The sequence below is a fragment of the Aegilops tauschii genome, chromosome 7 (genome assembly GCF_002575655.3).
Source record: "Aegilops tauschii subsp. strangulata cultivar AL8/78 chromosome 7, Aet v6.0, whole genome shotgun sequence".
In the NCBI taxonomy this organism is placed as follows: Eukaryota; Viridiplantae; Streptophyta; class Magnoliopsida; order Poales; family Poaceae; genus Aegilops; species Aegilops tauschii.
The window spans coordinates 487,329,573-487,617,930 of NC_053041.3; the positions used below are offsets into that span (position 1 = coordinate 487,329,573).

A 288,358-nucleotide genomic window follows, 5' to 3' on the forward strand; every position below is an offset into this window, starting at 1 on the left:
CGGTCTGCGGGTGGCTCGGGCGGTGTTGTGGGACAAAAAAAACACAGCTCGTGCGAGCTCGTCTCCAACGTGCGCGCTGGTGGATGCATGACAGCATGAGCACCCGAGCCATTCCTCGTTCATCGGTGGCAAAGGCACTGGTGGACAAAAGGGTCGCCAATATTTTGGCTACCCCAGGCAAGATCCAAACAGCCCCTCCCAATAGATTCAAATCCCTCGTTCACCGTGGAATTTTGCCATGTGTTGTTTTCATGGACTAGCAAGATGCCCGAGCATTGCACGGAACATCAAGATGCATTTTTTTACAAACTCCCGCATGCATGCAAAGGATAATTAATGTCCTCCTTTGCTAGTACCACGAGGCAAACACCATTAATATTGAATCGATTAGTGTTGGTGGCCTTGTATATCTGCAAATTGTAATTTTGATAGTGGCCCCTTGTATATAAAAATGGAGGGAGAAAGATGAGAGATAAGGTGAGGAGGAGTGGGGCGTGGTGGTGACTGGTGGTCGGACTGGGCGGAGGCATGGGGATGGATGGCGCATTATGTCTAGGTTTGTATCTCTCTCACACACACCCACGTAGGTGGGGGACGTGCAGGAAGAGAAGAGGTGGATGCACGGCACACGTACTCCCGTCTCTTTCCCAACCACACCCGTGCGAGTACACGGTGGAGCTCATTTCTGTACGAAAAAGGCAGCCCACGTGGTAATTTGGCACGTGTACTGGTTGTCCACTTGGTGGAGGGAGGATCGTCTACCACGGGTGAACAAACAAATTGTGACTTGACGCGTTATGTTAAATTAAAAAAAGAGGCAAACCATGTGGGGCCTACCTTAGAGGCAAGGCTCTATACACTAGAGTACTTTTGATGTGTCCCGTCAACTCGCAGAACGAGGAGAAGCTTGCTTAGTACGCCGTCTCCCCAGCCCACGGGCGCGGTGGCTCGCAGGATGAGGTGAAGCTTGCTTACGAGTAGTAGTAGTAGTAGTAGTAGTACTACTGTACGCCTTTACGCCCGCTCCCTCGCCCACGCGCGCGGTGGCTCGCAGCACGAGGAGAAAAATTTACTACTCCCTCCATTTACTCCTCGTCCCTACTACGTACTTTGGTTAGTACTCCCTCCATTTACTTATACAAGGCCACTATAAAAAAATACATTTTGCATCTATACAAGGCCACAAATAGTAATCGAGACAAAAGTTACTACTCCCTCCTTTCCAGTTTATGGCTCAATTTCAAAATCTCTCCAACCAAGGTAGACGGTGAGTGGTCGAATTAATTTCGTAGTTTGCACAAGTAATTAGTACGCTCGTTTTTCTCAAGAAGTTATGTTTACCGAGGCATTAATTAGAACGAATGCATGAATGACCACTAAATTTCCATGAACTTGTACATGCATTGGTTAGTTTCCTCTTGACACTGCTTGCGTCGGGTGATCTAACGCACCTCGAAATCCAACATGTAATGGTACTACTACTAGTATAGTAGAATTGAGACTTATCAAACGGAAAAATGAATGGTTTTTAGATGAGCCCTATAAACCCTAGTGGGTACGTACTCCGTAAAAACAGATTTTTCCAAAACTAAGTCACTCCCTTTCATGAATTCTGTAGTATACTCCTCCGTCGACGCTCCCTTTCATGAATTCTGTACTTCCTGTCGCCGACATGTGGGACATATAGCAACCGGGTCGACGTGTCAAGCACCAAATAACAGTGCAGAACAGCAGGGGGGACGCACCCCACTCGTACCGGCCCAGTAGTAGTAATGAGCAATGAGACGTCAAATCACAATGCCGCACCTTCCCAGACGGACGAAGCAACCATTATTTCACACTTCGGTTCGCCATCATCTCAAATCACGTAGTATTTCTTCTGCCTCAAGAGGGACACGCGCATCGCCTTGGTACATCATGACACGTGGGACTGCATGACAGGCCATGCTCCCCGCCGATCGCTCGGTAAAATCACCTCATTTTTACTATACTTCCTCTGTATCGGTTTACTACATGGCATGCACGTCGTTCTAGGTTGAGAATTTAACTGGCTATATATGTGATGAACAGTACTCTAGCCTTTTAAAAAATGTATACTTTTGTATAGTAGTACTATCGATGGATTGTGCCATGGAGCAAAACTTGAAATTAAAAAAAAGGTGGTACATATAGAGAGCGCTCGTCGCCAAATTATGCATATAGTACTATTAAAAAAGCTAGTACGTGCTTAATTGGGGTGCTAAATTCTATTAAAGAAATACTAGTAGTATGTACATACTGAAGAGTTAAAGTAACGAGAAGAAACATAATATAGTTCTGCTGGGGGCTCAGCACAACACACCCCTCAAATTAAACTAAGCACACCTGAAATTAAACTATGCAACTAATCCGGTAGACACTGCATTAGAAGTTTAGAACCACCATGAGCAACGACACTGCCACCTTACTCGGAGTCCTCGTCCACGTCCTCGACTTCGTCCTTGTCCCTCTTCCTCTTGGGCGATACTTCTTTGCTTGAACCGCACACTTGGCTGTTGATCTTCATCCAACCCTTGTAGATATTGAAACAAAGGTAGCCATCCATTGCAGCGTAGTGGATGTGGTCTATATCTAGTACATTCCACTGCCATGCATGACGATGAAATGTGTAATGAGGTTTCTCCAGTTTACGGTACGAAGGATGAACCATGGCACCAGCCAGGGTCAGCATTGAAGGCTGACGAGAGGGCACCAGCCAATTCTTCTGGAGGTCGAAGGGGTTGCCTACAACGAGGCCTATCCGACCCAGGACTTCTTTGTCATTCTTAAAGTCTACAATAACGAATTTCACTGTTTTGTCCTTGAGGAAGTTCTTAAAATCCTGGCACTCAACGTCGGCATGGCATATGTGGTAGACCAAGCAAACGTTATGTACGCAAACCTGGATCACGGCGGGTCTTCCTCTCTTTGTCCTTTACATCCTTCTCTCGTCCCAGGAATGTGGTGTACTCAACATCTAGCCTAGCGACCCACTCATCATCTGAGTTTTCGAACATGCGTCTGAAGCAAGAAAGGCATCCTTTCACCGTCGCGGAAGAACGGGTATAGATGACGTCGAACTCATTGCCGGTGATGGTTCTAACCTTGTACTCACCGCCGATCGTGGAGATTTGGGATGCCATGGATTTGGGAGGAGGGTTAGGATTTGTGGAACTGCCGTAATGTGAATGGACGGGACGACTAGGAGCGAACCGCCGTAGTATTGAAGGACGTGCGGGGACGAGTAGGAGCAAACTGCCAGCGTGCGAACGGCAGGGTAGTGGCTTTCCATTCTCCCATGATACGGGCTTCCGAGAGCCCATGGATCTGAGATCGAACGGTTGCATGGCGTAATTCTAGACCTATGGGTGAATATCCTATCTTGGAGGGTTATTCTGCAAATTTTCAGCAACTTAGCATGCGACCGTTTGATCTCAGATCCAAGGGCTGCCAGCAGCCCGTATCATGGTCGCGCCTACCACGACCGTCGCGTCGCTCGCGCGGTCGCGCCCTTGGAGATTCAACATGGTGCGTTAGGCTATCTGATGTTGGCATGTCATACATAGTCATCACTTAGTCACTCATACTACAACAAGGTTGGCTATAAGTGTATTTTTTACTCCTCTCTATCTCTTTCTTCGTACTCCCTGTGTCCCATAATATAAGAACGTTTTTGACACTAGTGTAGTGCCAAAAACGTTCTTATATTATGGGACACAGGGAGTACTAATATTTATTGCATTTGCCAAGGAGTGACCTCTTCCAATGAAATGGTGTTGCTAAGTTTGCTTCATCTAATTAGCTATAGACTCAAAATTGTCTTTTCACCTAGGTACACGTGCTTAGCACCGTTTCTTCCTTGGGTCACCAAACTAGTCTCTCTCTTCTTGATTAACTTGCCACATCAGACTTTATGCCTATGTGGCAAGCTTAAGCACCTGTAGGAGCAAGTAAAAGTAAGTACAATAGTGCGCTTTACATGGCATTTTTGCATATGTGGAGGAAAGAGAGGCAAGGAAAAAGTGGATAAGTGGGCTCTCATGCAAGAGCCAGCCTCTACTACATGGTGGAGCATTGGGAGAGGCACATGTATGGAGGTGGTCAGGAATCGGGAGACTCACGCCGGTCGTAGCGCCGCAGTTGAAATTTTAATGGCAAGTCAAATCACGGGGCCCCACCTGTCCAGCAGTAACTCGTTGTCATATCACACAACCCTACGTTTGCAGCAGCCTACTCCCTCGTATTCTCGCGTCTCTGTCGAACTGACTAGGCGGAACTGCCCCGCGTACCGCGCAGGAAAAGCCCCGCCCTCGACTTTTAAATACAACCACATCCGCTTAAGAATCCAATGATATACTTTTTGTGGCATAGTAACTCATATTTAGTTAGTCAAATGGATGACCTAGAACTACGTGCAGGCCCTATAAACCGAGACGCCTAAAAATAAAAAAACCGAGACAGAGAGGGTAGTTCAGCATATATCTTTTTAGATCAATATAGTCGGGATTCACCAAGGAGCAAAACCAAGTGGGAGGATGCTCCTGTCGTGTTGGCGTAGCAACTCAAGCAGGGTCAGTCCGCACACGAAATGGCGACACACTTCAGGACCCCTTTGGCCGACATGTCGCTCATCCACCATCTTGTTCCACGTGCGATGCACCAAATTACAGTTCGGAGCAGCGGTTGGAATTGGAGGCACCCCGGTCGTAGCGCCGCAGTAGTAGAAAATGAGCGATGAGGGGTCAAATCACAAAGCCCCACCTTTCCCGCATTAAGCTGGACAGACGAAGCAACCATCATTTCACTCTAGGGCACAAGAGCATAAAGAAAAGAGAAAACAATGATGCATGCGGCAGCTACCTAGGACACCCTAGGGTAGGGGTCTCCACTACAGATCCTTTTTTTGAAAGCGCCTCCACTACAAATCGGCTTCTCCCTCGTCCTCTTGAAGAAAACCGATGATGAGTGTGGCGGTAGGAGTACTACAGCGTGCGGGGCCACGTCATAGTAAACGGGTTCAAGTCGATGCCGTAAATATGTGTGGGCCGCTTGGTTTTACGGGAACGAGGCAGCATTTTGGGTTCGGGGACCAGTGGAGATATAGTACGTACAAAAAATTGTGGACGTAGGTTCGACCGAAAGGCAATGATCCATGGGCTCTGCATTTTGATATACCCGGGGCCGCGTGAAATTTTCTACTCTACTCAAAACTAGTAAGGTACACATGTATTGAACGCATGAGATTTCGAAACCAAATTACGAATAAATACACACTATAGCATGCAAAGCTTTGAGTCATATATGCATGATGTAGATGTTCGTTTAGTTCTTATAGTTCATCTCATTCAAAATCAATTAGTTTTATAAAAATGTTAAGATTCATGGGGTTGTGCATTGTAAATCATAAAGTAAAAAACAAATAATGGCAATTCATTTAGAAAAAAATAATCAATTATGATACAGAAGATTCTAGAACAAAGGAGAAGTGCTTGTGTTTTGAGGTTTGTGCATCATGCTTAAGTTCAACCATGGAGTCTTCTAAATTGTACATGTGGCAGATCTGGTGGAATGTTGATGATATCCAATGGCCAGTAGTGCTCGGATTTGCCTATCTCTGCACTGTCAGGTTAGCTTCATCCAGCGACCATCTTTCAAAGTTATTGTCACACTATATAGTTCTTGTGCCATAGTTGCATGTTTTGGAAAAAAGCTACTACTGGGTTGTACTATCTATTTAGGAATAGAAGATGTATACATGGAAGTTGTAGGGAAAGAGATGACATGGAGCATCTCAATTCCTATGAGTAGGGATTGGAAAAGAGATGTCATTTGGTTCACATCATAGGAACTTTTCTATTGAATCTAGAGATGACATGTATCTCAATTCCTATGAGGAGGGATTAGAAAAGAGATGTAATTTGGTCCATATCATAGGAACTTTTCTATTGAATATACGCTAATGTTTATTTTCCTTTGAAATTAAGGAAGTATAGGAATCCATTCATATGAACCAAGTGGCTCTAAAGCTATAGAAATGATATCATGTTTATTTCCTTTGAAATGTGGAGTATATGAATCTATTCCTATGAACCAATTGGCTCTAAAGGAAAAAATCCTATAAAAATCATATCATATAGAGTTCCTATGATATTCCTCGACACTAAAGGATGCTTGAAATTGCTGCAGGTGATACGATGGTCTTTTTTTGTAGACTCCTCACCCATCTTTATAGTTACCTCTCGAAGATGAATGAAATGATATATACATGGTATTCTACATGTGCAATTTGGTACATGAAAACTCGGTAAAAGTTTGCGAGGTTCGAATTTTCAATAAAGCTATATGCACTGCATTTCGGAACGGAGGGAGCATACGGCAGTTGCTAACACTCACGTGGAAGATTTGTGTGTAGGAGGAGTGGCTGTTCTGTTAAATGACATGGCAAAACTGACACTGTCGGATGCCAATCTAACAGTTCTTACGGTGTTCGTCAGGAAAAGGCTTGTGGCGAACGTTTGTCGGATAATGATTTACGGACACACGCATTGCATTGATACGTGCCCCCTCTCTCTCACGCACACGCACCCTCATGAGTCACGACTCTCCTGAGTCCTCTCGCAGACTCGCACGTCGCACCCACCGTCTATCTGCAGGTAGCCGTCACGCACATATGTGCTCTTCACACCCTACCCTCAGAACTTCTAAAAAACAAAAGACGGCGCGCACATTTTATTTTAGCTCACACGTCACACACTTATACTATTACTCTTGCGGCGAACGTTCTTTGGGCATAGTATATTGTACTCTCACGAAGAGAAGCGGTGCACGCACGCACTAGTTCTCTCACACCCACTCACGGGTACACGTAGGAGCGCATATTTTTGAAGCTGGTACAACAAAATCACTCCACTATATATAAAAGCAGGAGCCTTATCGCTTGCTTTACTAGGGTTCCTCTCGTTCACTCTCTCATGCTCTCCAGATCTAAGAAACACATAGGCGGCCACACTCTCTCTCAGCTCACGGCTGGTCACAAATCCAGCCGAACAACCTCGACCGGGGCAGGGGTGTAGGTGCATCGTTCACGCTGTCGTCGGCGGCGAGGGAGGAGACCAACGGCTGCCCGCGCGTCCCGATTGGCGGCCGTGTCGTTCTCTTCGAGAGAGCGCCGGCTCAGGAGGGCCTCCGACCCCTTCTTCCTCCCTGCGGTATTGTGGCCAAGATGCGGCCTCCCGACGCCGTCTTTGCCACATGCCGACGACCCTCAGGTATATATTCCTTCGACACCTGCCTTGCTCTACTGCCCCAGCTCCCTTCGTGTGGATCCTTTTCTACTTCCGTCCGATGTTCCAAAGCCACCTAGACTTCTACTATTATTAGAAGTAAAGCTAGTTCATACAGTTGACTCAAAGCATTGGTTCAAACAGGGAAGAAAGTGGGAAAGCTGTAGCATGAATCTAGGACTTGGTTCTAAGAGGAAACGGGGGAAAGTAGTAATATCTGTCACTGTTTAAATAAGCGTATTTCGTATTTGCGCAAACAGGGATGTCTGTCTCCATATCGTTTTGGGATGTCTGTCTCCGTATCGTTTCTATCCATGCAATCAAAAGCACACACCTCAGTTTTAGTACAACTGTGCAAAATGAGATGGCTATCCCTCGTTGCCGTCGTTTAACCTCCCGTCTTCAAGGTATCCCTACATTGGTACTAGTAACTAAGGTAGAATGACCAATGCAATCTAAAAGAAGCTGATTCATACGTTTTACTTCCTGATTGCAGTGCAGGGACGAGCGAAAACAACTGCATCCTAGTCCGGAATGCACTTTCTACCAGTTCATCCATGGACCGAGGACTAGCTGGCACGGCTGCACGGCGGTTTTTGGACAGGTGCGCGGACAAGAGGCATTGTGGTCTGCTTATTTCTGCAAATAGCGGTGCTTAAATTTAGTGGAATGCACAAGCATTTCAGCTGGTCAGTACACTGCATGGTTCAGTTCAGCATTCCAGCTGAGACCACAATTATAATTGGTTATTCTGGAATGAGAGAACCTAACCCTTAATGGTGGCAACAAGAAAAAACCAGAGTGAACTCCAGGAAATTTAAGCCTGCCGGGAGGCCCTTTGCTCAGAGAAGCCTTGCTTGTTTTTTCCTGATTTGTAAACCTTCTCACAACTTTGTCTTTTGCTGTGAACTAGTATATGTTTGTTATGTTCTATGAATCATTGAGATGTATAAAATTGCTTAACTTATGCTTTTCAAGTTTTTTATGAAGACGAGTTTAATGTGAGTGTTCCACATGAGCGCTGGACTAGCGTGTGAACGTTTGGAATTTATTACATTGTGGCCTCAATTAACTGCATGAACCACTGTAACAATATACATAGTTGATTATATGTCAGACAGCAGATTGTTGATTGTTAGCTGGTTGATAGCCTAGTGTTGAAGCGAGCTGAGTCAATGTGCCTTTTTTTGCACAACTGCTTACAAGTGGGGTAGCACCAACAGTGTTTACAAGTACTTATGTATACGTCGGTGCACGGTTCTCGAAGCAGTGCTCTATTTCATCAAAACACACACTACTCGTATGATAAACCGTGACAACTTATGTCTTACCATGCCATATTCATGAAAAAACTAGTGAGGACGCATCTGTTTCGGCAACAATTACGATGGTTCTCACATGATTCACGGGCACACAAAAGTAGCAGCAGTTCCCATAGACGGATTCAAACAGAGTACTAGCCCTAGAGGGGTCGATAACAGGCAAGGGTCGGATAATTAGACAAAATCCAAACTACTATTAAACACTAGCTGGGGCAACTATTTCATGCCTCGATCTAATTTGTGCTGGACACAAGACAGACCTTGCCATGAACATCATCGAGGACGTCCCGCAGCAGCTTAATCCTGTGAACCTTCATGAAGACAACCTTGTGTCCTTGCCACTGATAAACTTGATTGTGGAGGCATGCCACGTCATCTTCTTGCATAAGCTTGACAAGAGCAGTATGCCTCACAAACGAAGGAGTAGCTTTGAACTTCTTGTGCTTCAGTACACCCTGGACAACACGCCTGACAACAGTGAGGCTGGAATACAACTCTTCAATGGTATAACCGCAAATGGCTTCCAGGATCCAAAACCCTAAGAACTCTGTTTTCCCAGTGCGTATATTCAGGTCGTCCGCCTCATAGTGAGTGACATGTACAACCACACAATCCTTGTCTGCATCAGGGCTCTAATTGAAACAGAAACAAATTCTGAATTACTTTTCAGTATAAGAAACACAAGTTATTTAAACCACTATGTATAGCATGGCATCGAAGCTAATAAAATTTTGCATTATTAATCACCACATACTTCCTTTTCTAAAAAAATCACCACATACTTAGATGAAAAACCATAATCGAGATTGGCAAAGAAGGAAATCACCTTGGGCAGCTCACCGCGGGGGGGGGGGGGGGGGGGACACACATCCTCGAAGGGGGAAAACTGCTCCTGCAGTTCCACGGGGGCTGTAACCTCAAACGGGGCATTGACCATCTCAGTAGTGGCCGTGAGCGTATCTGGGGTCAGCTCGGTGGTTGCCTCCATCTTCTTGGAGCTCTCTGTCTCATGGGGATTAGCCTCCCGCGTCTGCTCCAATATCGGCAGATCTTTGCCTGGTTCTCCTTGGTCCATCATGAAACTGACGAATACTAGGAGACCACCGAAAGGAAAACACAATCGCAATGACAATGAAACAAAAAAAGAGTGAGGATCGGTTACTGCTTTGCAAAAGTTCTTTTTTTTTCTCTGAACAAAAATATACCAACATCACGGATCCGCTTACCTTCCCTTTGTTCGGAGAGAAGAACAGTGGCAGATGCGAGTGTTGCCTTTCTTGAAGACGGTGAGGGAGAAGGGGATTCAGCGAAGAGTGAAATGATGGTTGCTTCGTCCGTCAAACTTAGAATGCGGGGAGGTGGGGTTTTGTGTTACGACGGCTCGTTACTGCGGCGCTACGACCGGGGTGACTCTCCGCCTGCATACTGCCTTCTAATTTGGTGGATGGCATTTGGGCCCACGCGCTGCATGGCCCGCATGTCGGTGAACAAAAGTATAACGACATTCAGTAGAGGGAGACGTTTCAATGACCTAGGAGGAGCCAGAAGCAGTAGAGTGTCTCCACTGTACTAGTAGTAATTGTTTTTCTGGGTAGCTGTAGAGTGTCTCCACTGTACTAGTAGTAATTGTTTCTCTGGGCCCAAGACAAAACAGCCCATCCACACTAGTAAATAGTAAAATCAATTCAAAAGCCCATCCACACTGGGTGCTCTTCTTCCTCCTCGCTCCCACCCACCTCACGTCAGCTCGCTCCACTCGTACCCCCTAATTCCTCACCTCACTCCTACAGAAAACCCCCAGCTCCCCTTCTTCTTTGCTCGCACTACAACTAGGCTCGTCATTCGTTACTCTGCTCAAATCCGTGAGCGCGACGCGACGCCCTCGAGGAAAATGGAGTCGGCTGACCCCAGCGCCAAGACCATGAGGCTCCCGCCAGCGGCGACGCCTGTTGTAGATCCCGCACCCGGCAGCGCGGGGAGAAGCGGCGACGCCGCCCCCACCAGATCCCAGGAACCCGTAGAATCTCAGGTGGACCGCATCAGCGATCTCCCGGACGCCGTCCTTGGGGAGATCATCTCGCTTCTCCCCACCAAGGATTGCTGCCGCACCTAAGTCCTCTCAATTCGGTGGCGCCCTCTATGGCGCGCCGTGCCCCTTAATCTCGACTGTCGTCAGCTATCTCTCTTCAATGATTTTGATATCCCCAGAGCCATCATCTCCTCCCACCAGGGCTCCGTTCAAAGACTCTGCATCCCGTCATGCTACCTGAGCAAGCATACCATGCCCTGCACGCTGGACGCCTGGCTGAAATCCCCTGAATTCACAGAACTACAGCTGCTTGAGTTCTACTATTCCCTTGGAAATCACATACCACATACCGAACGCCATGAACTTGTGCCCTCAGCACTGATGTCCATCTCGCGGTTTTCGTCCTCTCTCCACACCGCCACCTTTGCGCTGTGCTACCTACCAGACAATCTGGTACTAAACCTTCGACTCCCATTTCTCAAGAAACTTTCACTTGTGCGGGTTCGTATATCGGAGTCCTCATTGCACAGCATCATGCAATCTAGTTGCCCTGCGCTGGAGTGCTTGGTGCTTGTTTTCACAGTTAGAATCGGTTGTCTCCAAATAAAGTCGCCTAACCTTGTAAGAATTGGAATTTCTTTTGACGGAAGGCAGCTCATCATCCAAGATGCCCCTTCACTTCAAAGGTTGATCCTTGATTCTAGTTATTCACCGTTGCAAATAACCGTCCTCTCTGCGCCTAAACTGGAGACCTTGGGTGTAATACATGATCTCTCTGCTCATTTCAATATGGTGTTTGGCTCCACAGTTCTTCAGGTACTTTATATTATCATCTACACTTGTAACCATAAGCTGCATTTTAAATTTCTGCGCATAATTTATATATCATCTTGGAGTACACATTTTGTACTAATATTATATTCTATGCTCAATAAAGAGTTTCTCCATGGATGGCCTGTCAATGGTGCTGGATTCTGTCAAGATCTTATATATCCAAATGAATAGTTTTGATCTGAACCAGATTATTGGCTTGCTGCAATGCTTTCCATGTCTGGAGAAGTTGTATATAAAGGTGATAATTTCACGCACATTGGAAGCCCGCATATAGTGTACTAGAATTAACCGTTCAGCTGTTGCTCTTTCGACACTCTTCTTTTAGACCTTAACTGTTTTCAATCTTCATGTCTATTTAGGCAACAGGACGGGGTAAGAAAGTTATAACCAATCGGTGGATTCGTAAGCATCGGGATTTTCTCACTTCTCATGAGATTTGATTGAAGACAATAATGCTAGAACGATATGTAGCCAACCGTGCAAACACAAGATTTGTCACATTCTTCCTGCTGAATGCGAGGTTATTATTGTCCATCAGGCTTAAGTTTATCAGCAGCATGGTTTTGACGGATGGGTATGTCGAAGAGCAAAAAAAGGAGTTTCAGGTGGGCAAAAGAGCTTCTGAACGTGTCGGGCTTCTATTTAGAACATATTGTGGTCATAATCCAGTAAATTTTACGACCCAGGATATTCATTCTATGGACCTGACCGATCCATTTGACTGTGACTGCCGAAAACAGTGCTGGAGTTGGATGTTGTTGCCCTTTTCAATCTGGTTTTTGTTGTAAACCTGATGAACAATTAACCCTCGTGCTTTTGTACAGTTTGTAAGCTAGAGTTAGATGTTCCTGCCCTTTTCAACTCGGCTGTGACTGTCATATTTTCTTTGAAACAAGGCAAATGGCTTGCCATTCGTTTAATTTAGAGTGAAATATTGTAACAAATCCCAACCAAGGGAAATAACATCACTCTCGCCGGCTGCTTGAGCTCACTGTGCATTACAGAAGCCAAGTGATTAGCCCCCACCAGCACCCACAAACTTATTTCGAACTAGCACATCAAATGGGCTATAAATTTTCATAGGAAAGGCTGCATGACCGTGACAGATTTGGATTCTGACATTTGGGACCTGCGAGGAAATAGCCTATCCAAGGTGGTGTCGACTTACTAGCCAGTCAACAAATGATTCTGCCTACCAGCCGTTGGATTGACATCCAACATATGTCGTGTATCTTCTATCTCTTGTCTTCTTCTTCCTCCAGCCGCCCAAACCAAACCACCCCGTCGGCTCCACCTGCTCCCGCCTCCCATGGCTGGCTGCGCCTCCGCCGCCCTACCGTACATACCCTCCAACATTGGCCAGTCCCTCCCTCTATTCCCCCACACGTCCTGTTATTCTCCGGCGACGTCAGGCCCAACACGCACCCGCGCCCGGACCAGTCAACCCTCATACTCCCCTCCGCCTGCGACTGGACCGACGCATCTTCAACGGCTCCTGTTCGTTCCGTCCGAGGCCTCGCCGTCGTCCTCCGCCTTGCGGCCTTGGTTCGCTCGCCGTGCGCGGTGCGCCGCCCTCTTGCGTTGTCAACGTCGTCAACAACCGAGAGGAACAAGGAGATGACTGTACGTGGAGAGGATGACAGTAGGGACCCACCAGCGTCATGGCAGTATGCAAGCAAGTGCCTCTATAGTACAAGCCCAAAAATATGGTCCCTCCTAATGGTTGGACATCTGGGGCTCACGCCATTGTCAACGTAGTCAATAAACGAGAGAATTACACTACGAGCGGCTGACACTAGGGACCCAGCAAGTCGCGTAGTTTTTTTGAGGAACAAGCAGTTGTTATTTATACTAGTTTTAGCGACGGATCAGGGTAACAACGGGGCTGTGCAGGGGCTGTGGCCCGTCTAGCCAGGGTTTTATTTATGTTTACCACATCATGAGCCCAGTTGTGTTTTTTTCTTGCTGAAAATGGCTAGCCCAGTTCTATTTTTTAAAGAAATACCCAAACAAGGCCTACTTGCTTTATCGGCCCTGCTGGGCTGCAAATCTTTCAAGACGAGGAGAGTTTCATTCGGTTTGCCCAGAAATGGGCTGTACATTATTAAAACATATCAAACCGGGAATTAGTTTCAATTTTTTTTCATTACAAGATCTTAAATTCCATTGATTTTTATGCATGAACAATTATTTGGATTTATATTTATATAAATTATTTTTCAAAATAGTTTGAATGTGAATCGATATTTCTGGATTAAAAACAGTTAACCGCACCAAAATATGCAAAATTTCGTATACTTTTTAACCGTGTCCACAATATGGGGTGTAATGCTAACAAAAGAAGATGGGCTCCAAAAAAATTCTTAAGAATTAGCAAATGGGATGTACATTATTAGAAAAAATGGCAGATGGGATGTATGCTGTTTTCCGCAGATTTGAGGCTGACTTGTGCGCCTACTACAGGTTGACGCGTATGCTTTCATAAAAAAAGGTTGACGCACACGCAACGCCCTGTCAACTTAGTCAACACACGAGAGCAGTGACTGTTGGATGTCCATCCAACGGCTGTCGTGCTTCTTCAATCTCTGCTCTTCATGCTCCAGCCGCTCAAACAAGCGCCGGCGGGACTGCCTGCTCCCTCCTCCCGCGGCCGGCTATGCTGCCGCGCAGGCCTCACGGCCCCACAGTACTCCCATCGCTGGCCTAGCCATCCCTCTACTCACCCACACATGTTGTTATTCTCCGGCGACGGCAGACGAACCACTAAACCCTGGTACTCCTCCGCGTGGGAAACAACTGCCGAGTATTCCATGGCTCCGTGTCGTTCCCTTCCTAGGCCTCGCCGTCGTCCACCGCCCTGGTGCTCTCGGCGTGGCCCGGTCAATGTGGTCAATGAACGACATCCATCGGAAGTGGACTGTACGTGGAGAGGCTGACAGCTGGGTCCACGGCCGCACGCAAGGAAATGCCTCCTTATTACGCGCAAAATAATGATTCCTCCACCTGACAGCTAGGACCCACAGGAAGGGCCTCTGTATTTTGCAAAAAAAAAATGTTCCCCCCGCTGACAGGTCGGACCCACCAGCTATATCTTCGCACGCAAGGAAGTGCCTCCTTATTACGCCCAAAAAAATGAATACCCCCCTGCTAGCTGGGACCCACCATATTGTTGGGCTGACTTGTGGGCCTACTAAGTTGACGGGGACGGAAGGCTTTGTCAACTTAGTCAATACTCCAGTGACCGTATGATGTCCATCCAACGGCCATAGTGCTTCTTCAACCTCTGGTCTTCTTGCTCCAGCCGCCCAAAGCAGCACCGGTCGTGTCGCCTGCTCCTGCCTCCCGTGGCCGGCTGTGCTACCGCGGAGGCCTCCCCGCCCCCATACTACTCCCACCACTGGCCAGGCCATCCCTCCACTCACCCACACCCCGTGTTATTCTGCGGCGACGACAGCCTCACACCGCAGCCGAACCAGTGAACGCTCGTACTCCTCTCCGCGTGGGCATCCACTGCCGCGTCTTGTCCGGCTCCGCGTCGTCCCCTTCCTAGGCCTCGCCGTCGTCCAACGCCGTGGTGCTCTCGGCGCGGCGTGGTCAATGTGGTCAACGACCGACTTCCATCGGAAGAGTACTGTACGTGGAGAGGCTGACAGCTGGGTCCACGGCAGCCGCAAGGAAGTGCCTCCTTATTACGCGGAAAACAATTATTCCTCCACCTGACAGCAGGGACCCACCGGACGGGCCACCAGTATTTTGCGAAAAAAATCATTTCCCCCTGACTGCTGGGACCCACCGGATGGGCCACCATATTTCGCGAAAAAAACTTCCCCCCGCTGTCAGCTCGGACTCACCGGAAGTGCCTCCTTATTACGCACAAAAAAATGAATACTCCCCCAGCTAGCTGGGACCCACCTTGGTGGGAGATTGACTTGTGGGCCTACTAAGTTGACGGGGACGAAGGGCTTTTTCAACTTAGTCAATATTAACGATTCTAGCTCCAGTGACCGTACGATGTCCATCCAACGGTCGTAGTGCGTCTTCAACCTCTGGTCTTCTTGCTCCAGCCGCCCAAAGCAGCGCCGGTCGTGCCGCATGCTCCTGCCTCCCGTGGCCGGCTACGCTGCCGCAGAGGCCTCACCACCCCCTACTATTCCCACCGTTGGCCAGGCCCTACGGCGACGGCAGCCTCACACCGCAGCCGAACCAGTGAACCCTCGTACTCCTCTTCGCGCGGGCTTCCACTGCCGCGTCTTCCCCGGCTCCGCGTAGTCCCCTTCCTCGGCCTCGCCGTCGTCCACCGCCGTGGTGCTCTCCGCGCGGCGTGGTCAACGTGGTCAAGGAATGACTTCCATCGGAAGAGTACTGTACATGGAGAGGCTGACAGCTGGGTCCACGGCAACAGCCCGGTTTTTTTGTGATTTGCCAAGTAAGTCGCTTTGTCAGGCCTGTTGGGCTGCAAATCTTTCAAGACGAGGAGAGCTTTCATTCGGCTGGCCGAGAAAATGGCCCATCAGTAATGAGAAATGGGTTGTACATTTTTAAAACACATCAAACCGGCAATTAGTTTCAAATATCTTTTTTTTCATTTTAGGATTTTTAATTACATTAATTTTTATGCCTAGAGAATTTGTTGGATTTATATTGATATACATTTATTTTTAAAATCAGTTTGAATGTGAGTCTAAATTTCGGGATTAAAAACAGTTCGGACCGCAGCGAAATATGCAAAATTTCGTATAATTTTTTAACTGTGGCCACAATATGGGCTGTAATGCTAACAAAAAGAATATGGGCTCCAAAAAAACCCTTAAGAATTAGCAAATAGCTGTAAATTATTAGAAATAATGGCAGATGGGCTGTATGCTGTTTTCCACAGATTTGAGGCTTTCCTAAAAAAAGGTTGACGCACAAGCACTGACTGTTGGATGTCCATCCAACGGCCGTCGTGCTTCTTCAATCTCTGCTCTTCCTGCTCCAGCCGCTCAAACAAGCGCCGGCGGGACTGCCTGCTCCCTCCTCCCCGTGGCCGGCTGTGCTGCCGCGCAGGCCTCACCGCCCCACCGTACTCCCATCGCTGGCCTAGCCATCCCTCTACTCACCCACACCTGCTGTTATTCTCCGGCGACGGCAGACGAACCAGTAAACCCTCGTACAGTCGTACTCCCCTCCGCATGGGAAACAACTGCTGAGTCTTCCCTGCCTCCGTGTCGTTCCCTTCCTAGGCCTCACCGTCGTCCACCGCCCTGGTGCTCTCGGCGCGGCCTGGTCAACGTGGTCAACGACCGACATGCATCTGAAGTGGACTGTACGTGGAGAGGCCGACAGCTGGGTCCACGGCCGCATGCAAGGAAATGCCTCCTTATTACGCACAAAATAATGATTCCTCCACCTGACATCAGGGACCCACCGAAAGGGCCTCTGTATTTAGTGAAAAAAACGTTATCGCCGCTGACAGCTCCGACCCACCAGCTATATCTTCGCACGCAAGGAAGTGCCTCCTTATTACGCACAAAAAAAATGAATACTCCCCCTGCTAGCTGGGACCCACCATGGTGGGAGGCTTACTTGTGGGCCTACTAAGTTGACTGGGACAGGGGCCTTTGTCAACTTTAGTCAATATGAACGATTCTAGCTCCAGTGACCGTCCATCCAACGGCCGTAGTGCTCCTTCAACCTCTGGTCTTCTTGCTCCAGCCGCCCAAAGCAGCGCCGGTCGTGCCGCATGCTCCTGCCTCCCGTGGCCGGCTGTGCTGCCGCGGAGGCCTCACCGCCCCCTACTATTCCCACCGCCGGCCAGGCCCTGCGGCGACGGCAGCCTCACACCGCTGTCGAACCAGTGAACCCTCGTACTCCTCTCCGTGCGGGCTTCCACTGCCGCGTCTTCCCCGGCTCCCCGTCGTCCCCTTCCTAGGCCTCGCCGTCGTCCACCGCCTTGGTGCTCTCGGCGCGGCGTGGTCAACGTGGTCAAGGAACGACTTCCATCGGACGTGGACTGTATGTGGAGAGGCTGACAGCTGGGTCCACGGCCGCAGCAAGGAAGTGCCTCCTTATTACGTGGAAAATAATGATTCCTCCACCTGACAGCTGGGACCCACCGGACGGGCCACTGTATTTCGCGAAAGAACGTTTCCCCCTGACTGCTGGGACCCACCAGCTACATCTTCGCAAGCAAGGAAGTGCGTCCGGGCAAAAAAAAAACGATTCGCCCCCCTGACTGCTGGGACCCACCAGCTACATCTTCGCAGGCAAGGAAGTGCCTGACAGTCGGGACCCACCTGGTCGCAGCGTACGTAGCATTGTCATTCTGGTCGCGAACGTGTACATACATACTGGTCGATGTAGAGGCGCGCACGTGTCGTAGTAGAGGCGCGCACATAGCATGTACACGTACGTACAGCGGCCAGTGTGCAAGAAAGAAAATACGGCCGCGTACGTACATACGGGCAGGGTCTCGAACGCCTACTCGCGCATACGTACGGCCAGGGCTCGTGTACATGGCTGGGTCAGAACGGAGAAATAGCGTCGTCGTCATGTTCATGGGGAGCCAACCGTCTGGGTCAGAACGGAATGCGTCGTCGTGTTCATCGGGAGGGCTAGGACGGAACAACCGATGGAAACGAGGCCTGGCGTACCGCAGAACGGAGGAAACGACCTTGTGTTTGACCGGCCACGTTTGAAATGGGATCCTGTTCATCGGGAGGGGTCTGGCGTACCGCAAAATGGAGGAAATGGACCTCCTACAGTCGAAACGGGGGTCCTGTTGATCGGGAGGGGTGTGGCGTACCGCAAAACGGACGAAACGGACCTCCTACGGTCGAAACGGGGGTCCTGTTCATCGGGAGGGGTGTGGCGTACCGCAAAACGGGACTCCACGGGACACTGTTCATCTCCACCGTCGACCCCTCCAGCCTCCACGGGCTACTGTTCATCCACCGTCGACCTCCTCTAGCTTCCACCTGCGACTGTTCATCCACGGGCTCCTGTTCATCCAGCCTCCACCACGCGCTACTCCACCAGCTACTGTTCAACCAGCCCTCTCCACGGGCTCCTATTCAACCACCCCTCCACGGGCTACTGTTCATCCAGACCTCCACTGTCTACTGTTCATCCTGCCCTCCACGGGGTGGTCCTGTTCATCCTGCCCTCCACGGGGTCCTGTTCATCCAGCCCCAACCGGCTCGATCGATCGGGGTCCTGTTCATCCAGAGGCAACACCACGGGGTCCTGTTCATCCACCCCCACCGGGAACTGTTCATCCAAACCCCCCAGCAACGCTCATTGTTCATCCAGAGGCAGCATCGATCGGCTTCAGTTAGCAGTAGTAGCAAAGGAATTGCTCGATCGGGTTCAGTTAACAGCCATCGATCGATCGCTCGGGTTCAGTAACGCGTAGCCTGTAGTGCAATCGCTCGGGTTCAGTTAGAGCCCAACGCCTCGCTCGGGTTCAGTTAGAGCCAACGCCTCGCACACACGCGCATACGTGTACGAGAGAAACGCGCATCGCTCGGCCCCCGACCTCCCACCGTAACCGGGAACTCCCCAAAATTTTCCTCGCCCTCGCTTCTACCACGGTTTTTTCCGTCATGGACGGCCCAAAGAATGTCATGCAGCTGCGTCTCCGGCCCGCCCAGGACGAAAAGCCCATTTTCTGTCATGATTTTTTGTCATAGAAGTAGGATCGCACCACATCTATGATGATACCGGGTTTTGTCACAATTATCGTCATAGAAGTGTCATATGTATGACAGAATTTTTTTTCCTTCGGCCCAAAACGTCACAGATGTGTCTTTTTTATAGTGGGAGGACATGGTGGCGGACGCTGGGATGACCGTGGCCCACGCCAGGAGTGGTGCGACCGGCCTCACGAGGACCGCTGGCAGGATCAGCCTCGCGAGGGCACTTGGAGGGATCAACTTTGTGAAGATTGTCCTCAAGGCAACGCCGGTCTCCCTCCACTACCGCCACCACCAAGAAGGAATGACGACCACCATCAAGACGAGGGGGCTGGGCTCTTCCAGGAGCCACGTGCTATCGCCTACATCTTGGGGGAGCTCAGGCCCCAGCCTCGCAGCGTATCTTCAAACAGTTTGCTCGTGAAGTGAATGCAGTCCTCCCTAGGCTCGAGGCCACGCGCCCGCTCAGATGGTCCAAGTGCGCCATCACGTTCAGTTCGGCAGATCAGCTCAAGTGCGCGGCTGCCGCTGGTGCCCTCCCGATGCTCTGTTCACCGGTCATCAGTAACGTGCAAGTCACCAAGACACTCATCGACGGCGGCGCAGGGCTCAACGTCCTGTCCGTCAATACGTTTGACAACCTTCAATTGCCCTACGACCAACTTCAGCCCACCAAGCCTTTCTCAGGAGTGGCCGACGGCTCCACTACCCCGATCGGGCAGGTCTGCCTCCCAGTCACCTTCGAAGAACGGAACAACTACCGCACCGAGCTCATCGACTTCTACGTCGCGCACATCCGTCTGCCATACAATGCCATCCTCAGGTATCCGCCCCTGGCCAAGTTCATGGCGGTGACCCATCACGGCTACAACGTCCTCAAGATGCCAGGAAGCGGCAGAATCATCACAGTCCCGTGCGAAGAAAGAGACGCGGTGTGCTCCCTCGAGCGCGCCTTCCAAGCTGCAGCAATCGACGACCCCGACAGCAATGGCGAGTGCCCTCCTGAGACCACCCCCAAGAAAAAAAGGCAGCTGCGCCGTGCAGGACCTCAGGAGGGTGGCATCGTGAGTGGTACCTCGTCAGGATCAGCGCCCGCGCCTGGGGCGCCTCCCTCCCTCGCATAGGAAAGCGTGCCCGACGCCCTTCTCGGGCAGGGCTCGGGGGCACTCTTTTGGAGGGCCTCAGACCTTGCCAACATCACGAGGGAGGCACTCGGGCAACACTTGGAGGCGTGCTTCACGGCACGTTTCCACCAGGAGAACATAGGGCGAGGAGCGCCCACCGCTCAGGAGTTCATCACCAGGACCACTCAGGAACTGCAAGACGCAAGGGCCATGCGCGATGACGGCCGCTCACTAGGCGTAGCTCCCCATCCAGGCGAGGATGCCGGGCTGCGCGTCTGCATCGACGTCCCAGGGCTCAATAGGGCCGCATCTCAGGAGCTCTTCTGGCCTTCACGCGTGGGATGCTGCAAGGGTCCACCGCACAACTACATTCGCATGCCTTTCGGCCTGCCGAGCGTGGCGTCCGCCTACCAGCGCAACTTGCGGCGCGCCCTGGCTTCCCAGGAGGCCAGGCACCATGCCGTCCTGATGGAGATGGAGATGACACTCAAGGAACCGCCTGGACCCCCAGAGCCTCCCGAGGCTCAGGGCCCCGGTGGCTCGTGAGGAGCGACCCCTTCGCCGCGTACCTTCAGCTACCCCAACATCACTGCATCAACAAAACCAGGTGACATTTTCCAAGTTTATTTAGCTGGGAGTGCCCCCTGGGCTGCATCATTCCCAGGCCGCGTAGGTCCGTCCCTGTGGCATGTATCCCTTTTTTATGTCTTTAGCTTACCTTGCTAGGGGCGCCCCTCGGGCTGCATCATCCCCAAGCCGCTCGGGCCTGACCTAGTGGCATGTATCCTTCCTGCATTTACTTGAGCCAGTATGCTTTCCATGCTTGATCTACCTATGACTATCACCTGTTTGACCCTCACCTCCCACGGAGGCTACTCACGTTGGCACGACGCTTGTGCACGGGTCCGTCCCTGCAACGTCGACAAATCTGAGTGGTCGAGCTCTGGCTCGCGGCACGCCCCGTGCACGTCACCTCACCAGGCCCTCAGTGCCTCCATCTCCACGCGGAGCAGCCAGCGGCAGACTAGCAACCATAATGGCAGACTATGTTTCTCCTTGTGTTGGCTTGCAGGAATCGCGTGAGAATGACAGCAGGCGGCGCCGCGAGCTGCCTCTTCTCCCATGCAATCCGCTTGCGCGTTAAAAGGGGGGCTCCTGAGCATCGCGACTCAGGAGCTCCTACTAGCTCTCCAGCCCTCACCCCCTGGCCTTGACCACGGCACGCGACCTGGCATACCAGCGGCGGCTGAGCTCGCTCGAGGGCCGGGACCTGAGGACGCAGAGCATGAATGAGAGCATGGAGAAGAGGGAGATGCTCGTATGGACCTGACCTAGCTACGCATGAACATGGCGCATCGCAAGGAATCGGCCCTGGACCGCCAAGATAAGTCTCGCGCTCTGATCGGCTAAATTGTTGGAGCCTAGGGGTCACGCTCGCCGCAGCCCTGTTGCAGCAACGTCGGCCCTCTTTCTTACCTTACCACGGCTGCTTGAGCGCTAAAGGGGGACCTCCTGAGCATCGCGCCTCAGGAGCTCTTACTGGACCTCGGGCCGCTCACCACATGGCCTTGACCACGGCATGCAACCTGGCATACCAGCGACGGCTGAAGCCTGCCTAGGGACCGGGACCTCTCAGCGTAGAGCACCAAGTCGTCGCGAGGTCGGAAAGGGGAGACCGACCTCAAGCAGGACTTGCACTCATAAATTTTCATAACAAGGATGATATCAACAAAAGACATTACAGACCCTTTACATGCCCCCACGGGGTACTTCATGATTCCTCGCAGGGAACAAAAGACGAGAACCCAGGGGAATCCTAACTACACACTTCCGTGGCCGACGCCATAATCAACAATGGGCCACGGGAGGCCGGCGCCAACCCCATCCAGATCAGCGACGGCGGCGGCTCGACGCTGCAACCTTGCTCCGGGCGCGGCGAGAGCTCGGGGGCACGTAGCTATCGTCGCTCGTCTCTGGAGTCTCGTAGAGCTCGGGAGAACCGCTAGACGCCCAAGAGTCGCTACTGCTGGAGGGGCCACAGGCCGGGCGCGCATCGTCCTGGCGCTCCCCTCCAGGCAGCACTCCAGGCGACGGCCCTCCGCATCGAAGACCTTTAAGAACAGCGTGGAAGCACCGTCATACGCGAAGTGGATCGCGAGGGCACCCTCCGTGCGGCAAACCCGCGCGACCTCTCCCCAGCAGCGGGTCATGAAGATCTTGCCAGAGGGGACCGCTTCAACCTCTGCTATGGTCGCCGGAGCGTCGCAGTCAGCATGCTGCAACCAGAGCTCGAGGGGTCCCCTCAGCGGCATCATGTCGGAGAAGAACCGCGGGAAGCAGATCCAAGTGCTCGGAGGCATCGCTGTCCACAGCATTAGCTCGCAAGAGGAGTCCGCAGCGTGGATTCCAGGGGCGACGGCGTGTGGCGCCATGACGCGGCGGCTGTGGTCACGGCACGGGCGGCGCCACTCGTCGCTTCTTCCTCCTGAGCCCCTGGCTCGGGCGTACAAGGGCAACGGATACCTTGGAGGCGGCCGTTCGCACCAGGGCCTCGTCACCTCCGCCCTCACGACAATGCCGCGGCGGTGGACCGGCCTCTTCGTCGGCGGAAGCGGCCCTAGCTCATCGCGGGGAGCCTTTCCCTTCTCCTCGGCGGAGAATCTTCGGATCGACGCCATTGGAATTGCTACTATCAGTGGAGCAAGGAGGAAGAAGCAAGCGGAATGCAAAGAGATGGGCGACGGGAGCTCTGCCCCCCTCCCCATTTATAGCAAGAGAAGGCCAACCAGCACCCCCCACGATCACAGGTAATGATGGTTTTCCCTTGCATGCCGCAGGGACTTGTCAAGTCGGGCAGTTGCCGAGTGATACGTCTCCAACGTATCTATAATTTTTTATTGCTCCATGCTATATTATCTACTGTTTTGGACATTATTGGGCTTTATTATTCACTTTTATATTATTTTTGGGACTAACCTATTAACCGGAGGCCCAGCCCAGAATTGCTGTTTTTGCCTATTTCAGAGTTTCGCAGAAAAGGAATATCGAACGGAGTCCAAACGGAATGAAACCTTCGGGAACGTGATTTTTAGGAAGATTATGATCCGGGAGACTTGGACCCTACGTCAAGAAACAAAAGAGGAGGCCACGAGGTAGGGCGGCGCCCCCCCCAGGGCGCGCTCTCCACCCTCATGGGCCCCCTGTTGCTCCACCGACGTACTCCTTCCTCCTATATATACCTACGTACCCCCAAACGATCAGAGACGGAGCCAAAAACCTAATTCCACCGCCGCAACCTTCTGTACCCATGAGATCCCATCTTGGGGCTTGTTCCGGAGCTCCGCCGGAGGGGGCATCCATCACGGAGGGCTTCTACATCAACACCATAGCCTCTCCGATGAAGTGTGAGTAGTTTACTTCAGACCTTCGGGTCCATAGTTAGTACCTAGATGACTTCTTCTCTCTTTTTGGATCTCAATACAATGTTCTCCCCCTCTCTCGTGGAGATCTATTCGATGTAATCTTCTTTTTGCGGTGTGTTTGTTGAGACCGATGAATTGTGGGTTTATGATCAAGATTATCTATGAACAATATTTGAATCTTCTCTGAATTCTTTTATGTATGATTGGTTATCTTTGCAAGTCTCTTCGAATTATCAGTTTGGTTTGGCCTACTAGATTAATCTTTCTTGCAATGGGAGAAGTGCTTAGCTTTGGGTTCAATCTTGCGGTGCCCTTTCCCAGTGACAGTAGGGGCAGCAAGGCACGTATTATATTGTTGCCATCGAGGATAACAAGATGGAGTTTTTATCATATTGCATGAATTTATCCCTCTACATCATTTCATCTTGCTTAAGGCGTTACTCTATTTTCATGAACTTAATACTCTAGATGCATGCTGGATAGCGGTCGATGAGTGGAGTAGTAGTAGTAGATGCAGGCAGGAGTCGGTCTACTTGTCTCGGACGTGATGCCTATATACATGATCATACCTAGATATTATCATAACTATGCTCAGTTCTGTCAATTGCTCAACAGTAATTCGTTCACCCACCGTAAAATACTTATGCTCTCGAGAGAAGCCACTAGTGAAACCTATGGCCCCCGGGTCTATCTTCATCATATTAATCTTCCAACACTTAGTTACTTCCTTTGCTTTTATTTTACTTTGCATCATTATCACAAAAATACCAAAAATATTATCCTATCATATCTATCAGATCTCACTCTCATAAGTGACCGTGAAGGGATTGACAACCCCTTATCGCGTTGGTTGCGAGGATTTATTTGTATTGTGCAGGTGCGAGGGACTCGCGTGTAGCCTCCTACTGGATTGATACCTTGGTTCTCAAAAACTGGGGGAAATACTTACGCTACTTTGCTGCATCACCCTTTCCTCTTCAAGGGAAAACCAACGCAGTGCTCAAGAGGTAGCACCGAGGCAGCATGGGGAAGCGGAGGCGCCCACGTCCAATCAACCGCCACGCGTCAACCAAGGCCGCAGGCTATTGGGGCCCGCGGCGCTCCGCACTTGACCTTTGGCTTCGCCTCGAAGCCAAGCCTGAGCGCGCCTTGGGCCCGGGGGCTACTGTCGGCGTTCTGGGAACGGGGGTCCCCAGACTTGCCTGCCTGCGGCCCATGGCGTGGCTCTGCAAGTGGGCCCGTACGGCCCATCTTCACCGACAAGTATTCAAGACCCTCGCGAGGGGCCAAGCCTCGCGAGGCGGACGACACAAGACCTCCTCAGGAGCGGCCTCACCAGGTTGGCTCGCGAGGGGCGGAGAGATCAAGGCAAGGCAAACCTCGTGAGGTTCTCGTGACGTGAGCCATGACGAACGAGACCAGGCGGGCGCCAGGCAGGTGCCAGCATGCACAGTATCCTTGTTTCCTCTATGGTGCTAACGAGGCAAGCGCAGGCGCGGAGTACCGAGGCGTCAAGCAAAGGTTTCCATATCAGTGCAACAAGACCAAGACCAGCAGGACGGCAAGACGGAGGTCACCATGGAGCCCAAGGCGGCGTCACCACCTGAGCCTTTGGCAGGCGAAGACTACTTTTGTCAGGATAAGGTGTACTAGCTATCCCCTTTCAAATTGGCCGTTGTTGGCTCCCTTCCCGCTTAATATTTGGGAAGAGGACCAGGGCCCCTATAAATAGGACTAGCCACCACAGTAGGAGGGGATGAACCCTCAGGCATCTGATCTTGAGCCAATCCCTAGCTACACACTGAGCACAAGAACACCTCAACCTTAGGAGGCTGTTCTTCCCCTTGTAACTGTTCATCCTCAGCCCAAGAGGCAATCCACCACCACCACACTGGAGTAGGGTATTACACCACAATGGTGGCCCGAACCAGTATAAATCTTGTGTTCTTTGTGTCGCAAGTTCGTCGAGTTAGCCCTTGAGATCCTAGCAAAGCTAGGACGTGGATCGGTAGGGGGAGAACTTCGCGCGCACCCTAGAGTTCAAACCTTAAGGATTTTGCCGGAACCCGAGATCCGACACTACCGCAAAATCCAAGAAACATTGACAAACTCGACAGGATTTGCGAAATGGTTCAAGAGCCCTGTAAGCTTTTGAATTGCACTGTCAGTTTTTATAATATATTGAGTACATAAGATGACCATCTTGTCTATTTTCTAACCATAGGTTAAGAAGATGCGGGAGGATGGGCAGGCAGTGGATGATGCCCTTTACGCACTAGCAATGGGTCCTGATACTCGGGTAAGACATTATGAATCTTGCGTTGTTGGAGATGTGCGCTACAACACCCTTGCACGCGACGAAGGCAGGAAGACACAAAACAGTGCCATCATGAGCACGGATACGTACGACAGAGAGACAACTGAAATGTATGCTAACATAATAAACATTGTTCAGTTGCAGTATATCTCCAGTTTCGAGGATCATCGGTGTGTGGTTCTGTTGTGCTGTGGTTGGTATAACCTGTTTTCCAGGATCGCAAAACCCAGAGCTTATGATTATTTCAAATCCATCAATGTCAAGGCGGTGTACCAGACCAACGAGCCTTTTTTTGGCAAATCAAGCAACACAAATATATTTCTTGGAAGACACATTTGCACGTAGCGATGACTGGAGAGTATTGCAAAGGTTTGAGCACAGGAATTCATTTAATGAAGTTGCACAACGAGATGATGCTTACACTTCTCCTGATGTACAAGATTCCACAGATGTTCCTAATATCTTTGAGAACCATCACGTCAATGACGCTGGCGAAAAGATTGCCTGTCATGCTGTGGACATACAAGAGTTGATCAAGAAGAAGCCAACGTTCTAGGACATTGAGGATGAAGAAGAAGATGACACTCTGGGGAATTACGATTCAGACTAATACACATGGCGAAGATGTTGACGCTGCTGCTGCGGATGATGATTAGATTGCTTTTGTCGTATTTGCCCGTTAGAAGACGTTTTTTTATCTACTATGTGAAATTGTGTTTGCTATGACAACTGAAACCCGATGAACGTGTTGTTTAGTATTTTGCTGTGAGAACATCACTTGTTATGTATGTTGATTTGTGTTTGGTGATTGTATGATGACTAAAACATGATGACATTGTTGTTTAGTTGTACTCATATTTGGCTGTGAAACTTGAATTTGATGACATAGTTTGCTGTTGGACTGCAATTTGCTCGACGTCTTCGAATGGGAACAAAGCTGACCCGACAGGGCCTCTGCTAATTTATTTATTTAAAAATGCCTCTGCTATTTATTTATTTATGAGCAAAAGGGGATACCCCCTGATTTCCGTTAATAGAAATCATTAGATGTTCACAACACTACGCGCAGCCTGCTACACAGGTTTCATTCATCACTAGTTTCAGCAAAGTGCTCATGTCATAGCCACTGAATACATCAGAGTGCTACATACACTGCAAATAAAGAGACAATCATCCTACAGAGCACATCGATTTTTTCCATTATCTTCACAAGCTCTTTCATCTCCTCATTGCTATCAAGGCCGTTCAGCAGCTATTGCTTGGCCATGATCAGAGGAACTGCATCTTTAACCTTCTGCTCTGCATCTTCCTCTTCTGCCGTTCCTTCAGTTACTTGTCCAACACCCCAACCTGCTGGTATTGGGATTCCTCAGCTAACCAAATAATCAGCGTAGTTGCATTCCCCCACATCAGCAACTTCCCAGAAATACAAATCACACAAATCTTCCCTTTTCTGCATGAATCAAATTGGAAGATCATCATCCAAACTACTAAAAAATTAGCAACTGAATGCAGCAGAACAACACTTAAACATATTATTACCCCATGGTTCGGGCATTTGTAGAAGACTCGGCCAGGGTTGAGGATTGTGGTTGAGACGCGACGTATGACTTTGCGTGATTTGCAGCAGTGGCACCACACCAACGACAACGGGTTGCGATGAGCAACCGGCTGCAGTGCGTGTGCCGGCGGGGGTGTGATGAGACCCATAGGCAATGGTACGGGTGGCGACTTGGCGCATATCTGGTTGTTGCCTGCTGAAGAGCAGGTGGACGAGCAGCCAGCGGACATGGTTGCTGCGGCCAGAGCTTCTGATGCTAGGCAGAGTAAGTAGAGAAGAGGAGAAGCGAATGTTGGATATGTCAGTTTCATTACTTACAGAGTAGCATAGCACTATATATAGTCATAGTCTAGGTTTGGATTCGAACCAACTACAGGAGCACGTCTCTCTTTTTTCTAAAACTCAGCAACGTCTCTTTACTGGTACACTAGCTTGTTCTGTACGCCTTCTCAAGTCATTGATTTTCTTTCTCTTTTTTGCGAGGAAGGAAGGAGGACAAAATTGAGAGTTCCTGGGACTCGAACCCAAGACTTCTCAGTTGAAAACCAAGGGTGCTAGTCACTTATGTGGCGAACGTTCCCTGGGAGGAGGATGGCAGACGAACGCATTTTCCTCGCAATTTTAGGCCCTGTTTGTTTCAGCTTTGGTTGGATTTTAATCACCTGTGGATTCGCTTTAGTGGCGGAGCTGATTCTGCGAATCAGCTTCACCACCGAAGTACACTTTGAGGTGCTTCAGGAAATTGCACAAAAAATGGCCCAAATCCAGATTCAGCTTCACTGACAAAGCTAATTCCAAATACTTGTTTGTTTCAGATTCCAGATTCAGCTTCCCTGGCCAAGCTGAATCTGGTCTGAGAATCCGAAACAAACAGGGCCTTAGTTGCAACGCAAGATCGAACGATCACAGTTTCGGGAATGTTATCACGCGAATGAGCCCAGTTTTTCTTTTCTTCCTATATATAAAAAGTATGCAACTTGGTGTCGGATTAGTCAACAAACGATTGTGCCAACCTTGACCGTTGGATTGACATTCAACGTCTGTCATGTTTCTTCAGTCTCTTCTTCCTCCAGCTGCCAAAGCCAAACCAGCGCCGGCGGGACCGCTTGCTACTGCCTCCCACGGCTGGCTGTGCTGCCGCGCACGCATCATGGCCACATTGAACCCTAAAACTTTGCGCATCTTCCTCGGCTCCTGTTCATTCCCGTCCGAGGCTTGACCATCGTCCTCCGCCTTGGTTCGCTTGCCGCGGCACCACCCTCCGGTGTTTTTAACATGGTCAACAACCGAGAGGAACAAGGAGATGACTGTACATGGTGAGGATGACAGTAGGGACCCAGCAGCGTGCGCAGTAATTTTGTTTTTTTGGGACGGAGAAGGGTATCAACTGGGTTGTGCGGGAGCGGTGGCCCGTCTAGCCCAGGCTTTTATTTCATATGTTTAGCACATGACCAACCTAGTTTGTTTTTTTTCCTTTCTGAAAATGGCTAGCCCAGCTATTTTGTTTTTTTTGCAAAATAACCAACATAGGCCTACTTGCTTTTCTACGCCCTGCTGGGCCGAAAATCTTTCAAGACGAGGAGGGATGCATTTTGCCCAGAAAATGGGCTATATAGTAATAAGAAATGGGCTACAAGTAATAATAAATGGGCTGTAAAATGTAAAAATATAGCAAACAGGCAATTAGTTCCAAATACTTTTTTCTTTCGAATTTTGATATTTTAACTTTCATTGTTTTTTTGTGGGTAAAATTTCATTGGATTTAAATTAAGGTATGTTTAGTTTTTAAATTAATTTGAATCTGGCTAGAAATTTTGGGCTGTATGCTGGTTGGGACAGATTTGGAGGTTGATTTGTGGGTCTACTAGGTTGACGTGTACGAAAGGCTTTGTCAAATTAGTCCACAAACGATTCTAGCAGCAGTGACTGTTGGATGTTAATCCAACGGCCATGCTGCTTCTTCAATATCTGATCTTCTTGCTCCAGCAGCCCAAACCAGCGCCGGTGGGACTGCCTGCTCCCTCCTCCCGTGGCCGGCTATGCTGCCGCACAGGCCGCACCGCCCCACCCTACTCCTTTGCTGGCCATGCCATTCCTCTACTCACCCACACCTTCTATTATTTTTCGGCGACGGCAGCCAGACCAGTAAACCCTTGTGCTCCCCACTGCGTGGGCAACCACTGTCGAGTCTTCCCCGGCTCCGTGTTGTTCCCTTCCTAGGACTCGCCGTCGTCCACCGCCCTGGTGCACTCGGCGCGGCATGGTCAACGTGGTCAATGAACAACATCCATCGGACGTGGACTATACGTGGAGAGGCTGACAGCTAGGTCCACGGCCACACACAAGGAAATGCCTCCTTATTACGTGCAAAATAATGATTCCTCCACCCGACATCTGGACCCATCGGAAGGGCCTCTGTATTTCACAAAAAAACTTTCCCCCGCTGATAGGTCGGACCCACCAGCTATATCTTCGCACGCAAGGAAGTGCCTCCTTATTACGCACAAAAAAATGAATACTCCCCTGCTAGCTGGGACCCTGCATAGTGGGAGGCTGACTTGGGGGCCTACTAAGTTGACAGGGATGGAGGGCTTTGTCAACTCAGTCAATATGAACGATTCTAGCTCCAGTGACCGTACGATGTCCATCTGACGGTCGTAGTGCTTCTTCAACCTCTAGTCTGCTTGCTCCAGCCGCCCAAAGCACCGGCCGTGCCGCCTGCTACTGCCTCCCGTGGCCAGCTATGCTGCCGCGAAGGCCTCACCGCCCCCTACTACTCCCACCACAGGCTAGCCCTGCGGTGACGGCAGCCTCACACTGCAGCCGAACCACTGAACCCTCGTACTCCTCTCCGCGTGGGCATCCACTGCCGCGTCTTCCCCGGCTCCGCGTCGTCCCCTTCCTAGGCCTCGCCGTCGTCCACCGCCTTGGTGCTCTCGGTGCGGCGTGGTTAATGTGGTCAAGGAACGACTTCCATTGGAAGAGTACTGTACGTGGAGAGGCTGACAGCTGGGTGCACGGCCGCAGCAAGGAAGTGCCTCCTTATTACACGGAAAATAATGATTCCTCCACCTGACAGTAGGGACCCACCGGAGGGCCACAGTATTTTGTGAAAAAAAAACGTTTCCCCCCTGACTGCTGGGACCCACCAGCTACATCTTCACACGCAAGGAAGTGCGTCCATATTACGGGAAAAAAATGATTCTTCCCCTGACTGCTGGGACCCACTAGCTACATCTTCGCATGCAAGGAAGTGCCTTACAGTCGGGACCCACCTGGTCGAAGCATACGCAGCATTGTCATTCTGGTCGCGAACGTATACGTACATACTGGTCGATCGGTCTGTCTGCAGGCTGCAACGATGAACCGTGGCCGTGTAAGGAAGGGCATGTGCCGTAGTAGAGGCGCACACGTAGCATATACACGTACGTACAGCGGCCAGGGTGCAAGATAGTAAATACGGCCACGTACGTACATACGGGCGGGGTCTCGAACGCCTACTCGCGCATACGGAAGGCCAGGGCTTGTGTACATGGCTGGGTCGGAACAGAGAAACTACGTCGTCGTCGTGTTCATCGGGAGCTAACCGGCTTGGACGGAACAGCCGATCGAAACGAGGCCTGGCGTGCCGCAGAACGGAGGAAACGGCCTTGTGTTCGACCGGCCATGGTCGAAACGGGATTGTTCATCGGGAGGGGTCTGGCGTACCGCAAAACGGAGGAAACAGACTTCTCTTGGACCTCCTACGGTCGAAACAGGGTCCTGTTGATCGGGAGGGGTGTGGCGTACCACAAAACGGAGGAAATAGACTTGTGTTGGAGCACTAGGTCGAAACGGGGGTCCTGTTCATCAGGATGGGTGTGGCGTACCGCAAAACTGGACTCCATGGGATAATGTTCATCTCCACCGTCGACCTCCTCCAGCCTCCACCTGCGACTGTTCATCCAAGGGCTCCTATTCATCTAGCCTCCACCGCTCCTCCACCGGCTACTGTTCAACCAGCCCTCTCCACGGGGTCCTGTTCAACCACCCCTCCACGGGCTACTGTTCATCCAGCCCTCCACCGGCTACTGTTCAACCAGCCCTCCATGGGGCCCTGTTCATCCAGCCCTCCACGTGGTCCTGTCATCCACCCCCAACCGGCTCGATCGGGGTCCTGTTCATCCAGCGGCAACGGCCTCTCCTACCACGGGGCCCTGTTCATCCAACAACCCACCGGGAACTGTTCATCCAAACCCCCCAACAACGCTCACGGTTCATCAAGGGAAGGAGGCAGCAGGGTTCGATCGGCTTCAGTTAGCAGGAGTAGCGAAGGAATCGCTCGATCGGGTTCAGTTAACAGCCATCGATCGATCACTCGGGTTCAGTAACGCGTAGTCTACAGTGCAATCGCTCGGGTTCAATTAGAGCCCAACGCCTCGCTCGGGTTTAGTTAGAGTGCAACACCTCACACACACGCATGTACGTGTACAAGAGAAACACGCAAACCTCTGTGCATCGCTCGACCCCGACCACCCACCATAACCGGGAACTCCTTGATATTTTCCTCGCCCTCGCTTCTATCACGGTTTTTTCCGTCATGGACGGCCCAAAGAATGTCATGCAGCTGCGTCTCCGGCCCGCCCAGGACGAAAAGCCCATTTTCTGTCATGATTTTTTGTCATAGAAGTAGGAGCCCACCACATCTATGATGATACCGGGTTTTGTCACAATTATCGTCATAGAAGTGTCATAAGCATGACAGAATTTTTTCTCGTTCGGCCCAAAATGTCACGGATGTGTCTTTTTTTTGTAGTGTTAGGTCCAGACTTGGGCTTCTTCCCTTGAGCAGCAACTTGCTTGCCATTCTTCTTGAAGTTCCCCTTCTTCCCTTTGCCCTTTTTCTTGAAACTAGTGGTCTTGTTAACCATCAACACTTGATGCTCCTTCTTGATTTCTACCTCCGTAGCCTTTAGCATTGCGAAGAGCTCGGGAATTGTCTTTTCCACCCCTTGCATATTATAGTTCATCATGAAGCCTTTATAGCTTGGTGGTAGTGATTGAAGAACTCTGTCAATGACACTATCATCAGGAAGATTAACTCCCAGCTAAGTCAAGTGGTTATGGTACTCAGACATTCTGAGTATGTGTTCACTGATAGAACTATTCTCCTCCATCTTGCAGCTATAGAACTTGTTGGAGACTTCCTATCTCTCAACTCGGGCATTTGCTTGAAACATTAACTTCAACTCCTGGAACAGCTCATATGCTCCATGACGTTCAAAACATCTTTGAAGTCCCAATTCTAACCGTAAAGCATGGCACACTGAACTATCGAGTAGTCATCAGCTTTGCTCTGCCAGATGTTCATAACGTCTGGAGTTGCTCCTGTAGCGGGTCTTGCACCTAACGGTGCTTCTAGGACGTAATTCTTATATGCAGCAATGAGGATAATCCTCAAGTTACGGACCCAGTCCGTGTAGTTGCTACCATCATCTTTCAACTTAGCTTTCTCTAGGAACGTATTAAAATTCAAGGGAATGGTAGCACGGGCCATTGATCTACAACAACATAGATATGCAAAAACTATCAGGTACAAAGTTCATGATAAATTTAAGTCCAAGTAATCATATTACTTAAGAACTCCCACTTAGATAGACATCCCTCTAGTCATCTAAATGATCACGTGATCCATATCAACTAAACCATGTCCGATCATCACGTGAGATGGAGTAGTTTTCAATGGTGAGCATCACTATGTTGATCATATCTACTATATGATTCACGTTCGACCTTTCGGTCTTAGTGTTCTGAGGCCATATCTGCATATGCTAGGCTCGTCAAGTTTAACCCGAGTATTCTGCACGTGCAAAACTGGCTTGCACCCGTTGTATGTGAACGTAGAGCTTATCACACCCGATCATCACGTGGTGTCTTAGCACGACGAATTGTAGGAACGGTGCATACTTAGGGAGAACACTTGTACCTTGAAATTTAGTGAGGGATCATCTTATAATCCTACCGCCGAACTAAGTAAAATAAGATGCATAAAAGATAAATATCACATGCAATCAAAATATGTGACATGATATGGCCATCATCATCTTGTGCCTTTGATCTCCATCTCCAAAGCACCGTCAGGATCTCCATCATCACCGGCTTGACACCTTGATCTCCATCGTAGCATCGTTGTCGTCTCGCCAACTATTGCTTCTACGACTATCACTACCGCTTAGTGATAAAGTAAAGCAATTACATGGCGATTGCATTTCATACAATAAAGCGACAACCATAAGGCTCCTGCCAGTTGCCGATAACTTTTACAAAGCATGATCGTCTCATACAACAATTTGTATCTCATCACGTCTTGACCATATCACATCACAAGATGCCCTGCAAAAACAAGTTAGACGTCCTCTACTTTGTTGTTGCAAGTTTTACGTGGCTGCTACGGGCTTCTAGCAAGAACCGTTCTTACCTATGCATCAAAACCACAATGATTTTTTGTGAAGTGTGCTGTTTTAACCTTCAACAAGGACCGGCCATAGTCAAACTCGATTCAACTAAATTTGGAGAAACAGACACCTGCTAGCCACCTGTGTGCGAAGCACGTCGGTAGAACCAGTCTCATGAACGCGGTCATGTAATGTCGGTCCGGGCCGCTTCATCCAACAATACTGCCAAATCAAAGTAAGACATTGGTGGTAAGCAGTATGACTATTATCGCCCACAACTCATGTTCTACTCGTGCATATAACATCTACGCATAGACCTGGCTCTGATACCACTTTTGGGGAACGTAGTAATTCAAAAAAAAAATCCTACGATCACGCAAGATCTATCTTGGAGAAGCATTCCAATGAGCGGGGAGAGTGTGTCCACGTACCCTCATAGACCGAAAGCGGAAGCGTTTAGTAACGTGGTTGATGTGGTCGAACGTCTTCACGATCCAACCGATCCAAGTACCGAATGTACGGCACCTCCGTGTTCAGCACACGTTCAGCACAGTGACGTCCCTCGAGCTCTTGATCCAGTAGAGGGTCGAGGGAGAGTTCCGTCAGCACGACGGCGTGGTGACGGTGATGATGAAGTTACCGGCGCAGGGCTTCACCTAAGCACTGTGACGATATGACCGAGGTGTTAAACTGTGGGAGGGGGCACCGCACACGGCTAAGAGATTGTCTGTTGTGCTTTGGGGTGCCCCCCTGCCCACGTATATAAAGGAGGGGGAGGAGGAGGCCGGCCAAGGGGGAGGCGCGCCATGGGGGGAGTCCTACTAGGACTCCAAACCTAGTAGGATTCGGCCCCCTCTTTCGATCTTACGGAGAGGGGAAAGGGGAAAGGAGGGAGAGGGAGAAGGAAAGGGGGGCGCCCCCACCCCTTGTCGAATTCGGTTTGGGCAGGGGGGAGGCGCACGCCACCTCGTGGCCTTCTTCCCTCTCTCCACTAAAGCCCAATAAGGCCCATTAACTCCTCGGGGGGTTCCGATAGCCTCCCGGTACTTCGATAAATCCCCGAACCTTATCGGAACCATACTGATGTCCGTATATAACCTTCCAATATATGAATCTTTACCTCTCGACCATTTCGAGACTCCTCATCATGTCCGTGATCTCATCCGGGACTCCGAACAAACTTCGGTCATCAAATCACATAACTCATAATACAAATCGTCATCGAACGTTAAGCGTGCTGACCCTACGGGTTCGAGAACTATGCATACATGACCGAGACACATCTTCGGTCAATAACCAATAGCAGAACCTGGATGCTCATATTGGCTCCTACATATTCTACGAAGATCTTTAACGGTCAAACCGCATAACAACATACGTTGTTGCCTTTGTCATCGGTATGTTACTTGCCCGAGATTCGATCATCGATATCCTCATACCTAGTTCAATCTCGTTACCGGCAAGTCTCTTTACTCGTTCCGTAATGCATCATCCCGCAACTAACTCATTAGTCACATTGCTTGCAAGGCTTATAGTGATGTGCATTACCGAGAGGGCCCAGAGATACCTCTCCGATATACGGAGTGACAAATCCTAATCTTGATCTATGCCAACCCAACAAACACCTTCGGAGACACCTGTAGAGCATCTTTATAATCACCCAGTTACGTTGTGAATTTGATTGCACACAAGGTGTTCCTCCGGTATTCGGGAGTTGCATAATCTCATAGTCAGAGGAACATGTATAAGTCATGAAGAAAGCAATAGAAATAAAACTAAACGATCATTATGCTAAGCTAACGGATGGGTCTTGTCCATCACATCATTCTCTAATGATGTGATCCCGTTCATCAAATGACAACACATTTCTATGGCTAGGAAACTTAACCATCTTTGATTAATGAGCTAGTCAAGTACAGGCATACTAGGGACACTCTGTTTGTCTATGTATTCACACATGTACTAAGTTTCCAGTTAATACAATTCTAGCATGAATAATAAACATTTATCATGATATAAGGAAATATAAATAACAACTTTATTATTGTCTCTAGGGTATATTTCCTTCAAAAGAGTCAGGTATTAAGCTTAAGTTTGATTGTGTTAAATCTTTTATGAATACCGAAGCTTTTCAAAAGTTTAGCACTAAATATGGACTTGAATCTGAGATAGGAGCCTCTTTCCGTGAATCATTTGCTACTCATGTTGATCTCCCTAAGGAGAAGTGGTTTAAATATCACCCACCTATTAAAGAGGAAATTAAAGAACCGGTCATAGCTAAAGATGAAACTATTATCTATAATGTTGACCCAGTTGTGCCTACTACTTACATTGAAAAGCCACATTTCCCTGTTAGGATAAAGGAACACGCTAAGGATTCAACTGTGGTTCGCAAAAGTCATATTAGAGCACCTAAACCTGCTGAACAAATTAAAGTAGAACCTAGTGTTGCTATGGTTAAAGATCTCCTGGTAGAAAATATTGATGGACATGTTATTTACTTCTGTGATGAAGCTGCTAGAATTGCCAAACCCGATGAAAAAGATAAACATAGACCTGTTGTTGGCATGCCTGTTGTCTCAATTAAAATAGGAGATCATTGTTATCATGGTTTATGTGATTTAGGTGCTAGCGTGAGTGCTATTCCTTTTACCTTATACCAAGAGATTATGAATGACATAGCACCCACTGAAATAGAAGACATAGATGTTACTATTAGACTTGCTAATAGAGACCCCATCACACCACTTGGGATTGTTAGAGATGTTGAAGTCTTGTGTGGGAAAATAAAATACCCTACTGATATTCTAGTTCTTGGTTCCCCACAAGATGACTTCCGACCCATTATCTTTGGTAGACCTTTCTTGAACACTATCAATGCTACTATAGATTGGCATAAACAAACTGTTAGTGTTAGCTTTGGTCATGAGTCTCATGAGTTTAAATTTTCCAAGTTTAATAAACAACCTCATAAGAAAGAATTACCTAGTAAGGATGAAATAATTGGTCTTGATTCTATTGCCGTGCCTCCTATTGATCCGCTAGTACAATATTTGCTAGACCATGAAAATGATATGCATATGCATGAAAGGAATGATATAGATAAAAATTTCTTTGAACAATGACCTCTGCTCAAACATAATTTGCCTATTGAAATTCTAGGAGGTCGTCCTCCACCTAAAGGTGATCCTGTGTTTGAATTGAAACAATTGCGAGACACTTTGAAATATGCTTATCTCGATGAGAAAAAGATATATCCTGTTATTATTAGTGCTAACCTTTCAGAACATGAAGAAGAAAGATTATTGAAAATTCTGAAGAAGCACCGTGATGCCATTGGATATACTCTTGATGATCTTAAGGGCATTAGTGCCACTCTCTGTCAGCACAATATTAATATGGAACCTGATGCGAAACCCGTTGTTGATCATCAACGACGACTGAATCCCAAAATGAAAGAAGTGGTAAGAACTGAAATACTAAAGCTTCTGGAAGCAGGTATAATCTATCCCATAGCTGATAGTAGATGGTAAGTCCCGTTCATTATGTCCCTAAGAAAGGAGGCATTACTGTTGTTCCCAATGATAAAAATGAACTCATTCCACAAAGAATTGTTACTGGCTACAGAATGGTAATTGATTTTAGAAAATTAAATAAAGCTACTAGAAAAGATCAGCACCCTTCGCCTTTTATTGATCAAATGCTAGAAAGATTATCTAAGCACACACACTTTTGTTTTCTTGATGGATATTCTGGTTTTCTCAAAAACCTATTTCACAACCTGATCAAGAGAAAACAACATTTACTTGCCCTTTTGGAACTTATGCTTATAGACGTATGCCTTTTGGTTTATGTAATGCACCTGTTACCTTTCAAAGATGTATGACTGCTATATTCTCTGATTTTTGTGAAAAGATTGTTGAGGTTTTCATGGATGTTTTTTCTGTATATGGAACTTCTTTCGATGATTGCTTGATGCTACTTCTTGAGCTTGCGTTGGTTTTTCCCTTGAAGAGGAAAGGGTGATGCAGCAAAGTAGAGATAAGTATTTCAGTTTGAGAACCAAGGTATCAATCCAGTAGGAGGTACAAGCAAGTTTCCAATCTATGCACCTGCACAAACAATCAAACACTTGCACCCAATGCGATAAAGGGGTTATCAATCCCTTCACGACCACTTGCAAGGATGAGATCTGATAGAGATAGATATAAAAGATTACTAAAACGTAAAAAAAAGTAAAATAAATAAATTGCAACAAGGTATTTTTGGCTTTTTTGGTTTATAGATCTGAAAATATATGATGGAAAATAGACCCAGGGGCCATAGGTTTCACTAGAGGCTTCTGTCTTGAAGGGAAGTAATATGTTGGGTGAACAAATTACTGTCGAGCAATTGATAGAAAAGCACAAAGTTATGACGATATCCAAGGCAATGATTATGAATATAGGCATCACGTCCGTGTCAAGTAGACTGAAATGATTCTGCATTTACTACTATTACTCCACACATCGACCGCTATCCAGCATGCATCTAGAGTATTAAGTTCAAAAGAACGGAGTAACGCCTTAAGTAAGATGACATGATGTAGAGGGATAAACTCAAGCAGTATGATGAAAACCCCATCTTTTTACCCTTGATGGAAATAATACAAATACGTGCCTCGCTACCCCTTCTTTGTCACTGGGTGAGGACACCGCAAGATTGAACCCAATACTAAGCACCTCTCCCATTGCAAGAAGAACCAATCTAGTTGGCCAAACTAAACCGATAATTCAAAGAGAAATACAAAGATATCAAATCATGCATATAAGAATTCAGAGAAGATTCAAATACTATTCATAGATAATCTGATCATAAATCCACAATTCATCGGATCTCGACAAACACACCGCAAAAGAAGATTACATCGGAGATTTCTCCAAGAACATCGAGGAGAACATTGTATTGAAGATCAAAGAGAGATAAGAAGCCATCTAGCTACTAGCTATGGACCCGTAGGTCTGAGGTAAACTACTCACGCTTCATTGGAAGGGCAATAGAGTAGATGTAGAAGCCCTCCCTGATCGAACCCCCCTCCGGTAGGATGCCGGGAAAGGCCGCAAGACGGGATCTCACGGGTACAGAAGGTTACCGCGGCAGAAAAGTATTTTGCTGGACGCTTCTGGTCATTTGGGAATATTTCTGAATTTATAGGCCAAGAATTATGGTTGGAGGACTCCCGGGGGGCCTACAAGCCAGGGGAGCCCCCCTAGGGTGCGCCCTGAGGGCTTGTGGAGCCCTCGAGGCTCTTGTGCCTTCCTCTCCAAGTCCTACGTGTGTCTTCTGGTCCAAGAAAAATCATCGCGAAAGTTTTATTCCGTTTGGACTCCGTTTGATATTCCTTTTCTGTAAAACTCAAAAACAAGGGAAAAAAATAGAAACTGGCACTGGGCTCTAGATTAATAAGTTAGTCTCAAAAGTAATATAAAATAGCATATTAATGCATATAAAACATCCAAAACAGGTAATATAATAACATGGAACAATCAAAAATTATAAATACGTTGGGGACGTATCAAGCATCCCCAAGCTTAATTCCTACTCGTCCTCGAGTAGGTAAATGATAAAAACAAATTTTTTGATGTGGAATGCTACCTAACATATTTATCCATGTAATTTTCTTTATTGTGGCATAAATATTCAGATCCATAAGATTCAAAAAAAGTTTAATATTGACATAAAAACAATAATACTTCAAGCATACTAATAAAGCAATCGTGTCTTCTCAAAATAACATGGCCAAAGAAAGTTATCCCTACAAAATCATATAGTCTGGCTATGCTCCATCGTCATCACACAAAGTATTAAATCATGCACAACCCCGGTGATAGGACAAGCAATTGTTTCATACTTTTGATGTTCCCAAACTTTCTCAACTTTCACGCAATACATGAGCGTGAGCCATGGATATAGCACTATAGGTGGAATACAATATGGTGGTTGTGGCGAAGAGGAGATAGTCTCACATCAACTAGGCGTACCAATGTGCTATGAAGATGCCCATCAATAGATATCAATGTGAGTGAGTAGGGATTGCCATGCAATGGATGCACTAGAGCTATAAGTGTATGAAAGCTCAAAAAGAAACTAAGTGGGTGTGCATCCAACTTGCTTGCTCACGAAGACCTAGGGCAATTTGAGGAAGCCCATCATTGGAATATACAAGCCAAGTTCTATAATGAAAAATTCCCTCTAGTATATGAAAGTGACAACATAGGACACTCTCTATCATGAAGATCATGGTGCTACTTTGAAGCACAAGTGTGGTAAAAAGGATAGTAGCATTGCCCCTTCTCTCTTTTCTCTCATTTTTCTATTTTGGGCTCTTTGGCCTCTTTTTTTTTGTAAAGTACGGAGACTCATCCCAACTTGTGAAGGAATCATATCTTCCATCATCCTTTCCTCACATGGGACAATGCTCTATTAATGATGATCATCACACTTTTATTTACTTACAACTCAAGAATTACAACTCAATACTTAGAACCAAGATATGACGGAACGGTGGAAGATGCATGGCAATATATCTCGGAATGGCTATGGAAATGCCATAATAGGTAGGCATGGTGGCTGTTTTGAGAAAGGTATATGGTGGGTTTATGCACCGGCGAGAATTGCGTGGTACTAGAAAGGCTAGCAATGGTGGAAGGGTGAGAGTGCGTATAATGCATGGACTCAACATTAGTCATAAAGAACTCACATACTTATTGCAAAACTTTATTAGCTATCGAAACAAAGTACCACATGCATGCTCCTAGGGGGATAGATTGGTAGGAAAGACCATCGCTCGTCCCCGACCGCCACTCATAAGGAAGACAATCAATAAATAAATCATGCTCCGACTTCATCACATAACGGTTCACCATACGTGCACGCTACGGGAATCACAAACTTTAACACAAGTATTTCTACCAATCCACAATCACTTACTAGCATGACTCTAATATCACCGTCTTTATATCTCAAAACAATCATAAGGAATCAAACTTCTCATAGGATTCAACGCTCTTTATATGAAAGTTTTTATTATATCCCTCTTGGATGCCCATCATATTAGGACTAAATTCATAACCTAAGAAAATTACCATGCTGTTTAGAGACTCTTAAAGTAATAAAAGTGAAGCATGAGATTTAAAAAAATTCTATAAAATAAAGCCACCGCCGTGCTCTAAAAATATATAAGTGAAGCACTAGATCAAATTGCCTAGTTGAGCTAAAAAATAAATAAGTGAAGCACATAGAGTATTCTAAAGAATCGTGATTCATGTGTGTCCCTCTCAAAAGGTGTGTACAGCAAGGATAATTGTGGCAAACTAAAAAGCAAAGACTCATATCATATAAGATGCTCCAAGCAAAACACATATCATGTGGTGAATAAAAATATAGCCTTAAGTAAATTTACCGATGGATTGAAGATGAAAGAGGGGATGCCATCCGGGGCATCCCCAAGCTTAGATGCTTGGTTGTCCTTGAATATTACCTTGGGGTGCCTTGGGCATCCCCAAGCTTAGGCTCTTGCCACTCCTTATTCCAAAGTCCATGAAATCTCTACCCAAAACTTGGAAACTTCACAACACAAAACTCAACAGAAAACTCATGAGATCCGTTAGTATAAGAAAATAAATCACCACTTTTTGGTACTGTTGTGAACTCATTATTTATTTATATTGGTGTAATATCTACTATATTCCAACTTATCCATGGTTCATACCCCCCAATACTACCCATATATTCATTAAAATAAGCAAACAACACGTAGAAAACAGAATCTATCAAAAACAGAACAGCCTGTAGCAGTCTGGAAACTTCGTATACTTATGTAACTCCAAAAATTCTGAAAATTTAGGAAAATCTGGGAAATTTGTATATAAATATTGTGTCGAAAATTCAGATCAAAATCACGCTTATGTGATTTTTGATTTTTTTACTGGGCGCGAAAGTTTCTGTTTTTCAGCAAGATCAAATCAACTATCACCGTAAGCCATCCCAAAGGTCTTACTTGGCTCAAACACTAATTATGACACCAAAACACAGTTACTACAGAGGTAATAATGTGTATTTATTGAAAAACAGAACCAAAAACAAGAACCATAGAAATAAAACTGGGTTGCCTACCAACAAGCGCTATTGTTTAACGCCCCTAGCTAGGCATAAAACATAGATCTAGGTATTGTCATAATAATAAGGTAGATCATCCATGCTCATCTCATACTCCCTTCTTTCAGCGGAAAGTTTTCTTTGTGGTAAGCAAAAATAATCAAAAGGGCTAAATTTAATAGGATAAAGATACCTAAGATCAAGTTTGGGAGGAATTGGTTCCTCCTTCGGCCACTTTTATTTTATAATCAACTCATCATTATAAGAGTTCCTTTGGTGGAACGTCATAAGCCTATCTCTTAACACGAACCCTAATCCATTGTTTTGTATAGAAAAATGATCATTGAGTTCAGAAATCTTATCAACCAAAACCCCGGTAGGAACCCTTTTTCTCAATTTTTCATTATAGGCAACATAATTGGGAGATTGCAATCACATTACTTCCTCTTGATTAAAAAGGATCTCCTCTATGGGGGGACAACCACCATTTATTTTTATAATGCGCAAAAATTTCACTAGCTTCTTTCATAATGAATCTAAACTCATGGGCTAGAAATATAGTGGTGGCGCGCTTAACAGAAGCATGTTGAATATTGGACAACTCTAGAAAAATCCTTTGTATGCATGGATGCATATGAACAAATTGTCTTTCAAGTTCAATTATAAGCAAAGTTATTGCATCCGCAAGGCTATTAAGAATAGATCCTCCTAGCGTAGGTAATGTACCGACACAAGTAAAGAAATCTTGAATTACTCCTTTTCAAATAATATTACCGCTACCCACACGGAGTTTTTTAGTATGGATAATAGTGGGTTCTTCAAGCGGATCATTTTTGGCAAAATCATTAAAACTTTCCTCAAGATTATTGCTATCCTTTTCAATGTTAAACTCACCAGATTCAGACATGGTGGCAACAAACCGATCTAGCAAACGAACAACCAAAAAGCAAACAAAAAGACGAACAGAAGAAGGGCGAATAAAAAGGCAATCTTTTTGTGTTTTTCTGAAAACGTTTTAGAAGTGGGGGAAAGGAAAACGAGAGGCAAATGGAAAATAATGTAATGCAAGAGATGAGAGTTTATGGTGGGTACTTGGTAGGCTTGATGTGGAACCTCCCCGGCAACGGCGCCAGAAACTCTTCCTGCTACTTCTTGAGCTTGCGTTGGTTTTTCCCTTGAAGAGGAAATGGTGATGCAGCAAAGTAGAGATAAGTATTTCAGTTTGAGAACCACGGTATCAATCCAGTAGGAGCTACAAGCAAGTCTCCAATCTATGCACTTGCACAAACAATGAAACACTTGCACCCAACGCGATAAAGGGGTTGTCAATCCCTTCATGGTCACTTGCAAGGATGAGATCTAATAGAGATAGATATAAAAGATTACTAAAGCGTAAAACAAAGTAAAAGCAAATAAATTGCAACAATGTATTTTTTGGGTTTTTTTGTTTATAGATCAGAAAATATATGATGGAAAATAGACCTGGGGGCCATAGGTTTCACTAGAGGCTTCTCTCTTGAAGGAAAATAGTACGGTGGGTGAACAAATTACTGTCGAGCAATTGATAGAAAAGCGCAAAGTTATGACGACATCCAAGGCAATGATTATGAATATATGCATCACGGTTCGTGTCAAGTAGACCGAAATGATTCTGCATCTACTACTATTACTCCACACATCGACCGCTATCCAACATGCATATAGAGTATTACGTTCAAAAGAACGGAGTAACGCCTTAAGTAAGATGACATGATTTAGAGGGATAAACGCAGGAAATATGATGAAAACCCCATCTTTTTACCCTTGATGGCAACAATACAAATACGTGCCTCGCTACCCCTACTTTGTCACTGGGTGAGGACACCGCAAGATTGAACCCAAAACTAAGCACCTCTCCCATTGCAAGAAGAACCAAATCTAGTTGGCCAAACCAAACCGATAATTCGAAGAGAAATACAAATATATAAAATCATGCATATAAGAATTCAGAGAAGATTCAAATAATATTCATGGATAATCTGATCATAGGATCTCGACAAACACTCCGTAAAAGAAGATTACATCGGATAGATCTCCAAGAACATCGAGGAGAACATTGTCTTGAAGATCAAAGAGAGAGAAGAAGCCATCTAGCTACTAGCTATGGACCCATAGGTTAGAGGTAAACTACTCACGCTTCATCGGAAGGGCAATGGAGTTGATGTAGAAGCCCTCCGTGATTGAATCCCCCTCCGGCAGGATGCCGAAAAAGGCCCCAAGATGGGATCTCATGGGTACAGAAGGTTACGCCGGCGAAAAAGTATTTTGGTGGACGCTTCTAGTCATTTGGGAATATTTCTGAATTTATAGGCCAAGAATTAGGGTTGGAGGACTCCCGGGGGGGCCACAAGCCAGGGGGCGCCCCCCTAGGGCGCGCCCTGAGGGATTGTGGAGCCCTCGGGACTCTTATGCCTTCATCTCCAAGTCCTACGTGTGTCCTCTGGTCCAAGAAAAATCATCGCGAAAGTTTTATTCCGTTTGGACTTCGTTTGATATTCCTTTTCTGTAAAACTCAAAAAACAAGGAAAAAAATAGAAACTGGCACTGGGCTCTAGGTTAATAAGTTAGTCCCAAAAATAATATAAAATATCATATTGATGCATATCAAACATCCAAAACAGATAATATAATAGCATGGAACAATCAAAAATTATAGGTACGTTGGAGACGTATCACTTGAGCAACCTTGATCGAGTTTTGCAGAGATGTGAGCAGACTAATCTTGTCTTGAATTGGGAGAAGTGCCACTTTATGGTTAATGAAGGTATTATTTCGGGGCATAAAATTTCGGAACGAGGTATTGAAGTGGATCAAGCTAAAGTTGATGCAATTGAGAAAATGCCGTGTCCTAGAGATATCAAAGGTATTCATAGTTTCCTTCGTCATGCTGGTTTCTATAGGAGGTGTATTAAAGACTTCTCTAAAATCTTTAGGCCTCTTACAAATCTTTTACAAAAGTATGTTCCCTTTGTTTTTGATGATGATTGTGTAGAAGCCTTTGAAACACTTAAGAAAACCTTAATTTTTGCACCTATTGTTCAACCACCTGATTGGAACTTGCCTTTTGAAATTATGTGTGATGCTAGTGATTATGCTGTTGGTGTTGTTCTAGGACAAAGAGTTGACAAAAAATTGAATGATTATGCTAGCAAAACTCTAGACAGCGCCCAAAGAAATTATGCTACTACCGAAAAAGAATTTTTAGGACTTGTGTTTGCTTGTGATAAATTTAGATGTGATTCCAAAGTTATTGTTCACACCGATCATGCTGCTATTAAATATATTATGGAAAAGAAAGATGCTTAACCTAGACTCATTAGGTGGGTTCTCTTACTACAAGAATTTGATCTACATATCACTCATAGAAAAGGAGCTGAGAACCCCGTAGCTGATAACTTGTCTAGGCTAGAGAATATCCTTGATGACCACTACCTATTGATGATAGCTTTCCTGATGAGCAACTAGCTGCAATTAATATTTCTCATAACACTCCTTGGTATGCTGACTATGCTAATTATATTGTTGCTAAATACATACCACCTAGTTTCACATACCAACAAAAGAAAATATTCTTCTACGATTTAAGACATTACTTTTGGGATGACCCACATCTTTATAATTAAAGAAGGAGTAGGTGGTATTATTAGACGTTGTGTACCTGAGCATGAACAGGAACAAATCCTACGGAAATGTCACTCAGATGCCTATGGAGGACATCATGCGGGAGATAGAACTGCTCACAAGGTACTACAATCTGGTTTTTATTGGCCTACTCTCTTCAAGGATGCCAGTAAGTTTGTTTTACTAGCAAAAGTGCCCGTGCGTTGCAACTGGGACAAGAATAAATAAATGTGCTTCAAACGGCAGATCTACAAAGCTTTGCATTGCTAAAATCAATGGCGGTAGCTGTGGATCGATTGGCGGTTGCTTGAAGAGAAACTTTGGCATCGAGGGTTATTTGGTGGTTCGCTCGAAAGGGATATGTGATGTAACGGAGCATTCGGGTGTTGTCGTAAGAATATAATGAGTATTAACCAGTGGTTGATAGACAAAGGGAATATGTTAATATCGTGAAGATACCAATTGGTACCCTAGCTTAACAGAGATCAAACTGTAGGCTTTGACACTTTGTTGTCTTGTTAATATTGATTTTTTCTCTATAGGTAGCAAGTCGCTCATGATGACATCGTCGATCTTAAGGCTCCTCAACTTTGACCCAGTCTTTAGTATAGACCCGGTATTCAGCAGATGTGTGCGTGTGCGTGTGCGTGTGCGTGTGCGTGTGTCAACGCTATAATTGGTGCCCTAGTTATTGCATATCTAAATGACTCAATCAAATATGAAAAGAAAAAGAAAAGTAAAGAAGAAATACATTCATGAATCTCCAGATAAAATCAATGACATAGGATTTAGATGTGCAATACTTAGAGCACGTCTAAATATGCTTTAGCAAAACCTGCAAGCATAATGACATGACTACTTATGAACTGAAAACTCTCTACGATAACAGAGATTAGTCAAGTACTATTATTAAACATGACATCGGAGAGAGCTACCATCAGTCTGGTCCGTGATGTAATGCTTAGCATGGCATACCCGTCTTGCTTATTTGAGAGTTCTATGAGGATCAGGCGTAGTCTGTACGATGGCCACCTTTCGCCTGATCTCCATGTTCCAGAGCTTCAGTGGCAGCCACGGGAATCACTTAATTCACGTCTCCGACGCAGATAGTAGTACGTATGCTTGGCTGCTGAACAAGATCAAAACAGCCCTGCTGCCCTGCCCCTGTGAGGTACATGGAAAATGGAAGGGAGGAGGGAGTCGGATACGAGGTTGGATATGAGCTGACATTGAGGTTTCGTTCATCTTCCTGCTATCCGCCACGGCCCAGTACGTACTCCGTCATCTCGGGCTAGTCCCGCTTCGTCACGTGACTTGTCGCACCATAGCCATGTAGCCGTTCCGAACAGGTTGCACGTGCGCCAGCCGCTCTAGCTAGGCCGCCGCATGCACGTATCGACCGTGCTGGCTGCCGCTGCGCTTTGGCTCCGTAAAACCACCACGCTGGTTCGCGCCACTGCTGGTTTTGGCCTCGCAGCCTGATGCTGCCGCCCACTGCGTTACTGTCTACCGCTAGTGTACTGATATGCGCCGCCTGCTGGCCTCTGCCGCGAGCTTCGCGCCTACACGCAGGAGTCCCTGCACCGCTCCTGGGCATGGCAACCATGTGCTCGAGCAGCCCACGCAGCTTGGCTTACGAGCATCATGTACTAGCTCCACCACCGCATCACGCACGCTGGCCACCATGTGTCGCAGTGCTGCACACATGCTTCGACCGTGCCGGATGCACAAGCTCTTCTCAGGCCATCGCCGCTCTGGGAAGTCGTGCAGGCGGCCGCCTCTTCGCTTTGGTGCTCCTCAATGACTCGGCCGCGTCTCTGATCTGTCACAGCGATCCCCTTCCAATCTCCCAGGTGCAAAATCACTCCCGATTCGATGAACCCTAGCAAAATCCCGATGCGCTTTTTTATTGAAAGAGGTGAGGTAGGAACCTGAGGTGTATCCGACTTTTATTATATGATGAAGGGGAAGGCAACAGGTTGTTTCCGAATTTGTTTTCCAAACCCACGTGCAACGGGAATCGGTGAAACTTGCCCAAGCGGCCCACGCTGGCGACGCACGATTAAAATCAGGTCGAGGCCCAGCCAGTTAAGCATGTTGGCGAACAAAAAAACACATAGTACCACCTCAGATATAGAAAATAATATGCGTGAAGTGGATGGACGACGGACGGATGAAAAACGGACGAAATTACGGTGGTAAGCGACAAGAAATGCCTATGAATTACTCACTTGCTGTTGAAACATTTGATGTTTGGGGTTTTTATTATATGGGACCTCACTGGTACAGCGAGGTGCTATACAAACGGTTTTTAATCCCTTTCCGCGACGGCGTTCGGAACCATCATCTAATGAGTGACTGCGATAGGGAGGTCCTTCTCACACGACCCAGAAACCGGCGGGGATATGCCCTCCTGGCACACACGCTTGGCAAAATGAGGTCGTGTGCGACCGGCGAGCGACCACATATGATTATACGTATAGTAGTGCTAAAAAATACAATTATACAGGCGAAATCGTTTTCGGTCGTAAGTACATCCCACACAGTCAGTCCCCGCTAAACGTTTCCGTTCGTATATACATCCCACACAGTCACTCCAAGGAAAACATTTACGCAAAGTGGCGTAACGCAAACAGTTTTCAAGAGAATGTCGTGTGTGATTGTTCATTGATCCAACATGGTTTATTCCTAGAAACCGTGTGTGTTGCCTGAGGTCATCGCCCACGGTGTTTTCTCAATAACTGTTTGCAATAGGAAAACCCAATTAGCAGGCTAATTGCCCCATTATTAATAATCCATTTACTAGTCTAATTGACATTCATATTAAGCACATAATATATTTCATTTCCATATTAAGGAAGCATGATTTCATAATTGAAATACATCCGAGTACAACATGATATAGCTTCAGCACTCAGCTACCCCATTACACAACTGCACCAGCACCAAGTTTCACATGCAACATCTAGATCCTTTCGAAATTAGCATCATAGACGATACATAGACAGAGGTATCTCATCTGGAAAACTGCTGAAGCGGAAGGCGAATATTGAGCATTCATTCATGTTGAAGGTCTTTGCAACTTTAGGCCAGTGCCTGTGAATGATTGACCGTCCATCCTTCGACCTCTTCAGAAACACTTCAATATTGAACCGTGGGTCTTGTATGAAAACTTTCCTCGCCTCCTGACCACAGAGGTGGTTGAGAGGTAATCATCAGTGAACTGCTTTCGAAAGGCATGAAAACAAGGATGTGCATAAGTATCTTCTTTATATTGGAAATGGGGCAAAGGAATAAAAAAGGCAAGGTATAATAGTTAGTACCATCTTGTAAACCTCAGTGCTTCCCATTGTTTCCCTGCAACACATATAAGGTAGTTAGTCATCAGGTTATGTAAGGGTTCGCAAGCTATCAGTAAAACATGTTGATGATAAATAAGCACATTGCAGATTCATTAGATTAATTCAAGCCACATGGAAAACCCATTTATCCAAACCAAGCATGATTAAGAACTAGGAAATATAGCACTTGTATATGTTTCTCATGTATTAAGTCCAGCCAAATTCGATTTATTCCTCACATGGTATACAATAACATAATGCAGCCACAACAATTGAACATCGCATTGCAGAATTGAACCAATCAGTTAACTAAATACCACAACAAACGAACCAAACGTTAACTGAGCACCACATTGCACAATATAACATACTCCTAACAGAAGATAAGACAGTTAACCAAACCAAGCATGCTTAACAACTTGGAAATATAACAATTGTATTTGTTTCTTATGTATTTAGTACAACCAAATTCGATTTATTTCTCACATGGTTTACAATAACAGAATGCAGCCACAACAATTGAACATCGCATTGCAGAATTGAACCAAGCAGTTAACTAAACACCACAACAAATGAACCAAACATTAACTGAGCACCACATTGCATAATATAACATACTCCTAATAGAAGATCAGACAGTTAACCAAACCAAGCATGCTTGACAACTTGGAAAATTGCAACCTGAAGAATTGAACATCACATTTGCAGAATTTAACCAAACAGTTACTGAACACCACATTGCACGACATATAGAACATATACTCTAGAGGAGAAGATTGCAGGGTAAAAGTAGAAAATACAATTCACTAGAATTTGTTAAGGAAAGGCAGTAGCTAGCAAACTGAACATGGGTCCTTATATTGAGCTAATAAGACAAGCTACTCCTCATTGTCGGAGATATTGATGACGATTGGCTCCTTGGACATGGAAGAGGGCGACGCCTCCGCTTCGTGGGTGCCCTCGTCGTAGTGGTGAGTTGCCTGAGCCGCTCCGGGCAGCAACCTGCTGACTCTCGAGATGAGGTAAGAACGTGCACGCTGACAAAACACCGCGTAGTCTTCGTCGAAGGCACCGACTGTGGCCTCGAGAAAATGCCACGAACTGTCGTTTAAAGTAGCCAACCGCGTCGAGGCGTCGACGGTGGCCTCGACGGCGAGGTGCTCCTCCAATATCTGGGGGTCGGCACGAATGGCAGCCATCGCGACCTCATCCACGCGTGCGGCTGCGATTTGCTTCTCCGCTGCTAAATGCTCCTTGAGATCCTGGCTATACTGCGTGCACCATGGCTTAGGGCGGCGCTGATTTGGTGGAGCGGTCGGTGATTTGCGTGGAAGGTGTCGTGCTCGCGCCGATGGTCGGGCATGTGGGATGTGGAAGGAGGAGGAGGATGGGGGTCGGGTGTGGATTACCTGCTTGGATAGGCGAGGCCGAGCAGCGTGAAGGAGGTCACCGGCGAGGAGGCGGCGCTGCAAGCAAGGAGTGAAGGTTTCAACTTGGAAAGGAAGGCAGAAACAGGGGAAATGTGGCTCTTGGTAAGGGGGAGGGGGCGGGGAGGTTGATATTTCCGTGGAAGCCGAAAATTTGGAATCGCTTCAGCAAAAAAACTGGCGCGCAAAGTATCATCAGACATGGTCCCTTATTCAGAGCGGGCTGTGGACTGTAGCCGCCGCACCTTCTCGCATAATCCGTATGCGTACTATAGTCCAACGGTGCTCCAAGATATTTTGTGCTGCATATCACACGGTTGGTTATCATAAACTGTGTGGGATCTACTTGATTTTTCGTCTTGATTTGAATTACATAATGGGGTCACTGCGTCAATGGACGGTGTTTGAATTGCTAGACCTTTTATCTGCAGTGAACATGCAACTATATGTGTGTCGTAAAAGAATTGGAATTATTCAGGGTTCGTTTGGACATTTTATAAATTAAATTGGTTTTCTAGCCATTTCAGGTGCACAATTCAAAATTAAACTACATGCACATGCTCCGGTGCACCAACATGGGTTGTAAAATCATATATGTGTCCATGGGTTTATGCTTATGTCCCATGCAAGAAATGGGGATGAATTTCGAACACCATGACACCGTGGCTCTGCGGTAAACGTTGACGTACTTGCTTTTGTAATTCTAGTAAATCCAAAAGTCGTCCGAAATTCATGAAACTTGGCATGCTATCATGGAGCGGCATCAACATGCCGTGGTAAAAATTTTGTCCCATTTGGGGCAGGTTTGGGTATAAGCTTCTCATAAACCAGAGCTTCTCACAACAAGTGTGATAGTTTCGGTAGGGAACGTTTCACCTTTCTAGACGAGACGATATCCGTTGCCTCTTCTCGATTTCAAATTTTTTCCTAGTGTCAACATAGAACAACAGGAGTGTTGTGTCAATTTTCGGGATTTTTCGGGTTTCGCTTAGATATTTTTATACATTAACTGAGTTTTCTTTGCATTCATGTGCATAATTCAAATTTGAAATACAAGCACATGCTCTAATGCATATAAATTTTTTGAAAATTCAAATTTGTGTCCTTGGTTGCATGCTTAGGTCCCATTCAAGAAATGGGAATGAATGTCAAACACCCTGCCACCGTCACTCGGCCGCAAACATTGAGATACCTGGATTTTAAATTCTAGTAAATCCAAAACTCGTCGTGAAACGTGGCATGCTATCATGGAGCGGCATCAACATGCCGTGGTAAATTTTTGGTCCCATTTGGGGCAGGTTTGGTGATATGCTTCTCACAAACCAGAGCTTCTCACAACAAGCCTGATGGTTTCGGTAGGGAACGTCGTACCCTTGGGGACGAAACGATATCCATTGCCTCTTCTCGATTTCAATTTTTTTCCTAGTGTCAACATAGAACAACAGGAGTGTTGTATCAATTTTTGGGATTTTTCGGGGTTCGTTTGGACATTTTATGCATTAACTGAGTTTTCAATGCATTCATGTGCATAATTCAAATTTGAACTACATGCACATGCTCTAATGCATATAAACTGGTTGAAAATTCAAATCCGTGTCCTTGGTTGAATGCTTAGGTCCCATGCAAGAAATGAGAACGAATGCCAAACACCCTGCCACCGTCACTCGGCCACAAACATTGAGATACCTGTTTTTTAAATTCTAGTAATCCAAAACTCGTCTGAAATTCATGAAACTTGGCATGCTATCATGGAGCGGCATTAACATGCCGTGGTAAATTTTTCATCCCATTTGGGGCGGGTTTGGGTATATGCTTATCACAAACTAGATATTCTCACAACAAGCATGATGGTTTCGGTAGGGAACGTCCCACCTTTGGGGAAGAAACGATATCCATTGCCTCTTATTGCTTTATAATTTTTTCTCGTGTCAACATAGAACAACAGGAGTGTTGTGTCAATTTTTGTGATTTTTGGGGGTTTGTTTGGACTTTTTTATGCATTAACTGAGTTTTCAATGCATTTATGTGCATAATTCAAATTTGAAATACATGCACATGCTCCATTGCATATAAATTGGTTGAAAAATCAAATCTTTGTCCTTGGGTCTATGCTTAGGTCCAATGCAAGAAATGGGAATGAATTTCAAACACCAGGGCACCATTGATAGCCGGCAAAACGTTGAGATACTTTGTTTTTAAATTCTAGTAAATCCAAAACTCGTCAGAAATTCATGAAACTTGGCATGCTATCATGGAATGGCACGCGACATGCTGTGGTATTTTTCGTGTCCATTTTGAGAGAAGGCGCACTCGAATAACAGCGAACAAAGGCATTTTGAAAAAATAGCTGCCACTTTAATATCTCAAACGTTTGTATAATTCAAACCGTGTGCGTTCTGTTAACCATTCACGTGACGCCACATGTCTTGGTTTTAATGGCTCTTGATCGCAAACGTTTTAGATAGAACGCCCGTATGTAAAGTGAGAGCAGGATTTGTGCATCTCTTGAACGCAAACAGTTCTTTTGGATGACCCGTGTGCAACCACTTACAAACAATTTGGTAAGATTTGCATCTGTCATATTGAGTATGTTGCCATTTGTCAAACTGGAAAGATTGACATTTGTTGATCTAGTAACATTGCCATTTGTCAACCTTGTAACACAGCGATTTATCAAAATATGAAGCTAAAAATCACTAGCAGTATCTAATTTTCGCAACTAAAATTCAGTAATTAAGCATAGCTGGAGGCGAGGAGGCGTGTTCAGCCGGGCGTGCAGCGGGCGGTGCAGTACTATTTGATTTGACAGCGGGCGGCGTAGTTCCCGATACAGCTTTAATGCAAATGAGGGAGAGGGTAGCGGTTCCCGAAATGTTGAACGGCCAATGATGCCTCCTCCTTCAATTAGCATCATGTGAATGCATGAGGGAAGTAATCGGAGGAGGACCGGGAAAAGAGGCAGCACGATGTGAATGCAATGCAATTTGCACTCATATAAAGGCGCCCCTCCATTCCAATGCATCTACCACATCGTACGCATCTAAGCATTTGCCTAAGCACCTACACTAATAAGCGCAAAAGTGCTCACTCCAGACCCATGGCGGCGATGCGCGCGAGCAGCCAGCGGCTGTGCCGGACGGTCCATGACGCCGGCCTGCGGCATGGCACCAAGGATCATCTCCAGACGGTGTTGGCGACCGGCTGGTGGATGGCCGCCGTCGACACCAGGTACGACTCTCAGTTAGACAAGATGATCGTTGCCACCACCAACAAGTTCACCGTCGTCAAGAAGCTCGTGGACGACATCGTCGTACTCCTCCAGCCCATGCGCCCGGGCTCCTCATTGCCTGCCACTTTAATCGGCCTCCATGGTCGGAACCTCTTTCAAGCACTTGTGGCCCTGCGACTGCCCACCGACGCCATGAAGAATGTCCACCTGGAGGTCGCGCTTGCCGCGAGGCGCCTCGCCCTGCAAGAATTCGTCAACCTACACATCCACGTGTACGAGCAAATCATGTACATAGGTATCTACAAGGCCAGTGAGGACGCTACGATGTTGGCCTTCTTCAACTGGCTGGAAGCCTTGGATGCCTTTGCTGAGAAGCACCTTGACCTCACCACAAAATCCGCCGCTCCTTAGCTGCCGGTCGGTGGCCCGGCGCACTGAGTTGAGGAGGAGGAGGTCGTACGTTGATGGATGCATCTTTCTTCTTGCCTCCTATAACCACCACCGCGATCGCATCATCGTGGCCTTAATTTTTATTGTGCTATTGCATTCTCGTTCTAGTCAATACAGACATGTGCGATCCCTTTTCTTAATTATATGCATCACTGTAACTAGTACTCCATCCGTCAATTTATAAGTTGTGCTGCTAGTGTTTGGGGCCGGCGCACGATCACGCACGTTCGTGTGCGTGCGGTTGCGCCGGGCGCGGCGCGACGATGCAGTTACCCGCTGCAAAAACTGCCATGCGAGGGACGTGGCATTGACCATTGGGCGGCAACAGTCGGTCATCTGGGTGCCCAATAAAGGATGCAAAGAGGGATCCTACAGCATCAAGGACCAGCTTCCCTACCGATAGCTCATCTAATAGAACTCCCAAGTTAACTGTGCTGAGGCTTGAGTAGTCATGAGATGGGTGACCGGATGGGAATTGGCCTCGATGTTAAATTAACTGATGTGATGGGTCACTGTAAAAATTTAATTGCGTTGAGTGTATATAGTGCTCCATCATATTAGTTGAATTAACCTCGAGGTCCTTGTTTTGTAATTTTTGACATTTTTTGTTTTTGTACACATGTTGATTGGCTTGAAGAAGGTCTATCTCGTTACTTTTTGATAATTTTTGTTTTTTTGAACACATGTTGATTGGCTTGAATGAAGGTCTATCCCGTTACCGACATGTTTCCAAAACATGGACCTCGAGGTTAATTCAACTAATAGGACGGAGCACTATATACATTCAACGCAATTAAATGTTTTCCAAAAAAAGTCATATGATTTCTGTGAAACTTATAGTTCATGTATGTCAAATTAACCTCTGTGTACTTGTTCTCGAATTAACCTCCGGGCCTTTTGTCGCGTATCACACACATCTTGTTAAGTTGAACCGTTTATGTTCTCTTCCCTAATCGAAAACAGTTCATTGGACTGAACCGTATGCCGTATATCACACACACCTTGATCTGGCTGACCGTTTATGTTGCTTCCCTAATAGCAAACAGTTCATCGAGTGAACTGTATGCCGTATATGGCACACACATTGATATGGCTGCCCGTTTCTGTTGTTCTGTCTAATCGCAAACAGTTCGTCTGGATCAACCGTATGCCCTACTTCACACATGCAACTAAAATTTGAACCGTGTTTGATGGCTCTGCCATCGCAGATGTTTTGCACCTTTTTTGACGGTTCTTTTACACCACCGTTTGCTATTATTGCATCGCACACAGTTTCGTCGAAGGGTCTCTGATCGTAGTGTCGCGTTAGCAGCATCCTGCAGTGGTGCTTGTTCCTTCCTCTAATGGGTATACACATATTTTGGTTGTTGTTGATTATGTCACTAAGTGGGTAGAAGCTATTCCAACTAGTAGTGATGATCACAACACCTTTATTAAAATGCGTAAGGAAGTTATTTTCCCAAGGTTTGTAGTCCCTAGATATTTAATGGCTGATGGTGGTTCACACTTTATTCATGGTGCTTTCTGCAAAATGCTTGCTAAATATGATGTTAACCATAGAATTGCATCACCCTATCATCCTCAGTCTAGTGGTCAAGTTGAACTTAGCAATAGAGAAATAAAACTAATATTATAGAAAACCGTTAATAGGTCCTGAAAGAACTGGTCTAAGAAATTAGATGATACACTTTGGGCCTACAGAACAACATATAAAAATCCTATGGGTATGTCTCCTTATAAAATGGTTTATGGAAAAGCTTGTCATTTGCCTCTAGAGTTAGAACATAAAGCATATTGGGCAATTAAAGAACTCAACTATGACTTCAAACTTGCCGGTGAAAAGAGATTATTTGATATTAGCTCACTAGATGAATGGAGAACCCAAGCATATGAAAATGCCAAGTTATTTAAAGAAAAGGTTAAAAGATGGCACGACAAAAGAATCCAAAAGCGGGAATTCAAAGTTGGAGAATATGTTCTTTTGTACAACTCTCGTTTCAGATTCTTTGCAGGAAAACTTCTCTCTAAATGGGAAGGACCATACATTATCGAGGAGGTTTATCGTTCTGGAGCTATCAAAATAAATAATGCCAAAGGTATTAACCCGAAGGTGGTCAATGGGTAAAGAATTAAACGCTATATCTCTGGTAAACCTATCAAAGTTGAAAGCAATATTATTCAAACCATCACACCGGAGGAACACATAAAAGAGACCTTATGGAACACTCCGGAACACTAAAAAAAGAGGAGGTGCATGGTATGGTAAGTAAACGGACTCCGAAAAATCCGCAAAAATATTTTCTGTCAGTTTTGGAATATTACAAAAATTAGGAGGTGCATGGTATGGTAAGAAACAACCAAGAAGGCACCCCTGGTGGGCACAAGACACCAGGGCGCACCTGGCTTGCCAGGCGCGCCCAGGTGGGTTGTTCCCACCTCGGGTACCTTCCGGACTCCGTTTTTCTCCCGTTTGCTTGTTTCCCAAGATAAAAAATCTTTATATACCCCCAGAACGTATTAACCACCGTATCACGGAGAAATCTTCTGTTCTTCTTTCTTGCTGTTTTCTGTCAGATCTGTCAAGCCAGACATCATGTCTTCTCCCTTTTCTAACAAAGTAGAAGGAGATGCTTGGCTGATGAAGATGGAATTAAACAGAGAGGAACCATAAAAGACCATCAGGGGTGGCAAGGTTAAGGAAGTAGAGGGAGATCAAGTTCTGGAAGAGGGGCAAGCATTCCCGTAGTAGAAGAAGAGGATATCCTTCAGCCTTACTATGATCATCTTACCCCTATTGAAATTGAGGCTTTTAGGATCATTGAAATGGTTTGTGTGCAAAATAAATATCTCACTCGTGAAAAAATTATGTTGCAAGGGCATGTCATCGCCCTCCGGAGCATCATCTGTAGATTGGAGTACCTACTGAGCCTGAAGTGTGATGCTACTACCTCATCACCACCACCACCTTCTTCATCACGAAAGGAGACACTACAAAAAAATACACTTCCATGATGATACGTGTTTGTCACAGTAGGTCGCTTTTTTGTCACGCATGTACATCCATGACAAATTTATGACAGAATCAAGATAGTCATACATGTGCTGTCGTAGAAGTGTTCCATGACATTACCAAATTATCATCACGGAAGTGTCCACTTCCATGACAATAAATCGCGCGTCACAGAAGTGCTTTCGTCAAGGGTGACCGACATGTGGCATCCACCGTAACGGAACGCCGTTAAGCTATCGGGTCGGGTTTTGGATCCGATAACCCGTTAACAGCCCCGACCAATGGGGATTTTCCACATGTAAAATCATCATTGGCTGGAGGAGACACGTGTCAGGTCCGCGTTGGCACAGGTGTCACTCATCCAATGGGCGAGACGCGCCTATGATATGTTGACACGTGGACCGGTCCATCAAGTTTAAATGGGCCGGCCCAACTGAAGGCCCACAAGATTTTGCGGACCATAATGGGCCGGCCCGGCTAAAGGCCCACGAGATTTTGCGGACCATAATGGGCTGGCCCAGCTAAAGGCCCACAAGATTTTGCGGGCCATAATGGGTCGGCCCAGGTAAAGGCCCACAAGATTTTTGTGTTCCATAATGGGCCGGCCCAGCTAAAGGCCCACAAGATTCTTGCGGATCATAATGGGCCGGCCCAGCTAAAGGCCCACTAGATTTCGCCGACATTAATGGGCCGGCCCAGTTGTAGGCCCACAAGATTTTGAGGACCCTAGTAGGCCGGCCCATTAACTGGCTGCCATGTTTTGGGCCAAATGCCGGCCCATATTTGATCCGGTCCATTAATGTCCTACCACGCTCCGGGCCTAATAGTGGCCCATATGAGATCCGGCCCGTTAAAAGCCTACCATGTTCTGGGCCAAATTACGGCCCAGATCAGGTCCGGCCCTTTAAGAGGCTTTGGGCTCAATTATGGCCCATATCAGATTCGGCCCGTCAACTGGACACTATGCTTTTCGGCCCACTTGCTAAAGGCCCACTTAGTAATTCAGCCTGATATTAGTTTTGGCCTGTTAAGGGCCCGTTTAACATTTCGGCCCTATATTAATTTTGGCCTGTTAAAAGCCTGTCATATAGTTGGGCCTAACTACGGCCCGGTTTGCATCCGGCCTGCTCGCAGCCGATATCTGATTGGGCCAAACATGGACCGAGACAATTTTGGCCTGTTAAAAGCCCGTGATTTGATTCGCACAATCATGGGTCGGGGTTCATTTCGGGCTGCTTCCGGCCCGTGAGCTGTTCGGCACGTTTCAGGCCCAACCTACATCGTGATTGCATGACGGCTCGATTATGTACCTTAATTTTATGGTTTGGCCGGTTTACTGCGAAGACAGGATATATATACAGTAAAATAACTGCAGCATCGTGAATAAGAAAAAACCTAGACTATACAATAAAGAAATTATGGCATATTACATCCACTGGGCATCAAAGTTCGCCACTATGATAATAAAGCACAAGCAGACAGCAGATTACATACACTGGGCATCAAAGATCGCGACGAGTGCAAATAAACACGCCGACAAAATAATATACAAAACCGACAGCACTTCAATAGAGTTCAAGAAAGGTTAGCCCTGCTGGGGAGCTGCAGCGCAAGCAGCTGAGCAAGATGAGGAGACTAGCTTGTTCAACACTTATATCTTCCTCACTCTGAAAGATAAACAAGCAGACAGATGACAGGTTTTGCACATAAAAGTATCAGTGCTGACAATTCATCACATTTCTTACTGACGAATAAAGTGACACAGTTTAAAATTGCATTAACAGAATATGGTATTGTTCAGGTCAAGACATGGTAGGAAATGACATTGTGAAGGAGTTGGCAGCTTCACGACACCACTGGATTACAGATCAAGAACTCATAAGTATCAATGGTTAGTGTGCTGTCAATTTATACCATTTCAGATTGGCAAATAAAGAGACGGTTTAAATAATAGTAGAATGATATGACATAGTTAAGACATTGCAGAATATGACATTGTGCTGTAGTGGGTAGGTTCACCACACCACTGGATTACGGATGAAGAACAGAAGCATACATGCAGTGCAAAAGAAGATCACTTGCTCTGTATAGTTTAATTTACATGGTATGAAGAAGGAACTTGGTTGTACAACTGAAAACTTAAATTGAGAAAGGACAAACTTTTGTTTATGAACTACATAATAAACTTTAAACAAGCAATTTGATGCAAACACCAAAAATAAATAGTTGTTGCAGTCATGCCTAACCAAATATATACAACAAAGTTTGAAGGCTTGAGATGGACAAACTTACATTATTGGTGAAGACAGGCTCTATAAAGGCCTTGTCCATGCTGATGGGGGGCAATTCAAGAAGTTTACCACATAATCTTCTTCAAAAGCATTGCCTTTATTCTACATTTTGTTAAGAGTAAATATAGATGTGATAATATACGAAAAAATGGAGAATATTTAAGATAAGATGAAGAGTGATGCTACATAACCAAGTAGCTATAAATGTAAGTGCAGCGATACAGGCAAAAGGTACAGCCAAGAGCAATGCACAGCTAAACTTCTTCAGTACCAACCTTATGGTAAGAGTAAATATAGATCTGATGTGTAGAAAATGGAGGGCAAAGGAAAATAAGCCGCAGAGTGATGGTACATGAACAACTACCTGTCATTATAAGTACACTGATAAAGGACAGCATGTACTTACAAGAACAATGCAGAGCTAAAAAAACATTGGCATTGGATATATTCTACACTAATGTAACCATTCATACAGATCAGATAATTTGGAGCGAACAATTGATAAGCAAGCTATCATGCATACTGCTGTCACATAATGAACCAGGTATGTATGCAAGTACAGTGATACAGGACAACAGGTACTAACAAGAGCAAAGCAGCGGGCAGCATATTTGCGATATCATGTCATTCTTGTCAAACCGGAATTCTTCTTCGAATAGATTTCCTGCAAAAAAGATCCGTAAGGCACATGCGGAAAAGTAGAAGTTCAAATTGTCATGTGATTTCATAGACAGTACCTCATCCTGGGAACGAGACCAGTGCATAACAAGGTTTTTCCATTCAATGTCTTCTAAATTTAGCACAGGAGACTTCACCGGAAATTCGTTTATAGACTTGCCATCAAAGTGTGATTTCCTCAGGTAACACTGATACTGCTGCAATGCTTCCTTGAAAAGCACAAGCAAGCTTTGCTCGTCATGACTATCCAGATTGACCCTCGCCTACTTACAACAATGTAATGTAAATTATTGATGTGTTCAATCAGCAGAAAACAGGAAAATAATAACCATGAATAATAGCACTTACACGTAAGTTCGACAGGAAGATGTGAAAATGGTGTTTGTCTTCACAATAATCTTCCCATGATGGGAATATATGCACGTAGTCCCTAACAACATTGAAAGCATTGTCTTTTAAACTGGGAATAAATGGAATGGGGTTCCAATCTGCAGGAATTGGCCGTCTCTGCAGTTGGGATAAGTCTTTGGCCGGTGGACTTGCTGTACTTTTTGCTGGAGTGGGATTTTTCTGTGGTACAGCTGGTGCTATGGCAAATGAAATCGGTATACCTTTTGCTGGAGTGCAGGTCCTGTGTGGTGGGGCTAGTGGTGTGGCCAATGAAGTATGGGTACAGTCTGCTGGAGTCGGTCCTACGTTTTGTGTCACTATTGTACAACCAATATAAGTGGGGTGCTGTCTGATTTCTCCGGCACGACCACGTTTTTCAAGGACTTGCTGGTGCTCCTTCAGGTTCGGCAATCACCCTCTTCCTTTTTGATGTCTGATGCACAAGAACATCATTTGAGTGGAAAAACATGGTATGATGACAGATGGAATAAGTATTGATAATGGATGGGCATGGCATCTCGACATATATGATGAGTAAACTAAGCAGATGGCGGTGCAACAAATTAGAACAAATGCAAGACAACATATGCAAGATACCCGCAATCAATAAAACATTGCCAAATTAGAACATGCACCTTGATGGGTGAACAAGACAGGCCATCTGCCTTTGACTCCTCGAGGTTAGAATAGTCATTAGGATCATATTCTGAACAAGAATCAACAGGTGGGGAGCGTATGAGTTTCATTGCATCCAGAATGGCACTCAATGACTTGGTGCCAATTTTCTAAGTCATTGCAGTGTTTAGCTTCAAGAGTGGACTGCTGCTAGTGCGACACAAAGCAGCTACACAGATCATAGTGTAGATATAACGGGAAAACCTTAAGCATCAGAGTAAAATCAGCAAAGTGGAACTTGCTGGAATATATGTGCTAGTATTGCCGGTACGGCTAGAAAGCCTTCGGATACCAGCTCTCTTCAAGTGAAGGTGCGGTACTGTTAATATCAGTGTAACTCTCAAAGGCGACATAGCTCCCCGCATTTCCTTGCTATTCTTATAGGATTCAAGTGGGCAGGCCACTACAAGTCCTATTCCTATGTTTACAAGATCCTATGAATCAAAGAGGCTCAAAGTGTCCATCACAACCGACCATATAGACCTCTGCACTGCAAATGTCCCTGCTCATCTTCAGTACAAGGAACATACTATACTACTATCATACTCCCTCCGTTCCAAAATATAAGTCTTGGTAGAGATTTCCACTATGGATCACATACAGATGTATCCAGATACATTTTAGAGTGTAGATTCACTCATTTTCCTCCATATGTAGTCTATGGTGGAATCTATACAAGGACATGTATTTAGGAACGGAGAGAGTACATATTAAAGAAGAACGAAAGAGGAACATGGTAAAGAAGAGCAAGCAGATTTTGGATAATAAAATGTTGGTTGCGCAGTGCCCACACATGATGAACCAGAGCACATTAAGAATGCAACTCCCAGCTGTCTCTCAACCATTTCAGGCGGTTGGATGAAGATCCTACGTCTCCTAATTCTTCTTCTTCTTCGTCTCTGATTCTTCCCATACAGAACACCGCACAGGCCGCCGGCCGGACCACCGGCCCCCACCGCCTGTGTTCCTCCGCCACCCCCACCCCCACCCCCGCCCCAACCCCCACCCGCGTCGAGTTTTCTTCGTTCGGCGAGGCCCCACAACCACCCGAGCCACTTCGATCGCACCGGCGAACTCCGGCGAGCTCTGAAAAATCGACTGACCCAATTTTGAAATTTAGTCTACTGTGATTTAACTAGTGTGGAATATAAAAGGGGAAAACCATAAGCATTGGGAGTATAGTGTTGAGCGTGCCATGGCGGATCTGAAGGTGCAAACCGGACAAAGGCAACTTCGCAACCAAGACAAGAAATCAGAGTAAAGCAGTGGTGATCTATTTTCTTGCTGCGATAAATAAGTTGAGCATACGAAAGAGTACCGCCTCTGGTGCGGCGCCGTGTACGCATCTGCTGAGAATTTGACGGTGATGTGGTAGCGATGGCTGTCAGCGGCGTGGAAGCAGATCTAGGAGGGTAGACGGTGGCGGCGGGGCGCGGTGGACGAGACTGTCGTAGGAGCGGCGCCGGCAAGGTGGACGACGGCGGGGATGAAGCGAGAGGACGGGATGCAAGGATCCCGGTCCGAAGCCATGGATGAGAGAGGTCGATCTCTTGTAATGGACGGCGGCATCGGGGTATCAGCTCCGACATGGTGGAGGAGGACGGTGGGGGATGGGGTGGCGGACGGCGGCGGACGGAGGAGGGTGGGGTGGAGAGGGTGTTTTGGCGCCCACGGAGTACGAATGGGGAAAAGGGAGGTAGAGAGGAAGGGGGGAACCATGTATTCAGGGCGCGCTTATCTCAAATGTGAGGAAATTTACAAACTTAGCCCCCGTTTCAAATTTCTACTACATCACAGCAACATTAGTCGGTTGGGGATAGGACGGTAATCTCGCATACACTGAATATTTGCCGACAAGAGTTTGTTTTTGGCGCCCACCGTGTATGAATATGAATTGGGTTGGGAGTCGATTTTGGCTGAGGACACACTGTGTTTTCGCGCCCACCGTGTATGAATCCGTGTGAGAGGCGGTTACATCACGTTTGGGTGAAATTACAAACCTACCCCTATTGAAACCTATAGAAATCCAGCAGATAGGCTTTGCGTGGCAGGGATAGGCAGTAGTGATTTCCATCTCGCAGATTATGGTTTCGGGCGGTTACTGCGACTTTCCCCGCTTCGTTCAAATTTTGCAGAGTGCACGTTTACCGTGCCAACTCAATTCAAATCCCGTTTGTATTCTATTTTTTTCGGGCAGGATCCATTTTCAATTGGAATTACATTCTATATACATCATTTTTTATATATACTTTCAAAAGCACAACAAAGAATTCTGCTCCTTTATGTGTATAATATGATTTACAAATACAACGATCTCGAAATCTTAAGGTTGAATTCGAATTTTTTTAACCAAATTATGTTCTACTAAAATGTATGGATCAGTAATATCTACATATTAAATAACATAGATGTGCGTGAATTCATATGAGTATGCATGTTTGATAGATCAATTTTGGTTCGAGTATGGATTACATGTATCATCATCTCGAATTCAAATATTTGAATCCCTTTTTTGTTCACTCCTTTCACGCCCATCTCTGTCGCATGCATGCTCCTTCAGGTAGCTATCACTCTCTTTTCTCCAGCTCACCCGCACGCTCACTTCATGTTTCTCCTATCCTCGCAAACATGGTCTCTCGACGTGTCCCTTGAGAAGTGTCACACTCTCCCTATCATTATACATTACATGGTTTTCATTATCTCTCACGTCTCTATTGTTCTCTGATATCACTCGGTACCTAAGCTTTCTTTTTCACCGCCACACACACAGTCTCCACTCGTCTTTCACTCTGTCTTTCTCTCTATGGGATTCTCTCACACACCCTATATGTCTCTACATATGACTCATACCACTAAAATTACTCTCTCTCTCCTGTAGACACAACATTTGTTGCGGTCTCCTTTTCGTCTCCATCCCAGACTAACATTATTCATTTGTTTACCGATCAGACAACCCTGACTACCGTCTCCTCTCTCTCTCACAGACACACACACACACAACTCCTGCTTCCACTCCCCTTCCCGACTACCGTCTCTCTCTCACACACACAAAACTCTCACTTTCGCACCCCGACTCGTATTTCTCTCACAAACATTTATCGACTAGCTAGCCTCCAGATAGGTTTATACACCCGCACACTCGTGCTTCCACCATCGCATACATGTCTCTCTCCCGCTCCTTGTATCTATGTAGATTTTTCTTCCCTTCTTGAGACATGCCCTCTCGATCATGCACACACACACTATCGCCTCATTTTAAGCTGATACCTATCGCACACACACTCCTTGTGTCTTTGTCACACATGCACTCCGTCCTCCTCCACTCTCCCTCTCTCTCACACACACATGGGCTTTTTGCAACAACTAGCAAGATGCCCATGGGTTGCACGGAACATCAAGATGCATTTGTATGAGTAGTTTATCTTGTGGGGAAAAAGCATGAACGAGGGAAGGCCTTATTTGCAAATGTGGAGAGGGGTGTGGGTATCTTTTTGCAAAATTGCCATAGTTTCCTTCCTATCCGTCAGATATAGATCGGACGGCCTATATTGCAGGATGGCAGGCACACGATCATCACCGACAATGCTTTTTATAAGAGTAGGGATAAAAATAGAGTTGGTGATGATGGTGGGCCTGCCATCCTGCAATGTAGGTCGTCCGATTTATATCTGACGGATAGGAAGGAAAATATGGCAATTTACCCGCACTCTTCACCACATTTGCAGATAAGGCCTTCCCTCGTTCATCCTTTTCTCCCACAAGATCTTGATGTTCCGTGCAACGCACGGGCATCTTGCTAGTAAGAGTAGAAATTAGACATATACCACTTCTCGAATCTTGAAACCAACAACATTCCTCCCTTATCTCATCAAAACCGCCGAAGGAATATATTTTGAGTGAAACATAACATATTTTTAGTGATATACGTATTTCAAAACTAGACTTTTTTCCTATCAAATCGGTGAATATGTATTAATCTACTTTGATCGTGTGGCAACGCATTGGCACATTGCTAGTAGTTATTATAATTTTTTGGACACCAGACAAACGGTGGAGTACATATACGAAGAGAAGAGGCGCACGCACGCAGTCGGCCTCTCGCTGTCTCGCACACATGAGTGTTACGTAAATGCGCCGTTAACAAATAAACCCTAAAACCCTAGGTGCACGATTGCTGCATTCGCGGGTACCGGGTACGTGGTGGAGCACCTTTGTAGGAATAGTCAGCTCGCGTGATAATTTGATCCATAGGAGTTGATGGTCGGGACCACAGGTGAACGACTTGGAGCGCGGTGGCTCGCCAGTTGCCACAGGTCGAGTAGCCACGTTTAAAATATCGTTTTTTAGCGGGGTTAAGAGTTCCGATTTTCAATGGCGCATTATAAGTAGTAAGTAGTTTTTAGAACGATTGGTATGGAGCAAAAATGGAATTCATAGTACTATGTACCTCCTTGGCGCATGGTTGTATTGTTTTTTTTTGCGATGGAGGTTGTATGGGTTTATGTTGCGAGATGTTGAACCTAGTAGTTCTAGGGCAAATACTATGGTTTAGATTTAGATGCTAGTTTTCAGTAATGAAAATCGGAAGGGGAAACCCTTCTTTGATTAAAAAAAACTACTACCTCCATTCTGGTTTACTAGTCCCCATCGTACTTTGGGTCAAAGTTTGTCCACGAATTTTACTTGTAAAATGTGAACGAAAAATGAGATTTTGTTATACCCAAACAAAAAAGGACTGGAGGGAGTGATTGCTCTGACACGGACGCGACCTCTCATAGCGCAGGCATTGAACCGGCGCGCCGGCAAAAAGGGCCGCACTCGCTGCAGGCCCGGCTGAGGACGCCTCCTCGCCGCGTGCAACCAGCTTAAGACTGCCCCGCCTGCCTTCATTGAATCCGCGCGTGTGCCGGCAAAACGTCCTTCCGCGAGCCAGCGGGCATTTTAGAACACAAAAAATGACTAAAATATAATTAATTTACGCATGGTCTTGACTTGTTGTGCTCGCACTGGTAGCAGGAACTAGTAGAGGATTTTCTTTATTTATAACTCCCCTCACAATTTTTTTGGCTTTGAAGTGAATCATGGTTGTGGACATTATGTATGAATGTGCAGATATCTGTGAACATGAGTTTGATGTGGAAGTTGAACTTGGAATGTCGGGCTTGCGCGTGAACTATACCATGTCCAATGCTTCGTTTGTTATTGTTTCGAAAGTAATTGCTGTTATTACATGACCCGAAAAAAAACATTTTGTGCCACATCAGTAGATGCACGGACATCACAACAGCCATGCTGACTGGATAAACATTTGAACCTAGCTATTATGAAGGAAATTTTGTATTGACAACATTTTTAGATAGCAGGAGACGCCTAGCCTGCTCTGCCTCTGCTAGCTTATTTCTGGCTTCTTCCATCTCTTCTTTGGCTTGGGTGAAGAGAGCATCTGATTGCTCTTTTCGCTTCTTCAGGAACTCAGCTACATTCTCAAGGGCTGCTGCACGCTTTCTTTCAGCCTTTACTAATGCCACGAGGACACGAACAGCTGACGACTCCACCTGGCTTGTGTGTAATCCAGCATCATCTGGGAATTTGCACCTTGTGTCTAATCCAGCATCATTAGGGAACTGGCACCTTGTGTGTAATCCAGCCTCATTTTGGAAACATGATCTCGAGGTTGACCATACTTCCCTCCTCGCAGGAACTGCATCCTGACATGAAGTTACTTCTTTTTTAGATCAATACTCAGGGCAACCTAGATCCATTTAGTAGAAGCCAGATAAACAGAACTCGAAGAAGTGAATTCAAAAGGAAAAAAACAGACTATAAGGTGAGAACACCCACTTCCTACATCAAGCTAAAAACGAAAGCATTAGGACGATTAAGACTCTTCTTATTACACATCAAAGAACACCACACTTAAGAGAAACATAAACTACAACATATACACATCGAAGAACACGAGGCTACACGAAAGTAATTGAAAGGGTGTTACTTACCAAAGCTCGTTTTACAGGTTCGGTGCAGCTCCTCTTTAACTTGCCACGCTCCTTGAAGATGTCCCGAATATCCCGTGTTTGGTCTTCATTGCTCCTCTCCATGTTCGCACTCGTGGTTTTAAAATCTCAACATGGCAAGAAAAATATACTACTAGTAATACTCGCGCATCTTGTGGGCAACAATAAAGCACTCGTCTGCCATGTTAGAGCATCTCCAACAGAATCGCAACGCGCGGCACTTTAAAAAAGCGTTTATAGTGCTGAGATCGAGAAGTAGATACTAGAGAGTAGAGGATAGTTCTCAGCATAGATAGATAAAAAAAGATAATTCAACTACTCCTCGTCGTCCGACTCCTCCTCCGTGATGTCCTCCTCCGACATCTGACTGTAGGCATGAAGATACTGATCGTCGTCGGATTCCCAGGGCGATGCTGCTCCTAGCCTCATGTTGAATTGAGCGTCCGCTTTTTGCCTACGCTTGTCCTCACGATAGGCGGCTCGCTCCGCCCTCCTCTTATCCCTCTCCGCCCTCCTTTGCGTGTAGAACTCGCGCTCTTTGATGATTTCCTGCAGGAAGTGTTGGCGCCACAGCGCCATGGCTTCCTCGTCCAACTCGGCGATGCCGAGACGATGCTCCCGCCTCCGGTTGTCGCGACGATCCTCGTCGGTGCTAAGCCGCGGCAGAGGCGCGAGCTCCTGCGCCCGCTCCCACGTCGGCACGTTGGGGAAGTTCAATTTTCTATGAGGCCACCGGAGGCGCCACAACGCCGCGTCGTACGCGCGGGTGGCCTCGTTGGCGGTGTCGAAATTGCCGAGGCCGAGGCGCATCCCGCGGAACCGGATCTCGGCAGAGAAGCCGCCGGAGGGGCGCGCGCGGACGCCGCGGTATCCCCAAGTTTCCCGGCGACATGGTGGCGCAGCGGCAGCGAGGCGAAAAAGAGCGGGGAGAGAGCGGTGGCGAGGCACAGAGCGGGGAGAGAGCGGTGGCAAGGCACAGAGCGGTGGGAGGGTGTTGGATTTGATAAAGCGCGCCGGACGCCGCGCGCCAAAACTAGCGCACGCCCGGCCGCTTTTTCCCGCGCGCGCGATCCTTTCCCGACGTCTCTGCTATCTCTACTCTCTTCTCTACTGTTATATTTATTTTATATTTAATATTTATCTCTACTTCCTTTACTGTCTACTTTTTTTCTCTATACTTTTTTTCTTGCAATATAGGCCGTCCGATTTATATCTGACAGATAGGAAGGAAACAAATGGGAATTTTGCAAAAAGATACCCATACCCCTCTCCAGATTTGCAAATAAGGCCTTCCCTCGTTCATCCTTTTCTCCCACAAGATAAACTACTCATACAAATGCATCTTGATGCGTGCAACGCATGGGCATCTTGCTAGTTCTAAAAACCTTTCCATCATTTGCCACACTACTGGTTGCAGATGAAAAACCTACCCAAGCACAGCGCGATACAGGAGCGACGCACAATTACAAGCTGATATTCTATTGGACAATGGAGGCTATAACCAATTACTTTTATGGGAACAATAGCACCCAGGAAATTTGAAGGGTAGGTATGAACAAAGTTGGAACTGCACATGTACTGCTAAGTGATTCAATACACACATTACCAATCGAGGAGGAGAACGATGGTCGCGGCGGCCTCTGTGAGTCATGGTCGGCAACGGGAGTCAGTTCATTGTCCACGACGGTGGTACTTCTGCGCTTGGTGTCGGCTTCCGGGAAGCAGATCCGAGACCGTGGAAGACGATGCCGGGGAAGAGGCTCCGTGTATGACGACGACGGTGAACCGGCTCCAGTGTGGCGTACGAGGTCGTTGATGAGGTAGATGCGCTGCGGTGGACGAGTGCGCCGATGTAAAGGGCAGGAGCACGAAGGCTGCGGTGCCGTGGAGAAGTCTATTTTGCGGTGGGGATAGAAAATGGGGAGTATTCAGGTGTACTACTCTGGGTGCCGGGGTGGGGTTGGCTGGGTAGGGTGAACCTGAAGTTACGAAAACAGCCCCCTACCAAGCGTCATCCGTAGGCCTGTTCCGAAGGCTATGATGGTAACTTCCCACTGCTCGAATCAGGGTCGCGGGAGATTTTCCCGCCGACCTCAAAATTTTGTGACACTCGACTCCCCGTGTGGCGTGTTGAATGATTCGGCTAAGCAACTAGCGAGTAGTAGTAGTAAACTCTGCATATTAGGTTTGACCGAAGTCAAACTTCCTAAAGTTTGACCAAGTTTATAGAAAAATATAAACATTTACCATAACAAATATGTATGATGTGAAAGTACATTCAATAATGAATCTAATGGTATTTATTTGTTATTGTATACGTTAATATTTTTTGTTATAAGCTTTCTGAGAGTTTACAAAACTTGACTTTGACCAATGCTAATACGTGGACTTAAATAAAAACGGAGGGAGTACACATTTGTTTTCTTAGTTTGTAGTGAACTAATCATTTATCGAAATTGTGAAATAAATATATTAGGCTATTGACTTCGAATGTAATGGTCTATACAATTCAATAGTTACAATCATTGTCGAATCCCAATATGTATACAAGGTCTATAGTACTTCACAACATGCTCAAACTCACACACACACACACAAAGTAAACTAGAAGACCGTTCTCTCATGTATACACAACGTATCGGCATCTGTCTATGTCTCTTCACACCTCTCTATGTCTGTATCACACGCACACCGTCTCCACATTGCCCTTCCGCCACAACACACATATGGACACATACACACGTTCTCTCTCAGTCACACACACACAAAATCAGTATTAAAAAAACTAGGGCGCACCTAAAATGTCCAAATCCAAATAAACACGAACTGGAGCTAAATTGAAATATATGGAAATATTGCAGCGTCAAGAACTTTCACAGGAAAAAAAGTTGAGTAATATTCGAGGATTGTTTTCACACACACAAAAAGGTTCGGTGGATGTCCTTCGAGCGCTACACGGTGACGCACCGTTCGATCGACCGCGCGGCCGCAGTTCACGCGCTTGCACAGGTTTCCGTATCGTGGTTGTGGTACTAACTAATAAAAGCGTTGCCTAAGTCTAATGTTTATGTGTACTAGTACGGTTTTCTTTTAAGTTTGACCAACCTTATATATAAAACTAAAGTAAGCTCCCACACGCGCACTCATCAATATGCCGCCGCCGCCGTTGCGCATGCCGGCGCCCGCCTGCTCCGGCCAACAATTTCTCGCCCATCACCGCCGTGTCGCCGCCATCCCTGTGCCATGAAGCCGAAGGCTCGCCCGCTCACGTCGTCTGCAGTCCCTCCTCGCGATGCCGCCACGCTGCCAAGCACGCGAGCAGCTGGTGGAGCCGCGTCTATGCATGCAGTGTACGAAGAGGAGGACGAGCACGTGCTCTAGCACGCCGGCGAGGAGGAACTAGCGTGTCATTGTCGTCTCCGCCCGCGCGGAGGAGGCGCGCATGGTGGCTGTCGCGGCGGAAGCCGGTCGCGCGCGCGCGTCGAGCCCGCAAACTGGGTGCGGACGCGGAATCTACCTTCGAGACCTTGAATGCCACGTGGATCCTGCAATCTGAAGGAGCAATTTGGGTCAGTCGACTCATGTGAGCCGTTTGATGCAACATGGATGGCTAGAAGGGCTTCTTCCACCTCTTCTGCCGTCTTCTTCCTTCGCTCCGTCGAACTTCTTTCACAAATCGACTAACCCAAATTATACTACTAGTACGAACGTATTAAGTACAGTAGGAACACAAAGATACGAGCAGTAGTACCAACTGCAAGAAGAACAGTAGTAAGACATAGTACTAGTACTACTGTACGTACTAAAGAGTTCAAATAACGAGAAAGAACATAAACATAGTTCTGGTGGGGACTCAGCACAACACACCCTTGAAAATAAACAAAGCAACTAGTCTGCTTGACACTGCAGTTGAACCAGCATGAGCGACGGCACTGCCACCTACTCGGAGTCCGAGTCCACGTCCTCGACTTTGTCCTCATCCCTCTTCCTCTTCCTCTTCGCCGAAGCTTCTTTGCTTGAACCGGACACTGGGCTCTGCTTCTTCATCCAACCCTTGTAGATATTTAAACAAAGGTAGGCATCCATTGCCGCGTACAGGATGTGATCTTCATCTAATGTCTTCGACTCCCATGCATGATGAAACTCGTGATGAGGTTTCTTCAGTTTAGCGCACGAAGGATAAATCATGGCTGCTGCCAGGGTCAACATTGAAGGTTGAGAGGAGAACACCAGGCTTGCCTTCTGGAGATCGAAGGGCTGGCCTACAATGAGACCTATCTGACGCAGGACATCCCTATCGTTCTTAAAGCCTACAGTAACAAATTTCACTCTTTTGTCCTTGAGGAAGTTCTTAAAATCCTGGCACTCAACGTCGGCATGGCATGTGTGGTAGGCCAACCAAACGTTATGTACGCAAACCTGGATCACGGCGGGCTTCTTCCTCTCTTCGTCCTTTATGTCCTTCTCTCGTCCCAGGACTGTGGTGTACTCAACATCTAGCCTAGCGACCCACTCATCCCTTGAACTGTTGAACATGCGTAGGAAGCGAGCAAGCCATGCTTTCACCGTCTCGGATCCACGTGTGTAGATGACGATGAACTGATCGCCGGTGATGGCTCTAAACTGGTACTTAGCGGCGACCATGGAGATTTGGGAGGCCATGGATTTTGGAGGAGGGTTAGGAGAAGTTGAACTGTTTTACCCCGCAAAAAAAATGGGAGCGAACTAATGTGAAAGGACGGGACGACTGGGAGCGAACTGTTGTAAGGTAGAAGACGGGGACGAGTAGGGCGTGCGAACGGCGTGGGGTTGCTGGCTTGCCCGGTGGATAAATGGCTGCAAGCCCCCAAAGAGTTCTCGAGAACTATGCGGGACCCACTATATGTCATGTCTACTAGACCCATATCGTAGGCCTGACGGTATAGCTTCTGCCTGTTCGCACGCCATGCCGGCGTGTGGATGTAACTTCATTTAATTCCGTCAAAAGTCGCGCCTCCCACGACCTTCGCCTCCCTCGGGGGGTCGCGCCCTTTGAGACTTCGACCGGCTATAAATGAGCAAGTTTTTTTTTGCCTTTTTTTAGACAAGCAATTTTTTTGCCTACTCCGCATGCATGATACCCCCTCTGGTCCTTTTTACTCCCGTCAACCGTTTGCAAAGTGTTTGACCAAATTTATACTTTTTTTTGAACACCACCTTATATTAATTAACCAGCCACACCAGTACACTCATTCGATACAATATTCACCACACAGGGCGGTACGTTATTTACAAGAATACCATCTAATCTATTGTCAAAGCTATACTTAGCGATTAAGTGTGCCACCTTATTGGCCGAACGGCTAATCTTTGACAATTGAAGATTGTTGATCAACTTCGAGATGCTCAACGATTTCATCTTCAGGTCACGCATAGCAGACCTGTCATAGTCCCCCGATGCAAGAGACGCTACCACAAAAGCGCAATCAGTCTCTAAAATTACAGGATTATGAAGAGAAATGCCTATGTAGAGACCGGCAATGCAAGCCCTAAGCTCCGCTTCCTCCACGCTTTGACAGGCATCAATGAAATCCCACGACCAAATTTATACTAAAAATATCAATATCTACAATACTGATTATAATGAGTATAAGAGAGAGATGATTATAGTAACATAGGTAGATACCGTAACATAATAAATGTGATGCTACTATGTGTCATGCATGGCAATAAATGAGACCACCTATGATACTAATCTATGATACTATGCACTATAGAGGTAATAACATAGACTAGTAACATATGCATGTTACTGGTCTAAGTTACTCCCCACTATGACCAGCCTTAGAGTACCACTACCTCCCTTCTAGTTTAAAGGGCTCGATTCAAAAATTTCACCTACTCTTAGCAAGATAGTAGAGGCGGTGGAATAGTTTTCGAAGTCTGCAAAAGTACTCAACTAGTGTTGTCGTTCTTCACAAAAAAATGTGTTTACCAATGCATGCATGAACACTAGTTACTCTAACCCCCCTCTCTTCTTTAATTCTTTGCCACATCAGCATGTTTGCTATTCCCGTGTGCATGATACCAGCTAAGATACCACCATTATGGCCAGCCTTAATCATCGCATGCAATAATTTAGTGCACCTTGAAATATGAACATGTGTGGGCGTGTATGTTTTTAATGACTTGAGACTATACCTAGCCCGGCATGCAAGATGACTTATTATGCACCGTTCCCCATACCTGCAGGAAGCCCGTTCGTCTCCAAATCTTTTCCTCTCCATGTGTAGAAAAAATATGCCTGCCAAACTCTGCTTCTCCCTCCGGCGGTCCCACCACTCCACCCCGTGTGAAAAAATCTGCATGCATGACTCTCCTCTCCCCACGCTCGTCCAATCCGTTGCCAGCAATATTTCCACCCCTTCGCTCCCCCGTAATTTACTCCAACAAATATGCCCGCGTAGCTGTTACTTAACTGTAGGTGCATTGGGTCACTGACATATGGGCCCAACAGGGGTCTGGCCCACATGTCAGTGACACAACTGGACCTGCAGTTAAGTCAGTGCAGCTCATTCCATATCTTACGTAGGTGTGCCATTGCTCGCTATAAATACTGCGCCTCCCACGACATCGCTATCTCCTCGCCCTTCCTCTCACGTCGACCACCATGGCATCACCCCTCCCAAGCCCTAGGAGCCCCTCGCTACACCGCGCGGACGGTCACGCGTCGCCGTTCCGTTCCTCGCCGCCACTAGTCGAGGAGGACGCGTCGGTGTTCCGCTCCTCGCCGCTACGCGACGCGTTGCCGTTCTGTTCCTCGCCGCCACTAGTCGAGGAGGACGCGTTTGCGTTCCGCTCCTCGCCGTGACGCAACGCGTCGCCGTTCCGTTCCTCGCCGCACTAGTCGAGGAGGACGCGTCGGTGTTCCGCTCCTCGCCGCGACGCGTCGAGGTGGACGCGTCGGCGTTCCCAATCTCGCCAGCACGCGCGCCGGAGGACGCGTCGGCTCCCCGCTACGAGGAGAACGCCGCGCCGCCCGCCGAGCCCCCCAGCCTTGAGGAGCTTTGGAAAGAAATGTATGTCGCCTTGTGGGAGGCTTTGCCTCCAGCAGAGCGCGCCAAAATAGAGGCGGAGAAGAAGGCCGAGGAAGAGAAGCGCACCGCGGAACAAGCTGCCTGGGAGGCCTATGTCGCGTCCGAGAGAGTCAGGCAATTGGCTCTTTGGCAGAAGGCTCGTGCGAGGGCCGTGAGGGTGGCGGAGGACGCCCGTGCCGACGCCCTGAGTGCAGTCGGGCCCAAGCGCCTCATCTACGCTTGGCGGTACGTGGACCGGGTGCACGCTTCCAACAAGGAGGAGTACCTGTTGGCGCCGGATCACGACACCGGTGAGATCGCGCTCGCCCGCCGGCAAGCCTCCAATCAGCACCTCGCGAGTTGCGAGGCTGAGGAAGAGGCGTTGTGTCGGCGCGCTGGGAAACGGCCACGCACCAGGGCACTCGTGGCGCGCCGCAAGCGCTCCTGCGATCGCCGTGGCTTTTAGGAGGAGTATAATTTTTGTTTCGTAAGGCAATCTCATTAGTTTTGGGACGCAAATGATAAATCCCGAACGTTCAGGAATTTTTAGCGTCCTTAATTAAGTATGTAAAAGGGAAAGTTTGGAAACCTTGTGTATTCGTACGCATTTTGCAAGTACGTGCATATAGCACAAACTTTACTATATACTATCGCACTACACGTCTCTCCCAATATATGCTTGCAGACTATGCTACTCCCTCCGTCCAGGTCAATAAGTCATCTTTGGTTGTGCACCGTGACCAAGAAGGAGGGAAGACTTATACACCTAGACGGAGGGAGTACTACAATTACTTATGTACGTGCAAATGCATGTTTTAACATTACGATGCGGTTTTTGTAAAAGTAGCAAAACAACACTAGTCAAGCTTGTGAAACGATTCAATGCAAAACAAATGCAAAAATGCTCGTTTGATTGTTTACTTTTAGCTTCCTTCTCTGTGGTTATTTCTCTATTGTACTTTGTACGGAGTATCTCACTGGTTGGAAAGGCATGAAATTCCCAAACCGCTTCCTACACCCTGTATCGAATTTTTTGCCTAACAAGTTGTGCCGTGCAATTGGAATTCCAACTTGAGTACTACTACTAGTAGTAGGAGTACCAGGGGCCAGTTCTTTTAGGCTTCTAGATTAGTAATCCCATAAGAGCAAGTACAATAGAGCTGAGTCAGCGGGCTATAAGAAATAAATTGGTATATTTCTGCTTAGTTGGAGGAAAGAGAAGAGGAGAGAGAAGGTAAGCGGGCTCTTCGTGAAGAGCCAGCTCTAGCACGTGCTCCTAGGCACTTTGTGAGAATGAGAAGTGGGCCACATAATAAAAAAGCAGTACACTCTTTTGATCTATTATTGTACGTGTTGGCTATAAGATGGGCTGTAGATGACATGGCACTGGCTTATAGCCAGCAGCTGGCTATACTATTAACCATGCTCTAACTACTACCTCCGTCCTGGTTTATTGGTCCCCATTGTAATCTGTGTCAAATTTTGATCATAAATTTAACTAATGAAATGTTAGTGCATGTCACATGCACTACTCCATCCGTCTAGGTGAGTAAGTCATCTTAGGCTGTGCACCGTGACCAAGGAGGAGGAGAAAACGAGAAACGTTAATGTTTATTTGCTAATTAATAGTATTGCATGCAATGAACTAACCACTGCATGTCGTGTTTGATATCTCAAGTCATTAAAAGCATGCACACTCTTTATCTCTTATTGGTTGATATGTCAAGAAACAAGAAACGAGGTAGAAGTTAATGCACCGCGCCTAAGTGTTTTGGGATTATTTGGTTTTCGTAAGATGACTTACACACCTAGACGGAGGGATTACAATGGTGAGGAATAAACCAGTTAAATCTTTGGTTAAAATTTAGCACAAATTACAATGGTGAGGAATCAACCAGGACGGAGTAGTAGTTTATAAGCCCAAATAAATGAGTGAGGCGCCTTATTGTTACTCTCCACTGTGACTAGTCTTGTGGGAAAAGCTGGGGAAGCCGCCAAAAGAACTGGCCCTAGGAGTAGTAGCTAGGGATCGAGTGTGCGAGATGAACCGGAGAAAGTAAATGCAGAGAGATGAAATGCAAAAAGATGGAGGGATGTGATGGTTGCTTGTCCATTTATTTTACCAGGCCACTTATTACTGGGAGTGGTTGGGTTATGTGATATGACGGCTTTACTGCCGCGCCATGAGCGGGGTGAGAGGTGAGACTCCCGTGCAGCGCCGCCCTCTACACTTGTACTACATCGGTCGTGGTTTATTATTCCCCCATTGAATTTGACTGAAGGTTTAACTGACAAAATGTTAGTGCATGTCAACAAAAACTATATCGTTGGATTCGTATTTGAACATAGTTTTGAATGATATAATTTTAGGTGACATGCATCAGCATTTATCGTACTATATATAATGTTAGTTCAATTTTTGGTCGTACTAATCTATAGTAGTAAGGTGCCCATGCGTTGCACCGAAGAGTGAAATGCATTGATCGGGGAGTTGTTTATTTTGACAAAGGATGTGGGGGTCATCTCATGTGTAACGGGTATCGATAGGTTTCTTCGGATATTACTTCATGTCTAGAGCTCACAAACATCCGGGTGAAATAGATAAAAAGGTATCTTTTGCAAACAAAAGCATTCAACTGTTCAACCTGCATCCGAAACTTGTGAAGAAATAACACTTATTGTGCTTTGCAAGAAATGATCTTTAAGAATTAGTTTTTGAGTATCGATTGTTATACATGTTGGCTACAGATGACATGGCACTTTCTTATAGTCAACAGTTGGCTATACTATTTAAGTATTAACCATGCCCTTATACACCTAGACGGAGGGATTAAATCAGGATGACTTGGAAGGGGGCACAGGATATGTAAGAAATGGTTCATCATAAGTCTTTCACCAGTACTGTAGTAAAAATTCATACATGGAAGATTCCTGACTAAACCATAAATGGATACACTTTTATTCATGCGCGATACTCCAATACAGCAAGATCATGCATGGAAGTCTCCACATGCTTAGACAGCCGATTACATTGAGCGAAGACTAATGATCAACATTTAACTTGAAAATGCAGATGTCCAGGTGAACCTCCTTGGAGTCCCCGTGCACATTGTTGGAGTTCAAATAACACCATGGGTTTTCCATGTCCACATCGGCGGGAAGGTCCCAGCTCGGCAGAGTCCAAGTATGCTTGGCGTAGCCAGTGTCGCCGCCCACGTACCTCCGAGGGGTAGTAATAGTGAGCACGCACGCGTACATCGGCCTTGTGTCAGTGTCAGCGTCAGCGGCATCGCCCCTGACGCACACTACAGAGATGTGGCGGCGGCCTGCGCGGGCCTCGCCGGTGGCCACGATCAAGAGGAAGACGCTGCCGTCCTCCTCCGAGACTAGCAGGCGGCGCTGATCCTCCAGCGACTCCGGCACGGTGAACGGGTAGCATGTCTCGTACTTGATGTTCTTCGCCAAGGGCCAGTAGTGATTGCCGCACGCCTGCGTCAGGTGATGCACGATGTCCACCGGCGAGCCCCAAAACGGCACCGGACACTCATAGCAGTAGACGAAGGGCTCCTTGGAGGCATCGACCAGGCCGTCCATGAAATGGGAGTGGCTGTAGGGGACGTTCCGCCAGTTGAATATATGAGCAAGTTACTACGAGATTTAGTCCGAATAAGCACAAAAGAAATCATGACGGCTATAACAGAGATTAAACTAATCATGCGGACTAGCATAGTAGATGAACAGATCGAATCTAGGACACAGACTAGGAACATGAATTCTAACACGATTTCGAACAGGAAGGACAGAAACACATACGGTGCAACGGGAGCAGCACCATTGGCATTGAGGTTGTCGCCCATGTCGTTGAGGAAGAGGTTGTCGAGGTCGGGGAAGAAGTCGTCATCGGTGAAGTCGTCGCTGCTAGCAGTCGCAAGAGTGCGCTCCCCAAATTTCAACTGCGCCCGCCGAATGGAGCGCAGGAGGGAGTGGCTGTATGGGATGTTGCGGCCGCCGAATGGAGCGCAGGAGTAGCCCACGAAGCAGTAGATGGTGCTCCTCCCTAGTCTCTATTCTTATCTCTATCTCTACTACTCTTCTTTGTTTTTTATAATATACTAGTTGTAGTTGTCAAATCGAATAGTACTGCGCCGTCAACTGCACGCCCGGCTGAACACGCCTCCTCGCCTCCATCAAACCCCTCCGTTAAACCCGCATGCAAACCGACAAACCTACTCCGGCCCGCGGGAGGAAATTTGCCGGTTGCCGTTGGAGAATAATAGAGTCACGTCCAATCCATCTGAGTTAATTGCGTGTATGATTCTCCCTCTATAAAAAGTTAATTGCATCCTTAATCTTGTATTCTAAGTACTATGTGGGTTCCACTGTCAGTACAGCGTACATGACTTGCAGGCTGGCTACAGATTCATACAGAAAGTTAAAAAGAAACAAATACATGACTTGCAGGATTGGAGTTAGCACCGATGGCGGTTCGTAGTCATTCCATGCAAGGGCATTGAAGTTTGTAACTATTTTAGATTAGAACATACTACTCCTCCGGTGCTAGTAGTAGAGCAGAGTCCTACTCCACTATAAAAGGAAGTCTCTGGAACAATCTGGCATGGTGGCCGCTGCCGACGCCGTCCATCCCCATGCCTCCGCCCAGTCCGACCACCAGTCACCAGCACGCCCCACTCCTCCTCACCTCTATCATCTTTCTCGACATATCATTTTTTCAATGAAATGGTCGACATACTATTTTCCGATAAAATTCTCAAGATATCATTAGTTTTTACACATGGGATTACTCCTGCCCACGATCAAGAGGAAGACGCTGCCGTCCTCCTCCGAGACTAGCAGGCGGCGGTGATCCTCCAGCGACTCCGGCATGGTGAACGGGTAGCACGTCTCATACTTGATGTTCTCCGCCAAGGGCCAGCAGTGACCGCTGCACGCATCCGTGAGGCGATGCACCATGTCCGCCGGCGAGCCACAAAACGGCATCAGGCACTCATAGCAGTGGACAAAGGGCTCCTAGGAGGCATCGACCAGGCCGTCCATGAAACGGGAGTGGCTGTAGGGGACGTTGCGCCAGTTGAATATATGAGCAAGTTACTACGAGATTTAATCTGAATAAGCACAAAATAAATCATGACGGCTATAATAGAGATGAAACTAATCATGTGGACTAGCATAGTAGTAGGATACAGAGTAGAAACATGAATTCGACCACGATTTCGAACAGGAAGGACAGAAACACATACGGTGCAACGGGAGCAGCACCGTTGGCGTTGAGGTTGTCGCCCATGTACAAACACCACGTAGACACGGTCTTTGAGCACGGTTCGTAGTCATTCCACGCTCGGGCATTGAAGTTTGTAACTATTTTAGATTAGAATATACTACTCCTCCGGTGCTAGTAGTAGAGCAGAGTCCTACTCTACTACTCTACTCAAGCAAGTTAGGGCATAGCACTATAGGGAGTACCAGTACTGTGATCACTCAAGCAAGTTGTCTGGCATCGACATGACCCTACGCTGCTGGTATGTGTCTCGTAAGTCAAGCGGCGTGTTGTAGTCATCATCACCTGTCCACTTCCCGCAGCACATATTCGCTTCTCCATCTTTGTCCGCACATAATCTCGTCCAATCTTCCATCCCCGCTAACAATGGCAGAACCGAGCAGCGTCCGCCAAAAGAGTGGCTGGAATTCGCTCCCCACAGAGGTAATCAAGCTCATTGTTTCGTGTGTGGAGAATCTCAGTACCATGCCGCTCGCCGCGTGCTCGTCGGGGCTGTACCGTTTACTCAAAGCCCTCAGGCCGGAGCTTTTTAAGCCAGCTCCTTGCTTGCTGATGCCGCCTGATCTTTAGAAACGGCGTGTCACGCAGCATAATGATCGTAGGGTGGCGAGCATCAACCTCCTTGACTGCGATCCGATCCCCTTCAGCCTCAACTACATTAATGGTATGTACTGGGTCGGCATGAACACGTCTTGGATGGTGCTCGTCGACGGTCGCGGCAGCTGGATGCTCGTGGAGGTCTACACCCGGCGATTGACCCCCTTCCTTCGATTAACACTGCACTGCTTTGGCACCGCGGCCCAGAATACTCGGAATCTTACAGTAGCCAACATGATACCAAGTTTGATTTGCTCAAGGTTGTAATCTGCCAAGTGCCCACAAGATCTGCGAATTATAAAGACTTCAGGCTAATTGCGTTCTTCAACCGTGGTCTCGCCTATCTGACAGGTCACTGCGGTAAGTCGATAAATCTGCACGTCCATCGCAGGATCATACATCCTCCATGGTTCTCTGATGCCATTGAACACAAGGGCTTCATTTACGCTGTCGACTCCTTCTATGGCTGGACGTATTGCTGGCCTACTCCAGTCATCGCTACAAATGGCTGTTACAGCAGTATGTTACTTTCCTATGATATCATGATGGCTTGCTTATATTACTGTCAACATTTGCTGAAAAAATATTCATGCTCATAACATGCTGTTCTTAAGATTGACTAAATCAAGAGCCCTTTTTATTTGACTCCAACTTGATATGATGTTGTAGGCCGCCTGGTGTCCCTAACCTTCCTAATCCCAGAACCTTTCAAAGAAAAGCGGCATGGCAGTTGCAGGTGGTTCCTGGCTCGATCAGACGACGGCGAAAGATTGATGATCGTTCGCACGTACGGGACGTGTTGTTTCGCGGAATACAATCACAGTCACTGCAAGGTCTTTGAGCAGGATCCCAGCTTCTGTGGGCCTTCAGGAAATTTTGACTGGAGGCTGGTAAGTAGCCTTGGTACACGCTCTCTGTTTGTCGGACTGAATTATCCAATTAACCAGGAGATAACAGACGGCAAGGATCATGATGGCAGCGCGGTTTCATTCATCAGGCAAAACTGTGTGTACACAGCGTACCATGCGTCTCTGCATGCACCATACCCTGATATGTGCCACCATGCTCTGCAGCCCAAAGTACGAGAGAGGGTCACAAGTATCAGACTTCGACCTGCTGGCTGGAGTTTCCCCCGTCAGGCACCCATCTGGTTCAAGCCGTCAGCCAATCTCCACAGCTTAATAAATAGTAACGTCTAACTGAGCCAGTTAGTTAGATGCGTACACTTGGTGTAGTAGGATCTTTATTTAGTTTGATGCATACACTTGTTCTTTTTGGGTAGCCCTTTTGTAATGATGGCTGATGTTTGGTTTGGAAGAGAGAGCTGCGTCTTCACTCTTCCGGCCTGCTTACTGCTTCTGTTGCACCCCCAGCCCTGGTTGCTCCTGCTGCTGTTTTCAATGTACAATCAGTAGTATATTTCTTCTGTTGGTTGAATAAATGTGTTGTTAGAACGACAAACACAATGTTTTGGAAGTCGTTGCACGGATCGATCTTTTAGTGCGCCGTACCGTACGTAGCGTATACTATTTTTCGTATGGAACACATTTTCCACTTGTTGATAACATGCAGCCCATTGATGAAGGCCCAATAGAGAAGCCCATAATTAACTGGAAGGCAGACTCTCACATGAATCCGGCCCAGGTACATGCTCATGGTTCCCTAAACATAAATAAGTAAATAAATAAAGCTAAATGCTCATGCACCAGTTCTTTGGGAAAATAGGTAGCCCAGTATTTCTTTTTGAAGAATACCCAAGCTAGGCCTATTTGTTTTCTCCGAATTACTGGGCTGCAAATCTTTCAAGACGAGGAGGGATGCATTTCGGCCTGGCATAAGAGTATGGTCAATGTTTGTTAAAAGTAATATCAAAAGGGGTTGAAAATTCCAAAAAAATTATAGCAAATGCGATATAAGTTTCTTTTTTTGTTTTTGTTCTTCACTGATATCTTATACGTATTTCATTGGATTTAACATGACATAGTACTAATTTATTTTTAAATTTGTTTTAGTATGGCTATTAATTTTTGGATTAAGAATATTTCGTTCCCCAGCAAAAAATTTGCAAATTTTCAAAATTTCCCACATATTTAGTTAATTTTTTGACCCTGGTACTGACCAGAAAATGGCCAGCAATTCTAAAAATGGAAAACGGGCTGCAATAAATTCCATATGAATTAGAAAATGAGTAAAAATTATAAAAATAATAGCAAATGGGCTGTACACGCCACATATTTCGAGGCTGACTTGTTTACGCAAGGCTTTGTCAGTGAACACACGATTCTAGCAGCAGTGACTGTTGGATGTCCATCCAACGGCCGACGTGCTTCTTCAATCTCTGATCTTCCTGCTCCAGCCGCCTAAACTAGCGCCGGCGGGACTGCCTGCTCCCTCCTCTTGTGGCCCGCTGTGATGCCGCGCAGGCTTCCCCGGCCCACCCTACTCCCTCCGCTGGCCTGGCCGCACGCAATCAACTGCCTCCTTATTACGCGAAAAAATGATTCCTCCCACTGACATATGGGGCGCACCGGTTGGGAGGCTGACCTGTGGGCCTACTAAGTTGACGCGTACGCAGGGCTTGTCAACTTAGTCAACAAACGATTCTAGCAGCAGTAACCGTTGGATTTGAATCGAATGGTCCTGCTGCTTCTTCAATCGCTGCTCTTCTTGCACCAGCCGCCCAAACCAGCGCCGGGGAGACCGCCTGCTCCTGTCTCCAGTGGCCGGCTGTGCTGCCGTTGAGGCCTCATCGCCCCCTACTACTCCCACCGCTAGCCAGGCCCTGCGGCGACGGCAGCCTTACACCGCAGCCGAACCAGTGAACCCTCGTACTCCTCTCCGCGTGGGCATCCACTGCCGCGTCTTCCCCGGCTCCGCGTCGTCCCCTTCCTAGGCCTCGCCGTCGTCCACCGCCTTGGTGCTCTCGGCGCGGCGTGGTCAACGTGGTGAACGACATTCCATCAGAAGAGTACTGTACGTGGAGAGGCTGACAGCTGGGTCCATGGCCACAGCCCAGTTTTTTTGTGATTTGCCAGGTAAGTCGCTTTGTCAGGCCTATTGGGCTGCAAATCTTTCAAGACGAGGAGAGCTTTCATTCGGCTGGCCGAGAAAATGGCCCATCAGTAATGAGAAATGGGCTGTACATTTTTAAAACACATCAAACCGGCAATTAGTTTCAAATATCTTCTTTTTTTCATTTTGAGATTTTAAATTACATTAATTTTATGCGTGGAGAATTTGTTGGATTTTATATTGATATGCATTTATTTTTAAAATCAGTTTGAATGTGAGTCGAAATTTCAGGATTAAAAAACAGTTCGGACCGCACCGAAATATGCAAAATTTCGTATAATTTTTTAACCGTGGCCACAATATGGCCTGTAATGCTAACAAAAAGAATATGGGCTCCAAAAAAAACCTTAATAATTAGCAAATGGGCTGTAAATTATTAGAAATAATGGTAGATGGGCTATATGCTGTTTTCCACAGATTTGAGGCTTTCCTAAAAAAAGGTTGACGCACAAGCACTGACTGTTGGATGTCCATCCAACGGCCGTCGTGCTTCTTCAATCTCTGCTCTTCCTGCTCCAGCCGCTCAAACAAGCGCCGGCGGGACTGCCCGCTCCCTCCTCCCCGCGGCCGGCTCTGCTGCCGCGCAGGCCTCACCGCCCCACCATACTCCCATCGCTGGCCTAGCCATCCCTCTACTCACCCACACCTGCTGTTATTCTCCGGCGATGGCAGACGAACCAGTAAACCCTCGTACAGTCGTACTCCCCTCCGCGTGGGAAACAACTGCCGAGTCTTCCCTGCCTCCGTGTCGTTCCCTTCCTAGGCCTCGCCGTCGTCCACCGCCCTGGTGCTCTCGGCGCGGCCTGGTCAACATGGTCAACGATCGACATGCATCTGAAGTGGACTGTACGTGGAGAGGCCGACAGCTGGGTCCACGGCCGCACGCAAGGAAATGCCTCCTTATTACGCGCAAAATAATGATTCCGCCACCTGACATCAGGGACCCACCGAAAGGGCCTCCGTATTTCATGAAAAAAAACGTTACCGCCGATGACAGCTCGGACCCACCAGCTATATCTTCGCACGCAAGGAAGTGCCTCCTTATTACGCACAAAAAATGAATACTCCCCCGGTTAGCTGGGACCCAGTATAGTGGCAGGCTGACTTGTGGGCCTACTAAGTTGACGGGGACAGAGGGCTTTGTCAACTTAGTCAATATGCACGATTCTAGCTCCAGTGACCGTACGATGTCCATGCAACGGCCGTAGTGCTTCTTCAACCTCTAGTCTTCTTGCTCCAGCCGCCCAAAGCAGCGCCGGTCGTGCCGCATACTCCTGCCTCCCGTGGCCGACTGTGCTGCCGCGGAGGCCTCACCTCCCCCTACTATTCCCACCGTTGGCCAGGCCCTGCGGCGACGGCAGCTTCACACTGCAGCCGAACCAGTGAACCCTCATACTCCTCTCCGCGCGGGCTTCCACTGCCGCGTCTTCCCCGGCTCCCTGTCGTCCCCTTCCTAGGCCTCGCCGTCGTCCACTGCCCTGGTGCTCTCGGCGCGGCGTGGTCAACGTGGTCAAGGAACGACTTCCATCGGACGTGGACTGTACGTGGAGAGGCTGACAGCTGGGTCCACGGCTGCAGCAAGGAAGTGCCTCCTTATTACGCGGAAAATAATGATTCCTCCACCTGACAGCTGGGACCCACCGGATGGGCCACTGTATTTCGCGAAAAAAATGTTTCCCCTTGACTGCTGGGACCCACCAGCTACATCTTCGCACGCAAGGAAGTGCGTCCGGGCAAAAAAAAACGATTCGCCCCCTGACTGTTGGGACCCACCCGCTACATCTTCGCAGGCAAGGAAGTGCCTGACAGTCCGGACCCACCTGGTCGAAGCGTACGTAGCGTTGTCATTCTGGTCGCGAACGTGTACGTACATATATACTGGTGGATGTAGAGGCGCGCACGTGTCGTAGTAGAAGCGCGCACGTAGCATGTACACGTACGTACAACGGCCAGTGTGCAAGAAAGAAAATACGGCCACGTACGTACATACGGGTAGGGTCTCGAACGCCTACTCGCGCATACGTACGGCCAGGGCTCGTGTACATGGATGGGTCGGAACGGAGAAACAGCGTCGTCGTCGTGTTCATGGGGAGCCAACCGGCTGGGTCGGAATGGAATGCGTCGTCGTGTTCATCGGGATGGCTTGGACGGAACAACCGATGGAAACGAGGCATGGCGTACCGCATAACTGAGGAAACGGCCTTGTGTTCGACCGGCCACGTTTGAAACGGAATCCTGCTCATCGGGAGGGGTCTGGCGTAAGGCAAAACGGAGGAAACGGACCTCCTATGGTCGAAACGGGGGTCCTGTTGATCGGGAGGGGTGTGGCGTACCGCAAAACGGAGGAAACGGACTTGTGTTGGAGTGCTACGGTCAAAACGGAGGGCCTGTTCATCGGGAGGGGTGTGGCGTACCGCAAAACGGGACTCCACGGGATACTGTTCATCTCCACCGTCGACCCCTCCAGCCTCCATGGGCTACTGTTCATCCACCGTCGATCTCCGACAGCCTCCACCTGCGACTGCTCATCCACGGGCCAGTCCACCGGCTACTGTCCACCGGCCCTCTCCACGGGCTCCTGTTCAACCACCCCTCCACGGGCTACTGTTCATCCATCCCTCCACCGTCTACTATTCATTCTGCCCTCCACGGGGTGGTCCTGTTCATCCTGCCCTCCACGGGGTCCTGTTCATCCAGCCCCAACCGGCTCGATCGATCGGGGTCCTATTCATCCAGAGGCAACACCACAGGGTCCTGTTCATCCACCCCCACCGGGAACTGTTCATCCAAACCCCCCAGCAACGCTCACTATTCATCCAGAGGCAGCATCGATTGGCTTCAGTTAGCAGCAGTAGCGAAGGAATCGCTCGATCGGGTTCAGTTAACAGCCATCGATCGATCACTCGGGTTCAGTAACGCGTAGCCTGCAGTGCAATCGCTTAGGTTCAGTTAGAGCCCAACGCCTCGCTCGGGTTCAGTTAGAGCCAACGCCTCGCACACATGTGCGTATGTGTACGAGAGAAACGCGCATCGCTCGGCCCCCAACCTCCCACCGTAACCGGGAACTCCCCAAAATTTTCCTCGCCCTCGCTTCTACCACGGTTTTTCCGTCATGGACGGCCCAAAGAATGTCATGCAGCTGCGTCTCCGGCCCGCCCAGGACGAAAAGCCCATTTTCTGTCATGATTTTTTGTCATAGAAGTAGGAGCCCACCACATCTATGATGATACCAGGTTTTGTCACAATCATCGTCATAGAAGTGTCATATGTATGACAGAAATTTTTTTCGTTCGGCCCAAAATGTCACGGGTGTGTCTTTTTTTTGTAGTGAGACTTGAGTTCATGGTATGGACACTCCCCTTGGCTGGTTCCAAGCTTGGGGGAGGTGTCTCGGTATCGTATCACCACCACTATCTTTGCTTTTATCTATTTTAGTTTGATCTTTGATTATCTTTTGGTTTAGTTCAATAAAAGTTTAGTTCGATCCTTTCTTTTCGAGTGTTTGCTTAGTGATCTATCTATCGATGTAATCGTGTGAGAGATAATAAAGAGTAGTTTGAATTTTGTTTCTTTATTTTAATGTTTCAATAAAAGAAAGGAAAATAAATGGAAATATCATATGCTAATCTTATGGTAAGTAATGCCATCACATAAGGAAAAGTATAAGTGGTAAAATTTGTTGGAGGTTGACAAACATAGAATTGGTCAATGATGCAATTCATGAAAGAATTAATAAGGGATGAGAAGATTCACATGCAAATACACTATCCTGGACATCTTTTATGATTGTGAGCCCCCATTAAATATTTTGTGTCAAAATAGTTGACGTTGAACAAGTAAGACAATGTAATGATTTAGGTTTGTTCATATTCACATAGAAGTTATATTGTCATAGATCCTTTAACATGTGGTGCTTGCTCAATATCTTTTCTAGCCAAAAATTCCACACTAAGTAGAGATACTACTTGTGCATCCAAAAACCCTTAACCCAAATCTTATTTTGAGAGTCCACCATACCTACCTATGGATTGAGTAAGATCCTTCAAGTAAGTTGTCATCGGTGCAATAAGGCAATAAAATTTGCTTCTAAATGTGTTGGAACATTTAGTGTAAGAGAAAATTGAGCGTTGTAAGAACTTGTGATGGCAAAGAATAAAAGCGACAGACTGCATAATAAAGGTTGATATCATAAGGGGCAATACGTGACGTTCTTTTGCACTAAGGGGTTGAGAATACAAACAAAGAGAACATGGCAACTGATGACCCACAAGTATAGGGTATCAATTGTAGCTCTTTTCGATAAGTAAGAGTGTCGAACCCAACAAGGAGCAAAAGGAAATGACAAGTGGTTTTTAGCAAGGTAATGTCTGCAAGTGCTGAAATTGTAAGTAACAGAGTAGTTTGATAGCAAGATATTTCGTAATGAGCAAGTAATGATAGTAGTAACAAAAGGGCAGCAAGGTAGCCCAATCCTTTTGAGGCAAAGGATAGGCCAAAACGGTCTCTTATAGTGAGCAAAGCGTTCTTGAGGGTACACGGGAATTTCATCTAGTCACTTTCATCACGTTGGTTCGATTTGTGTTTGCTACTTTGATAATTTGATATGTGGGTGGATCGGTGCTTAGGTGTTGTTCTTACTTCAACAAACCTCCTACTTATGATTAACCCTCCCGCAAGCATCCGCAACTACGGGAAAAGTATTAAGAATAAATTCTAACCATAGCATTAAACTTGTGGATCCAATCTGTCACTTACGAAATAGCGCATAAACTGGGGTTTAAGCTTCTGTCACTCTCGTGATCCATTATCTAATTACTACTCCACAATGCATTCCCTTAGGCCCAAATATGGTGAAGTGTCATGCAGTGGACGTTCACATGACACCACTAAGGGAATCACAACATACTCCCTCCGTTCCTAAATATTTGTCTTTTTAGAGATTTCAAATGGACTGCCACATACGGATGTATATAGACATATTTTAGAGCGTAGATTCATTCATTTTGCTCCGTATGTAGTCACTTGTTGAAATCTCTAGAAAGACAAATATTTAGGAACGGAGGGAGTACATACTATCAAAATATCGAACACATATCAAGTTCACATGATTACTTGCAACATGATTTCTCCCGTGACCTCAAGAACAAAAGTAACTACTCACAAATGAAAATCATGCTCAAGATCAGAGGGGTATTAAATAGCATAATGGATCTGAACATATAATCTTCAACCAAATAAACCATATAGTAATCAACTACAAGATGTAACCAACACTACTAGTCGCCCACAAGCACCAATCTATAGTTCCGGTAACAAGATTGAACACAAGAGATGAACTAGGGTTTGAGAGGAGATGGTTCTATTGAAGATGTTGATGGAGATTTCCCTCCCCAAGATGGGAGAGATGTTGGTGATGATGATGACGACGATTTCCCCCTCCGGGAGGGAAGTTCCCCCAGCGGAATCGCTAGGCCGGAGGGCAAAAGTGCTCCTGCCCAAGTTCCGCCTCGAGACGGCGGCGCTCCGTCCCTAAAGTCCTCTCCTAATTTTTTCTAGGTCAAAATGACTTATATACCAGAAGTTGGGCAGCGGAGGTGGGCCTGGGGGAGGACAACCCAGCAGGGCGCGCCTGGGCTCCCTGGCGCGCCCAGGTGGGTTGTGCCCACCTAGTGGGCCTCCTCTGGTACTTATTTGCTCCAATATTCCATAAAAAACTCTCTGTGAAGTTTCAGCTTGTTTGGAGTTGTGCATAATAGGTAGCCTGACGTAGCTTTTTCAGGTCCAGATATCCAGCTGCCGGAATTCTCCCACTTGGTGTGTACCTTGCAAATTATGAGAGAAAAGGCATTAGAATTACTCCAAAAAGCATCATTATGCATATAAACATCATAAATAACAGTAAGAAAACATGATGCAAAATGGACGTATCAACTCCCCCAAGCTTAGACCTTGCTTGTCCTCAAGCGAAAACCGAAATCGGAAAACATGTCCACATGCTTAGAGAGACAGGCGTCGATAAAAACAAAATACGGACATAGAAGCATCATGTAGATTATTATAACAGCAACAAATTTAAACATAAGACTTTTATTGTAGAGCTTTTATCATAGACTTCCCATGAATAAGTGACAATTAATCAGACAATTGAAGTATAAAGCATAAACTCTATTAGAAACCAACAAACTATGTTCTAAGTCAACTTTGCAACTACAATTCATCATCTTTTCAGGAAGGGTCACGTATCGGAGCCTTTAGGCAAGTCCACATACTCAACCATCATATAGTCTTCTATGATTGCTAACACTCACCGCATACACATGAGCAAAATGTTTCAACCCGACACATAGAAAGATAGGGGCTTATAGTTTCGCCTCCCAACGTATTCACCTTAAGGGTGATGTCAACAATAATAACTCATGCCACCCATATTCAACTAGACATATGTGCCTAGATTTTCCTCACCACATGATGCTTGCCAAAGGAGAAAAATAAAAAGGAATAGAAAGAAAGACTTTGACTCTTGCATAAAAGTAAAAGATAGGCCCTTCGCAGAGGGAAGCAAAGGTTGCCATGCGCTTATTTGTTTGTATGCTCAACCCCTTAGCGCAAAAGAACGTCACGTTGCATTGCCCCTGGTGATAGCGACCTTTATTATGCAGTCTATCACTTTTATTCTTCACTATCACAAGTTCGTACAACGCTCAATTTTCTCTTACACTAAATGGTCTCACACTTTTAGAAGAAATTTTTATTGCCTTATTGCACCGATGACAACTTACTTGAAGGATCTTGCTCAATCCCTAGGTAGGTATGGTGGACTCTTGAAAATAAGATTTGGGATTAAAGGTTTTTGGATGCACAAGTAGTATCTCTAATTGGTGCGGTCAACAATAATAACTCATGCCACCCATTAAACTCATTAAACGTTCCAACGCGATAAAGGGGTTGTCAATCTCTTCACGGCCACTTGCAAAAGTGAGATCTGATAGAGATAATAAGAGAAATATTTTTGGTATTTTTATTTTATAGATTGTAAAGTAAAGATTGCAAAATAAACGGCAACAGAAATTGGCGAGTTGATGGAAGATTAATATGATGGAAGATAGACCCGGGGGGCATAGGTTCCACTAGTGGCTTCTCTCAAGATAGCATAAGTATTACAGTGGGTGAACAAATTACTGTCGAGCAATTGATAGAAAAGTGCATAGTTATGAGAATATCTAGGCATGATCATGTATATAGGCATCACGTCCGCGACCAGTAGACCGAAACGATTCTGCATCTACTACTATTACTCCACACATCGACCGCTATCCAGCATGAATCTAGAGTATTAAGTTCATAAGAACAGAGTAACGCATTAGGTAAGATGACATGATGTAGAGGGATAAACTCAAGCAATATGATATAAACCCCATCTTTTTATCCTCGATGGCAACAATACAATACGTATCGGTTCCCCTTTTGTCACTGGGATCGAACAGCACAAGATTGAATCCAAAGCTAAGCACTTCTCCCATTGCAAGAAAGATCAATCAAATAGCCCAAACCAAACTGATAATTCGAAGAGACTTGCAAAGATAACAAATCATACATAAAAGAATTCAGAGGAGATTCAAATATTGTTCATAGATAATCTTGATCATAAACCCACAATTCACCGGATCTCGACAAACACACCACAAAAAGAATTACATCGAATAGATCTCCAAGAAGATCGAGGAGAACTTTGTATTGAGATCCAAAGAGAGAAAAGAAGCCATCTAGCTAATAACTATGGACCCGAAGGTCTGAGATAAACTACTCACACATCATCGGAGAGGCTATGGTGTTGATGTAGAAGCCCTCCATGGTTGATTCCCCCTCCTGCGGAGCACCGGAAAAGGCCCCAAGATGGGATCTCACGGGTACAGAAGGTTGCGGCGGTGGAAATAAGGTTTCGTGGTGCTCTCAGATGTTTTCTGGGTACAAGAGTATATATAGGCGAAGGAAGTCGGTCAGGGGAGCCTCAAGGGCCCCACGAAGGTGGGGGGCGCGCCCAAGGGGCAGGCGTGCCTCCCTACCTCGTGGCCTCCTTGCTTCTTTCTTGACGTCCACTCCAAGTCCCCTGGATTGCGTTTGTTCCAAAAATCACTCTCCCGAAGGTTTCATTCCGTTTGGATTCTGTTTGATATTCCTTTTATGCGAAACACTGAAATAGGCAAAAAAACAGCAATTTGGACTGGGCCTCTAGTTAGTAGGTTAGTCCCAAAAATAATATAAAAGTGTATGATAAAGCCCATTAAACATCCAAAACAGATAATATAATAGCATGGAACAATCAAAAATTATAGATATGTTGGAGACGTATCAAGCATCCCCAAGATTAATTCCTGCTCGTCCTCGAGTAGGTAAATGATAAAAACAGAATTTTTGATGTGGAATGCTACCTAGCATATTTATCAATGTAATTTTCTTTATTGTGGCATGAATATTCAGGTCCGAAAGATTCAAGATAAATGTTTAATATTGACATAAAAATAATAATACTTCAAGCATACTAACTAAGCAATTATGTCTTCTCAAAATAACATGGCCAAAGTAAGTTCATCCCTACGAAATCATATAGTTTGGCCATGTTCCATCTTTGTCACACAAAATATTCAAATCATGCACAACCCCGGTTTCAGCCAAGCCGTTGTTTCATACTTACGAATTTTCAAACTTTTTCAACTTTCAGGCAAAACATGAGCGTGATCCATGGACATAGCACTATGGGTGGAATAGAATATGATGATGGGGGTTGTGTGGAGAAGACAAAAAAGGAGAAAGTCTCACATTGACGCGGCTAATTAATGGGCTAGGGAGATGCCCATCAATTGATGTCAACATAAGGAGTAGGGATTGCCATGCAACGGATGCACTAGAGCTATAAATGTATGAAAGCTCAACAAAATAAACTAAGTGGGTGTGCATCCAACTTGCTTGCTCACAAATACCTAGGGCATTTGAGGAAGCCCATTGTTGGAATATACAAGCCAAGTTCTACAATGAAAAATTCCCACTAGTATATGAAAGTGACAAAACAAGAGACTCTCTATCATAAAGATCATGGTGCTACTTTGAAGCACAAGTGTGGAAAAAGAGATAGTAGCATTGTCCCTTTTTATTTCTCTTTCTTTTCTTTTTTTGGGCCTCCCCTTTCTTTTTTGGCCTTTCGCTTTCTTTTTTTTCTTTGGGACAATGCTCTATGAATGATGATCATCACACTTCTATTTATTTACAACTCAATGATTACAACTCGATACTAGAACAAAGTATGACTCTATATGAATGCCTCCGTCGGTGTACCGGGATGGGCAATGAATCAAGTGTGACATGTATGATAAGTTATGCATGGTGTCTTTGCCACAAATACGATGTCAACTACATGATCATGCATGGCAATATGACAATGATGAAGCGCGTCATAATAAACGGAATGGTGGAAAGTTGCATGTCAATATATCTCGGAATGGCTATGGAAATGCCATAATAGGTAGGTATGGTGGCTGTTTTGAGGAAGATATAAGGAGGTTTATGTGTGATAGAGCATATCATATCACGGGGTTTGGATGCACCGGCAAAGTTTGCACCAACTCTCAAGGTGAGAAACGGCAATGCACGGTACCGAAGAGGCTAGCAATGATGGAAGGGTGACAGTGCGTATAATCCATGGACTCAACATTAGTCATAAAGAACTCACATACTTATTGCAAAAATCTACAAGTCATCAAAACCAAGCACTACACGCATGCTCCTAGGGGAAGGGTTGGTAGGAGTTAACCATCGCGCGATCCCCACCTCCACACAAAGGATGACACTCAAAGAACACTTCATGTTTCAAATTTGTTACACAACGGTTACCATACGTGCATGCTGCGGGACTTGCAAACTTCATCACAAGTATTTCTCAATTTCACAATTACTCAACTAGCACAACTTTAATATCACTATCTCCATATCTCAAAACAATCATCAAGTGTCAAACTTCTCATAGTATTCAATGCACTTTATATGAAAGTTTTTATTATATCTATCTTGGATGCCTATTATATTAGGATTAATTTTTTTAGCCAAAGCAAATTACCATGCTGTTCTAAAGGACTCTCAAAATAATATAAGTGCAGCATGAGAGATCAATAATTTCTATAAAATAAAACCACCACCGTGCTCTAAAAGGATATAAGCGAAGCACTAGAGCAAAATTATCTAGCTCAAAAGTTATAAGTGAAGCACATAGAGTATTCTAATAAATTCCGATTCATGTGTGTATCTCACAAAAGGTGTGTACATCAAGGATGATTGTGGTAAACTAAAAAGCAAAGACTCAAATCATACAAGACGCTCCAAGCAAAACACATATCATGTGGTGAATAAAAATATAACATCAAGTAAAGTTACCGATGGACGAAGACGAAAGAGGGGATGCCTTCCGGGGCATCCCCAAGTTTAGGCTTTTGGTTGCCTTTGAATTTTACCTTGGGGTGCCTTGGTCATCCCCAAGCTTAGGCTCTTGCCACTCCTTATTCCATAATCCATCAAATCTTTACCCAAAAACTTCAAAACTTCACAACACAAACCTCAACAGAAAATCTCATGAGCTCCGTTAGCGAAATAAAACAAACCACCACTTTAAGGTACTGTAATGAACTCATTATTTATTTATATTGGTGTTAAAACTACTGTACTCCAACTTATCTATGGTTCATAACCTCCGATACTAGCCATAGATTCATCAAAATAAGCAAACAACACACGAAAAACAGAATCTGTCAAAAACAGAACAATCTGTAGCAATCTGTATCAAACGCAAACTTCTGGAACTCCAAAAATTCTACCAAATTAGGAAGTCCTAAATAATTTGTTTATTAATCTTCTGCAAAAAGAATAAACTGAAAAGCACGTTTCTGTGATTTATGAAAACTGATCTCGTGCACGCAAAAGTTTCTATTTTTCAGCAAGATCAAATTAACTATCACCGTAGGTTATCCTAAAGGTTTTACTTGGCAAAAACACTAATTAAAACACAAAAACACATCTAACCAGAGGCTAGATGAATTATTTATTACTAAACAGGAACAAAAAACAAGGAACAAAAATAAATTTGGGTTGCCTCCCAACAAGCGCTATTGTTTAATGCCCCTAGCTAGGCATAAAAGCAAGGATACATCTAAGTATTACCATAATAATGGTAAGGCAAATCGCGAAAACTCCTCTCATATTCCCTATGTTCAGCAGCAAGTTTTCTTTGTGGTAAGCAAAAATAATCAAAAGGGCTAAATTTAATGGGACAAAAGTCCCCAAGATCAAGCTCGGGAGGTATGGGTTCCTCCTTTGGCCCCTTATATTGCACAACCAATTCATCATTATAAGCGTTCTTTTGGCAAAAAGTCATGAGCCTTTGTTCAAGAGAAAAACCTAACCCGTTATTCTGAATAGCAAAATCATCATTGAGTTCAGAAATTCTCTCAACTAGAACATCGGTAGGAACCTTCTTTCTAAGGTTTTCATTGTAAGCGACATGATCTAAAGATCGTAAACGCATTAAGTCTTCTTGATTAAAAAAGATAGCTTCTATGGGAGGGCGACCAGCGTCCACCATGTAATGCGCAAAAATTTCAATGGCTTCTTTTATTATAAATCTAAACTCATGTGCCAAAAATATAGTAGCGGCTCGCTTAACACAGGAGTGCTCAATATTGGAAAATTCTAGAAAAATCCCTTTGTATGCAAGGATGCATATGGATAAACTGTCTTTCAAGTTCAACTACGAGCAAGGATATAGCATCCGCAAGACTACTAGTTTTATGAAGAATAGAACCACCCATAGTGGGAAAAGTACCAGCACAAGTAAAGAAATCTTGAATAACTCCTTTTCCAATAATATTACCACTACCGATTCGAAACTTTTTAGTATGTAGGATAGTGGGTTCCTCAGGAGGATTATCAAAAGCATCAAAGTTTCCCATGTTATTACTATTATCCTTATCAACGATAACCTCCCCAGTTTCAGACATAATGGCAGCAAAAACCACAAGGAGCAAGCAAAGAAGAGGCGAACGGAAAAGAGGGCGAATAAAACGGCAAGGGTGAAGTGGGGGAGAGGAAAACAAGAGGCAAATGGTAAATAATGTAATGTGAGGGATAAGAGTTTGTGATGGGTACTTGGTATGTCTTGACTTGTGCGTAGACTCCCCGGCAAAAGCGCCAGAAATCCTTCTTGCTACCTCTTGAGCACTGCGTTGGTTTTCCCTTGAAGAGGAAAGGGTGATGCAGCAAAGTAGCGTAAGTATTTCCCTCAGTTTTTTAGAACCAAGGTATCCATCCAGTAGGAGGCCACACGCAAGTCCCTCGTACCTACACAAACAAATATGAACCTTGCAACCAACGCAATAAAGGGGTTGTCAATCCCTTCACGGCCACTTGCAAAAGTGAGATCTGATAGAGATAATAAGATAAATATTTTTGGTATTTTTATTTTATAGATTGGAAAGTAAATATTGCAAAATAAACGGCAACAGAAATTGGCGAGTTGATGGAAGACTAATATGATGGAAGATAGACCCGGGGGCCATAGGTTTCACTTGTGGCTTCTCTCAAGATAGCATAAGTATTACGGTGGGTGAACAAATTACTGTCGAGCAATTGATAGAAAAGTGCATAGTTATGAGAATATCTAGGCATGATCATGTATATAGGCATCAGGTCCGCGACAAGTAGACCGAAACGATTCTGCATCTACTACTATTACTCCACACATCGACCGCTATCCAACATGCATCTAGAGTATTAAGTTCATAAAAACAAAGTAACGCATTAGGCAAGATGACATGATGTAGAGGGATAAACTCAAGCAATATGATATAAAACCCATCTTTATATCCTCGATGGCAACAATACAATATGTATCGGTTCCCCTTGTTTCACTGGGATCGAACACCGCAAGATTGAACCCAAAGCTAAGCACTTCTCCCATTGCAAGAAAGATCAATCTAGTAGGCCAAACCAAACTGATAATTCGAAGAGACTTGCAAAGATAACAAATCATACATAAAAGAATTCAGAGGAGATTCAAATATTGTTCATAGATAATCTTGATCATAAACCCACAATTCATCGGATCTCGACAAAACACACCGCAAAAAGAATTACATCGAATAGATCTCCAAGAAGATCGAGGAGAACTTTGTATTGAGATCCAAAGAGAGAGAAGAATCCATCTAGCTAATAACTATGGACCCGAAGGTCAGAGGTAAACTACTCACACATCATCGGAGAGGCTATGGTGTTGATGTAGAAGCCCTCCGTGATCGATTCCCCCTCCGACGGAGCGCCGGAAAATGCCCCAAGATGGGATCTCATGGGTACAGAAGGTTGCGGCGGTGGAAATAGGGTTTCGTGGTGCTCTCGGATGTTTTCTGGGTACAAGAGTATATATAGGCGAAGGAAGTCGGTCAGGGGAGCCTCAAGGGCCCCACGAAGGTGGGGGCGCGCCCAAGGGGCAGGCGTGCCTCCCTACCTCGTGGCCTCCTTGCTTCTTTCTTGACGTCCACTCCAAGTCCCCTGGATTGCGTTTGTTCCAAAAATCACTCTCCCGAAGGTTTCATTCCGTTTGGATTCTGTTTGATATTCCTTAGGCAAAAAAATAGCAATTTGGACTGGGCTGCACCACCTCCCGCAGATATGGGTTGATGACGTTCTTGAAGAACTTGTCCTTGGAGGAGCTTGAAGCAGCCATGGTAGATGGGATCTGACAGAAAACAACAAGGAAAAGAAAACAGAAGATTTCTCCGCGATACGGTGGTCAATAGGTTCGGGGGTATATAAAGATTTTTTATCTTGGGAAACAAGCAAACAGAAGAAAAACGGAGTCCGGAAGGTGCCCCAGGTGGGCACAACCCACCTGGGCGTGCCTGCCAGGCGCGCTCTGGTGTCTTGTGCCCAACAGGGTACGCTTCCTGGAAGTTTCTTCTTTTCCTAATTTTCTAAATATTCTAAAACTGACAAAAAATATTTTTGCGGATTTTTCGGAGTCCGTTTACTTACCGTATCACGTAGCTCCTTATTTTCACGATTCTGGAGTGTTCCGGAAGGACTCTTTTATGTGTTCTTCTGGTGTCAAAGTTTGGATAATATTGCTTTCAACATTAATGGGCATACCTGAGATATAATGTTGTATTCGTTGCCCATTAACAACCTTCGGGTTAGTACCTTCGGCATTATTTATTTTGATAGCTCCAGACCGATAAATCTCCTCGGTAACATAGGGTCCTTCCCATTTTGAGAGGATTTTTCCTGCAAAGAACCTGAAACGGGAGTTGTACAAAAGAACATATTCTCCAACTTTAAGCTCACACTTTTTTATTCTTTTATCATGCCATCTTTTAACTTTTTCTTTGAACAACTTGGCATTTTCATAAGCTTGGGTTCTCCATTCATCTAATGAGCTAATATCAAATAACCTCTTTTCACCGGCAAGTTTGAAATCATAGTTGAGTTCCTTCATTGCCCAATATGCTTTATGTTCTAATTCAAGAGGCAAATGACAAGCTTTTCCATAAACCATTTTATAAGGAGACATACCCATAGGATTATTATATGCTGTTGCATAAGCCCAAAGTGCATCATCTAATTTCTTAGACCAATTCTTCCTGGACCTATTGACAGTCTTTTGCAAAATTAATTTTATTTTTCTATTGCTAAGCTCAACTAGACCACTAGACTAAGGATGTTAAGATGATGCAATTCTATGGTTAACATCATACTTGGCAAGCATCTTACGGAAAGCACCATGAATAAAGTGTGAACCACCATCAGTCATTAAATATCCAAGGACTCCAAACCTTGGGAAAATAACTTCCTTAAGCATTTTAATAGAGGTGTTGTGATCAGCACTACTGGTTGGAATAGCTTCTACCCATTTAGTAACATAATCAACATCAACCAAAATATGTGTATACCCATTAGAGGAAGGAAAATGTCCCGTGTAATCAAACCCCCAAACATCAAATGGTTCAACATCAAGTGAGTAATTCGTAGGAATTTCTAGATGCTTACCAATATTACCTATTCTTTGGCATTCAACACAAGATAAGACGAACTTACGGGCATCCTTGAAGAGAGTAGGCCAATAAAATCCAGATTGCAATATCTTGTGAGCAGTTCTATCTCCAGCATGATGTCCTCCATATGCTTCGGAGTGACATTTCCGAAGGATTTGTCCTTGTTCATGCTCACGTACACAACGTCTAATAATACCATCTACTCCTTCTTTATAAACATGTGGGTCATCCCAAAAGTAGTGTCTTAAATCATAGAAGAATTATTTCTTCTGTTGATATGTAAAGCTAGGTGGTAAATATTTAGGAATAATATAATTAGCATAATCAACATACCAAGGAGTATTATTAGCAACATTTATTGCAGCTAGCTGCTCATCAGGAAAAGTATCATCAATAGGTAGTGGGTCATCAAGCACATTTTCAAGCATAGACAAGTTATCAGCTACGGGGTTCTCAGCTCCTTTCCTATCAGTGATATGCAAATCAAATTCTTGTAGCAAGAGAACCCATCGAATAAGTCTAGGTTTAGTGTCTTTCTTTTCCATAAGATATTTAATAGCAGCATGGTCGGTGTGAACAGTAACTTTAGAGTGAACAATGTAAGATCTAAATTTAAAACAAGCAAACACCATTGCTAGAAATTCTTTCTCATTAGTAGCATAATTCTTTTGAGCACTGTCTAGAGTTTTACTAGCATAATGAATATCATTTAGTTTCTTATCAACTCTTTATCCTAGAACAGCACCAATAGCATAATCACTGGCATCACACATAATTTCAAAAGGCAAGTTCCAATCAGGTGGTTGAACAATAGGTGCAGAAATTAAGGCTTTCTTGAGTGTTTCAAAGGCTTCAAAGCAATCATCATCAAAAACCAAAGGGACATCCTTTTGCAAAAGGTTTGTAAGAGGCCAAGAAATTTTAGAAAAGTCTTTGATAAATCTCCTATAGAAACCAGCATGACCTAGGAAACTACAAATACCTTTGATATCCTTAGGACATGGCATTTTCTCAATTTCATCAACCTTAGCTTTGTCCACTTCAATACCCTTTTCAGAAATCTTATGACCCAAGACAATACCTTCATTAACCATAAAGCGGCACTTCTCCCAATTCAAGACAAGATTTGTTTGTTCACATCTCTGGAAAACTCGATCAAGATTGCTTAAACAATCATCAAAAGACTTCCCATAGTCAGAGAAGTCATCCATGAAAACCTCAACAATCTTTTCACAAAAGTCAGAGAATATTGCAGTCATACATCTTTGAAAGGTAGCAGGTCCATTGCATAAACCAAAAGGCATACGTCTATAAGCATAAGTTCCAAAGGGACAAGTGAAAGTGGTCTTTTATTGATTAGGTTGAGAAACAGGTATTTGCGAAAAACCAGAGTATCCATTAAGGAAGCAAAAGTGTGTGTGCTTAGATAATCTTTCTATCATTTGATCAATAAAAGGAAGAGGGTAATGATCTTTTCTACTTGCTTTATTTAGAGCATGATTGGTTTGATGCCAAAAGTTGGCATGCCAATATTTGGCAAATGCCAAATGTTGTCTAGTGATTGGTTGGCTACCACCTTTTCTTCTCAACCTCACAAAAAGTTGCCAACATTTGGCAAATTCTGATTTTGCCAAATGTTGGCTTGCCAAATATTGGCAATGCCAATTGTTGGCATCAAACCAATTTTGTTCTTAATTTTCTAAAACCAATTACCATTCTATAGCCTGTAATAATCCTTTGTGGAATAAGTTCATTCTTATCATTAGGAACAACATTAATAGCTCCTTTCTTAGGGACACAATGAACAGGACTTACCCATCTACTATCAGCTATAGGATAGATTATACCTGCTTCCAGAAGTCTTAATATCTCCGTTCTTACCACTTCTTTCATCTTCGGATTTAACCGACGTGGGTGATCAACAACGGGTTTAGCATCAGGTTCCATATTAATCTTCTGCTGACATAGAGTGGGACTAATGCCCTTTAAATCATCAAGGGTATATCCAATAGCAGCTCGGTGCTTCCTTAGAACTTTCAATAATCTTTCTTCTTCATGTTCTGAAAGGTTAGCACTAATAATAACAGGATATATCTTCTTTTCATCAAGATAAGCATATTTCAAAGTGTCTGGGAATTGTTTGAATTCAAACACAGGATCGCCTTTAATTGAGGAGGACCTCCTAGAGTTTCAACAGACAAATTTGTTTAAGCAGAGGACGTTGTTCACAGAAAATATTATCTATTTCATTTATTTCATGCATATGTAAATCGTTTTCATGGTCTAGCAAATATTGTTTTAGTGGATCAGTGGGAGGCACAACAATAGAAGCAAGACCAATTATTTCATCCTTACTAGGCAATTCTTTTTCATGAAGCTTTCTACTAAACTTGGAGAAATTAAATTCACGAGACTCATCACCAAAACTAACACCGGTAGTTTGTTTGTCACAATCTATTCTAGCATTAACGGGGTTCAAGAAAGGTCTACCAAAGATAATTGGACAAAAGTCATCTTGTGGGGAACCAAGAACAAGAAAATCAGTAGGGTATTTTATTTTTCCACACACGACTTCAACATCTCTAACAATTCCAATTGGTGATATAGTGTCTTTATTAGCAAGTTTAATAGTAACATCTATGTCTTCTAGCTCTGCGGGTGCTATGTCATTCATAATTTCTTGATATAAGGAGTAGGGAATAACACTCACGCTAGCACCTATGTCCCATAAACCATGATAACAATGATCCCCCATTTTAACTGAGACAACATGCATGCCAACAACAGGTCTGTGTTTGTCCCTTTTATCAGGTTTGGCAATTCTAGCAGCTTCTTCACAGAAGTAAATAACATGCCCGTCTACATTTTCTTCCAAGAGATCCTTAACCATAGCAATACTAGGTTCTACTTTAATTTGTTCATATGGTTTAGGTGTTCTAATATAACTTTTGTTGACCACAGTTGAAACTTTAGCATGTTCCTTTATCCTAACAGGAAAAGGTGGTTTCTCAATATAAGCAGTGGAAACAACTGGATCAACATTATAAAGTATAGTTTCTTCCTTAACTAATGTCGGTTCTTTAATTTCTTCTTTAATAGGTGGGTGACATTTAAACTACTTCTCTTTAGGGAGATCAACATGAGTAGCAAATGATTCACAAAAGGAGGCTACTATCTCAGAGTCAAGTCCATATTTAGTGCTAAACTTTTGGAAAACATCGATATTCATTAAAGATTTAACACAATCATACTTAAGCTTAATACCTGACTCTTTACCTTCGTCGAGTTCCCAATCTTAAGAGTTGTGTTTAATTCGTTCCAGAAGATCCCACTGGAATTCAATAGTCTTCTTCATAAAAGAACCAGTACAAGAAGTATCGAGCAGGGATTGATCATCACGAGAAGGCCGAGCATAAAAATTCTGAATAATAATTTCTCTTGAGAGCTCATGATTGGGGCATGAATATAACATTAACTTAATCCTCCGCCAAGCTAGAGCGATACTTTCTCCTTCACGAGGCCAAACATTATATATGTAATTCCGATCACAATGAACTAGATGCATAGGATATTTTTTTGGCGAAACTCCAATTTTAACCGATTCCAATTCCAAGCTCCAATATCATTGCATAGCCTATACCATGGCAATGCTTTTACCTTCAAAGATAAAGGGAAAATCTTCTTCATAACTTCATCTGTGGGTAAACCTGCAAGCTTAAACAATCCACAAATTTGTTCCACATATATCAAGAGCATATCAGGACGTTCGGTTCCGTCTCCTGCATGAGGATTAGATAGCAGTAGTTCTATCATACCCGAAGGAATTTCATATTCAATATTTTCAGTAGGTGCAGTAGGTTGAGGGGTAGCTAACTGTGGTTCCGTTCGAGGTGAGGATACCCCGAACAAACCCCTCAAAGGATTGTTCTCCATAGTAACAAGTGACAATAAATTTCAGCACACTATATAAATGTTTCCTTACCAAATTCCACTTACCAAAGGCGCTTCACTCCCCGGCAACGGCGCCAGAAAATAGCCTTGATGACCCACAAGTATAGGGGATCAATTGTATCTCTTTTCGATAAGTAAAAGTGTCGAACCCAACGAGGAGCAGAAGGAAATGACAAGTGGTTTTCAGCAAGGTAATGTCTGCAAGTGCGGAAATTGTAAGTAACAGAGTAGTTTGATAGAAAGATATTTTGTAATGAGCAAGTAATGATAGTAGTAACAAAAGTGCAGCAAGGTAGCCCAATCCTTTTGGGGCAAAGGACAGGCCAAAACGGTCTCTTACAGTGAGCAAAGCGTTCTTGAGGGTACAAGGGAATTTCATCTAGTCACTTTCATCATGTTGGTTCGATTTGTGTTCACTACTTTGATAATTTGATATGTGGGTGGATCGGTGCTTAGGTGCTGTTCTTACTTGAACAAACCTCCTACTTATGATTAACCCTCCCGCAAGCATCCGCAACTACGGGAAAAGTATTAAGAATAAATTCTAACCATAGCATTAAACTTTTGGATCCAATCGGTCCCTTACGGAATAGCGCATAAACAGGGGTTTAAGCTTCTGTCACTCTCACAACCCATCATCTAATTACTACTCCACAATGCATTCCCTTAGGCCCAAATTTGTTGAACTGTCATGTAGTCGACGTTCACATGACACCACTAAGGGAATCACAACATACATACTATCAAAATATCAAACACATATCAAGTTCACATGATTACTTGCAACATGATTTCTCCCGTGACCTCAAGAACAAAAGTAACTACTCACAAGTGAAAATCATGCTCAAGATCAGAGGGGTATTAAATAGCATAATGGGTCTGAACATATAATCTTCCACCAAATAAACCATATAGTAATCAACTACAAGATGTAATCAACACTACTAGTCACCCAAAAGCACCAATCTATAGTTCCGGTAACAAGATTGAACACAAGAGATGAACTAGGGTTTGAGAGGAGATGGTGTTGTTGAAGACGTTGATGGAGATTGCCCTCCCCAAGATGGGAGAGATGTTGGTGATAATGATGACGATGATTTCCCCCTCCGGGAGGGAAGTTCCCCTAGCAGAATCGCTCCGCTGGAGGGCAAAAGTGCTCTTGCCCAAGTTACGCCTCGAGACGGCGGCGCTCCGTCCCGGAAGTCATCTCCTTATTTTTTCTAGGTCAAAATAACTTATATACCAGAAGATGGGCACCGGAGGTGGGCCTGGGTGAGCACAACCCACCAGGGCGCGCCTGGGCTCCCTGGCGCGCCCAGGTGGGTTGTGCCCACCTGGTGGGCCTCCTCTGGTACTTATTTGCTCCAATATTCATCAAATATTCCGTAAAAATTATCCATGAAGTTTCTGCTTGTTTGGAGTTGTGCAGAATAGGCAGCCTGACGTAGCTTTTTCAGGTCCAGATTTCCAGCTGCCAGAATTCTCCCTCTTGGTGTGTACCTTGCAAATTATGAGAGAAAGGGCATTAGAAATACTCCAAAAAGCATTATTATGCATACAAACATCATAAATAATAGTAAGAAAACATGATGCAAAATTGACGTATCAGCAAGCTTTGCTTCCCTCTGCGAAGGGCCTACCTTTTACTTTTATGTATTTACTTTGATGCAAGAGTCAAAGTTTTTCTTTCTATTCCTTTTTATTTTTCTCTTTTGGCAAGCATCATGTGGTGAGGAAAGATCTAGGCACATATATCCAGTTGGATATGGGTAGCATGACTTATTACTGTTGATATCACCCTTGAGGTGAATATGTTGGGAGGCGAAATTATAAGCCCCTATCTTTATATGTGTCCGGTTGAAACGTTTTGCTCATGTGGTGAGTGTTAGCAATCATAGAACACTATATGATGGTTGAGTATGTGGACTTGCCAAAAGGCTCCGATACGTGAGCCCTATAAATTCCAAATATTCCAAAACCCTCAGCGGAGACCCTAGATCGGAAGTTTCGCCGCCGCAAGCCTCTGTATCCACGAAAACCAATCTAGACCCCGTTCTGGCACCCTGCCAGAGGGGGAGATCATCACCGGTGGCCATCTTCATCATCCCGACCGCCACAATGATGAGGAGGGAGTATTCGACCCTCGGGGCTGAGGGTTTGTACCAGTAGCTATGTGTTTAATCTCTCTCGTGTTCTTGAGATGGCACGATCTTGATGTATCGCGGGCTTTGTTAATATAGTTGGATCATATGGTGTTTTCCCCTCTCTATCTTGTTGTGATGAATTGAGTTTTCCCTTTGAGATTTCATTCTTATCGGATTGAATAATTTTATGGATTTGAGAGCACTTGATATATGTCTTGCGTACGAATACTCGTGGTGACAATGGGGTATCGTATTGATTCACTTGATATATGTTTTGGCAATCAACTCACGGATTCCCGAGGTGACATTGGGGTAATCTATGCATAGGTGTTGATGCACGTTCTTGTCTTTGTTTCTCTGGTAGAAATCTTGGGGCACTATTTGAGGTTCTTTGTGTTGGATTGAGTATTATGAATCTGAAATTATTGGTGTTATTTTAGTATGAACTCTTGGATAGATTGATCGGAAAGAATAGCTTTGAGGTGGTTTCGTACCATACAAACAATTTCTTCTTATGTTGTCCGCTAGATAGGAACTTTGGAGTGATTGTTCAGCGCACTTTGAGGGATGGTTATCTGATCCAATTATATTAGCATTGTTGAGAGATTGCACTAGCGAAAGTACGAACCCTAGGCCTCATTTTCAAGCATTGCAATACCGTTTGTGCTCCGTTTTATCAATTGCTACCTTGCTGTTTTTTATTGTTCCTATTACAAAAATCAATATCTACTATCATTACTACACTTGTATCACCATCTCTTCGCCGAACTAGTGCACCTATACAAATTACCATTGTATTCGGTGTGTTGGGGACACAAGAGACTTTTTATTATTTGGTTGCAGGGTTGTTTGAGAGAGACCATCTTCATCCTATACCTCCCACGGATTGATAAACCTTAGGTCATCCACTTGAGGGAAAATTGCTACTGTCCCACAAAACTCTGCGCTTGGAGGCCCAACACAAGTCTACAAGAACAAGTTGCATAGTAGACATCAGGTCACGGGAGAAGTCATGTTTCAGCTAATCATGTGAACTTGATATGTGTTCGATATTTTGATGATATGTATGTTGTGATTCCCTTAGTGGTGTCATGTGAACGTCGACTACATGGCACTTTACCATATTTGGGCCTAAGGGAATGCATTGTGGAGTAGTTATTAGATGATGGGTTGCTAGAGTGACAGAAGCTTAAACCCTAGTTTATGTGCTACTTCGTAAGGGACCGATTTGGATCCAAAAGTTTAATGCCATGGTTAGATTTTATCTTAATACTTTTCTCATAGTTGCGGATGCTTGCGAGGGGGTTAATCATAGGTAGGAGGTTTGTTCAAGTAACACTACAGGAATCAGCTATTTTGCCATCTGCCACGGCGGACGGCAAAGGCATGAACGGCGGACGGCAAAGGCCTTTGCCGTCAGCCGCGGACGGCAAAAGGCTCCGGCAAAGTAGGCTACGGTAAACAGCTACTTTGCCGTCTGCTTCCTGGCGGCTGACGGCAAAGGCCCTTTGCCGTCTGCCGCGGACGGCAAAGAGAGCGGACGGCAATAATTGTGCTCTCAGTCCGTTAAGTGGCTAACGGCAGGCCTTTGCCGTCTGTCGCAGACGGCAAACTTTCTAGTTCCTTTGGCGTCTGCTAGCGGACGGCAAACTTTCTAGTGTCTTTGCCGTCCGCCGTATGATTTCATCTACACGTCACTACATGGCAGGCCTTTGCCGTCTGCCGCTGACGGAAAACTCGTTTACTCTTTGCCGTCTGCCGCTGTAGGCAAACTGACCAAATGGGTCAGCTCCCAGGAAGCACAGCTGGATGCCACGTGTCTTCTTTGCCGTCCGCCGCAGACGGCAAAGACCCGTTGCCGTCGGTGGCAGACGGCAAAGAGCCTACATATTTGCTCTTTTTTCTGTTTTTTATTAAATCCAACAATTTTCACAGCAAATATATATGACATATATAGATATATTTCACAAGGCAATTACAGAGCAAACATATAAGATATCCAACACATAACTTCATCATACATGCATAGTTCCATCCAACCATATATATTACATGCATAGTTCCATCATACATAGCAAGTTCAACATAGAGGCATCCAACCATATATATTACAATAGTTTCATCCAACGATACATGCATAGTTCAACGATACAAAAGAAACAGAGAAAGGGATAAAGAGCACTCCATCTATGCAAGCTTTCGTCAAGTGAATGAAATCTGCAAAATGAAAAATAAGAAAGTTAGAAATAGGTGACTAGAATAAGAAGACTAGAACAAGAAGACTAGAACAAGAAGAAGACTAGAACAAGAAGAGTAGAACAAGAAGAAGACTAGAACAAGAAGAATATGTCATTTATGACCTAACTTATGTGAAATGGATCATATATGAGCTAACTAAGTTGAAATGGGTCGTTTATGAGCTAGCTAAGGTGAAATGGATCATTTATGAGCTAACTTAGTTGAAATGGGTCGTTTATGAGCTAACTAAGGTCAAATGGATCGTTTTTGAGGTAACTAAGGTGAAATGGATCGTTTTTTAGCTCACTTAGGTGAAATGGATCATTTATGAGCTAACTTAGTTGAAATGGATCGTTTTTGAGCTAACGTAGGTGAAATGGATCATTTATGAGCTAATTTAGTTGAAATGGATCTTTTTGAGCTAACTTAGGTGAAATGGATCATTTAAGAGCTAATTTAGGTGAAATGGATCGTTTTTTAGCTAACTTGGTGAAATGGATCGTTTATGAGCTAAATTAGTTGAAGTGGATCGTTTATGAGATAACCTAGGTAAGATGTGTCATTTTGGAGTTAACCTAGGTGAAATGGGTCATTTTAAAGCTAACATAGGTAAAATGGATCATTTAGGAGCTAATCTAGGTAAAATGGGTCATATTTGAGCTAACTTGGACGAACTGGATCATTTATAAGCTAACCTAGGTAAAATGGGTCATTTTAGAGCTAACTTAGGTAAAATGGATCATTTATGAGCTAACTAAGCTAATTATGCAATTTTTGACATAAGTAAGCTAAGTACAGATCATTTTAGAGCTAACTTAGGTAAAATGGATGGTTTTGGAGGTCAGTAAGCTTATTAAGTCATTTTGGAGGAGAAGAAGCTAAGTCTAGGTCATTATGGTAAGCATTGGAGGAAATAAAGCTAAGTCTAGGTCTTTATGCATGTGTCAAGCAAAACACTAGATAAACTTACCAAGATCCAGGAGGTGTAGGAGCGGGCTAGCTCGTGTCGATAGCTGGAGAAGGATCGTGCGATGCTTGTCTGGAGTTACACTGCACCAAAGATCATTTCCAATGTCTTGTTAGCATGATGACACTCAAATGTTAAGACTAGCAAGTAATGTCCATTCAAATTAAACTCACCGTGGTCCCAGGAGCAATCACTGGCATCGGCGGAGCGGTCTGACCGGTCTTCTCGCACACAGACTGCACATTTGGTTTTGACGACTCAGTCATACTAGTTAGTAATGAGACAAACACTACATGAATGTTTTGGCTAATCTGCAGAAGAAACTTACCACAAGGAGCTCGTACATGGCCCTTGCCTGCATGTCATTCCGTGCCCTCTCCTCCTCCATCATCTTTGTCGTCCTCTCCTCCAACTCCCGCTGCCTCTCCGCCGCCTCCGCCAGAAGTTTCTCCGTTCTATCTCTCTCACTCTGTATAGCAGCATGCAACACCACTCACATGACCATTTGTAATCATTGATGGAAGCGCACACAATGTAATGGAGAAAGATAACTGAGTACGTATCACTAACCTTGATGGCGAGTTGCACTGGCCGTTCACGAGGCCTTATCTCAGGAGCGGAGCTCGACTGGCGCGCCTTGATCTCCGGGAGAGTGCTAGGACAACGGATAAGTCCATCTCCAATGGCTATGGAGCCATGGGACCTCCCTCCACCAGATATCATCACCAGCTCTGGATCAATGGGACCCTGGCTCGGGTTAAAGTCCTCCCCTTTCCTCGCCTTCCCCTCATCTCTATATCTCACGAGCTTGTTGTGGGAGGAGATGTTGGTGAAGTTGTTTGCATCATCGAGGTCAGACTGAGAGAAAGCCTTGACTTTCTTGAAAGAGGCAGTGTGGGCCATGGCATACAGGTCGTACACCTCTGGCACCTTATCCACCTTATTGTGGCGTGCCTGAAAGAGAGAAACAATGTAAATTAGTAATTAAAGGGCTCAAGCTAGCATGATGAATGAATTGCATGAATCATGAAGCAAACCACATACCCAGTTGCGCCCGAACTGATATAAGTTGGAGCTGCCTTGATGGTGTGGCACACCTTCCATTTGGGCACGTTTGTCCTTGGCCTCGTTGTGGAGGGCTAGCCATTCTTTTGAGCACCACTCATCGACCAACACCTCCCAACAATCCATCCGATCCGCACACCATCTCGGAGGCGCCTAAGTTAGCAAATAGAAACTTGAGGGCTGCGGCTAAGAATTACTAAATGAAGGAACTTAAGTAGAAGGCCTTAAGAATTACCTTCATGTACTGCTCCTTACTCAGGAACTTATTGCGGCACGCCGGCTTGGTCTTCTTGATACCACGCAAGGCGTAGTAGTCTCGAACAGCCTGCACCCGAGCCTCGTGCCGTAAGTTCTGGAGTAGGCGCTTGCAGACGTTCTCGATAACATGTGTCGCGTCCTCCTCGTATCCCTCCTCACACCTGTAGAATGTCTGCAATCAAATGAGACAATATTGATTAGTACAATTAATAACTAGCTAGTTGAAGACTTTTAAATGTGTAAAGGAGAAATTACCCAGAACTTCCTGATCACCATGTCTGCCCTCGTGTCGCACACGACACCGTCGATAATCTCATCCGGCGGGGCCGGGGCAGCCACGTAGTGCTCCCAGCTCAATCCAAGCTCTGGAAGCCTACCCTCACTAGGCAACGTGACAAACCCCGGGAAGTTTTGCCGGCAAAGAACTCCAAGGACGGAGTTGGGCCGGCGGACACTATGATGGTGGTCCCAACCCCTGCAGCATGACAAGGCCAACGCATTAGTTATTTGAAGAAATGTGAATGCGGAAGGTACAAAAATATTAAATGCACTTACGTACCTCTCCCCATCAGGGAAAATCAACCACCTCTGCTCGCGGGTCACCGGCACGGACGGGAGCCGTGTAGCACCACGCTGGTAGACGGTGCCCCCCTCCTCCTCAAGATCAGTTGGCTCCCCGCCATCATCAGCATGGCCACTTGGCTCCTCGGGCTGATCCGGCCAGGTACCCCATCCGGACGTGTGCTCCTCCGGGGTCTCGTGGGCCGAAGGCCAGTCGACCCGAGGCTCGTGGGCCCAAGACCCGTGGACCGGAGGCTCGTGGACCGGAGTCCGTGTAGCCTCCTCCTCGGACGAGTCCACCCTAGCAGTCACGTGCTCGGGTGAAACAGCTGGGGGTGGCGGCGAGGAAGGCGCCGTAGCAGTCACCCTACCTCCTCTCCCGCGACCACGTGCCCCACCTCCTCTCTTCCTACCTCGTCCCCTGCTGGGCACCGCGGTCGACGAAGAAGGGCCCGGCGGTGTGGCCATACTGTCCAGCAACGCTCGGCGGAGAGGTGCGTCTTGAATGGAAGACCTCAGACCACGCGCCGACGAAGAAGGGGCCTTGGCGCGCTCCCGACCAGCGCCCACCATCTTTCAACACCTGCCATGACAAACAGTAAACGAAATTAGTACAACATAAAAAAAAGACCGACATGAATAATAATATGTGTATCACTTAAGTGTATCATCATCAAGTACAACATAAAAAAATTTAATACCTGACACTACTAATAATCTCGATCAGTATCATCAATAAATGCATAATCATCATCATCACTATAATCAATGACGGGCTCATAGGGTTCAGTGGCATCAACATGTGGAAGGCCACCTTGACGTAATCGGTCAAGCAATGACAGGTCATCCGCAGCAGTAACCTCTTCTTGTTCCGGCTCTTCTTGTTCCTCCTCTGGGGTGATGTCGGATTCACTGTCGCTGTCTACTTCAATGTTTTGTGGTGAAGTATAGCGGTTCTTGAAACGCTTTTTGGAAAGACGTGTCTCTTGGAAGAATTCTCCTTCATATGTGTCTGGGTTAATGTGAGGTTCATAATCCTCTTCCTTTGGGGGAGATAGTCTAGCACGTGGCGGCACTTCATAAACGACATCCCAACCTTTCAGATTTGGATTAGTTTGGCAGGCCCACGGTAGATAGAATACTTGGGTCGCCTGTTGAGCCGTAATATAGACATCAGGAACATCTAAATGGGTGCTTTGGTTGATTTCAACTAGCCCTATATGTTCATGAGTCCTTCTAGTCTCCTTCGGCTGAAACCAATAACATTTGAAGACTACGACATTCGGTGGGTTTTCACCATAGAATAGAAGTTCATAAATTGCTTCAACTCTCCCATAATACTCGGTACCTCCTTCGCCGATAGCAGATACACAACAATTTGTAGACTTTCGATCGGCCATAGGTACGAAAGCGATACCCGTTGATGTCGTATTTGTCAAATGAACGGACCTTATAGTCAAAACCATTAGCGACTTGTCTCAATTCGGCGTCCATAGACTCTGAATTAGCCTACAAGTTTAATATGAAAGGATTGTTGCATTACGCACAAATTAGCGAATGAAACCGGGATAGCCGCCTACAAATTAGCCTAAAAGTCTAATAGAAATTACCGTTTGTTTGAACCAAGAGATGAAACCGGGATAGCCGCCTCCTTGCTTTGCGAGAAGCTCATACTCTTCGACAGAATCCTTTTGGATCACCGCTCCATACGAGAATAAGGCGACGTATCGACTGTATGAAATATCCAGGAATAAGAGCAGTTCAAAGGAAATAGAAGTTGCGAAACTATGTACCGAGAACTTACTCGATGTACGGCCGCACTTCTATCAGGTTGTTGAAGATATACAACGAAATGGTCCGCCATTGTTCGTTATCCAAAGATACTGGATTTGAAACACTGGCTGGTGCGAGATTCCCTTTGAATAGGCTGAGGTTGGATCCACCCTTTTTAGGGTCGTCAGCATTGTACCGAGGCTTCGGATTATGTAAATGACGATTTTTGGCTTCGTAGTGTGCTGTCACGAAGTTTGCCGCCTCCTCAGTGATGAATGCCTCAGCCATCGATGCTTCAATTCTACGTTTATTTTTACATTTTTGTCGAAGCGTCTTCTGCATCCTCTCAGTTGGGTAGCACCAAAGATTTTGCACGCCCCCCCCAATCTTGCCTCGGTCGGGAGATGCAAAATCAAATGTTGCATTGGATTAAAGAAGCCCGGTGGAAAGATCTTCTCTAACTTGCAGATCAACTCCGGCGCCAACTCTTCCATTTCTTCTAGCACGCTAGGCGATAGTTCTTTCGCACAAAGAACACGGAAGAAATAGCTGAGTTCTGCCAGTACAAGCCATTCATCCTCAGGGATGAAGCCACGCAACATCACCGGCATTACCCGCTCAATCCATATGTGCCAATCATGACTCTTGAGACCAAATATCTTCAGTTTATCAAGACTGGCTCCCCTCTGTAGATTCGCTGCATACCCATCGGGGAACATCAACTGCATTTTCACCCACAAGATAATTTCCCTCATAGCTGGCCTTCCAAGATTGAACCATGCCTTTGGCTTCGTCCAGTTCTGCTTTCCTTTCGGTTCTTTCATGTTTTGTAACGGCCTATCACATAGCGCCTCCAGATCGAATCTAGCCTTAGTATTATCCTTTGACTTCCCATCTATGCCGAACAATGTACCAAAAAGTGCCTCGGCGATATTCTTCTCAGTGTGCATCACGTCGATGTTGTGTGGGCAAAGGAGGTCTTTGAAGTAAGGCAGATCCCATAAGCATGTTTTGTGAGTCCAGGCGTGCTTAGAATTATACCCGTTGAAGTACCCTGGACGCTCTGGATCTGGCTGGAGAGCGTTTAACTGATCCAGGGTCTGTTGGCCTGTCAATGCAGGTGGTGCAGAGTTTTTGACAACTCTACCTCTGATGAAGTTCTTCTTGTCTTTCCTGAACTTATGGCGAGGATTCAGGAACTGTCTATGCATGTCGAAGCAAGAAAACTTGCGACCGGCCTGAAGCCAACGAAACTCAAGAGCTCCCTTGCATGTGGGGCACGGGAACCTTCCATGCACACACCAGCCAACGAATAGCGCATACGCCGGCAAGTCATGCGTCGAGTACATGTACCAGACACGCATTATGAAGTTCCGTTTGCTATAGGCGTCGTATGTCTTGAACCCATTATCCCAGGCTTCTTGCAATTCGTCCTTAAGCGGTTGCATGTACACATTCATATTTTTCCCCGGATAGTTGGGCCATGGAATTATCAACGTCAGGAAAATGTTCTTTCTTTGCATAATCTGTCCGGGGGGGGATTGAGTGGAAAGACAAATACGGGCCAACAACTGTATTGGGCTGCCGTCATACCAAACACACTGAACCCATCCGTGCTGATGCCGACTCGAGGATGCCTCGGATCTGCCGCTTTGTCACCATGTAATTCATCAAACTTTTTCCACGCAACACCATCCGATGTGTGTACAATCATCAGATTCCCATCTGCATCTAGTTCGGTTCTTTTGCCCGTTTTGTGCCATGTCATCTGTCTGGCCGTCTCTTCGACCATGAAAAGTCGTTGAAGTCTTGGTACGATTGGCATATACCGAAGAACTCTAACGGGGATTTTGGTCTGTGTCTTCTCACCCATACCGTTGTCTACCACAACATACCTGGAAGACTTGCAAATGGGACAATAGTTCAAGTCCGCATAGTCAAGCCTAAACAAGACACATACTTTCTCACAGGCATGTATCTTATCATAGGGCATCTTCAGTGCACGGAGGATTTTGTCCGACTGGTACAGGTTTGCAGGCATTACATGGCCTTTGGATAGAAAGCGTCCAAATACTGTCATCATTGCATCGTAGCATTCTCTGCCCAAGTTGAACTGAGCCTTTAGAGCCATTACTTGTGAGATGGCATCCAACTGACAAAGCTCAGTGTGCTCATGGAGCGGACGTTTTGAAGACTCCAACATTTCATTGAAGGCCTTTGCAGATTCCTCCATCTCCTTGTCCGAATCCCGAGCATCATCAAAGTCTTGCACCATGTTTTCCATCCTGGTACCATGCTCGTCGGTGTGACGACGATCCACCTCAGCTCGGTCACGTTGGGCAGACTCACCATGAAATGTCCACACCGTATAATCGGGCGTAAAACCACTCTTCTGCAGGTGTTTGCCCATTTCAGCCTCTGTCCTCTTTTCCCAATTGCCGCACCGTAAACAGGGGCACCAAGTTTTCCTCTGGCCATTTGCAAATGCGGCTCGCACAAACCCCTTGGTTTTTGTGAACCATTCAGTGCTCCATTTGTTCTGACCAGTGTGACCGGTGTACATCCACGCATGATCACTCATCTTGACTTTCAGAGCTACTAGACACACAACAAATATATATATATATATATAATTCACCATGTATATATTCATCAGTTGATCTACTTTGTCAATTTTATTACGTCCATGCAACCTACACTCTAATAGGTAATGATAGGTCCTAATCCCACCCGAGTATGTTTAGATTGGGTTCATTTTCCCATGCTATGCTCCGGATCCTACGCAAAATTTCGGCAGCACCTCCCCGCTGTTCTCCTGATACACGTCTCTGCAATAAACAGAGAGGATGTGTATCCGGAGAACAACAGGGGAGGCACTGACGAAATTTATGCGTCGGATCCAGAGCAAAGCATATGGGAAAACGAACCCAATCTAAACATACTCGGGTTGTCCATGGATAGCGTTGGACAATTCGAAAGAATCATGGTTATAAATATGCAAATGCATGCATATTTATAACTATGACGCTTTCGAACGGGAGACACATATTGGTTACGCATACTGATGATTCAAGACACATATATAGCTAGCTATCAAGTTTCATCGGAATAGATCAAATAATTAATGGGGGAGGAGGACATGTCATTTGTGCTCACCCACGAACGAAGGGGCAGAGCTCGTCAAACGCACGGCGAGGTCGTCGAACACCAAACCTCGCAGCGATGAAACAACTGCACATTTAAAACTACCCGATCAACACAATTATATATGATGTTTTTATAACAAAATCGAAAAATATATGACCTAACTAATAATTCACAAATATATGACCCCGTCGGCTTCTGGAAGGCCAAAGAACACCTTTTCGGGAGGTGTCGGGGGTCGGGGTGTCGTGTCGGTGTCGGGGTGCCGTGTTGGGGTCGGGGTCGGGGTCTCGGGGTCGGGGTGCCGGGTCGGGGTGCCGTGTCGGTGTCGGGGTCGGGGTGTCGAGTCAGGCTCGGGGTCGGGGTGTCGGGGTCGGGGTCTCGGGGTCGGGGTGTCGGGTCGGGGTGCCGGGTCGGGGTCGGGGTGCCGTGTCGGTGTCGGGGTCGGGGTGTCGGGTCAGGCTCGGGGTCGGGGTGTCGGGTCGGGGTGCCGGGTCGGGGTCGGGGTGCCGTGTCGGTGTCGGGGTAAGGGTGGGAGTGGTGTCAGGGTGTCGGTGTCGGGGTCGGGGTCTCGGGGTCGGGGTGTCGGGTCGGGGTGCCGGGTCGGGGTCGGGGTGTCGTGTCGGTGTCGGGGTCGGGGTGTCGGGTCAGGCTCGGGGTCGGGGTGTCGGGGTCGGGGTCGGGGTCGGGGTGTAGGGGTCGGGGTGTCGTGTCGGGGTGCCGGGTCCGGGTCGGGGTGCCGTGTCGGGTCGGGGTGCCGTGTCGGGTCGGGTTTTTTACCTCTTTTTCCTTTTCTTCTTCTTCCTATTCTTCCTTTTTTTTCCTTCTTCTTCTTCTTCTTCTTCTTCTTCTTCCTCCTCCTTTCCTTTTTCCTCTTCTTCTTCTCCTCCTCTCCTCTTTTTCCTTCTTCTTCTTCCTCTTCTTCTTTTTTCTTCTGCTCCTCCTCTTCTTCTTCTTCCTTTCCTTTTTCCTCTTCTTCTTCTCCTCCTCTCCTCTTTTTCTCTTATTCTTCTTCTTTCCTCAAACTAAACTAAACCTAAAACTAAACCTAAATCTAAAACTAAAACTAAAACTAAATCTAAACTAAACATAAACCTAAAACTAATAAAACAGGAAAAAAAGGAAAACACTAAATCTAAACCTACAACTAAACTAAAACTAAACCTAAAACTAAAACTAAAACAAAATCTAAACTAAACATAAACCTAAAACTAAAAAACAGAAAAAAGGAAAAAAAAAGAGGAGGTAGAGCTCACCTGGGGCAGGGCCGGTGGAGGAGGTGGCCGGTGGAGGAGGGGGGCGGGGCGGTGGAGGAGGTGGCAGGTGGAGGAGGTGGCCGGGGCGCGGGGGCGGCCTGGGGCGGCGGGGGGCCGGGCCCGGGGCGGTGTGGCGCGGGGCGGCGGGGGGCCGGGTCGCGGGAGGGCCGGGGGGCCGGGGCGGGGGGGGGCGACGGGGCGGTGGGGCGGCGGGGGGCCGGGGCGGTGGGGCGACGGGGCGGTGGGGGCGACGGGTGGTGGGGCTACGGTGCCGGGCGGCAGTGGCGACGGGGCGGGGGACCGGTGGGGCGGCGGGGTGGTGGGGCGACCAGGCGGCGGTGAGTGGTGGGGGCGGCGGCACGCGGCGGGCGGCGGGCGGCGGTGGGGTGGGAAGTGGTGGTGGGGCGCGTCGGCGAGGAGAGAACAGAGAGTAACGGGCGGGGGGGGTACGGGCCGTTAGGTAGTCTCCTCTTTGCCGTCCGCCTCTCTTTGCCGCCCGCCCTTGTGCCTCTTTGCCGTCTGCTGGCAGACGGCAAAGAGGTGGGGCGTTAAGTTTTTTCCAAACGGGCGGGGGGTGGGGGCCACCTCTCTCTTTGCCGTCTGCCAGCGGACGGCAAAGATTCTTTGCCGTCTGCTGGCAGACGACAAAGAGCTCGCGGATGGCAAAGAGCTTCTTTGCCGTCTGCCATTTCTTTGCCGTCTGCTTTTGGGTAGCTGATGGCAAAGAGCTTCTTTGTCGTCAGCTAGCAGACGGCAAAGAGCTGGCAGATGGAAAATTAGCCGATTCCAGTAGTGTAAGAACAACACCTAAGCACCGATCCACCCAGATAGCAAATTATCAAAGTAGCGAACACGAATCAAGCCAACATGATGAAAGTGATATGGTGAAATTCCCGTGTACCCTCAAGAACGCTTTTCTTACCATAAGAGATTGTTTTGGCCCGTCCTTTGCCTCAAAAGGATTGGGCCACCTTGCTTCACTTTATTTATCGTTACCATTACTTGCTTGTTACAAGTTATCTTGCTGTCAAATAACTTGTTACCGACAATTTCAGTGCTTGCAGACATTACCTTACGGAAAACCACTTGTCATTTCCTTCTACTCCTCGTTGGGTTCGACACTCTTACTTATCGAAAGGACTACGATTGATCCTCTATACTTCTGGGTCATCATAGTCTCAGTGATGGATTCTACGTCATCTACCAAATGCTGGAGTACAGAAGGGATCGGCAGAAACTTCGCATGTCACCTAAATCCGGAAATGCCGATATTCTGCAATGGACCAAGAAACTAGGAAATGTACCGGATCATCGTCTCCGAGCTGAGTTCTGTCACATCCAACGTGAACTTGCCCAAGTCATCATGAAGGAGGTCATAAAAACAGGGATGTTCTACGAAGAAGGGCAAATATCGCGGGAAGACGTCTAAACACGTGTAGCCGCTCAACGTCTCGACCTGAAGCCTTTCACGCAGCTCAGGTCCTTCCTCTCTAATTTGGAAGGATGGCATGACATGTAGGAGTGATTGATGGCGACAACATGTCCGTATAGTCACTACTTTCTCTATGACAAAACTTTGAATTTACGCACGACGAAACTTAGTGATGTAATTAAACCGTCCTCCTCAACTAGCGTAGATCACTCTAGTTAATTAGTTTGGGTATGATGAACTTTGTTATTTATGTTTGCGATATGTTGCTTCTATTTTCGCTAACTCTGTCTCTTTGTGTTGCTCAACTATATATTATGTTGCATATTATCGACGAATTCATCACATGATGATGTAGGTATATAGATCATCGATGGCAAAGAAGTGCTACCCCGTGTACATAGGGAGGGTTCCAGGAGTGTACGATGAAGTCTACTACACAGCTTGTTCTTGTAGACTCGTGTTGGGCCTCCAAGCGCAAGGTTTTGTAGAATAGTAGCAAATTTCCCTCAAGTGGATGACCTAAGGTTTATCAATCCGTGGGAGGCATAGGATGAAGATGGTCTCTCTCAAACAACACTACAATCAAATAATAAAAAGTCTCTTGTGTCCCCAACACACCAAATACAATGGTAAATTGTATAGGTGCACTAGTTCGGCGAAGAGATGGTGATACAAGTGTAGTAATGATAGTAGATATTGATTTTCGTAATAGGAACAATAAAAACATCAAGGTAGCAAGTAAGAAAAGTGAGCACAAACAGTATTGCAATACATAGAAACAAGGCCTGGGTTCGTACTTTCGCTAGTGCAATCTCTCAACAATGCTAATATAATTGGATCGTATAACCATCCCTCAACGTGCGATGAAGAATCTCTCCAAAGTTCTTATCTAGCGGAGAACATAAGACAAAATTGTTTGTAGGGTACGAAACCACCTCAAAGTTATCCTTTCCAATCAATCTATTGAGCTATCCCTATAAGTGTCACAAACAACCCAAGAGTTCATACTAAAATAACACCATATGATACACATCAAGCAACACTAATGTCACCTAGATACTCCAATGTCACCACGAGTATCCGTGAGTTGATTATACAATATGCATCAAACAATTTCAGATTCATAATACTCAATCCAACACAAAGAACCTCGAAGAGTGCCCCAAGAATTCAACCGGAGAAACAACGAAAAAAGTGCATTAACCCCTATGCGTAGATTACCCCAATGTCACCTTGGGAATCCGCCAGTTGAGTGCCAAAACATATATCAAGTGAATCAATATGATACCCCATTGTCACCGCAGGTATTCATAGCAAGACATACATCAAGTGTTCTGAAATCCATAAAAGTATACAATCTGATAAAAGTGAAATCTCAAAGGAAAAACTCAATTCATCACAAAAAGATAGAGGGAGAAACACCATATGATCCTACTATAGTAACAAAGCTCGCGATACATCAAGATCGTGTCAAATCAAGAACACGAGAGAGAGAGAGAGATCAAACACATAGCTACTAGTACAAACCCTCAGCCCTGAGGGTGGACTACTCCCTCCTCATCATGGTGGCCGCCGGGATGATGAAGATGGCCTCCGGTGATGATTTCCCCTTCCGGCAACGTGCCGGAATAGGGTCAAGTTTGGTTTTTTATAAATACAGAGGCTTGCGGCGGTGGAACTTCCGATCTAGGTTAACTTTCGGAGGTTTTTGAATATATAGGATTTTTTGGCATCAAATTCATGAGAAGATTGGCCTCAGGGGGCCCACTACCCACCAGGGCACGCCAGGGGGGTGGCGCGCCCTGGTGCCTTATGGGAAGCAGGGCCCCCCTCCAGCGGTTCTTTGCTTCCGTATTTTTATTTTCTTCCAAAAAATCGTCAAAAATTTTCATCCAATTCCGAGAAATTTTATTTCTGCACAAAAACACCACCACGGTAGTTTTGCTGAAAACAGCGTTAGTCCGGGTTACTTCCATTCAAATCATACCAAAACCATACAAATTGTTGTAAACATGGCATTAATACTTCAAAAATTATAGATACATTGGAGACGTATCAGCATCCCCAAGCTTAATTCCTACTCGTCCTCGGGTAGGTAAATGATAAAAGAAATAATTTATGAAGTGTGAATGCTAGCAAAGTGCATAAGTTTGATCAATGATAATTTCAATCACTTTTCCTAACATCATAATGGCAACTCTTTCTCATAAAACTCATCATAATAAAGTAGCAATCAATTCACATGTTATGGTTCAAACAATGCCTTCTCTTGAAACTTAACAACCTATGTTCTTAGTCACCAAACTATTGCAATTCAACTTATTCTCAACAAAGTCTAAGTAAGACCTCCACATACTCAATCATCATATAGTCTTTTATGATTGCTAGTACTCAAAGCATATTTTTAGAACAAATGGCATCCATCGAACACAGATAAAGATACGGGCTTAATGTTTCGCCTGCCAACTCATTTATCATAGAGATAATTGTCAACAATAATAAATCATGATCAAATATATTTGACTGGCCATATGTGCCTAGATCTTTCCCAACCACATGATGCTTGCCAACTAGAGAATAATTGAGGTTGAAATGAGAACGCATACTATTGACTCTTGAATATAAGTAAATACTAAAACGTAAAAGATAGGCCCCTCGCAGAGGGAAGCAGAGGTTGTCATGCACTTTTTATTTTTGGATGCACAATCTCTTAATGCAAAGGAACGTCACGTTATATTGCCCCTTATGATAGCAACCTTTATTATGCAGTATTTTGCTTTTATTCATTTTCCAGCACAAGTTTGTACAACGCTTATTTTCCCTTACAATAAAAGATCAAACATATTTAGGATCATTTTTTATTGCTTTATGCACTGATGACAACTTACTTGAAGGATCTTATTCAATCCATATGTAGGTATGGTGGACACTCATGGCAAGAAATTGGGTTTAAGGGTTTTTGGATGCACAAGTAGTATCTCTACTTAGTCTGAATTTTTGGCTAGCAAAAGATCCTAAGAAAACACCACATGTTGGAGGATCCATAACAATATAACTTCTATGCAAATATACACAACCATAACTCATTACATTGTCTTCCTTGTCCAACTTCAACTAATTTGCTCAAGGTTGAAAATAATTAATGGGTATTCACAATCATAATAGATGTTCAAGATAATATATTTGTATGTGAAAGTTCTCTTCCTTATACTAATCATTTATGAATTGCTTGTAAGACCAATATTGTGATTGTCAAGCTTCAAAAGATTTCACTTTCTAAACCCAATGTGAAGCTACTACTAGTCATGGTATGAACATATAATTTCAACTTAATGATATTCAATTCATTCAAAAATTTACCCATAAGATATAAGTGAAGCACAATTGTAAATGACAAACTACTCCAAAAAGATATAAGTGAAGATCAAGCAAGTAGTTAAGTAAATGGGTAGCTATTCGAGGACTCTCTCTTATTTACAAACTTTCAGATCTAAGTATTTTATTAAAACATCAAGCAAAACAAAATAAAATGACATTCCAATAATAGCACACATCATGTGAAGAAGCAAAAACTGAGGCTCAACCAAGGCTAACCGATAATTGTTAACGAAGAAAGATGGGATGCCTACCGGGGAATCCCCAAGCTTAGATGCTTGAGACTTGTTGAAATATTAATTTGGGATGCCTTAGGCATCCCCAATATTGATATCTTGTGTCTTCTTCCTTCCTCTTATATCATGGTTTCCCAAATTCTTAAAAACTTCATCCACACAAAACGCAACAAGAACTCGTGAGATAAGTTGGTATAAATCAATGCAATAACCTTATCATTCTCTACTGTAGCAAATCACTAAAATTATTTTTTAACATTTCATACTAAATGCCTCTACATATTTAATACTCCTATCCTCAAATAGAATCATTAAACAAGCAAACATATGCAAACAATGCAAACATAACATCAATCTGTCTAAACAGGATAGTCTATAATGGATGGAGAAGTATCCATACTTATTTAATTCAAAAAGTTCTGAAAATTACCACACTGTAGAAAATTTATGATAGATTATTGTGCAAAAAAATTCAACATTTTATCACATTCTGACTTTTCTCAAGAATTCACGCACTAGCGTGCAACTTCCTGGTTTCAAACAACAACATATAGACTTGCAAAATAAGCATGGCAAAGGCTATACTTGACATTTTTATTGAAGTAAAAGATACAAAATATTATTATAAATAATAGCAATAAAATACAAACAAAATAAAATGACGCTCCAAGCAAAACACATATCATGTGAAAAATAAAAAAATAGCCACAAGTAAGGTTACCAATAATGTTGGAGACGAAAGAGGGGATGCCTTCCGGGGCATCCCCAAGCTTAGTTGATTGGATCTTCCTTGAATATTACCTTGGGGGTGCCTTGGGCATCCCCAAGCTTAGGATGTTGTCACTCCTTGTTCTCCTCATATGATATCTCACCCAAAACTAGAAAACTTCAATCACACAAAACTTAACGGAACTTTGTGACATAGGTTAGTATGATAAAGAGATCATTCACTTTGGTACTCTCAAATACAAGATTCAAATTTTTTCTCACACAATGCCTACTTTACCTTAACATTTACACAATTTATATCACTTAATATAAGCTATGGAAACACTAAAACAAGCAAACTACGCATTGAAAACAGAATCTGTCAAAAACAGAACATCCTGTAATGATCTGAACAAGGACCATACTTATGAAACTCTATAAATTCTGAAACATTAGGACAATGTAGTGAATTTATATATAAGTCATCTGTAAAAGATTAAGATCAAAAGCACATTTCTTTGAATTTGCAAAATTTCAGAACTGGGCGCAAAAGTTTCTGTTTTTGCACAGAATCAAATCAACTATCATCCACACTATCCCAAAGGCTTTACTTGGAACTTTACTGAAACAAAAGCTATAAAACATGATTAATACAGTATATTAATCATGTGAACACACAAAAATAGTAGGTATAAGTGTTGGGTTGTCTCCCAACAAGAGCTTTTCTTTAATGCCTTTTAGCTGGGAATGATGATTTCAATGATGCTCACATAAAAGTAGTAATTGAAACATGAAAAAGAGCATCATGAATCACATGGCAAGCACACTTAAGCCTAACCCACTTCCTATGCATAGGGATTTTGTGAGAAAACAATTTATGGGAACAAGAATCTACTACCATAGGAAGGCAAAACAAGCATGACCTCAAAACTTTCAACACATAGAGAGGAAACTTGATATTATTGCAATTCCTATAAGCATATATTCCTCCCTCATAATAATTTTCAGTAGCTTCATGAATGAATTCAATAATATAAATATCACACAAAGCATTCTTATCATGATCCATAAGCATAGAAATTTTATTACTCTCCACACAAGAATTTTCCTTCTCATTCATAATAGTGGGAGCAAATTCGACAAAATAACTATCATGTGATACTTGATTGGCATAATCCAATTGAAAATAAAAATCATGATGACAAGTTTCATGGTTATCATTATTCTTTATAACATACATGTCATCACCATAATCATCATAGATAGGAACTTTTTTTTATCACAGTCAATTGAAACCTCTTCCAAAATAGTGGAATCATCACTAAATAAAGTTATGACCTCTCCAAATCCACTTTCATAATTATTAAAATAAGATTCAACACCCTCCAAAATAGTGGGATCATTACTTCCTAGAGTTAACACTCTCCCAAACCCACTTTCATCAGTATAATCATCATAATAAATTTTCTCATCAAAACTTGGGGGACTAAAAAATTCATCTTCATCAAACATAGCATCCCCAAGCTTATGGCTTTGCACATCATTAACATCATGGATATTCAAAGAATTCATACTAACAAAATTGCAATCATTCTCATCATTCATGTATTTTGTGCCAAACATTTTGTTGAATTCTTCTTCTATTAATTGAGCACAATTTCCCGATCCATCATTATCAAGAAAGACATGATAAAGATGAAAAGTGTGAGGCCACCTCAATTCCATTTTTATTTTTATTTTTATTTTATAAACCAAACTAGTGATAAAACAAGAAACTAAAAGATTCAATTACAAGATCTAAAGATATACTTCCAAGCACTCACCTCCCCGGCAACGCGCGCCAGAAAAGAGCTTGATGTCTACTACACAACTTGTTCTTGTAGACTCGTGTTGGGCCAACAAGCACAGAGTTTTGTAGGACAGTAGTAAATTTCCCTCAAGTGGATTACCTAAAGTTTATCAATCCGCGGGAGGCGTAGGATGAAGACGGTCTCTCCAAAACATCCCAGCCATCAAATAATAAAAAGTCTCTTATGTCCCCAACACGCCAAATACAATGGTAAATTGTATAGGTGCACTAGTTCGACGAAGAGATTGTGATACATGTGTAGTAATGATAGTAGATATTGATTTTAGTTATAGGAATAACAAAAAAGCAAGGTAGCAAGTAAAAAAAGTGAGCACAAACGGTACTGCAATGCGTAGAAACAAGGCCTAGGATTCGTACTTTTGCTAGTGCAATCTCTCAACAATGCTAATATAATTGGATCATATAACCATCCCTCAACGTGCGATGAAGAATCACTCCAAAGTTCTGATATAGCGGAGAACATAAGATGAAATTTTTTGTACGGTACGGAACCACCTCAAAGTTATCCTTTCCGATCAATCTGTCGAGCTATCCCTATAAGTGTCACAAACAGCCCAATAGTTCGTACTAAAATAACACCATATAATACACATCAACCAACTTTAATGTCACCATGAGTATCCGTGAGTTGATTATATGATATGCATCAAACAATTTCAGATTCCACTACAAAAAAATACACTTCTGTGATGATACGTGTTTGTCACAGTAGGTCACGTTTTCTGTCATGCCTGTACATCCATGACAATTTTATGACAGAATCAAGATAGTCATACCTTTGCTATCGTAGAAGTGTTCCATGACATTACCAAAATTATCATCACAGAAGTGTCCACTTCCATGATGATAAATCGCGCGTCATAGAAGTGCTTTCGTCAAGGGTGACTGACACGTGGCATCCACCATAACAGAACGCCGTTAAGCTATCGGGTCCGGTTTTGGATCCGATAACCCGTTAACAGCCCAGACCAATGGGGATTTTCCACGTGTAAAATACTCATTGGCTGGAGGAAACACGTGTTTGCTCACAGTTGGGACAGGTGTCGCTCATCCAATGGGCGAGATGCGCCTATGATACGTTGACACGTGGACCGGCCGAAAAGTGGCCCATAAAGATTAAATGGGTCGGCCCAACTAAAGGCCCACAAAATTTAGCGGGCCATAATGGGCCAGCCCAACTAATGGCCCACAAGATTTAGCGGGCCATAATGGGCCGACCCAGCTAAAGGCAGGATTTTGCATACCATAATGGGCCGGCCCAGCTAAAGGCCCAACATTCTCAGTTAAGGCCCGTACGGCTAGTGTCAAATCGGCCCGTCCTAAACTTGTCATCATCGCGGCCCATGGTCACATCTGGCCCGTTAACAGTCCGCTAAGAATTTGGGCCGAATTACGGCCCGGTTTGCTTCCGGCCTATTAAAGGTCCTGCTTCATTTGGGCCCATTTATAGACCATTGAAACTTTCGGCCCATAAACGACCGTGAAGGATATGGGTCATATTCGGCCATGTCTGACATTCGGCCTGTTAGAAGCCCGCTACAGATTTGGGCCACTTTCAGCCTGTTGTGACTTTCGGCATGTTAAGGTCGGACGAAATCCATGGGCCATATGTGGCCCGACGCCACATTGGGCCTACTAACGGCCCATATAAAAATTACACTAATCAAGCCCGACCGAACTTCCGGCCTGTTAATGGCCCGTGTAGTAGGTCGGCACATTTACGGCCTGTCTGAATTTCAGCGTGTGGATGATCTGCATTGTAAATGGGCCACCATTTTGGCCTGCTGAGACCAGTGGGTTATTTGGCACAATCAGGGCCCAATCTTACTTTTGGTCTATTAAAGGCCCATGTTTGTTATGGGCTCGAGATATTTACACATGTAAACGGCCTATTATTACTGAGGGCCCAAATTATATCTAGGCCTGTTAAAGGCCCACTATGGGCACATGCATACCAGAAAAATATGAAAGCTTATGCTGATTTAGGCCCAGATATTTTTAGTGGGCTACATGCAAATTTTGGCCCAGAATCGTTTTTAGCCCAATTGGAATGGGCCCGACGAATGTTGGCATGTTGGGCTCCTACGAAGCTTTCGGTCGAATACATTACTAAGATAAACCTATACTATACAAAAATAGCGTCGTAATTACTGCAGCCTTTGGCAGCATCATAAATGTTGTATCACAACAAAATATATTCCAGCCATACAACAAAAGGCATGTTGGCATAAAGTTTACAGTCCTTGCAGATAAAAGCAGCATCAGATGTATAGAAGCACAAATCATTTGACCTGAGTGCTTATATTTCAGGCTATAGAATCTGATGGAGCAGCACGATCTTCCCCTTTTTTCGGCCATTGCTCTTGAACAACAAAGAAAATGTCTGATAGTCTGGTTTCAAAACCATTCATATCTTCACAACATTTGTCAACCACTATTTTTGTTTCTCACACAACGTCCATTAGGATTGGACTTGTGTCTGGAGCACAGATATATCACTCTGTCTAGCCGGAAGATTTGTTCAGTAGGCGATTTGGATGAGGTTACCTTGACAACCAACCCAGAATTACGCAGGAAGGTGCTTTTTGCACTGTTAGTGGAGAGATACTGATGCACTGCAGCAAGAGGTGACATTGTGCCTGTGGTAGCCTCGTCACCTTCAGGTGGTTGTGGCTGTTCAATCATTTGTTCCATAGCTTGCTGAAAGTTTGAACTTGTAGATTAGTGTACCAGATAAGTTACTAATGAGACAAAAACAAACAAACTAGGTTTCACATTTATACATAACTTATTTTGGTGAACTACTGTAATACATTAGCATGTATTGTAGTGCCAACTACATAATAAAATCACTTTCGGAACATATGTCCATGTAGCATGCCTACTGTATGTCTATTTCCTCACATTCTTTGACATCTAAGGATAAAGAGACATGGTTTAAAGTAGGATGAACATAGTATGAAATCATTCATCTCATGGCCAAACAGATATAAAACAAACATGCTACTCTATCATTGTGTGCGCACGTGAACATCACAACTAGATGAAAGATCAAGACCAAAAGAATATCCTTCATCTCTTTTAAACCATGTAAGGTGAAATGATACATTAAGACAACTGTGTATAAAAGTGAACAGAGTAACTGACATTGGCTGCAAACCAAGCAGTTAAATGAACACATCACAGTACCAATCAGTTCAAAGGCAAGAGGAGTAAGGACTTACAACAGCGGCCTGAACTGGTGTGCTCATGCTCTTCATCTTGTTGGTGTGGCAATCCTTGAAGATTTGCACTGCATTCGGTTCAGGTTCTTTTTGGTCTGCACGGGTTTTCCTCTGTATTTGGAACAAGTCGATATAGATACGATAATATGGCACAAAAAAAAGAAGGAAGTGGCAACTATTTACAAGAGCCTCACAGTGTGCAATATAGCTATGAGATCCTGTTGTCTATTGGAATTTCACTTTAGAACGGTTGGTCTTGTTCTTCAAACAGTTAGCCTAGAAGAAGATACACTTGTAAGGCACATACATAAATACAAGTTCAATATTTGGTCTGATCAAATACATATACCCTACCTGATACTTTGGATCAGACCAGTGTTTAACAAGGGCTGTCCAGTCTTCATCTGTAATATATTCCACTGGAGATGTTTGGGCGATTTCATTGTTAGCCTTGCCTTCAAAGTGAGATTTTCTAAGGTGGTACCGATACTGTCGCAGAGCAGACTGAAAAACATGAGTGCATGCTTGTTTAGTTGCATCATCTTTCGGATCCAACTTGAACCTCATCTGTTGAAAAAAGAATGTGAGTCTTATTAGGAGGAAGCTAGAAAGTATGGCACACAGCAAGACAATATTACAAATTGCGATGAATAACATTACTTACGGATAAATGGTCAAGGAAGGTTTTAAACTGGGTATTGTCTTTCTTATTCCTGTACTGGATCCACGTTGGGAGGATACGTGCATGACACCTAACGGCAATGGCTGCCTCTAATACTAACTTGGCTGACTCTGTAGCATCTGGCCTTTTTAAACCTGCCTCAAAATGGATCTCCATTCTTCCTCCTTTAGATTTTGTTAATCTGTCAAGCATTATCCCTGATGTCTGTTTCCGCTTGCGTCGTGGTGCTTGTTCAACAACGAATATGGAAAGTGTTAGTGCACATCAAACTGTGAGAGTACATATAAAGGAGCATGCAACTGCAACTTGACTTGGTCAGGTACCGTCTTGGTGTTGATGCTCATGAGGTTCATCTGATCTTGCCAAGTCCTGTTGTGTCAGCAGTACGTCGAAAGTAGTGTTAGGTGTGAATGCAGCTTGGGAACTGGCCAGTTCTGGAGCAAACGAACGAGTAACTAGTTGAGATGCTTGTACAGTTGAAGCGGATGCTGCATCTGGTGGAGCAGGTGATACTGTATTTGTAGATTTAGCCAGTGGACTTGGACCTTCTACTGCACTATAAGTACCAGTAGAATCTCGAGGGCAGATCCTTTTCCGTTTCACCCGACGAGTAACACCATTCCCTACTATATTCTTTTCCTTGCTCTTTTTTGACTTTGCCATGTCAAGGCATACCCACAACACAAAAGAATAAAATCGCTCTTCAGAACTCATTGATGCATGATACAGACAAGCAATACTTTGATGTAAGCCAACCATTTGAGGATGGAATATGTAAGAAAAACAGGACGGCATGACATATTGACAACTACGATGTGTAAACTAAGCAGAAGGATTTTCAAGAAAATAGAAGTAATGCAAGCTAGACACCATATGAAAGATGCAACCAATATCACTCCGCCTAGTTAAAAGTGTCTTGTCATAAGTGGCATTTCAAGAAATTAGAAGCAGTACAACGTAGAAATCAATGCAAGATGCAACCACTATCAAACTGCCATGTTAAAAGCGTCCAATCATGAGTTACTGATGCGGGATACACAACAATAGTACTTTGATGTAAGAACATGGTATGATTGATAGATGCAGTGTATTCTAGACACAGAAAGGCATGTCATATGCACATGTATAACATATAAACTCAGCAGGTGCAATTTAATCAAAATAGAAGAAATACAGGCTAGACAACATATGCAACATGAAACCAATTATCACACTGTCAACTTAGAGCAAGCACCTGCGATGGTGGAGTACGGGAGATGAACTCATCATGTAGACTTGGGACTTCAACTTCATTAGCAGTAGCAGTGGCAAATCTAGAGAGTCTATTTTTGCGTCAGTCCGGAGGACCACCAACATCCCCTAACTTACTATTTCCTTCCTATATTCTGATATTGCCTTATGAAGTCAAAACCAAAAGAAGATGAATAATATTAGCTCAGCGTAACTGGTTGATGCATGATACAGACGAACACTACTTTGATGTAAGGCAAGCGCAGGATAGGAGGATGGAATATATACAAAAAGAAGACAACATTGCATATTCAGACGTACAATAGGAGGAGGGAATATGTATGAAAAACAGTAAGCAGAAGGCATTTCAACAAAATTAGAAGAAATGAAAGCTAGACACCATATGAACATGCAACCAATATCACTCTATCGGGTAAAAAGTGTCTCGTCGGAAGTGCCATTTCAAGAAATTAGAAGCAGTACAAGCTAGAAGACAATGCAAGATGCAACCTACATCACACTCCCAAGTTAAATGTGTCTTATGGGTAAGTGATCGTTGCAGGTATAAGTTGTAAGCTATGCAGATGCAATTCAACAAAATCAGAAGCAATACAAACTAGACATCATATGGAACACGCAACCACATATAACAGTTCCAAGTTAGAGCAAGCACCTGTGATGGTGGAGTAGGGGAGATGTGCTCATCATCTACACGTGTGTTCTAGAAACAGGAACAGGTGTCATATTCACAGGCATTATGTGTAAAGTAAGCAGATGCAATTCAACAAAATTAGAAGCAATACAAGCTAGACATCATACGCAACATACAACCACATATAATAGTGCCAAGTTAGAGCAAGCACCTGTGATGGTGGAGTAGGGGAGATGTGCTCATCATCTACACAACTACGTTGACTGTCCAGCCTTGTGTTGTCTTGCGAATCTTGTTGGTAGGATGGCTGAGTAGAATCTGTAGAGACCCTCTGTTTGAGTTGCTCCGAAGGACCACCATCATCCACTGCCAGACTAATTTCCTGCACCTGTATTGATTTTGCATTGTGAAGTCAAACCGATAAGAAAAAGGAATAAAATTCGCTCTTCAGAACTCATTCATGCATGATACTGACGAACACTACTCGGATGAAAGGCAAACACATGATATGAGGATGGAATATGTACGAAAAACAGGACGGCGTGACATGTTCACACCTATGATGTGGTAACTAAGCAGAAGGCATTTCAACAAATTAGAAGCACTGCAAGCTAGACACCATATGAAAGGTACAACCAATATCACTCTGCCAAGTTCAAACTGTCTGGCGTTTCAACAAATTAGAAGCAGTACATGCTAGAAATCATATGCAAGACACAACCAATATCATAGTGGCGACTTAAAGGTGCCTTATCATAAGTGACTGATGCGGGATATGCACGAACAGTAGTCTGATGTAAGAACATGGTGTGATCAGATATAGTATGTTCTAGAAAACAGGAACATGTGTCATATTCACAGGCATTATGTGTAAAGTAAGCAGATGCAATTCAACAAAGTTAGAAGCAATACAAGCTAGACATCATACGCAACATGCAACCACATATAATAGTGCCAAGTTAGAGCAAGCACCTGTGATGGTGGAGTAGGGGAGATGTCCTCATCATCTACACAGCTACGTTGACTGTCTAGCCTTGCTTTGTCTTGTGAATCTTATTGGGAGGATGGCGGAGTAGAATCTGTAGAGACCCTCCATTTTAGTTGCTCGGAAGGACCACCATCATCCAATGCCTTACCAATTTCCTTCCGCTTTATTGATTTTGCATGGTGAGGTCAAACCGACAAGAAAAAGGAATAAAATTCGCTCTTCAGAACTCATTCATGCATGATACTGACGAACACTACTCTGATGAAAGGCAAAGTCATGATACGAGGATGGAATATGTACGAAAAACTGGACGGCTTGACATTTTCACACCTATGATGTGGTAGCTAAGCAGAAGGCACTTCAACAAGCTAGACACCATATGGAAGGTGTAATCAATATCACTCTGCCAAGTTGAAATTGTCTCGTCATAGGTGGCGTTCATCAAACTAGAAGCACTACATGCTAGAAATAATATTCAAGACGCAAACCAATATCACACTGCCAACTTAAAGGTGTCCCATCATATGTGACTGACACAGGATACACAAGAAGAGTAGTTTCATGTAAGAACATGGTGTGATAGACAGATATAGTATGTACCAAAAACAGGAAAGCATTTCATATTCACATGTATCATGTGTAAGCTAAGCAGATGGAGTTTACACTAATTAGGAGCAATACAAGCTAGACACCATATGCAACATGCAACCAGATATCACACTGCCAAGTTAGAGCAAGCACCTTGGACGGTGGAGTAGGGGAGCGGAGACATGGAACTTGTAATGCACTAGCAGTACAAGGAGAATCCATAAAGATGCTCCATTTACGTTGCTGCAGAGGACCACCATCATCGCCTTTCTTACTCTTTTCCTTCCTCTTTTTTGATTTTGCCTTGTCAAGTCAAACCCACAAGAAAAAGGAATAAAATTTGCTCTTCAGAACTCATTGATGCATGATACTGACGATCACTACTTTCATGTAAGACAGTCGCATGATGGGAGGATGGAATATGTATGAAAAACAGGGCGGCATGACATATTGACATGTATGATGTATAAAGTGTAAACTAAGCACAAGGTGTTTGAACTAGTTACAAGCAATGCAAGCTAGAAACCATATGAAAGATGAAACCAATATCACTCTGCCAAATTAAAAGGGTGGCCTAACAAATGTATTTGACCAAATTAGAAGCAATACATCGCAACAGGCTAGAAATAATATGCAATATGCAACGAATAAAGGTGTCTCATCGTAAGTGATTGATGCAAGATACAGAAGAGAGGTAGTTTCATGTAAGAACATGGTTAACACATAGATGTAGTGTGTACCAAAAATAGGAAGGCATGTCATATTCACAGGTATAATGTGTAAACTAAGCAGATGCAATTTACCCTAATTAGAAGCATTACAAGCTAGACACCATATGCAACATGCAACCACATAACACACTGCGAAGTTAGAGCAAGCACCTGCGGTGGTGGTTTAGGGGAAGTGTGGTCTTCAAGTACAGATCTACGTTCAATATCTTCAATTAGGCTTGCTGTTTCTTGAGAATCATGTGGAGAGGATGAAACTGCACTCTTTATAAGAGTAACGCGTCTCATACTAACCCACGGGCGTGACTGTCTCATCATAAACGATAGATGCAGGATACACAAGAAAAATAGTTTGATGTAAGAACATGGTGTGATAGGCAGATGTAGTATGTACCAAAAATAGGAAGGCGTGTCATATTCACATGTATAATGTGTAAGCTAAGGAGATGCAATTTAACAAATTAGGAGCAATACAAGCTAGGCACCATATGCAACATGCAACCAGATATCACACTGCCATGTTAGAGCAAGCACCTAGGGTTGTGGAGTAGGGCAGATGAGATTTGGAACTTGCACTGCAGTAGGAGTACCAGGAGAATCTGCAGAGATCATCTGTTTCAGTTGCTCCAGAGGACCACCATCATTCCGTGCCTTCGTCCTTTTAGATTTTGCCTTGTCAAGTAAACACACAAGAAAAAGGAATGAAATTCGCACTTCCAAATTCGTTGATGCATAATACTGACGAACACAACTTTTATGTATGGCAACCACATTGTAGGAGGATGGAATATGTACGAAAAACACGAAGCAGAAGGCATTTCAACAAATTGGAAGCAATGCAATCTAGACACCATATGAAAGATCCAACCAAAATCACTCTACCAAGTTAGATGTGTCTCATTATAAGTGGCACTTCAACAAATTAGAGGCAATACATGTTTGAAATGATATGCAAGATGCAACCAATATTACATTGGCAACTTGAAGGTGTCTCGTCATAAGAGATTGATGAGGGATACACAAGAAAAGTAGTTTGATTAAGAACATGGTTAATACAAAGACGTAATATGTACCAAAAATAGGAACGCATGTCATATTCACAGGTATAATGTGTTAACTAAGCAGATGCAATTTACCCTAATTAGAAGCATTACAAGGTAGACACCATATGCAACATGCAACCACATATCACACTGCCAAGTAAGAGCAAGCACCTGCGATGGTGGTGTGGGGGAATTGCGGTCATCAACTATCTTCATTTAGCCTTGCTGTTTCTTGAGAATCATGTGGGGAGGATGACACTGCACTCTTTAAACGAGTAGCGCATCTCACAGTTACCCACTCGGGTGACTGTCTCGTCATAAGTGATTGATGAGGGATACAAAAGAGCATTAGTTTGATGTACGAACATGGTTAATAGACATATGTAGTATGTATCAAAAACAGGAAGGCATGTCATTATCAAAGGTATAATGTGTAAAGTAAGCTGATGCAATTTAACCATATTGGAAGCAATACAAGCTAGACACCATATGCAACATGCAACCACATTTGACAGCGCGAAGTTAAAGTAAGCACCTGGGATGGTTGTGTGTGGCAATTGAAATCATCAACTGCAGAGCTTCGTTTACTGTCTCCATCTGCTGGCACTGCACCCTTTAGAGCGCTGAGACGCTTAGTGCTTATCTTCGAATTACACTGGAGCGACTTCTGTCTTTTCTTTTTTCTATTCATCAACACTGCGTCAGAGTCTGAAATACCCATGCATAAAAAACAATAGTGTGAGTATGGGTGAAGTGTGTGCACAAGTAGTACAGTGTATAGGTAGCAGATAGCAGGTCGGTGAGAAATAAATGATGGGAGACATATGATAGCTCTAGAACATGCATGGCACACGAAATTACTAGATTCTAGGATTTTGAAATATGAGCACAGGGATGAGTGGGAAATGCAGATGGCTCCTCCAGCACACCACAAGGTGTGGTCCTATGAAAATAACAGTCGACTGAAAACAAATAGGTCAGTCCATTTTTTCTGCACCGTCCGATGTACAAAGAACAGGCAGATCGCCTTCATCTACCTCCAGCTAGTCAGTGTTACGATCTTCCTCGAAACGCTAGCGACCACCGGCCCAGTCCCCTGCCTCCGCCCTTCCCTTGACCTCACCGCACCGCCGTGCTTGGCACCACCCCGGCCATCCCTTCAAGCCCCGCCGACCTCCAGATCGGGCGCAAGCAGCTCCCGCGCCCCACACCCCTATGATAGACACCGATGCGCCGCTTCCCCGGCCAACAGGCGGACTAGGTGCTCCGCGTGCCTAAGCGGGTGTTGCTTCTTTTAATTGCGGTTCGACTGACCCTGAATTGAAATCCAGGCGGGCTACTGACCTCTAGCAAAGGTGACATAGTAAATGGGAGGAAACCTTATGCATTTAGTATCACGAAGAAGATGCAGTACGAAGCGCTCAACTAGTTTCTTTCGTGGGATGAATACGGTGTGAGCAGAGACGTAAGATTTGCATGAATAAGGGAAGAGGAGTACCTCTTTCTGCTGGCAGTGCTGTGTCCTCCTTCTGTTTTTCCAACTGTCTTCTTGTGGTTCGCTGGAAACGAGAAGTTGTGGAGGACGGTGGAGCCTTGGACGAACCCATGGCCGAGTTGTTGAGTGTGGTGCGGTGGCTGTCTGTCGGCGGTGGGGAACCAGATCCGAGGCGGCGAACGACGGCATAGCGGGAACAACTCCGGTGTGGTGGACGATTGCGACAGTGGAGCGACAGCGGTGAGGCGCAAGACGGCGTGGTCGAAGTGGTTCTGGTACGGCGCACGTCGGCGTGGACGTCGTGGAGGCAGCTCTGCCTCGGCTTCAGCTACTAAGTCCTTAAGGGTGTTGCGGTTGCGGTTGCGTTGGACGACGACATCGGGGTACCGGCTCCGGCGTGATGGAGGAGGGCGGCGGTGGATTGGGCGTGATGGGGTGGAGGACGGAGGAGGCTGGGGTTTCGCGGCTGGTGGAGAGGGCGTTTTGGCGCCCACGAAGTATGAATGGGGAACGGAGGGAGGGGGAACTAAGGGTAAACAATGTTTCGGTTTGGGACGCGCTTGTTTGAAATTTGGGGAAAGTTACAAACTTTGCCCCCATCTAAAATTTCGGACATATTGCGGGTTTGGGGTAGGACCGTAATCTCAGGTGTCTAAAATGGTGGGCGGGATAGATTTCGGCCGAGCGCATGGGTGTTTAGGCGCCCACGACTTATGAATGCTTCTAGGAGGCGGTTGAGACTGGCATCTTGGTGAAGTTACAAACCTACCCCGGTTTAGACCTTTGGACATCGGGCCGATAGGCTACACGTGCCAGAGTCAGGACAGTAATTTCCTACCACCAAACATTAGTCTCACGCGGTTTCGGGTGACCAGAGGCTTATTTGGCGCTTCGTTCAATATTTGGGAGCAGAAGCATTAACGTTTTCGGTTCTCTTGAATTGAACTTTCAGGATTTGTCAAACTTTACAAATCTTTACTCTTGAAAGTCCTAAAACTACGATTATTTTCGAATGGATGGGGTACATTTGAATATACATTGTACACGAGTATATATTAAAAAATATGCAACTTACCTCAGTTCATGCATGGTTCCAGATATAATCTCCTTGGTTGCAGAAAAATAGTTAGACATGCGTATGAATATATAGCATGTTCAAACGCACAACAAAGATTGATGCCCCCTTTTAGATCTGATTTACAAATGCCATTATCTCGGGTTCAAATAGATGAATGCACTTCCGATCAATTTGAATCTTCGAAACCCCCTTTATGTTGAATTCAACATGTATTCTATTTCGTAGCTAGCAATTTGGAATGTATCCATGTAAGTGACAAATGTATAAAGTGGTTCACACTAACAACATGCAGTGCACTAATTAATGTTTATATATGAATTGCAAAAGCAATGCATTCCCTGTATTTCAAACTGCTCTCACTCTATGGATCGATAATATGAAATAAACACATGCACATGTTAGAATTCAATAGAGTATGGGTGTCTGATAGACCAATTTTCATTCATACGCAAATTGCAAAATTCATGATCTCATCCAAAACTAATAATGCCATTTATATTTTAATTTAATGCATAGAACTGCCTTTTACACGTAGATGCACTATGCCTCGGCCCGTTCTCACAAACGTGCTATATATCTCTCTATCTAACGCATAAGTGCAAACACTTTGTATACATCAGCATTTCTCTTTCACACATGCTTACAATCTCTCCCGGGGTGTCGGGGTGTCTCACGCACACACTCTCTCTGTATCTCTCTGTCTCTCTTTCTGACTACTAGGTACCACTCTTTTCACTAATCTCAGTTGGAAAACACTACTCTACTAGCCCTCTATACGCACATATATGTGCCTACGTGTCTCCCGCACGCACATTATCTTTAGGCCTCTCTCGCACACATCCCCCCAGACACACCTCTCTCTTAGTAGTTGGCAGATATGATTCCATCAGATCATTCGGTAGGATATCCCTGACAGTTAGGCTGGATGGTAATACGAGGCAAGGTTTTACCCAAGTTCGGACCCTTGCAGTTGAGGAAAAAGCCTACTCCTGGTACTGTATATTAGTGATAGGGGTGTGTACAACGTACACGTGAATACCAGGCATTGTGCGTGTGTGCGTTTACTATGGACGAACTAGCCCCTAGGCTTCTATAACATACTCGGGGCCTAGGGTTACAAATCATATATAGTCGGCTTATCACCAGTGGGGATAGAGTCCTCCACGACTTTGGTAGCTTCGTGTTGTATGCAGAGTCCTCCACATGGGTCTTCGTATAATGCGTCTCGGTCCAACCTATGTGGCGCAGGATGGAACCGATCCATGAGTCCTCATGTTGACCCACCACAACTAGAAATGATGTGCCATGAAAGTTAATTGCATGGTGCATCCAAAAATATTTGTTCTGCATTGTGAATGTTTATATTTTCTCCTAAAATATTAGTCACGGGTTTAGAGAAACGAAGGGCATATCTCTCCTTGTCTCCACCGGACACCCCCTCTTTCTACGCCACTTTCACGTACGCACACAAACTATCTCTCGGCTCTCTAAAAGTATGCATGCCCATGACACATTCACGCGTGACGGTCACTGTATTTCAAGCGAAAGCACTATACGGTCGGTGGACTTCAGAATATGATCATTACGGTCACTGTATATATTCTCGTGGTGATCATACGGTATCTAGCTCACGATACGTCTCCGTATTTTGTTGATGACACTGACAGACATTGTATTTGATGCGCGCTCCGTTTTTTGTTGACGACGCTTACGGTCATTGTATTTGAAGCGAAAGCACGATATGGTCACTGGACTTCAGAATAAGCTCATCACGGTCAGCACATAAATTTTGTGGTGCTAACCAACCCGTGGTTGGATGGTTAGGAGGACAGTGGTTTCTCGAGCCCACCAGGGTTAAAGTCCTGGTGCTCGCATTTATCCTGGGTTAATTTCAGTATCTTTCTGGCGATATGCGTTCAGTGGGAGGAGACGTTCCACTCGACTACAAGGCACCTATGGTGACTTCATAAAATCTCAAGATCATATGTTGGCTCACTCTCTCGAAGGTGCTCATAGGGGTAGGGTCTGTGTGTGTGCGCTTATAGCAGTGAGTGCTTGCGCGTATATATGAGCGCTTGCGTCTATACCGTGTTAAAGAAATACATGTCGTGATTATACGGTCACTGGCTCACCCGTACAACTCCGTATTTTGTTGACAACACAATCAATTGACCAGTCAAACGTTCCACGTGGCGCAACTAGTCTTGCACCATCGGGGCGCGTAACCGTGGGGCCCACCTGTCAGCGCGTATATGAAAGAAAGAAATGGTAGTTTGAGTCTGTACTGTGTTAATAAAATACATTTTAGGGTGATCATACGGTCACTGGCTCACCATACAGCTCCGTAATTTGTTGATGACACGATCAATTGACCAGTCAAACGGTCCACATTCAGCAGCGCACATTACCATAGGGCCCACCCGTCAGCACGTATATGAAGGACAAAAATGGTAATAAATTAGTGGTCAGTGGGGATTCTAAGTCGTGAGACCTCTGGTTGGCAGTCGCCAGCGGTGGTGGCGCGGTGATTGGGCGATGGCGTGGGGATCGCCGGAGAAAAAGCTCGGCGCGGGGGGGCCTAGAGGGATGGCCGGAGCGGCGGCGGACCGGCGGTGGGGAGTGGTTTCGGGGCGGGCGGGGTGGCGTGGCCGCGCGGGCCAGCCGCGGGCGGCGGCGGGCGGCGGTGGCTGGCGGCTCAAGGGGTGGAGGTTGAAGATCAACTGCAGGCCCTTGATTTCGTATCCAACGGATGGAAAATCTACTGACGAGTGATGAAAAAGTCAATCGATTGACATGTAGCCTCACCCCGCACGTACACATGCACGCACGCAACACTCGCACGAATGCACGCACGCATGCAGGCGTGCAACACTGACACGTACACATAACGAACACACGCACGCATGCAGGCGTGCAACACTGACACGTACACATGCACTCACGAACACACGCACGTACGCAGACATGCATGCAACACTGAAACGTACACATGCACGCACACAACACTCGCACGCCTGCATGCACACCGCACACGACGCAAGATGTGGCACCCCGACTCAGAGCAACCGGTTTACCTTGCATTGCTAGCCCAAAGATCAAGTCTTCTGGCAATACACAACAACATGGTACAGAAACAACCGCTTTGTTGATGCTAGCGGATTACATAAGTCTGATATTACATCGAGATACGAGGCCAAGTGGCACACACAGTGCTGCTGGACAGTATGTACATTATTTAATGAACATGACGGGGGCCTCGATCACACGAACTATGTGACAGCGGAAGAACGACGAAGTGGAACTCCATAGCACAGGGACACCAACGTGGACACGGCCTATACACGAGATGCGCTCCGATGTGAACCGACTTTCCTGAAAGCTGGCATAACACGCCAGGTCGGTACATTGAATGTACTTGCAAGCTCACAACAAATATAAGCACGATGACAGACAATATCATGATAATTAATCAGATTAATTCAATGCAAGAAATACTACAGATGCAATGCAAACAATACGTGCTCCGAGTCTCACGGACTCGCTTACCAGACGGTTACCTCGTAACCAAACGGTGACCATACCGGGGTCACACCTGAAACCAATCACTCATGAACACCTCAAGAGTTCATGATTCGCCAATGCATCACAAAAATCACTTAGTTTTCAAGATTTATTATAAAAGTTGATCCATGGTGTGACTTACTCACGAGTTATGCCCATAACCAAGGACGCGGCTATCGATAGATTAAATACACTCTGCAGAGGTAGCGCACTTTACCCACACTACGGAACACCTGGCCTCACATTCCCATTCGGGTGGACCAAAACATTCCGACGAAACCCTCCCTTTGTCATGCACTCTCCCCAGCCACTCAGACCAACTCCCTCTCAGGGCTAGGTCTTGGGTGGCCCCGTGTCTACCAAAGACACTAACGGCCACCGTCGTGGCAAAACGGTCCCAAACGGGGACAAGGTACCATAAAAACAAAAACGAGCACACAAGGTTATGTCTGCCTACCGGGCCGGGGTATGCTCGCCCATAACCTTCCCTCGCGGGAGGCACCGGTGAGAGCCACAACAAAGGACCAAATCAAGACCTTCCCACAAGGTAAATGTGGTCGCACTGAATTAAAAACCGAATTCAGTGGCACCATGATGTGATCAACGTCATATTCAAGTTGAACTTAATCAAGTTTAGCTTTGACAAAAACTTTTTATCACAAACATAATATAATGTCATAATCATGCAACTACTCGACATGCAAAGCAAACAACTCATAGTCATGGATCAACAACAACGTAAATATCTTGCAGTACTGAGAATCAAAACTTCTCTGGTTATAACTCATTTTTATTATCAAGCAATATTTGTATTAGTTCATCATTTAATTGAAAATATCAATTAATAAAATAACTATCATTAATTTCCATAGCAATATGTCTAGTGCAAAATCCTACTGTACTAAGCCAAACAAGTTCATGCATTCAACCAGTAACTAAAACAAGCATATCAAACATGATAAAGTAACTAGCAATTAACCAAATGTGTTTATCCAATTTTTAAATGCAAATAAGAACTCATATTCAAGTAGAAAATCATAGATATTGAAATAACACCATCCAAATGCTGGTGTGTCTTGCCTTAGTGTAGAGGAGGATCACACCCCTGTTGGTTTGCTTCAGGACAAGCTTCTCCTTCTGAAAAGAATTTAAAACCACAAACATAATTATCAAAAACCTCTCTGAATAGCACCAGAAATTCTAGGCAGCAATGAAAAATCCACCTTTTGGTGTGCTACTAGAGCTTTCTGAAACAAAGACAATGCAAAAAGAATCAAATCATTTGGACTTATGGTTTAGAAATGGTGGCTGGTTAAAGTTTAGTCAAATTTCTGAATAACATTTGAATTAAACAGAAACCAGGGGGTGACGTCGAAGGCGTAAACGGGAAAGGCGCCTCCACTCGTACCACTTCGGGCGCGAGTGGTGAGACCGAAAGGTGGGTCCCGTGCGTCAGGAGAGAAAGGGGGAGCGCGAGATCAGAGAGAGGCGAGGCTTCACCGGAGCTCACGCCAGCGACGAGGGGGTTTGGGGCTAGGCTAGAGGGATAGGATTGAAGCGGGGCTCATGGGGCACCTGCCCATACCCGTGGCTTGGCGTGGGGTGGACGGAGCTGCTCGCGGTTGAGCTCGCAAGCCTCGTGGCGGACGGGTTTCGCCTGAGAGGTTGAAGACGACGGCTAGGGACGGCTCCGAGGGCTCAGCGGTGTCCAGACAGCACCAGCAGACCCCCAATGCCCCGCCCAAGCAGTTGCTTGAGCTCGAGTGGCACCAGAGAGCGGCGGCTGGACTGCGGAGGTCGCCGGAGTCCTCTGGTCGGGGCGACGGCCAATGGCCTGCCCGACCAAGCTGGGGTCATTCTACGTGCTTGTGGAGGTGGTGGGGAGTGGTGCTTGGCTAGGATTCGCGGCGGGGTCGCTATATATAGCCGGAGCGAGGGGGTAACGTGTCGCCACCGGAGCTCTCTGGACACGCGGCGAACGGCGACGAGAAGCTCCAATGTGAGGGGGCAAATGCTTAGCGTCAACGCAGGAGCTTGCCCACGCTTGCGGACGAGCACAGGAGGCGGTGGAGGAAGTGGACAAGCGCACGCGTGCACTGTGGCATTTTGGCCACGACGCGCATGTGCTTGCTGCGGCGGCTCCGGCGTCGGCGAGCGCCAGGGAGCGGTCAAGGGTGATGGGTCGACGCTGTTGGTGCGGCTCGGCAGGCGTCGGCGAGCGCTGGAACGAGCACGAGCGAAACAGAGAGGAAAGCGCCAGCCAGAGCGCGTTGAGACGTTGCCAGGCGCCGTGTCTTCACGTGGTCACCAAGCGGGCATGGTCAAGACGATGCCCAAGCACAACCAAACCTTGTCTACACGTTCGTCCATGCAGTGTTTAGTCTAGGAGTGGTGATAGCTCATGCTCAGGCCGACCAGATTTTACTTAACCAAGCTGGCAAGTTTCTGACCAGAAACTTGGTCGCCAAGTTAAGCCACCTTCTAGAAGGCCATTAGGGCTGATCTCCTGGGGTTTAGGGTTTCTTAGGAGGGTGTTTAAGCTCAAGAAAGATCAAGGCCAAAAGCTCAAGGAAAAATGTACTTGCTGTACAAACTGGAAATTTGGGCCAGAAGAGAAATGATTTTATATAGCAAAAATATTACAAAAAGTGATGCAATATTTTTGCTTGGGAAGGTGTGCCAAGGCTCTAAGAATATTCAGGAATTATCTCAGATTTTTCTGGGCAAGAAAAATAGGGGTTGCTTTGGAGCACAAGTTTCTGAATTAAATTTCAGAGAGAAAAATGAATATTTTTATTTTATGAAAAATATTCATTTGATTATTTTGGGGATTTATCAGAGGAATAAAGTAGATAGGTCACTTGGGTGAACGTCAAGGATATGCCCAAGTGACAAGTCCATTTGAAATGATTCCAAAATCCAAATCAAGTCAGGGCAAAAACCACGGTAAAAACCAAGTTCGAAAGAAGAGAGAAGGCAAGTCCGGAATAAGGGAGAGGGAAAAATCCAGGCTGTCACACAAGACACACGCTCAACCTATACGTGCATGCAACCTTTGTTAAGGACATGGATTGTTACGGGTTTTAATCAATCTTATCTTTTTGTTGCAAGGTTTAATCAATCTTGTCTGTGATAAGCAGAACATTGATGTTTGCAACGGTCTTTATGAATCACAACGTATCGAACGGGCTATCAACGTATATATGAAAAATTTAAAATTCTCTTACATTATATAGTAGGCTTATCTAGATGAAATAGATGACGTCACACTCAATGAACAATCATCGGTTTATGAAATGCCCGCTTCTGACCGCCCTGTCCCACCAAAAGATCCTCTGCCATGCGCTGCCTGCGTTGGGTCACTGACATGCAGGCCATGTACCCAAAGAGCCCACACGTCAGTGGAAGAACGGCGTGGTGTCGTACGTCAGAGTCGAGGGCGCCCCTTGATGCATGCCCGGCTGAACGCGCCTCCTTGCCGCATTCAAACGCCTCCATGAAACCCGTGTGGAAGCCGAGAAACCCACTCTGGACAGACGTCCGTTCATGACCGGGCCGGCATTAAACGCAACGCCGGCCGAGCTCCTCCCGTCCGCCGTCTATTTAATCTCCTATTTAAACGAGGCCAAACGCCGGCCAAGAATCGCACACCTCCGCCACTCCCCTACCTCCTCCTTCACCATTTTGTCCAGTCTTACAATGGCTTACGAAGAGTAGTTATCCCGCATCCAAGCCGGCTGGGTGGCCTGCCGAGCCCGCCGGATACGAGCTATGCAGCTCGCTGATCCACCTCCCTCCCCTCGCCCGACGGAGCCAGTTGCTGCCTCAAGCCAGTGCGCGGTTCAGCAACTCGCCGCTCCAGGCCAGCTCGACGAGGAGTGGCGCACGGGCGCCGTCGCTGCCGTCCACGCTGCCGCCTCGTACTGCGCCTGCCGTGTCTGCGACCGCCTCTCTTGTTTCTGTGGCCAAGACTCCCATGCCGGTGGTCGCGCCATGCAAGCAGAGACAGAAGCCGGGTGTGCGGAGAGCGACAAGTTGGTGGACAGCGCCTCTGCGTCCGCCGCCATCATCAAGGAGAAGTAGAACATGGGAGGCCGCCAGCGCTTGGTCCCATGAAGGCCACCGCGGAGGCGACGCCGGTGTACACAGCAAGTGTCTTGCCGAATCCTTTTGATGCGAGGACCTTCATCGACCCCGCATGGGCTCCACGGAAGCGGAGAAGCCCCCTTCCACCATCATCTTAGGCATCAGCCAACCATATCAGTTGGGCAGCAGGGAAGCGAGCCGTCCTTCGCGCTGAAGCATAGACCTCCGGGGCTCCCGGCAATCCGGTGATCGTGCTGCCGGACATGAGGAACACAAATGGATCGGCGGGCGACCATTTAGGCTAGGTATTATATACCTATGCTATCCAGAACTAGCACCGCTTAGTTGATTTGAATGTAATGAAATCCGTCATGTTTGTATGAAAATCTGGTATTTTATATGAATTTCGTCATTGTTTATGAGAAATATCGCCGTGTTTGCTTGAATTTCGTATGGTTGGTTAAGTTGCTATCAGAATGTGTGCAGCTACGGTTGGATGGCGTAATATGTGGGTCGTCGGTCGGTCTGCGGCGGGCTCAGGCGGTGTGGTGGGATAAAAAAAGCACAGCTCGTGCGAGCTCGTCTCCAACATGCACGCTGGAGGATGCATGAGCACCCGAGCCATTCCTTGTTCATCGGTGGAAAAGGCACCGGTGGACAAAAGGGTCGCCAATATTTTGGCTACCCCACGCAAAATCCAAGCAGCCCCTCCCAGCAGGTTCAAATCCCTCGTTCGCCGGGGAAATTTTGCCATGTGTTTTTTCATGGACTAGCAAGATGCCCGTGCATTGCAGGGAACATCAAGATGCATTTTTTTTACAAAACACCTGTTGTGATTGAACCATGCAGGAGTAATCCCATGTGTAAAAAAACTAATGATATCTCGAGAATTTTATTGGAAAAATGGTATCTCGAGAATTTCATCAAAAAAATGATATCTCTACTCCTATAAAAGACTCAGTTGGTGATGATGGTGTGTCTTCCATCCGTCATTTCTGACCATTAGATCTACATCTAATGCTTGCGAGGTAAGTTGTGGCATTTTTGCAACAATAGCCCACTTCTCTGCTCCAATTTGAAGAAAACCCCTTATTATCTTGATAGCAACCACATCCCTCCCTCGCCTCATCAAAACAACCTGAGAAATATATTTTGAGTGAAACGTAATATATTTTTAGTGGTATATATGTATATCAAAACAAGAGTGTTTACTTTCAAGTTTGTGAACAAGTACTATTCTACTTTGGATCCGTTGCAACGCACGGGCACATTGCTAGTCTCAAGAAAGATGAGAGATAAGGTGAGGAGGACTGGGGCGTGGTGGTGGCTGGTGGTCGGACTGGACGGAGGCATGGGGATGGACGGCGCATTATGTCTAGGTTTGTATCTCTCTCACACACACCCACGTAGGTGGGGGACGTGCACGAAGAGAAGAGGTGCGCGCACGCCGCACGTACTCCCGTCTCTTTCCCAACCACACCCGCGCGGGTACACGGTGGAGCTCATTTCTGTACGAAAAGGCATCCCACGTGTAATTTGACATGTGTACTGGTTGTCCACTTGATGGAGGATCGTCTACCACAGGTGGACAAACAAATTGTGACTTGACGCATTATGTTAAAAAAGAGGCAAACCATGTGGGGCCTACCTTAGAGGCAAGGTTCTATACACTCAAGATGCTCTGTACGTATTACTTTTGATGTGTCCCGTCAACTCGCATAACGAGGAGAAGCTTGCTTACTACGCCTTCTCCCCCGCCCACGGGCGCGGTGGCTCGCAGGACGAGGTGAAGCTTGCTTACTACTTGTATATTGTGTCAAATTTTGACTATAGATTGAACTAACAAAACATTCGTGCATGTTACCAAAAATTATATCATTGAAAACTATGTTGAAATACGAATCCAACGATATAATTTTTGTTGACATGCATTAACATTTTGTTAGCTAAATATTTAGTACAAATTTGGCATGAACTACAAAGGTGACCTATAAACCAGGACGGAGGTAGTAGTACTATGCCTTACGCCCGCTCCCTCGCCCACGCGGGCGGTGGCTCGCAGGACGAGGAGAAAATTTTACTACTCCCTCCGTTTACTCCTCGTCCCTACCTTGGTTAGAGACATTATCATATTGTTTGGAATATATGTCCTTTAGTAGTACTCGCTCCTTTCCAGTTTATGGCTCAATCTCCTTGGAGTAGTATATAGGAGTACTACTACTACAGCAATTTCCTTGGAGTCCGTGGTGCAACAAGCTACCCTACGCTATGTTACTACTCCCTCCTTTCCAGTTTATGGCTCAATTTCAAAATCTCTCCAACCAAGGTAGACGGTGAGTGGTGGAATTAATTTCGTAGTTTGCACAAGTAATGTACGCTCGTTTTTCTGAAGAAGTTATGTTTACCGAGGCATTAATTAGAACGAATGCATGCATGACCACTAAATTTCCATGAACTTCTACATGCATTGGTGAGTTTTCTCTTGACAATGTTTGCATTAGGTGATTTAACGCACCTCGAAATCCAACATGTGATGGTACTACTACTACTACTAGTAGAATTGAGACTTATAAAACGGAAAAACGAATTTTTTTAGACGAGCCCTATAAACCGGAAAGGAGGGAGTAGTAAGTAGTATACTACCTCCATAGTGGGTACGTACTCCGTAAAATCAGATTTTCCCAAAACTAAGTCACTCAACCTTTATTTGCTTGTTTCCCTTCCTGCCTCGAACAGACTATGCCAAACTCCCCTGCCTACCGCGCGGGAAAAGACCCGCCCTCGCCTTTTTTTAGTCGCCGAACAGACTATGGATTGCGCGAAGCAGCAAAAACCAAGCCGTGTCTTGTACTCCTACGTCGAAGCTCGCTTTCATGAATTCTGTACTTCCTCTCACCGACATGTGGGACATATAGCAACCGGGTCGACGTGTCATGCACCAACTAACAGTGCAGAACAGCAGTGGGACGCACCCCAGTCGTACTGCCCAGTAGTACTAATGAGCAATGAGACATCAAATCACAATGTCGCACCTTCCCAGACGGACGAAGCAACCATTATTTCACACTTCGCTTCGCCATCATCTCCTTCAAGAAAACCACGTAGTATTGCTTCTACCAATGTTCTGCCTCAAGAGGGACACACGCATCGCCTTGGTACATCATGACACGTGGGACTGCATGACAGGCCATGCTCCCCCGCCCATCGCTCGATAAAATCACCTCCACTTCCTCCGTATCGGTTCAGAGGGCATGCACGTCATTCTAGGTTGAGAATTTAACTGGCTATATATGTGATGAACAGTATATGTTTAGAAACTACATCCGCTTAAGAATCGAATGATATACTTTTTGTGACATAGTAACTCATATTTAGTTAGTCAAATGGATAACCGAGAACTATGTGCGCGCCCTATATACCGAGACGGAGAGGGTAGTACTCCCTCCTTTCCGGTTTATAGGGCTTATCTCAAAACTTTAGATTTGCCATTTTATAAGTCTCAATGTGATTGTTTCCCATCACATGTTCAGATTTCAAGGCACATTAAATCATTGCATGCAAGGATTAAGAGAAAATTGACTAATGCATGTACTTTATGCATGCATGCATTGCAATTAAAGCATTGGTAAACACAATTTTTTGAGGAAAATGAGCACATTAATTGAGTGCTTTTGCAAACTACAAAAATTATTCCACCACTCATCATCTACCTTGGTTGGTGAGATTTTTGAATTGAGCCCAATAAACCGGAAAGGAGGGACTATAGTACGTATCTTTTTAGATCAATATAGTCGGGATTCACCGAGGAGCAAAACCAAGTGGTAGGCTGCTCCTGTCGTGTTGGCGTAGCAACTGAAGCAGGGTCAGTCCGCACACGAAATGGTGACACACTTAACAGGACCCCTTTGGCCGACATGTGGCTCATCCACCGTCTTGTTCCACGTGCGATGCACCAAATTACAGTTCGGAGCAGCGGTTGGACTTGGAGGCACCCCAGTCATAGCGCCGCGCAGTAGTAGTAAATGAGCGATGAGGGATCAAATCACAAAGCCCCACCTTTCCCACATTAAGCTGGACGGACGAAGCAACCATCATTTCACTCTAGGGCGCAAGAGCATAAAGAAAAGAAAAAACCAATGATGCGTGCGGCAGCTACCTAGGGCACCCTAGGGTAGGGGCCTCCACTACAAATCCGCTTCTCCCTCGTCTTGTTGAAGAAAACCGATGATGCGTGCAGCGGTAGGGTTTGTAGGAGTACTACGGCATGCGGGGCCACGTCGTAGTAAACGGGAGAGGGATTGAGTTCGAGTTGACGCCTTAATATGTGTGGGCCGCTTGGTTTTACAGGAACGAGGAAGCATTTTGGGTTCGGGGACCAGTGGAGATATACGTACAAAAAATTATGGACGTAGGTTCGACCGAAAGGCAATGATACATTGGGCCTGCATTTTGATATACCCGCGGCCGCATGAAATTTGCTACTCTACTCAAAACTGGTAAGGTACATGCATTCAACGCATGAGATTTGGAAACCAAATTATGAATAAATACACACTATAGCATGTAAAGCTTTGAGTCATATATGCATGATGTAGATGTTCGTTTAGTTCTTATAGTTAATCTCATTCAAAATCAATTAGTTTTATAAAAGGTTAAGGTTCATGGGATTGTGCATTGTAAACCATAAAGTAAAAAAACAAATAATGGCAATTCATTTAGACAAAAAAGTTTGGGCAATTATGATACGGAAGATTCTAGAACAAAGGAGAAGTGCTTGTGTTTTGGGAAAGCATGCACGGCCCACATCTATTATTGGTTGATATGTCACCAAACAAGAAACGAGGAGGGAGTTAATGTACTGTGCCAAAGTGTTTTGGGATTATTTGGTTTTCGGAAGATGAATTACACACCTAGACGGAGGGAGTACAAAGAGAAAAATTGAATTGCAGTTAAAAGAATGGCATTTATAACAAAAATGTGAATGTGAACTACATATGTGTGCACGTGACCAGCACATACATTATCGATGAAAAATTTAATGCAAGAAATAACTTATGAGTAACATTCATGAATTGATGATGTGGTGCTTGCATGCATAGAGTAGAAAAAACAATGTGATTTATGACTTGCATGCGTGACGTGTTCTTGTGCCATAGTTGCATGTCTAGGAAAAAAGCTACTAGTGGGTTGTACTAGCTATTTAGGAATAGAAGATGTATACATGGAAGTTGTAGGGAAAGAGATGACATGTATCTCAATTCCCATGAGTAGGGATTGGAAAAGAGATGTCATTTGGTTGACATCATAGGAACTTATTTATTGAATCTAGAGATGACATGTATCTCAATTCCTATGAGGAGGGATTCGAAAAAGAGATGTCATTTGGTTCACAGCATAGCAACTTTTCTATTGAATATACGCTAATGTTTATTTTCCTTTGAAATTATGGGAGTATAGGAATCCATTCATATGAACCAAGTGGCTCTAAAGCTATAAAAATGATATCATGTTTATTTCCTTTGAAATGTGGAGTATATGAATCTATTCCTATGAACCAATTGGCTCTAAATGAAAAAATCCTATAAAAATCATATCATATAGAGTTCCTATGATATTCCTCCACACCAAAGGATGGTTGAAATTGCTGCAGGTGATACGGCGGTCTTTCTTTGTAGACTCCTCCTCCATCTTTATAGTTACCTCTCGAAGATGAATGAAATGATATATACTGGGTATTCTATATATGCATTTTGGTACACCAAAATTTGGTAAAAGTTTGCGAGGTTCGAATTTTCAATAAAGCTATATGGACTGCATTTTGGAACAGAGGGAGGAGCATACGACACTTGCTAACACTCACGTGGAAGATTTGTGTGTAGGAGGAGTGGCTGCTCTGTTAAATGACATGGAAAAACTGACACTGTCGGATGCCGATCTAACGGTTCTTACGGCATTCGTCAGGAAACGGCTTGTGGCGAACGTTCGTCAGGAAACGGCTTGTGGCGAACGACTTGTCATGCACACACGCACCCTCACGAGTCACGACTCTCCCGAGTCCTCTCGCACCCACCGTCTATCTGCAGGTAGACGTCACACACATATGTGCAGGGAATGTATCCGGTGCAGCCGCACTTGTGGTGCTACCGGTGCATCGGATGCCATAGAATATTTTTAAAAATCTGAAAAAAATTCTAGCATGTTAACACAACATCAATGTATGATGTCACAAAATTTTGTATCAGAATTTGAAATATTTTTTGAGATACGAAAATGACAAATTTGTTATCAGTGTGATAACGGGCTAAATCTAAAGCCCAAGTTATGTTATGTGTTATTCAGTGTTGAATTTGTCATTTTTGTTTTTCAAGTTATGCTTCGAATTTTGACTTGAAATTTTATGCCAACCTACATTGATATTGTGTGAGTGTGCTAATTTTTTCAAAATTTTTTGAACATTTTAAAAGCACAATGTGAGCTCGGTGCACCGGCAGCACCACAAGCTCCGGTGCACCAGATATTTCCCCACTCTTCACACCCTACCTTCAGAACTTCTAAAAAACAAAAGACGTCATGCACCTTTTATTTTCGCTCACATGTCACACACTTATACTATTACTCTTGTGGCGAACGTTCTTTGGGCATAGTATATTGTACTCTCACGAAAAGAAGCGGTGCACGCACGCACTAGTTCTCTCACACCCACTCGTGGGTACACGTAGGAGCGCATTTTTTTGAATCTGGTACAACAAAATCACTCCACTATATATATATATATATATAAGCAGGAGCCTTAGCGCTTGCTTTACTAGGGTTCCTCTCTTTCACTCTCCCATGCTCTCCAGATCTAAGCAAGAAATAGGTGGCCACACTCTCTCTCTCTCTCTGCTCATGGCTGGTCACAAATCCGGCCGGACCACCTCGACCGGAGCGGGGGTGTAGGTGCATCATTCACGCTGTCGTCGGCGGCGAGGGAGGAGACCAACGGCTGCCCGCGCGTCCTGATTGGCGGCCGCGCCGGCTCGGGATGGCCTCCGACCCCTTCTTCCTCCCTGCGGTATTGTGGCCAAGATGCGGCCTCCCGACGCTGTCTTTGCCACATGCCGACGCCCCTCAGGTATATATTCCTTCGAAACCTGCCTTGCTCTACTGCCCCAGCTCCCCACGTGGCTGCGTGTGGATCTTTTTCTACTTCCGTCGGCTGTTCCAAACCCACCTAGACTGGGAAAGCTGTAGCATGAATCTAGGACTTGGTTCTAAGAGGAAATGGGGGAAAGTAGTAGATACTGGCTACCCAACCTGTCTATTGGTTGAAAAGGCAAAGAAAGCATGGTGGATGGCGAAGGGTGGGGGGAAGTGGACCTGTCTCTTGGTTGAAAAAGGAAAGAAAGTGAGGGGTGTTGGGGGACAACGCAAATGAGAATGAGCAGGCCTAGATTTCCTGTGCTCACATAGGAAAATGTCGCCGAGGAGATAAAAATGGGACAAATGCAGACATGCTGCCTGAGTGTTTGCCGCTCTCGGCAACCACATCTGCCTCACCACTTTATGCCCCTACTGTCCCTACGCCCATATCGCTACCGTTAATGTAAAATCACATGAAGCATTAAGCAATGCCACCTAATGTCACTATAAGTAATGGTCTAGTGCCGTCGATAAATTGAAGCAATGCCACCACCATTTTATGAAGTGCTTCCGTCTTGCTTTATTTCCCATGAATTGTGTTTTTGCAGTTACACTTAAATCTCACACCGCTAACATTGCTTCTTCCAGTGGAACTGCACAAATTTGATTGCACATTTACTGACCATGTGCTACTCTCATGACAGTAATACTAATGCTATTGTTCTGCATGTTAATCTAGTGGCAGTGTTGATGTGATGTGATGCTACTTACTTAAGGGCACTTCCATACTGTCAATCTAGTGCCAATTATAACACAATAGATGTTGTTGTTAATCATACGCCACTACTTATATCTATCACTATTTAAATAACCGTATTTCATATTTGCGCAAACAGGGATGTTTGTCTCCATATCGTTCTATCTACGCAATCAAAAGTACACACCTCAGTTTCAGTACAACAACTACACAAAATGAGATGGCTATTCCTAGCTATCGTCCCCTAACCACCAGTCTTCCAGGTATTACTACATTGGTAGTAACTAGGTAGAATGACCAACGTAATCTAAAAGAAGCTGATTCGTATGTTTTACTTCCTGGTTGTAGTGCAGGGACGAGCGAAAACAACTGCATCCTAGTCCGGAATGCACTTTCTACGAGGTGATCCATGGACCGAGGACTAGTTGGCATGGCTGCATGGAGGTTTTTGGGACAGGTGCGCCGACAAGAGGCATTGTGTTCTGCTTATTTCTGCAAATAGCGGTGCTTAAATTTAGTGGAATGCACAAGAATTTCAGCTGGTCAGTACACTACATGGTTCAGTTCAGCATTCCAACTGAGAACACAATTATAATTGGTTATTCTGGAATAAGAGAACCTAACCGGCCTGTATGGTGGCAACAAGAAAAAACCAGAGTGCACTCCAGGAAATTTAAGCCTGCCGGGAGGCCCTTTGCTCAGAGAAGCCTTGCTTGTTTTTTCCTTATTTGTAAACCTTCTCACAACTTTGTCTTTTGCTGTGAACTAGTATATGTTTGTTATGTTCTATGAATCATTGAGATGTATAAAATTGCTTAACTTATGCTTTTCAAGTTTTTTATGAAGCCGAGTTTAATGTGAGTGTTCCACATGAACGCTGGACTAGCGTGTGAACGTTTGGAATTTACATTGTGGCCTCAGTTAACTGCATGAACCACTGTAACAAGATACGTAGTTGCTTATATGTCAGACAACAGATTATTGATTGTTAGCTGGTCGATAGCCTAGTGTTGAAGCGAGCTGAGCCAATGTGTCGTGTTTTGCACAACTACTTACAAGTGGGGTAGCACCAACAATGTTTACAAGTACTTATGTATACGTCGGTGCACATTTCTCGAACGAGTACTCTATTTCATCAAACACACACTGCTTGTATGATAAACTGTGACAACTTATGTCTTACCATGCCATATTCATGAAAAAACTAGTGAGGACGCATCTGTTTCGGCAACAATTACGATGGTTCTCACATGATTCACGGGCACACAAAAGTAGCGGCAGTTCCCATAGATGGATTCAAACAGAGTACTAGCCCCAGAGGGCTTGATAATAGGCAACGTTCGGATAAGTAGACACAATCCAAACTAGCATTAAACACTAGCTGGGGCAACTATTTCATGCCTCGATCTAATTTGGGCTGGACACAAGACGGACCTTGCCATGAACATCATCGAGGACGTCCGGCAGCAGCTCAATCCTGTGAACCTTCATGAAGATAACCTTGTGGCCTTGTCACTCATAAACTTATTTGTGGAGGCATGCCACGTCATCTTCCTGCGTAAGCTTGACAAGAACAGTATGCCTCACAAACGAAGGAGTAGCTTTGAACTTCTTGTGCTTCATTATGCCCTGGACAACACGCCTGACAACAGTGAGGTTGGAATACAACTCGACATCGGTATAAGCGCAAATGGCTTCCAGGATCCAACAGCCTAAGAACTATGTTTTCCGAGTGCATATATTCAGGTCATGCGCCTCATAGCGAGTGACATGTACAACCACACAATCCTTGTCGGCATCAAGGCTCTAATTGAAAAAGAAACAAATTCTGAATTACTTTCCAGTATAAGAAACACAAGTTATTTAAACCACTATGTATAGCATGGCATCGAAGCTAATAAAATTTTGCATTATTCATCACCACATACTTAGATGAAAAACCACAATCAAGATCGGCAAAGAAGAAAATCACCTTGGGCAGCTCAGCGGGGGGGGGGGGGACACATCCTCGAAGGGGGAAAACTGCTCTTGCAGTGCCAATGGGGCTGTAACCTCAAACAGGGCGTTGACCATATCAGTAGTGGCCGTGAGCGTATCTGGGGTCGGCTCGGTGGCTGCCTCCATCTTCTTGGAGCTCTCTGTCTTGTGGGGATCAGCCTCCCGCGTCTGCTCCAATATCGGCAGATCTTTGCCTGGTTCTCCATGGTCCATCATGAAACTGACGAATACTAGGAGACCACTGAAAGGAAAACACAATCACAATGACAATGAAACAAAAAAGAGAGTGAGGATCGGTTACTGCTTTGCAAAAGTTCTTTTTTTTCTCTCTGAACAAAAATATACCAATATCACGGATACGCTTACCTTCCCTTTGTTGGGAGAGAAAAACAGTGGTAGATGCGAATGTTGGCTTTCTTGAAGACAGTGAGGGAGAAGGGGATTCAGCGAATAGTGAAATGATTGTTGCTTTGTCCGTCAAACTTAGACTGCGGGGATGTGGGGTTTTGTGATACGACGGCTCGTTACTGCCGCGCTACGACCGGGGTGACTCTTCGCCTACATACTGCCTTCTAATTTGGTGGATGGCATTTGGGACCGCGTGCGGCATGGCCCGCATGTCGGTGAACAAAAGTAAAATGGCATTCAGTAGAGGGAGATGTTTCGATGACATAGGAGGAGCCAGAAGCGGTAGTGTATCCACTGTACTAGTAGTAATTTTTTTTCTGGCTGTAGAGTGTCTTCACTGTACTAGTAGTAATTGTTTCTCTGGGCCCAAGACAAAACAGCCCATCCACCCTGTAAATAATAAAATCAATTCAAAAGCCCATATATTTACTTAATAAGAGGCGCTACCCACACCCAGCACACCGCCCCCCAAAAAAACATGGGTGCTCTTCTTCCTCCTCACTCCCACCCACCTCACGTCAGCTCGCTCCACTCGTATCCCCAAATTCCTCAAATCAGTCCTACAGAAAACCCCAGCTCCCCTTCTTCCTCACTACTACAAAAAACCTCAGCTCCCCTTCTTCTTCACTCGCACTACAACTAGGCTCGTCATTCGTTACTAAGCTCAAATCCGTGAGCGCGATGCGACACCCTCGAGGAAAATGGAGTTGGCTGACCCCGGCGCCAAGAAGATGAGGCTCCCGCCAGCGGTGACGCCTGTTGTAGATCCCGCACCCGGAAGCGCGGGGAGAAGCGGCGACCCCGCCCCCACTGGATCCCAGGAACCCGTAGAATTTCGGGTGGATCGCATCAGCAATCTCCTGGACGCCGTACTTGGGGAGATCATCTCGCTTCTCCCCACCAAGGATTGCTGCCGCACCCAAGTCCTCTCAATTTGGTGGCGCCCTCTATGGCACGCCGTGCCCCTTAATCTCAACTGTCGTCAGCTATTTCTCTTCAATGATTTTGAAATCCCCAGTGCCATCATCTCCTCCCACCAGGGCTCTGTTTAAAGCCTCTACATCCCGTCATGCTACCTGAGCAAGCATACCATGCCCTACATGGTGGATGCCTGGCTGAAATCCCCTGAATTCACAAAACTACAGCTGCTTGAGTTCTACCATTCCCCTGGAAATCACCTACCAGATACCGACCACCATCTACCTGTGCCCTCAGCACCGATGTCCATCTCGCGGTTTTCCTCCTCTCTCCACACCGCCACCTTTGCGCTGTGCTACCTACCAGACAATCTGGTACTAAACCTTCGACTCCCATTTCTCAAGAAACTTTCACTTGTGCTGGTTCGCATATCGAAGGCCTCATTGCACAACATCATCCACTCCAGTTGCCCTGCCCTGGAGTGCTTGGTGCTTGTTTTCACAGTTAGAATCGGTTGTCTCCAAATAAATTCGCCTAACCTTGTAAGAATTGGAATTTCTTTTGACGGAAGGCAGCTCATCATCCAAGATGCCCCTTCACTTCAAAGGTCGATCCTTGATTCTAGTTATTCACCGTCGCAACCGTCCGCTCTGCGCCTAAACTGGAGACCTTGGGTGTAATACATGACCTCTGTGCTCATTTCAAGATGGTGTTTGGCTCCACAGTTCTTCAGGTACTTCATATTATCATCTACACTTGTAACCATAAGCTGCATTTTAAATTTCTGCGCATAAGTTATATATCATCTCAGAGTACACATTTTGTACTAATATTATATTCTATGCTCAATGAAGAGTTTCTCCATGGATAGCCTATCAATGGTGCTGGATTCTGTCAAGATCTTATATATCCAAATGAATAGTTTTGATCTGAACAAGATTATTGGCTTGCTGCAATGCTTTCCATGTCTGGAGAAGTTGTATATAAAGGTGATAATTTCACGCACATTAGAAGCCCACATATAGTGTACTAGAATTAACCGTTCAACTATTGCTCTTTCCAAACTCTTTTTTTAGACCCTAACTGTTTTCAATCTTCATGTCTATTTAGGCAACAGGACGGGGTAAGAAAGTTATAATCAATCGGTGGATTCGTAAGAACTGGGATTTTCTCACTTCTGATGACATTCGATTGAAGACAATAATGCTAGAACAATATGTCGCCAACCATGCAAACACTAGATTTGTCACATTCTTCCTGCTGAATGCGAGGTTACTATTGTCCATCAGGCTTAAGTTTATCAGTAGCATGGTTTTGACGGATGGGTATGTCGAAGAGCAAAAAAGGAGTTTCAGGTGGGCAAAAGAGCTTCTGAACATGCCGGGCTTCTATTTACAACATATTGTGGTCATAATCCAGTAAATTTTACGACCCAGGATGTTCATTCTATGGACCTGACCGATCCATTTGACTATGACTGCCGAAAACAGTGCTGGAGTTATATGTTGTTGCCCTTTTCAACCTGGGTTTTGTCTAAACCTGATGAACAATTAACCCTCGTGCTTTTGTATAGTTTGTAAGCTGGAGTTAGATGTTCTTGCCCTTTTCAACTCGCATGTGACTGTCATATTTTCTTTGAAACAAGGCAAATGGCTTGCCATTCGTTTATTTAGAGTGAAATATTGTAACAAATCTCAAACAAGGTAAATAACATCACTCTCACCGGCTGCTTGAGCTCACTGTGCATTACAGAAGCCAAGTGATTAGCCCCCACCAGCACCCACAAACTTATTTCGAACTAGTACACCAAATGGGCTGTAAATTTTCATAGGAAAGGCTGCATGACCGTGAAAGATTTGGATTCTGACATTTGGGACCTACGAGGAAATAACCTATCCAAGGTGGTGTCGACTTACTAGCTAGTCAACAAACATTTCTGCCTACCAGCCGTTGGATTGAAGTCCAACATCTGTCGTGTATCTTCTATCTCTGGTCTTCTTCCTCCAGCCGCCCAAACCAAACCACCCCGTCGGCTCCGCCTGCTCCCCTCTCCCATGGCTGGCTGCGCCTCCGCTGCCCTACCGTACCCTCTAACATTGGCCAGTCCCTCCCTCTATTCCCCCACACGTCCTGTTATTCTCCGGCGACGTCAGCCCCAACACGCACCCGCACCCGAACCAGTCAACCCTCGTACTCCCCTCCACTTGCGACTAGACTGGCGCATCTTCCACGGCTCTTGTTCGTTCCGTCCGAGGCCTCGCCGTCGTCCTCGGCCTTGGTTCGCTCGCCGTGCGCGGTGCACCGCCCTCTTGTGTTGTCAATGCCATCAACAACCGAGAGGAACAAGGATATGACTGTACGTGGAGAGGATGACAGTAGGGACCCACCAGCGTCATGGCAGTACGCAAGCAAGTGCTTCGTTATTACAAGCCCCAAAAAATGGTTCCTCCTAATGGTTGGACATCTGGGGCTCACGCCATTGTCAACGTAGTCAATAAACGAGAGAATTACACAACGAGCGGCTGACACCAAGGACCCAGCAGGTCGCGCAGTTGTTATTTACTTTTTTTGAGGAACAATCAGTTGTTATTTATACTAGTTTTAGCGACGGATCAGGGTAACAACGGGGCTGTGCGGGGGCTGTGGCCCGTCTAGCCAGGGTTTTATTTATGTTTACCACATCATGAGCCTAGTTGTGTTTTTTCTTGCTGAAAATGGCTAGCCCAGTTTTATTTTTTTAAGAAATACCCAAACGAGGCCTACTTGCCTTATCAGCCCTGCTGGGCTGCAAATCTTTCAAGACGAGGAGAGAGTTTCATTTGGTTTGCCCAGGAATGGGCTGTACATTTTTAAAACACATCAAACCGGGAATTAGTTTCATTTTCTTAATTACAAGATTTTAAATTCCATTGATTTTTATGCCTGGAAAATTATTTGGATTTTATATTATATAAATTATTTTTCAAAATAGTTTGAATGTGACTTGATATTTCGGGATTAAAAACAGTTGACCGCACCGAAATATGCAAAATTTCGTATAATTTTTAACCGTGGCCACAATATGGGGTGTAATGCTAACAAAAAGAAGATTGGCTCCAAAAAAATTCTTAAGAATTGGCAAATGGGCTGTAAATTATTAGAAATAATGGCAGATGGGTTGTATGCTGTTTTCCACAGATTTGAGGCTGACTTGTGCGCCTACTACAGGTTGACGCGTATGCTTTCCTAAAAAATAAGGTTGACGCACACGCAACGCCGTGTGTCGTGGTTTTATCACAGCAGATGTCCTAGAGAAAGGACTTAGTCGTGGAGCCATCGCTACGGGTTAGCTTAAAGGGGTTAAAGCGGACAAGGGACGCAAGAGAGTTTATACTAGTTCGGCCCCTTACGATGAAGGTAAAAGCCTACGTCTAGTTGTGATGGAATTGATGGGGTTTCGATGACCAGGGAGCGAATACGCTTTGCCTGGGTCTCGAGTTGTTGTTTGTTGTCCTTGAACCGATGCCGGGTCATCCCCTTATATACATGGGTTGACGCCCGTCGGTTTACAGACTCCGAGGCCGGCTCATAATCGTGTCCGGCCCGGTCTCTACTACTTCTATCTTACAACACAAGTTTACATATCAATGCCAGTTTGTGTCTACAGGCCTTAAACCGGCATTGGGCCCTGGGCCTTTATGAAGCGTCACTGTCTGTCTTCATGGGCTTCAGATATAGATGAACTACTTATGAGGTTAACCCGGCCTCTCCTGGCCAGTTTACGCCCAGTGGTAATATCCCCAACACCGTGTCAACTTAGTCAACACACGAGAGCAGTGACTGTTATATGTCCATCCAACGGTCGTCGTGCTTCTTCAATATCTGCTCTTCCTGCTACAGCCGCTCAAACAAGTGCCGGCGGGACTGCCTGCTCCCTCCTCCCGCGGCCGGTTATGCTTCCGCGCAGGCCTTCCCGCCCATCGTTCTCCCATCGCTGGCCTAGCCATCCCTCTACTCACCCACACATGCTATTATTCTCCGGCAACGATAGACGAACCAGTAAACCCTCGCACTCCCCTGCGCATGGGAAACAACTGTCGAGTTTTCCCTGGCTCCGTGTCGTTCCCTTCCTAAGCCTCGCCGTCGTCCACCGCCCTGGTGCTCTTGGTGCAGCGTGGTCAACATGGTCAACGAACGACATGCATTGGAAGTGGACTGTACGTGGAGAGGTTGATAGCTGGGTCCACGGCTGCATGCAAGGAAATGCCTCCTTATTACGCGCAAAATAATGATTCCTCCACCTGACAGCTGGGACCCACTGGAAGGGCCTCTGTATTTCGTGAAAAAAACGTTCCCCCGCTGACAGGTCAGACCCATCAGCTATATCTTCGCACGCAAGGAAGTGCCTCGTTATTACGCACAAAAAAATGAATACAGCTGCTTTGAGTCACGAGTAGAGCGCCCGCGACTGGGCCGACTACGTGGAAGCCGGTGCCCGGCAAATAGCTCTAGAGGCTGTCGGGCATGCACGCATGCGCGACGCCGAATTTTACTACCAGCTCGTCAAGTGGGTTTCCCTCTTAGAAGCCGAAGCTTCGGTGGACCACACCGGCATGGAACGGGCCAACGCGCGTGAGCAACGTGCCCTATCGCACCTCCGGCAAGTCCGAGGCGAGGAGGAGGACGTCGGTGCCGGTATTTAGCGTGTACCGCAGATCGCGGCCGACATCGTCTAGTTAGCTAAGAGCAAGTTATTACTTGTACACTACTAGAGTATTAGTGGGAGTAGATAGTTAACTTGGCTATGATGGTTGTCAACGTGGAATTTCAGTACTCTATCTCTGGACCAGACCTATTACTTTGCTCTGAATGTTGACCTTTCTGTTTGAACGTATGGAATGGGCTATTATTTTTTAAATGGGTTGTATTTATCCGCCACGGGTTTTGAGGCTGACTTGTGGGCCTACCAGGTTGATACGTACACAATCAGGAGATGATAGTATGTGGAGAGGATGACAGCAGGGACCCACCAAGGTCATGGCAGTACGCAAGCAAGTGCCTCCTTATTTCAAGCCAATAAAAAAATGGCTCCTCCTAATGGATTTCTGACATCTGGGTCCCATGCCGTTGTCAACGTAGTCAATAAACGAGAGAATTGCACAACGAGCGGCTCACACCAGGGACCCAGCACCTCGCCCAGTTATTTTTGTTTTGGGTTAATTTGATAAATGCCACTCCAAATCTGGTGATTCCAAGAAATGCCACTGCAATTTCCACACTTTAAAAAAATGCCATTTCATGCCATTTCCAGTGGCATTTTTCGAAGTCTGGAGTGGCGTTTTTCAAAGTTTGCAAATTGCAGTGGCGTTTTTCAAAGTTTGCAAAAATTGCAGTGGCATTTGTCAAAGTTTGAAAATTGCAGTGGCATTTTTATGAATCACCATAATTGGAGTGGCATTTATTTAATTTGTTTTTGAGACGGAAGCAGGGTGTCAACTGGGCTGTGCGGGGCACTCTGGCTTGTCTAGACAGCCTTTTCTTTTATGTTTACCACATACCAACCCAGTAGTTTTTTTGTTCTTTCTGAAAATGGCTAGCCCATTTTTTTTGTGATTTGTCAAGTAAGTCGCTTTGTCAGGCCTGTTGGGCTGCAAACTTTCAAGACGAGGAGAGCTTCATTCGGCTGGCCGAGAAAATGGCCTATTAGTAATGAGAAATGGCCTGTACATTTTTAAAACACATCAAACCGACAATTAGTTCCAATTTCTTTTTTTTCATTTCCAGATTTTAAATTGCATTGATTTTTATGCGTGGACAATTTGTTGGATTTTATATTGATATACATTTATTTTTAAAATCAGTTTGAATGTGACTCGAAATTTCGGGATTAAAAATAGTTCGGACCGCACCGAAATATGCAAAATTTCGTATAATTTGTTAAACATGGCCACAATATGGGCTGTAATGCTAACAAAAAGAATATGGGCTCCAAAAAACATTAAGAATTAGCAAATGGGCCATAAATTATTAGAAATAATGGCAGATGGGTTGTATGCTGGTTCCCACAGATTTGAGGCTTTCCTTAAAAAAAGGTTGACGCACAAGCAGTGACTGTTGGATGTCCATCCAGCGGCCGTCGTGCTTCTTCAATCTCTGCTCTTCCGGCTCCAGCCGCTCAAACAAGCACCTGCGGGACTGTCTGCTCCCTCCTCCCACGGCCGGTTGTGCTGCCGCGCAGGCCTCACCACCCCACCGTACTCCCATCGTTGGCCTAGCCATCCCTTTACTCACCCACACCTGCTGTTATTCTCCGGCGACGGCAGCTGAACCAGTCAACCCTCGTACTCCCCACCACGTGGGCAGCCACTGCCGTGTCTTCCCCGGCTCCGTGTCGTTCCCTTCGTAGGCCTCGCCGTCGTCCACCGCCATGGTGCTCTCGGCCCGGCGTGGTCAACGTGGTCAACGAACGACATCCATCGGAAGTGGACTGTACGTGGAGAGGCTGACACCTGGGTCCACGGCCGCACACAAGGAAATGCCTCCTTATTACGCGCAAAATAATGATTCCTCCACCTGACATCTGGGACCCATCAGAAGGGCCTTTGTATTTCGTGAAACAAACGTCCCCCCCGCTGACAGCTCGGACCCACGAGCTATATCTTCGCACGCAAGGAAGTGCCTCCTTATTACGCACAAAAAATGAATATCCCCCTGCACGGGAGGCTGACTTGTGGGCCTACTAAGTTGACGGGGACGGAGGGCTTTGTCAACTTAGTCAATATGAACGATTCTAGCTCCAGTGACCATACGATGCCCATCCAACGGCCGTAGTGCTTCTTCAACCTCTGGTCTTCTTGCTCCAGCCACCCAAACCAGTGCCGGTCATGTCGCGTGGTCCTACCTCCCGTGGCCGACTGTGATGCCGCGGAGGCCTCACCGCCCCCTACTACTCCCACCGCTGGCCAGGCCATCCGCCTCTACTCACCCACACCCCCTGTTATTCTGCGGCGACGGCAACCTCACACCGCAGCCGAACCAATGAACCCTCGTACTCCTCTCCGCGTGGGCTTCCACTGCCGCGTCTTCCCCGGCTCCGCGTCGTCCCCTTCCTAGGCCTCGCCATCGTCCACCGCCGTGGTGCTCTCGGCGCGGCGTGGTCAATGTGGTCAAGGAACGACTTCCATCGGAAGAGTACTGTACGTGGAGAGGCTGACAGCTGGGTCCACGACTGCAGCAAGGAAGTGCCTCCTTATTCCGCGCAAAATAATTATTCCTCCACCTGACAGCAGGGACCCACCGGACGGGCCACCGTATTTCACGAAAAAAACATTTCCCCCTGACTGCTGGGACCCACCAGCTACATCTTCGCACGCAAGGAAGTGCCTGATAGTCAGGACCCACCCGGTCGAAGCGTACATAGCGTTGTCATTCTGGTCGCGAACGTGTACGTACATTCTAGTCGATTTAGAGGCACGCACGTGTCGTAGTAGAGGCACGCACGTGTCGTAGTAGAGGCGCGCACGTAGCATGTACACGTATATACAACGGCCAGGGTGCAAGAAAGTAAATACGACCACATACATACATACGGGCGGGGTCTCGAACGCCTACTCGCGCATATGTACAGCCAGGGCTCGTGTACATGGCTGTGGCTGGGTTGGAACGGAGAAACTGCGTCGTCGTCGTGTTCATGGGGAGGCAACGGAACGCATACTGTTCATCGGGAGCCAACCGGCTTGGACGGAACATCCGATGGAAACGAGGCCTGGCGTACCGCAGAACGGAGGAAACAGCCTTGTGTTCCACCGGCCACGGTCGAAACAGGATCCTGTTCATCGGGAGGGCTCTAGCGTACCGCAAAATGGAGGAAACGAACTTCTGTTGGACCTCTTATGGTCGAAACGGGGTTCTGTTGACCGGGAGGGTTGTGGCGTACCGCAAAACGGACTAAACTGACTTGGGTTGGAGCGCTACAGTTGAAACGGGGGTCCTATTCATCGGGAGGGGTGTGGCGTACCGCAAAACGGGACTCCACGGGATACTGTCATCTCCACCGTCGACCTCCTCCAGCCTCCATGGGCTACTGTTCATCCACCATCGACCTCCTCCAGCCTCCACCTGCGACTGTTCATCCACAGGCTCCTGTTCATCCAGCCTCCACCGCGCGCTCCTCCACCGGCTACTATTCAACCAGCCCTCTCCACGGGGTCCTGTTCAACTACCCCTCCACGGGCTACTGTTCAACCAGCCCCCCACGGGGTCGTCCTGTTCATCCAGCCCTCCACGGGGTCCTGTTCATCCACCCCTCCATTGGCTAGATCGATCGGGGTAATGTTCACCTAGCGGCAATGGCCTCTACTACCACGGGGTCCTGTTCATCCAACCCCCCACCGGGAACTGTTCATCCAAACCCCCCAACAACGCTCACTGTTCATCCAGAGGCAGCATCGATCGGCTTCAGTTAGCAGCAGTAGCGAAGGAATCGCTCGATCGGGTTCAGTTAACAGCAAGGGATCGATCGATCACTCGGGTTCAGTAATGCGTAGCCTGCAGTGCAATCGCTCGGGTTCAGTTAGAACCCAACGCCTCGCTCGGGTTCAGTTAGAGCGCAACGCCTCGCACACGCGCGTACGTGTACGAGAGAAATGCGCATCACTCGGCCCCCGACCACCCACTGTAACCGGGAATTCCCCGATATTTTCCTCGCCCTCGCTTCTACCACGGTTTCTTCCGTCATGGACGGCCCAAAGAATGTCATGCAGCTGCGTCTCCGGCCCGCCCAGGAGGAAAAGCCCATTTTCTGTCATGATTTTTTGTCATAGAAGTAGGAGGCCACCACATCTATGATGATACCGGGTTTTTTCACAATTATCGTCATAGAAGTGTCATAAGTATGACAAAAAAAATTCGTTCGGCCCAAAATGTCACGGATGTGTCTTTTTTTTGTAGTGTTCATAATACTCAATCCAACACAAAGAACCTCAAAGAGTGGCCCAAGATTTCTACCGGACAAACAAGGACAAAAACGTGCATCAACCCCTATGCATAGATTACCCCAATGTCACCTCGGGAATCTGCGAGTTGAGTCCCAAAACATATTTCAAGTGAATCAATATGATACCCCATTATCACCACGGGTATTCATAGCAAGACATACATCAAGTGTTCTCAAATCCATAAAAGTATTCAATCCGATAAAAGTGAAATATGAAATGAAAAACTCAATTCCTCACAACAAGATAGAGAGGGAGAACCACCATATTATCCAACTATATTAACAAAGGTCGGGATACATCAAGATCGTGCCAAACCAAGAACACGAGAGAGAGAGAGAGAGATCAAACACATAGCTACTAGTACAAATCCTCAACCCCGAGAGTGGACTACTCCCTCTTCATCATGGTGGCCGCCGGGATGATGAAGATGGCCTCCGGTGATGATTTCCCCCTCCGGCAGAGTGCCGGAACAGGGTCTAGATTGATTTCTCGTGGATACAGAGGCTTGCGGAGGTGGAAGTTCCGATCTAGGTTAACTTTCAGAGGTTCCTGAATATATAGGATTTTTTGGTGTCGGTTTCATGCAAAGATGGGCCTCAGGGGGCCCACTACCCACCAAGGCGCTCCAAGGGGGGTGGTTCACCCTGGTGCCTTGTGGGCAGCAGGGGGCCCCTCCCGTGGTTCTTTGCTCCGGCGTTTTTCTTTTCTTCCAAAAAAATCGTCAAAAAAGTTTCGTCCAATTCCGAGAAATTTTATTTCTGCGCGAAAACAACACCATGGTAGTTCTGCTGAAAACAGCGTGAGTTTGGGTTAGTTCCATTGAAATCATACCAAAACCATATAAAATTGTTGTAAACATGCCATGAATACTTCATAAATTATATATCCGTTGGGGATGTATCACACGACGAGTGGCCAGAGTGTCAGGCCCAAGTGTCGGGGTTCTCGGGCGACAGCCAAAGAGGTTGTGATAGCAGACGCGAAGCGAAAGCTAGTTACTTGAGGTTCATGCTTGCGCGAGAGAGGGATCGGTACCAGCGCCTCAAGGACTATATTATCGTGATCTTGCTCATAGTGATCTCTCTTCTCTTCTATATCATAGTTTAGATATAGATAATGAAACATGTGTATGTGATGAGCATGCAGTTGCTTGTATTCGAGATATGTCACATAACTTGTATCGCTATATCGAGATGATGATGAGAGACATATTTTCTGTTGGATGATGTGATGATATGATGGGACTATTATGTGTATGATATGATGATAATATTGTTTGTTTATGATATGTTTAGACTACTATATAAAACCTGTACAAATACAGCGCAAATACGTAGCAGAAAATATATATTATGCGTAACGCTAGCAGTAGCGATGGTTAACAAGAAGCAGTAGCACCGGGAGATTAGCAGCGCAGGGTGGACTCAACACTACAGCTATATAGCAGTAGCATTGCATAGACCAACGCTATTGCTAAGTAGGGATAGTAGTACTGCTAGTTTAACCAACGCTACTGCTACAAGTTAGCTGTAGCGCCGTAGTAGTAGTAGCGCGGCTACCCGCGCTACTGGTAGGCAAAAACCCGGCGCTACTGCTACGGTTTTCCCTAGTAGTGATAGTGCGAAATTATATTTCATGCTACATCAAATAATATTGACTTCATATTGCGAATGCTGATCTTTTTTGACATAAACTTAGTCAAACTTTACAAAGCTTGACTTTGACCAAATTTTATATGCGAACAAAAAACAAATGGAGGGAGTACCTAAGAAGTTCATCCCCACTATCTTATTTCTCTCAACATGCAAGCATGCCACATGATCATACAACTACAGATGGGATTAGACCCACCTCTGCATGCAACCATGCATAAAAAAAGACTCACCACCACTTGGAACCATGCATGGGAAAATATTTTTCATTCTATTGTTCTACTTATATTAAATAATTATTTTACAACTATAGATAATCACATATACTAAGTCGTATGTATTTTTAATTTTGGTTCACATGTTAATAATCTACATATTATATTTCACACAATTAAATCTAACTGAAATAGATTGCAACCGATATCCGCAGAAACGCGCAGGGTAGTTTATTCAATGATTGGTTTATGAACGTTGCACTGACACTGATACTCTAGAACTGACGATGCCTTAGTCGTATTCCTATGACTTTCCTATGTATAGGTACATTCCTCATGTTGCGAGAAGTGGTTGCAATATGACAATGAAGATGAAACTTAGAAACTGAATTGGGGGGTGACAGAAAGATTATTGCTTAACCTGAACCTGGCATGTTGGATAGGTACGGAGAAAGTTAACACTCCTAAAACGAATAGTACGAATCAAGCCATGATGCATTATACCTTTTCCTCACATGTTCTATTATATAGCGATGCCCATATCACTATAAGAAAAACAGGTTTGCTATTTCACATCTAGATGTGAAATAGCTACCTCACATCTAAGTTGTGCACCATACAATCTAGTTACTGCAAGATTCGTGTAAACAGTTTCGATCACGTTTGTCGCTGTGTCGTCTCGTCTAGTGTCTCTTGTTGGTCCATCTTCGCATCGCACGCAAAGCCTGCTTTGTCCCTGTGTCACACTTTGTGGGCCTGCCTTTTCCTCCCACTCTATATTCTCATTCACATTCCCCTTTTATCCTGTAGAGAGTGACGACAAGCATGAAGGACCACTTGGGCGGATCAATCTGCTCCACGAGATGAAGAAATGGCAGTGGGTGCTAAAGCAGTGAGTGATCCCTTATCCCCGCAGTCTCTATTCGTTTTCATATCCAAGATTTTGTGATTTGAGGCAGAACCCTAACACTCGAATCAATGGAGATGGAGGTAGATCCCAGTAAGGGTTTGTGTTTTCCAGTTTTTTTTCATAGTAGACTTTTCCTTTTTCGTGTGCGTGCTTCAGCTGTGGTGAGTAGATTTTCCATTTGGTCCCTTCATTTTTTTTGTTGGGTAGGTTAGGAACGTCGGTAGGGTGCATGAGTCCAGAAGTTCCCTCCTCGACCAACTTTTGGGTGTTTGGTAGAGTGTATGAAGGGTGCATGAGTCCACACAGCTTAACACAAATACACTAGGAGCATGCATGAAGGGGGTGTTGAGTTGAGCATGCATGAAGAGGGAACAACTATGCTGAGATGAGAATGCATCCAAACACACCCTAAGTGGTTGTTCAGGTACATGTAGCAGGTCCCCTTTTATCAAATTAGGTTGTACATTCTGTAAACATCATTTTCTTTTAGTTTTTGTTTAGAGAACAGATTTTAGTAGAACGAAACTAGGTATTTCCTTAGAACTTCTTCAAGGGGGGAATTTCTCCTGGGGTTGTAGCCTTTGATGAGATGTAGTATTTTTTCAGTTTTTTGATTATTTTGGATGCCCCTTTGTTACTTTGTATCATGGGTACCACTGTCAGGCTTTTCAAAACTGGTTCTCACAACGTCTTTAGTCCCCTCACTATAGCTATATACACATCCTGCTTTCTGGGATATTCCCTTATGAAAAATAGAAGACTGTAATACACTGAGAGAAGTTGTATGCTTAGGGTTTTATATTTTCAGGTTGTGGGGTTGCTGTATTTAAGCATGAGTACCCCCAGTGTGAATGTGTGTGTTGTCTGTACATACAGTGCATACTCGTTTTTAGTGAAAATCAGTTGGTCTTTGTATCTGTAGAGTATGACTATGCTACGATGCTTTGTCTATTGTCGAGCGGGTCTCATTATGATCATTAGTAATTAGCAATATGCTAGTATGTAGAATGTAGTTTTATATTCAGTGTGGTGGCTTGCATTTAACTTCAAGTATATTTTTTTCATTATTGCAGTTATGTTGTTTCCATTGCTTGTGTCTTGATAAAGATGAGGACTAACTGATTTTTTATGCAACCAACTGCATTAGGCGATGGGGAGCCGGCATGAACAAGCCAATGAGAAAGGCTATTGTTTGCTTCATCTAGGGTGGTAACAACACCGATGACAAACAATCTTTTGATGAGAACGGATAGGAAGAAGAAAGCTTGGACAAGGCCGGTTGATTTCTACTACGCAACCTACTTCTTGTAGACTCGTTTTGGGCCTCCAAACACATAGTTTTGTAGGACAGTAGCAAATTTTCCCTCAAGTGGATGACCTAAGGTTTATCAATCCGTGGGAGGCGTAGGATGAAGATGGTCTCTCTCAAACAACCCTACAACCAAATAACAAAGAGTCTTGTGTCCCCAACACACCCAATACAATGGTAAATTGTATAGGTGCACTAGTTAAGTGAAGAGATGGTGATACAAGTGTAATATGGATAGTAGATATAGGTTTTTAATCTGAAAATATAAAAACAGCAAGGTATCTAGTAACAAAAGTGAGCAAAAATGGTATTACAATGCTTAAAAACAAGGCCTATGGTTCATACTTTCACTAGTGCAAATTCTCTCAACAATGATAACATAATTAAATCATATGGAAATCCCTCAACGTGCAACAAAGAGTCACTCCAAAGTTCCTATCGCGGAGAACATAAGATGAAATTGCTTGTAGGGTACGAAACCACCTCAAAGTTATTCTTTCCGATCAATCTACTAAGCCATCCCTATAAGTGTCACAAACAACCCTAGAGTTCGTAGTAAAATAACACCATATGAAAACACATCAATCAACCCTAATGTCACCTAGATACTCCAATGTCACCACAAGTATCCATGGGTCAGTTATACATATGCATCAAACAACTTCAGATTCATAATATTCATTCCAACACAAAGAACCTCAAAGAGTGCCCCAAGATTTCTACCGGAGAAACAAGGATGAAAACGTGCATCAACCCCTATGCATAGATTACCCCAATGTCACCTTGGGAATCCACAAGTTGAGTGCCAAAACATACATCAAGTGAATCAATAAAACACCCCATTGTCACCACGGGTATCCCACACAAGACATAGATCAAGTGTTCTCAAATCCATAAAAGTATTCAATCCGATAATAGTGACACCTCAAAGGTAAAACTCAATTCATCACAAGAAGATAGAAGGGGAGAAACACCATATGATCCAACTAAACAAAGCTCGCGGTACATCAAGATCGTGCAAAATCAAAACACGGGAGAGAGAGAGAGAGAGAGAGAGAGATAAAACACATAGCTATTGGTACATACCCTCAGCTCCGAGGGTGAACTACTCTCCTCGTCATGGAGACCATCGGGGTGATGAAGATGGCCTCCGGTGATGGTTTCCCCCTCTGGCAGGGTGCCGGAACGGGCTCCCGACTGTTTTTTCGTGACTACAGAGGCTTGCGACGGCGAAACTTCCGATCTAGGGTTCTTTTCGAAGGTTTCTATATTTATAAGAATTTTTTAGTGTTGGTCTCATGTCAAGGGGGTGCCCAAGGGGCCCACAAGCTCGGGAGGCACTCCCTAGGGGGTTAGGCGCACCCCCTAGGCTTGTGGCCTCCTCGGTCACCTCCTGGCCCAGCTCCGGTGCTTTGGGGGTCTCTTTTGGTCCAAAAAAATCACCGTAAATTTTCAGCCCATTCCGAGAACTTTTATTTCTGCACAAAAAACGACACCACGGTAGTTCTGCTGAAAACAGTGTCAGTTCGTGTTAGTTCTAATCAAATCATACCAAAACCATATAAAATCATTGTAAACATGGCATGAATACTTCATAAATTATAGATGCGTTGGAGATGTATCACCGGTGAGGACAAAGATGCTCCCAAGAAGGATGAGCGGAGCCCCAAGGCCTGTTGCTGCTCAGCGCTGGATACATAGGGCTATGTTTTGTACACCGGCACCAAAACATACATCGAGTCTGCGATAATGGTATGTGTTTTTTAATTCCCCACAATTTTTCCATTCATTGTTTTTTTGTGTTTCATTCTTCATTTCTCTTTCATTGTAGGCACTGCTATCATATTACAATTCAAGTACTTCTTTAGTACCTAGTGGCCATAAATGTCTTATGTTTCTTTTTTGTTTTTTGTCCGCATCTAGGGTTTGTGATCCGTGAAGGCTAGATCATCTGGAAATGTAGTTGTACATTGTATGCTAGAGCGGATTTGATACGAGAAAGAGGGGGTGGAAATCTCCGTTTGTGAATTTTGTTTTGTAATCCAGTAATAAAGTTTGCAGTAGTAGAATTTTCTTATGCTCGGGTGTTTACCTTTTCTGTAGGGGTGATAGAAAGTCTTTTGTAGCAACAGATCCAAGGTTGGCAACACTTTCCCTAGAAGTGGCTTTGAGGAAAGCTTAAATCCACTTTTATATTAGGGGGATGTGATTTGTTTTTTGGATGAGAAATTATTTGGTTGTGTTTGGTTTTTTGGATTCAGGGTGTTAATTTTGTTTTGTATGATCAGCATTTTCCAAAATCGGGACTATAATTTGCTGTACTGGGTCGTATTCCCCCTTCTGCATGTGTTCATGTATAGTATATGAAACATCAGTTCTTAAAATGGGGATTCTTCATAAGTCCAACCATAGGTAGTAGTAGCTATAGAGTAGCAGTAACTGCAAATGCAGAATCATTTCATGGGGACCGGTGTTGTCATTTTACATAGTTCTCTTGTTTGTGTGTTAGGCTCCTGTATGAGGCTAGTTTGAGCTTTTGAATCTATCCTCTGGGTGTGACTATGATAGTATATAGTGAAATGTTTGTTGTATCATTTTTTCAGATGGTAAACTATTCGTGAGAACTACTATAGTTTTTCTTTGGGACATCTGAATGCTACCGGACAACTAACTAAAAGTTTGTCTTTTTGAAATGAATGGTCTCTAGTTGATAATATTCAGCTGTATTTTTCTTTGGGCCCGCAGTTTGTTTCATCCCAGTTACAAGTCCACCCTCGACTCGCAACTGAGCCCCATAGTAGTTGTTGTCCCAGTTGCAAGTCCAACCTCGAAGTCCAACAAGGGGTCTGTATTTCTACTTTTTTGCAGGTCCACCCTTGACTCACAACTAACTCCATAATTGTTGTTGTACCAGTTGCAAGCCCACCCTATACTCGCAACTAGGACTCAGTCTTGTTTTCATCCCAGTTGCAAGTCCACCCCTCACCTGCAACCGAGTGTCGTAGTTTGTTGTTGTCCTAGTTGCAAGTGCAATCTTGATTCACAAATGGGCCCACAATTTGTTTTCTCCCAGTTGCATATCCATCCTTAACTCGCAACTTGGCCCATTGTTGTTTTTGTCCAAGTAGCAAACCCATCATATTCCTGCAATTGGGCATGTAGTTGTTTTTGTTGTCCTAATTCCAAGTCCAACCCCGACTCGCAACCGCCCCTCACTATTGTTGTTGTACTAGTTGCAAACCCATCATATTCCTGCAATTGGGCATGTAGTTTGTTTTCGTCCCAGTTGCAAGTCCACTCTCGACCCGCAACTAGGGTCTGCAGTTCTTTGTCCTAGTTGTGAGTCCACCCCCGAGTCGCAATTGGGACGCAGGTGTTGTACAAGTTGCGAGTCCACCCTCAAGATGTAACTTGCCTCCAATCCTTTTTCTCGTAGTTGCAAGTGTGATATCTACAACGCAACCTTCTCCTTGTAGACGTTGTTGGGCCTCCAAGTGCACAAGTTTGTAGGACAGTAGCAAATTTCCCTCAAGTGGATGACCTAAGGTTTATCAATACGTGGGAGGTGTAGGATGAAGATGGTCTCTCTCAAACAACCCTGCAACCAAATAACAAAGAGTCTCTTGGGTCCCCAACACACCCAATACAATGGTAAATTGTATAGGTGCACTAGTTCGGCGAAGAGATAGTGATACAAGTGCAATATGGATGGTAGATATAGGTTTTTGTAATCTGAAAATATAAAAATAGCAAGTTAACTAATGATAAAAGTGAGCATAAACGGTATTGCAATGCTAGGAAACAAGGCCTAGGGTTCATACTTTCACTAGTGCAAGTTCTCTCAACAATAATAACATAATTGGATCATATAACTATCCCTCAACATGCAACAAAGAGTCACTCCAAAGTCACTAATAGCGGAGAACAAACGAAGAGATTATTGTAGGGTACGAAACCACCTCAAAGTTATCCTTTCTGATCGATCTATTCAAGAGTCCGTAGTAGAATAACATGAAGCTATTCTTTCCGTTCAATCTATCATAGAGTTCGTACTAGAATAACACCTTAAGACACAAATCAACCAAAACCCGAATGTCACCTAGATACTCCAATGTCACCTCAAGTATCCGTGGGTATGATTATACGATATGCATCACACAATCTCAGATTCATCTATTCAAACCAACACAACGTACTTCAAAGAGTGCCCCAAAGTTTCTACCGGAGAGTCAAGACGAAAACGTGTGCCAACCCCTATGCATAGGTTCATGGGGGGAACCAGCAAGTTGATCACCGAAACATACATCAAGTGGATCACGTGATATCCCATTGTCACCACAGATAAGCATGGCAAGACATACATCAAGTGTTCTCAAATCCGTAAAGACTCAATTCGATAAGATAACTTCAAAGGGAAAACTCAATCCATTACAAGAGAGTAGAGGGGGAGAAACATCATAAGATCCAACTATAATAGCAAAGCTCGCGATACATCAAGATCGTATCACCTCAAGAACACGAGAGAGAGAGAGAGAGATCAAACACATAACTACTTGTACATACCCTCAGCCCCGAGGGTGAACTACTCCCTCCTCGTCATGGAGAGCGCAGGGATGACGAAGATGGCCACCGGTGAGGGATCCCCCCTCCGGCAGGGTGCCGGAACAGGGTCCCAATTGGTTTTTGCTGGCTACGGAGGCTTGCGGCGGCGGAACTCCCGATCTATTCTGTTCTCCGACGGTTTTAGGGTATATGGACATCTATAGGCGAAAGAAGTCGGTCAGGGGGCCCACGAGGGTGGGGGCGCGCCCAGGTGGGTAGGCGCGCCTCCCTGCCTCGTGGCCACCTCGTTGCTTCCCTGACGTACACTCCAAGTCTCCTGGATTGCTTTCGTTCCAAAAATAACTCTCCCGAAGGTTTCATTCCGTTTGGACTCCATTTGATATTCCTTTTCTTCGAAACACTGAAACAAGGGAAAAAATAGGAATTGGCACTGGGCTCTGGGTTAATAGGTTAGTCCCAAAAATAATATAAAAGTGTATAATAAAGCCCATAAACATCCAAAGCAGATAATATAATAGCATGGAACAATCAAAAATTATAGATACGTTGGAGACGTATCAGCATCCCCAAGCTTAATTCCTGCTCGTCCTCGAGTAGGTAAAAGATAAAAACAGAATTTTTTATGTGGAATGCTACCTAACATAATTCTCAATGTAATTTTCTTTATTGTGGCAAGAATATTCAGATCCATAAGATTCAAGATAAAAGTTTAATATTGACATGAAAACAATAATACTTCAAGCATACTAACAAAGCAATCATGTCTTCTCAAAATAACATGGCCAAAGAAAGTTATCCCTACAAAATCATATAGTCTGGCTATGCTCTATCTTCATCACACAAAATATTTAAATCATGCACAACCACGATGACAATCCAAGCAATTGTTTCATACTTTTGATGTTCTCAAACTTTTTCAATCTTCACGCAATACATGAGCGTGAGCCATGGACATAGCACTATAGGTGGAATAGAAGGTGGTTGTGGAGAAGACAAAAAAGGAGAAGATAGTCTCACATCAACTAGGCGTATCAACGGGCTATGGAGATGCCCATCAATAGATATCAATGTGAGTGAGTAGGGATTGCCATGCAACGGATGCACTAGAGCTATAAGTGTATGAAAGCTCAACAAAAGAAACTAAGTGGGTGTGCATCCAACTCGCTTGCTCACGAAGACCTAGGGCATTTTGAGGAAGCCCATCATTGGAATATACAAGCCAAGTTCTATAATGAAAAATTCCCACTAGTATATGAAAGTGACAACATAGGAGACTCTCTATCATGAAGATCATGGTGCTACTTTGAAGCACAAGTGTGGTAAAAGGATAGTAGCATTGTCCCTTCTCTCTTTTTCTCTCATTTTTTTTATTTGGGCCTTTTCTCTTTTTTTTATGGCCTCTTTTTTTTTAGTCCGGAGTCTTATCCCGACTTGTGGGGGAATCATAGTCTCCATCATCCTTTCCTCACTGGGACAATGCTCTAATAATGATGGTCATCACACTTTTATTTACTTACAACTCAAGAGTTACAACTCGATACTTAGAACAAAATATGACTCTATATGAATGCCTCTGGCGGTGTACCGGGATGTGCAATGACTCATGAGTGACATGTATGAAAGAATTATGAACAGTGGCTTTGCCACAAATACAATGTCAACTACATGATCATGCAAAGCGATATGACAATGATGGAGCGTGTCATAATAAACGCAACGGTGGAAAGTTGCATGGCAATATATCTCGGAATGGCTATGGAAATGCCATGATAGGTAGGTATGGTGGCAGTTTTGAGGAAGGTATATGGTGGGTGTATGATACCGGCGAAAGGTGCACTGTTTTAGAGAGGCTAGCAATGGTGGAAGGGTGAGAGTGCGTATAATCCATGGACTCAACCTTAGTCATAAAGAACTCATATACTTGTTGCAAAAATCTATTAGTTATCATAACAAAGTACTACGAGCATGCTCCTAGGGGATAGATTGGTAGGAAAAGACCATCGCTCGTCCCCGACCGCCACTCATAAGGAAGACAATCAATAAATAAATCAAGCTCCGACTTCATCACATAACAGTTCACCATACGTGCATGCTGCGGGAATCACAAACTTTAACACAAGTATTTCTCAAATTCACAACTACTCCACTAGCATGACTCTAATATCACCATCTTCATATCTCGAAACAATCATCAAGTATCAAACTTCTCATAGTATTCAATGCACTTTATATGAAAGTTTTTATTATACCCATCTTGGATGCCCATCATATTAGGACTAAATTCATAACCAAAGCAAATTACCATGCTATTTAGGACTCTCAAAATAATATAAGTGAAGCAGGAGAGTTCATCTATTTATTCAAAATAAAACCACCGCTGTGCTCTAAAAGGATGTAAGTGAAGCACAAGAGCAAATGACAAACTACTCCGAAAGATATAAGTGAAGATCAAAGAGTAGTTGAATAATTATGTAACTATGTGAAGACTCTTTAACATTTAAGAATTTAAGATCTTGGTATTTTATTCAAACAGCAAGCAAAACAAAAGAAAATAAAATGACGCTCCAAGCAAAACACATATCATGTGAAAAATATAGCTCCAAGTAAAGTTACCGATGAACGAAGCCGAAAGAGGGGATGCCATCCGGGGCATCCCCAAGCTTAGGCTCTTGGTTGTCCTTGAATATTACCTTGGGGTGCCTTGTGCATCCCCAAGCTTAGGCTCTTGCCAGTCCTTATTCCATAGTCCATAGAATCTTTACCCAAAACTTGAAAACTTCACAACACAAAACTTAACAGAAAACTCGTAAGCTCCGTTAGTATAAGAAAATAAATCACCACTTAGGTACTGTTGTGAACTCATTCTAAATTCATATTGATGTAATATCTAATGTATTCCAACTTGTCTATGGTTCATACCCTCCGATACTACTCATAGATTCATCAAAATAAGCAAACAACACATAGAAAACAGAATCTGTCAAAAACAGAACAGTCTGTAGTAATCTCCATCAAACGCACATTTCTGGAACTCAAAAAATTCGACCAAAATAGGAAGACCTAGATAATTGGATTATTGATCTGCTGCAATTGGAATCAGTATTTCATCACGTTCTGGTGATTTTAAACAATTGTTTTCGTGATCAGAAAGTTTCTGGAATTTTCAGCAAGATCAAATAACTATCATCCAAGAATATACTATAGGTCTTACTTGGCACAAACACTAATTAAAACATAAAACCACATCTAAACAGAGGCTAGATCAAATATTTATTACTAAACAGAACCAAAAAGAAATAACAAAAATAAAAATTGGGTTGCCTCCCAACAAGCGCTATCGTTTAACGCCCCTAGCTAGGCATGATGATTTCAATGATGCTCGCATAAAAGATAAGAATTGAAACATAAAGAGAGCATCATGAAGAATATGACTAGCACATTTAAGTATAACCCACTTCCTATGCATAGTTATTTTGTGAACAAAGAACTTATTGGAGCAAGAATCATCTAGCATAGGAAGGAAAAACAAGCATAGCTTCAACATTTTAAGCACATAGAGAGGAAACTTGATATTATTGCAATTCCTACAAGCATATATTCCTCCCTCATATTAATTTTCAGTAGCATCATGAATGAATTCAACCATATAACCAGCACCTAAAGCATTCTTTTCGAGATGCACAAGCATAGAATTTTTATTACTCTCCACATAAGCAAATTTATTCTCATGAATAGTGGTGGGAGCAAACTCAACAAAATTACTATCATGTGAAGCATAATCCAATTGAAAATTAAAATCATGATGCCAAGTTTCATGGTTATCTTTATTCTTTATAGCATACGTGTTATCACAATAATCATCATAAATAGGAGGCATGCTTTCATCATAATAAATTTCCTCATCAAAACTTGGGGGACTAAACATAGCATCTTCATCAAACATAGCATCCCAAAGCTTGTGGCTTTGCATATCATTAGCATCATGGGTATTCAAAGAATTCATACTAACAACATTGCAATCATGCTCATCATTCACATATTTTATGCCAAGCATTCTATGTAATTCTTCTTCTAGTACTTGAGCACAATTTTCGTTCCCATCATTCTCACGAAAGATATTAAAAAGATGAAGCGTATGAGACAAACTCAATTCCATTTTTTTTTGTAGTTTTCTTTTATAAACTAAACTAGAGATAAAACAAGAAACTAAAAGATTCGATTGCAAGATCTAAAGATATACCTTCAAGGACTCACCTCCCCGGCAACGACGCCAGAAAAGAGCTTGATGTCTACTACGCAATCTTCTCCTTGTAGACGTTGTTGGGCCTCCAAGTGCACAGGTTTGTAGGACAGTAGCAAATTTCCCTCAAGTGGATGACCTAAGGTTTATCAATCCATGGGAGGTGTAGGATGAAGATGGTCTCTCTCAAACAACCCTGCAACCAAATAACAAAGAGTCTCTTGTGTCCCCAACACACCCAATACAATGGTAAATTGAATAGGTGCACTAGTTCGGCGAAGAGATGGTGATACAAGTGCAATATGGATGGTAGATATAGGTTTTTGTAATCTAAAAATACAAAAAAAGCAAGGTAACTAATGATAAAAGTGAGCATAAACGGTATTGCAATGCTAGGAAACAAGGCCTAGGGTTCATACTTTCACTAGTGCAAGTTCTCTCAACAATAATAACATAATTGGATCATATAACTATCCCTCAACATGCAACGAATAGTCACTCCAAAGTCACTAATAGCGGAGACCAAACGAAGAGATTATTGTAGGGTACGAAACCACCTCAAAGTTATCCTTTCTGATCGATCTATTCAAGAGTCCGTAGTAAAATAACATGAAGCTATTCTTTCCGTTCAATCTATCAGAGTTCATACTAGAATAACACCTTAAGACACAAATCAACCAAAACCCTAATGTCACCTAGATACTCCAATGTCACCTCAAGTATCCGTGGGTATGATTATACGATATGCATCACACAATCTCAGATTCATCTATTCAAACCAACACAAAGTACTTCAAAGAGTGCCGCAAAGTTTCTACCGGAGAGTCAAAACGAAAACGTGTGCCAACCCCTATGCATAGGTTCATGGGCGGAACCCGCAAGTTGATCACCAAAACATACATCAAGTGGATCACGTGATATCCCATTCTCACCACAGATAAGCATGGCAAGACATACATCAAGTGTTCTCAAATCCTTAAAGACTCAATCCGATAAGATAACTTCAAAGGGAAAACTCAATCCATTACAAGAGAGTAGAGGGGGAGAAACATCATAAGATCCAACTATAATAGCAAAGCTCGCGATACATCAAGATCATCTCACCTCAAGAACACGATAGAGAGAGATCAAACACATAGCTACTGGTACATACCCTCAGCCTCGAGGGTGAACTACTCCCTCCTCCTCATGGAGAGCGCCGGGATGATGAAGATGGCCACCGGTGAGGGATCCCCCCTCCGGCAGGGTGCCGGAACAGGGTCCCGATTGGTTTTTGGTGGCTACAGAGGCTTGCGGCGGCGGAACTCCCGATCTATTCTGTTCTCCGATGGTTTTAGGGTATATGGACATATATAGGCAAAATAAGTCAGTCAGGGGAGCCACGAGGGGCCCACGAGGGTGGGGCGCGCCCAGGGGGCAGTTGCGCCTCCCTGCCTCGTGGCCACCTCGTTGCTTCCTTGACGTACACTCCAAGTCTCCTGGATTGCTTTCGTTCCACAAATAACTCTCCCGAAGGTTTCATTCCGCTTGGACTCCGTTTGATATTCCTTTTCTTCGAAACACTGAAACAAGGGAAAAAACAGGAACTGGCACTGGGCACTGGGTTAATAGGTTAGTCCCAAAAATAATATAAAAGTGTATAATAAAGCCCATAAACATCCAAAACAGATAATATAATAGCATGGAACAATCAAAAATTATAGATACGTTGGAGACGTATCAAAGTGCACCCTAGACACGCAACTTGCCCCTGGCCTAGTTGCAAGTCCACCCTCGACATGCTACTGAGCCACGTAGTAGTTGTTGTTCCAGTTGCAAGTCCAACCTTGAATCACAACCAGGGGCCTGTATTTCTAATTTTTTGTTGCTCCAGTTGTGAGTCCACCCCTGACTCACAACTGGTCGCGCAAGTGTTGTGCCAGTTGCAAGCCCTCCCTTGACTCGCAACTGGGGCTCACTTCTGTTTTCGTCCCAATTGCAAGTTCACCCCCGACCCGCAACCGAGCGCCGTAGTTTGTTATTGTCCTAGTTGCAAGTGCAACCTTGAGACGCAACTGGGCCCACAATTTGTTTTCTCCCAGTTGCATATCCATCCTTAACTCACAACTGGGCCAATTGTTGTTTTTGTCTGAGTTGCAAATCCATCATATTCCTGCAATTGGACATGTAGTTGTTTTTGTTGTCCTAATTCCAAGTCCAACCGGACTCGCAACCGCCCCTCTCTAGTGTTGGTGTACTAGTTGCAAGCACACCTCGACTCGAAACTGAGCGTATAGTTTATTTTCGTCCTAGTTGCAAGTCCACTCTCGACATGTGATGACCCACAAGTATAGGGGATCAATCATAGTCCTTTCGATAAGTAAGAGTTTCGAACCCAACGAGGAGCAGAAGGAAATGACAAGTGGTTTTCAGCAAGGTATTCTCTGCAAGTACTGAAATTATAAGTAGCGAGTAGTTTGATAGTAAGATAATTTGTAACGAGCAAGTAACGGTAACAGTAACAAAAGAGCAGCAAGGTAGCCCAATCCTTTTGAGGCAAAGGACAGGAAAAAATGGTCTCTTATGATAAGCAAAGCATTCTTGAGGGTACACGGGAATTTCATCTAGTCACTTTCATCATGTTGGTTTGATTTGTGTTCACTACTTTGATAATTTGATATGTGGGTGGATCGGTGCTTAGGTGATGTTCTTACTTGAACAAACCTCCTACTTATGATTAACCTCCTCGCAAGCATCCGCAACTATGAGAAAAGTATTAAGAATAAATCTAACCATAGCATTAAACTTTTGGATCCAAATCTGTCCCTTACGATGTAGCGCATAAACTAGAGTTTATGATTCTTTCACTCTAGCAACCCATCATCTAATAACTACTCAACAATGCATTCCTAGGCCCAAATATGGTGAAGTGTCATGTAGTCGACGTTCACATGACACCACTAATGGAATCACAACATACATACCATCAAAATATCGAACACATATAAAATTCACATGATTACTTGCAACAAGATTTCTCCCATGACCTCAAGAACGAAAGTAACTACTCACAAATAATAATCATGCTCAAGATCAGACGGGTATTAAATAGCATAATGGATCTGAACATATAATCTTCCACCAAATAAACCATATAGTAATCAACTACAAGATGTAATCAACACTACTAGTCACCTACAAGTACCAATCTATAGTTTCGGTACAAAGATTGAACACAAGAGATGAACTAGGGTTTGAGAGGAGATGGTGATGTTGAATATGTTTATGGAGATTGCCGTCCCCAAGATGGGAGAGTTGTTGGTGATGATGATGACGATGACTTCCCCCTCCGGGAGGGAAGTTCCCCAGGTAGAATCGCTCCGCCGGAGGGCAAAAGTGCTCCTGCCCAAGTTCCGCCTCAAGATGGCGGCGCTCCGTCCCGAAAGTCCTCTCCTTATTTTTTTCCAGGTCAAAATGACTTATACACCAGAAGAGGGGCACCGGAGGTGGGCTGGGCTGAGCACAACCCACCAGGGCGCACCTGGGGGGCCTGGCGAACCCTGGTGTCTTGTGCTCACTAGGTCGCCCCCTCCGGTAGTTATTTGCTCTAGTATTTCTTGTTTATTCGATAAAAGTTCCTCGTGAAGTTTCAGCTCATTTGGAGTTGTGCAGAATAGGTAGCCTGACGTAGCTTTTTCAGGTCCAGATTTCCAGCTGCCGGAATTCTCCCTCTTTGTGTGAACCTTGCATATTATGAGAGAAAAGGCATTAGAATTACTCCAAAAGCATTATTATGCATAAAAACATTATAAATAACAGTAGGAAAACATGATGCAAAATGGACGTATGAACTCCCCCATGCTTAGACCTCGCTTGTCCTCAAGCAAAATCCGAAATCGAAAAACATGTCCACATGCTTAGAGAGAGAGGTGTCGATAAAAACAAAATACGGACATTGAAGCATCATGTAAATTATTATAAAAGCAACAAACTTAAACATAAAACTTTTATCATAGACTTCTCATGAATAAGTAACAATTCATCACAACGTCGAAGTATAAAGCATAAACTCTATTGGAAACCAACAAACTATGTTCTCAGTCAACTTTGCAACTACAATTCATCATCTTTTCAGGAAGGCTCACGTATCGGAGCCTTTTTGGCAAGTCCACATACTCAACCATCATATAGTCTTCTATGATTGCTAACACTCACCGCATACACATGAGCAAAATGTTTCAACCGGACACATAGAAAGATAGGGGCTTATAATTTCGCCTCCCAACGTACTCACCTCAAGGGTGATGTCAACAATAATAACTCATGATATCCATATTCAACTGGATATATGTGCCTAGATCTTTCCTCACCACATGATGCTTGCCAAAAGAGAAAATAAAAAGGAATAGAGAGAAGAACTTTGACTCTTGCATAGAAGTAAATACATAAATGTAAAAGATAGGCCCTTCACAGAGGGAAGCAGAGGTTGCCATGCGCTTTTTGTTTGTATGCTCAATCCCTTAGTGCAAAAGAACGTCACGTTATATTGCCCCTTGTGATAGCAACCTTTATTATGCAGTCTATCGCTTTTATTCTTTTCCATCACAAGTTTGTACAACGCTCAATTTTCTCTTACACTAAATAACCTAACACTTTTAGAAGCAATTTTTATTGCCTTATTGCACCGATGACAACTTACTTGAAGGATCTTACTCAATCCTTAGGTAGGTATGGTGGAATCTTGAAAATAAGATTTTGGGTTTAAGGGTTTTTGGATGCACAAGTAGTATCTCTACTTGGTGCGCAATTTTTGGCTAGCAAAGATGGGGGGAAAGCACCACATGTTGAAGGATCTATGACAATATAACTTCTATGTGAATATGAACAAGCATAAATCATTACGTTGTCTTCCTTGTCCAACGTCAAAATTTTTGGCATATAATAATTTGATGGGGGCTCACAATCACAAAAAATTTCCAATATATTGTATTTCCATGTGAATCTTCTCTTCCTTATTAATTCTTCCATGAATTGAATCATTGACCAATGCTATGTTTGTCAATCTCCAATAAAATTTTCTACTTATACTTTTCCCTATGTGATGTCATTACTTACCATAAGATTAGCATATGATCTTTTTCATTTATTTCCTTTCTTTTTATTGAACATGAAAGTAAAGAAAACAAAACTCAAACAGAACTTTATAATATATCTCACACACGATTACAAAGATAGATCACTAAGAGAACTCTCGAAAAGAAAGGATCAAACTAAACTTTTATTCATCTAAAGCAAAAGATAACTATGGATTGAACTAAGGTAAATAAAGGCAAAAGATAGTGGAGGTGATACGATATCGGGGCACCTCCCCCAAGCTTGGCGCGAGCCAAGGGGAGTGCCCATACCCGATACTCAGTTTGCTTTTGGTGATGAAGAAGGAGGTGGTGGTGGCGATGAAGTGGTAGCGATCTTGTCCTTCATGATCAAGAGATTCTCCAATCTACGGATGACACTCCGGAGGGCGATGATGTGCTCTTGCAACAGAATATTTTCATAGGTGAGATATTTATTTTGCACACGAACCGTTTCGATGATTCGAAAGGCTTCGATCTCGATGGGGTGAGATGACCATAGTAAGGTTTAAGGATATCTTCTTCTTCCTCGGCAGGCCAGGCCTGCTCAACCACCAGCGATTGATCTCTGGTAGCCTCCTTGCTCTTTTCCCCTTTGACGGCTTTTGTGGGTTCTTCTCTCTTCAGCTCGATCTTCATCAACCAAGCATCCTCTTCCACGTTGTTGGGGAAAGAAGAAGACATGATGCATGGCTCAACAAATCTGACCGAAAACAGCAAGAAAAGAAAACTGAAGATTTCTCCGCGATATGGAGGTCAATAGGTTCGGGGGGTATATAAAGATTTTTTAAATCTTAGGAAACAAGCAAACGGAAGAAAAGCGGAGTCCGAAAGGTACCCGAGGTGGGCACAACCCACCTGGGCGCGCCTGGCAAGCCAGGCGCACCCTGGTGTCTTGTGCCCACCAGGGTTGCCTTCCTGGTTGTTTCTTATTTTCCTAATTTTTTATATTCCAAAACGGACATAAAATAATTTTGCGGATTCTTCAGAGTCCGTTTACTTACCGTATCACGTACCTCCTTTTTTCACGATTCTGGAATGTTCCGGAAGGTTTCTTTATGTGTTTTTCCGGTGTCATAGTTTGGATAATATTGCTTTCAACATTAATGGGCGTACCTGAGATATAATGTTTTACTCGTTGCCCATTAACAACCTTCGGGTTAGTACCTTCGGCATTATTTATCTTGATGGCTCCAGATCGATAAACCACCTCGATAACATAGGGTCTTTCCATTGGCAATCCTATAGATGCTCCTAAGCCATTCCAATGGATATGGAAATCATATTCTCTACCGAAGCAAAAGTTCTTTTCGCTTCTCCTGTAGGATAGGCTTAACACAAGAGATCTCCTCACCAGGAAAAGTTTCCACATCCAATCTACCTCATGTGTTTTATGTGATGATGAACCAAATGAACACCTGATGCACCTCTTTTTCAGCTGTGATTTCAGTCAAAATTTCTGGATGAACATTGGTATCCAATGGAATACAGATTATTATCTTCTTGAAATGTTGTTGGATGGTAGTAGACACAACAATATTATGTGCTATAAGGAATGTTTGATTGCAGGTTATTGGAGCTTATGGAAGCACAGGAATGGTATCATATTTGATCACAAGGAAAAGAATATGGCATATTGTATCAGTACTTTCAAAGAACACTTTGGTATGATTATCAAGAAAGCAAAACCTAGTTTGAAGGAAGGAATGCAGAGCTGGCTAGACTACTTGTAGATTTTCTTCACATTTCCATGTTCATTGTACAGTTGATGTACCATTATCCTTATTAATGAAAATCAGAGTTACAGTGGGGGTTTTCCCCACTGTGTTTGCTCAAAAAAAACATAGGATCCTTCCCATTTGGAGAGGAATTTTCCTGCAAAGAATCTGAAATGAGAGTTGTACAAAAGAACATATTCTCCAACTTTGAACTTACGCTTTTGGATTCTTTTATCATGCCATATTTTAACTTTTCCTTTAAATAACTTGGCATTTTCATAAGCTTGGGTTCTCCATTCATCTAATGAGCTAATATCAAATAACCTCTTCTCACCAGCAAGTTCGAAATCATAGTTGAGTTCTTTAATTGCCCAGTAAGCTTTATGTTCTAACTCAAGAGGAAAATGACAAACTTTTCCATAAACCATTTTATAAGGCGACATACCCATAGGATTTTTATATGTTGTTGCATAAGCCCAAAGTGCATCATCTAATTTCTTAGACCAATTCTTCCGGGACCTATTGAAAGCCTTTTGCAAAACTAATTGTATTTCTCTATTGCTAAGTTCAACCTGACCACTAGACTGAGGATGATAGGGTGATGCAATTCTATGGTTAACATCATACTTGGCAAGCATTTTATGGAGAGCACCATGAATAAAGTGTGAACCACCATCAGTCATTAAATATCTATGGACTCCAAACCTTGGGAAAATAACTTCTTTAAGCATTTTAATAGAGGTGTTGTGATCAGCACTACTAGTTGGAATAGCTTCTACCCACTTAGTAACATAATCAACAGCAACCAAAATATGAGTATACCCATTAGAAGAAGGAAAATGTCCCATATAATCAAATCCCCAAACATCAAATGGTTCAACAGCAAGTGAATAATTCATAGGCATTTCTTGACGCTTACCGATATTACCCATTCTTTGGCATTCATCACAAGATAAGACAAAGTTACGAGCATCCTTGCAGAGAGTAGGCCAATAAAACCCAGATTGTAATACCTTGTAAGCAGTTTTGTCTCCCGCATGATGTCCTCCATAAGCTTCGGAGTGACATTTCCGTAGGATTTATCCCTGTTCATGCTCAGGTACACAATGTCTAATAATAACATCTACTACTTCTTTATAAAGATGTGGGTCATGCCAAAAGTAATGTCTTAAATTATGGAAGAATTTTTTCTTTTGTTGGTATGTAAAGCTAGGTGGTCAATATTTAGCAACAATGTAATTAGCATAGTCAGCATACCAAGGAGTGTTATGAGAAACATTTATTGCAGCTAACTGCTCATCAGGAAAGCTATCATTAATAGGTTGTGGGTCATCAAGAATATTTTCAAGCCTAGACCAGTTATCAGCCATGGGGTTCTCCGCTCCTTTTCTATCAGTGATATGCAAATCAAATTCTTGTAGCCAGAGAACCCATCGAATAAGCCTAGGTTTGGCATCTTCTTTTCCATAAGATACTTGATTGTAGCATGATCAGTGTGAACAATTACTTTTGAATCTACAATATAGGATCTAAATTTATCACAAGCAAACACCACTGCTAGAAATTCTTTTTCAGTAGTAGCATAATTTCTTTGTGCACTGTCTAGAGTATTACTTGTGTAGTGAATAACATTCAGTTTCTTATCAACTCTTTGTCCTAGAACAGCACCAACAGCATAATCACTAGCATCACACATAATTTCAAAAGGCAAGTTCCAATTAGGTGGTTGAACAATAGGTGCAAAAATTAAGGTTTTCTTGAGTGTTTCGAAGGCTTCTAAACAATCATCATCAAAATCAAAAGGAATATCCTTTTGCAAAAGATTTGTAAGAGGCCTAGAAATTTTAGAAAAAGTCTTTGATAAATCTCCTATAGAAACCAGCATGAACAAGGAAACTACAAATACATTTGATATCTTTAGGACATGGCATTTTCTCAATTGCATCAACCTTAGATTTGTCCACCTCAATACCTCTTTCAGAAATTTTATGGCCCAAAACAGTACCTTCATTAACCATAAAGTGGCACTTCTCCTAATTCAAGACAAGATTTGTTTGCTCACACCTCTGCAAAACTCGATCAGGATTGCTTAAACAATCATCAAAAGACTTCCCATACACAGAAAATTCATCCATGAAAACCTCAACAATCTTTTCACAAATATCAGAGAATATATCATTCATACATCTTTGAAAGGTAGTAGGTGCATTGCATAAACCAAAAGGCTTACGTCTATAAGCATAAGTTCCAAAAGGGCAAGTAAAAGTGGTCTTCTCTTGATCAGGTCGAGAAACAGTATTTGCAAAAAACCAGAATATCCATCAAGGAAGAAAAAATGTGTGTGCTTAGATAATCTTTCTAGCATTTGATCAATAAAAGACAGAGGGTAATGATCTTTTCTAGTTGCTTTGTTTAATTTTCTAAAATCAATTACCATTCTATAGCCTGTAACAATTCTTTGTGGAATAAGTTCATTCTTATCATTAGGAACAACAGCAATACCTCCTTTCTTAGGGACACAATGGACAGGACTTACCCATCTACTATCAGCTATAGGATAGATTATACTTGCTTCTAGAAGTTCTAATATTTCTGTTCTTACCACTTCTTTCATCTTCGTATTTAACCGGCGTTGGTGATCTCAACAACGAGTTTAGCATCAGGTTCCATATTAATCTTGTGCTGACATAGATTTAGATTGATCCCTTAAGATCATCAAGAGTATATCCAATAGCATCTCGGTGCTTCCTTAGAACTTTCAATAATCTTTCTTCTTCATGTTCTGAAAGGTTAGCACTAATAATAATAGGATATATCTTCTTCTCATCAAGATAATCATATTTGAAAGTGTCAGGTAAATCTTTTAATTCAAACGCAAGGTCACCTTTAGGTGGAGGAGTGTGACACCCAAGTTTTTATTTGGATTTTTCAAAAGGCTTTTATTTGACTTGAGGGGAGTGATCAAAATTTTTTCTTCAAGAGAACTCTCACTCTCAAATATTTTCTTTATGGCAAAAGTTTTATTTGGATTCAACCAAGATCTGTCTTTGGTCTTGGAGGTTCTTGCTTTTCACTTGGACTCAAGACAAAATAGTTTCACTTGGGAAATGACTTTTGAAAATCTCCTTGAAAATTTGCACTATGGCTTTTGGAAAATCCTTTGCCACTTTCAACAATTCCTTCTTGCCATGGCCCTAGTGCAAATCCTCTCCCCTAACCCTTCCCTCACCTTTGGATCATGTTTTACACCTAATCCAGCAAGTTGAACCTCCCCATGTGATTATTTCCATTTAAATTCTATTCAAATAATTTTCTGCCTCCTTTTCTAGCACTTGGAGATTTGCAAAGGAACTCCACTTTCTGTCTTGATTTTTGCCCCCAAACCTTTTTCCCCTCCTAGTCCTTTGAACCCTCAACCTAGAACCATGAAGATCCACTGGTCTTCAGTTCAAAATTTTCAAACTACACCTACTGCAAGTTTGTACCAGATTTGTCAAACTTGGTGAAATTCATTCAAAACCTCCTCCAAAAATTCCAAATAAAATCAGGCAGCCTCTGGGTGCATTGAGTGGTCACCTCACCAAATTACAACTCCAGAAAAATTCATCTCATAGCCAAAACCTTCTGTCGAACACCTGCAGTGCACTGTCTACGTCAAGTTCAGAAAGTTCAGAGAACACTGCAGTGCCCTGCTGTCGTTTTCTTCAGAGAAGGACGTCGATCTCGCCAGTGCCCCCGCGTCGCCTTGCTCCTCGTCCCCGCCCTCTTGTTCCTGCACCGCACGAACGCCTGGCGCCTTGCGGGCATCGGCGACGAGCCGCAGAAGGTGCGCCGCCCCGTGACCGACGCCGGCGGCGGCTTTGCGGACGCCAGCGGGAGACACGGCGCCGACGACGCCACCCAGCGCCGCCCAAACCACCGGAGCCCGCTGCGTGGCCTTCCACTCCCCCGACTGCGCTGCCGCACTCGTCGTGAACCGCAGGGCATGGAGCACGCTCTCTGCCGCCGTTGAGCCCGTGCGGTCACCTCACCGTGGACCGACGCCATTACGCCAAGACCGACCCCGTTTAGCTGTGAAACGACTCCAGTAACCTCCACTGATGCTGCCTGGCCACTCAAACCTCCTGCCAATCCACTGCTCCGCCGTAATCGCTCGCCGGAGATTCTCCGTTCACGGCCACCCCGTCGATCCGCCTATAAATAGAGGCCCCGAGCTTCAACTCGAGCACCCACCATCCCTGCACTCCCCCTAGAGCAAGCCTAGCCACTGGTAGAGCCCCGAGGAGGCCTCCTTCCTCGACTCCGGCAGCCGCGACCCGCCACGGGATCCAGCCCGATTCGCCCCCGTGTGTGCTCCTCCGCCTCCATTCTCTTGCCAGTAGCTTCACCTTGCATCCCTCGTTCTGACCCGCGCCTCAATTTGTAGCTTGCAGCCCTCCACCGGAGTTCCCCATCCTCACCCGAGCCGCCGTCCGCCGGAGATAGTGTTACCGTCGACGTGGTGCTCCCCGTTGGACGAGTCCACCACCCACCGACGCGGAAGAAGACGCTGAAGCTCTTGGTACCCTCCGTTTCTGCTAACTCGCCGTGGTTCGACGCCGGCGTCCACCGCAGTCTTCGGGCGCCGGCGAGCTTTTTAAACCTGACAGGTGGACCCCACCTGTCAGCCTCTATCCTATTCTCCTTCGAACCGTTTTCTGTTGGCGCCTTCGGGCAAATACCTTTTCTCCTTTGCGCTTGCGCATTCCCAACCGAAGCGTTTTCTGTTTTCTCAGTTAAAACCCTGGAACTTTTCTGTTTCATTACAGATAAGTCCCTGGACAGAAACCTTTATAACTTTTTAATAAAAAGGTGTTTTTGAGTGATTCTTTTTCTGACAATCTTCAAATTTTGTCTAGTTTTTTATGGGATTTATTTGAAAAATATTTGGAAAAGTTTCTGTGCAAGTGTTGGTTTTCACGTTAGTACCCGTTTCGTGATTGCCGTAGGTTCCGGAAGAGGTGAAGGAGCCGCGAACTTCGCCGAGCTAGACTCCGACTTCTCCGAACCAGGCAAGCATGATTTGAACATTTGATATGACAGGTGTTTTGCATGTTCGCGTGAAATTTTGTGCGTGGCATATGAGTGTTGGTAAATACCTCGTTGCTTGTAAGGCAACAACCCGGTTGTTCCAAAGCCGCGATGATCTCTGATGAGAGATGGCCTAATCATGTGGTGACATGAAGGGCAGCAAGGTGGTACTGTTGTAGCATACCAGCCTTGCGTCATCTGACTTTCTCCGAAGTTAACGTGGTTGGAGCCACGTTATCGTTCCTTACCCGGTTGTTCCAAAGTCGCGATGATCTCTGATGAGAGATGGCCTAATCATGTGGTGACATGAAGGGCAGCAAGGTGGTACTGTTGTAGCATACCAGCCTTGCGTCATCCGACTTTCTCCGACGTTAACGTGGTTGGAGCCACGTTACCGTTCTTTCCCCTTTCCGTGCTACCACATGTCTCATTGCCAGGATGCGGTTTAGTAAGTTGGTAACCTCTTTCCGTGTACACACCAAACAGAGAGGCCGGGATGATGGTACCTTGGCCCAGGATTAAAGCCAGTCATCCAGTCAGGGGGCATGGGTGTTTCCGGTTGGGACCGAGAGGGGGGCACCCCCTTAGAGCGCGCGTATAAAAATTTGATCCCATGCTACGCGAGGTTGTAGCCTCCCCGTCTCAAGGTTTTTCTTGAATGTTGCCAAGGGTGATCCCTGGCTTCGGACGGTTGAATTGGGTGTGTACTGGTTAGACGTGTTTCTTCCAAAACACCGTAGACGGAACTAGTCCCCGTGACTACTGAAATCCGTTGGCTGTGGTTAAGTACAAACTCTGCAGAGTCAATTCTCTCCAAATCATCGTATCCATGATCAAGTAGTGTAAACATTATATCCATATCTATCCGTGTGAAAAAAACTTGTCCCCGGTGAACAAGCTCAAGTGGTAAATCCAGTTTTATTGTTATTTCTGTGGATGGACTAACCTTATATTTGTCGCATGCTTGTGATAATTTATGTTCCCGAACGATTGTATTATTGAGCTGTGATATAAGCCCTTTATGTGACGTCGCGCAGACGTCCGACTGTGGCATGTACTGTCTTTATTTTCTGTTATAAGCCCTTTATGTGGTGTCGCCCCGACGCCCGACTGTGGCATTATCATTCCGCATTTTCCGCTCGAGGAGTCTTTCAGACACTCGCTTGGCACCCAGTATTTATTATCTCTATGTCTGATCGCACTGGTTAACTTGTTCATGTGCTTCATGTTTACATTTGTTATACCTTATGTCCGAACTATCTTGCGAGTACTTTCATAGTACTCACCTGGCTTGTTGATTTGGCCAGATGTTGACAAAGGCAATCTCTTGGATGAAGAGTTTGATAGCGCGTCCAATGCCTAGAGGAGTCCCAGTCAGTCCTGCGCGATCCCGGATATTGGTCACTTGTTTTGTATACACTTCCGCCACCCGCGATAAGTCTTCTCGAGCCTCACTCCGATGCTCGAAGAGTTGTAGTCTTCTGGAATCATATCACTCGCTTCGCGACGGTATTTCCACCACCGTTATTATCGTGAGTTAGTAGTTTGCCACCCTACCCGCCGTCTTGTTTTAGCGGCGTGCATGTAATAAATTGTTGGGCAGTCCCTGCTCAACCTTGTATTATATTTAGTACTCCTGGTATTTTTTTTTTCTGTGACCAAGATATTGTCTACCAGTGAGAAGGAATTCTTCCTCGCTGGTCCGTAAAAGGGATTGGTCTCTCAATAATTATTTTTATTGAAAACCGGTCGTGACAAGGAGGACCTCCTAGAGTTTCAATAGGCAAATTGTGCTTAAGCAGCGGTTGTTGTTCGAACAAGATTCTATCAATTTCATTTCTTACGTGCATATGCAAATCATTTTCATGGTCTAGCAGACATTGTTCTAGTGGATCAGTAGGAGGTACAGCAATAGAATCAAGACCAATAATTTCATCCTTATACTTGGCAATTCTTCCTTATGATGCTTTCTACTGAACTTGGAAAAATTAAATTCATGAGACTCATCACCAAAACTAACACCGACAGTTTGTTTCTACAATCTATTTTAGCATTAACGGTGTTCACGAAAGGTCTACCAAAGATAATGGGACAAAAGTCATCTTGTGGGGAGCCAAGAAGAAGAAAATCGGTAGGGTATTTTGTCTTCCCACACAAGACGTCAACATCTCTAACAATGCCAAGAGGTGTGATGGTGTCTCTATTAGAAAGTTTAATAGTAACATCTATGTCTTCTATCTCAGCGGGTGCTATATCATTCATAATTTCTTGATATAAAGTAAAAGGAATAGCGCTCACGCTAGCACCTATTTTGCATAAACCATGATAACAGTGATCTCCTATTTTAACTGAGACAATGGGCATGCCAACAACGGGTCTATGTTTATCTTTCCCATCGGGTTTGGCAATTCTAGCAGCTTCACCAACGAAGTAAATAACGTGCCCAGCAATATTATCGACCAAGAGATCCTTAAACATAGCAACACTAGGTTCTACCTTGATTTGTTCAACTGCTTTAGGTGTTCTAATATAACTTTTATTGACCACAGTTGAAACTTTAACATGTTCCCTCATCCTAACAGTGAAAGGTGTTTTTTCAATATAAGTAGTAGGAACAATTGGATCAACATTATAAATAATAGTTTCATCTTTAGCTATTACCGGTTCTTTAATTTCTTCTATAATAGGTGGGTGATATATAAACCACTTCTCCTTAGGGAGATCAACATGAGTAGCAAAAGATTCCCAAAAGGAGGCTACTATCTTAGAGTCAAGTCCATATTTAGTGCTAAACTTTTGAAAAGCATCGGCATTCATAAAAGATTTAACGCAATCAAACTTAAGCTTATTACCTGACTCTTTACCTTCATCGAGTTCCCAATCTTCAGAGTTGCGTTTAATTCCTTCCAAAAGATCCCACCGGAATTCAATAGTCTTCTTCATAAAGGAACCAGTACAAGAAGTATCGAGCATGGATCGATCATTATGAGAAAGTCGAGCATAAAAATTCTGAATAATAATTTCTCTTGAGAGCTCATGGTTGGGGCATGAATATAACATTGACTTAAGCCTCCCCCAAGCTAGAGCAATACTTTCTCCTTCACGAGGACAAAAATTATATATATAATTCCGATCACGATGAACTAGATACATAGGATATTTTTTTTGGTGAAACTCCAATTTCAATCGATTCCAATTCCAAGATTCAACATCATCGCATAGCCTATACCATGCCAATGCTTTTCCCTTAAAAGATAAAGGGAAAACCTTCTTCTTAGCTTCATCTCCGGGTAAACCTGCAAGCTTAAATAATCCAGAAATTTCTTCCACATATATCAAATGCATATCAGGATGTTCGGTTCCATCTCCTGTATAAGGATTAGCTAGCAGTTGTTCTATCATACCCGAAGGAATTTCATATTCAATATTTTCAGTAGGTGCAGTGGATTGAGGGGAAACTAATTGTGGTTCTGATCGAGGTGAAGATACCCCGAACAAACCCCTCAAAGGATTGTTCTCCATAGTAACAAGTGACAATAAATTTCAGTACGTAGTAATAATATTTCCTTACCAATTTCCAGTTACCAAGAGCGCTTCCTCCCCGGAAATGGCGCCAGAAAAGAGCCTTGATGACCCACAAGTATAGGGGATCAATCTTAGTCCTTTCGATAAGTAAGAGTGTCAAACCCAACGAGGATCAGAAGGAAATGACAAGTGGTTTTCAGCAAGGTATTCTCTGCAAGTACTGAAATTATAAGTAGCGAGTAGTTTGATAGCAAGATAATTTGTAACGAGCAAGTAACGGTAATAGTAACAAAAGTGCAGCAAGGTAGCCCAATCCTTTGGAGGCAAAGGACAGGCCAAAACGGTCTCTTATGATAAGCAAAGCGTTTTTGAGGGTACACGGGAATTTCATCTAGTCACTTTCATCATGTTGGTTTGATTTGTGTTCACTACTTTGATAATTTGATATGTGGGTGGATCGGTGCTTAGGTGCTGTTCTTACTTGAACAAACTTCATACTTATGATTAACCCCCTCGCAAGCATCCGAAACTACGAGAAAAGTATTAAGAATAAATCTAACCATAGCATTAAACTTTTGGATCCAAATCGATCCCTTACGAAGTAGCGCATAAACTAGGGTTTAAGCTTCTGTCACTCTAGCAACCCATCATCTAATAACTACTGCACAATGCATTCCCTTAGGCCCAAATTTGGTGAAGTGTCATGTAGTCAACATTCACATGACACCACTAAGGGAATCACAACATACATACCATCAAAATATCGAACACATATAAAATTCACATGATTACTTGCAACAAGATTTCTCCCGTGACCTCAAGGACAAAAGTAACTATTCACAAATAATATTAATGCTCAAGGTCAGAGGGGTATTAAATAGCATAATGGATCTGAACATATAATCTTCCACCAAATAAACCATATAGTAATCAACTACAAGATGTAATCAACACTACTAGTCACCTACAAGTACCAATCTATAGTTCTGTTACAAAGATTGAACACAAGAGATGAACTAGGGTTTGAGAGGAGATGGTGTTGTTGAAGATTTTGATGGAGATTGCCCTCCCCAAGATGGGAGAGTTGTTGGTGATGATGATGACGATGATTTCCCCCTCCGGGAGGGAAGTTCCCCCGGCAGAATCACTCCGCCAGAGGGCAAAAGTGCTCCTGCCCAAGTTCCGCCTCGAGATGGCGGCGCTCCGTCCCGAAAGTCCTCTCCTTATTTTTTCTAGGTCAAAATGACTTATATACTAGAAGAGGGGCATCGGAGGTTGGCTGGGCTGAGCACAACCCACCAGGGCGCGCCTACGGGGCCTAGCGCGCCCTAGTCTCTTGTGCTCACTAGGTGGCCCCCCTCCGGTAGTTATTTGCTCCAGTATTTCTTATTTATTTCATAAAAATTCCTTGTGAAGTTTCAGCTCATTTGGAGTTGTGCAGAATAGGTAGCCTGGCGTAGCTTTTTCAGGTCCAAATTTCCAGCTGCCGGAATTCTCCCTCTTTGTGTGAAACTTGCATATTATGAGAGAAAAGGCATTAGAATTACTCCAAAAAGCATTATTGTGCATAAAAACATTATAAATAACAGTAGGAAAACATGATGCAAAATGAACGTATCAACTCGCAACTAGGGTCTGTAGTTCTTTGTCCTAGTTGCGAGTCCGCCTTCGACTCACAATTGGGATGTAGGTGTTGTTGTACAAGTTGCGAGTCCACCCTCGACATGTAACTTTCCTCCAATCCTTTTGCTCGGAGTTGCAAGTGCACCCTAGACACACAACTTGGCCAAGGCCTAGTTGCAAGTCCACGCTCGACATGCAAATGAGCCACGTAGTAGTTGTTGTTCCAGTTGCAAGTCCAACCTCGAACCACAACTAGGGGCATGTATTTCTACTTTTTTGTTGCTCCAGTTGTGAGTCCACCCTAACTCACAATTGGTCGCGCAAGTATTGTTGTGGTAGTTGCAAGCCCTCCCTCGACTCGCAAATGGGGCTCAGTTTTGTTTTCATCCCGGTTGCAAGTCCACCCCTGACACGCAATTGAGTGATTTAGTTTGTTATTGTCCTAGTTGCAAGTGCACCCTTGACTCGCAACTAGACCTGCCATTTGCTTTCTCCCTGTTGCATGTACACCCTTAACTCGTAACTGAGCCCATTGTTGTTTTTTCCCAGTTGCAAGCTAAAAGTGCGTTATATCGACTAGAGGGGGGGTGAATAGGCGATTTTTATGAATTCTTCACTGAGGAATTTGCGGGTGAGGAAATTCCTAAACGAAGAACTACTTGCAGCGGAATAAGTACTCAGATGTAAACATAATGGAACACAAGCATGGTCATCATGATGAAATGAAGACAAGCACAGAGTATAGAAAGCGTCAACACAGAATAACACAGGATGAAGACAAACAGACTGAAGAAATTGAACTAGGGAAATTGAGAAAGTCTTCAGTCAAAGTCTTCAAACAGATATGAACAGGCACACAACACAGTAATGAGGAAATGAAAGAGTTGAGGAAATAGAACCAGTAAGCTTGGTGAAGACAATGATTTTGCAGACCAGTTCCAACTGCTGTGTCAGTTGTACGTCTGGTTGGAGCGGCTAGGTATTTAAACCTGAGGACACCCAGTCCTGGACACACAGTCCTCACCGTATTCTCCTTGAGCTAAGGTCACACAGACCTCGCCCAATCACTCGTGGTAAGTCTTCAGGTGACTTCCAAACCTTCACAAACTCGGTCACTCAGCGATCCACAATTTCCTCTTGGATGCTCTAGACCATAACGCCTAACCATCTGGAAGAAGCACAGTCTTCAAAGGTAACAAGCATCGGATCTACGCAAGATCAATCTCTTCAGTGATGCTCAATAACTTTGGGTTTGTAGGTGTTTGGGTTTGGGTTTTCCTCACTTGATGATTTTCGCTCAAAGTCCTCAGAGGATGGGATGCTCTCAAATGACAAGTGTCAGTTTCTCTCGGAGCAGCCAACCAGCTAGTGGTTGTAAGGGGCGGCTATTTATAGCCTAGGGAGGAGCCCGACATGATAAGACATAAATGCCCTTCAATGATATGACCGTTAGGTGGATAGATATTTTGGGACAGATGGCGCGTAGCACAGCAACGGTCGGAATTTTGAGTATCAAATACCTCAGGGCTATCATGTTCCTCACTATGTAGGCAACGCGCACTGGCGAATTCCTAACTCCTCAGTCAGAAAAAATTCCTCAGAGACCAGAAAAACTTCGTCTCTGTCACTGAAGAATATGACTGAACTGTATGAGATTTCCAATGGCTTCACTCGAAGGGATTGGTAGGTGTAGGATTTTGAGTTGAGCATCACATGGAAATTTTTCCTTAGTATTTCCTCGACCCCCTTTAACAGTACGGTGTTTCCTATGACTCAAGAAAGAGAGGATGAAACTACGAAAACAAAAGTCTTCACGCTTCATGTTCCTCGAATGAATACCAAGTCTTCAAGGTCACACAAATTTCTTCACTTTCAAAGTCTTCAGAAAGTCTTCAGAAATCCAAAGTCTTCAGTCAAAGAACTTCATTTTTAGGGGTCGACTTTCTCTGTAAATATCAAACTCCTCATAGATTTATAGACATGTGTACACTCACAAACACATTAGTCCCTTAACCTATAAGTCTTCAATACACCAAAATCACTAAGGGTCACTAGATGCACTTACAATCTCCCCCTTTTTGGTGATTGATGACAATATAGGTTAAGTTTTCAACGGGGATAAACATATGAAGTGTAAATACTGATATTGAGGAATTTGATTGCAAGATATAGAAGAACTCCCCCTGAAGATGTGCATAGTGAGGAATTAGCTTTTGAAGCAACGCACACTTGAAGAGTAGAATCACGGAGATCTCCCCCTATATCTTGTAATTCATACACGCATTTGACATATAATATGAAGAATTTGAAATGCATGATGAAATATGGTGACTGATGTAATTCAGCATGCGTGCATTAACATTAACGAGGAATAAGCATGCAGAAAATCTTAGCAAAAGTATCAGACCACCATAGGGTTTAAGTTTACAACTCGATTGAATAATGTCTCAGAAGAACGAGAGTTGTAACTTAGCAAAAAAAAGCCCATATAGATAGACCCACTTGAAGACTAACTCAAATTTCTCCCCCTTTGTAATCGAATGACCAAAAGGATCAAAAAATGAGGACTAACGCCCCTGAAGAATATCAAGATGATGGAAGAGCGCCAGCGTTGTTGGGGTCATTTGTTGTAGTAGGGCCTGCCGCAGTGTCATCCAAGTCTTCCTGCTTGTCGGTTTCGCGTGATAAATAATATGAGCTGGCTACCAGAGAAGGAACCTTGACCTTCTTAAATTTCTTCCGTGGAGGAGCAGACCAGTCAAAATCCTCCTGGAGACCCATTTGCTTCAGATCTTCTTCACCATATAGATGTGACAGAATAGCCCCGGTGCGACCGAAGACTTCATGGAGGTAGAAATGGTTTTTCTTCACTGCATTATGTGTAGCAGTCATGTTGTGAAGAATAGAACCAAACTGACGCTTAACCCATTTGTGGTTTCGATCCACCTTTTGGTGAAGACTAAGAAGAAGCTCACGTCAGTCATCACCCTGGGAGCTGTGGCTTGAGGATTTGGCTTTGATGCATGAGCGGCAGAATCATGAGTGGCAGAGTCATCATTGGTGGAATAAGATGCAGCTTTGCGAAACTGACCACCCAATGGACGAATGCCTTCATCAATAATAGCAGGTGCCTTGCCCTTGTCATCAGCTGAGGAATTTGTCCGCTTGAGGACTTCAATTGGGGGCAAGTAGCTGAGGTGATTCTGAAAATCAATCTTGTAGTTGAGTGAAGACCTTATTCTGAGGAATCTCATAATCCAAGGTGTGTAAGGCTTCAACTCGAACGGAGAGAGTGCAACATTTGCCAGAGTCCTCATGAAGAAATCATGATAATTGACAGGAATGCCATGCATGATGTTGAATAGCAGATTCTTCATGATGCCTACGATTTCCTCATCAGATGAGTCGTGGCCTTTGATCAGACTCAAAGTCTTCGTCAGAATGCGATAGACTGTTCTTGGTACATACAACAATTCCTTCACGAGGAATTTGGTCCTTGGGGCTTGACCGGGCTTAAGAGGCTTCATTAGCACTTGCATGTAATGAGCAGTGAGTTCAGGCTCTTGGTACAGACAACGAGCACCTTCAAGGGGAGGACTGATTGGTAGGGCATGAAGTAATTCAGAGGCCGGTGCTTTGTAATGAGTATTTTCGGTCATCCAGTCCACACCCAAGTGTTGATATCGTCAGCACCACCTGTGATGTGCAGCGTTGCGTAGAACTGAAGAATAAGCTCTTCATTCCAATCAACAATGTCAGATCAAAAGTTAGGCAGGCCTGCATCATGAAGCACACTGAGGACTGGAGAGAAACAAGGCAGTGATTCCATATCCACGTGAGGAATATGCTCATGGTCGAAGACTTTGTCTTTGTTGAAAAGCAGTGAAGAATAGAAATTGGCCTGGCTGGCAGTCCAGAAATGCTTCCTTCTAAGACGAGCAGAGTCATATGGGTTGTAGTTGGTGAAGAAGACATGCTCGCCGAAGAAGTCATCAGCCTTAAATTTCTGCTTCTTCGAGAAGGGATCCTTTGGCTTGGGCTGAGGAGTATCGGTCAATTGCATCACCACCTCAGGAATCATAATCTCAGGATCCACAGGCTGAGGAATTTCAGTTTTAGTGGCAGCCTGGGTCTTCAATTCTTCATTAACATTTTCTTCAGCACTAGTGGCTGGAATTTCCTCATGGACAGACGGTGTGGCATGAGGTTCTTCAGATCCCATTTGTACTTCAGTATTCACAGGGGACTGAGGAATTTGTTGCAGAGGTGTGAACAGAGGAGAGTTGGGGTGCTGACTTTCCCAAAAGTCATCATTCAGCACAGGTGTTGTACATCCAATGTCCACATCTTCTTCTTCACTCTTTTCCTCAACGCCGGCCTCTTCAACAGTGAACTGGGGTATGGGCGATGAGACTATTGGGGTTGAAGGGATTGCATCTGCTTCAATTTCTTCATCCAACTGCTCTGACGAAGCAGCAGACGGAATCTCTTCATCTGATTCACTTGGAATCACATATTCTTAATCAAAAGGAACAAGGTCCTTTGATGGCATGGATGAGACCAGAATAGCATCAATTGTATTCGCAAAAGAGCTGGTCAATGGCTTCATCTTCTTCGGAGCTGAAGAATCTGATGAAGTTGATGCTTTCCTTTTCTTCACCACTGCACGCTCTGCAGCCTTGGTTTTCTTCACATCTGATGCAGACGGGAAGATCGGAGTTGGGGTAGGTGCAGGATGAGCAGAGGAATTTGGTACAATTACTTCAGGCACAATTGATGTAGTTGCCCTGACTTCTTCAGTTTCTTCAGGCGCAACACTAGTGGTTGCCCTGGCAATTTCTTCAGCGGCTGGAATGCAGTCATCAGCCCTGACACTAGCAGTTTCTTCAGTAGCCTGATTGTCATCAGCGGTGCTGGCATTTTCTTCAGTCTGCTGAGCAGATGCCTCAGCTTGAGGAATTTCTTGTTGCGTTGGGGCTGCAACATTGGAAGTGAACTTCTCAGTTAAATTCACAAACCTGACTTTGGCTCCAAGCCAGTCAGCACGGTATACGTCAAATTCATCACTGAGTTTCTTGATCTCAGATTGAATAGTGACAAGTTCTTCAGTTGTCATAGAGACAACGTTTTTCTTTAGGAAACGCTCCTTCTTGTATTGCGCTTTCTTCAACTGCCTCGCCTTTTCAAATTTCCATTTTTCTTCCTGAATAAAGGCAGTCAGCATGTGACTTTGGCCAGGAGTCAACTTGAAATCAGGCATAGGAGTGTTGGGGTCCTTGTGCGAGAGATCAATGTAATCAAGGATCAATTTTGGATCCAAAAGTAGAGGCACATTTGTGCCTTTGGCTCTAGCGGCCTTGAGCTGCCTGTCTCTGATGATTTCAGCAAGTTCTTCATCATCAGCTTCGTCTTCATCAGACGGCACTTGAAAGGCGACCTGCTTCTTGTGAGGACTTGGTCGAGAGCCTCGTCCAGCAGTGGCTTTTTTCTTCAGCAGAGAGGGGCCAGTTGATGAATTTGGTGGAGCTGAAGAACTAGGAGAAGCTCCTGAGGCAATAGATATGCCTGTTGTCCTTTGACATGTGGCAAGATGCATAGGTGCTGAGGTTTTTGTCGGAAGAGCTGAGGACTTTGGAAGAGCTCGAGCAGCTTGAGGAGTTGGCCGTGAGGACTTTGAGGAATCTGGCCGTGAGGGCCTTGCTGAGGAACTTGGCCGTGAGGCCATTTGGGGTGAAACACTTGGCTTATGAGCAGGCTTCTTTGCCATGGCCTTCTTTGGCTTGCTTGCAGAGGCCTCAGCAGTGGTAGGAGCAGCAGCAGAATCTTCATTACATTTGCTTGGCCTGGCGCTTGGCCCATTCATCGGGATAGTCCCCACCACGCTTGAGGCTGGTGGGATCAACTTCTTGGCCAGGTGCCAATGGAGGTCTTGGGCATGGAGGATTTAGAGCGAATTTCTTCATATACTTGGTTGTAACATATTTGTACTCCCTCCATTCCCGTGCCCATCTCCTCTCTATCCTTTGTATGCGCACCTTGTGCTGATTTTTGTCCTCCTTGCCAAAATTGGCCTCATCAGGAGTGCAATAATCTTTGTATATGTCATCAGGGATCTCGAAAGCAGTATTGACCTCAGGCCTCTTTCCTCCCTTCTGTTGCTTCTTACCGTCAGCCATTTTCTTCAGCTGAGGAATATGAACAACAGAATTTTCTGAAGAGGTGTGCAACTTTTCTTCGAGGAATGCTGCAAATGAGTCAAGTTGATGAGAACCTAGTGATTCAGAAGCGGACATGAGTACCTGTGAACAGAGTATAGTTGCGAGGAATTTGGAGAGGTCATATGCGTTCTCAGAAGTTTTTCAAAAAGAACAAGTTTGAGGAATTTGACCAGATGAGTCTTGAAGAATTTCACTAAGCGTTCTTTGTCTTAGGTTCCAGAGTTGTACAGATCGAAAATCCACACAATTGAGGAATCTTGAAGAAAAATGTTGGTTAGAGAAAAGGACCAATAACAGATGACATGTGAGGTGTTTAGTGTGTGAAGATTTGAAGTGTAAACACCTTTTAAAGATTTTGTAGAAAACATTTGAATCAAAGAGGGCAGTAAAAGTAACTTTTAATTACCCTGGACGAAGAACCCGACAAACTGGGAAGTGTAGATGTGAAGCTCGTCAGTTCAGATCTTCCACGCCCTAACTTGGCGCGAGTACGACGGCGACGAGGTCGAGGCAGTGAAGCTCTTCCTTACCGACGACGATGGAAGTAGCAGCGGTGCTAGGGTTTGAGAAGCTCGAGCGGAGTAAAAACGAACAGAGGAAGGGGAGGGGTATTTATAGCCGAAGTGAAAAACCACTCGTCCGAAGAAATTGGACGAACGTGCCCCTGACCCTTCTCATTCGCTTGACATGTGTCACCCTCGTACTGAGAGGTGGCGATCGTGTGAGATCGTGGGTGAATAGATAAGTATTATCGTGGGATGCGGAACGGTTTGAGCAGCAAAAGCCGAAAATTTAGATAAGATAAGTTTTAAAGTTCCGTTCGCAAATTCTTCAGCTGACAAGGACACAGTGAAGATTTTGAACGAGTTTCAAATAGAACACACATGAAGAATTTGTGAATAGACTGTGTTGAGTTTAGCATAGAGGGGGAAGGGTCCGATCACATTCACTTAGCAGGAAAAAAGCAACTTGAAGAAATAGCAATAAGTGAATGCGGTAGAGGACATAAACTCATATATATATATAGCCAATGAAGAAAAACGACGTAAACAGTGAAGACAATGCAAAGTTGAAGAAAATGAACAGCTGAGGAATTTCAAAAAAAACTGAGGAAAAACTCAAATTGAAGATTTTCAACTTTTGGTGGTGGCGTGACCCACCGTATAAGAATGATGATTTAAGACACCGCGTACAATTGTCGTAGGGTTCTGAGAATCAAATTCTTCGTTAATTTCTTCACACTTAGAGTGTTAATCTTCATTGATTGAAGAAAAACGTTTCTTCATGTGTTGCAGATCTAAGTCATCAATTTTGCATAAGAGTTAAGATGTGTGTCCTTTTCAAAGAACATTCGAAGATTCTAAGATATTTAGCTCACACCGCAACTTGCTAAATCTCTTCTCGTCCAAGGGCTTTCTGAAGATACCGGCTAGCTGTTCTTCAGTCTTCACATGCTCAATAGAAATGTCGCCCTTCAACACATGATCAGGAAGAAAATGATGACGAATCTGAATGTGCTTTGTCTTCGAGTGCTGAACTGGGTTATGAGCAATCTTGATGGCACTCTCATTGTCACAGTAGAGAGGCACATTCTTCACGTTGACGCCGTAGTCCTTGAGAGTTTTCTTCATCCATAGCAGTTGATCACAGCAAGAACCAGCAGCAATGTACTCAGCTTCAGCAGTAGACAGTGATACGCAGTTCTGTTTCTTCGAGGACCAACAGACCAAAGATCGTCCGAGGAAATGGCATGTGCCTGATGTTGACTTGCGGTCCACGCAATCACCAGCATAGTCAGAGTCTAAATATCCAATGAGATCAAAAGCCGAGCCCTTGGGGTACCATAATCCAAGTGTTGGTGTGTGAGCTTGATATCGAAGAGTATGCTTCACAGCCTTATGTTGTCATTCCTTCGGTGTAGCTTGAAATCGGGCACACATGCACACACTAAGCATAATATGTGGCCTAGATGCACATAAATACAATAATGAACCAATCATGGAGCGGTATTGTTGGGGATATAACTACTAAGGATAAACCGCCCAGGAGGGGCCGGATTATACTCATAGTGGATCATTCATATTGACACGAAGACAAGGAATATGGCCCTTTATGGAAGAGATCTAACGAGAATGCCCAAGGCCCAAAGGTGGATTAGGGCTCGTAGATGTAAACCGCCATATGATGTATAACTTGTGTTGTAAGATAGGAAAGGGTAGAAACCGAGCCGGACACGTTTATGAGCCGGTCGGGATTCTGTAGACCGCCGGGCGTCAACCTGTGTATATAAAGGGACGACCCGACGGCGGTTCAAGGACAAGAAACAACAGATCGAGAGCCAGGCAAAGCTTATTTCGCTCCCTGGTCATCGAAACCCTAGCAATTCCACCACAACTGGATTAGGCTTTTACCTTCACCGCAAGGGGCCGAACCAGTATAAACTCCTTGCGTCCTTTGTCCCGCTTTAACCCCTTTAAGCTAACTACGTTGCGATGGCTCCATGACTAAGTCCTCACACTAGGACATCTACCGTGAAAAAACCACGACAGTTGGCGCCCACCGTGGGGCCATCGCACGATGGTTTCAAGTTCTTAGAGGGCAGCTTTGAAGTTCTCAAGGGATACGCTGTGGGTCGGATGACCAAGAGTCATTGCGGCAAGCTCTACATCGACGATGCAGGCTGGGGCCCCGATGCCGGCTCAATTGAGTACGGGTACTGGGTCCCCTACGACGGTATTCACGTCTTCATTGGCAAGATTGGCGAACCGGGCCTTGAGCCGGACATCTGCACCGACATCGTCAAAACGGCTCAGCGTGCGAGACCCGCCCGAGTTTAGCCTGCCATGAAGCGTGCCTTCGTGGGAGTCATCCACGGAGCGGAATCTGAGGATAGATCGGCATCCGGTGGTGAAACCGTCGTTTATTCCGGTGACGAGTCATCTACCGGAGAGACCAAGTCATTGTACCAACTGCAAGATGGCCGGCTTGGGGGCTGTTCCGACGGCGACAGTATTCCGGACCCCTTTGATCCGTCGAGCCGGGTTGCGATCTTCATGGCCGGTACACAGCCTGCACAGCACTCTTCGACTGCAGCGGCGATGATCTTCGGGTCAGCAGCGGCGACATCAGCCGGGGCAGGAGGCCCTGCGCGACCGCTAGCTGAGGTTTTGCCCGACTTATTCAACACTTTGGCAACGCTGCTGGCGGCAGAAGTTAACCCGGCGAATCAGGATGAGCATAACGTGGAAGTTGCGAAAGTGAAGGATCAGATAACTCAAGCCAAGGCAGACCTGGCAGCTGAGGACACCAGGATGGCTGCAGAGCGGGCCTATGCACAGGCTTACCGGCTTATGTTGGATCAAAACGCGTCAAATGATGTCATGAGGAGGAGGTATCGGTCTCGCCTGCCTCTGGTTTATGAGGCACGGAATCTCTTTAACACGCCAGGAGCAGGGACCAGTAACCAGCCAGTGGTAAATTGGGTGGAGCTACATGGAGCGGGGGCGCCGGTTCAACCACGCACGACGGCTCCGCCTCGTCAGAACAATGTCCAGTCACAGCACATATCAACGCCTCCAGGTCATTACTCTAACCCTTTGGATAACATAGTCGCCGCCACTTCACGGTTGGCGGCTCTCCCGGTCGAAGGCGAGTCCCCAGTGGCGGTTGAGACGCGACGGGCTAGAGAACTCCTTTAGATAGCCTTGACTCAGCAGCAGGCTTATTCATACAGCCGCGAGAGGATTCATTCCACCCCCCGCCCAAGCCGGAGTTACAGCACGCATATTGATGAACCGGCTGTGTCAAGCAGTGTGCGGAACCGTAACCCGCCTCGAGGGCATAACCCGGCGGGCGGTGGTGCTAACGCTCAAGACGTGGTGGATCACGGTAGGGCACGTCGAGAAGCCGAGCTAGCGGCACAGTACGCGGCTCGTCATATTACTCCGGATCGTCCAACGACTTCGGTGGAACCAGGTGTTGCTTTCAGTTCTTTGGGAGTACTGTGTCTCACCCCGGCTCTACGTAATGTGCGGCTGCCCAAGGATTTCAAAGGTCCTCGTAAAGTACCCAATTACACTGCCGACTTACCTCCCGAATCATGGATTGAGTGCTATGAGATAGCGATGGAAATGCTGGATGTTAGCGATGCTGCATGTGCTAAATATTTCACCATGATGTTGGAAGGAACAGCTCGTACTTGGCTGAAAAGTTTGCCAGCTAACTCCATCGGATCATGGGCCAAGTTAAAGGCCCGGTTTATCCAGAATTTCAAAGACATGTGCAAGCAGCCCATTTCAATTGTGGACTTAGCCGCCTGTGTCCAAGAAGAAGGTGAATCGACAACCCATTGGGTGCACCGGGTCTTAGCGATCCTGCATTCGTCGGACCGCATCAACACCGATTCAGCAGTCTTAATGTTGGAAGGCAATTGCCGGTTCACGCCTCTGAAGCTGAAGTTAGGGTGGCTCAAGCGTCACTGCAATGACATGGGGACGCTTATGGCAGCTCTGGTTAAGTATGCCGACTCTGATAGTACCAAGGACCCCGAGTCTGACGATGAGAAGCCGGGAAAGGGAAAGAAGAGCGGTAGCACCAAAGGGCAACAGCATAACCCGGCGGGCCATGGAAACAACGGTAAGTGCAAGGCGGATAACAGTTTGGATTTTGTGGCTAACACCAACACGCAGAATAATGGTCAGCGTCGTAAGGGTAAACCGCCCCTGCGGAGTGGAGGGTCAGGTATCAATCTTGAGCACCTGCTAAACCAGCCTTTCCCAAGACACGTGACGCGAGAAAGGCCAGCTACGCACCTCTGGAAGGATTGCTTTATTATGAGGGAGTTCAAAAACTCAAATCTTTTCCAAGATGGTCATGGACCGGGCAGTGGTTCAGGACCCGGTTCTCATGGGCCGGGTTATGGTGGAGGCAGTTCTGGCTCAGGATTTCAAGGCAATCAAAGCGGCCATGGCAATCAAGGTAGTCATGGCAACCAAGGGGGTTATAATCATCAGGGGAGTCAACAGCAGCAACAATCGGGTTATCAGAGCAACCCGAAGTAGTTGAATAGTGGGCAGTATCATGTCTTCACCACTAGTCTATGCAAACACGACCAGAAGCTTCATAAGAGGGCAGTGAACTCTGTTGAACCAGCCACTCCCCGTTATTTGCGATGGTCTGAGTAGCCCATCGTATGGAGTCGAGAAGATCACCCGCCCCGGGTTGATAATCCGGGCCACCAGGCACTGGTGGTGGCACCTCAGGTTGGAGGGTATAAGTTTACCAAGGTACACATGGACGGGGCGAGCAGCATCAATATTCTCTATTATGAGACCTTCCGTCGCATGGGGTTGACAGATAAAAATCTTAAACCATCAAACACTGTTTTTCATGGTGTGGTGCCTGGTAAGTCGGCGTATCCAGTTGGTAAGATAGCCCTGGAGGTTGCTTTTGGAGATGATCACAACTCTAGATCAGAGACATTGACCTTTGAAGTGGTGAAAATCAAGAGCCCTTATCATGCCCTGTTTGGACGGCCGGCTTATGCTAAGTTCATGGCAAGGCCCTGTTATGTTTATCTGCAGCTCAAGATGCCGGGTCATAAGGGAACTATCACGGTACATGGGAGCCGTAAGATAGCTTTGGAATGTGAAGAAGGTGATGCGGCTTATGCTGAGTCAGTTTGTGCAACCAAGGAGTTGAAGTTTTATAAGGACAATGTTGATCCGGCAGATATGACTTCTTTGAAAAAAGCCAACTACAGAGCATGATCCGGCCTTGAAGTTTAAATCAGCTGATGAGACTAAGCTAGTTGACTTCGTTCCTGGCGATTCATCCAAGCAGTTCAGCATCAGTGCTAATCTGGATCTGAAATAGGAAAGCGTGCTCATCGAGTTCATCCGTGAGAACCGGGACATCTTTGCATGGAAGCCTTCTGACATGCCAGGTGTACCGAGGGAACTCGCTGAGCACACTCTTAACATAGATCCCAAGTTTAAACCGGTCAAGCAGTTTCTCCGCCGCTTCAATGAAGAAAGGCGTAAAGCTATTGGTGAGGAGGTAGCCCGGCTCTTGGCAGCTGGGTTTATCGTTGAAGTATTTCATCCTGAGTGGTTGGCTAACCCGGTGCTGTTACTTAAGAAAAATGGCACCTGGCGCATGTGTGTGGACTACACGGATTTAAACAAGCCTTTGTCCAGCTGATCCTTTTGCTCTTCCTCGTATTGATCATATTATTGATGCGACGGCGGGTTGTGAGCGTCTGAGCTTTCTGGATGCTTATTCTGGTTATCATCAGATCAAGATGGCAGTTAAGGACCAGGAGAACATAGCTTTTATAACTCCCTTTGGAGCCTTCTGCTATGTGTCTATGCCTTTTGGTCTCAAGAGTGCCCAGGCGACTTATCAACGCTGTGTGCAGAATTGTCTTCATAATCAAATTGGAATTGTCTTCATAATCAGATTGGGTGCTATGTTCATGCTTATGTGGATGATATTGTGGTGAAGTCCAGGAAAGAGGAGACATTAATATATGATTTGAAGGAAACTTTTGATAATGTCCGGGTTTATAAGATGATGCTTAATCCGGCAAAGTGTGTCTTTGGTGTACCGGTAGGCAAGCTCTTGGGTTTTCTGGTGTCTAACAGGGGCATTGAAGCCAATCCATAAAAGATCAAAGCTATCACGTCTCTGGCTAAACCGGTGTGTATCAACGATGTTCAACGTCTGGCGGGTCGTATTGCAGCGCTGAGCCGGTTTATCAGCCGGTTGGGAGAGAAAGTTATCCCTCTATATCAGATGATGAAGAAAAAAGATAATTTTGTCTGGAGTGATGCTGCTAATGCGGCGTTTGAGGACTTGAAGAAGCAGTTAGCTGAGCCACCTGTCCTTGCTGCTCCAGTCAATAAAGAGCCACTGTTGTTATATGTGGCTGCCAATGCCCGGGCTGTAAGTGTGGCTATCATGGTAGAACATAAGGAGGCTGGCAAGGAATATCCGGTTCAACGGCCGGTTTATTATATCAGTGAGGTACTTATTGAGTCCAAGCAAAGGTACCCACATTGGCAGAAGCTGGTGTACGGAGTTTTCATGGCAATTCAGAAGCTTAAGCAGTATTTTCAGGGTCATCCCATCACTGTGGTCAGTTCTGCCCCTTTGGGAGATATAATCCAAAACAGGGAAGCGACTGGCCGGGTTGCCAAGTGGGCCATTGAGCTTGGACCTCACGGGTTAAAGTATATGCCTCGTACGGCAATCAAGTCCCAAGCGCTGCTGGATTTCATCAATGAGTGTGTAACATCCCAAATTTTCAATTTGGTATGTTATACATAGATCATCATTGCATATCATATTTTATTGCATTTTGACAAATCCTCGATAAATCCTAAGCAACTCAAGGACCCTTGGAGAGAGTTGGGGATTTTCTCGAATTTTCATATTTGATTTTCATCAAATTATAAAACGAGGATTTTGGTTTTAATTATTTTCTCTCCGGAAAAATATTTCATTTAAAAATAAACGAGAGGAGAAAATATGACTTCTCCAAAACAATTGAAATACTGGAGGAAAAGTGTTAAAATCATTTATTGGAATTTATTCGGAATTTATTCGCAATTTTATTGCATTATAAAAATATTGCATGTTTTCAAAAATTTATTTTGTGTCAAAAAAAATGTTCACCCTATTCTAGATTTTCTAACTAGACGGGGAAAATCTATTTTATCTTTTTTTGGATTTTTATTTATTTTTCTAAGAATTTTTCCGCGGAACGTATTAAAAAACAATTTGCCGCGCCCGACTGGGCCGAGCCCAGCCGAGCCAGGCCGCCGGCCCGCCCGCCGTCTCCTTCCCCGCGACGACGCCCGCCGCCGCCCGGTGTCCATGGCGAGCACGGGAACCCCGGTGCCCCCTTCCCCAAGCCGCCGAACCCCCCCCCCTTCTATATATACCCCCTGCCTCCTCCTCTCACCCCGCCGCCCGCACCCGAACCCCGCCGCCGCCCGCGCCGGAAGCCCGCGCCGCCACCGCCTTGCACCGTCGCCGCCGCTCGCCGACCCCGCCGCCGGAGCCGCCCCTCGCCGCCCAACCCCCGCCGCCCTCGCCGCCCCTCGCCGGAGCACGGGAGCCCCGCCGGAGCTCTGTCCCGACGAGGTAGACCTCGCCTCGTTTTGCCGGTTTTGTTAAAAAAAACCTAGATCGGTTTTTTTTCGGTTTTGTTATTTTGTGAACGTTCACCGAACCATTCGTTTTAACGAACGCGTTCATCGGTTTTTCTCTGTTAACGAACGTCCGTTCTTTAACCGTTCGTCCATTTTTTCTTTTTCGTCGGATTTTCCCGCGGTTATCTCAGATTCGATTTCTGGTCGAATCTTCGTTTCTGTTTAACTTTTCGCTCGTTTATCGGAATCAGGCGATTCAAGCGCCTAGAGTTTCGTCTCGAAATTCTCTTTCCGTTTAACCTACTCAAACAAGTTTTTGCTACTGTAAAATTTGACCTAGATCCAGATTAGTAAACGAAGCTTGTTTCTCTCGCCGTTTGACTTTCGTTGCTTCGTTCGAGTTGATTCTTTTTGCAAACCGGAGTTCTTAAGTTGAACTTTCTGGTTGGATCTTTCATTCGAGTTTTACCTGTGCATTAGATGAGTACTGATTGATTGCTTGTTTGTTTGCGATAGAGTACCCGGAGTGTGCCGCTTGTTACTTCGAATCGCTAGGTTTCGCGGATCATCAGCAAGGCAAGTAACACTTTGATCATACTTTCCATACCCAGTTTTATTGCATTAGATCTATTCCTCAAACACTTGCATGGTTAGGATCTAATTAAATTGTGGGAACTTTGGGAAGTAGTTGAGGTAGTACCTATTACCTGTTTGATTTATCAAACCCTTGGGAGTTACTTCTACGTTGCTATTATATTGCCATGCTATGCTCGTAGACGTGGATTGGGTTTGAGTGATATTCATGATAGATGTGAGATGGTTAATAATGGTTTACCTAAGGTGGCAACTAAAACTCACATCTGCGTGGATTGAGGCACCTGGAGAATCCAGTGTTGTCTGTTTGTATAAGGACCGCCACCCAGGCTCAAAGGGATCATAAGATTATTCATGCTAGAAACTTCCGTGTGCAGCCACAAGCTATTATGGGCTCTAGCATAGTTGAGTAGGTTACATGATCTCTTGAAGAGGTGGGCTAGCAGATGTAGGGGAAAGTAGGTGTACCGGTCCACCCGGAGTAAAGAGTGATTGTTCCTGAAAGACTGTGTCTCGGTCATCCGTTTCTCAAACATCATGCAGTGCGAGAATCAAGCGGAGGCGATCGAGTTTTGTGGGGAAAAGTGCACAAACCTCTGCAGAGTGTACAAACTAATCATGGTTAGCCGTGTCCCCGGTTATGGACAATTTGAGTATCTAGTACCTGGATTATCATTTGAATCTCATCACCATGTTACTTTTAATTAATTTTGTTGGGTTAATGATGATTCTTAATTGGGATTGAGATGCTGTCAACCATCTCAATGTTTCACAACCACCATGATAGTTAAATAAAATTTATTCCTTTGAAGTAGGGAAAAATTGGCTTTTCGCAAAACTATAACCATAGAGCTTTCTACCAGCCATATATGCATGTAGTAGAGCATTATTATTGTTCATTATTCTCTATGTGTTACATTGCCAGCATATTCTATGTGCTAACCCGTTTTCGGGCTGCAACGTTTCATGTTGCAGACTTTTTCAGACGACGAGTAAGGTGCCTTAGGTCGTGGTCTTATACTCAGTGATGCCGCTGGAGTTGATGGACTCACTTATCTTCCAAGTCTTCCGCTGTTATCGTTATTAGATGGCCTTAAGCCATATTTATCATACTTAATCTCTTTGGAGATATTCGATGTAATAAGTGTGTGATTGCTACTCTGTTATAAATCCTCCATTTGTACTGTGCGTGTCAGCATTACTGATCCAGGGATGACACTAGTGCACAGCAGCACAGACCATTTGAGGTCTGGTCGCTACAAAAGGTGGTATCAGAGCACACGCTGACTGTAGGACACGACCACTAAGCTTAAGCCCTAGAAAGCTTCTCTCTTCTCATTTCTGACCCCTCTCCACTTTCTACTCTTTTAGGAATGGCGGATGCAAGGAGCAAGTTCATGCAACCAGATGAAGACACGCCTTTTGGTCGACACTTGAAGGAAGTCACCAAGTATTTGAACATAGGAATACCAAGCATCACCGGAACCTACAACGCCACATTACCCGAAGAGGAGAGCTGGAAGATTCAAGTTCACATTCCAGGAAGGACGTTTGTGCCAGTTACTGAACCCATAAGATTGGTTTTCGAAGCACCAACCTGGAGTTTAGGGAAGAGCATGGCCGCACACATCGCCATGGGACGCATTGGAGAAGTCTACCACCAGGAGCTTAAGGATACAATTTATCAGATTTGTGGACGCCGAGACGCGCAATGGGAGATGATCAGAACCAAGAAGGATGGATCAATTGCAGCTTTCATCCAGGAGCAGAACCAACATATTCGTCGCCAGGAGAACCAGATGTGCACGGACAAGGAAGAACTGAAGAAGGCATTAACGAAGATCAAGGAGCTCCAAGAAGAACTTAAAGCTACACGCGAGGATTATATGGAGGAAATCATCGCACTAGTAGGGAAGAATGACGACCTGGAGAAGAAGATTGGAGTATTCATGGGAAATCCAGTGCCAAAAGCAGAAGTTGACGAATGCACTTGTCCGGATAACTACATCATCATCGACGACACCGACTCGGAACCAAGTGAAGATGACTTTGTTGACGAAGCTGGAGCAGACATCATGGAGTCTTCAACGGATCAGAATTTCTAGTAGACTACCATATCAGTAGTAGTTTTCCCCCATTTAATAGTATAGTTCAAGCACTTTGTAACGCTAGTTAGATCGATTGTTATGCCTTGTTTGAATTGATTGAGTGATGTTGATTGTATTTGTCTCATGAGCATATGGGTAGTGTTTTCTCTCTAGACCTCATTCTACTCTTAACTCTCATCTTTTCTAACCTATCAGATGCCTCTGAGACGCGACACCGGATTTGTTTTCCCACCGGAGATCACCCAGTTGATTCAGCAACAGAATGCCCTGATGCAAGTGTTAGTACAGAACCAAGGCAACAACAACAACAACAACCCACCGCCGCCACCACCTGTTGATCACTTAGCCCGTTTCCTAAGGCTAAACCCGCCGGTGTTTTCCAGTAGCACCGAGCCGATTGTTGCAGATGATTGGCTCCGCAAAGTTGGAAGGGAGTTGACCACTGCAGGATGCACAGATGCGGAAAGAGTGCGTTTTGCCGCACATCAGCTAGATGGACCCGCAGCATCATGGTGGGAGAATTATACAGCCACGCACCCTATTGACACTGTCACATGGGACCAGTTTCAGCAAGCTTTCCGTACAGCTCATGTTTCAGCAGGAGCTATGGCTATGAAGAAGCGCGAGTTTCCCAACCTACGCCAAGGAGGACGCACCGTAGGCCAGTATGTGGAGGAATTCAGTAAGTTAGCACGTTATGCACCAGATGACGTTGCTACAGATGCTGCCAAGCAGGAGAAATTTTTGGAAGGGCTGAATGATGAACTGAGTATGCAGTAGATGGTAGCAGCCTTCAACAACTACCAGGAGCTGGTAGATAGAGCTCTCATGATTGAAGGAAAGCAACAGCAGATTGAAAACCGCAAGAGGAAGTATCGACAAGGGAAGTATAATTCTGGAGCTCAGCAGAAGCCACGATTTGCCCCGAAGCCGGGAGGACAGTTTCAGCATACCCATGGAGGAGGTAGTTCGCACAACCATAATGGCTCCAAGAATGGTAATGGGAATGGAGGAACCAACGGACAGAACCGCACCAACCCATCTACCCCAGCCAAGAGGGATCTAAGTCATGTTACTTGTTTCAAGTGCTAGAAGACTGGACACTATGCTACTGATTGTCCTGAAGCCCAAAATGGGAATGGCAATGGAAGCTCTGGGAAGAAGCCGAACCCGTTCAACAAAGGACATGTGAACCATGTGAGCGTAGAGGAGGTTGAAGCTCAGCCTGATGCAATAATAGGTAAGTTTTTGGTTAAGTCATTTACTGCAACCGTTCTTTTCGATACTGGTGCATCGCATTCATACATATCAAGGGGATTTGTGAATAAGTTTAAGCTGTCCACCCAAGTTCTCAAAACCCCTATGTTAGTAACCTCACCAGGAGCAGAGTATATGGCCAGCCAAGGATGTTTTCAGATACCATTGGCCATTGGAAGACATGTTTTCCCCTCAGACCTCATAGTTTTGGAATCGCAAGGTTTGGATGTGATTTTGGGAATGGATTGGCTATCGTTGTATGGAGGAAACATCGATTGTGCCAGCAAGACGATTTTGCTTACCACCCCAGAAGGAAAAAGGATCAAGTATGTATCCAGGCATATGCCGAAGAGGATTCAAGTGAATGCCTTATCAGGAGTTGTACAGGAGGAAGTACCAGTGGTGAAGGATTACCCGGATGTATTTCCAGAAGAGTTGCCAGGCATGCCACCAGATAGAGACATTGAGTTCTTGATTGAACTTTTGCCAGGCACAGGGCCAATATCCAAGAGACCGTACAGGATGCCCGCAAAAGATTTGGAGGAAATTAAGAAGCAGATCAAGGAGTTACTGGATAAAGGCTATATTCGCCCAAGTTCGTCACCTTGGGGATCACCAGTACTTCTAGTGGAAAAGAAAGATGGATCGCTGAGGACGGTTGTTGATTACTGTGGATTGAATGAAGTGACCATCAAAAACAAGTACCCACTGCCAATGATCAATGATTTGTTTGACCGCCTACAAGGAGCTAAAGTATTTTCCAAGATCGATCTACGATCAGGATACCATCAGTTAAAGATTCGAGAGCAGGATATACCTAAGACGGCTTTTACCACCAGATATGGATTGTATGAGTACACCGTTATGTCATTTGGACTGACTAACGCACCTGCCTATTTTATGAACCTGATGAACAAAGTGTTTATCGAGTTTTTGGATAAGTTCGTCATGGTGTTCATTGATGATATTTTAGTCTTTTCCAAGAATGAGGAAGAGCATGAGGAGCATTTACGATTGGTACTTGAGAAGCTCAGAGAACATCAGTTATATGCCAAGTTCAGCAAATGTGAGTTTTGGCTGAAGTAAGTTGGATTTCTTGGACATGTTATTTCTGGAGAAGGAATAGCAGTAAACCCTGCCAAGGTCGACACAGTGACAAGTTGGGAATCACCCACGACAGTTGGAGAAATCCGGAGTTTTCTTGGACTTGCAGGATACTACCAGAGATTCATCGAGAATTTCTCAAAGATTGCTAAGCCCATGACTGAGCTATTGAAGAAGGACACCAAATTTAATTGGACTGAGGAATGTGAAGCTAGTTTCCAAGAGTTGAAGAAACGATTGGTTACATCACCAGTGTTGATTCTGCCAGATCAACGCAAGGATTATGAAGTTTACTGCGACGCTTCTTGTCGAGGACTTGGAGAAGTGCTTATGCAGGAAGGAAGAGTTGTGTCATATGCTTCACGACAACTTAAACCCCATGAGAAGAATTATGCTACGCATGATTTGGAGTTAGCAGCCGTGGTGCATGCGTTGAAGACATGGAGACATTTTCTCATCGGAAACCATTGTGAGGTGTATACAGATCATAAGAGTTTGAAGTATATTTTCACGCAAAAGGAGTTAAATCTCAGATAGAGGAGATGATTGGAGCTCATAAAGGACTATGATATGAGATTGCATTATCACCCTGGGAAGGCTAACGTAGTAGCAGACGCGTTGAGCCGCAAGAGTCATGTCAACACCCTCATGACAGGAGAGTTACCTCAGGAGTTAGCCGAGGACCTTCGCGAGCTATGTTTGGAGATAGTCCCAAGAGGCTATTTAGCGACACTGGAGATTCAGTCTACCTTGATGGAAAGGATCAGAGAAGCTCAGAAGACAGACAAGGAGATTGAAGAGATAAAGGAGAAGATGAACAAAGGAAAAGCCAAGGGATTTCGTGAGGATGAGCATGATACCTTATGGTTTGAGGACCGCGTATATGTGCCGAATGATCCGGAGATCAGGAAGTTGATTTTGCAAGAAGCCCATGATTCACCGTACTCGATTCACCCAGGAAATACGAAGATGTATTTGGATTTGAAGAATACTTTCTGGTGGACCGGAATGAAGAAGGATATTGCAGAATTTGTAGCAGTTGTGATGTATGTCAGAGAGTGAAGGCAGAGCATCAGAAGCCAGCAGGATTGCTACAACCATTGCCGATACCCGAATGGAAGTGGGATAAAATAGGCATGGATTTTATCACAGGATTACCCAGGACTCGTTCAGGCTATGACTCGATATGGGTTGTAGTCGACCGTTTGACAAAAGTGGCTCATTTCATTCCAGTTAAGACCACTTACACCAGTGCTAAGTTGGCAAAGATATACATGACCAGGATCGTATGTTTGCATGGAGTTCTGAGGACCATTGTATCAGACAGAGGAACCCAATTTACCTCGAAGTTTTGGAAGCAGTTACACGAAACATTGGGAACTAGGCTAGAGTTTAGCACAGCTTTACCCGCAGACAGATGGACAGGCCGAGAGAGTCAACCGGATTTTGGAGGACATGTTGAGAGCTTGTGCACTAGATTATGGATCTAGTTGGGACGACAATTTGCCATATGCAGAGTTTTCGTATAACAACAGTTATCAGACCAGTTTGAAGATGACCCCTTTCGAAGCCTTGTACGGAAGGAGGTGTAGAACACCGTTGTTATGGGACGAAGTTGGAGACCGTCAGTTGTTTGGACCAGATTTGATTAAGGAGTCTGAACAGAAAGTGAGGTTGATTCGCGATAGGCTCAAGGTAGCCCAGTCCAGGCAGAAGAGTTATGTTGATTCTAAACGAAAGGAGACAGTTCACGAAGTCGGAGACCGAGTTTATCTTCGAGTATCACCACTTCGAGGAGTGAAGCGCTTTGGAGTTAAGGGAAAGTTAGCGCCCCGTTTTATCGGACCATACAGAGTTGTGGAACGTATGGGAGAGGTTGCCTACAAGCTGGAATTGCCCGAAGGATTGTCTGGAGTTCATGATGTATTTCACGTCTCCTAGTTGAAGAAGTGCCACGCAGAGATGGCTGAGATACCACTGAGAGATACTGTGCCACTGGAAGTGATTCAGTTGGAAAGTGATTTGACCTATGAGGAGAAACCAGTCAAGATTCTTGAGTATGCCAGCCGAGTTACCCGCAGTAAGGTTATCAAGTTTTGCAAAGTCCAGTGGAGTCACCACACGGAAGATGAAGCCACCTAGGAGCGAGAGGAAGATCTACGGAAGGACCACTCCCACCTGTTTTCTAGCCAACCCGAATCTCGAGGGCGAGATTCATCTTAAGGGGGGTAGGTTTGTAACATCCCAAATTTTCAATTTGGTACGTTATACATAGATCATCATTGCATATCATATTTTATTGCATTTTGACAAATCCTCGATAAATCCTAAGCAACTCAAGGACCCTCGGAGAGAGTTGGGGATTTTCTCGAATTTTCATATTTGATTTTCATCAAATTATAAAACGAGGATTTTGGTTTTAATTATTTTCTCTCCGGAAAAATATTTCATTTAAAAATAAACGAGAGGAGAAAATATGACTTCTCCAAAACAATTGAAATACTGGAGGAAAAGTGTTAAAATCATTTATCGGAATTTATTCGGATTTTATTCGCAATTTTATTGCATTATAAAAATATTGCATGTTTTCAAAAATTTATTTTGTGTCAAAAAAAATGTTCACCCTATTCTAGATTTTCTAACTAGACGGGGAAAATTTATTTTATCTTTTTTTGGATTTTTATTTATTTTTCTACGAATTTTTCCGCGGAACGTATTTAAAAAAAAATCGCCGCGCCCGACTGGGCCCAGCCCAGCCGAACCAGGCCGCCGGCCCGCCCGCCGTCTCCTTCCCCGCGACGACGCTCGCCGCCGCCCGGTGTCCATGGCGAGCACGGGAACCCCGGTGCCCCCTTCCCAAAGCCGCCGACCCCCCCCCTTCTATATATACCCCCTGCCTCCTCCTCTCACCCCGCCGCCCGCACCCGAACCCCGCCGCCGCCCGCGCCGGAAGCCCGCGGCGCCGCCGCCTTGCGCCGTTGCCGCCGCTCGCCGACCCCACCGCCGGAGCCGCCCCTCGCCGCCCGACCCCCGCCGCCCTCGCAGCCCCTCGCCGGAGCACGGGAGCCCCGCCGGAGCTCTGTCCCGACGAGGTAGACCTCGCCTCGTTTTGCCGGTTTTGTTTTAAAAAAAAACCATTCGTTTAAAAAAAACCTAGATCGGTTTTTTTCGGTTTTGTTATTTTGTGAACGTTCACCAAACCATTCGTTTTAACGAACGCGTTCGTCAGTTTTCTCTGTTAACGAACGTCCGTTCTTTAACCGTTCGTCCATTTTTTCTTTTTCGTCGGATTTTCCCGCGATTATCTCAGATTCGATTTCTGGTCGAATCTTCGTTTCTGTTTAACTTTTCGCTCGTTTATCGGAATCATGCGATTCAAGCACCTAGAGTTTCGTCTCGAAATTCTCTTTCCGTTTAACCTACTCAAACAAGTTTTTGCTACTGTAAAATTTGACCTAGATCCAGATTAGTAAACGAAGCTTGTTTCTCTTGCCGTTTGACTTTCGTTGCTTCGTTCGAGTTGATTCTTTTTGCAAACCGGAGTTCTTAAGTTGAACTTTCTGGTTGGATCTTTCATTCGAGTTTTACCTGTGCATTAGATGAGTACTGATTGATTGCTTGTTTGTTTGCGATAGAGTACCCGGAGTGTGCCGCTTGTTACTTCGAATCGCTAGGTTTCGCGGATCATCAGCAAGGCAAGTAACACTTTGATCATACTTTCCATACCCAGTTTTATTGCATTAGATCTATTCCTCAAACACTTGCATGGTTAGGATCTAATTAAATTGTGGGAACTTTGGGAAGTAGTTGAGGTAGTACCTATTACCTGTTTTATTTATCAAACCCTTGGGAGTTACTTCTACGTTGCTATTATATTGCCATGCTATGCTCATAGACGTGGATTGGGTTTGAGTGATATCCATGACAGATGTGAGATGGTTAATAATGGTTTACCTAAGGTGGCAACTAAAACTCACATCTGGGTGGATTGAGGCACCTGGAGAATCCAGTGTTGTCTGTTTGTATAAGGACCGCCACCCAGGCTCAAAGGGATCATAAGATTATTCATGCTAGAAACTTCCGTGTGCAGCCACAAGCTATTATGGGCTCTAGCATAGTTGAGTAGGTTACATGATCTCTTGAAGAGGTGGGCTAGCAGATGTAGGGGAAAGTAGGTGTACCGGTCCACCCGGAGTAAAGAGTGATTGTTCCTGAAAGACTGTGTCTCGGTCATCCGTTTCTCCAACATCATGCAGTGCGAGAATCAAGCGGAGGCGATCGAGTCTTGTGGGGAAAAGTGCACAAACCTCTGCAGAGTGTACAAACTAATCATGGTTAGCCGTGTCCCCGGTTATGGACAATTTGAGTATCTAGTACCTGGATTATCATTTGAATCTCATCACCATGTTACTTTTAATTAATTTTGTTGGGTTAATGATGATTCTTAATTGAGATTGAGATGCTGTCAACCATCTCAATGTTTCACAACCACCATGATAGTTAAATAAAATTTATTCCTTTGAAGTAGGGAAAAATTGGCTTTTCGCAAAACTATAACCATAGAGCTTTCCACCAGCCATATATGCATGTAGTAGAGCATTATTATTGTTCATTATTCTCTATGTGTTACATTGCCAGCATATTCTATGTGCTGACCCGTTTTCGGGCTGCAACGTTTCATGTTGCAGACTTTTTCAAACGACGAGTAAGGTGCCTTAGGTCGTGGTCTTATACTCAGTGATGCCGCTGGAGTTGATGGACTCACTTATCTTCCAAGTCTTCCGCTATTATCGTTATTAGATGGCCTTAAGCCATATTTATCATACTTAATCTCTTTGGAGATATTCGATGTAATAAGTGTGTGATTGCTACTCTGTTATAAATCCTCCATTTGTACTGTGCGTGTCAGCATTACTGATCCAGGGATGACACTGGTGCACAGCAGCACAGACCATTTGAGGTCTGGTCGCTACAGACTGGATAGAGTTGCAGGCGCCGGAAGAAAAGCCGGATAATACTTATTGGACTATTCATTTTGATAGGTCCAGGCAATTGGAGGGCTCGGGGGCTGCAGTCATGTTAACTTCCCCATGAGGTGATAAGTTTTGTTATGTTCTCCGTTTAATGCTCCCTTGCACTAACAATGCAGCTGAATATGAGGCCTTACTCCATGGTCTTCGAATGGCTAAGGAGATGAATTTAAGCCGAGTTAACTGCTTTGGTGACTCGGACCTGGTAGCTCAACAAGTGTCTAGTACTTGGGATTCCAAGGATCCGCTCATGGCAGCGTATTGACGAGAGGTGGATGTTGTGGCTGGTCACTTCAAAGGTTATCAGGTTGACAATGTGGACCGGCGAAAGAACGAAGCGGCGGACGCTTTAAGCCGTTTGGGTTCCCAACGTAAACCGGTGCCGCCGAATGTTTTTCTGGATGTCTTGCATAACCCGTCGGTCAAGTTACCTACAGAGGAGGATTTGGCTATTCCTGATCCGGAGGCTCAATTGGTGGCGGCTCTTCATGTTATCCCGGATTGGACAGTCCCATATTTTGCGTATATGAACCGGGGCGAGTTACCTGAGGATGAAACTTTGGCCAGACAGATAGTCCGACGATCCAAGTCAATGACCATTGTCAACAGAGAATTGCATCATTGCAGTGTAACAGTGGCGTTTCAGCGTTGCGTATCTCCTGAGGAAGGCTGTGAGATTTTGAGTGAGATCCACGAAGGAGATTGTGGTCACCACGCCGGTTCAAAATCCCTGGTAGCCAAGGCTTTTCGTCACAGCTTCTATTGGCTGACGGCTCATGCTGATGTTGCAGACTTGGTCAAAAAGTGTGATGGTTGTCAGAGGTTTTCACGCCGCGCTCATGTTCTGGCTCAGGAATTACGGATGATTCAAATCACTTGGCCGTTTGCAACCTGGGGGCTGGATATGGTTGGACCCTTTAAGAGGTCCAAGGATAAGAATACCCACCTTTTGGTGGCGGTTGATAAATTCACTAAGTGGGTGGAGGCAGAGCCAGTCAGTAAGTGTGATGCGGCCACGACGGTTCAATTCATCAAGAAGGTGATTTCCTGGTTTGGTTTTCCACACAGCATCATAACGGATAATGGTACTAATCTGTCCAAGGGTGCTATGAAAGAATTTTGTCAACGTGAGCACATCCGGCTTGACGTGTCATCGGTAGCTCACCCCCAATCTAACGGTCAAGCGGAGAGAGCCAATGAAGAGATCCTGAGAGGCATCAAGCCCCGGCTTATGGTTCCTTTACAGAGGACGCCAGGTTGTTGGGTGGAGGAGTTACCCTCTGTGTTATGGAGTATCAACACCACACCTAACAGGTCTACGGGTTACACACCTTTTTCATGGTTTACGTAGCAAAGGCAGTTCTCCCTAGTGACATCCGTCATGACTCGCCTTGCGTGGCGGCTTATGTTGAAGCTGACAATGAGAAAGCACGTCAGGAAGCACTTGACCTGTTAGATGAGGAGTGTGATATTGCAGCGGCTCGTTCTGTGATTTACCAGCAAGATCTGCGACGTTATCACAGCCGCCGGGTTAAAACCAGAACTTTTCATGAAGGCGATCTGGTGCTCCGGCTCATCTAGGATCAGACTGACATGCACAAGTTGTCCCCGCCTTGGGAAGGACCCTTTGTGGTCAGCAAGAATCTGAACAACGGGTTATACTACCTTATCGATGTTCGAGAGCACAAAGACTCGCGTAAATCCGAGGCGGAGACCCACCGGCCATGGAATATCGCTCATCTTCGGCCTTACTACACCTGAGCCATAGGCTCCTCTTATGTACATATTCTTGACAATGTATATATTATGATCAATATAATAAACCAGCATCCCTGCTAAAGCGGGGCCTCTGCCGTTCTTCCTTAAAGGTTTTTTGGTCACATGGGGGCTTGTGTTTATAAAGCGGAGTTTTGATTGTCCATTAATCCGGCTTATAAAGCCACAAAAAAACTTGGGGGATTCATACCCAAAGTCATAAGGAGCCAAAGAGAGTCTGTTGCAAAGCACAACTCAAACATAGGCGCCCACTGAGCACAGCTCAAAATATTGCTTGGGGGCTTTTTTGTTCTACAAGAACAAAGAGTCTATAACCTTGTAATAGGCTATAAAAGCCAGGCTTGGAAGCCAGGTGTATTCACCTAAAACCCCGGGTTATCCTGCCTTTTTAAGTAAGTCACTCCGTCCAGGTAATCCTGGTAAGACCCGTCGAGCGTTTGACAAGTCAATCTTATACAAGACCCTGAACTTGTCTTAGTTAAAATGACGATTGGTTAATGTAAGATCCATCTTATAAGGCTTTGTAAAATGGTTTAACTCGGTGGCCTGGCAGCCCATGAAAAGCCTCACTTCTTGCATATTTTCTTTTGCAATCTTTCTTTTTGAGATTTATTTTGATGAGGTTTATACTAATCCGGTGTTTATTGACCTAGTCTGGCTGTTGACTATAAGTCAGCCGCACAAACTAAAAAGATTGCTGGTGTCTATTGACCCGGCTTGGCTTTCAATTATAAGTCATCAGCATACACTCAGCTATAATCTGGTGTTTATTAACCCGGTTTCGATTTCGACTACAAGTCGTCAGTATGATATAAGGATAATCCGGTGTTTATAAACCCGGTCCGGCTTTGCTATAAACCGGCAAAACATAGGAGGAGTTATCAGTACTCAGGATTTGGGTTATCACCCTTACTACAATAAGTTGGTAAACCAACGATGTGATTCAATGTCACAGGTATGATATATATCATATTTGATTATTCTTAAGTACAGCCTTGGTTATAAACCCTGGTTATATGTTGGGCATTATGACCCGTCCGGTGGTAAACCGCCAGGACACTTTAAACCTGTTGTATGCAAGAACAGGTTGAATAAAGCTGCTAAGGATCATAAGCAGACATAGCATATCTTAATCATGGCGGATTAACAGTGTCAGGCAAAGTGAATATGCACGATGGCATAGCAGACCAAGCATTTAAACTAGCCTATTACAAGGTGCCTTGATGCCCAAAAGGGTAATTGTTTTTCACAAGTGTCGTAGTATGCAGAAGTTAAACCGGCCTCCGGATCATGAATCTTCGCCGGGCCGACCTGAAGGTTGTGGATCATCCTGCGCCGGTTCATGTAACATCACAAAATTCTAAATTTTGGAATGTTATAATAAATAGATAGATTTGATTGATTGTTTGATTGTTGTGTGATTGATTGAGTGAAATTCGAAACTTTTTGAAAGTTAAATGAGAGGGAATAAAAGGACTTTCCCAAACTTTCATTTTTGCATTTATGATCTCCGTGAATTCAAATACTTTTCATCACAAAACCCTGGAGAGAAGATGACATGACTTCTTCCATTTATTTAAATGAAAAGGGTTTTTGAAAACATTTGAATTTCATTTGAAAATATTTCAAATTTAGAACTTTAACAAACTCAATGATTTTCATGAGAAGATAAAATGACTTCTTCAAAACATATGAAATATGAGTTGGAAGTTTAAAAGGATCAAATTCAAAGTCCTTTTGAAATTATTTTCAATTTGGAGTTATTTGGGTTTTATTCAACTTATTTTTCCCCAAAATAAAAATATATGGAAAATAGGGTAACATGATTCCCTACATCAGAAAATTCGAGATAAATAAATTTGAAATCATTTTGGTATTTTTAAAATGATTTTTATTGGATTTTAGTAGGGCAGTAACACTCTTTGAATTATTCAACTTTTTCTCGATTTTATTTGACTTAACAAAAATGTCCACGTCGTATAAAATCTTTTTTTGAAAATTTTGATATATTATATGCCTATATAATATTTTTATTTCCTTGGTTTTTATTTTTGTTTGTCTGAAAAAATGTTTATTTAAAAAAACAAAAAAACTGTTTGAGCCGACCGAACTGGGCCGCGCCCAGCCCAGCCCTCGCGCTGCCGTCTCCAAGCTCGGGACAGAGTCCCGAGCGATCCCGCGCCTCGACGTCCGTGCTCCGCCCGGACTCCCCGCCGCCTCTCCTTGACCCCTCCTCCACGCCTCGTGCCTCCGCCGACCCCCTATAAAAGCCGCAGCCCTGGGCCCCGATCTCTCTCTCCTTCTTTTTCCGCGCCGCCGCCGACCTCGCCGCCGCTGCCGCCGAAGGCCGCCGCTGCTTGCGCTCGCCGACGCTGCACCACCGCCACCGCGCCGCACCAACGCCTCAGCCTGCACGCGTCGCCGCCCCGTCGCTGTTGCCGCACCCTGCCCCGCAGCCGCCGTCACCGGATGCACGCCGCTACCGCCGATCTGCCAACCGCCGCGGTGCCGGTTTATCTCATAAAACCGACGAGCCACCCGAACGGTAAAAACCGCAAAAGCCCGAACCGGTTTTTCCTTTTAGATAGGTTTTCTTTTTTAGTTAGTCCTATTCGGTGATAGTTCGCTGTTTATCCCTTCGCAGCGAACAAATTCGTTCGTTAGCGTCGGTAACGAACGTTCGTTATTTAGTCTTTTTCTTTTTTCTGTTTTAATTCTGGCCAGGGACCTATCTGTGATGATTTCTTTATAGATTAGTCCCTGTTCTTCAATCGATCACTACTTTTTGTTCGTTAGTCGGAATTAGATGAAACCAACGCCCACTTCTTCGTTACGATCCCCTCTATCCAGTAATCCAACTCAAACATGTTTTTGAAAATCTTAAAATTTGAATTAGACCAGATTTGAATTCAAACTTCGTTTGATCGTAACTTGAGTTTTATAACTCCGTTTGAGTTGATTCTTTTTGCAAATTAAAGATCTTCACCTAAACTTTCTGATAAGGCCAAATTCACATAATTTTGGTACTGTTATAAATTGTTTTATGTTGCAAGAGTTATTTGCTTGGTTTTGTTGCTTTCCGAATTGTCTTCTTTGTTCTTTCCGATCTTTTGAGTGATTGCTTATGTGTTATTGCTATTGCTTGCTCACGATAGATTGAACGGAGTGTGACGGGTAGAACTATCAGGAGTTATGAGTGCGAATCATCTTCATCAACAGTACAGGAAAGTTCACACTTTGATCATATCCCTTTCATACCCAGTTTTTATGCATTAGTTTCACCCTCAAACATTGCATGAGTAGGATTGATAACATGTGCGTATTGGGAAGTAGTTGATGAGGTAGGAACCTATTGCCCTGCATTCAAACCTTGGGAGTTACTATTACATTATGCTTATATTGACATGCTATGCTCGTAGACGTGGATTGGGTTTGAGTGTATTCCATGACAGATCTGAGATTGTTTACTTAATGGTTCAAATTAAGGTGGCTACTTTAATACACATCTGGGTGGATTGGTTGCGGGCACCTGGAGAATCCAGTGTTGTCCTAGGATATCCCGGAGGACCCGTGTGATCATCCTACGGCTCGCCACCCAGGCTCAAAGCGGTGATAAGATTATTCATGCTAGAAACTTCCGTGTGCAGCCACAAGCCATTATGGGCTCTGGCATAGTTGAGTAAGTTGCGTGAAGCTCTTAAAGAGGTAGACTAGCAGATGTAGTGGGTTGTAGGTGGTACTGTCTATCCAGAGTAGAGAGTTAATGCTTCAAAAAACTGTGTCTCGAATCTCCGACCATGGATGTATTCGAGTCTTGTGGGGAAAAGTGTGCAAACCTCTGCAGAGTGTACAAACTAATCATGGTTAGTCGTGTCCCCGGTTATGGAAAATCTTGAGTATCTGGTTCTTGGATTATCATGTTGATCTCATCACTTTATTTAATTAATTTGATTGGGTTAATGATTATTATTTTGGGATTGAGTTGGAGGAACCTTTTCAATATTTATCAACAAACTTTGTAGTTAAATAAGATATATTCCTTTGCAGTAGGGAAAATTGGCTTTTCGCAAAAACATTATAACCATAGAGCTTTTCCTCCAGCCATATATGCATGTAGTGACAGTTATTACTCATTATATCTCCTATGGTGTGAATTTGCCAGTACATTGAATGTACTGACCCTTTGTGGCTGCAACGTCTCATGTTGCAGGATTTCTTACGATGAGTAAGTGATACTTTAGGGCTACGATTTCTACACTCAACTTTGCCGTTGGTGTTGATGGGAATCCACAGCCTTGTTGTTACTTCCGCTATTTGGATTGAGGTAATAGTATTTACGTTACTTTATACATGTGATTTACCTCTGTTATAAATCCTCGAGTACTGTGTGTGTCAGCATACCAATCCAGGGATGACACTTAAGCACAGAGACTTGACCATCTGAGGTCGGGTCGCTACAAGATGGTATCAGAGCACATGTTCACTGTAGGACGTGACCCTAGAAACTGGCAAGCCCATAGGAAAAGATTTTTCTCTACAACTTCCTTTTCAAAAGGATCTTTTACCTCTCTTCTCTTCTGAGCTTATTCAAATATTCCCTTTTTGTGAGACTATACCCCTTTCCCCTTTTGACCCCATGAGGAATCGACTGATGAGACCACTCCAAGAAGTACAAGATATCGGACAACTAAGACCACTTCGGAATAAAGAGGATTGTACTGTGCAATGGAAACTACAATGGTTGAAGACACCGAAGACTAGGAGGATTTGAAGGCTCTGAAGAATTTCCAGATTAGTATGATTAGGAAAGCTACCCTTATGGAATTTGTCAGACTATGGAAGCTATCAATAACCGAGATCAAGGTGTATCGGAGAAAGACTGGAACATGGAGCATTAGAACTCAAAGTTTTGTCAAGGAAACCCTAAGGCAGGAGATATCAATTATGGAATGAAAGCTCATGGCAGTAACATGGGCATAGACACGACTAACCATGGAGTTATCGTTGCTTATGCTATTATCACCGTGCTGAGTTAAGCATGCATATGCATGGAAGGATTGGATGGTAGAAGGCTGAGGGAGCACCTATCAGCAAGAGATGAAGTATTAACCTTAGCTGGAGTATCACCAGGATCTGGAGTGTTACATCAAGAAGTTTAGGGTGGACCTTTATGAAGCTGTATTTGACAAGGAAGCATTTCGTGAAGAACTCAGGAACCAGAAGCCGGTAGTAGCCAAGCTGAAGGAGCAAAACCTCCAGATACCGGAGATTCATCGGGAACTAAAGGACAGTAGGACCATGGTTCATGCCAAGGATGTTGAAACCCAGAAGTTTGGAACGCAACTCCAGAAATATTGAAGGACGTCACGGGAGACTTCGCGTCAACAGAGATGATCTGGCAAAAGAACTTGAGGAAAACAAGCATGATCGGAAGAAGCCATTGAAGGCATGAACAAGACTGGAAGAGTTTGATGACTTTGAAGATTTATTGACCTTTAGAAGACCAAACCCCTATTATTTACCTACGTTAGATGCGATGATTGTGAGCTGTCATTTGTTTGTTGTTTTCCGACAGCCATGATAAAATCTGTCTTTTCAAAACTGTTGTTTGCATTGTGTGTATCCCTCTCTATCTCTCTTATCCCACCCCAAAACCCATGGACCCAATAGAGGATGAATGGAGATGAACACATTTTTTCCTGGACCGATGAGTCAATTGGAGACGAACCGATGGATTTAGAACATGTAGGATCACATGAAGAATAACCCTATAGTCGGAAAGGATATGACCCAGCATGCTCTTCAGTGCTTTGAAAGAGGTGCTGCTACTTGGTGGAGGATGTACCAAACCATCAATGGATGGCAAGGAGTAACCACTTGGAAATAATTTAAGTTGACTTTGCCAAAGTCTCGTCTTGTGTCCCAAAAATTGAAGCCTTATGGAAATGTAATGAAGAAACCTTATGCATGCAAGCTCTGTGGAGAAATAGGACACAACCATAAAGAACACAAGGATGAATTCCCAAATTGTGAAGGAAGTCACCTAGTTGAAGAATGCCCAACTAGGCAGATCACTTGTTTCTTGTGTGAAGGGACTACCCACTACCCTGCTCAGTGTCACATTTACCCCATGGTACAAGGAACCATCCATGCAGAAGAAAGAAGCAATGAAAGGAGCCCTCATGGAAGTTTTAGAAGAACCTATGATGAAGGAAGAGGTGGAGGACACACCCAAAGAAGAACCAATTAAACCCTGCACCAAGTCATGCTATTCATGTGGAGAAGAAGGACACATCTCCCAGAATTGTATGAATGGGGATCTAGTAGAATTCCTGACGGGGGAAGTAGAGTATGACCCGGGGAATAGAAGCCCTGATTGGAACAGAAAAGTCCAGAAAGAGAAGTAGATTGGATTCCAAGAAGGACCTGAGTCATATCACCTGTTTCAGGTGCAAGGAGTCAGGGCACTACATCAGCAGTTGCCTAAAAAGGATGACGAGGACCCAAGGAGGCTATGTAGTCATAAGGAAACCACGAGACTTGTCAGAAGTAATATGTTTCTGCTGTAATGAAGCAGGGCACTTTGCCAGAGATTGTCTCAATGAGAAGGAGACTCGTGCTAAATAGTTGTCACGAAAAAGGAATATAGTAGTAGTGGTGGGAACAGTTCTTTTTCACTATTGAGGTGTTGAGTTGAGGCCTGTAATGGAAATGCAAGAGATTGTAATCATTGGAGAATCAATAAAGTTAGCATCGTTGGTACTAATTTGGATTTTTGGAGTTGTTACTCTATGAAGAAAGATTTTGACCATTTTCGAGGATATGAGAAATATGGTCTATGGATGAATTGGAGTATTTTAAGAGTGGTAGTACCCTATGAGGACCCTTGACCCCTGGAAAAGATAATGATATTCCACGGAGTGGACTTCGGACAAAATAAGAAGGAGTTTTGTCTCGATATGTTGGGTATCCCCAAGAATATGAAGGGATGAAGTACTATTGGATATAAAGGAGGTATAATGTTGGTAATATGGAGCAATGGTGACTCTATGATGAGTCTGAGTAATCACATCTTAGTTTGTTACCAATAGAAGGAACGGAGACCGTACGTTTGGATGGATTTAAGAATGCTAGGAAGCTGGATGTTGGAATAATGATCAGTTTTCCCCAAGGATGAGTTCAAGGTTTACAAGTGAGGAGATGGACCATAACCCACAGGCCCCAGGACCTGCCAAGAAGCAAGCACACTCTTACTGAAGGAAAACCCCTTGAAGGAGTTATGCCTTTATCGACAGACGATTTTATAGGGTTTACGCAAAACCTGAGAGATGTGAAGGAACGATAGATGTTTTGTTTGGCTTACAGAATAAATGGATTTATCCGAACTTGGTTCGTCGACAAGAGAAATTCTGCAATGCTTGTGAGGATGACCGAGTGTTAGAATGCGAGATTTGCTAAACCATATACACGGTAATGATTTGGGTGCGGGATGGATTGATCACCATACCGACTTACTCTTATTATTCGCCTTGCTATGTGGGATGGTAAATCTGAGTGACTTACCTATAGTAGAGAGACGACGATCAAAACCATTTTTAAACCTTAGAATGGTATAAGTATTTTTTCCCTTGTACAAGGCAGCTGTTGCCAATCGTAGGATATACGGTGAGGTTCAACCCAGACCCATTTCCTGTAGGACAAACCATAAATTGTTGACCACCATTAGATATCGATAGTTGTTTAGTATTGGCGCTAGACCTATCAGCTAAGAAGACCCAGTCTCTGAAAGACCATACCAAGATAAAAGGACAGAAGAATTGAGGAAAAGGTTATGCCACTACCGGAAGAGCCAGAGAAGGAATTTTTCAGAGGATCTAAGAAGACCGACCCTGTCAAGAATAAGGATGGAGTATATGAGTATCGATGGGACCGTAACAATGTTTCTAAGGCTGGTAGCACCCCAGACCCCCTGTGACGATAGATGGATTTTGAGAAGACCCCCAACCCTAACCTATTTCTTTCTAGCCTCTCCGAATCTCGAGGACGAGATTCATTTTAAGGGTGGTAGGTTTGTAACATCCCAAAATTCTAAATTTTGGAATGTTATAATAAATAGATAGATTTGATTGATTGTCTGATTGTTGTGTGATTGATTGAGTGAAATTCGAAACTTTTTGAAAGTTAAATGAGAGGGAATAAAAGGACTTTCCCAAACTTTCATTTTTGCATTTATGATCTCCGTGAAATCAAATACTTTTCATCACAAAACCCTGGAGAGAAGATGACACGACTTCTTCTATTTATTTAAATGAAAAGGGTTTTTGAAAACATTTGAATTTCATTTGAAAATATTTCAAATTCCGAACTTTAAGCAACTCAATGATTTTCATGAGAGAAGATAAAATGACTTCTTCAAAACATATGAAATATGAGTTGGAAGTTTAAAAGGATCAAATTCAAAGTCCTTTTGAAATTATTTTCAATTTTGAGTTATTTGGGTTTTATTCAAATTATTTTTATCCAAAATAAAAATATATGGAAATTGGGTAACATAATTCCCTACATTAGAAAATTGGAGATAAATAAATTTGAAATCATTTTGGTTCTTTTAAAATGATTTTTATTGGATTTTAGTAGGGCAGTAGCACTCTTTGAATTATTCAGATTTTTCTTGATTTTATTTGACTTGACAAAAATGTCCACGTCGTATAAAATCTTTTTCTGTAAATTTTGATATATTATATGCCTATATAATATTTTTGTTTATTTTGCTTTTTTTTTGTTTGTCTGAAAAAATGTTTATTTAAAAAAAGAAAAAAAAACTGTTCGGGCCGACCGAACTGGGCTGCGCCCAGCCCAGCCGCCGCGCTGCCGTCTCCAAGCTCGGGACAGAGTCCCGAGCGATCCCGCGCCTCGACGTCCGTGCTGCGGTCGGACTCCCCGCCGCCTCTCCTTCACCCCTCCTCCACGCCTCGCGCCTCCCCCGACACCCTATAAAGGCCACAGCCCCGTGCCCCGGTCTCTCTCTCCTCCTTTTGCCGCGCCACCGCAGACCTCGCCGAACGCCGCCGCCGCTTGCGCTCGCCGCCGTTGCACCACCGCCACCGCGCCGCACCACCGGCTCCGCCCGCACACGCCGCCGCCCCGTCGTCGTTGCCGCACCCTGCCCCGCAGCCGCCGTCGCCGGATGCACGCCGCTGCCGCCGATCTGCCAACCATCGCTGGCGCCGGTTTTTCTCGTAAAACCGACAAGCCGCGCGAAGGGTAAAAACCGCAAGACCCCGAACCAGTTTTTCCTTTTAGATGGGTTTTCTTTTTTAGTTAGTCCCATTCGGTGAACGTTCGCTGTTTATCCCTTCGCAGCGAATGAATTCATTCGTTAGCGTCCGGTAACGAACATTCGTTATTTAGTCTTTTTCTTTTTTCTGTTTTAATTTCGGCCAGGGACCTATCTGTGATGATTTCTTTACAGATTAGTCCATGTTCTTCAATCGATCACTACTTTTTGCTCATTAGTCGGAATTAGATGAAACCAACGCCCACTTCTTCGTTGCGATCCCCTCTATCCAGTAATCCAACTCAAACATGTTTTTGAAAATTTTAAAATTTGAATTAGACCAGATTTGAATTCAAACTTTGTTTGATCGTAACTTGAGTTTTATAACTCCGTTTGAGTTGATTCTTTTTGCAAATTAAAGATCTTCACCTAAAATTTCTGATAAGGCCAAATTCACATAATTTTGGTACTGTTATAAATTGTTTTATGTTGCAAGAGTTATTTCCTTGGTTTTGTTGCTTTCCGAATTGTCTTCTTCGTTCTTTCCAATCTTTTGAGTGATTGCTTATGTGTGATTGCTATTGCTTGCTCACGATAGATTGAACGGAGTGTGACGGGTAGAACTATCAGTTGTTATGAGTGCGAATCATCTTCATCAACAGTACAGGAAAGTTCACACTTTGATCATATCCCTTTCATACCCAGTTTTTATGCATTAGTTTCACCCTCAAACATTGCATGAGTAGGATTGATAACATGTGGGTATTGGGAAGTAGTTGATGAGGTAGGAACCTATTGCCCCGCATTCAAACCTTGGGAGTTACTATTACGTTATGCTTATATTGCCATGCTATGCTCGTAGACGTGGATTGGGTTTGAGTGTATTCCATGACAGATGTGAGATTATTTACTTAATGGTTCAACTTAAGGTGGCTACTTTAATACACATCTGGGTGGATTGGTTGCGGGCACCTGGAGAATCCAGTGTTGTCCTAGGATATCCTGGAGGACTCGTGTGATCATCCTACGGCTCGCCACCCAGGCTCAAAGGGATCATAAGATTATTCATGCTAGAAAACTTCTGTGTGCAGCCACAAGCCATTATGGGCTCTGGCATAGTTGAGTAAGTTGCGTGAAGCTCTTGAAGAGGTAGACTAGAAGATGTAGTGGGTTGTAGGTGGTACTGTCTGTCCAGAGTAGAGAGTTAATGCTTCCGAAAGACTGTGTCTCGAATCTCCGACCATGGATGTATTCGAGTCTTGTGGGGAAAAGTGCGCAAACCTCTGCAGAGTGTACAAACTAATCATGGTTAGCCGTGTCCTCGGTTATGGACAAACTTGAGTATCTGGTTCTTGGATTATCATGTTGATCTCATCACTTTATTTAATTAATTTGATTGGGTTAATGATTATTATTTTGGAATTGAGTTGGAGGAACCTTCTCAATATTTATCAACAAACTTTGTAGATAAATAAGATATATTCCTTTGCAGTAGGGAAAAATTGGCTTTTCGCAAAAACATTATAACCATAGAGCTTTTCCACCAGCCATATATGCATGTAGTGATAGTTATTACTCATTATTTCTCCTATGGTGTGAATTTGCCAGTACATTCAATGTACTGACCCTTTGTGGCTGCAATGTCTCATGTTGCAGGATTTCTTACGACGTGTAAGTGATACGTTAGGGTTATGATTTTTACACTCAACTTTGCCGTTGGTGTTGATGGGAATCCACAACCTTGTTGTGACTTCCGCTATTTGGATTGAGGTAATAGTATTTACGTTACTTTATACATGTGATTTACCTCTGTTATAAATCCTCGAGTACTGTGTGTGTCAGCATACCGATCCAGGGATGACACTTAAGCACAGAGACTTGACCGTCTGAGGTCGGGTCGCTACAGTTCATCCTCCTCCTCTCCACCAAGTGGCTGGAAGTCAATGGTTGCCCAGTCAACCCCAGTTAGGGCTTGGAAGACAGCTTCATCACTTATAAGGGTGGACGGTTCAACATCAGGGGCATAGGTATGCTTACGGATTGGCGGGATAAGATTTTGCACATCATAAGTTGGCACATTAACCCGTTTGTTGTCGGCGTCGTAAATCGACTGGTAATGAGAAAGATCAGTATCTTCAGCCAATTTGCTAGCTAATGGGCGCATTTCCTTCATCAAAGCTCGGAGGTCATCATTGTCAAAATCTGATCCGTCCTCCTTCATGCTCGGATAGCCATTTCCCACGTCAGCCGGGTCAAGATCTGGTATCCATGCTTTATCCCGGGTGAGCGCGGTCAGAGCACCTGGCCTTGCAGCTGATCTTTTTAATTCTTCAAACCTAGCAGGCAGCATCGAAAGCCTCTCTAATGTTTCCTTGATCAAGGTTGGGGGCGATTTGTTGTGAGAGGTAGTACAGATGATCCGTTATGCGCCGGTATATAATTGCTCTATAAGAGTATAGGCAGCCTTCAGTTTCTTCTGCATATCAGAGCCTAGATGGGTAATGCGAGATCCTACATCATTACGAACGTCGATAAACCAGTAGTTTATGGGATAATACATGTTAAAAGCTTATAATAAGGATACTTACCAAACACAGTAGTGGTCATGGCATTTATTTGCCGCTTCAGACCAGTCAGCTCTTCTACCACCGGATTAAGGGCTGCTTCTGCATCCTCAACCCTCTTTTGCAGTGTGGCTTTCTCTATGTCCCAGTCCACCCGCTCATTTTTGAAGTTCTTCTTCAATTGTTCCATGGCTGCTAAAGCGCCAGTGAGTTCTTCTTTGGCTTTGGATGTTTCTGCCTGCTGGGACTTAATATTTTCTTGAGGATCGGCAATTTGGGATTCTTTCTTGCTAAGATCAGCCTGCAAGCAACATACAGGTTATGAGTTAACAGTGCATATTTGAAGTACCAAGCACATAACAAGTTATACACCTAGTACTTGGGGGCTAATGCCTATTGCTTCTTATCACAAATTTCTTGCAAGTCCCAAGCTCAATTCAAGTATTATTCTTGGCACTTGGGGGCTAATGCATATTTGCTCACGTTACAAATATGGATTTCTTCTATTAATCGGCTTGGTGGTCAATTGGTTTACAAAAATGATTCAGCAAACAGTTTGCACTTTATAGGCTAAAGTCCAGGTTCATCTTGTGAAGATAAACCGGCCCTTGGGGGCTATGCAGGCAAGGTTGAAGTATTACACAGTCCCGGTTTACATGGATATGATAAACCGGCCCTTGGGGGCTACTGGAGTTGATATTATAAACCGGACATAAAGAAAGAGCATTTATGCAAAGTTAACATCATTTACCTCATATCGTTCCTTCATCATGTTCACTAAACCGGCTTCAAAGTCGCGGCTTGTGTACAGGCGGTTCAAAAACCCAGAATGAATGTCTTGGGCATTGAGGTGGGCATAGTTTGACAAATCTGTTTTCCACTTGCCCTTGTCTATAGCAGAAAGTTCCTCCTTGGCACTATGCTTTGATAAAGAGATAGGATTGCCAGGGGTGGTGTAGCCAACACCAGTAACTACAACATCATCTGTGTTGTCATCAGCAGTTTTGAGTGGACTTGATGTTTATCAGCAACTCGGACTGGGCTTGTCGGTTTATCAGCATGGCCCATTGGATAAACTTCCACTTGTTCAACAAAATAGTCATGATCTTGAGGTGGCGGATCATCAAGCATAGCGTCAGCATTTGTGTCCTCCGGTTCTGGAGTTTTCTCCGGTTCAGCGGCCGTATTGTCATCAGCCGGTTCATTCAACTTGGCCTTTTTGTTGGGTCTAGGCTTGGCATTGAGAGCAACAAACATAAAGGTTGGTACAGTGGGCAAACATAAAGTGTTAAGGGTAAAATTAAAGCATAACTCACCCAGGAACCGTCTTGAGGGTTGGAAGTTGTGTTTCTGTTGATTCGCCAGAAGAGGAGTGGGAAGTTCCCTGATAATTTGAATCAGACAGAGTAAGAGGTTGCCGGAAATAACCCGCCTTAGGATAACGTGGGTCAGAATTATAAGAGACCTCTGGGCGACGTTTACGAACCGGTGTGTTCGGTAAACCGGAAGAAGTTACCACATGGCCGCTATGCCGAGTTGTGCGGCGAGCTTCGTGTTGCTGTTTCTTCAAAAGAAATTTTGGATCCATGTAAGCTAGAGGGTGAGAAAATCTTACTTTCCGGTTTGCTTGACGGGTTTTCGGAGTTGGCAGAGGTTCTGAGCCGAAGGAAAGAATAATTACCTCTACATCACCAGCTTGGCTAGCCTGCGCGTCCTCCTGATCATAGTCATTATCAATAAGATGCATGAAGAAGGAACCAAGTGAATCAAGTTCTACCTCTGACTCGTGATTTTCATCGTCATCATCAATGTTTAAATCGGTGGAGTCGGCAGTCTTCTTTTTGGCAGGCTTTTTGATGACCTTTGTCTTGACACGACGGGGTTTCGCCGGTTTATCCTATGGCTTCTTCTTCCAGAACGGATCATCACCCTGTCAAAGATTGACAAAGGTTATAAGGGAATGGTAAAAAGGGTCGGATTAAAATAAGAGTTACGCAATTCTTACAGCTGGCGGTTTGTTGGAAACACAGAAAAGACTAAGCCATGTTTTACTGCATTCGGCCACCAGTTCATCCAGCATCTTCTTAACAGCTTCAGTAATTTCGGCATCATATAGTTGGATATCAATATGGCGTTGAGGGTCTTTTAAGTCCCCAGTGTATTCACACATTAAACCGGGGCGACGGCTTAGAGGCAAGATACTCCAAGAAACCCAGCAACGGACAAAGTCGACACTTGTTAAACCATTTGCCATAAAGGCTCGGAGCTTTGAAAGTTGTGGTGCATACTTGGCTTGTTCCTTTGCGCTCAGTCGTTGGGGGAATGGATGTGTACTGGTAAGCCGGTGAGCACGATAACCCGGCAGCAGATTTTCTTCAGCTGGAGACGTATCTCGGCAATAGAACCAAGTCTGATTCCAGTCTTTGGGGTGACTATGATGCTTGGCATGAGGGAAACTAACATCTTTCCTCTTCTGGATTGAAACCCCGCCAAGTTCAGTATTGGGCCCATCCGTGAATTCAGTACGGCGGTTCAAATAAAAGTAGTCTCTGAACAGTTCAACAGTGGGTTCTTCCTGCAGATAAGCCTCACAAAACACTTGAAAATTACAAATATTGGACACAGAGTTAGGTCCAATATCTTGAGGGCGGAGTTGGAAGCTAGCAAGCACGTCACGGATAATTTTGATCTGAGAGGGCTGAACCCTCGACCCAGATGATCAGCAAACACAATTACTTCTCCATCTTTGGGCTCAGGAGGATATTCTGGACCAGGGGCTCTCCAGTGGATAACTTCCTTTTTTGCTAAACCGCCGATTGCGACGCACCCGTTCAGTTGCTCTTTAGTAACTCGGGAAGGAACCCAATTGCAAGCATAAAAAGACTTGGCCATTTGAACAACTAACTGAAGGAAGGTTATGTGCCGGTTTAAGGTTTATAGTTGGCAAGCATAAAGTGTTATAGGTTAAGAGACAAAAGTTGTTCAAACATGCAAGATTGTTAAACCGGAGGTTTATGTTATCAGAATTATAATGACAAGCGATTGGCGGTTTAAGAGGGGACTAATGGTACCTGGCGGGTAATCATTTTCTAAAGTTAAACCGCTTATATTGACATTGAAGGTACAGATCTGAAATAACTAAGTGATGGAAAAACAGGTTTCGCAAGTTGGTATTACAGATCTGGATCTACCGAGTGTCAGAAAATGGAAAAATATCCAGGGTTAAATATTCTGATACTTGAGCGGTTGAAGGATCCAGAGGGGATTTTCTACTTAAATGAGATGCATTAATGGAAGGAAGGACTATGGCCATCGTTATACAGGTTGAATATTGAGGTTTGAATCAAAAAACCACTGCGCGACGACGAACATCGACGAACACCGATGAACACTCAAACCCTAAAGACAGATTTAGGGTGGAAAGAAAGAAGGCTTACTGATGCTGATGGAACAGCGGAGTGGCGCCGTGATTCTCTGGTACGATCAGGGCGATGCAGCGGCCGGAGTTGGGGTCGAAGACGAAGGCCTGGCGGCGGCGGCTGAGCTTGAGAGCTAGGTCGACGCGAGGAAGAAGATGAAGTGAAGAGGCACGAGGGGGAAAGTGAAAATGACCCCCGGTCCTATTTATAAGGTGAATGGATAAGTGGTAGGCGCGGGAATCGAGGAGGTCGGAAAACGAATCTGTAGATATACAGATGCCTCGATTTTCAGAGTTTCATTAAAGGAGAAGTATTAAAAGATTTGGGTTCTATATAAAGTTAATTGCAGATGACGTCATGGCGGATTATCATGATCTTGGAAGATGACATCACGGCGAGTTACAAGATTTTCATGAAGGTGTTGAAGAAGGAATTTTCTAAGTATTGAAGATTGACATGAACAAGTTCAAACCAATCTGGGGCCTAATGTTGGGGATATAACTACTGAGCATAAACCGCCCAGGAGGGGCTGGATTATACTCATAGTGGATTCATTCATATTGAAGCCCACGAAGACAGGGAATATGGCGCTTTATGGAAGAGATCTAACGAGAAGGCCCAAGGCCCAAAGGCGGATTAGGGCTCGTAGATGTAAACCGCCATATGATGTATAACTTGTGTTGTAAGATAGGAAAGGGTAGAAACCGAGCCGGACACGTTTATGAGCCGGCCGGGATTCTGTAGACCGCCGAGCGTCAACTTGTGTATATAAAGGGACGACCCGGCGGCGGTTCAAGGACAAGAAACAACAGATCAAGAGCCAGGCAAAGCGTATTTCGCTCCCTGGTCATCGAAACCCTGGCAATTCCACCACAACTGGATTAGGCTTTTACCTTCACCGCAAGGGGCCGAACCAGTATAAAATCCTTGCGTCCTTTGTCCCGCTTTAACCCCTTTAAGCTAACTACGTTGCGATGGCTCCACGACTAAGTCCTCACACTAGGACATCTGCCGTGACAAAACCACGACAGGTATACTCTTTGATCGAAGTCAATACCATTTTCATCAGTGCATAGATGGCCATTGGTGGGCATAGGAATTTTGACCCCTTTGCAATCTTGCATACCGAATTTCCTCAGTACATCCTTGAGGTATTTCTCCTGAGATATGAATATGCCATTGCGCTGTTGACGAATTTGAAGACCTAAGAAGAATTTCAATTCTCCCATCACAGACATTTCATATTCCTCCCTCATCATATAACCAAATTCGTCAGTGTAACGTTGGTCTGTACAGCCAAAGATAATGTCATCAACATATATTTGGCACACAAACAATTCACCATCATAAGATTTAGTGAAAAGAGTAGGGTCAAGTGAACCGGGTTTGAAGCCTTTCTTCATGAGGAATTCCTTCAAAGTATCATACCATGCCCGAGGGGCCTGCTTGAGGCCAAAGATGGCCTTATTGAGTCTGAAGACTTTGTCGGGATGCTTTGGATCTTCAAAACCTGGGGGTTGCGCAACACATACTTCTTCCTCAAGCTTACCACTGAGGAATGCACTTTTCACATCCATTTGATATAAGGTGATATCATGATGGTTAGCATAAGCAAGTAATATGCGAATAGCCTCAAGTCTAGCAACAGGTGCAAAAGTTTCATCGAAATCAATTCCTTCAACCTGTGTGTAGCCTTGAGCTACAAGTCGTGCCTTATTCCTCACCACAAGGCCATTTTCATCTTGCTTGTTGCGGTAGATCCACTTTGGGCCAATGATATTGTGCTTGCGTGGATCTGGACATTTGACCAGTTCCCAGACGTTGTTGAGCTCGAATTGATGTAATTCTTCTTGCATAGCTTGAATCCACTCAGGCTCCAGAAATGCTTCATCAACCTTAGTGGGCTCTGTGATAGAGACGAAAGCAAAGTGCCCACAAAAGTTAGACAAATGTGAAGCTTTTGAGCGTGTGAGAGGACCTGGAATGTTGATGTCGCTGATGATTTTCTCAATTTGCACTTCGTTTGCAACGCGAGGATGAGTGGGTTGTCATTGAGGAATTTCATCTGCATTTTCTTCAGCACCATTTTCTTCAGGTGCATCAGCATGACGTTCTTCACGTTCTGGAATGATTTCTTCAATAGATTCTTCTGTAGGAATGACATCCTCGGTAGCCTTGAACTTGATAGTTTCCTTGGGTGACTGTTCATCTAACACAGAAGGTAGGTGCTCTCTTTGCGAGCCATTAGTTTCATCAAACCGCACATCTACAGTTTCAACAACTTTGTGGAGAACTTTGTTGAAGACTCTGTAGGTGTGCGAGTCCTTTCCGTTACCAAGCATAAAACCTTCATGTGCTTTCGGTGCAAATTTTGAGTTGTGATGGAGATCTCTAAGCCAACATTTAGCACCGAAGACTTTGAAATAACTCACATTGGGTTTCTTGTCAGTGAGGAGTTCATAAGCAGTCTTCTTGAAGAATTTGTGAAGATATACCCTGTTGATGATGTGGCACGCAGTATCAATTGCCTCAATCCAGAAACGACGAGGCGTCTTGTATTCATCAAGCATAGTGCGAGCCATCTCAACAAGAGTTCTGTTCTTGCACTCCATGACGCCATTCTGCTGAGGAGTATAAGGAGCAGATAACTCATGAGTAATACCAAGTTCATCAAGATAGTCATCAAGACCAGAATTCTTGAACTCGGTTCCATTGTCACTTCTGATGTGCTTAATCTTCACACCAAAGTTGGTTGAAGCCCTTGAGGAAAATCGTTTGAAGACTTCCTGCACCTCATGTTTGTAAGTGACAATGTGCACCCATGTGTAACGAGAGTAATCATCAACAATAACAAAGCCATATAGAGAAGCATCATTTGTAACTGCAGAATAATGATTAGGACCAAAGAGATCCATGTGAAGCAATTCAAATGGTCGAGTAGTAGTCATGATAGTCTTCGCTGGATAATTGGCCTTGGTCATCTTTCCAGCTTCACAGGCTCCGCATAAGTGATCCTTGAGGAATTTGACATTCTCAATGCCAATGACATGCTTCTTCTTCGCGAGCGTGTGCAGATTCCTCATGCCTGCATGACCAAGTCGTCGATGCCATAGCCATCCTTCTAAAGCTTTTGCAAGTAGACATACGGCTGGTTGAGGTCCTGTAGAGAATCAACAATATACAGATCTCCTCTCCTAAAGCCTTCGAAGACTTTGGAATTGTCAGCTTCCATGATCACAACACAACGATACTTGCCAAAGACAACAACCATATCAAGATCACAAAAGATTGAGATAGACATGAGGTTGTATCCTGAAGACTCGACAAGCATGACTTTGTCCATGCGTCGATCCTTTGTGATCGCAGCCTTACCTAGACCCAATACCTTGCTTTTGCCTTTGTCAGCGAAGATGATATGCTTCAGATGCGATGGAGATAATGGAACATTCATCAATAGATTATTGTCACCAGTCATGTGATTTGTACATCCACTATCGAGGACCCACTCAGTGGCTTTGGGTTGATCATCCTGCAGATGAATTAGTGCAGCTTAAGAACTCATATACTTCATCAGTGAAGAATATGACATCAATTTCATCAAGCAATAAAACAGATAAAGCAATATGAGGACGTGAGAAATGAGGATTCATTTCTTCATGATTAGCCTGCGTCCTTTCAGGCAATTTCAAGTCTCCAGCAATTTCTTCAAACGTTCAAGCACGTCTGGAGACCTGACCCTGCATAAGAGATTAGTTCCTTTTCTTCACCACCCACATCTGAAGGGGTGGCAAAGAGTTCATCACTCTGCGAGCTCCATATGAGAAAGGTGGCATAGAAGCCAGTCCACTTCGTTTCACATAAGAGCAGTTAGGATAAGCATATGAATAAGCAGAGAAATTCTTCAAGGACTTATGAACATAATGGTTAGAAGAATAATGCTCATATTCATAGCCCTTAGCTCTTCCCTGCGAAATAGAAGTGTTAGCACGATGATGTTCATATGAGGATTTTGATCCTTTTGAGGAATTTGATCCACGTGAGCAATTTGGTCCGTATGAGGACTTGGATCCATATGAAGAATTTGATCTCGGGTTCTTATTCTTCACAGGTGGTGTCATGATGACATTCACCTGAAGACTTTCAAGTCACCTTTTGGGAACCCAGATTTTCTTCATAGGGGAACTGTTCCTACAGTTAGTGCCAACATATCTAGCAAATACTTCACCATTCTGATTCTTGAACAGTTTATAGTTGGCGTCAAATGACTCATCAGTAGAATGAGGAGATTCACATGTAAACCCAGATAAAGTAGATGGATCTACTGGAGGTCCCTTTGCAGCAACCCATGAGGTTTTGGGATACCACTCAGGCTTCCAATAGGTTCCATCAGCATTGATTTTCCTCTCAAAGGCAATACCCTCTTTCCTAGGGTTCGTGTTGAGGATCTGCTTTTTAAGCACATCACAAAGAGTCTGATGCCCTTTGAGGCTTTTGTACATGTCTGTCATGTACAATTCCTTCAGCCCTGCATCATCAGTGGTACTAGCAATGTCCTCAGATGAGGAATTAGTGATAGCAGAGACAGGTGAAGAATTTGTAGCATTAGAAGCATTTGAACATTCAGGTGAAGAATTAGCAGAATCACGTTCAATGCACTTCAAACATGGAGGAACAAATTCTTCCTAGGTAGCGCTGATATGTTGAGCAAGTAATGAATCGCGCTCCTTCTGAAGATCTTCATAACTCAGTCTTAGCTTTTCAAAATCTTGCTTTCTTTGAAGAAATTCATAAGAAAGCTTCTCATGATCAGATAAGAGAGTGTTATGATGACTTTGAAGATTGTCAAACTTATACTGAAGTCTCTGAAGACTTTCAGCCAAAGCTTTTGACTGATCCATTTCTTCACCCAACATATCATCGCTCTTGTTTAGCATGTATTGAACCTTTTCCAAAGCTCTTTGTTGTTCAGTGGCAAGGGAAGCAAGTTTGACATAACTGGGTCCAAATTCATCACCAGATTCATCATCACTGGACTCGGATAGGTAGCATTCAGTTACCTTGGCACGTTTCGCCATAAGGCATGGTGTAGAAGATGATGATTCTAGTTCAAATGTCATCGCTTTGAGAGATTCCTTGAAATCCTCAAAGCAAGGATCATGACGGGTTCGATGACCTTCATAGACCTCAGAGTGACGGTCCCAGATAAGCTTTGCATGATCGAGATGCATGATGTTCCTGAACTGATTCTGAGACAGACATGAGCAGATGACGTCCTTCGCCGTGAGGTTGAGAAGAGTGTACTTGCGAATGTCATCAGCTTCCGCCATCTTGCACAGATCGGTAAGACCAATCTCAGTGACGGTCCACAGCTTGCTGTTCATTTCCATGAGGCCCTTCTTCATCATGACCTTCCACTTGGGATACTCGTGACCGTCAAAGATGGGGCATGACACGGTCTTCATACTTGTGGTCGACATAACTAAACTCCAGGAGGTTAAACCAAAATCACACTGAACAAGGGAGTACCTTGCTCGAATACCAATTGAAAGTGCGTTATATCGACTAGAGCGGGGTCAATAGGTGATTTTTATGAATTCTTCACTGATGAATTTGCGGGTGAGGAAATTCCTAAGAGAAGAACTACTTGCAGCGGAATAAGTACTCAGATATAAACATAACAGAACACAAGCATGGTCATCATGATGAAATTAAGACAAGCACAGAGTACAGAAAGCGTAAACACAGGATAACACAGGATGAAGACAAACAGACTGAAGAAATTGAACTGAGGAAATTGAGAAAGTCTTCAGTCAAAGTGTTCAAACAGATATGAACAGGCACACAACACAGTAATGAGGAAATGAAAGAGTTGAGGAAATAGAACCAGTAAGCTTGGTGAAGACAATGATTTGGTAGACCAGTTTCAACTGCTGTGTCAGTTGTAGGTCTGGTTGGAGCGGCTAGGTATTTAAACCTGAGGACACACAGTCCTCACCATATTCTCCTTGAGCTAAGGTCACACAGACCTCGCCCAATCACTCGTAGTAAGTCTTCAGGTGACTTCCAAACCTTCACAAACTCGGTCACTCGGCGATCCACAATTTCCTCTTGGATGCTCTAGACCATGACGCCTAACCGTCTGGAAGAAGCACACTCTTCAAAGGTAACAAGCAACAGATCTACGCAAAATCAATCTCTTCAGTGATGCTCAATCACTTTGGGTTTGTAGGTGTTTGGGTTTGGGTTTTCCTCACTTGATGATTTTCGCTCAAAGTCCTTGGAGGATGGGATGCTCTCAAATGACAAGTGTCAGTTTCTCTCGGAGCAGCCAACCAGCTAGTGGTTGTAGGGAGCGGCTATTTATAGCCTAGGGAGCAGCCCGACATGATAAGACATAAATGCCCTTCAATGATATGACCGTTAGGTGGATAGATATTTTGGGACAGCTGGCGCGTAGCACAGCAACAGTCGGAATTTTGAGTATCAAATACCTCAGGGCTATCATGTTCCTCACTGTGTAGGCAATCCGCACTGGTGATTTCCTAACTCCTCAGTCAGAACAAATTCCTCAGAGACCATAAGAACTACGTCTCTGTCACTGAAGAATATGACTGAACTGTATGAGATTTCCAATGGCTTCACTCGAAGGGATTGGTAGGTGTAGGATTTTGAGTTGAGCATCACATGGAAATTTTTCCTTAGTATTTCCTCGACCCCCTTTAACAGTACGGTGTTTCCTCTGACTCAAGAAAGAGAAGATGAACTATGAAAACAAAAGTCTTCACGCTTCATGTTCCTCGAATGAATACCAAGTCTTCAAGGTCACACCAATTTCTTCACTTTCAAAGTCTTCAGAAAGTCTTCAGAAATCCAAAGTCTTCAGTCGAAGAACTTCATTTTTAGGGGTTGACTTTCTCTGTAAATATCAAACTCCTCATAGACTTATAGACCTGTGTACACTCACAAACACATTAGTCCCTTAACCTATAAGTCTTCAATACACCAAAATCACTAAGGGGCACTAGATGCACTTACACAAGCTCATCATATTCCTGCAATTGGGCTCATAGTTGTTTGTTGTCCTAATTGCAAGTCGACCATCGACTTGCAACCGGCCCCCGCTAGTGTTGTTGTACCACTTGCAAGCACAACCTCGACTCAAAACTTAGCATGTAGTTTGTTTTCGTTCCAGTTGTAAGTCCACTCTTGACTCGCAACTAGGGTCGATACATTTTCGTTGTTGACCAGTTGTGAGTACACCCCTACTCGCAACCGGGCCCGTAGGCGTTATTGTACCAGTTGCAAGCCCACCCTCAACCCGCAACTAGAGGGTAGTGGTTTTAGTGCTTTGCTGTTGTTTACCTCATCGCCCATCAGATCATTGTTCAAACGTGGCAAACCACCAAATGCATTCTCTATAGTTTATTTTCGTCGCAGTTACGAGTCCACCCTCAACTCGCAACTGAACCGCATAGTTTTTTTATCCTAGTTGCAAGTCCAACCTCAACTCGCAACTAGGGGTTTGTATATCTTTTTTTGTTGCCCCAATTGCGAGTCCATCCCCGACTCGCAATTGGCCCTGCGGATTTTATTGTACTAGTTGCAAGCCCACCATCGACTCACAAGTACGACATTTAGTTTTTTTCATCCCAGTTCAAGTCCACCCTCGACCCGCAACCAAGCGCCGTAGTTTGTTCTTGTCCTGACTGGAATTGCACCCTTCACACGCAATCGGGCTTGTAGTTTTGTTTTCTCCCAGTTGCATGTCCACCCTTAACTCGCAACTGGGTTCATAGTTGTTCTTGTCCCGGTTGCAAGCCCATCACATTCCTGGAATTGGGTCTGTAGTTTTTTTTCTGCCAGTCCACCCCGACTCACAACTCATTCCGCAGGTGTTGTTGTATCAATTGCAAGCCCGCCCTCAACTCGGATATGTGGCTCATAATTTTGTTCTTTCCCAGTTGCAAGTTCACCCTCCTGTTGGGGAACGTAGTAATTTCAAAAAAATTCCTACGCACATGCAAGATCATGGTGATGCATAGAAACGAGAGGGGAGAGTGTTGTCCACGTACCCTCGTAGACCAAAAGCGGAAGCGTTAGCACAACGCGGTTGATGTAGTCGTACGAATTCATGATCCGACCGATCAAGTACCGAACGTATGGCACCTCCAAGTTCAGCACACGTTCAGCCCGATGACGTCCCTCGAACTTCGATCCAACCGAGTGTTGAGGGAGAGTTTCGTCAGCACGACGGCGTGGTGACGATGATGATGTTCTACCGATGCAGGGCTTCGCCTAAGCACCGCTACAGTATTATCGAGGTGGACTATGGTGGAGGGGGGCACCGCACACGGCGAAGAGATCAAACGATCAATTGTTGTATCTCTAGGGTGCCCCCTGCCCCTGTATATAAAGGAGCAAGGGGGAAGGTGCGGCCGGCCAGGAGGGGGCGCGCCAGGAGGAGTCCTACTGCCACCGGGAGGAGGACTCCCTCCCTTTTCCTTGCTGGATTAGGTGAAGAGGGGGAAAGAGGTGGAGGACAAGAAGGAAAGGGAGGGCGTCGCCCCCTCTCCTTCTCCTATTCGGACTAGGGGGAGGGGCGCGCGGCCCTTGCCCTGGCCGCCTCTCCTCTTCTCCACTAAGGCCCACTATGGCCCATTAACCCCCGGGGGGTTCCGGTAACCCCTCCGGTACTCCGGTAAAATCCCGATTTCACCCGGAACACTTCCGATATCCAAATATAGGCTTCCAATATATCAATCTTCATGTCTCGACCATTTCGAGACTCCTCGTCATGTCCGTGATCACATCCGGGACTCCGAACAATCTTCGGTACATCAAAACATATAAACTCATAATATAACTGTCATCAAAACGTTAAGCGTGCGGACCCTACGGGTTCGAGAACTATGTAGACATGACCAAGACACGTCTCCGGTCAATAACCAATAGCGGAACCTGGATACTCATATTGTCTCCCACATATTCTACGAAGATCTTTATCGGTCAGACCGCATAACAACATATGTTGTTCCCTTTGTCATCGGTATGTTACTTGCCCGAGATTCGATCGTCGGTATCTCAATACCTAGTTCAATCTCGTTACCGGCAAGTCTCTTTACTCGTTCCGTAATACATCATCCCGCAACTAACTCATTAGTTGCAATGCTTGAAAGGCTTAAGTGATGTGCATTACCGAGTGGGCCCAGAGATACCTCTCCGACAATCGGAGTGACAAATCCTAATCTCGAAATACGCCAACCCAACAAGTACCTTCGGAGACACCTGTAGAGCACCTTTATAATCACCCAGTTACGTTGTGACGTTTGGTAGCACACAAAGTGTTCCTCCGGTAAACGGGAGTTGCATAATCTCGTAGTCATAGGAACATGTATAAGTCATGAAGAAAGCAATAGCATAAACGATCGAGTGCTAAGCTAACGGAATGGGTCAAGTCAATCACATCATTCACCTAATGATGTGATCCCGTTAATCAAATGACAACCCATGTCAATGGCTAGGAAACTTAACCATCTTTGATCAACGAGCTAGTCAAGTAGTGGCATACTAGTGACACTCTGTTAGTCTATGTATTCACACATGTATTATGTTTCCGGTTAATACAATTCTGGCATGAATACTAAACATTTATCATGATAGAAGGAAATAATAATAACTTTATTATTGCCTCTAGGGCATATTTCCTTCAGTCTCCCACTTGCACTAGAGTCAATAATCTAGATTACACGGTAATGATTCTAACACCCATGGAGCCTTGGTGCTAACCATGTTTTGCTCGTGGAAGAGGCTTAGTCAACGGGTCTGCAACATTCAGATCCGTATGTATCTTGCAAATTTCTATGTCTCCCACCTGGAATAAATCCCGGATGGAATTGAAGCATCTCTTGATGTGCTTGGTTCTCTTGTGAAATCTGGATTCCTTCGCCAAGGCAATTGCACCAGTATTGTCAGAAAAGATTTTCATTGGACCCGATGCACTAGGTATGACACCTAGGTCGGATATGAACGACTTCATCCAGACTCCTTCATTTGCCGCTTCCGAAGTAGCTATGTACTCCGCTTCACACGTAGATCCCGCCACGACGCTTTGTTTAGAACTGCACCAACTGACAGCTCCACCGTTCAATGTAAACACGTATCCGGTTTGCGATTTAGAATCGTTCGGATCAGTGTCAAAGCTTGCATCACGTAACCATTTACGATGAGCACTTTGTCACCTCCATAAACGAGAAACATATCCTTAGTCCTTTTCAGGTATTTCAGGATGTTCTTGACCGCTGTCCAGTGATCCACTCCTGGATTACTTTGGTACCTCCCTGCTAGACTTATAGCACGGCACACATCAGGTCTGGTACACAGCATTGCATACATGATAGAGCCTATGGCTGAAGCATAGGGAACATCTTTCATTCTCTCTCTATCTTCTGCAGTGGTCGGGCATTGAGTCTTACTCAACTTCATACCTTGTAACACAGGCAAGAACCCTTTCTTTGCTTGATCCATTTTGAACTTCTTCAAAACTTTGTCAAGGTATGTGCTTTGTGAAAGTCCAATTAAGCGTCTTGATCTATCTCTATAGATCTTGATGCCCAATATATACGCAGCTACACCAAGGTCTTTCATTGAAAAACTCTTATTCAAGTATCCCTTTATGCTATCCAGAAATTCTATCCATTTCCAATCAGCAATATGTCATCCACATATAATATCAGAAATGCTACAGGGCTCCCGCTCACTTTCTTGTAAATACAGGCTTCTCCAAAAGTCTGTACAAAACCAAATGCTTTGATCACACTATCAAAGCATTTATTCCAACTCCGAGAGGCTTGCACCAGTCCATAAATGGATCGCTGGAGCTTGCACACTTTGTTAGCTCCCTTTGGATCGACAAAACCTTCCGGTTGCAGCATATACAACTCTTCTTCCAGAAATCCATTCAGGAATGCAGTTTTGACATCCATTTGCCAAATTTCATAATCATAAAATGCGGCAATTGCTAACATGATTCGGACAGACTTAAGCATCACTACGGGTGAGAAGGTCTCATCGTAGTCAATCCCTTGAACTTGTCGAAAACCTTTTGTAACAAGTCGAGCTTTATAGACAGTAACATTACCGTCAGCGTCAGTCTTCTTCTTGAAGATCCATTTATTCTCAATTGCTTGCCGATCATCGGGCAAGTCAACCAAAGTCCACACTTTGTTCTCATACATGGATCCCATCTCAGATTTCATGGCCTCAAGCCATTTTGCAGAATCTGGCCTCACCATCGCTTCTTCATAGTTCATAGGTTCGTCATGGTCTAGTAACATAACCTCCAGAACAGGACTACCTTACCACTCTGGTGCGGATCTTACTCTGGTTGACCTACGAGGTTCAGTAACAACTTGATCTGAAGTTCCGTGATCATCATCATTAACTTCCTCACTATTTGGTGTAGGCGTCACAGGAACAGATTTCTGTGATGAGCTACTTTCCAATAAGGGAGCAGGTACAGTTACCTCATCAAGTTCTACTTTCCTCCCACTCACTTCTTTTGAGAGAAACTCCTTCTCTAGAAAGGATCCATTCTTAGCAACGAATGTCTTGCCTTCGGATCTGTGATAGAAGGTGTACCCAACAGTCTCCTTTGGGTATCCTATGAAGACACATTTCTCCGATTTGGGTTCGAGCTTATCAGGTTGAAGCTTTTTCACATAAGCATCGCAGCCCCAAACTTTAAGAAACGACAACTTTGGTTTCTTGCCAAACCACAGTTCATAAGGTGTCGTCTCAACAGATTTCGATGGTGCCGTATTTAACGTGAATGCAGCCGTCTCTAAAGCATAACCACAAAACGATAGTGGTAAATCAGTAAGAGACATCATAGATCGCACCATATCTAGTAAAGTACGATTACGACGTTCGGACACACCATTACGTTCTGGTGTTCCGGGTGGCGTGAGTTGCGAAACTAATTCCGCATTATTTCAAATGTAGACCAAACTCGTAACTCAAATATTCTCCTCCACGATCAGATCGTAGAAACTTTATTTTCTTGTTACGATGATTTTCAACTTCACTCTGAAATTCTTTGAACTTTTCAAACATTTCAGACTTATGTTTCATTAAGTAGATATACCCATATCTTCTTAAATCATCTGTGAAGGTGAGAAAATAACGATATCCGCCACAAGCCTCAACATTCATCGGACCACATACATCTGTATGTATGATTTCCAACAAATCTGTTGCTCTCTCCATAGTACCGGAGAACGGCGTTTTAGTCATCTTGCCCATGAGGCACGGTTCGCAAGTACCAAGTGATTCATAATCAAGTGGTTCCAAAAGTCCATCAGTATGGAGTTTCTTCGTGCGCTTTACACCGATATGACCTAAACGGCAGTGCCACAAATAAGTTGCACTATCATTATCAACTCTACATCTTTTGGCTTCAACATTATGAATATGTGTATCACTACTATCGCGATTCATCAAAAATAGACCACTCTTCAAGGGTGCATGACCATAAAAGATATTACACATATAAATAGAACAACCATTATGTTGGGGAACGTAGTAATTTCAAAAAAATCCTACGCACACGCAAGATCATGGTGATGCATAGCAACGAGAGGGGAGAGTGTTGTCCACGTACCCTCGTAGACCGAAAGCGGAAGCGTTAACACAACGCGGTTGATGTAGTCATACGTCTTCATGATCCGACCGATCAAGTACCGAACGTACGGTACCTCCGAGTTCAGCACACGTTCAGCTCGATGACGTCCCTCGAACTCCGATCCAGCCGAGTGTTGAGGGAGAGTTTCGTCAGCACGACGGCGTGGTGACAATGATGATGTTCTACTGACGCAGGGCTTCGCTTAAGCACCGCTACGATATTATCGAGGTGTAATATGGTGGAGGGGGGCACCACACACGGCTAAGAGATCAATGATCAATTGTGTGTCTATGGGGTGCCCCCCTGCCCCCGTATATAAAGGAGCAAGGGGGGAGGCCGCTGGCCTAGGAGGAGGGCGCGCCAAGGGGGGAGTCCTACTCCCACCAGGAGTAGGACTCCTCCTTTCCTTGTTGGAGTAGGAGAAGGGAAGGGACAAGGAGAAGGAAGGAAGGAGGCGCCCCCCTCCCTAGTCCAATTCGGACTAGTCCATGGGGAGGGGTGCGGCCACCCTTTGGGGCCTTTCTCTCCTTTCCCGTATGGCCCATTAAGGCCCAATACGAATTCCTGTAACTCTCCGGTACTCCGAAAAATACCCGAATCACTCGGAACCTTTCCGATGTCCAAATATAGTCGTCCAATATGTCGATCTTTACGTCTCGACCATTTCGAGACTCCTCGTCATGTCCCTGATCTCATCCGGGACTCCGAACTCCTTCGGTACATCAAAACTCATAAACTCATAATAAAACTGTCATCATAACATTAAGCGTGCGGACCCTACGGGTTCGAGAACTATGTAGACATGACCGAGACACGTCTCCGGTCAATAACCAATAGCGGGACCTGGATGCCCATATTGGCTCCCACATATTTTACGAAGATCTTTATCGGTCAAACCGCATAACAACATACGTTGTTCCCTTTGTCATCGGTATGTTACTTGCCCGAGATTCGATCGTCGGTATCTTAATACCTAGTTCAATCTTGTTACCGGCAAGTCTCTTTACTCGTTCTGTAATACATCATCTCGCAACAAACTCATTAGTTGCAATGCTTGCAAGGCTTAAGTGATGTGCATTACTGAGAGGGCCCAGAGATACCTCTCCGACAATCGGAGTGACAAATCCTAATCTCGAAATACGCCAACCCAACAAGTACCTTTGGAGACACCTGTAGAGCACCTTTATAATCACCCAGTTACGTTGTGACGTTTGGTAGCACACAAATTGTTCCTCCGGTAAACGGGAGTTGCATAATCTCATAGTCATAGGAACATGTATAAGTCATGAAGAAAGCAATAGCAACATACTAAACGATCGAGTGCTAAGCTAAAGGGATGGGTCAAGTCAATCACATCATTCTCCTAATGATGTGATCCCATTAATCAAATGAAAACTCATGTCTATGGCTAGGAAACATAACCATCTTTGATCAACGAGCTAGTCAAGTAGAGGCATACTATTGACACTCTGTTTGTCTATGTATTCACACAAGTATTATGTTTCCGGTTAATACAATTCTAGCATGAATAATAAACATTTATCATGATATAAGGAAATAAATAGTAACTTTATTATTGCCTCTAGGGCATATTTCCTTCAGTCTCCCACTTGCACTAGAGTCAATAATCTAGTTCACATCGCCATGTGATTTAACATCAATAGTTCACGTCACCATGTGATTAACACCCATAGTTCACATCGTCATGTGACCAACACCCAAAGGGTTTACTAGAGTCAATAATCTAGTTCACATCGCTATGTGATTAACACCCAAAGAGTACTAAGGTGTGATTATGTTTTGCTTGTGAGATAATTTAGTCAACGGGTCTGTCACATTCAGATCCGTAAGTATTTTGCAAATTTCTATGTCTACAATGCTCTGCACGGAGCTACTCTAGCTAATTGCTCCCACTTTCAATATGTATCTAGACCGAGACTTAGAGTCATCTAGATTAGTGTCAAAACTTGCATCGACGTAACCCTTTACGACGAACCTTTTGTCACTTCCATAATCGAGAAACATATCCTTATTCCAGTAAGGATAATTTTGACCGCTGTCCAGTGATCTACTCCTAGATCATTATTGTACTTCCTTGCCAAAATCAGTGTAGGGTATACAATAGATCTGGTACACAGCATGGCATACTTTATAGAACCTATGGCCGAGGCATAGGGAATGACTTTCATTCTTTTTCTATCTTCTGCCGTGGTCGGGCTTTGAGTCTTACTCAATTTCACACCTTGTAACACAGGCAAGAAACTTTTTCTTTGACTGTTCCATTTTGAACCACTTCAAAATCTTGTTAAGGTATGTACTCATTGAAAAAACTTATCAAGCGTCTTGATCTATCTCTATAGATCTTGATGCTCAATATGTAAGCAGCTTCACCGAGGTCTTTCTTTGAAAAACTCCTTTCAAACACTCCTTTATGCTTTGCAGAATAATTCTACATTATTTCCGATCAACAATATGTCATTCACATATACTTATCAGAAATGTTGTAGTGCTCCCACTCACTTTCTTGTAAATACAGGCTTCACCGCAAGTCTGTATAAAACTATATCCTTTGATCAACTTATCAAAGCATATATTCCAACTCCGAGATACTTGCACCAGTCCATAGATGGATCGCTGGAGCTTGCATATTTTGTTAGCACCTTTAGGATTGACAAAACCTTCTGGTTGCATCATATACAACTCTTCTTTAATAAATCCATTAAAGAATGCAATAATGTTTATCCATTTTCCAGATTTCATAAAATGTGGCAATTGCTAACATGATTCAGACAGACTTAAGCATAGATACGAGTGAGAAACTCTCATCGTAGTCAACACCTTGATCTTGTCGAAAACCTTTTTGCGACAATGCTAGCTTTGTAGATAGTAACACTACTATCAGCGTCCGTCTTCCTCTTGAAGATCCATTTAATCTCAATGGCTTGCCGATCATCGGGCAAGTCAACCAAAGTCCATACTTTGTTCTCATACATGGATCCCATCTCGGATTTCATGGCCTCAAGCCATTTTGCGGAATCTGGGCTCACCATCGCTTCTTCATAGTTCGTAGGTTCATCATGGTCTAGTAACATAACCTCCAGAACAGTATTACCGTACCACTCTGGTGCGGATCTTACTCTGGTTGACCTACGAGGTTCAGTAATAACTTGATCTGAAGTTCCATGATCATCATCATTAACTTCCTCACTAATTGGTATAGGCGTCACAGAAACTGGTTTCTGCGATGAACTACTTTCCAATAAGGGAGCAGGTACAATTACCTCATCAAGTTCTACTTTCCTCCCACTCACTTCTTTCGAGAGAAACTCCTTCTCTAGAAAGGATCCATTCTTAGCAACGAATGTCTTGCCTTCGGATCTGTGATAGAAGGTGTACCCAACTGTCTCCTTTGGGTATCCTATGAAGACACATTTCTCTGATTTGGGTTTGAGCTTATCAGGATGAAACTTTTTCACATAAGCATCGCAACCCCAAACTTTAAGAAACGACAACTTTGGTTTCTTGCCAAACCACAGTTCATATGGTGTCGTCTCAACGGATTTAGGTGGTACCCTATTTAACGTGAATGTAGCTGTCTCTAATGCATAACCCTAAAATGTAGATCGGTAAGAGACATCATATATCGCACCATATCTAATAAAGTACGGTTACGATGTTCGGACACACCATTACACTGTGGTGTTCCAGGTGGCGTGAGTAGTGGAACTATTTCACATTGTTTTTACTGAAGGCCAAACTCGTAACTCAAATATTTGTCTCTGCGGTCAGATCGTAGAAACTTTATTTTCTTGTCACGATGATTTTCCACTTCACTCTGAAATTCTTTGAACTTTTCAAATGTTTCAGACTTATGTTTCATCAAGAAGATATACCTATATCTGCTCAAATCATCTGTGAAGGTCAGAAAATAATGATACCCGCCGCGAGCCTCAACACTCATCGGATCGCATACATCAGTATGTATTATTTCCAATAAGCCAGTTGCTTGCTCCCTTGTTCCGGAGAACGGAGTCTTAGTCATCTTGCCCATAAGGCATGGTTCGCAAGCATCAAGTGATTCCAAAGGCCCATCAGCATGGAGTTTCTTCATGCGCTTTACACCAATATGACCTAAACGGCAGTGCCACAAATAAGTTGCACTATCATTATTAACTTTGCATCTTTTGGCTTCAATATTATGAATATGTGTATCACTACGATCGAGATCCAACAAACCATTTTCGTTGGTGTGTATGACCATAGAAGGTTTTTATTCATGTAAACAGAACAACAATTGTTCTCTAACTTAAATGAATAACCGTACTGCAATAAACATGATCAAATCATATTCATGCTGAACGCAAACACCAAATAACACTTCTTTACGTTCAATACTAATCCCGAAAGTATAGGGAGTCTGCGATGATGATCATATCAATCTTGGAACCAGTTCCAACACACATCGTCACTTCACCCTTAACTAGTCTCTGTTCATTCTGCAACTCCCGTTTCGAGTTACTAATCTTAGCAACTGAACTAGTATCAAATACTGAGGGGTTGCTATAAACACTAGTAAAGTACACATCAATAACATGTATATCACATATACCTTTTTCACTTTGCCATCCTTCTTATCCGCCAAATATTTGGGGTAGTTCCGCTTCCAGTGACCAGTTCCTTTGCAGTAGAAGCACTCAGTCTCAGGCTTAGGTCCAGACTTGGGCTTCTTTACTTGAGCAGCAACTTGCTTGTCGTTCTTCTTGAAGTTCCTCTTCTTCCCTTTGCCCTTTTCTTGAAACTAGTGGTCTTGTTAACCATCAACACTTGATGTTTTTCTTGATTTCTACCTTCGTCGATTTCAGCATCACGAAGAGCTTGGGAATTACTTTCGTCATCCCTTGCATATTATAGTTCATCACGAAGTTCTACTAACTTGGTGATGGTGACTAGAGAATTCTGTCAATCACTATTTTTATCTGGAAGATTAACTCCCACTTGATTCAAGCGATTGTAGTACCCAGACAATCTGAGCACATGCTCACTGCTTGAGCTATTCTCCTCCATCTTTTAGCTACAGAACATGTTGGAGACTTCATATCTCTCAACTCGGGTATTTGCTTGAAATATTAACTTCAACTCCTGGAACATCTCATATGGTCCATGACGTTCAAAATGTCTTTGAAGTCCCGATTCTAAGCTGTTAAGCATGGTGCACTAAACTATCAAGTAGTCATCATATTGAGCTAGCCAAACGTTCATAACGTCTGCATTTGCTCCTGCAATAGGTCTGTCACCTAGCGGTGCATCAAGGACATAATTCTTCTGTGCAGCAATGAGGATAATCCTCAGATCACGGATCCAATCCGCATCTTTGCTACTAACATCTTTCAACATATTTTTTTTCTCTAGGAACATATCAAAAAATAAACACAGGGAAGCAACAATGCGAGCTATTGGTCTACAACATAATTTGCAAAATACTATCAGGACTAAGTTCATGATAAATTTAAGTTCAATTAATCATATTACTTAAGAACTCCCACTTAGATAGACATCCCTCTAATCCTCTAAGTGATCACGTGATCCATATCAACTAAACCATGTCCAATCATCACGTGAGATGGAGTAGTTTCAACGGTGAACATCACTATGTTGATCATATCTACTATATGATTCACGCTCGACCTTTCGGTCTCCGTGTTCCGAGGCCATATCTGTTATATGCTAGGCTCGACAAGTTTAACCTGAGTATTCTGCGTGTGCAAAACTGGCTTGCACCCGTTGTAGATGGACGTAGAGCTTATCACACCCGATCATCACGTGGTGTCTGGGCACGACGAACTTTGGCAATGGTGCATACTCAGGGAGAACACTTTTATCTTGAAATTTAGTGAGAGATCATCTTATAATGCTACCGTCAATCAAAGCAAGATAAGATGCATAAAAGATAAACATCACATGCAATCAATATAAGTGATATGATATGGCCATCATCATCTTGTGCTTGTGATCTCCATCTCCGAAGCACCGTCATGATCACCATCGTCACCGGCGCGACACCTTGATCTCCATCGTAGCATCGTTGTCGTCTCGCCAACTATTGATTTTACGACTATCGCTACCGCTTAGTGATAAAGTAAAACAATTACATGGCGATTTCATTGCATACAATAAAGCGACAACCATATGGCTCCTGCCAGTTGCCGATAACTCGGTTACAAAACATGATCATCTCATACAATAAAATTCAGCATCATGTCTTGACCATATCACATCACAACATGCCCTGCAAAAACAAGTTAGACGTCCTCTACTTTGTTGTTGCAAGTTTTACGTGGCTGCTACGGGCTTAGCAAGAACCGTTCTTACCTACGCATCAAAACCACAACGATAGTTTGTCAAGTTGGTGCTGTTTTAACCTTCGCAAGGACCGGGCGTAGCCACACTTGGTTCAACTAAAGTTGGAGAAACTGACACCCGCCAGCCACCTGTGTGCAAAGCACGTCGGTAGAACCAGTCTCGCGTAAGCGTACGTGTAATGTCGGTCCGGGCCGCTTCATCCAACAATACCGCTGAACCAAAGTATGACATGCTGGTAAGCAGTATGACTTATATCGCCCACAACTCACTTGTGTTCTACTCGTGCATATGACATCTACGCATAAAACCTGGCTCGGATGCCACTGTTGGGGAACGTAGTAATTTCAAAAAAATTCCTACCCACACGCAAGATCATGGTGATGCATAGCAACGAGAGGGGAGAGTGTTGTCCACGTACCCTCGTAGACCAAAAGCGGAAGCGTTAGCACAACGCGGTTGATGTAGTCGTACGTCTTCACGATCTGACCGATCAAGTACCGAACGTACGGCACCTCCAAGTTCAGCACACGTTCAACCCGACGACGTCCCTCGAACTCCGATCCAGCCGAGTGTTGAGGGAGAGTTTTGTCAGCACGACGGCGTGGTGACGATGATGATGTTCTACCAACGCAGGGCTTCGCCTAAGCACCGCTACAGTATTATCGAGGTGGACTATGGTGGAGGGGGGCACCGCACACGGCTAAAAGATCAAACGATCAATTGTTGTGTCTCTAGGGTGCCCCCTGCCCCTATATATAAAGGAGCAAGGGGGGAGGTGCGGCCGGCCAGGAGGGGGCGCGCCAGGAGGAGTCCTACTCCCACCGGGAGTAGGACTCCCTCCCTTTTCCTTGTTGGATTAGGAGAAGAGGGGGAAAGAGGTGGAGGAGAAGAAGGAAAGGGGGGCGTCGCCCCCCTCTCCTTGTAATATTCGGACTAGGGGGGAGGGGTGTGCGGCCCTTGCCCTGGCCGCCTCTCCTCTTCTCCACTAAGGCCCACTATGGCCCATTAACCCCCGGGGGGTTCCGGTAACCCCTCCGGTACTCCGGTAAAATCCCGATTTCACCCGGAACACTTCCGATATCCAAATATAGGCTTCCAATATATCAATCTTCATGTCTCGACCATTTTGAGACTCCTCGTCATGTCCGTGATCACATCCGGGACTCCGAACAATCTTCGGTACATCAAAACATATAAACTCATAATATAACTATCATTGAAACGTTAAGCGTGCGGACCCTACGGGTTCGAGAACTATGTAGACATGACCAAGACACGTCTCCGGTCAATAACCAATAGCGGAAACTGGATGCTCATATTGGCTCCCACATATTCTACGAAGATCCTTATCGGTCAAACCGCATAACAACATACGTTGTTCCCTTTGTCATCGGTATGTTACTTGCCCGAGATTTGATCGTCGGTATCTCAATACCTAGTTCAATCTCGTTACCGGCAAGTCTCTTTACTCGTTCCGTAATACATCATCCCGCAACTAACTCATTAGTTGCAATGCTTGCAAGGCTTAAGTGATGTGCATTACCAAGTGGGCCCAGAGATACCTCTCCGACAATCGGAGTGACAAATCCTAATATCGAAATGCGCCAACCCAACAAGTACCTTCGGAGACACCTGTAGAGCACCTTTATAATCACCCGGTTACATTGTGACGTTTGGTAGCACACAAAGTGTTCCTCCGGTAAACGGGAGTTGCATAATCTCATGGTCATAGGAACATGTATAAGTCATGAAGAAAGCAATAGCAACATACTAAACGATCAAGTGCTAAGCTAACGGGATGGGTCAAGTCAATCACATCATTCACCTAATGATGTGATCCCGTTAATCAAATGACAACCCATGTCAATGGCTAGGAAACTTAACCATCTTTGATCAACGAGCTAGTCAAGTAGAGGCATACTAGTGACACTCTGGTTGTCTATGTATTCACACATGTATTATGTTTCTGGTTAATACAATTCTAGCATGAATAATAAACATTTATCATGATATAAGGAAATAAATAATAACTTTATTATTGCCTCTAGGGCATATTTCCTTCACCTCCACCTGCAACTGAGCATTGTAGCTTGTTGTTGTTCTAGTTGTAAGTGCACCTTGACTCGCAACCGGGCTCCTAGTTTTGGTTTCTCCGAGTTGCATGTCCACCCTTAAACTCGAACTAAGGTCTGTAGTTGTTTTTTGTACCAGTTGCAAGTCCACCCCTGACTCTCAATCGGCGCAGTTAGTGTTGTTGTACTAGCTACAAGCCCACTCTCGACTCGCAACTAGGCCTGTAGTTTGTTTTCATCCTAGTTGCAAGCCACTCTCGACTTGCAACTAAGGTTTGTAGTTCTTTTTGTTGTTTCTCTAGTTGCGAGCCCACCCCGACTCGCAACTGGGTCATAGGTGCTGTTGTACAAGTTGCGAGTCCACCCTCAACATGCAACTTGCCTCTGATCCTTTTGCCCGCAGTTGCAAGTGCACCCTAGACACGCAACTTGCCCCTAGCCTAGTTGCAAGTCCATCTTTGACATGCAACTTGCATTCGACCCATGTCCCAGTTGCCAGTCGAACCTCGACACACAACTTGCCTCCGATCTTTTTTTTGACCCAGTTGCAAGTTCACCCTCTTCATGCAACTTTTTGCCTTGACCTTTATCCCAGTTGTAAGTCCTCCATCGACACACAACTTTTGTGACCCTTGACCCCAACGCTAGTTGCATGTACACCTTTCAACATGCAACTTTCCCTTGTTTGACCCCCCATGGCCCAGTTGCAAGACCATCCTCCACATGGAACTTCACCCTCATGCCGCCGAACTAGTTGCAAGTGAACCCTCGACAGGAAACTTGTCCCCGACCCTTGTCTCAGTTGCAAGTCCACCTTCGACATGCAACTCGTCCCCACTCCTGTTGTAAATATATCCTCAACACACAACTTTTACCCTGCCCCCTTTTGTCTCGTTGCAAGATTATCCTCAACACGCAACTCCTTACCTGCCCCCCGACCCAGTTGGAAGTTCACCCTCGACACACAACTCTCCCTCGACCCTCTTATCATAGTTGCAAGTCTCCGACGACATTTTTTGAAATTATTTTCGACCTTAATGTGGACAAAAGTCTTTGTTGTTCAAGCGTTTCTTTTGTTAGTGGTTCACAAGTTAAGCAAAACACACGAACTTAAATAAAAAAACTATTTTTTGTAAAACAACTTAACATTATCAAATCAGACTTTGTAACCCCATTTCTTTTTCCTAGATGCCAAAAATGTTTTTACTTGAGGGTTATTTTTGCAATTTGTTTGAAATAGTAGCATATCTTTTTACGGGTTTTTATCCATTCCTTATCCTCAAATATAAATCGACATCGGAACATTTTTTATCTAGTTTTCCAGCTTCTTCTCTTTTTTTCCTGTAGTCTAGATGATCCTTTTTGACCTTTTGCACCCTTATTTTACTGTCATACAAACAGTTTGTTATCTACATCATAGTGAAAAAATGCAGAATGCATAAGTACAAAGAGGGGGGGGGGGGGTGTAGGCAACAACCCCATTTGCAGAACCAAATCTCAGGATTATCCTACTTTGCGTTAACATCTTTTTTTGTTTTCATTTATGTTTGCTGATCAAAGCAAAAACAGTACAAGTAATTCTAAAGGAGCAACAACAGAAGCATTTTTTCATATCACAAAGTCATTAATCCAGGTACACATGTCTACATAGAGACATTTTTTACATGATGTTTCCTCACCTTTTTTTTCTCCAAGTTTTTATTTCTACAACATTCCGTCCACCTCTGTTTTATTAGACATCACAGTAGCATCAACTGTGTTATATATCTTCCTCCGGGGACGTCTGGCACCACTTTGTGTCGCACATAGAAGGTCACACAGCAGTGTAGATCTTTTTTGGTTGAGTTCTTCAACTGTTTTTTTGTGCTTTTTTCTTCTCATCACTAATTTCTACTGTGGTGACTTCAGAACTAGTGGTACCAGTCAAGGGATATTTTTTGTCTCTTTTGTTTATTGAAATGCCAAGTCATAGAATTCTCAAGGATCTAAAAGCAGGATAATAGTAGCGCATGAGTTAGCTTTATAGTACTACTGTAGGAAGGTATTGCATGGGCGATGTTCTGTCATAAGATGGGTTCTTTAATTGCTTGATTTTCTGTAGACTCGGATCTGTATCATAATAACAAGTAGCCCTTTGCAAAATGAGATGACTGAACTTTGTTTGCACAACATAAAAAAGTGCAAAAAAGAAACAAGACTCGTAGCTACATTGTGTAACGACAATAACTGCAGCTAAAACTGACCATATTTGATTTTACTCCAATTCTTTTATCTATAGAAGTAGAGCAACAACATACAGAGAATCAAGGGTTTGTTGATTGCTTTTTTTTTTTGCAAAACAGATACCATGTGTTCACATAGACAAATAACTGGGCCAATGACAAGGCAAACAACCGGCAACAACGTCCATCAACAGCCACAAGGCCCAACATCAAGGTCTGGGGTGGGGGAAGGTCTCAATGGGGGGAGGGCGTACGGGCTAGACAATAGGAAAGAGAAAAAAAGGCAGAGGGCATACGGGCTGGACAACAGACACAAGGCCCAGACAAACAAACAACGACTACATTGTTGATTGGGAGGATCGGTGGGTTAGTTGTTTTAAGTATGAAGTGATGTGGGAGCAGCATCCAGAACTGAATCAGTTTGTCGACAGTACATGGAGTAGTAAGCCGATGGGAGAGACAGCAGTAGAGCTACATGCAAAACTCAAGGATCTGGGCGAACATCTGCAGACTTGGGACAGGTACACTTTTGGTAGTGTTAAAAAAGAGATCAAGCAACTAGTACGTCAGTTGGAGATTCTAAAAAATGTACCGGGACGGAGGGGGCCAAGTCACTTGGAAATTAAAGTCACAGATCGTCTTGTTGAACCGTACAAGAGGGAAGAAATACTTCAGAGACAGAGATCGAGGGTGGACTGGCTCACCCATGAAGACAAAAATACAAAATACTTTCAGCAACGGGCGTCGATGCGACGGAGGAAGAACAAGATCACATCTCTAGCCAGGTCCGACGGGCAATTGACTGATGATGCAGCCGAGCTGGAAGCTATGAAGACGCAGTTCTATACAAACTTGTACACGTCAGAGGGAGTTTCAAACATGGAAGAAGTTTTAGATTCAGTCCCTCGAAAGGTTACAGATGACATGCGAGCCATGTTGGACGCTAAGTACACGGAAGAGGAGGTCAAGACGGCCCTGTATCAAATGTTTCCAATGAAATCACCGGGTCCCGATGGGTTTACAGCGCATTTTTTTCAAAGGCATTGGGGGTATGCGGTGCGGAGGTCACCGCGGCTGTTCTTAAAATCATTGAAGGACATGAGAGTGCAGAAAGCATTAATCAGACTTACTTGGTCCTGATACCGAAGGTAAAGAATCCGTCGTTGCTCTCACAATTCCGCCCTATCAGTCTTTGTAATGTGTTCTATAAGATAGCTTCCAAAGTGATTGCTAACCGTTTGAAACTGGTCCTTCCGGAGATTATTTCAATAGAACAATCTGCTTTTGTACCTGGTCGTCTGATTACAGATAACATCATTGTGGCGTACGAATGCTTGCACTTTATGAAGAGGAATAGGGCAGTCAAACATCGTCATTGCGCTCTAAAGCTGGATATGATGAAAGCGTATGACAGGGTGGAATGGGACTATCTACGAGCCATTATGCTGAAACTGGGCTTCTCTCACAGATGGGTAAATATTGTTATGGATCTTGTCAGCTCAGTTTCATACTCTGTTTTATTTAATGGGAAGAAGTTGGAGGAATTTAGACCCAGTAGAGGTATCCGTTAGGGGGATCCAATCTCCCCTTACCTGTTTTTGTTGGCAGCGGAGGGCCTTTCTGGCCTCTTGAAAAAATTAAGCGAGTCATCTCAGCTTGGTGGGATCCAAGTGGCGCCTACGGCACCACCTGTTAATCACCTTCTATTCGCAGATGATAGCCTGCTGTTCTTCAAAGCATCTGGTGGAGGGGCAACCGAGGTATCAAACCTGTTGGAAACATATAGTCAAGCTTCAGGGCAGAGAATTAATACTGCTAAATCATCAATTTTCTTTAGCAAAGGGTGCCCAGCAAACATCAAAACAGAGATTAAATGTATTTTGAATGTGCCCAATGAAACACCGAATGACAAGTATCTAGGCATGCCTTCTGATGTAGGTACTTCAAAGTTTGGGGCATTCAAATTTCTGAAAGATAGGCTATGGAGTAAGGTGAAGGGAAGGATTGAGAAAACGCTATCTACAGCTGGAAAGGAGGTGTCGGTTAAATCAGTTACACAGGCTGTACCAGTATATTCTATGCCCTGCTTTAAATTGCCAAGGGGACTATGTGAGCATCTAAATAAACTCATTCGGCAATTCTGGTGGGGAAGTAAAGAAGGTAAAAGAAAGCCAGCTTGGGTTTCATGGAAGGTTATGACTCAACCTAAATTCATGGGAGGTCTTGGTTTTTGAGATTTTGAGTTGTTCAATCTAGCTCTACTGGCAAGACAGTCATGGAGAATTTTGCAGCATCCTAACTCTTTGTTTGCAAAGATTTTAAAGGCGGTCTATTTCCCCCTTGGAACAATTTTGTCGGCAGAATTGGGGAATCATCCATCTCAGGTGTGGAGGGCCATTCTGGAAGGCTGCGACGTCCTGTGTCAAGGCCTTATTAGGCGAATCGGTGATGGTGCTACAACCAGGATTTGGGTAGATAACTGGATCCCTAGACATGCAACTATGAGGCCAATAGTGTGTCTCTCGGCTAACCCACCAAACCTGGTGAGTGATCTTATTGATAGTACTACCGCCACCTGGAACTAAAGGAGACTGGATGAGTTATTTTTGGCTTTCGATACCAAGGCCATATTGAGTATTCCTTTATGTACTCAGAGAATGGATGATTATTGGGCTTGGAACTTTGAAAGGAACGGAATCTTCACAGTGAGATCGGCCTATCGTATGTTGGCAGATACAAAAAGGCGTAGAGAAGACTGGCTCGAAGGGAATACAGGTTCTTCTAATTATGAAGTTGAAGCTAAATCTTGGACCTCGCTCTGGTCAGTCCAAGTCCCGGGAAAGATTCGTAATTTTTTGTGGCGATTAGCTAAGCACACCATCCCCACTGAAGATGTTCGGCATGGAAGGAATATGGCCAACGATGACAAATGTCAGCTTTGCGGGATGCGGGATAGTTGGCGCCATTCACTCTTGGAGTGCTATATTGCCCGCTGCGTTTGGGCTCTGGTCGATGATGATGTGGCTGACTATGTTCAAGCGTCGACTGAGCCAACTGCCAAGCTTTGGCTATTTTCAACTATCGACGACTTACCACATGCTAGCATGATCAAGTTAGTTGTTACTCTATGGGCTATTTGGGGAGCAAGAAGAAAAGCGGTCCATGAGGGAATCCTTCAGAGTCCACATGCCACTCATGGCTTCGTCACTAGCTTCATATCCGAATTGGAGTCCTTGAAAATTGAGTTTTGCAAAGCAACGCATCCAGTTACGGGTGGGATGCGGGTGAGAAGTACAATGAAATGGACAGCGCCGAGCCCCGGGGTGGCGAAGTAACAAATTGACGGAGGTCTTGCAAGAAATGGTAATAGTGGCGCATCCGCTACGGTTTGCCGTGATCACACAGGCCTCTTCTTGGGTTCATCGGCTATGGTATTTACCGACATTTCAGACCCGGCAACATTGGAGGCACTCGCTTGCCGTGAAGCTCTAGCGCTTGCGCTAGACTTGTCCCTCGACAAAGTTGTTATTGCATGTGATAATAAATCAGTGGTGGCGGAGATAAAGAATGGAACTGAAGGAAGGTATAGTGCAATCATTAAGGAGATTAATGATCGGGCAAGAGAACTCACAAGCTGTGATTTCATTTTTGAAAGTCGTACTATGAATGTTGATGCATACAATTTAGCTAAATTTTCTGCTTCGTTAGATGTTGGTCGCCATTTGTGGCTGGGTTTACCCCATGACCAATTTGTTATTCCTATAAACCGAGCTGCTACTTCGCAATAAAGTTTTGGTTTACCACTAAAAAAAAGTTGTTTGCCAACAGGGAGGGGCCACCTTATATGATGATGTCACATTAGATGTGAGGTATTATCTAACATCTAGATGTGACATAGTCACACCCTAAGAAAAAATATCACGAGCATTTTAACCACGGCGAGTGTATGCTGAGTGTTACACTCGGCTTAGTCCACACACAGTTTATTGTTTTTTTGCGAGGGCACACACAGTTTATTGTGTTTTGGCTTAGGGACTGTAAGCCGAGTATCAGCTATTGGGGACTGGGCTTATATGTAAACCATGTATAATGCAACGGCACCCGGCGAAAAAAGGGGTTCACGGCCGGCAGCACCTAACGAAGATGCCACGTGGCCCAACCTATACGCTGAGTGGTATCTAATTTATATGAAAATCTATATGCAGCGACACTTGGCAAAAAAATCTATCGAGGCAGGACTTTTAGAGCATCTCCAGCCGCACCCCAAAAGGCCCTCCCCAAGCGTTTTTGCCGCGCCGGCGCCCAAAAATCGGCCCAGTCGCGTCCCCAGTAGCCCCATTTTTGCCGGCTCGGGCCAAAACTGGTGCCGGCGAACCCGAGCCGAACGCGACACGCTCGGGGGCGCCTGGGGCGCCGGCACAAGCGAAAAGGGGCGTGGGGCCGCCCTGTCGGCGAGTCGAGCGCCTCTTCCCGCCGTTTCTTCCCGCTTTTCCCCCGCTTCCCTCTCATTCTCTCCATTCCTCCCACCAATCACCCTCCCTCTCGCCTCCGAGCCGGCCGCCATGCCGCCGAAGAAGTACGTCATCCCCCGCGCCGCGGCAACCGCGACCGCCTCCGTCGCCCAGCCGAACAAGAGCAAGCCGAGGGCGCCGCCATCCAAGCCACCGGACATGACAAACGCCGAGTGGAGGGCGGAAGTTCAGCGACGGGAGGCTATCACCGCCGACCGGCGGAACAGGGCAATCGCCAAGAAGGCTCGTGACAACGCGGCGCGTGCCGCTGCGGCTTCGGCGGACCAAGCCGAGGCCGAGGCAACTCGCATCGGGATGATGAATCCACCCGGCAGCCACGCCCAGTACGCACCCTGGAGCCAGCAAGGCGTCGGCTCTCCGTCGCCGCAGCCATGGGGATGCACGCCATCGCCGGGCTACGCTGACGGGGACGCGCACGGTGGGTTCAACCCCAACGTCACCTTCTCCCATGGACACCCGGCCCAGCGCATGCCCTCACCCGCCTTCGCCGGCGTGCAGTACCCTCCATACAACTACTCGCCGCCGGCCTACGCGTCCTCCCCGACGCCCCCTCTCCGACGTGGCGCACTGCCCTTCTCGCACCTCGACGGCACCGACGAGACCAACGCCGGCATGGACGACATCATCGCGGCAGGCTCGGCCGCGGCCGCCGGGTTCGCCACCCAGGACGACACGGTGGATCTCAGCGGCGGCATGGACGGCGAGCTCGGCTACGTCTACGTCGAGGAGGAGCCGGAGGAGAAGGAGGAGGAGGAGCCGGCGACTGTTCCGGCGAGGAGGCGCAACAAGAAGAAGCGGGCGGCCAGGTCCGGCGAGCCGCACATCAAGTGGGCGTAAAAGGAGCGGGAATGCCTCGCCGAAGCATGGAAAGTCGTCTGCCTCGACCCGACCACCGGCACGAACCAGAGCATCGAGACGTACTGGGAGCGTATCAAGGCCGAGTTCGACGAGCCCAAGTTCGTCGACCCCTACTTTAAAGGCGTCTACATGCAGCGCGGGGCGAAGGCGATGGCAAACCATTGGGGGCTCATCCAGGGAGCGTGCAACAAATGGCATGGGATCGTCGAGGAGGTCGCGGCTCGCCCGGAGAGCGGCGCCAACGTTGAGGATCAGGTATGGCACGCCGGTCTCCCGCTTCTCTTCGCCGTGCGCGCCCGCCAACTGTTTGTTCCTCCGCACAGCTGCTGCGCATGTTCGCCATCTACCGGCAGGGCAACAGCGACGCCGAATTCAAGTACCTCCACGTTTACAAGCGCATTGACAAGTGCGAGAAGTGGGCGGAAGTCCGGCGCACCCTCGACAAGGCCAAGGAGACCTACAAGCTGGATGCGCCGACGCCGGGCGCGTCAGAAGGGCGGCCGGACGGCAACAAAGGGGCCAAGAAGGGGAAACACGCCGACGCGGCCACTGCTCGAGTGCAGGAGTCCATCGAGCATTGCCTCACCGACGCACAGGCCCTGGCCGCCCTACGTGAAGAGAAGACCGAGGCGCGGTGGTCGGCGTTGATGTTGAGCAGCGCCGTCAAGCTCGGCCTACTCCGGACCAACGTCGCCGCGAAGAAGAGAAACACCAACCTGGCTTTCCTGTTGGGCAGGGCGGACATGCTCCAGAGCAACGACGAGGCGGTCAAGGCGTGGTACTTGGCGGAGCGTGGCCTCATCCTGAACCAGCTTCCCTCGACGGCACCGCCCACACCAACACCCATGCCGCCGCCAAGCCCGAGCGATGATGCCGCCGCGACTCCCCGCAGCACAGAAGCCACGCCGACGCCGCCCAGCACAGAGACCCCGCCAAGCCCGCGCACGCCGACTCCGCCAACGCCGGAGGCCGACCTTGCCGTCTGATGCGCACGCGCGTCCTCTCTTTTTTGTACGCCGAACTTTTCATTCGATCGCCGAACTGTAGCCTGTGATCGCCGGATTTGTGGCGTCTATTTTGTGAGCGGGAATGACTATGTTTGAATTTGCCGCGGCTGGGGGGTGGCGCCTGGGAGCGTGGCTGGGAGCTAGGTTGCCCCAGGGGCCGATCTAGAGCCGGTTCGCCCCTAGGCCGCTCTTTTTTGGCGCCCTGGGGGGCTGAACGGCTGGAGATGCTATTAGGTCCCGGGGGTCGGGGCTCCCCTTTATCCTCGCCCTCCATCCACACTGGCCGACTTGGCGATCTGTGCCAGTCCTGCACAGGCGAATGGATTTGCAGACCTATGTGAAGAGTAAACACAACAGTAGTAAAATATTTGAAAATGGAAGTGGGTCGCGTAGGTCATACTCATTCTGCTTCACTTGTCACATCGCTTGGGCACTGTTGCTCCTTTTCTCTCAGACGCAAGGTGCTCCTTTTCTCTTAGAGGGTTGCCATCACTGTTTATCACGTGAAGACCTGAAAATCTATAATACCTAAATAGTTCATCCCCACTAAGCTATTTCTCTTGGCATGCAAGCTATCCATGTCATCATACATGTCGCACACCCCACTATCCTATTTCTCTTCACATACAAATTATCCAAGTCATCATACATGTCCCACACATATGCCACCTCATGCAAAAATAATAATCATCATGCCCCACATATTCCACCTCAGAAAATTCCATCAACTCCTGCGATACAACTTCTACCAACATGGGTTTCCTGATGTGCCCGCATGCATGTTTCTTTATTCTTCTTCTTTCCCCAGGTTGTTCCTCTTCCAATTCCACCAGTAATCATCATTAAGTATGTACTCATCTCGCCTCCTCCTTTCTGTCTTCTAACTCCATCGGTCTCAGTGTCCACTACTGTGAACGCCGGCGTGGATCAACAGAATTCGGCCGTAGCCATGGCTATTCCTCCCAACCTCCCTCACGGCGAGCTACAGTAGTTTCGGCCAAAGCCACCATTCCAGTCCCAGATCTCAATGACGCATGCACACGCTACTATAAGGTTATCGTTACATCCCGCTAGCGGGCCCAGTCTGGGCCTGCAAGCCACTGGGGAAGGGTTCGACGACGAGTGGGCCAGGCCTCCGGCCCATGAGCTGGAGTTGCTATTTCCTGCGCCTTGTCTTGACCGTCTTCAGTATCAGCTGCAGAGCCAGGACTGCTGACATTCCCCCTGCTTGAGAAGCGGCTAGCCCCCAAGCTGGCGCTCGTGGAAACAGCTGTTGAAGCGAGTCCTTGTCCTCCTAGGTAGCCTTGTCCCGAGAGCTCCCACTCCATTCCACGAGAACTTGTGCAATGGAGCGCGTCCCTCGATGATGCATGCGGTGCTGCAAAATGCGATATGGAACTTGTAGCTGAGTGTCATCAGAAGGGAGCGAGCTAGATACCTGGTGACTGGAAGGAACAATTTCTTCAGCTGAGACACATGGAAGACAGGGTGTATCTTGCTAGCCTCTGGCATCTATAACTTGTAAGCGACTTCACCAATTTTGTCCAGCACCTCAAATGGCCCAAAGTAATGGAAAGCTAGCTTATGATTGGCACGGTGAGCCAGTGTGGCTTGCACATAGGGTTGCAACTTGAGGAACACTCGATCTTCAACAGCAAAGACACGTTCAGTTCTTTTCTTATCAGCCTGCGCTTTCATCCTTTGCTGGGTACGAAGCAAGTGCTGACGGATAGATTGCTGGACCACTGCTCTGGCTTCCAGCCATTGTTGAAGATCAACTGGGGCTACAGTATCTGATGGTGATATGCCAAAGTAACGAGGACGGTGACCATATAGCACTTCAAACGGGGATTTGTTCAGAGCCGAGTGCCAATTCGTGTTGTACCAGAATTCACACAGGGCAATCCAACGGGCCCATTTCCTCGGATGCGCGCTGATGAAGCAACGGAGGAAACACTCCACCTGCTGGTTAACACGCTCCGTTTGGCCGTCTGTTTCAGGATGGTAGGCTGAGCTCATATTAAGTGTAGCACCAGTTCTTCTGACCAACAACTGCCAGAACTGACTAGTGAAAACCGGGTATCTGTATGAAACAATCAGTCTGGGCATCACGTGCAGTTTATAGATGTTATCTAAGAATAGCTCTGCAATTTTCTGTGCATTGTAAGGGTGCTTCACTGGAACAAAATGGCCATACTTCGTGAACTTATCAATCACCACCATGATGCAATCAAACTGGTCAGAAGGAGGCAAACCTGAGATGAAATCCATGGTTACAGTATCCCAAGCTCGCGTTGGTACCGGTAGGGGAGAGAGCAAACCTGGGTATGCTACTCTTTCCGGTTTAGCTTGCTAACACACTAGACAGGACTGAACATGCTGTTTCACAAATTTCTTCATACCCACCCATTTGAATAATGCATGGATCCTCTTATATGTCACTGGAAACCTGGAATGGCCACCAACAGGACTGTCATGGAAAGCTTGGCAGATCTTGGAATGCAGAGCGGGATTATTGCCTATCCAAATTGCCCCTTTGTATTTGATGAGCCCTTGTACTAGTTGGTAATGATCTTTTGATGCAGGTTGTACAGCTAACTGTTGTAATAGGTTTTGAGCAACATGGTCTTGTGTATAACTGTTCAGAATTTCTGTTAACCACTCAGGTTGTGCACAAGATATGGCTAATAGTTGATCATCATTATGTGGCCGTCTGGAAAGGGCATCAGCTGCAGTATTCTCCAACCCTTTCTTATACACAATCTTGTAGTTGAGGCCCATCAGCTTTGTTAGTGCTTTCTGTTGCCAAGGTGTGTGAATTCTTTGTTCAGTCAAATTACAGAGGCTCTTTTGATCAGTCCTGATAACAAATTCTTGGCACTGCAAATATGGTCTCCAATGGTCCACTGCTAGTAATATAGCCAAATATTCCTTTTCACATATGGACAGCCCAATGTTTCTTGGGCCCAATGCTCTGCTCACAAAAGCTACATGGTGACCATCCTGCATGAGAACAGCGCCTATCCCCACATCACATGCATCTGTTTCCACAACAAATTGTTTAGAGTAATCAGGAAGGGCCAAGACTGGAGCACTTGTAAGTGCCTGCTTAAGTGTAGAGAATGCAATCTCAGTGATTGAGGTCCACAGAAAATGGCACCCCTTTCTTAAGGAGATCTGTCAAGGGCTTACTAATGATGCCATAGTTCCTGATGAATTTCCTGTAGTAGCCAGTAAGGCCCAAAAAAACCCTGACCTCCTTCACATTAGTTGGTGTAGGCCACTCCTGGATAGTAGCAATCTTTGTACTGTCAGTTGAGACACCCTTGTCACTGATAACATGCCCCAGAAAGGCAATCTCTTGTTGGGCAAATGCACATTTGCTCAATTTCACCTTTCACTGTTTCTGTTGCAGAATACTCAACACTTGTTCCAGGTGCTTCAAGTGATCCAGAAATGTTTTGCTGAATACTAAGATGTAATCAAAGTAGACCACTGCACACTCCCTGGATACTGGGGCCAAATCACTGTTCATGGACCCCTGGAAGGTATTTGGTCCACCAGTTAAACCAAAGGCCAACACAAGGAACTCATAGTGGCCACAGTGAGTTTGGAATGCTGTTTTAAACTCTTCCCCTGGAGCCAGCTTGATTTGGTGGTAACCAGCCTTGAGGTCTAGCTTAGAAAACCAACGAGCTCCTGCTAATTCTTCCAACAATTCTTCGATCACTGGAATTGGATATTTGCCCTTAACAGTTAATGCATTTACATGTCTGAAATCTATTACTAGTCTCCACGTGCCTTCCTCCTTCTTTTTGACCATGAGAGCAAGTGAAGAGAAAGGGCTCTTGCTGGGTCTAATCAGTCCATTTTTCAGTAGCTCAGCAACTTGTTTTTCCATTTCGGTTTTCAGATATGGAGCAATTCCGTATGGTCTAATGGAAACTGGCTGGGCTCCTGGCACCAATGGAATGTGGTGATCAAATTCTCTCCTAGGTGACAGACCAACAGGTTCAGCGAATACCTCCTGATATTTATCCAATAATGCTTGAATTTCAGGTAGGTATGTAGTATCTGCTACAGTTTCTGTGGCATATATTGCAATGACTGTAAAGGCACACTCCTCCAGAAGTTCTCCTTGCAGTGTGATAGTTTTGGTTTTGTAGTGGAAGGACAACCACTTTTGTTCCTAGTCAACCTGCATAGGACTGTGGTAAGCGAGCCAGTCTAGCCCCAGTATTCCATCATAAGTTCCCAATTGCAACAACCTAAAATCGGTGTAAAACTCATTACCCTGGCAACTCCAGAGACACTGCTTGACCTGTTTATCACACTGAAGTTTGCCACCACCTACAACTGAAACGGATACTGGTTTGATTGCTTTAACATTGTTCAGTCTGTTAAGCAACTTGTGGTTGAGAAAGGAATGTGTGCTTCCAGAATCAACCAAGAACTGCATGGTAGTGCCCTGCATCTGTACACACAGTTTGAAAGACATGGTCGAAGGTCCCTGTTCACAAGCAGCTGCTGAAATAAGCATAAGATTATCTGAATCACTGTCAGTGTTGTTAGGAGAAGTTGTAGCCGGGCCTTGGAGCTGCTCGATCAATTCTTGCACGACATGTAACTGCACTGTTGACTTGCACTGGTGGTCCTTAGACCATTTCTCCCCACAGATGAAACACAAATCCTTGGCCTTTCTGTAATTTCGCAGGGTAACCCACTTCTCATCAGTAGTGCCATGCTTGGAGCTGTCATAACTCCTCCTGTCCTCATTACTGCGCATTCGTGAGCTATTGGTGATTACAGGAGCGGTAACTCTCTTACTGTTGCCAGGCAACTGCAGGCCTGTACTTTTCCCCAATTCTTCATGCAGTAGAGCTAGTTCATAAGCTGTGTCCAAATCACAGGGCTTCTGCATTTCGATGGTCATCCGCGCCCCAGGTTTGAGGCCATCAATGAATCGAGTAGTGTAATGGAGTGCATCAGGATTGTCCTCGTAGGCTATCAACTGATCGTAGAGCTCGGCGAACTGCTCCACATAGTCTTCCACGCTGCCGGTCTGTGCATTTCTGAACATTTTCCTCAGCAAATTCTGATGCTGATTCCTTCTGAACCTGTTCTGCAGGACTTTGCAAAATTCAGGCCAATTCAGATGAGGTGTACGCCTCTGTATGGATTCTAGCCAGCGGGCAGCAGCACCCTCGAACTGTGATGTAGCAAACGAAACCCATCTGCTGTTAGGAGTGCCCCATAGCCTGAAGTAATCTTCGCATCGTGCCTGCCACAACCTGGGATTGGTTCCGTCGAATTTGGGCAGCTCGACCCTTGGACCTGAATGGAATTGCTCGATCACTTCTCTAGCGCCGAATTCTCTGGGGAACTGAGTGTCGCGCGGGGACTGTAGATCACATACAGTGGTTGCCCCTTTCCTCTCTGAATCCGGTCCTGGGATGATGGTTCTGACGGAAAAATCTCCCTAACTGAAGTTGTTTCACGGACTCCTGACGAGCTCTCTGGCCGCTGATCCCCTTCCAACTTGTCGGGCCGGTCCATATCCTGGCGTATCTGCTCCAGATCCAGGTTGATTTCGGACCGAACGCCATCAATCCGCGAGGAAATCAGGCCATCCAAGGTCCGAGTCGTGTCCTGCAGTAATTTGGACATGGATTTGAGCAGGTCGTCGCCATGTACCTTGAATCGGTGGTCGAGGTCATCGGAGATCGAAGATTTGAGGATCTCATGGATGTGTCTCCCCTCCGCCGAGAGCTTGTCCATGGCCTCCTTCCGGCGGCGGAGACGCAGGCGGGTGGCGCGCGGATGGCACGGGATCTCCAGGATCCGAACGGCTCTGATACCAAATGTGAACGCTGGCATGGATCAACAGAATTCGGCCGTAGCCATGGCTATTCCCCCCAACCTCCCTCACAGCGAGCTACAGTAGTTTCGGTCGAAGCCACCATTCCAGTCCCAGATCTCAATGACGCATGCACACGCTACTATAAGGTTATCGTTACATCCCGCTAGCGTGCCCAGTCTGGGCCTGAAAGCCACTGGGGAAGGGTTTGACGACGAGTGGGCCGGGCCTCCGGCCCACGAGCTGGAGTTGTTGTTTCCTGCGCCTTGTCTTGACCATCTTCAGTATCAGCTGCAGAGCCAGGACTGCTGACAACTACCATCATGTGCCACCATCAACTTCTGCGGCCCGGCCACACCATTGCATGCCTCTGCGAGCCATCTCATACTTTTAGGGATTGTTCCTCTAGAATTCTCAACCCAATTATGAGAGGATTGAACCTAATGATTCGCCCTCAATTTTTGCCAGGGAAGTGGATGAGGGTCGATTGAGAAGGGAGCAAGCGATGAAGATCGGCAGCGCTTGCAGGCATCCTTGCAGCGGCCGGCGATAAGCGATGGTTCTGTACAGGTAGGAATGCCACGTCCGCATGCTCAGTTTCAACCAAGAAATTAGACAAGGGAATGATAATTATGGATCTAAAAAGGAAGATCAGTTCCTGGTTGGTACTTTTTTGTGCTTAATTCGAAAGGAGACTCCTTTCACGTCATGGACGAGGTCCCCTAGGGCATTTGTCAAAACAAATGGGTCTGTCTAGGATGCATCTAGATGTGACATAGTTATGTCACATCTAAGCTGATGTCCACTCTGTTTGTGGTCTATTTTTTTTCTAGTATTTTTTGTTTCTTGTTGCTGCATTATATATTTGTGTGAGTTTAGATGTGACATCTTTAAAAAACATCTAGATGTGAATTAGTCAAATTGAAAACAAATTATATATGTGTGCTTCCATCGTTGAGTGGACAAATCGAACTTCTCGGCCAGTTGTTCATCGCTTTAAGGAAGCAACAGAAAATGCATTGTAGGCTGGGTTCGACAGTTGTTGTGCCTTTGGGGTCGAGCTGAGCATAACCTGTGGCTTGCGACCAGGACTGGGCTCTCGACCAAGTGCTCGGTTCAGCTACCTCCGTCAACAGCTATTCAGAGTTGGGCGATTAATTCATTCGCACGCAAACGTCGACGAGGGCACAGCTCGGACGGAACCCCAGCCAGCGCAGCCCCGCGGCGGACGGCGGGATCGATGGCGCCATCGTACGCACATACACGCAACTCTGTTCCATCCTCTAGGCCACAGCCGCGCAGCCCGACTCCCGTTCTCCTACTATCCCGGCTCAAGCACACCACCTGTAGCACGAGGAGCGCAGCACCACAGTTTGGTGCAAGCACCTTGGCAGAGAGGCGTTCCTCCAAACTATAGTTGGGCTTGGACAAAAGGTGGATTGGAAGGACGCCAGCAGAGGTACAACTTTTTCTGATTATTTTTGTGTGTTACTGTAAAATGTATGAAGTTCAGATTTTATTGTTACAACTGTGTGAATTGTATATCTTAGATACAAACTATTTGGTTTTTTTGCATCGTATTCTTTCTGTGTTAGAGTACACCTTTTTTTACCCTGCAAAAAGAGTATACTTTTTTTTAAACCTTACCTCAAATTGGATTGGTCCCCCGCCACTGTTTTGAGTTGTGATTGTTTCATGCCTGATGAGATGGAATGTCTAGGAGAAAAGTGTTATGTAAGCATCAAAACAACCTTTGAGTTCTTTCATTATTTATTCAAGATTAGAACTTGGAAGTTCCTAGGCTCCACACCAGTTGGAGATATCTCTGTTAAGTGAAGCCAAGAGCATGCTGGGTTTCTAAGAGCAACCCTAGCAGACCCCGCAAAACGCCCCGATCCGCAAAATAACCGTCAAATTGCGGGTCGGGGCCAAAAAATCTGCACGACCAGACCCCGCATCCGGCACCGGCCTGCAAATTTTTTTACGGAGCGCGGCAAATCTTCTCCCCCAACCTCTATCTTCACGGGCTGGGGGCCGACCCGAGCTCAACCCCCATCCGGCGCGAGATTTGGCGGGAGGGACATTTCCGCGCGCCCTTTCCCGCTCCCCGCACCCTCCGCCACCATTGCCCCCCCCTCCGGAAGCTCCGGCTGCTCCTCCCCGGCCGTCCCTCGCCGCCAGCCATGTTGGGGTCGAGGTCGCGCACGCCCCTTCCCCTCGGGCGGATCTCATCGCCGGCCATGTTGGCCCCGCCGGCGTCGCCCAAGCACACGCCGCGCCTGCCCGCAAGCGGCAGGGCAACGTGGTTGTGCAGCGCGGGAATCCGGCTGCCCCCGCCGCAATGGCCCGCGCTCCGGGCGCCAATGCCGCTGTGCGATCCCGGCTGGCGGCAGAGAAGGCCGGCAAGGCCGCGGGCGCAAAGCGGAGGAAGGTTCCGACTTCAAGGAAGCCATCTTCTTCAACCTCTCACTCCATCCCCCCGCAAGGAGGTGCTCCGGCGATGCCGTTCAACGGTGCCGCTCCCCCCGCGAGTGAGGTGTTCGACGAAATGGCCGGAAGGTATATCTCTTCGGACTTCGGCGATTCTCTTTCATTTTCGCCATTGTCTTCGATAGCTCGTGACTTGTTATCGTTCACTATAGCGGTGGTTCGAACAATGCAACAACCGAGTTCGTGAACTTGTTGGACACGAACGCGGTTGACATTGATCAAGCCCCTTTCGAACCTTTCGACTACAATGAAACGGAGGGCGGCGTGGACGATCATGGTTGTGCGAACGATTTGGCGGAGATCGGAGCGGAAGCGTTTGAGAATTCACAAGCAAAAACTGGGAAAAGCCAAAGATCGAAGAACTACACTATCTTGGAAGATCAAGCTTTGATCAAAGCATGGAGTGCGGTGCCTCTTGATGCATGCACGGGTACTAATCAAACCTCCAAGAGATATTGGCAAAGGTTGAAGATCAATACTTCCGCATTATGAAAAACTACCCCAATAAGACTCCACGCACATTTCGGTCTCTTCAAGGTCGTTGGGAGAACATCAAGCCTATGTGCAGCCGTTGGGCAGCTTGCTTGGAGCAAGTACGCAATGCACCTCCAAGTGGCACCGTGGAGTCCGACTATGTGAGTTTGCTTTGCCTTTGTTCAAGTTGTGCATCATCATAATGTATCATGAAAAATGATTGCATCACTTTGTTCACATTGTGTACGACAAGATTGCTCAACATAGATACAAGGACCTGGAAGCTTCGGAAGGCAGATTCTTCAAATTAGAGCATTGTTGGGAGTTGCTCCAAAAGTGCAACAAGTTGAAGTTGATCGACAAAGAGTCCCCACCAAAGAGAGGCTCACTTACAAACATGGATGAAGATGAGGATGATGATGGCCCAAGAAATTTGAACAAGCCCGATGGCGACAAGAAGACTAGAGAGAAGATAAAGAGAGAGCAAGAAGCATCGAGCTTGAGGTAGAAGATTGATGCCATGGTGCAATCAAACGAGTTGATGTTGTTGAAGTCGTTGGAGATTAAGAAAGAGTTGGCCGAAAAGAAGGCAAAAGAGAAGCAAGAAAAATGGCAAATGCTCAAGGAAGAGGGGCTGCGCAGAGCTGCCATTGAGGAGAGAAAAGTACGCGCCTCTGAAAACAAATCGCTATCATTGTTGCTCACCGAAGAGAACAAGATCATGTCAATGAACCGCAATGACATGGACGACGTCACCAAAACATGGCATGATATGGCAAGGAGAGAGATCTTGAAGGGAGAATGGTCGCCTCGGCCGATCCGTCTGCCAGTTCCGGTGATGTTTTCTCTGCTCCATATGGTGGCAATGTGGATGATTTCGGTGCGGGAGTTGGAACAAGCGACGGAGGTGGCTACGGTGGCGCCGATGAACATCAAGATGGACTCCATGGCGCGGAGTGAAGATCGACCCCCAAGATGATGCCGGACATGGACGCATACCTTTGCATGCCCTCTTTTGAGTAATGAACTTCGCTTTTATTTGCGCGCAAACTGTTTATGTCATTTGAATTTGAACTTGTTTGTGAAACCCTATGACAAATTTCAGATTTGCAGTTCTTCTGTTTGCGGGTCGTTGCGATGTTGCCCGAGCAAAACCCGCATAGCCGACCCGTAAAAAAGCATATTCCGCAAATATACTTTTTACGGGTCCGTTTGGAGAGTCTGCATCTGTGCTAGCCCTCGCCGGCCCGCAAAAGCGGTTTTGCGCGAACTGCAAACGCGTTTTGCGGGCCGGCGTTTTGCGGGGTCTGCTAGAGTTGCTCTAAGACGATTGTTACTGTGGTATGGAATTCTCACCCCTAACTTAAACTTTTTTTATCACTTTGTGCAACAAAGCATCACCCTTTGGTGTCAGTGCTGCATTACAATTTCATGTGAGAAGTTAGATGATTGGGATATGTTATTTAAATTGTTTTGAGTGATCATCTTTAATCATGTTGCAAGTTTTTATTACCAATGTCCAGTCAGAATATCCAATGATGTTTCACTTGAGCACTTAACTTTCTTTTTGCTCTCTCTTTCTCTCTCTCTCTCTCTCTCTCTCTCTCTCTCTCAGATTCAATCTTGCTTCTGATATGGATGATAACTTATTTATTTTTTAAGTTGAAATACAAGGTATTCACTCCTTACATTATTCAATCAACATTGTTTCACCGAAAATTACTTACGGAAGAAATAAAATTCACAAGTGTACACAATGTGCACTTCAACATACAAGTTGAAATTATTGAGTTATCTTGAGGTAGTCAAATGATCCTTTAGTTGTTTCTCTAGATTTACGGGTTGAACCTGCAACCTAATTATTGTTTCTTTCCATGTCATTTGTTGAATATAATAGTTGCCACGCCAATTTTTTCACATGTGAGATTTCATATATTTGTAGTTGTTTGAGTTCTTCTATATCCCATGCTTCCTTGACTAATTAATATAGAATCATGTTCTTCGGCTTCTTCATATGTTCCTACCAATTTTATTGCAGTTGCACCCGACGTTGACTTTGGGGTTAATTCCATATGTCGCGCAGCAACGCGCGGGGACTCATCTAGTTCTAGAAGCAAGACAGTCCATGCATGGATCGATGGGACCTATTTAATATTTCTCGGCCTTGCATCCGAAAAATATATGTTCAGCTTGTAGAGGCATCAAACTCTAAAGTTGAAACATTAAAAAACGCATTCAAGTAGAATTCATAACCTTGTACAGCAAACCATTACACTATTACACACAACAATATAACCATTGGTTCATCGAGTTCCAGCTAGCTCGATCAGTCCAGACTACGAACAGTTTTGCCAGGTACAGAGACGGAACGTGGGGAGAGAGAGAATATGTAGCATGCAAAAGTTTCCTCTCGCATGCAAAAATAATCAATTCACAGTGCATGCACAGCCCATGTGTTGTCGCTTCAACCTGGACCATCCTGACCTCCTGACAGACATAAACACTGTACATACTAGTACTACATGTGACCTATGCTGCGTGCTACAGCCTGCTCTTTGTCTGGTTAAGTGGCCTAGTACTTAATTATTCTGACCCTGCAAATGCTCTGCTGCTGGACAGACCACAGCACGAATCTTTACAAAGCTGAACGGGCAAGATAAGCGGGGGTCGGGACTCCCGGGTGCTATCCCATCTTTTCGAAATCTATATGCACTACATTACGAAACAAAGGGAGTATTTGATTTACAACAAATCTATCACTATGAAATTATAGAATTATAGTATATAGCTTTATCATCTTATCGCCCCGCAACACTAAAACTCAACGCTACACAATAAAGTTGCAAGGAAACTCAACATATGACAGGCGGTCGATGACAAAGGACAATGCCATGACCCAGCTTCTCTTGCTACCATCATCGTTGCCACATAAGCCGCAATGTATCCAGTTTAAAAACTTGATCGTCATAACCAATAGCCAATCATGTCCGTGAAGAAACTTGCTTCACACGTAGAACAGTATAAAGAAAACATACAACAGTATAGTAATATGAATACAATGGATGAAACTGCCAAATGTGAGGAAAAACCATGAAATGTGAACACTGCGAGTCAACTAGCTGCTATCGATCGCTGCTTGCTGGTTTCTGCTAACTCTAAACCTGGTTGTTGTTGCCCATCGAAGTTGGCGGGCTCGGTGGCGGCGCGTCGTCCTCCATCTTGGGGAAGAGGAGCTCATCTAATGTGCATGAAAGGCGATCGCTGTTTTGGTCTGTAGGCATCATCGGTATATCCTTGAGCAAGACAGAGAAATCGATATCTTCGAGCATGGGGAGGGGACTCACAGCCACCTGCTGCGGATCTATGCCGTCGGGCATGTGGAAGGCGGGACTCGCGGCCACCTGCCGCGAATCTATGCCGTCGGGCATGTGGAAGGCGGGACTCGCGGCCACCTGCTGCGAATCTATGCCGTCGGGCATGCGGAAGGCGGGACTCGAGGCCACCTGCTGCGTCTTGCACCAAACGTCGAACTCACCATCCAGGTAGCCGCCCTGAACAGCCGGCGCCGGCGGGGGTGGTGGGGGCTGTGTCTTCGGTGACAGGCCCAAAGTCTCGCTCGTCTCCCTTTCTAACGGTGGACACACACGGGACTCGGATCTTGGGTCGTCGGAGAAGAATCAGCAGCAGGAAATCAACCAGAGAAAGGATGCACACCAGGTACTCGATGGTTTCCCCCAGCACTAACTTTGTGCTGAGTTCGTTTTTGTTATTTTTTGGTTTATGACTGAAGTGAGGAGAAGCTACACACTGCTCTCTCCTTTACAGCCTCACGCTCACTGCGTGTGTCCAGGTCGTGCAGTACAGCACGACACTATCACCTTGCCCATGCCTGCTATACGTGTGCAGAGCATGTCAACAGTGCCCAGGACATGAGCTACACCTATGCTACATGCCCTGCTTTATTTGTTACAGTTTTACACAAGTGAAAACCCCAAGCTAAATTACAGAGGACAAGAATAACTCGCTGTCATTCTCCCCCTTAAGCTTGTTCTCTGTTCTTCACCGAGCGAATGCCAATTCTCTCTCGCAGCTCAATGAACTTGACCCGTGGCAATGGCTTCGTCAGTAAATCTGCAAGTTGGTCCCCGGTGCTCACATGTTCCACCGTGATCTTCCCTGTTTCAACACAATCACGAATGAAATGATATCTAATGTCAATATGCTTGCTTCGATCATGTAGCACTGGGTTTTTGCACAAAGATATGGCTGACTTATTGTCAACTTTCAGCTTCACTACTTGCTCTTCTTTCTCCTGCAACCCTGCCAGCAATCTGCTCAACCAAATTGCTTGACATGCTGCTGTGGCAGCAGCAATGTACTCAGCTTCACATGATGATATAGCAACAACCTTCTGTTTTTGAGATGCCCAAGTGACCAAGTTTGAGCCCAAGAAGAACACTGTCCCTGATGTACTCTTCCTGTCTTCAATATCTCCAGCAAGATCACTGTCAGAATAACCCAAAAGTCTTGGTTCTCCTTCCACTCCTTTTCTGTAGTGGCAGCCATAGTTTATAGTACCACGTAAGTATCTCAGAATTTGCCTGATTGCATTCATGTGATGCACAGTTGGTTCTTCCATGAAGCGACTAACCATGCCCACTGAAAAAGCCAAAGCTGGTCTTGTGTTTACAAGGTACCTGAGACTGCCAACTAAACTTCTGAAGTAAGTAGAATCAACCTTTTGATCCTTTGTTGACTTACGGAGTTTGATTTTTGGCTCCATTGGTACTTGGCTGGGATTGCACTCAGACATGCCTGCCTTGTCCAAAATCTTCTCAGCATAACTTGCCTGACAGATTGTAATCCCCTCTGTGGTTTGAGCTACCTCAATGCCCAAGTAATATGATAGCAACCCTAAATCACTCATTTTGAAGAGTTCCATCATTTGGTCCTTGAATTTTGCTATCTCATCTCGGCTGGACCCCGTAATGATCAGATCATCAACATACACACCCACAATCAGCCGAGCCCCCCTTGAGCACTTCACATAGACCCCATGCTCAAGTGGACATCTTGCAAAACCAAGTGACAAGAGACTTTCATCAAGTTTGATGTTCCAAGCTCGTGGAGCTTGTTTCAGCCCATATAGGGCTTTTTTCAATTTTAGCACTCTATGCTCTTGGCCTTCTTTCTCATACCCAGGAGGTTGGATGACATAGACATCCTCACACAGTTCCCCATTCAAGAAGGCAGATTTTACATCCATATGGTGAACTTGCCACTCCTCCTGTGCAGCTAGAGCAACTAGCAACCGCACAGTCTCTAACCGGGCTACAGGGGCATATACTTCTTCATAGTCAATTCCTTGTCTTTGGACATACCCTTTTGCAACCAAACGAGCTTTGTGTTTCACTATTGCTCCTGAAGGATCCTTTTTTATTTTGTACACCCATTTCAAACCAATGGGCTTCTGATCCTTAGGTGGATCTACCATGATCCAAGTTTCACTTTCGACAATGGAGTTTATCTCTTCATCCATTGCTCTGCACCAACATGCTTCCTTTCTTGCTTCAACAAGATTCGAGGGCTCCTCTGCACTCAACATGCATAAATCTGAATCAATAAGTTCATATGGTTCAGTCTGATCTAGCAATTCTTGCAGATTTCTATAGCCTTGTGGTCCAGCACTTGCAGATGCTGCTGCTCCTGTCTCATCCCCATCAACACTACCAACGCCTCTTGCTGGTGCTGCAAGCGGGGTTGAGAATGTGTCTTCTCCTGATGTTGTTTGAGCTGCAGGTGTGTGTGGTGAGCCAAGATCAGCATCACCATGCACTTCCTCCCCCTGTTTCGGCACTTCTGAAAATTCCCTTGTTTCAGTATTTTCATCTTCAGGGTAGAATACAGCAAACTCTGCATCTGAGCTTTCATCTTCTTGCTGTTGCATAGAACTCCAGTCCCACTGAGCATTTTCATCAAATATAACATCACGTGAGACTAGGAGCTGCTTGTTGACCGGATCATACAGTCGATAAGCTTTTGCATTAGTTTCATAACCAAGCATTACCGTTTTGACACTTCGATCAACAAGCTTTGGCAGATGTGGTTTGGTTACCTTGGCATAAGCAACTGAACCAAATGTTCTCAGGTGCTGGACGCTTGGCTTCTTGTTTTTCCAGGCCTCATAAGGTGTAATATTGGTCAAGCTTTTCGTTGGCGCTCTGTTCAATAAATACACAGCCGTGGCCACTGCTTCACCCCAGAACTTTCCAGGTACATTTTTGCTTTTTAATAAACTTCTTGCCATGCTAACCACTGTTTGATTTCTCCTCTCCACAACCCCATTCTGCTGAGGTGAGTAAGGTGCTGTCATATAATGAATGATTCCATTTTCCCCACAATATGCCTTGAACTCTTTGGAATTGAATTCCCCACCCCTGTCTGTTCTCAATGACTTGAGGCTTGATTCAGCTTGTTTCTCTGCTTGGTTTTTCACCAATTTGAAAGCATCTAGCGCTTGATCTTTCGTCTTCAGGAGCACTACCCACATGTATCTGCTGTGATCATCTACAAGCAGTAGGAAATACCTTTTGCCTGCAGGTGTAGCTGGTGAGATTGGGCCACACAAGTCTCCATGAACTAACACCAAAGGCTTCTTTGCTCTGTAAGAAGTTGCTTTTGGGAATGATGCACGCCTCTGCTTGCTGATGAGGCATCCATCACAGATTTGATCAACGTGATCAATACATGGTAACCCCTTTACCATCCCTTTTCTTGCTAACTCCCTAAGTGCCTTGAAGTTTAAGTGTCCATATCTCGCGTGCCACTTCCATGCTTCATCACCAGTACTAGCTTTCAGACACACGGGCTTAGCCATAATCAGATCTAGGATATATAGTCTATTCCGTGTTCGCTTCACATTTGCCAACAACTTCCTCTCGGTATCAAAGATCTGAAGATAATCATCCTCAATTATCATCTTGCAGCCACGTTCAGACAATTGACCAATACTTATAATGTTACTCTTCAGAGCTGGTATGAAATACACATTGGTTAGTGCCCTATGCTCCCCATTTTTGCATTGGAAGAGCACAGTACCTAGGCCGTGTATTTTCACTGTCGATCCATCCCCAAACTTTACTCTTCCAGTAACACTTGGATCAATTTCACTGAATTTTTCTTCACAGCCACACATATGGTTGCTTGCTCCTGTGTCTAGGTACCAACTTCCAGTTTCTCTGTTTTCGTTACAGACCTGGAGTTGTACCTTGTCTTCAATCAGAAAAACTTCACTTTGATGTTTTTCTTCTCCATGTGACAAAGAACATGTTTGCATCATAAGCAGGGCTGGGCCATCATCACCCCCATCTTGCTGAGCAAGAAGTGCTCTCTGTTTCTTAGGCTGCGTGCAATCTCTTTTAAAATGCCCTTTCCTACCACAGTTGTGGCATTTGACTTTCCTAATGTCAAATTTCCAGTCGCTCTTCTGTGAATCACTGGACTGCCCTTCAGTTTTTGGCTTCCCCTGTTCACTGTTCTTCCTTGAGCTACTGCTAGCTCGATCACCTCCTTTCTTCTTCTCCTCATACTTCTGCCATTGTGACCTTGAGAACATCAAGTGTTCCCCTTCTTGTGGATCACCAAATCTCATACGAACACGCTCATCATATGCCTTGTATCGCCCAATTAAGTCCTCCACAGAAAGTGTGTTTAACGGCACACATTGCTCTATTGAAGTCACAATTTGCATATACCTTGCAGGAGCAGCCTGAAGAAATTTCTGAACTGACCGCAGTTCAGTGACCATGTCACCAAGTGTCCGCAGCTTGGCGACCAGGGTGTTCAGCCGTGCTGCGAAGTCGTCGACGGCCTCGGCGTCACCCATCTTGAGCTGCTCGAACTCAAGCCTCATCGCCTGAAGGCTCGCCTGCTGCACGCGGTCGTGACCGACGTGCGCTGCGCGGATGGTTTCCCACGCCGCCTTTGCCGAGTCCTTGCCAGCGAGGGACGGCATGAAGGAGTCCGGCACGCTCTGGTAGATGGCGTACAGGGCCTCTCGATCTACCTCATAATCCGCGGTCGTCCGCTCCACCGCCTCCCAGATGCGCGCTGACTGCATCGCCACCCTCATCTTTATCACCCAGATGGGGTAGTTTGTCTTCGTCAGCTGCGGCCACACGAGCGGCCCGCGCGGCCGCCCGCTCTGCGCTACCGACACCGCCAACGGTAGCAGCTCGCTGCTGCCGGCAGTCTTCGCATCCGCCTTGTCAGCAGCCCCCTTCCCCGCATCAGCCAACGCCTTGGCGGCTTCCGCCTCCTCCTGCGGCGTCGGCGCCATCTCCTTCTCCTAGCTCCTAACTTCGGCTCTGGTGCCAAATGACAGGCCCAAAGTCTCGCTCGTCTCCCTTTCTAACGGTGGACACACACGGGACTCGGATCTTGGGTCGTCGGAGAAGAATCAGCAGCAGGAAATCAACCAGAGAAAGGATGCACACCAGGTACTCGATGGTTTCCCCCAGCACTAACTTTGTGCTGAGTTCGTTTTTGTTATTTTTTGGTTTATGACTGAAGTGAGGAGAAGCTACACACTGCTCTCTCCTTTACAGCCTCACGCTCACTGTGTGTGTCCAGGTCGTGCAGTACAGCACGACACTATCACCTTGCCCATGCCTGCTATACGTGTGCAGAGCATGTCAACAGTGCCCAGGACATGAGCTACACCTATGCTACATGCCCTGCTTTATTTGTTACAGTTTTACACAAGTGAAAACCCCAAGCTAAATTACAGAGGACAAGAATAACTCGCTGTCATTCGGCGGGTCTGCGGTTTCTTCTTGATGGCCAAAGTGCTGCTGCGACGCCGGCAGGTCATGCGCAAGGGGTGCTGGTCCTGACGGCACCAGAGGCGTCAACTTATGGTCCTCCCAGCTGTACGCAGGCCCTCCGGCGTGCTGCAGCTGCAAGTAGTATTTTGTGTCGCCCGGCGTCACCCAGCTGCTGCTGCTGCTGCTTGGCCCCGGCGCCTCCCAGCCAGGTGCCGACGCCGCGGCACCGAACGTGCACTGCTGATAGTCATGTGGTTGGCCAGCCAGCTGTGCCTGCGAGGTCCCTCCGGCGTCCGGTGTCCAGACTGTGTCTGTCAACCCCGTGTAGCCGGCGTCCGGCGGCACCCAGCAGCTTGTGCTTGGCCCCGGCGCGGCAGCGGCACCCAAGGCGTAGTAGTGATGATAGTCATGTGGCTGACCGGCCTGCGCCTGCGAGGTCGCCCCTCCGGCGGGCGGATACGGCGGTGATGGTGGCGCCTCCTCCTCCTCCTCCTCCTCCTCCGCCCAGGTAGAAGCAGGGGTGTTTTCTTCTTCATGAGTTGCTTTCTCTTCTTTAGCCTTTTTCTTCTTCTCCTTGGATTTGTTTTCCGACTTGTTGTAGAGGCGGTACAGGGCCATCTCCGACACCTGCAAGCGATGCACAAGGCGTGACGGGGAAACAACGATTAATATAATCCACAGCGACACGGTATGCATGCATGCATGCATGGCCAATCTAATCCACAGTACATGTTTAGAAGCAGTTATGTTCAGAACTTGAAAGTATTAATTCTGTTAAGCGTGGCATCAATACAAAATTCGGCCAGGGTAGGAAATCCCACCTTCCATAATGAGAGTATAATACTCCTATATGCCAATTAGACAAAAAAAAAAAGGTTGAACACAATTAAAATAAAATGAAGAAAAACATGTTTCGGTATTATGCCATAATTGATGATGTGCTATTATATGTCATGTATGATAATAAATAAAGTCATCTAAATTACTAATCAATTATACTAGCATATGATACTCCCCAGTATAAGCAACCTAAAAGTTTCTACTAACATATACAACTTCCGTCTGAAATTAATTGTCACAAATTTTTTACAGGTTATCTTTCCCGGCGACTGGCTGGATCCGTACGTGATCATTACTCAGTCATGCGGAAGTCGAGGAGTATATGGTCTACGCGTGCAACCGTTTGAAAACTATAGCACGGGATACTTACAACCGGTTTGGATGGCGGTCCAACAATAGAATATATGTCTAGTCATCTTTTTCTATTTTTGCCGATTGTTGCAGTTTATTCTTTTTATTTGATTTTGCTTGCAAACTTGTATCGAATGGCGTATTTTGTGGCTACTTTGCTTAATAATAATATGGTTGTCTGCATCAACTGATGCAGAGGCCGAAAGTAACCCAATTTTTGAAGAAAAAAGATATACTCATTTCAGCGACAATTATTTCCGGACAGGGAAAGTATGTATTAAATTTGGCAACTAAGAAGCATCACCTAGAAGAGTTTGTCTAGGACACATCTAGATGTGACATAGTTATGTCACATCTAACCTGATGTCCACTATGTTTGTGGTTTATTTATTTTTTTGTCCCAGCTTTTATTTTGTTCCTTGTTACTGCGTTAGTTGTGGAAGCTTAAATGTGACATCCTTAAAAAATATCTAGATGTGAATTAGATAAACTGAAGATCAATTATATCTTACTCACTTGAATCCAAAATAAATGTTATAGTTCTGAACTAAAATTAATATATTTCGACAATAAGCAACTAAATGATATACACGCAAATGCTCACATACACTCATCTCCATGAACACAGGCGCACACACAACCTACCTTATGAGCATCTCCGAGATAGCTAATAACTTAAAAGCCAAACAAATAAAAATACCTAAATGAATAAAATATATTTTCCCTCGCAAAATAATTTTAATTTTAATTGTTAACAGAGCATATTTTTGTGTGATTCACCGTCAAACCAGTATTGCAATCAACCATGAACAGAACAAAGGAAACGATGATTGACGAGAAATTACCTTCTTGTTGGGTCCAACAATGGTGTACTCTTTGACGATCCAGTCGGTCTTGACGTCAGGCTTGTCGCCGGGCCTCTTCTCGTAAAACACCAAGGTGAGCTTATAGCCGACGACCAGGCCGCGGCGCACCAAGGGCAGGCCGCCGCCCGAGGCCTTCCACCAGCCGTCCTTGGCGGTGCGCCCCGGGCGCACCCTGGCGCTCCCCGAGAACTCCCTCTCGTTGAAGAAGTAGATGGACCCGGCCTCCTTGTGCGCCTTGTACAGCTCTGCTCCATCGGTTCCGATTCGTATCATGATTCATGAGCGCGCGCGGAATTGCATCGATGGATCACCACGGGTTAAAACGAAGCGAGGAAGAAGAAGAAGAAAGAAAGAAAGCAAGAATGAAAGAAAGAAAGGAGGGGTACCGTGGAGCTCGGCAGGGTGGTAGTTGCGGATCCTGACGCCGTGGAAGATGCTGGGGAGAGGGTAGGGGAGAGCGCGGCCGGCGATCATGTCCTCGAGGAGGCGGAGGAGCTCGGGGTCGTCCGGGACGAAGTGGTAGCCGTGAGGGAACCCGTGCCGGTTCAGCCAGTCGTCGCCGACGGCGGCGGCCTTCGGCATCTTCCCCTTGTCGTGCTTGTGGGCGGCCCCCGCCATCGGAACTCGGCGACCTTGGTGGGATCGAACTCGACGAGGAGTTGCCGGAGAACAACGATCTGCGTACGCGCACCGCAGGACCTGCGGTTAGGGGCGTGCTTTATTATGGCCACGTCCGCTGGCAACCGATCCGGGCCGAATTTTGAATCCGGCTCCGTTGGGGTTAAGGCGGGGAGGGACGTCCGCGTGCGTGCGTGCGTGCGTGCTTGATTGTGATGAATCCGGCCCGGTTCGGCTTCTTTCTTTCTTCTTTTTTTTTACATGAAACACTTGTATTCCATTAAGACACGGCTAAATCGTCGGTTACAGTACGGTTTACATCATCACGATAATTTGAGAACCTTTGGTTAGAAATACCAGCTGCTAATCTGGTACCGTACGCCGCCAGCACATGCACTGGCTTGTTACACTCACGTGACACATGTACAACACTAGCCCGGATGAATTGTGTGGCAAGCTTCACTTTAAGATCTTTGAACACCTGGCCCAGAGAAGACAGATCATAGGCATCGGACAATACGGCTTGTTGGAGAATAAGGCAATCAGTCTCAAAATTGACAGTCAAGCAAGGCTACAGTTTCAGCATGTAAAGCACTGGAGATAGACTCAAGGGAACCAGCAGCCGCAAAGAGAACTTCATAAGATGAGTCTCTGCAAATCAAGCCCCACCCACCGCATCCAGTCGGATCTGAACAAGCCCCATCGATGTTAATTTTGACAGTATCCTATGGGGGGCTCTTCCACTTGTGATTAGTGATCACCTTGGGTGCCGGCTCCTTATTTAGTGTAACATCCCAATTTTTAATTTAGATGTTATACACAGGGCTGGCCCGGTAAAATCCGGGGGCCTGTGCTAAACCCAAAAATGGGCCCCTATCTTACTTAAATTTGTATTATTAAAACACAAGATACAAAAGATGAATACAATAAGATTAAAGATATCAATTGAAGATTATACATCAATATTTGACGATTAGACGAACTATCTAACTCATCTAATCTCGTGTCCTGTCTAGTTGACTATACAGTGATCTTTACTCAAGAAGGCAAGAATCGATTTTTAACGATCCCTGCTAAACATTAGTTAGGAATTAAGAGTAAAGGCTGAAGTTAATCAGAAAGGAGGGCTCACCAAGGGCAGGCTACCTATTTTGAAGCAGCACCTGGAGGATGGAAGCCGTGAGAGTTGTCGCTGTGTGCCCGTGTCAATCTTCTCGCCCATGTGCCCGTGTCGCTCGTCGCCGGTGCCATGAAGTCTGGAACTGCCGCCAATCGATCCGACGACCCGGTTTCCAATCGAGCAGCCGCCCGAGGACTGTCGCCGATCTATGGACGATCCAGTTTCCTAGTAGGCTGTAATGACGACTGCTTTTGCAATCGAGGATCCGGTTTCCTAGGCTGTAACGACGCGAGTGCTTTTGCGATTGACGATCCCGTTTCCTGTGCCCCAGGACTGCATGTTGTGATCGATCCCGTTTCAGATCGTTTCTTTTGGGGCGTTTCCAATCGATCGAGTAGCGGCCGCTCGACCTCGACTCACGCGGGATTGAAGCGGCCCAACACCATACGAGGTGCAGCAGCCCAACGCCATACGAGTACATACTAGGCCTATAGAAAAATTTGGGCCCCCAAACTGATGGGCCCTGTGTGGGCTGCACACTGTGCACACCTATGGGCCCGAGCCTGGTTATACATAGGTCATCATATGCATATCATATTTTTGTTTGCATTTGGTTGAGATCCTAGAAATCTTAAGCAACTCAAGGACCCAAGGAAAGACTTGGAGATTTCACTCATTTTCATATTTGAATTTATTTCAAATTTGAATTTATTTCAAATTTGAAAAGAGGATCAATTTGATTTTAATATTTTTCTCTCCAATTATTTCCAATAATAAAATAAATGAGAGAAGATAAAATGACTTCTTCAAAAGAGAGGAATATTGGAGAAGACATTTTAAAATCAAATCTATTATTTTATTTGCTATTTTATTTGAATTAGAAAAATATGCATTTTTGAAAATTGCATTTTTAGGCCAGAAAAATGTTTACCTTGTCCTAAATATTAGGTTTGTACGGTGAAAATTGTTTCTGGTATTTTTAGAAGAAAATTATATTTTATTAGGATTTTTCTTTCGGGCGAAATTTATTTAGAAAAAAATAAAACTTCGTCGCCTGACTGGGCCGAAGGCCCAGCCGAGCCAGGCCAAGCCCAGCCGCGCGTGCGGACGCCGGACTCCGACGAGGAGGAGTCCGGGTCGGACTGCGCCGCCCCCCCGACCTTTATAAGCCCACGCCCCACCGCCTCCTCCTCCACCAGAAGCCGCCGCCGTCGCCCCCGCGCCGCATCCCGCCGCCGCTGGAGCCACCGCCGGAGCTGAAGCCCGATCCGCCGCCGCCGTTGACCTCGCCGCTGCCGGTTAACCGGTAAAAACCGCTCGGTTTTCTTTCGGTTATTTTTAGGGTTAGGGTTTTTCTCGGTTTTTCCGATCAGTTCTAATTAGCGGACGTTCGTCCGTTAATCCGCGGTAGCGAACGTTTTCGTTCTGTAGGGTTTTGTAGCGAACGTTTGTTCGTTAGGTTTTTCTTTTTCTTTTTATTTTTTTCGGCCAAGGACCTATCCGTAGTTACTTTTCTTACAGATTAGTCCCTGATCTTCAAAACCCTCGCTACTTTTTGCTCATTTGTCCAAATCCAGTGAAACCAATGCCAAAATCTTCGTCTTGTTCCCCTCTTTCCAGATAAACAACTTGAACATGGTTTTGACAATTTAAAATTTGGTCTCAAGCAGATTTGATTTCGAATTTCTTTTGATCGTAGTTTGAGTTTCGTAGCTCCGATTCGATTGATTCTTTTTGCAAATCGAAGCTCTTCAGTTGAACTTTTTGTTCAGATATTTTCTCTTGAGTTTTACCCTTGCACCTTATGCTTGAGTGCTTATGTATGCTATTGTTTGTTCACGATAGAGTTTCCGGAGTGCGAGGCTTGCTACTACGAGCCACTAGGGTTTTCAGATCGTCAGCAAGGCAAGTAACACTTTGATCATACCCTTTATTACCCAGTTTTTATGCATTAGTCTGAACCCTCAAATATTGCATGAGTAGGGTTGATAACATGTGGGTGCTAGTAAGTAGTTGATGAGGTAGAACATATTGTCTTATATTCAAACCCTGGGAGTTACTACGTGATGCTTATACTGCTATGCTATGCTCATAGACGTGGTTTGGGTTGAGTGATTCATGACAGTTGTGAGTATTATTATGAATTAAGGTTTAACTTAAGGTGGCTACATTAATACACATCTGGGTGGACTGGTTTGTGGGCACCTAGGGAATCCAGTGTTGTCCAAGGAGATCCCGGGGAACCCGTGTGATCATCTAATGGTTTGCCACCCAGGCTCAAAGGGATCATTATGTTATTCATGCTGGAAACTTCCGTGTGCAGCCCCAAGCCATTATGGGCTGAAAGACTGTGTCTCGGTCATCCGTTTCTCAAACAACATATAGTGCGAGAAATCCAACGGAGGAGATCGAGTATTGTGGGGAAAAGTGCACAAACCTCTGGAGAGTGTACAAACTAATCATGGTTAGCCGTGTCCCCGGTTATGGACATCTTGAGTATCTGGTGCTTGAATTATTATGTGATCTCAACACTCTACTTAATTAATTTTGTTCGGTTGTTAACTTTTAATTGGGATTGAGATGGGGTTACCATTCTCAATGTTTTCAACAAACTTTGTAGTTAAATTAAACATATTCCTTTGTTGTAGGAAAAAACCGGCTTTACGCAAAATGATAACCATAGAGCCTCCACTAGCCATATATGCATGTAGTGATAGTTGTTATTTGTTTCTTGCTCTATAGTGTTATCTTGCCAGCATATTCCATGTGTTGACCTACACAGGCTGTAACGTATTATGTTGCAGAGTTTTCAGACG

At 45.1% G+C, this 288,358-nt stretch overlaps 2 protein-coding genes across 2 annotated transcripts; one reads left to right on the plus strand and one right to left on the minus strand.

Annotated features, from left to right (window-relative positions):
• The first annotated feature begins 258,094 nt into the window (after positions 1–258,094).
• Positions 258,095–258,844, plus strand: LOC141027297 (uncharacterized). Its single transcript, XM_073504288.1, has one exon. It carries the CDS (start codon positions 258,095–258,097, stop codon positions 258,842–258,844), a length of 750 nt encoding a protein of 249 aa, XP_073360389.1.
• Positions 258,845–281,431: 22,587 nt separating this feature from the next.
• Positions 281,432–284,107, minus strand: LOC109775270 (uncharacterized). The gene is made up of 2 exons (XM_020334020.3): positions 283,784–284,107; positions 281,432–282,374 (listed from the first exon to the last, which is right to left on the minus strand). Exons 1-2 carry the CDS (start codon positions 284,075–284,077, stop codon positions 281,700–281,702), a joined length of 969 nt encoding a protein of 322 aa, XP_020189609.3. The 5' UTR covers positions 284,078–284,107; the 3' UTR covers positions 281,432–281,699.
• Between the last annotated feature and the right edge of the window lie 4,251 nt (positions 284,108–288,358).

Coding starts and splice junctions, on each gene's coding strand:
- LOC141027297 (XM_073504288.1), top strand. CDS start 258,095: ATGTGGGAGCAGCATCCAGAACTGAATCAGTTTGTCGACAGTACATGG.
- LOC109775270 (XM_020334020.3), bottom strand. CDS start 284,077: ATGATACGAATCGGAACCGATGGAGCAGAGCTGTACAAGGCGCACAAG. Junction 282,375..283,783: donor TTGTTGGACCCAACAAGAAG/GTAATTTCTCGT, acceptor CATCGCTTGCAG/GTGTCGGAGATGGCCCTGTA.